At 45.1% G+C, this 277612-nt stretch overlaps 18 protein-coding genes and 1 long non-coding RNA gene across 46 annotated transcripts in view; 13 read left to right on the forward strand and 6 right to left on the reverse strand.

Annotated features, from left to right (window-relative positions):
• Window positions 1-3584: 3584 nt before the first annotated feature.
• On the forward strand, window positions 3585-23481 carry NADK (NAD kinase). 5 transcript variants are annotated; one of them, XM_085242511.1, is made up of 12 exons: window positions 3585-3783; window positions 8223-8436; window positions 11775-11858; window positions 14773-14902; window positions 15429-15537; window positions 15773-15858; window positions 16164-16266; window positions 17041-17192; window positions 17722-17821; window positions 18463-18620; window positions 19114-19196; window positions 19299-20069. In XM_085242511.1, the coding sequence occupies exons 2-12, from the start codon at window positions 8264-8266 to the stop codon at window positions 19396-19398; spliced, it is 1278 nt and encodes a 425-aa protein (XP_085098637.1). In that variant the 5' UTR covers window positions 3585-3783; window positions 8223-8263; the 3' UTR covers window positions 19399-20069. The 5 variants fall into 5 exon arrangements, with proteins under 5 accessions (XP_085098637.1, XP_085098636.1, XP_085098638.1 ...); XM_085242510.1 differs by lacking the exon at window positions 19299-20069 and adding an exon at window positions 20083-23481 and having other exon boundaries at window positions 3587-3783; XM_085242512.1 differs by lacking the exons at window positions 3585-3783; window positions 8223-8436; window positions 19299-20069 and adding exons at window positions 8516-9319; window positions 20083-23481.
• Window positions 23482-24784: 1303 nt separating this feature from the next.
• On the reverse strand, window positions 24785-32516 carry LOC100550667 (uncharacterized). 2 transcript variants are annotated; one of them, XM_085242519.1, is made up of 9 exons: window positions 32380-32516; window positions 32238-32301; window positions 31119-31272; window positions 29696-29841; window positions 28213-28389; window positions 27864-27977; window positions 27243-27329; window positions 26079-26226; window positions 24785-25662 (listed from the first exon to the last, which is right to left on the reverse strand). In XM_085242519.1, exons 1-9 carry the CDS (start codon window positions 32397-32399, stop codon window positions 25631-25633), a joined length of 942 nt encoding a protein of 313 aa, XP_085098645.1. In that variant the 5' UTR covers window positions 32400-32516; the 3' UTR covers window positions 24785-25630. The 2 variants fall into 2 exon arrangements, with proteins under 2 accessions (XP_085098645.1, XP_085098646.1); XM_085242520.1 differs by lacking the exon at window positions 28213-28389.
• On the forward strand, window positions 32486-40771 carry SLC35E2B (solute carrier family 35 member E2B). 2 transcript variants are annotated; one of them, XM_010722815.4, is made up of 11 exons: window positions 32486-32626; window positions 33122-33253; window positions 33639-33879; window positions 34747-35276; window positions 35910-36045; window positions 36207-36334; window positions 36616-36736; window positions 36953-37006; window positions 37381-37453; window positions 38061-38206; window positions 39026-40771. In XM_010722815.4, exons 4-11 carry the CDS (start codon window positions 34952-34954, stop codon window positions 39270-39272), a joined length of 1230 nt encoding a protein of 409 aa, XP_010721117.1. In that variant the 5' UTR covers window positions 32486-32626; window positions 33122-33253; window positions 33639-33879; window positions 34747-34951; the 3' UTR covers window positions 39273-40771. The 2 variants fall into 2 exon arrangements, with proteins under 2 accessions (XP_010721117.1, XP_085098641.1); XM_085242515.1 differs by lacking the exon at window positions 36953-37006.
• A 1336-nt stretch (window positions 40772-42107) lies between these two features.
• On the forward strand, window positions 42108-72459 carry CDK11B (cyclin dependent kinase 11B). Of its 12 annotated transcripts, XR_004161921.2 has the most exons (21): window positions 42354-42674; window positions 42767-42882; window positions 43539-43663; window positions 44274-44412; window positions 44541-44671; window positions 45738-45860; window positions 46883-46978; window positions 47080-47214; window positions 47966-48031; window positions 48582-48757; window positions 49043-49133; window positions 51112-51233; window positions 51440-51545; window positions 52146-52267; window positions 52708-52815; window positions 53227-53343; window positions 53629-53777; window positions 53950-54139; window positions 54629-54758; window positions 55064-55135; window positions 57270-57864. XR_004161921.2 is itself a non-coding variant. In XM_085242499.1 (20 exons), the coding sequence occupies exons 2-20, from the start codon at window positions 42546-42548 to the stop codon at window positions 54719-54721; spliced, it is 2334 nt and encodes a 777-aa protein (XP_085098625.1). In that variant the 5' UTR covers window positions 42108-42262; window positions 42516-42545; the 3' UTR covers window positions 54722-55060. The 12 variants fall into 12 exon arrangements, 11 of the variants coding, with proteins under 11 accessions (XP_085098625.1, XP_010721115.2, XP_085098631.1 ...); XM_085242499.1 differs by lacking the exons at window positions 55064-55135; window positions 57270-57864 and adding an exon at window positions 42108-42262 and having other exon boundaries at window positions 42516-42674; window positions 54629-55060; XM_085242500.1 differs by lacking the exons at window positions 55064-55135; window positions 57270-57864 and adding an exon at window positions 61046-72459.
• Window positions 54326-65213, reverse strand: MMP23B (matrix metallopeptidase 23B). 2 transcript variants are annotated; one of them, XR_014887910.1, is made up of 9 exons: window positions 65043-65213; window positions 62986-63131; window positions 62650-62789; window positions 61664-61831; window positions 60496-60660; window positions 60037-60147; window positions 59176-59302; window positions 57913-58477; window positions 54326-57142 (listed from the first exon to the last, which is right to left on the reverse strand). XR_014887910.1 is itself a non-coding variant. In XM_085242516.1 (8 exons), the coding sequence occupies exons 1-8, from the start codon at window positions 65211-65213 to the stop codon at window positions 58303-58305; spliced, it is 1203 nt and encodes a 400-aa protein (XP_085098642.1). In that variant the 3' UTR covers window positions 54326-58302. The 2 variants fall into 2 exon arrangements, 1 of the variants encoding a protein (XP_085098642.1); XM_085242516.1 differs by having other exon boundaries at window positions 54326-58477.
• On the reverse strand, window positions 71350-104452 carry MIB2 (MIB E3 ubiquitin protein ligase 2). Its single transcript, XM_085242497.1, has 20 exons — window positions 104301-104452; window positions 103826-103957; window positions 94929-95279; window positions 94508-94679; window positions 88656-88762; window positions 85895-86089; window positions 84990-85132; window positions 84434-84541; window positions 83274-83378; window positions 82455-82617; window positions 82207-82340; window positions 80123-80271; window positions 79476-79632; window positions 78667-78821; window positions 77284-77410; window positions 76761-76991; window positions 75656-75834; window positions 75078-75262; window positions 74300-74365; window positions 71350-73357 (listed from the first exon to the last, which is right to left on the reverse strand). Exons 3-20 carry the CDS (start codon window positions 95173-95175, stop codon window positions 73116-73118), a joined length of 2865 nt encoding a protein of 954 aa, XP_085098623.1. The 5' UTR covers window positions 95176-95279; window positions 103826-103957; window positions 104301-104452; the 3' UTR covers window positions 71350-73115.
• A 7307-nt stretch (window positions 104453-111759) lies between these two features.
• LOC100540302 (uncharacterized) lies at window positions 111760-134546 on the forward strand. Of its 2 annotated transcripts, none has more exons than XM_085242508.1 (14): window positions 111760-112417; window positions 117800-117874; window positions 118381-118430; window positions 119043-119096; window positions 122790-122940; window positions 125186-125268; window positions 127780-127947; window positions 128057-128335; window positions 128988-129145; window positions 130782-130984; window positions 131398-131462; window positions 132468-132632; window positions 133294-133378; window positions 134010-134546. In XM_085242508.1, the coding sequence occupies exons 1-13, from the start codon at window positions 112231-112233 to the stop codon at window positions 133369-133371; spliced, it is 1716 nt and encodes a 571-aa protein (XP_085098634.1). In that variant the 5' UTR covers window positions 111760-112230; the 3' UTR covers window positions 133372-133378; window positions 134010-134546. The 2 variants fall into 2 exon arrangements, with proteins under 2 accessions (XP_085098634.1, XP_085098633.1); XM_085242507.1 differs by having other exon boundaries at window positions 111761-112417; window positions 133294-133365.
• Window positions 134547-138767: 4221 nt separating this feature from the next.
• On the forward strand, window positions 138768-142033 carry FNDC10 (fibronectin type III domain containing 10). Its single transcript, XM_085242523.1, has one exon. It carries the CDS (start codon window positions 139443-139445, stop codon window positions 140082-140084), a length of 642 nt encoding a protein of 213 aa, XP_085098649.1. The 5' UTR covers window positions 138768-139442; the 3' UTR covers window positions 140085-142033.
• A 2927-nt stretch (window positions 142034-144960) lies between these two features.
• On the forward strand, window positions 144961-167434 carry SSU72 (SSU72 homolog, RNA polymerase II CTD phosphatase). The gene is made up of 5 exons (XM_003212229.3): window positions 144961-145167; window positions 151052-151195; window positions 164179-164318; window positions 165274-165392; window positions 166407-167434. The coding sequence occupies exons 1-5, from the start codon at window positions 145088-145090 to the stop codon at window positions 166506-166508; spliced, it is 585 nt and encodes a 194-aa protein (XP_003212277.2). The 5' UTR covers window positions 144961-145087; the 3' UTR covers window positions 166509-167434.
• A 2032-nt stretch (window positions 167435-169466) lies between these two features.
• On the forward strand, window positions 169467-181157 carry TMEM240 (transmembrane protein 240). 2 transcript variants are annotated; one of them, XM_085242491.1, is made up of 4 exons: window positions 169467-170711; window positions 170966-171072; window positions 175551-175759; window positions 176266-181157. In XM_085242491.1, the coding sequence occupies exons 1-4, from the start codon at window positions 170655-170657 to the stop codon at window positions 176412-176414; spliced, it is 522 nt and encodes a 173-aa protein (XP_085098617.1). In that variant the 5' UTR covers window positions 169467-170654; the 3' UTR covers window positions 176415-181157. The 2 variants fall into 2 exon arrangements, with proteins under 2 accessions (XP_085098617.1, XP_031412516.2); XM_031556656.2 differs by lacking the exon at window positions 169467-170711 and having other exon boundaries at window positions 170786-171072.
• A 2095-nt stretch (window positions 181158-183252) lies between these two features.
• Window positions 183253-200886, reverse strand: LOC100540614 (ATPase family AAA domain containing 3A). Its single transcript, XM_003212234.5, has 16 exons — window positions 200580-200886; window positions 200326-200402; window positions 199033-199134; window positions 197863-197922; window positions 197527-197596; window positions 196486-196651; window positions 195919-195988; window positions 193985-194140; window positions 193713-193769; window positions 193047-193172; window positions 190700-190824; window positions 189135-189186; window positions 188722-188792; window positions 187560-187727; window positions 187245-187353; window positions 183253-183669 (listed from the first exon to the last, which is right to left on the reverse strand). The coding sequence occupies exons 1-16, from the start codon at window positions 200803-200805 to the stop codon at window positions 183490-183492; spliced, it is 1815 nt and encodes a 604-aa protein (XP_003212282.3). The 5' UTR covers window positions 200806-200886; the 3' UTR covers window positions 183253-183489.
• Window positions 200887-200997: 111 nt separating this feature from the next.
• LOC146542881 (uncharacterized) lies at window positions 200998-234766 on the forward strand. Its single transcript, XR_014887934.1, has 4 exons — window positions 200998-201496; window positions 227859-227960; window positions 231672-231773; window positions 233751-234766. It is a non-coding gene; the product is annotated as an uncharacterized LOC146542881 (long non-coding RNA).
• VWA1 (von Willebrand factor A domain containing 1) lies at window positions 201790-214186 on the reverse strand. Of its 2 annotated transcripts, none has more exons than XM_010722806.4 (6): window positions 213548-214186; window positions 208673-209236; window positions 206155-206433; window positions 205371-205643; window positions 204626-204895; window positions 201790-204027 (listed from the first exon to the last, which is right to left on the reverse strand). In XM_010722806.4, exons 1-6 carry the CDS (start codon window positions 213618-213620, stop codon window positions 203993-203995), a joined length of 1494 nt encoding a protein of 497 aa, XP_010721108.2. In that variant the 5' UTR covers window positions 213621-214186; the 3' UTR covers window positions 201790-203992. The 2 variants fall into 2 exon arrangements, with proteins under 2 accessions (XP_010721108.2, XP_010721107.2); XM_010722805.4 differs by having other exon boundaries at window positions 201790-204033; window positions 213548-214180.
• On the reverse strand, window positions 229267-233474 carry TMEM278 (transmembrane protein 278). Its single transcript, XM_003212230.5, has 2 exons — window positions 232394-233474; window positions 229267-230611 (listed from the first exon to the last, which is right to left on the reverse strand). Exons 1-2 carry the CDS (start codon window positions 232661-232663, stop codon window positions 230342-230344), a joined length of 540 nt encoding a protein of 179 aa, XP_003212278.2. The 5' UTR covers window positions 232664-233474; the 3' UTR covers window positions 229267-230341.
• Window positions 234767-237874: 3108 nt separating the features above from the next.
• MRPL20 (mitochondrial ribosomal protein L20) lies at window positions 237875-240439 on the forward strand. The gene is made up of 4 exons (XM_010722807.4): window positions 237875-238032; window positions 238816-238926; window positions 239226-239303; window positions 239966-240439. The coding sequence occupies exons 1-4, from the start codon at window positions 237946-237948 to the stop codon at window positions 240137-240139; spliced, it is 450 nt and encodes a 149-aa protein (XP_010721109.1). The 5' UTR covers window positions 237875-237945; the 3' UTR covers window positions 240140-240439.
• Window positions 240440-240778: 339 nt separating this feature from the next.
• Window positions 240779-249378, forward strand: CCNL2 (cyclin L2). The gene is made up of 11 exons (XM_085242646.1): window positions 240779-241210; window positions 241847-241921; window positions 242194-242303; window positions 242577-242697; window positions 243351-243415; window positions 246281-246380; window positions 246465-246569; window positions 246772-246913; window positions 247551-247668; window positions 247749-247841; window positions 248012-249378. The coding sequence occupies exons 1-11, from the start codon at window positions 240890-240892 to the stop codon at window positions 248364-248366; spliced, it is 1605 nt and encodes a 534-aa protein (XP_085098772.1). The 5' UTR covers window positions 240779-240889; the 3' UTR covers window positions 248367-249378.
• A 4133-nt stretch (window positions 249379-253511) lies between these two features.
• On the forward strand, window positions 253512-261601 carry LOC104914146 (uncharacterized). Its single transcript, XM_010722798.4, has 6 exons — window positions 253512-253755; window positions 258960-259011; window positions 259314-259501; window positions 259897-260052; window positions 260605-260715; window positions 260918-261601. Exons 1-6 carry the CDS (start codon window positions 253615-253617, stop codon window positions 261029-261031), a joined length of 762 nt encoding a protein of 253 aa, XP_010721100.1. The 5' UTR covers window positions 253512-253614; the 3' UTR covers window positions 261032-261601.
• Window positions 261602-262244: 643 nt separating this feature from the next.
• AURKAIP1 (aurora kinase A interacting protein 1) lies at window positions 262245-264959 on the forward strand. Of its 4 annotated transcripts, none has more exons than XM_003212238.5 (4): window positions 262245-262450; window positions 262924-263016; window positions 263461-263909; window positions 264793-264959. In XM_003212238.5, exons 2-4 carry the CDS (start codon window positions 262965-262967, stop codon window positions 264898-264900), a joined length of 609 nt encoding a protein of 202 aa, XP_003212286.1. In that variant the 5' UTR covers window positions 262245-262450; window positions 262924-262964; the 3' UTR covers window positions 264901-264959. The 4 variants fall into 4 exon arrangements, with proteins under 4 accessions (XP_003212286.1, XP_003212287.1, XP_010721101.1 ...); XM_003212239.4 differs by having other exon boundaries at window positions 262406-262520; XM_010722799.2 differs by lacking the exon at window positions 262245-262450 and adding an exon at window positions 262457-262659.
• Window positions 264960-267153: 2194 nt separating this feature from the next.
• Window positions 267154-277612, forward strand: part of MXRA8 (matrix remodeling associated 8) — a 25450-nt gene continuing 14991 nt past the window's right edge. Inside the window, exons 1-2 of one of the 4 annotated variants that reach the window (XM_010722801.4) lie at window positions 267154-268523; window positions 268972-269095. In XM_010722801.4, the coding sequence (XP_010721103.2) occupies window positions 269035-269095 (61 nt within the window). In that variant the 5' untranslated portion in view covers window positions 267154-268523; window positions 268972-269034. Of the gene's footprint in view, window positions 268524-268971; window positions 269096-271584; window positions 271658-277230; window positions 277471-277545 lie in introns of those variants that run through there. The other 3 variants (XM_085242215.1, XM_010722803.4, XM_085242214.1) reach the window with 3 other exon arrangements.

Below are 277612 nucleotides of genomic sequence, written 5' to 3' on the forward strand. Positions count from 1 at the left end.
TCCCTATAGTTCCATTAGTCTTTCCACTTGGAGTTGCAGAATTAATTTTCTCAACAGTGAAAATCTAGTTCAGCAAAGGTTTAAGTGATGTTTGACTTGGGAAGGATCCTGTAGGACAGGTGAGTTGGCCTGGTCTGCCCATCTAACTAGTGACTGGGCCTGAAATTTGAAAACTAGCAGCTTTTTTGCCTTTCCCAGATCTGTGAATGGTAAAATGTGATGTAATAAATAGATCTGTTTTTTTTTTTTTATTTGATGTTTGTATTAGAGTAACAACACTTGGTAACATACCAGTAATACATGGACTGAGTGCTTCTCAGGCACATGCAGAGAGGCAGTTCCTGTATCAGTGAGATTACAGTCTTGAGGAGATTGAAAAATAAGGAAGTAGTTGTTTTTATTTTTACTCTGAAGGCGGAAAAACAGACTCTGAGTCACACAGGGACAGACAGAAGCACCTCCCAAAACCCCAGGTTGTAGTCCAAGCCTTTCTGCATAGTTCTTGTTCCTTTATATCCTGCTGTGAGATAGGAGGTAAGTCCTGGGTGTCTATTTTCATCTACAAGATTGAATTGCATAATTGTTTACATTGTTTTGTTTTCATATGGAGAACAATATGGAGGTGGAAGAGATCTTTTGCTTGGGGTAGTTCTTAATGGTGATGAAGACAAAATCAAGAACTTTGCATTAGCTAAAGTTTTCTCAGGACTGATGACTTCCAGCCCAGGTATAATTCAGATATAATTCAAGCCAAATCATTGCTCATTAAGATGGGACAGTTGTCTTCACTGATCAGACTTAGTAAAAAGCTTCCAGTTTTGGATGTTGCTTAACACTGTGCCAGCTCAGTGCTGGTAGGAAAGTTCAGGGGCAGTCCAAAGAGATCGGTTAAATCAACCCATTGTGAACATGTGTTTCCATAGAAGAGACTGCCTTTAGCTACAAACTCATCCCAGTCAGTTGTGTCACATGGTTAGCAGGCCATCCAAAGTGTCTTCACATCACTTTTGTTCTGCCATTGAATTTCTCCTTAAATTTCCTTAAGAACATTTTCTTTTGAATAATGCTTTAAAAAAAAAAAAAAAAAAGGCTAAAATGTTTTCAGAAGCTTTAAGAAATCAGTAATCTCTGTTAACTGGAGCCAGTGTACTTAGAACAAACATCTATGTCTTTTTGTTTTTCTAGTTAACTTTTGTATACAATAACAAGTGCTGAAATGTTGACCTTTCACACTCAGAGTTTGCAGGTTTCCCCTTTGCAATGCTCTTTACATGTCACATTTCTCCTACACCTCTCCACTCCCTTTTACCTAAGCTTTCTTTACTGGCTGCCAACAGCTCTCAGTTCTATCCTTGCGTTACCAAAGCAGTCTGTATTGTCAAGTGGATTGAGTGTGGGGCTACATGCCAGCATTCCTGATTGCTTATCTCAGCTATGGCACAGATTTGTCAGCCCTTGTGCAATTCAGTTAATCTAGTTCCCAGTCTTTAAAATGAGGATGAAGACATTTACGTAACTATTGGAGATAATTTGTAATCAGCCTGAATACTGAATGCCAAGCTGTGGCGTGCATTTCTCTATACTTATATCAATGGCTTTGTAATTTCACACCATTGATAACTGCTTATTTGTCACATTCATACACCACTGTTTTCATCAGAATTTAAATTTTAAATTTTTCATCAGAATTTCTGGTACATTTTTTATTTCTCCTGAGGTTTGAAAGGTAAGAACAACTTTGTCAGAACAAACTATGCTATTCTGATCACATTCTCAGGGAGAGCATGCTCAGAACTGACAGAAGACTTCTATTTCTCCTGACACTTCAGTCTGCATAGAAGGGAAGAGATGTTAGCAATCTCTCTGTTACGTCCATCCAGATCAGCAAGTAGAACTATCACAGTTGCTGGTGAACCTGAGCAGCTCGGAGCTGCTGTTGTAACTGCAGCTCTTTTATAAATAGGGTAGGCTCAGCTGATTAGGGCTCTTATCTGATCTTCACTGGTTAATGAGGATAAGTGTTCATCAGGTCTGGAGTTTGTGCCTCTTACAAAATATCGAGCACCTGCATGATGTTACTCTTCTTAGGGGAAAAAAAAACTGCCACTTTATCTGTTAAACATTTCAGGATGTATTTTTGTGGGAAACAGTTCTCATGGTGCTTTTCTTTTCATCTTTATTTGGACAAATTCACCCCCAAAGCCAATTCACTTGCTCTTCAGTTAGCTTTTGGAGTCAGTAATTGGGTATGAACAGACGTAGGTAACAAAGGCAGTGTCTGAGCATGGTTCCTCTGTGGTGGAACGTATTCTGCTGCTGCTTTTGAGATAAATGTCTTGACTCTATGGAACTTGGTGCTATATTCCTTCCTAGCACCGTGTTCAGTTGTTCCTTTGCAGTTTGAACATGTCTTTTAAGCACCTGAAGACTTTTGAGTCCCTGAGATACTGACTTCATAGAACTGTGTACTGTTTCATCAACTCCTTGCATAGTGGGCCCTTAACATGCTTCAGAAGGAGGAGTCAAGAGAAAATTTGACTCAAAATAGTGTACTTCCTAAGAAGTGCTGTAGGATTTCCCCTTATCTAGCAACTACTTCCTCTTTTTCAAGTTTGCTTCTTCCTTTATTGACTATCACTTCTGTAACTCCCTGCTTTCCTGGAAACATGCATTGTGCAAAAAAAGGAAGAGAGGAAAAATCCCAAATTACCTCATTCTCAAAGGGCATAATTCGTTCTTACTTTGTCTGTTTGCTACAATCTACGTTCCAGTGAGAGTCAGGTATCTGTGTGTGACTGTGAAGGATTGTTTCTATGTTGGCATGAAGTTTGTGACAAAGTTCTGATGACTTCAGGATCATCGGCTCGGGGCTGATGGAACTGGTCAGAACAAATACTGCAATCTTCACATGTTGATTTTTGTTTCATTTCTCTCTTGCTGAAAATCAGGTTCTGTATTAAGGACAATAGAAAATGGTTTCCTGCTTTTCTGGAGCTTCTGTCTCTTGTCGAGTGATTCCAGCATCAGAAGGGAACGTGCATTCTTAAGCAGGGATTTTGTCAGAAGGAATCTTTAACCACCAATGTAAGAAACAGAGCCCTAAGAGTGCGTGACAGCTGAGGTGTGCTGGATGGGTGTGGGTGATGTGTGAGCAGCAGAGGGCTGAGGTGGCAGTATCTGTGCCATTGGGGCCGAGCCCCACCTGAGGGGAGGCTGCTGGACAAGTCAGTGTCACTCTGATGTCCTTTTTTAGCAGCCTTCTAGTGAGGAATAACTCCAGTTCCACATAACTTCTAGACTTGAAAACTCTTAGTTCTCCCTGCCCCATCTGTGTGGGCTCTGTGCCATGTGAAAACACGGCTCGCATTAGAATCTCAGCTCGGTTGTAGAACTGCAACCATGGACGGCTGAGGCCGTCGAGCCTTGCTGAATGCCACAGAGTTAATTAAATTTAGTTAATTTAACTAAATGCGCGCTGGAAGCCCTCACCGCCCCATAGAGCGGCAACGCCGCCCGCCTAGCGCATGCGCAGCGCCACCCTCACTGCGCGCGGGCGCACGGACCGAGCCCAACCCGCGCGCCGCGCATGCGCGTCGCCCCGCCCCCGGGGCCGACTCTGCTGAGGAGGCGGGGAGAGGACGATGGAGGCGCGCAGGGTCCGCCGGCCCCGCTCAGTGTTCGGGGGCAGCCGTTGCCGCCGCCACCACCGCTACCACCCCCACCGTCGCGGTCGGCGCCTCGGCCTCTGAGGGAGTAGCGGGCGGGAAAGCAGCCGGGCGGGCGGTGAGTGTGCGGGGCGCTGAGGCGGGCGGGCGGCCGCGCTGAGGGGAGCCCCCGGGGACGGGCGGGCCGCGGCCTCCCGCGGGGTTGCGTGCCGGGGCCGGGCCGCTCGGGAACCGCGGTGCCCGCATCCCGCCCGCTTGTCGGCCCCGTTCTTCTGAGGGGAGGCTCTCGGAAAGCCGTCCGCGGGCGATGGGCGTTCGGATAACTCCCGAGAACCCGGCGTTGTGCGAGCGGGGCGAGGTGGGTGCGCCCAGCGATGAGCGCGAGCGGTGAGGAGGCGGGAGTTTCCCGAAGGTAACAGGTGAGAGAGCGCAGCCTGGAGCCTGAGGTGCGTGTGGGGCTGCGGGGTCCGAAAATGAAGAGTTAACAGACGAACTTGTTTGCCCCGGGTGCGAGACACGTGATAGTCATACTATCTCTTTTTTTTTTCTTTTTTTTTCTTTTTTTTTTTTTTTCCTTTTCTTTTTAGTAGTTTTACTGCTGTTTATTTTTTTCTGTCAGATGCTGAAAAAAGGGAAGTGCTGTCTGCTCCATGCAGTGCTGCCTGCTTTCACTGCCTGCGGGGGGGGGGGAGAGGGGGAGGGGATGTGCCTCGGAGATGAACTTGTATGCATATGAGCTCCATTGGAGGGCTTTCTGAAGTAAAACATCATCGTTATAAAGCCTTATCTACACGATTAGAGTATTAAGCAGAGAGGGGATGGGCAGCAAGTGTGGTGATGCCCCGTCTCTAGAGGTGTTCGAGGCCAGGTTGGATGGGGCCCTGGGCAGCCTGGGCTGCTATAAAATGTGGAGGTTGATGGCCCTGCATGTTGCAGGGGGTTGGAGATTCATGGTCGTTGAGGTCCCTTCCAACCCTGGCCATTCTGTGATTCTGTGGTGTTTGGATGCAGCGTTGTCCTTTCCTGCTATCACACAAATGTTGATAATTAGGAGTTTTCAACGGCTGATGCAACCCTAAGAAACTAGCAGAATTGCTGCAGCCTTGGAGCCCTATAAAAGCGTTGTTTGGTTGGGATGGACCCTGTGGTAACCCTCTGCTGTGATGGCTTAGGGCCATGCATTTGACAGAGGGAAACTTCCTCACAAAACAGTCACTGACCAGCAAAGCTCAACCAAAGGTTTAAAGTTCTCAGTGATTTGCAATATTATGTTCCTTATGTAGCTCTTCGGAAGGGCATGTTTGTGTGCTATTCCCTGTTATCTAACAGCAGAGAAGATCATGGTTTAAGATGTGTCCGCATAACTCTTGGCCAACAGGATGTGGATTACATCTGAGTGGAGGCTTAGTAAAATTGTTTCAGACTTGTTTTATAACCAGGATTCTTGCAGTAGACGTAGAGTGTGATTCCTTAATAATAGTCTAACAGCGCAGTAAAACATCTGGGATGTTCTGCTCTTCTTTCCTCCCATCTAAAGTTGGTTTGACAAAACCTCTCTGAAGCTGTGGTTTGTGACAGTGATCATTTGTGGGATATATGACATTAAAAAAGAAACAGCTGGATACTGAGAGAGAGGTGACTCAACTTGCTATTGCATGTCACAGTTTTAAGCATCGAAGTGCTAACTCGCAATTGTCTTTTATTCTGGAATGCTGAACTCCTAAATCTTTTCTGTTTTTCTTAATTTGGGGCATGACTTTGAGCAGAGCAGCCTCTTTGCTAGTTTGTTGACTTGTGCTTTGTGTTTTTGGATCCAGTCCTGGGAGTTGGTCAGTGATGGTTTTGTCCTTATGTCAGATCTGCTTATTTAATGAAGGTCTTATGAGGGGATGTTAATTAAACAGTACGTGGTGTAAGAGGCGGTTTAAAACATTCTGAATTAGAAAGTGTTACATGGGAGGAATATCAAGTTCTTAGGCTGCACGCAGTGGTAGATCTGTGCAACATCTTACTCCTAGCTTTATTTTCTTTACTGATGGCATCTGTCAGATGAAGATTTTTCAAACAAAGTCACGTGGAAACAGACTTTATTTATTGCTTTTGAAATACGTTGTTGTTCTCTGCATCTCTCAGTTAAGGATGATATCCTGAAACAGGCTGGGTGCACAGCAATTGCACAGTTACTGGAAAAAAAGTAACTTTGCGTGAGCTTCTTTCACAGGTTTTGCATTTCCATATACTTTGCTACAAGTATATGGAGCTATATGAGTATCCCTGAGGTAGATGAGGCTGTATGAGTAAATCTGAGAGGTGTGCTGTAGGGGATTGGCGAGAGATGATGAGAGGTTGCTCACTGCTGGTTTTCACTCAGCATTTCTGGAACAGCTGTGAAGCTGGCATTGAGAACTAACAAAAGTTGTAGTTAAACTTAGCTATTGCGTATCATCATCTAGGTTAATTCTGTGCAGAAAGGGTTTATTTTGGAAATACCTAGTTGCTGATTTTGGTAATAAATAGGTTGTTGGTATCATCTGTTTGTTTTCTCCCCCTCTACCAGTTCCAGTATTTATTTTTTTTCCTATCCAGATTATTCTTGAGGGGGAGATCTGTGCCATGGATGAGGAATTATCACTGGCATTTTCGTTGGTTATATCTAAGAAATTGAATGTATTTACTCCTAGAGATTAACTTTGACTCACTATAAACATACTAGTTATGGTTTATATTAGCTAAAAGCATGGTATGCAGGCAAAGACTTACTCAGATCTGTAATTCCTTTCCAGTCAGCAAGAAAGCAATGTCTGTGGAAGTCCGGGTATGTAAAGAGAAGCCTGTTTGGTCCCTGTGATATAGATGTACCAAACACAAGAGTAATCTCTGATTTCTGGCTATAAAGAATAGTCCTTAGAGTTAAAAGTACAAATTATGGTACTAGATTTTTTGTTAGGTGTGTTTGATTGATAGGCCTGAAATGGCAAGTGCATTACAAACATGAGCGCTACAAACAGATGGTAAATAAGTATCTAGTTCATTATTTGACTGGGAAAAGTATTCATTAGAATCCTGGTAGTCTGTGGGGAAAAAATATCAGAAAAGGCTCATTCATCTCTATCTTGAATCTCTGGAATTAAGTAATTAAAATAAAAACTGTGTTGAATGGGGAATTTCTCAAGTCGTGGTTACTGGTGATGCCAAGCAATGCATAACCAACAACCAAACACTGATATCTTTACAAGTGCAGGATCTTATCAGTTATTACTGGTTGAGTCTAACTGCACCTCTTGGTGACCACGTTGTCTCGGGGTAAACCTGATCTGCTGTGAGAGCAAAGCTGTGCTCTGCTGCCATTAGGTGATTATTCTGTCTAATCTAGTAAGGAGCCAGTATTCCTAACAAATTACTTTTTCTTTTCTTGATGCTTTTGTTGTTAGAAGTTGAGATATTGTGAAGCACAACGCTTGTTAAATTGTTGATGTTTCTCATTTTGTGTTAACCTTACAGACAAATATTCTGAGTGTTCTCCATTGCCAAAGTCTATTTTAACAGTTACAGTAACGTCCTGATCTGTTCTGTACATGATGCAGTGTGCTAAAAGCTGGTTGAAAAACATCTGCAAATGTCTAATGAGCCAATGTTTTTCCCTGGGTTGAATAATTTGAGGAACATACTGTTCCTTTAGGCTTCATCTGAGATAGGATTTGCTCACAGTTCGGTGTTTCTTTATACACTGGAAGTTGCTTTCTGTTTTTATTGTGAGACATTTTCTACTTAGTTAAATAAAGATGCAGACTTAAATAAGGGATTCCTATTGCTTTTGTGATTATTATAAAGTATTCATGTGTTGTGTTGCTTTTTACTCCTGCAGAATTGCAGTCTGCCAGCTGTTCATTATCCTGTCCTTGTGCTGACTATTGTGGAATGAAATATTTTGTGCTTATCACGTTTCATTTTCTTTGGTTTGGACCATCTCTCCATTTTGTCACAAATGGTTTGAGATCTTCAGTGTTGTGTTCTGGTTTGGTTTTATCTCTTCTCAGCTTGATATTGATCTCATTTCTCTGGAGGACTGAAGTTTATTAAAGTTACACTGTTCAATTATTTTTTCACTATGAGTTTTTTTTTTTCTTTTGTAGCTTGATCTAGGTTTTTTTGTTTGTTTGTTTGTTTGAGATATGTATGGATTAATAGGAGATTTTACAGACTTCTCTAATCTTGATTCCTAGCAAGTATTTAATGCTCTCCTTCCTCTTTAGTCTTTAACATATATATATTTTTCTGGATGTAGCTGGAATTGTGATGGTCTTGAACTCAACATAGTACTCAACAGTTTTATGTGGAGACTCTTGTAAATCTAGGAACACTGGAGTTTCAACTATGGTCTGTTTTTCCTTCCAGTGTCTTGTGATGACCTCAAGGAACTTCTCAACTGCCAGATCTTGTTGAGAAGTGCCTACCACAGAGCGTCAGTTCATGCCTAATAACTCTACTAACTCTGCTAATACTGGGATTTTTCTTCTCTCCCTTACCTGTCTTTTTTCCCCTGATGTTTTTCCACAGGACTTAAATTTTTCCCTCACTGAGGTTCTTTCACTTCCAGTATGGAGATGAATCGGGAGAAACTGTGCACCGGTAAGGCTGACGTGAGCTCAGATTCTGCATATCATTGCTCAGCGTGTCATGATGATGAGGAGTGGAGCAGTACGAGCCGGGGCCGAGCGAAGTCACGAAGCTTGTCTGCTTCACCAGCCCTAGGAAGCACCAAAGAATTCCGGTATGGCTTCTGTTTCTTCCCAATTTTAAGAAAAATGGAAGAAGTTTGGATATCCAGATCTTAGTTTTTGCTTCTGGTTTTATATACCCGTAGTCTTGCTTTTAAGGTAACCTTAAAATACATTTTAAAATGTTGTTAGTTCAAAAGAAGTCAGGAAGAGAAAGCTGGGGCTACACCAAGATCAGACCTGTAATCAAAATGGTACAGCTGTCAAAACTGATATCTGCAGAGCTTACAGTCTCAAAAAAATACCAGAGGCACACCTGCAATTTTTTATAAACGCTCTAACTGGAGCTGTAGTGCTGTGTATTTAAAGGCTGTGTGAGAATTAGGGTTATATTGTAACATGAGGCAGCACAAATAAGCAGGTGCTTGCAAATCTAATCACAACACTGAGAAACGCCCATTTTTTTCATTGAGCCAAATTCCTGGTGTATTCGCAATACTCTTCGTCATGTGGACAACTTGGATAGAACTTTTGATTTTGTGATCTTTGGACCTGCTGTAAATGCCAGGTGGTGTGCTGTGGTAACAGTGCGTCTTGATGGCAGCAGAACTTTACCTCACTTATACTGTGATCCCACAGAAGGTAGAAGCACGGACAGAATCACGAAGGAGTTGCTCAACAGATTAAATTCTCTTCCAGAGTTACTGCTTTGCTGGCAGGACTGCTGTTGCAAGGCAGAGCTTATGTGGGTGAGACCTGAAGATCCCAGGGGAAGCTTTATGGTGAAAGGAGATGTAATAAAAGCCTTTCACTCAAGAGATTAATACTTGGAAACACTTGCTTTGCATAAGTAGCTCAGCTGATACATTGTATTTGGGAAATATTCACAAAGGACTGTACTGTTGTAGCTGCTATGTTATGTATCACAGCCAATAGGTAAGTCTTTACAGTAAAAGCCTTCTGTGAAATGTCTTTTTCCTGCTCTGCTTAAATCTTCAGATGTGGATATTTGGTGCCTCTTTGTAGGAGGCACCTACAGGAGTTTTGCTAAACAGTGACATGAAATAAGTACCTCTGTGTAAAGAAGCCAAAAAAGGCTGCTAGTGGTAGAGGCTTGAGTGGAGCAAAATGTGGCAGTATTGTTTAACTGTCCTAATTTCACATGTAACTTTTCTTAAATAGAGCCTTGGATTTTCCCTTTGCATGTACTGCTACATGTGTTAATCTCTAATAATGTGCATATTTGCTCATATTTCTCTTTTAATATCAATAAGGTAAACTTTTAACATACTTAAATAATAGTTGTATGTGTCTGGAAAAAATGTTTGAACGCAAGTTAAACAAAACTTTAATGTATTTGTTATGGGAGATTAAATAATGTTAATTATCATAATTAAAATCTTACACAAACATGTTTTCTTAGACATGGAAAAAATATTATGACTTTCATCTGTCGTCTGTTTTTGATTTTCAGTAGAAATCTGATGTGTGGGATTTTATAGTGCTCCAAGTGAGTCATCAGGCCAGGCTGAGCTACTGCACAATATACACTATAATAGGCAGAGCAGCAATGATTTATTACAAGCAAGGAATAGGTTAATTACCAGTTCCTGTGTTAATTCAATTAAACACAGGAAAGGCATATTTCCCACTTGATTTTAATGGAATAATTCTAATAGCATTTACTTGTTTCAACATGACGCAATGGGTTTTACTCCCATGTACAGATTTGCTGCAGGAGGAGGGAGGTGGGTAAGGCAGAACAGCTCTGACTTGCTCCACATCATCTCATCCTAGAGCTAGCAGCAGTCCTGTGTTCTGGGTGGAATTTAAGACTGAGGATAAATGACCCTACAGATCTAATCACTTTAAAGATTAATACTGTATTAACTGTTATTAAATACATGAAAAAATACTGATTTTTCGCCATACTCAAAGATATTATTTGTTAAAGATCTGAGGCATTGGTTTCTAAGAAGGTTCAGTGTTATTTTATAGACTTATGTTGTAATTTATTTGATGAACTTTAAGTTCTGTCTTCTCTTTTTCTCTGGAATTTGAGATCTCTTGGAAATGAGATCCTGGATGTGTTGTGGTAGTTCTGCTTTGCTTCACCATTAGCACTAAGACTAATAGTAGTTTGTAGATAGTTCTTGAAAATTACTAGAAAACCAGACATTTTGTACCTTCCTGTTTGTTCCTTCTTTCCCCTGTTGCTGGAGCTTCTAATCCAGGTTCAACGCTTAAGGAAATTGTCTGTAAAATATTGTGACTACTGCAAAACATGCCCCTTGGCACTCATCAGTGAGTGATCAAGGTACACTTCCTTGTTAGCAAGTTGGGATTTCTGAGATACACTGGGAGAGGTAATGTTACTGTGCAATCCAAAAGTGGTATCATAAAAGCAAGGTGTGCTGAGTGCATTCTGTTACCAGCGTGCTGCTTCCATTGGCAGTGCAGGTTGTGTGCTCTGCCAGGTTGCTGTGTGGTCTGGTTTCTTTATGTGATGGAATTCATGCGTGCCACTGAATGATAGAAGGCAAAAATACTTGAGCAGTGCTTCATTGCATTGTTTTCTCCTGATTAAAAAAGCGTGTTGATCTCAGGTTGGGATGTCTTTGTACCTTTCAGGGGATTAAATTAACCTTGTAGGCACTCCTCTGCTTAAAAGGCTGAGCTTATTACCCTGGTCTTTCTTAATAGTTGACTTCAGTAAATTTGGTTAGCAATTGATTTCTTATTTGTAAATTTCTGTGCTACCTTAAGTGTATAGACAAAATATTTTTAGTTATTAAAAAAAACATTATTTCTGTGTTGTTTTTTTTTTCCTCTCACATAGCATTTTTCCTTTTTGCAGTAGTGAGACCTTGAAAATAGTTTGTTTTTATAATTTGAAATTTATCTACAGTTGGTTTTTTTGTGTGTGTCCATGAGAGGCCGACTGTTCTGGTCTGTAATGTCAAAGAGATTTGTGACTAAACAGAAACTTTGACATGTTTGACATGAGTTCACAGAACCACCTTGATCTGAGGCTGTGGTCTTACTTTGTGCACAGTGAAGTTTAAATGAATACAAAAAAAATATGTACTTGGTACTTGGATTTAGTGTGTGCTCGCCTCAGGAGGGCATGAACTGTGTGTGTGGCTTCGATTAGAAAATCTCTGTCAAGGAGGGAGGGACAGGAGTTAAAATTTAGCTTAGAAATGTGTGAGCTAATGTGTATAAAATTATATTGGCTAGTCACCCACAAATGGAAGTTGAAGCAATGGACTTTGTCCTTCATTGCTTACTGCGGCTCTTTCAAAGATGTTTGGTTTGGTTTTGGTGCTTGGGGAGCTAATTATACCTAGCTTCCATCACCTTTATTTATTTCTTAACTTCTGATGTTCAGGAGGACACGCTCCTTGCATGGACCATGCCCAGTGACCACGTTTGGACCAAAGGCCTGTATGCTGCAGAATCCCAAAACGATTATGTAAGTACTTGTCAAGTGACTGATATTATGCTTATTCCAGGTGAAAGAAGATACGCTTGCTTTCCTACTACTCGTCCCAACTCAGTGTTGTTGTGCTGGGATCTGTATTGCAAAAATTGACTTGCAGTTTAGATCACACATAGCCTTAATCTGCATGCTGAAAGGGCTGGTAGGATATAATCAGTATTTCTCAGTATGGTTTTATAGTAGTTTTGCCAGTTGGAATACTTCTCACAGGGCAACAGACATCAATCAGTAGAATGAATACCCTTTTAACGTTATTAATTCATGTGATGTTCTGATGACTCACTATCTAAACTAATGGAGTTTTTTCTCAGCACAACGGATCTATTTTAAGAAAAAACATGAACCATTTTGTATTTAAAATAAATTGAACAGAGCATGCAAATAGTTTTAAGTACTGGGGTTTTGTTTACATGCATTTTGCATAATCTGCAGTTCCTAAAATGTGGTCAACAATGGTAACAATAATAAAGCCTTTCCAACACAGCTGACAGTAAATTCCATGTATCAAACTCCCATATAGCACTCTAATTATGATGCTAAGAAGCTGCTGGTACTGTTTTCTTTATTTCATAAAGAAAATTGTTTCTCGGCTACAGAGGGACAGAAATTATTATGGAAAATGTGAAAAAAGGTAGAGGAATTGCTGTGTGCACCATGCAACCTCATCCAAGGAGAGCTTTCTGTTTGAATGAGTGGTTTGAATTTTAGTATTTTGTCTGTCGTGCTTTCAGTGTATGAATATGAAGGCAAGTTATTTTTAGTCTCTGCTGGTAAATTTATTGTGAAAATAAGGCTTTTTTTTCAGCAGATACGCAAACAGTTCTGTCCTTTTGTAAAGTTCTGTTTTATTGATTTGGCTTTCAGTTAAACTTAAGGTATTTGAATTAAGTATTTCTTTACCTAAATTGTAGTGATTTTCCTCAAAACACATCAGTGGTAACGTAATGTTTCCTACAGAGGTGTGGCAGAAATCTTGCAGTACCTGGGGAACTGAACTTCCTTCTTTCTGTCTCTTCTGAAGTTTGCGACTTTGTATACAGCAGTTCACCTGCAAACCCAGCCTGCTTTGCATGTTCACCCACCTGATTGTGCTGAACATGCTCCTCCCTGTGGGCTGAGCCATCTTTGCACCATATAATGGTAGTGTCAAGATCAGTTGAGCACAGAGGCTGTAGGCGATACTGAACACAGTGCTTGCCAGGGAGAAGACTGTGCAGTGTGCAGAATAGCTGTGGAGGTAGGGGCACCCTCAGGTCATCAAAGGAAAGGACTATTTGAAAACCGAGTTATAAATTACTGTTTTTACTACTTTAAAGGTTTTGTTTGTTTGTTTTATGGCTTCTAAAAAGAGCCATATCCTTTTTGGTTGTTTTTTTTCCTTTTCTACAGTCACTAGTGATATTAAACTCTTTTCACTGGAGGGAAATAGAAAATCTTTTTATGTATCGGCATCAGTTAATCAGGGTCTCTTTAAGTCACATGTTGAAAACACTGCTGTCTGAAGGCTGTGTTTTCTGAAGTGAATTTTCTAAATACGAAGCTTCAGTTTTTTATTGTGACTGTTGGAAAGATTTAGCTGGATGGGATTTTTTTTTTTTTTTTTGAGGTAGAAGTTTCTTAAGAATCGATAAAAACCTCAGCACAGCCTGTTTTTTTGGAGCTGTTGCATTTGCCTGACTTCTGGAAACGAACATGAAGGTCTTAAAGCATGTTATGAATAATTTTTCAATTAGAACTACATGGAATTGGTGAGTACAGCTGAAGTATGCAGATTGTCTTTTTGGTTTGAAGAAAATCTGTTAGTTCCGGGCTCATTAGGTGAAAAGCAATGCTGCAATCTTTAGTTCTCTGCCAGCTTTTACAAGGCAGCCTGATTGTGCTGAAATGTATTTTCGGGGTGGTTTCTATGCACGTGTTTTTTGCCTTTGAGCAGTATTTAGATTTGAGGAATTTGATCTTATAAAATAAATGTTTTTTGAACAAAATTATGCTAGTCTGTAGTTTCTCCTCTATGTAGAATGTGAACATTTTTCATAGAAGTAAAATGAGCAGGTTATTCCACCTGTGTTATCATCATCTGTTTTACATTAACTCTTGAAGCACTAAATCCAAATCTCTAAATTTGGCTGTTCAGCATGGATACTAATCTACTTTGCTTTACGGATTATATCTGCACCTTATGGAAAAGGATGAGATATTCATTGTATGCAAAATATAGCAGTAAAATTGTGTAGCTCAGCAGCGGATCCAAATGAAGAAGGAAAATACACCTGTGTGTTCCTAAATGAATGGTGTGTGTTACAGAGCAACATGAAGTTGAATGAGTTTTTATGGTAGGAAGTATCAGAGTTGCTACAGACTTCCTAGAGTAGAAGTTATGTACAGTTTGTTGTAGCTGTTGAGGCTTCCCTTGAGGATTTAATACAGATATGTGTCTTAATTATTGAAATATTTGCCCTTTTCTGGGGATACTGTAGTTCTGAATTAATTCTTATTTAAAAAAAATGCAATTTGTTCCTGCATCTACAGACTTCAGGCTGTACTGGGAAAACTGTGACTGTATACTGAAATCAGTGAAATCTTAGTGGAGGAAAGTATTTATTGGTTTCATGAGGGGAGAAGGCATCATTACAATTATATCCTTCTCTCTATTGTCTCAGCAGTGTGTGTGATAAGATGTATGTTCTTACCTGGCTAAAATGATGTCAAAGCAAAAGGTAATAACAAATGTTTGAAAATTTACAGGCACTGCAGTACATCTCTGCCCCTTTCAGTTACTCAGTGCTTTTGGTCCTCTGTTTTTCCTTTATAGTGACATTTTCTGATTTAAAAAGATGATAACCTAACAATCCTGAAGATTTGTGTTACACTGTGTTCTCTTCTCTAGGCACATTCAGGATCCAGCAAGCCAGCGGTTGACATGGAACAAACCTCCCAAGAGTGTCCTTGTTATTAAAAAAATACGTGATGCCAGTCTGCTGCAGCCTTTTAAAGAGCTCTGTGTGTATCTTACTGAGGTAACAGAATCTAAATTGAGGGGTTTTTTTAACCATGCTGAGAAATCTTATATCTAAGTTATTTTCAGTTATTGATTCTGTTAAACGTGAATTACATAGTGCAGACAAATCATTAGCACAAACTTCATTGCACTGGAAGTATTAAAACTTGTTTCAGAGGAACAGTACTTGGAGGGAAAATCAAAATTGTTTCCTTCATACTGTGTGCAGATCTGAATTGTGAGACATAGGACAGAAAATTTAATACTTAGAGCCTCGAGTAAACAGAAATGTTCACTGTATCATGTAATTCCTGTTCCAGAACTGATTTTTATTTATCAGATGGCCTGTGTGTGCTGCACATTTCTGGTTAGAATTAAACCACATGTTGTATGTTAAGAATAATAGTAAAAAAAGCCCTGCAACCCGAAGATGCAGATAAAAATGTGTGTTTTTATTTGTGTTTTTAACTGACTCAAATTATGGAGGGAATCAAATACTTCGATATTTAAGAGATCGTTAACAAGCTCATCTTACCTCCTTTTAGGAGAACAACATGATAGTGTATGTAGAAAAAAAAGTATTGGAAGACCCTGCTATTGCAAATGATGATAATTTTGGACCAGTGAAGAAGAAATTTTGTACCTTTCGAGAAGGTATGGTAACAAATTCTTGAAAATAAAGTTGAGGCATAGCCTTTATTTGTCTTAACATCTCCTTGGTATTGGATCAAGGTTGTGAAACCAATCTGTCTCTTGCAAACTGTTGTTACATCTTACTTGTAGGTTTTTTTACGTTTGTGAGTCAATGCTGGCATGGTGCACATATCTTACATCTGGAATTTGACCTTTGATAGAACGTAATTCAGAACTTGTATTTAAATTCTTCCAGATTATGATGATATCTCCAATCAAATAGACTTTATCATATGCCTGGGAGGAGATGGGACCTTGCTTTATGCTTCTTCGCTCTTCCAGGTTGGTCTTTTTTAGAAATAGGCTTAAAGGCCTCTTTTCTTTTTTAAAATGTTTGAAGATAATTTTTTCTGTTGTTATCGAGGACTGCATTTGTCCTTCATTGTTGATTCCTTTTTTTAGTCAAGCATGTTTTACCCTATACCTTCTGAAAATAGCATGTGTATGAGCTGCTTAATTTAATTATACCATTTGTTTTTATTATGAACAGTTGAAGTTACATTAATAGTCAAAGTATTTACAGGCAATTAGTTGAAGTATGAATTGCTTTTATTCAGTAGCTTTTAAATTCTTTTCTTTATTGATAGGGTAGTGTACCTCCAGTTATGGCTTTTCATCTGGGATCCCTTGGATTTCTTACTCCATTTAATTTTGAGAATTTTCAGTCCCAAGTCACTCAGGTTATAGAAGGTAAATTTAAGGAGACATGGTGTGGTCTTTCTTTTTGTTACATTTTCTGTAGCTTTTTCCAAGACTGGTTAATTTTCTTAACCAACTCATTTAGGTAGTCCCATAGTCACAATCAACTTACACTAAACTAACAAAAGCATTGTGTTGACCCATTCAATTTCTGCTCTCCATGCTATTTTGTAAAGCAAAATGGATAAGAAATAACTTTGTCCTATGTGGAGTAAGCAAATAACAGAAGACAGCTGTGAAGTGTTTGGTAGTTTGTTCCTCTAAGCAGTGCAGTGCTTGAAGAGTGAAAAGTCAGGCAACACTTGAAACAATTGAAGAAATATTTTGTTTCTTCGGTAGGAGATGGATTTAAATTCAAAGTAAATTTCTGAAAAAGATATATAAAATTCTCACACTGCTGGAATGTTTTCTTTTAATGTGTGTTTGTAATGCACTTATTTTCTCTAAGCTAAGCCTCTGTCTCAGTGAGGATCTTATGAGCCTAAGTGTTTTCTAATCTTGATGATATCCATGTGAAACTTAAATATTCTTTTAATATTGTAAGGAAAGAGAGGAAGATTCAGATTTGACTTGATTTTTGCTCATGAATACTGAAAATCTGTTTCGAGCTTTCCCTAGATATAGACAGTTCTCTTGTGAATGATACTGGGAACATTGCACAGGGGATAGGTGAATGGTATTTCATACAGATTGGTAGTCATTACCATTTTATTTACTATAGTAGCATATCATTCTTGTGTACTTTCTCCTGTATTTCAATTCTAGGCAATGCAGCTCTTGTTCTGCGAAGCAGGTTGAAAGTGAAAGTGGTAAAAGAGCACAGAGAGAAGCTGACGGTACAGAATGGCATAGAAGAAAATGGAGTAGTGCCTACAAATATAGAGAAAGAAGTGGGCAAGCAAATTATGCAATATCAGGTCAGTGTTCCAAAAAACTAAAACCCCAAAAACCCCCTAATATATGCTTTGTAATTTGCTGAATATGTGTTTTGTTATCACTTTACTATTTTCATTACATTAGCCCAGTAGTGTGGGAGAGATATACCATATTGATATAGTACACAATATCTGCACTAAGTAATGAGAAAATGATGCACCTCATTACTTTCTGCAGCCATAAATGCTAATATTGTCATTTCCTACATTGATATTTTACTTCTACTTTGTAAATAAATATGTAGCTCTGAAATGGAATGCCTTAAAGGTTTTAGAAGCAGAAAGGAAAACCCCACACATTGCTAGTAACTATTTGCTGCTAATACCTATTAATTCTTAACATCCCATAATTAGATAAATAAAAATCCTTCAACTGACAACAAAATTGTAAAGAGCCTAATTTGGCAGGTACTAAATCAGGATGAATTTTTCCAAGATCTGGAAAGCATGTTTCTGCTTATCATTTAATCCATTCCCAAGTCAACAGTGGTGATATTTGATGTTATGGCAGGTCCTAAATGAAGTTGTGGTGGATCGTGGTCCTTCTTCTTACCTTTCCAATGTAGATGTCTTTCTAGATGGACACCTGATAACAACAGTGCAAGGAGATGGTGAGTTTGCTTCTTGAGCTAAACTGCTTCTCACTTCATTTGTAGGCTGCTGTAATTATTACTGAATGCTGATTTTTTTTTTTTCACGTGGAAACTAAATCTCAAGCTTGAGTTCACTGGTGACAGAAAATAATGTTGCAAAGAATAAGTAAGGTCTTGCATTGTGGAATGCATAAGTTATCAAGGAAGAATTCAGTGTTGCAAGCTTTCTGTTAATGGACTCATGAAGGCAAGTGGCAGCTTCTTTGGGTATAATGTGTTAGATGAAGAATAAGAAATAACTCAGAAGATATCTGGAATTTGTTGAATGACTAAGATCTTCTAAGAGATACAATACAGAAGTTCATCTTAAAAGCTCTTGACCTGTAATTCTTACAGACAAATGAATGTTTCTGTTACAAAAAAGTGTAACCTGAGGTTTAGAAGTTTATGCAACTTATGTGAGCTTATAGGACAAATATACCAGGCCAGGATTAGAAGAGCTTCTGATTTGTGTGCTTCACAGAAGAGCTGTAGGTTAATACAAGCTGATGTAGTCTCTGCTTCATTTTTATTAGCAGTCGTGTTTCTTAGATTTTTTTTCCAAAATAACAGCACTGGTTCTAATGTTAAACTAAGTGAACTTTTTGCTTCTTTCGCAGGAGTCATTGTCTCCACACCGACTGGTAGCACTGCATACGCAGCTGCTGCAGGAGCTTCTATGATTCATCCAAATGTTCCTGCAATAATGATCACCCCGATCTGCCCTCATTCATTGTCTTTCAGACCTATTGTTGTTCCTGCTGGAGTGGAACTCAAGGTTAGCTTTTATTAGTTCTTTTCAAATTAAAAACTTCTGTAATAACCGTGCAAATCTGACCAAAACAGAAGAGTTTAGGAACTGCTGTGTATCTCCTGCATTCTTTCATTTGGACCAGATCAAGTCTGGGTGAAGAATAGGTCTTCGCTTAGAATAATATGCCTGGTAGTAGAAGACTTCACATTGCTTTCTGTTGTGTAAACTTCTGCAAATTTGAAGTATGTTTGTATTCTGACAAAGAAAATACTCCATCATTTTTGCTAAAGTGCATGTAAACTCAGTAGAATTTGAGTGAAATTACTTTCAACAACAAATATTCCAGATTTTGAGTAAATTATTAAAGATATCTAAGACTCACTGATTGTTTTTGTTAAGGCTGTCTTGTAGGAGGGGAAAAAAAAGCCTGTAAAACCTGAATATGGAATTGACTTAATGTAAACTCTGTATTCAGAAATATAGATTTAGAAGCTGAAGTTCAGTTTTTCTCTTTCAGATTATGCTCTCTCCGGATGCCAGGAATACAGCGTGGGTTTCATTTGATGGAAGGAAGAGACAGGAAATATGCCATGGAGACAGGTAAGATCTTTCTAGATTGTAGCATTTCTTTAGAAGTGCAAGAAGTACTGATTCATACACTTCTCTCAAAACTGTGCTGTTTAATTTCTTCTGTTTTTTTAGGTCTTTGAAAGCAAATGAATTAGTAAGACTAAAGCATGTAAACACTGAATACTTGGCAAGGAGGATGGACATCTTCAGAAATTTCTGTAAATTTGTCTAGCAGGTCTTAGCTTAAGATGTAAACTAGCAAGTGTTGTGTATAAGCAGTGGCTTTGAATGATGCCACATGGTTTAAGCCATGTTAACTTAGTGAATGGCGGTGGCCTCTTGCAGTTCTATTAATCTTGAGTGAGCAGAGTGCAATTTTTATGTGAAAAATATGGTGACTCATTGCACAGGGAGGTGGTTTAAGGCCTCTGTGACATGAGAGATAGACTTGCTGTTTGGGATATTTTTTTTCTTCCTGGTTGACACTCTGTCTTGAATTGATTGAAAGATCTGTAGAATAGATCAGGAGACTGATGGGGCTTCAGGCATCACATTTGGCATTTGGTCCTTTGTTAGAGGCAAGACTTCTTAGTCATGTTGCATATTGCTGAAACTTGAACTTTCAAGGCCAAGGTGGTGGCTTAAATGTTCCCTTGCCCCAGTGCTGAGTGTGTGAAGGCCATGCAGGATGTCACGGAGTGGGTTCTCACTGTATCAAAAACCTATTGTCCACACTGTTGTTTTATTGCTTGTTTACACTCAGTTTAGATGTGCATGTAAACTTGGTTTCTGATTTCACCCAGTTTGCTGAACGTAGCACTAGGTTGGCTAGTGAAGAAGAGAGAGAGAGAGAGAGAGAGATTACAATGCTGTTTGTTGCCATTGACTGACCTGAGCTATTCCTGTGTTGTTGCAGTATTAGCATCACTACCTCTTGCTATCCCCTTCCTTCGATCTGTTTCCGAGATCCTGTGAGCGACTGGTTTGAAAGCTTGGCTGAGTGTTTACACTGGAATGTTCGGAAGAAGCAAAATAACTTTGCTGTTGAAGAAGAAGAATTTTGAGTGTCTACATCTAATGACTCATGGGAATGGAAAGTGGCAGTATCCCTTCTATATGCTTGATTTGTTTTGTTTTATAAGTTTTTGCTAACAGGTGTGGTTGCCATCTCAGACACACATACAGTGATATACTTTATATCAGTCTGATCTGCTGATGGTTGGAAATTATTTTGCTACTTCCTATCCAGCAGGAATAGAATGGAATAAGTGAGGTTATGATTGTTGTAATCCAGTTTGAATTTTCTTTAAATGAGCAGTTGGAAAATGGGTTATTTCTGATTGGTATTGACTGCATCTGTAGATTTGATTGTAACATATAACTTACCACTAATGTGGTAGGCTGTATGTGGATATGTAATAGAAAAATGGCAGTAGGAAAGAGGCATTAAAATAGTCTGTTTACTTTGGTATGTATGTAATTCCATTTGTTAAGAATTCCATGCACGTGAAGGCTCTACAGAAATTGGCTTTAAAAAAGAAGTGCTTTACTTTTTTATCTGGCTTAAATACAACTTGCCCAGAACACCTCTCCATCAAAACAGTGCTTAACATACTTTCTTCTTACTTGCAAGTGTGACAAAAACTGTGAATAAGGAACACCTATCAGGAATGTTTTTATTAATAGATGAAACTAGAAAAAAAAGATTTATATAAGATAGATATCTATCTTGTGTCCAAGAAGAATGTTTTTTGAGTAGATGGAACTAGGGAAAATAACTCCAGACATTTATATATATATCAATAACACATGTGCAAACACATGCATACGCACAGTGCCCATTTGTCTGAACAGTGTTTGACCCTTTGCTGTCATCACTGTGTAAATGTGCACCAACGAACAGCATGGACAAGCATTTAGCTTGAGCTGAGTTGATTATTTCAGTCATCTTCACTTTTCTTGCTGAGCTTGTTTGTAGCTCTGCAGTTCCTGTTAGGGGGAAACATTAGCGTGCTTATTTTTGTTTGATGCTCTGGAACAAATGGTAACATTAGGGGCTGTATAATAATAGTGATAAAAAATAAAATAGTAGTGAAAAAAGCTCTAGATATTTGAGAGGAATCTGGAATACTGTATTGCCTAGTGCTGCTGTTGTCTTGAAGACAACAGTGTCCTGTACTAGGCCCTGAATGCCCTCAAATTCCACAGGTATTTTCTAGTTCTGGGTGCTGAGTAATACAGTAAGGGATACTGCATTGGTAGGCTGATAAATGGGAGGACACATTCCCAGCAGAGTAACAATGGTGCCTTCAGCACACTCAAGATATTCTAAGTCTCATATGTACTTTTTTAAGATGCTTTCAAATGTTTCTAACTTCTCTATGTACATATTTTATTGTATGTGCTTTTATGAAAAAGAACAACAACAACCTAGTTTGGGAAAAAAAAAAAAAAAGAAGGGTTTGTACTGTAATTTAACTGAAAAAATCAAACCCAAGTATAATGTTTACATTTATGTTCTCTGTGGTGCAGTCTCATGGTCACACTATCCAAACTTCAGCATTTTTGCGTTGTTGCTGCATTGGCCATTAAAGGAATGGACGTGATCAGTTGAATTTAAGCCTGTGTCATTGTACTGTGGAAGAGGTAATTTCTTACTGAACGAGGTGGGATTTCCTTGAAAGTGGAGCGAGAAGCAATGATAACTTTTCATGATTGTTTTACGTTGTACACGTGGTCCAAAGTGGTAGTGGGAAATGCATTAATTCCCAAACTCTGCCTAACGTGCTGTGCTCTGATGGTTCCAATAATGTCTCTTATGTTTTGGATGCTGCCCTTAGTCTGTCTAACTTTATTAACCGAGATGAGAGCACTTTTCCATAAAAGAGGAGCAAACTCTTAGTTAATGAGAAAAATCACAATGAAATGATGTTAATATAAATTCAGTTTGTAAATTTTGTAGAATAGAATATTGGTTTACTTTGGTCTAAACAGAAGAATTTTGTGATAACTTGGAGAATGTCAAGATTAGCTTCTGACATTTATCTTTCACTTGAATCTGCAGTAATTGTTTTATCACTGTTTTGATGCTGCTTACGGGTTTTCTAGGTGGGGTATTCAGTTATTAAAAAGCTGTTTACTTTTTGAGCTGTGGAATCATCAAATTTTTTGCTTTGAAACTATTATTTAATCATGCAATAACTGAGAGGAGGAACAGGGTATAGTGGCTATAAAAATCTATTGTTTAATGAAAATTGAGCAGAATACCAGGCACACGAGGAAGGTGGAAATCATTTGGTAAAGGTGAGGTAAAATTAACGAGCCTTATCTATCTTATTTTTTTGTAAAGATGAAACTATATTCAGCACTTTTCATTTATGCTTTTATAATAGTAAAGCTTTCATAGATTAAACTGCAGAACTTTAATTTGCAGAGTGCACGTTCATGAAATGTAAACAAAACTTAGCTAACTACTTTCTCTAAATTAGATCTGCTGGAGTTGTCCTTAAATTTATCACGTACTGCAATTGAATTGCTGGCTTTGAGGCTTCTGCAGTTTTGCTTATACAACTTTTCCTGCTTGGTAACAATGTTACTTGGATCACTGCTCAGCCTAGTAGAGCTACAGTCACTGACTACAGGAAAGTAAGTCATGAGATGGCCTCAGTCTTTTGCTTTTTCTTCAGGAAAACACCTTTGATTATAATTATGCTAGCTTCATATAAAAACACAGAAGAAATTGTGTTAATATATTACAACTTATCTAACTGTACAAAGTCCCTTTTCAAGGCCCTTAATCTGCGAACCAGCAATTTGCAAGCAGGCTAGTAAAGTTTGATCATCACTCAAGGATTTTGCATTATTTAACTGCTTCCAGTGTGGGTATTGTGTTCTAACTACATCTGAATGTGATAAAAGCTCTAATGCAGACTTGGTAATATTGGCAATAAGAGTAGCTTACTGAACTTGTTTAAACTGTGCTAGTAAAACAGAGTTTTGCTGATTATGAACGGTATTTCTAATATAAGGGTTGGAAATATCACTGTACCTATAAACCCTTTCCAGACTACAAAGGGCCAAAATAGAAGCTTGGAAATTGATGTGTTTAAAAAACAACAGCAACAAAAAAGTCACTCTCCATTAGACTTTAAGAAGCTATTAAAAACCAACGTAGTACGGTGTAAAGCAGAGTGTACTTAATTTTTAAGAGGAAAAATTCTGTTACATATTGTTAATGCTTTGAAACTTGTTTTAAATATTGCTGAAAACAAATATTTTTCAATCCTTTCAATAAAATCTTTTTTGTAAAGTTGAATTTGTTTAACAGCATTTTGACTTTTGAGGATAATAAGTTAGGTATACACAATTACTTCCTTGGTAGGCAAATATTCAGTGTGGGGATTTGATGCATTGTCTCATGGGACAGTAGCTTCTGTTTTCTAGAAATGTATGTAAGGCTGTTGTGATTGTGTATGTCTGATGCAAGTCTCTTCCCAAAAGTTTCAAAATAAAAGCTTCTGGATTTGCTGTGCAAGTTTAAAAAATAAATAAAATCTTCCCTACAGCTAATTGGGCTTCGTTAACTAGTTTTATGAAGGTCCAAAAGTAGAAAAGTGAGTGAGGAAATAAACATGGGCAATAATCTGAAGTAATCTCAGATATTTGGATAGATAATAAATTCAAGTGAAATTGTAGTTTAAATACCCATTCTATCCTCTCCTTTGCATGCTGTGACCAAGTTCCAGACACTTTTACCATAAAACTTATGGCTAACGATTATGATTAAATGTTCTTTCACGATGTCATAATGTAATCTGTAACCTATTCCAACAACTGATGCATGCCAAATGATTGAAAAATGATATCATATAGAGGTAAGTATAGCAGCTTTTAAATGGAATTTATTTGCTACTTGAGGTGCTTTAGCAAGAGTTTTCCATCTTATGCTTGGCTAGTTACAAGCTCTTCCAGTCCATAGCCAAAAAGATAACCCAGCATTTCTGCGACAGTGGCACTCTATTGTCTATGCAGGAGGCAGGGAAATAGTAGTGCCAGTATTTTGCTATGAGGACAAAAAAAAGCATGGTACAAGCCTTCTTTTTTTCAGGTAATTTTGGCCAAGAAAAGACCTTCTGCAAAAAATAAGTATTCCCTTATTGCTACTGCTCTGGGCAAGACCTGCTGCGTGCTGGCTTATTGTAGAAAAGTACTGAATATGCTTAATTGTTTTCCTCCATTTCAGCAACAATACATAGTCACATTTGGACTTGTGGAATGAAGTCACAGTCATCAGCTGGTGCTCTCGTGCTTTCTCTTGAAAGTGCCAGCTGTATGCAGCCTGACCATAGACGATTAACCTCTTCATGTCTCCGCTGTGCTGCCTATAAAATGTATTTTTGGTCAGTATTTTTCTCATCCTAGTCTCAATTCTTTATACAAGTCTTGAGATCCTCCCTACAAATTTCCCTACGAAGCTACAACAAACTATTTCAGCTACTTCATCCAGTGTGGTTCACAGCACTCAGGAGTCGCCGTTTCAAGTTCTTCCATCTTCAGTTTGTAAGGCAGCTTCCCATTGAGCTCATCTCATTAATTTAAGAAAAAATAACCCATGCCCAAACTGTGTTTAAACTTTATTAAAAAATACATAACCAGTAGCTAAAGGTTCCAATCAGTAAAATACCAAACTTTTTAAATTGCAAGAGTAGAGACTTATTTCAACAGTCACCTTTGTGTGTGAAATGGCACACTGGTTAGATACGCTGGAGGGCATGAAATGACCTTGTGTAGATTTCATGTGGAGCTGAGATTTAAAAAAACATTATGAAGTATTCTTAAGTCAGAGCAGGGACAAGAGCTCTAGCTATTATGTTGGGGATAAGCAATCACACAGACACAGTGGATATCAAAGAATACAGCTGTTGTCTAAACAGCTCACGGAAGTCATACATGAACTGCAGAACAGAAAGCATGTACTGTGGAGCTCTTAGCACCTCTGCTCAGTGACAGGTCTGAGTTGAGAAATGGAGGCAGGGCACTCCACTTCTAGCCTCAGTAAGTAAAGACTGGCGTGCAAATTATCTTATGTTGGAGCATCAACAAAATGAGCATTTATATTAATGATGTGCCCCACTCACATGTGTGTTGTGAACCTCCCACAGTTCAAAGCAACATCAGGAACGTGAGTGAAAGCTGCAATGTCCTGTCAGCAGAACCCACTGAGTGTGAGAGGATTACTCTTGTTTTCATGAGCATACTTTGCTTTATAAGCCGTTACCAGCTGCACTGCTGTAATCCCATAGCACAAAACAAGCTAAGAAATGTGAAGTCACTTTTCAAAGCAAATTCTTCTGTCTTTGTGAAACAGAGCCATTATCTAACATTCCAAATGCATGCACTTGATCAGAACTTCTCAGCTATGCTTTCACTCTGTAAGAGCTGCAGTTAGGATGCAAAGGGGATGCTCAGGATTCGATCCTTCCATAGGAAGAAAACACTGGGAAGAAAGGAAGAGGTAGATCAGTCAAAAACAATGCCTATCAACATTTATGTCCTTCTTTCATAAGATACAGGTAATCTCAGACTGGTGGCTAGCTAGGTCCCTTTATCCCTCTTATTTTAGACACTTACACAGCATGATAAAGAAGAATTGCATCTATTTTGTATAGAGGAGACTTTTTCCACACAGATCTGTTTTTCTGGATGGCAGCAGTTCTTGTATGGATTTAACAGATATCAATTTTCTTCAAGGAGATATCACACTTATTTGATCCAAGCTGCTGATGGCAATAAAGACCTGCCTTTTATCGTGACTATTCCTAACTGTTTTCCTGGCTTGGCAAGCTCTCTACTTCATTGTGAGTCCAACAGGCCACAGACTTCTTAGTTAAGTTAGCCTTTTTGAGTACTTACTTCTTTCTCTTAGTCCTTGCCCAAAGCCACGGTAGACGTGAATCAATGCCCAAAACAAAACAGATTTTATTGCAACAGAAATGCAAGAGCCAGTAATGAAAGCAGCCTCTAGAGTGTAAGAATTCCCTCTGCCCCACTCTTTTATCACCTGTAGGAAAATAAAGACACAACAATCAAAACCCTGGAACCCATAAAATACAATCAATCTCTAAGTTTCTGGAAGAAGTAATGTGATAAGTGACTGTATTATAGCTTTATCTGATAGAGAGGAGTTTTACTATGTATACCAGTGCCCTCAATTGCTAGGCAGTCTTAGATGTTGCTATTTTCAAATTGCTACGTTATTCTTATCTGTGTTTTCATTCCTAACTGCAATACAAATGTAACCACCAAAGTCAGTGTGTGGTCCTTTTGTGCTTTTCCAAATCAAAGAGGTCTGTAGATAATTGGAAGAACCTTTAATAAAACCACAAGGATTGCAGCCAATGGACTTTTGTCAGTGTCTGGAAGTGAAGTATGAGAAACAAAGTACTGGCTGCTAATAGCATTTGGGCCCTTCCCGTGATGATTAATCAGCTTTATCCTTTCTTCTTCCTTGCCTCTTTTCCCACATGCTATGGGAGTTGTTGGGCTGCTCCAGTGATAAGTGCTTTATCGTTATTATAGTGCCAAAAAATGCTCAAGACTGAGCTTTGATGGGCTTACAGTGTCTCCTGTTTTGCCTACATGAAGATCAGCATCTGGGATATTGTGTAAGATATTCTTTAAAATATGACTTCAGACCCTGCAGCTGGTCAAACAGTGGTACCACTTGAGACTTATTGTGAGGAAGAAGAAACATTTCAGAAGAACTATGTACCTTGTGTTGGAAGATTTTCTTTTCATCTTTCTCTAATCATTCCAGATACTCTGCCAGCTGCAGTGAGTTCCATAGCCTCTCCCTTTAACTAACTAGTTTAGGAGCAACTTGACATGATTCCTGTCTGGAAAGTACATTCCAAAGATGCTGGACATGGCTGCTGCTCTCATCGATTCTAAAATGAACTGCAATGAAGGTGTATGCTCAGGAAAGAGACACCATGTTTTGCACCCAAGGATCCAGTAACAAAGCAGAGGCTTCCAGCCTTGTTCCCCATTATCAAGCAAGTCAGTCTGGTGGATTACCGTGTAAAGCAGGTAGATGAGAAAAACGACTTCAGGTACGTTCTGACACAGAAAAATCCACACTAGAGGCTTCAATTCTTTTAAAATCTGTAAAATAAGACCAGATATGTACAAATCCTTACATTAAACTGAAAATTCTCATTCGTCTTTAAAGAAGTTGCTCCAATAAAGGACCACTCCTTTTTTTGGTGTGGTTCCCAAGGATCTGAGTTCTGTGCAGTCTGTGTCTGTATATCCATCTTCACAGTAATTTGGAGGACAGTTGACAGTTCCACTTAACCTTGTCATAGAGGTAGAAATATTGAAGATACTGTCCTCCTGTCTGTAGTTCCACAGATGTCAAGGACTGAAAATAAAACTATGTCCCTAAAAAAGGAGTAATGATAGCTTGAGGTGGTTCACCTTCACACTCAGGGGACAGACACAGATCTATACTAAACCTTGCTATTGCTGGTGTTCTCGTTTTCTATTGGGATCCATTCTAGATCCCTTCCACTTAGCAATATTATGCAGAAAGGGACAGTTGTGACTTCCTAGCTTGTGATTACTGCTCGAGGGCAGGAACTTCTAGATTCAGAAGGTAATTATCCTTGATAGCATAGCTGTTAGCTTCACACTTACCGCGATGATGCTAACGGTCACTTTCAGGCAAGCCCAGAGAATCCCTGTTGCTGAAATGATGTTATGTAGAAGAGTGATCTCGTGGAGGCTTATCAGCAGAATACACAAGCAGAGCTGAAAGAGAAGAGACAAAGATTTGCTAAAATTTTTAGCGTGAGACTGTATATCTCACCAAAATGCTTGACACCAAAAAACACCTGGAAAATTACCATTATCAGGCTAATCTTACCTAGCTGGTATGATACAGACAGAATTGCTTTAGGAAGTTCTCAGTTCAGTTCAGCTAGCTGTAATTCTAAGATATTCTCAACAGGATGAAAAAATGGAATCTGGAGGAAGAGTTCTATACCTGTGCCTGAAGATCAAAGGTCAGCATGGAAAAACAGAGATTCAGCATGAAGTATTGTGACTGTAGGCTTTCTAGAGCACCACCCACTCGAAAGGCCATCATGCTTTGACTCTGAATAAGGATGATGGCACAGATGACATCAAAGGAGCCAACCAAGAGGATGAGAATGAAGCGGGCCTGATGAGAAAGAGAAATAAGCATGTGACTGGTCATGCTGAAACAGTGATAGTTTCTATCTTTAAATCTTCTAACTGGAAATGAAGGAATAAAAGGGTAAGAAGAACTGAACTACCTATTAATAGCATTTAAAATAAGTAGCAGTTAAACATGACAGTTTGCACACTGTTAAGTGGCAAAAAGCATAGCTTGATTTGATGCAAGCGCTTGGTACTAAGTGTGAACTCACATTAGTTATTTTGGCCTACGTTACCCTCAACATTAAAGACAGCTGAAGTGGTAAAATGTCCTTCATAGTTATATTGATATGAAAATGTTTAAACTAATAAGCATTATTCTGGCTCAGGAAGCAGAAAAGTTACTGTTATAAGCAGAAGAGTAATCAGTTACTTTTACTAAAATCTCCTTAACAGTGCATCTTCTAGACTAGATTTTGCTGGTTTACTCGTTTATTCTTGTTTAATATATAAACTGAAAGCTAGGACACGTACCTCAAAGTAATTTGCATCTCTAATGCCTGTTCCTTATTGACTGTCAACTCTGTTTGCTGTAGATGTTTAACTAATTGTATAATTATACAATTATCAGCAGTTGAACAGGAAAATTCTGTGTTGCTGTAATCTTCCTATCTTGACTGTAATCCCTTCCACCAAAAAATATTTTTTAGATGACAGGGAAGAAGGAATCTCCTCACATTTGTGATAAGTATGCAAACACGAAGAGGAAGGACTTCTAGAGAAGCACGGCAGGGGAAAGTTTAATTACTAAAGTTAGTACACAGTACATTCCTTCTTTACATTTTGTTATGGAAGATAAACAAATAATCTGGATGGGCAGTACCTGCCTTAACACTGTCTTTTTGTTTCCTTGCATCAGGTTATCACTCTTAGAAACACAGTGTTGCATTTGTGGATGTTATGAGTTGCTAGTGGCTGCATCCTTGCATACAGACCTGACATTCCAGTTCCATTCAGTCGGATTTATGTGACTTTGGGCCAGTTATTTTATAGGTGAAAATCTGATGCAGGGTAAGTAAACTGATGGCAACACATTCTGCAGTAATTCTGTGTAAGTTATGTTATTTGATATTGATGTTACTTTCAGGTACTTGCATAAACAAACCCATAGAACTGCACAGAGGAACAGAACTGTCATTTTGGAGATGTATATTTTGTTATTCAGTGGTAGGAATAATTTGGCCTGATTTTCTCTTTTCAGTGCTCTTAGCACAGGTGCCTTGCCTTTCTAAGATTTTTACATCCAAGATTTAGAGTAAAGCAAAGTTCATTAAAACCAGGAGACTAACCAGGAGTTTTGGCTTTTGCTCAGCAGGAAGAACTGTGAAATTGATAATGGATCGAAACATCACTAGCAGGATGGAAAGAACAAAGACAATGAGCTCCTGGCGGTTCTCCTGCAGGATTCCTCTAGTGACATAGTACACACAGAATACTGGAAAGGAGAAGGAAAAGTCAGTTAGCAGGTGAGCACAGAGTGGTGCTATTTTTCAGTACACTTGATCCTGATGACAAAGTGGAATTATCAAGATTGTGCAACTTAGATTCCTTAATCAAAAGCATATCTTCATTCTCAAAAAGGAGCCTGCATCCGATCCTTCAGATGCTGTGAGTACTCTCTCCTGTGTGCAGCATACAAAGAATGAAATAATTCACTGGACTTTTAAATCACTTCTGAAATAATGGTTTAAAAACAGCAACTATCCAAACTAACCAGCAGCTGTGGTATCTTTTACTGGGTTAGAACTATACTGTTGAATAGTATATTCAAATGAAATTAAGTAACATTATTTTATTAAAGAACTGAAATTACATAATCCTTCAGTAATTCCAGTGACTAGTAAGGAAGGTACTGCTCACACACATACCTCCACAGAATTGTTTTCATGGCTCTGACCCACTGCACAGGGTTTAAAACAACTACCTATAGTCCAGAAAGGAACTGATTCAGGAAAGTTCTGAGGTGATGTATTTATGAAATACATCAAGCTACATACCTTAGTATTCTATTCTGCAACGACCACACACATAAGGAAGAGGCTTTCCTTGCACAAACACAGGCTGTTCCTATCTAGGTCACTCCTGCAAACATTAGCTCATTCTTACCATAGACAAAGTAACAGTTTTTTTCTGTTTTCCCAGAGTTGTACTTCCTGGACTCAGCACATCAGATAATGCAGCTTTGTTAGCCTGGGACGTGGGTCATAAAAGTTTTCAAAGTAACATAATAACTTCAGTTGCTGTAAACAAACTTTAAGTTAAGTTTACTTCCTTTTCTGCTATTATGAAAGTAACTGAGACGAAAATGGTCAGCAAATCAAAGAATGGATCATGTGATTTGGTTTTTTTTGTGTGCTTATGACCTCAGGAAGACCCGAAAGATGTCAGACAGTATTTCCTTGTTTTATAAGTTCAGCTGCTAAAACAGAAGTCTGTACAAATAATTTGGAAACAAACATTTTCCTGACTACTGTTTGCAGAGATGGCACAGGAACATTTCTGAGACAAATAAAGGACATCCCTTTGTTTTCAAGAAGTGAAGGTTTAACAAATTAAATCCAACCTCTTGGAAATAACTTTCTAGTGGACTGTTTGTGCTGACCTAAACCAGAGGTTTGTGGCAGGTGTGCAATTCTCCCTCTGTGCTCATTGCATTCCTTAGTTACTCTTTGGCACTGCTCTGTCTTAAAGCACAGTGGGTATGTTTCTTACCAACTCCAACTAACTGTATAAGGGAAATGGTGAAATCTTCCTCAGTCTGTCGTACGAGCGTCTCTATGGTCAGCCCTATAACACTGAGCAGAGACAGGATGGTCACGCAGAAGTAGATCTTCACAGGAAATGACAGCTCTGAACAAGGCTTGATCTGTAAAGGAAGAGAATGTTTAAACTTGTGATGCTGTTTGACCTGTTTGCTGTCCCTAAGAAATGCATTGAAGCAAATGAGCTGATGGACAACCAGGGCAGGGTTTCCCTGGAAAAGGGGAAGAGAAACATTTTACAATAGAAATGAAACTGCAAAAGTGCTGAGGGAGGGAGAACTCCAACTTCATCTGATAAGTGACCTCAGCCTCGATTTTTTTGGGTTCATCCCTACAAACTGTATTCTGCTTTTCTCACAGCACTCTAACTTCACCTCCTAGAATCAAGTCTGGCAATACCAGGATATAAACCTATCAAAGCAGTAATGTTCAGCAAGTAACCTCCTGGGGACCTGCAGTAAGATTGTTACTTTTAGAAGATCATAGAGAAACAGTCACACTTGAAAGCATACAAAAGATTTGAATGAGATGTTTTTTTCTGTGCAGCCTAAGTCCTGGAGAGAGATGAACTGGCGGTGAATGGCACCACGCTCAGAACGGCTTAGATTTCCCTTGGCAGCGGCACACGGCCCTGGAGAGTCACCTGGAGGCAGAGGTCAGCTACAGCACTGTTACTGCGCTACCATCTTAATTAGTCACGTTGCTGCTGTACAAAACATCCTTATACGCAAAGTCTTTCCACACGCTGCATTGAAAACACGGTTTAATTTAAGCAAAACCAAGTAACTGGAAGTAATTGAGAAAGCGCTGCTTGCTTTGGAGCGAGGCTGGCCTTCAGTCATTGGGGGCAGTGCTTGTTTAGCACCGGGCTTGCTCTGCAGCCATAAACACACGGCAGCAGGTATGAAAAGCAGCCGAGGAACGAGCTCCAGCGAAACCACACGCGGAGGAACCGCGGGTGCCCTTGGGCGCCTCGGTCCGACAGAACGACTGCAATTAACACCGCGACCGCAGGCCGAGCTTCTCCTGCGGGAAGGACCCGACCGCGAGGGACCGCCCGGCTACTCACGGGGCCGCAGGGCGTGGGGACGAGCTCCCGGTGCCGCGGGGTGAGGTTGGGCAGCGCGGGGCCGCTGTAGGGAGAGAGAAGCAAAGCGGCGTCACGGCGGGGCGCAACCGCAGCCGCGCCGCCCCCCGGGCCGCACCGCTACCTCTCCTCGGCGGGCTCCATGCCGGCCGCGCCGCCCTCCGCTAACGGCAGCTACATAGCTGCGGCGGCAGAGCCGCGCCGGGCAGCGCCCGCCCTTCCGGGGCGGCGGGACGTCACTTCCCGCACGGCGGGGGCGGCTGGGCACGGCTGGCCGGCGGGCTCTGCGCGGGGCCGCCCCTCGGCCCGCTCCCGCCCGCAGCTTTGGGCGGCGGCCGCCCGGGCTGTGCCGCACGCGGGAGGGCGGCTCGGTACGGCGGGCTGTCAGCGCAGCCTCCTTCGCTTTCATTTCCAGCCCTCCGAGATAAGGGCGGGCGGCAGGGAGAAGGGAGGCGGCTGCTACTGCTGCCTGCGAGGGGCGGCCGCGGGGGTCGCGAGGGGCGGGCGGAGTGCCGCCGGTGTGCGGGAAAACGTTAGGCTGGTTTTGAGCGTTTTTTTGTGCGAGAGACGTTAGTAGCACTGAGGGGGTGTTTGCGGTCTGTACGCATCTTTGCGCTTTGTTGTCGTTCAGTGAAAAAACGTTGGCTGCTCGCTCGGATGCTGAGCTGCCATGGGCACGTGGGCGTGTCTGCATCCCGGCCTCCCTTCGCTGCCCGACTAAGCTCGGTTTCACAAGTGACCGCTTCTAGCGTTCCTGCTCCTCGCGTTTTTTGTGCTTACCACCGAAAGAAGACATCCATCTTTATGCACAGACAAAGCCGCGGTTCTTCCCCCTCCTCCTTCCTAACGTTTTGTCTTTCTGCCAGATGCTGGTCATGCTGAAGCCCCAGGCTCTGCCCGTCCAACGAACGCTATCAGGAGCTGCTGGGTGACGTGTAACGGCTATGGGCAGAACGTGCTCCACTGCTGACAGCACAGCCAGAGCTTCTGACTAACAGGTACCTGCACTGAGGTCAGCTGCACCACCAAGGAGTTCTGTATCCAAACACGTGGCTGTGTGCCACACCAGCATCTGTGGTGCTGGAAATGTTATCTTTTATGTTTGCAATAAATTGTGTCCAAGCATAGTATGTGTAACTTTAAAAAAAGAAAAAGGTCGTATTTCCTCTCATTATGTTATATTTCCTTGCATTACTGCATTTTGCCTTGTCACTGTATGTGTTATCTTTAAATAATTTTAGTCTTTCAGTTCTAAGGGAAGATTTGGGCTGTATTAAACAATTAGCTGCTACTCATCAGTCAAAATTTGACTCTCAAAGCTTATGCTCCCAATTTTTTCACCTTTAGTACAACACTTTTTTTTTCTTCTCATTGGTAATGTAGTCTAAAATGGGAGAAGATAAAAGGAAGAGTTTAAAATGCACTGCATGCTGTTCATTCTTGTGAGCTGGAAGATTCCATGTTGTGTGTAATCCAACAGAAACAGTCTACCAGCTACTGCCACGTTTTCATCTGTTGGTAAACATCAGCTGCTGGTTGCTCTTATGGGAGGAGGATTGAATTACTTCCAGATGGAGAACTCTTTCAGCCAACTTAAAGCTTTCCAGCTGATGTAAGACAGCAGGTCAGTAATTCAGAGGTGTGGTTTTGTTCTTCTTATTGCTGTTCTGCTTCCTACCACTAGTGGAATTGGTGATGTTAAATATGATGATGTGATGCTGCGCAAGTGGGGGTTTTGTTGGGCTTAATTGTTTTGTTTTTAATTGAGCAATGTAAATAGAAGAAAAAAAATTAGCAAAGTTTTGGTAATTAACCAAAATAGTAACTTTTGTGTTGTTTGTTTCTCATAAAAGCTTGAAAGAGGAGAAATCAAAGATGAGGTTGTTGGAATGAAACCACTTAGAGCGTATTTTTTCACGTGGGCTGGTTTTGTTTTACGTGGGGTAAACGTGAATATATGGTTGAGAACAAGTGTGCAGAAGTGTTGGACCTCAATGTCATGTTGGCATGATTTCCTCCTAAAATGGAAAGGGACAAGGTGATGGGGTGGAAATGTTTCCTGTGTGGCTGTAGTAAGAGAAATAGCTTGCACTAGGAATGGAAAACTTCAGTGTAAAGCAGGATATGATGACTCATCATTTTATAATCATCTGATTAATTCTGATTGCTTTTGCAATAAACCACAAAAAACTCATAAAACAGTCTGCAAATTAGAAAGCACTTAATTCTGATCATATGTTTTAATAATGCAGTTAAGCTTCTCAGGTTCTCTTTCTTTCTTTGGGCATTGTTAGCATTATGATGCCAAAGGTTGTTTAACTTGAGAAAAGTAAAGGTCACTGTCATGTTAGCAGTACAAAATGCATTCTGAAAGAGAGGATAGTGAGGTCTTTTTTATCTTTCAGAATGAATGTGGTATTTTTGTAGTATTGAGATTGATGTGCACTGCTATCTTTTGTTTTCTTTCCTTTTTTTTTTTTTTCATTCCTAGGTAGGAAAAAAAAATGGAGTAGACCACATGAAGAAGCATCTAAAGTTGATTTTCATACAGGATGTTATTTGGAGGACCAAATACACTTTTGGAGACCACTGGAGATGAAAGATTAATCACATGATATTTTTCTTCCCTCCACGTACTGTTCCCTACGAAGTCAGTGTTGCTTTGTGTTAAGGACAGATAGTTTTGTTGTGCCAGTATGTCGACTGTGACAAGTGCTGAGACGCCGGAGGAACCTAATCCTCCTCTCCTTGAAGAAAAGCCAAAGGGAAAATCACTATTTAATTTGGGTTCGCTCTTTGCTAACAGGAGTGAAAAATTTGTAATTGCTAGGAGTGATAGTGTGCCAGAAGAGAATGTGCTGAAAATAACTATCACAGAGACCACGGTCATCGAGTCAGACTTGGGCATCTGGAACTCTCATGCTCTCATCTACCTCACTTTGTGGTTTTTCTTCAGCTTTTGCACTCTTTTTCTTAACAAATACATCCTTTCCTTATTGGAAGGAGAGCCCAGCATGCTAGGTAACCCTGCTTTTTTTTTTATGTTTCAATTCCAGTAAAATATTTGATTATATCAGATCCTTGCATGTAAAGTTCCCTTTAGCTGAACAATTTGCTCCCTCAGAAGGACCAAGTTAGGAGATGTGGGGGTGGATCTCGGGGCTGAGAACCTGCGTGTGTGATCACAGCCTGCCCTTCCCTCCTCTCGTCCATCCACATGGTGGAAGACAGGAGCTGTAAGAGTATTTTGAGAACAAAAAATGTAGTTAAACATTCACTTTTCTGTACCAGAGGGCAGTGTGGGCTCTTGAAAAAATATAATAAAATTGAGTCAGTTGTTGATAGTCTCTAGTGCTGATTAACTTGTTTGATTAACAATTTTTATGTAAAAATGCAGAAGCTGCCCTCTGTGACATCTGTTAGTCACTGGGCTTATTTTTCCTTGTTTTAATAAGAAAACAAAAAAGCATTTTATCTGTGGACTGAGTTATTTGATTTATTCTGCTGCCTTGCTGGTAAATGTAAAAGGAAAGAGCTGTTGTGAGAATTCATCAAGTCTAGTGTCACTACAGACCAGTTTGTTTACAAAATTCTCTCGTGCTGCTTAATATGTGGCGTTCCCATCATCGCTGATATTTTTTCCCATCTCTTTAGGTGCTGTTCAAATGCTTTCAACCACCTTTATTGGTTGTATAAAAATGTTTGTTCCATGCTGCTTGTACCAGCACAAAACGCGCATCTCTTACCCACCCAATTTCATCATGATAATGCTGTTTGTTGGACTGATGAGGTAAACCTTTAATTAGAGTTCTATCCTATTGGCTCATTGCATTTTTCTGGTCGGAAGCACTGTTCTTGTGCTCTCTTCCTTCTCTTTCTTGCTTTCATAGAGTGTAGCTGTTAAAGCCTTGTTTTATCTTCTGCTTAATTTCTTGTGTTTTTCAATTTCAGATTTGCAACAGTGGTCTTAGGGCTCGTCAGCTTGAAAAATGTGGCAGTTTCATTTGCAGAGACAGTTAAAAGCTCTGCACCTATTTTTACTGTTATCATGTCTCGGATGATACTGGGGGAATACACTGGTGAGTACTTCAGTATTTAAATTTCCTTTTAAAAATATTTGGTTTGTGTAAGACTGTCACTTGTTGGGCTGCGGGCAGGGAGATGTCACTGAAGTATGGCAGACAGTTTCAGGCAGCTGGAAGAATCATTCTGGTAGAACAGTAGATCTGATCAAATTATTTTTCCTTTGAAATAAAGAAGTTGTGGTGAAACTAAAACTTAAAGCTGTATTATCTCACATATGGCATTAGGAGTATAGTAATTGAACTCGGGTTAATTTGTTGTTTCTTTTCATTCACAGGATTGCTGGTTAATCTCTCTCTCATTCCAGTTATGGGTGGGCTAGCTTTGTGTACAGCTACTGAAATCAGCTTCAACATTCTAGGTTTCTCGGCAGCTTTATCTACTAATATAATGGACTGGTAAGTCATAGCAGCTGTTCTGTGTGCGGAATAAAGGAGTTATTTTTCTTATAGATTGAATGAAGTCATTGCTTGTAGTTATTTCTGTCTTTGGAACTAGGAAAATAAAAAGTTTTTTATTTTGCTATTTCCATACACAGTAAACTAAGTCAAGTGATCATGGATTCCTTTTTGCTGTGAGTTTGCTTAAACATTGTGTTTTTGTTTCTTTACCAGTTTGCAGAATGTCTTTTCCAAAAAATTACTCAGTGGAGATAAATACAGATTTTCGTAAGTATTTTAAACATTTCAGGTTGGATTATGGATTGACCTTAGGCTGCATAAGAAAACCATGAGTTTGTGATTATATTGGACTAAGCTGCTGTGAACTTCATCACCTCAGTAAATGAGAATTTTCCTGCAGGATTTTACAGCTGGTTTGGGTCTTGAAAACTTTGGCCTTTTATCTTCAGTTTGTCTTGGCCAACACAGAATGCAAGAGATTGCTGAGTTTGTTGTCTGCAAAGCTTGGTAGATGCCTTTTTGTTAGCACTTTCTTGATGTCTATTAATCCCATGATGAGGTTTTTATGTAAATCTGATGCAGCTTTCTTCAGCTCTGTGAAATAAGGAGCTCTTTAACCATTTTTGTTTGTCTTTTTGTAGGGCCCCAGAGCTTCAGTTCTATACAAGCGCTGCTGCAGTGGTTATGCTTATTCCAGCTTGGATATTTTTCATGGTAATTTGAATTTGCTAATGCAAATTTATGTTTTACTTGTGAGCTTTGCTTTTAATTTGCCCCATTTTACTTGAATCGCTTCATCACCAGAGCTTTGTCTTTTGTTTGCACGAGCTGGAGAAATGCTAAAAGCAATAGCTTAGCAGAGATGTGAGATGGCAGCTGACCCAGAAAGCCTGAGTTTATTTCAGAGTTTTAGAGAGAAATTATTTTGTCTGTTTACATAAATGCATTTAAAATTTTAGTTAAAGACTTGAACTACAAATCTTAAGAATTTGCTGACTTTTTGCCAATATTCATGTGGCATGCAGGAGTACAAACTCTCTGAAAGCAAAACTGTGCTGAAGTCTAATGTGCATTCTGACATTTCATTGCCATGCGTCAGTGTTTGAAAAGATGTCACTCAGTCTGAATGCAGTCAGATAAGAGAGTGTTTCTTCATCTTCTGGGGGGAAAATTTGGAGGACATGAATGTCCTTTATGTTTCAGATCTTGTTATGCTGATATTTAAATGTAAAACTACTATCTGGTTATAATAATAATGGCTAGGTTGGTTTTTAGACTTGGTTATAAGCTAAACTCTTAAGAGCCTCTATTTTGCATTTAGGATGTTCCAGTGATTGGGAAAAGTGGAAGGAGTTTTACCTACAACCAAGATGTAGTTGTACTTCTCTTAATAGACGGAGTCTTGTTCCACCTTCAAAGTGTTACAGCCTATGCCCTGATGGGAAAAATTTCTCCTGTGACTTTCAGGTAAAACTTTATTTCCGTGCCAGGAGTGCCTATGTTTTGTTTTTTTCTTACTCTGCTTAGAAACTAAGTAGTAAGAGTACTATGCAAAGAAATAAGTAAATGCACAGATGTATGAAATGTTAGAACAAATTTTTTCACATCCACATCATGGAAAGCTTTTGGAGTGCTTGCTCATAGTGTGAGAAGAGCAGCATTTGGCACGTGCTGTTGAAGCTGTGGAACAGGTGCTGACATTTGCTTTGGTGATAATAAGGCAATACCTAAATATAGCTAATTGCAGACAGAAAATGATCAATCAGCTCTGTACAACTGTTTCTGAAGCATGGTGCAAGCATGACAAGCTACACTTTCTGCAATTCTTGTGTCTTTTGAAGATGGCTCCTCCTTTGCTGTCAGTTATGGGCAGCTTGGTTAGGCTCCTGCACAATTCTGGTGCAGTGATGAATACTCTGTAACCTGAACAGTAACAGCACACTCAGAAATGGCAGTTACGTTGTGGTGTTCTGTTGATATTGTCTGAGTGTCTGTTTTAGATAAAAATGAATTGCTAATGCTGTTCTGCATGCTTAAAAAGAACAAAGAAACCAAACTCTGAGGTGACTTACGAAGTCTAAATTAAAATGTCTTTGAAGATATCAGTACAAGTAGACAAGCACTTGTGGCTACAGGATTAGCTGAACTAGGAAAAGTGGAATCTGATTGGTATTTAAAAAGCTAGCAAAAGAGAGATCCCCCTAAATGAAGGCATGATTGTGTGTTCCTAAACCTCCTTAAACGGGAGAGCTTTCTTTGGCCTTAACTTCTGAAATTCCTTTCCAGTGTTGCCAGTACTGTGAAGCACGCACTGTCAATCTGGCTAAGTATTATTGTGTTTGGTAACAAAATCACAAGCCTCTCAGCCATTGGGACTGTTCTAGTGACGGTGGGAGTTCTACTTTATAACAAGGCAAAGCAGCATCAGCAAGAAACTATACACAGCCTGGCAGCTGCAGCCCCACAGCCTGCACCAAGTACAGCTGAAGATACTGAGCCACTGATTGCCAAGGATTTGAAACCATATGATTGATACGGCCACTTATTCTTACAACATAGTGCAGCTCAAAGGGACTCTTCCCAGAAGTGATTGTTTCTGCAACTGTTGATGCTGATGTGGTTCCTTTGAGGTTCACAGCAAGTCAGGCCTGGGACTCGAAGCAGAGAGAGAATGATGACAAGAACCCAGGAAGCCTTGATTTTCTGAGAAACTGAAATAGCAGAGGGCCTGGTGTTATTTAATGTGGTGAATGTGGGCTTTTTGATCTCTTGACTGCAAAAAAACCACACAAGCCTATGTTAGAGAAAGAACTTTGGTGTCTTGTAGGAAAATTATTACTTCCTCCTTGCCCAGGAAAACAATGTGAAAACTTTGGCCCGTCACTGTATTTGGCTTTTTTGCAGTGGAATGAAATTTCAAAGTGTTAGTTACTGTATGCTGCATCCTCTAGTATCTGTTTGTGTTGCAGAGCTGGAAGAAGGAGCCCCTCCCTTCCCCCAGCTCATGTCTCAGCAAATGGCTTATTTTAGTAAAGCCCTCGTTGAAGTAAACTACAGACATGAGTCCATGTCTCAAAGCACAATGAGCCACTATTTCCAACTACAAAACAAGCAGTAGATAGTCTTTTTTTTTTTTTTTTTGCTGAAACTCAAAAGGGAAATATTTCATCCTGGTTATGTATTTACAGTATTGAAATGCAAGTGCATAGACAGTTGCACTGTGTAAACAGTGCTGAAGTACATATTTGCAGTTGCTTGCAGATTATCACCAAAATCTGTGATTTTGGTGTGATAAGTCAGGATATCTGTATTTCTATCAGAAACCATTTTAATACCTGAATTTCCTGCATTTTGTTATGTATTTTTTAATGAGGAAGTGAGCTTTTATTTTGTAGCATTGTTTGTAGGACTGCAACAAAAATACTGCCTTTCAGAAACTCAGGGTTATTACCCTATGTACAAAATATTTCTGACATTTCCAGTTATTTAAGGAATCTTGGGGGTATCTGACCAAGCTGGAAGGGGACCACGAGCTGAGGCTAATCTGAGAATTCTTCCTTTTTTGGAAAAGTTACATTTCATGGCTGACCAGAGGTTAAAAGCCAACTTCTTGCCTTCCCTTTAAGGAAACCTGAAATTTTATTCATTCGTTTTTGCAAATCGAGCACGTGGACCTACAGAACCCATCACGGGGGCTTTTTGATAACAAAATTAACAAAGTGAGCTGATTTTTAATAATTTCCTGTTTTGAAAGAGTGTAGTTTGGTGTTAAAAGCCTGGATTTAAGTGTTCTTTAGGGTAAAATACAATTTCTAATAGGAAGTTGCATGGGGAGTTCTTAGGACATTTCAGCTCCTGCTCACGCTTCCCATGTGAGGTATTCCAGAAGCTTGAGTTCCTGTGGAAGGCAAACGTGTCCCCAGGGCAGGCTGTGGGGGAGCCTGGCCCAGGTTCAGTTTGAGCAGCAGCTCAGGTTCATCCCTGGCTGTAGATGTTTGCTTTGAGCAGAAGGGAAATGTCCATTTTTCATCATTGTGTGATGTCTGTTCTGTTGTGTGTTTTTTTTGGTGCGTTGTCACTGCTCATATTGCTTGCAAAAAAAAAAAAAAAAAAGCTGTGGTCTGTGAAATGGAGATCTGTTTTTCAGGTTTTTCTTTATGCTTTTCAAGAATCTGTGTATTTGGCAGAAAACACTGTTTTGCAGCATGTTTTTACTCTTGTGGGAGGGCTGAGATGGAATGGCTTTCTGGTCGTCTGCCAGCCTTCGTGCAGTGCCCTCCACCACCACAGCTTTGTCTCTGGAAGCTGGCAAACTTTGCATTTCCTATTAATGGAGAACATCTGTGGAGCCACACAGCTGGGAAGGACTTTGGAACTGTAACTCCTGCCAGGTGCCCGTGGTTATTAGCAGCAGCTGGAGCCCCACCTGTTGTGGCAGTGTGACAGCTGGGGTTGTTTGCACTGTGCTTTCCTCATCTACTTTTCAGTGCAGACCCTTTGGTCTCTATTTTTACCAGACTGGGCAAACCTGGCTCTTCTTCCAGCCGTTCTTGTTAGCATTTCCTCCTATTGAACCACCAAGGACCACTCTGTTCCATGCTGAGCATTCCTTATGCCTGAGCTGTCTGCCCTTTAAATGCTTTTTGCATTGGAAGTCCTGGAAAATTTCTCACCAGAAGCACCTGTATGAGAGCCCATAACTCCCCACCCATCCTCCAAAAGGAGCAGACTGCTTTGCACAGCACTTTGGGGCTGCCTGGGTTAAGAAGCAGGCCCTGAGCATGTGAAACTTCAAAACCAGCTCTCTAACTCTCCTCCCTCGTTGGAAACAGTGCAAACTTCATCCTTTCAGGAACAAGGCACCATCCACGCAGTGGGAGGGCACCCACACTCCCAACCCAGTGGCATTGCTTTGTTGGATGGACGTGCAGCTCTGCCCTGGCACATCACACAGTGCCTGAATACCTCATTAACACGGCACTGCTAATAATTGGGATTCCTGCAGGTTTGACACACAGCCCTCCGAGGCTGGCGTTATTTCAGCACTGAGCAAACTTCACTTTGGGAAGCAGAGCACAACGTGGCAGAGCTTCGCTTCTTATGTCCAGCCGGCAGCACCGGCTGACAGAAGGAGGTTAACGCTGCTAAAACAACGCCTCTCCCGGCGAAAAGGACGGACGATGCGGTATCCCGACACAGCGCTCCTAACGCGTCTCGCGAGCTCCGGTCGCGGTTGAGTCCTGAACTCAGCGGGTCGGGCTCCAGCTGCCGGCACCGCGCCGTGACAGCCTTCAGCTCTGCACTCACGCATCGGAAACGAACAATAAAACGGCTCGCTGTGGTTGCCGCTCTTCCATACGCCGTTAAGGCCGCGCCGTACGGCTGCCGGCGACGGGGCGGGGATCCGCACGGCGACCGCCGGGAACGGCTCCGCTCCGCCGCGCCGTGCGCGTGACGTCATCAGCCGGCGGCGGAAGTGACGCTTCGTGCGACGCTGCCCGTCGGTGTCCGGTCGCGGCGGCGGTGAGCGGGCCGGCGGGGCGCGGGGCGGGGCGGGGGGAGGCCGGGGCCGGGCGGCGGTGCGGGGCCGCGGGCGTCGGGTTGAGGCGGGGCCGGACGGGGCGCTGCGGGGGGATCCGTGTGCGATCCGTGTGCGGGGGAGGGGTTGGTGCGGCGCGTTGATTAAAGCAGGAAGCGCCGCGTTTCCGTAACGTCTCGTTTTGTTTCTTTTTTTTTTTCCTTTCTTTTTTTTTCCTTTATTTATTTTTTTTTCCAGAGCTTTTTTTTTTTTTCTTTTTTTTTTTTAATGGTTTTTGGAACTCCAATGGGTGATGAAAAGGATTCTTGGAAAGTGAAAACCTTGGATGAAATCCTTCAGGAAAAGAAACGAAGGAAGGAGCAAGAGGAGAAAGCAGAGATAAAGCGCATGAAAAACGTGAGTGTCCGGCTGGGGCGGCGCTGCTCAGTGCTGCCGTGCCTGAATGAGCGTGGTTTGGTTTACCTGCCCTTTGTGTGTTCCTGTCCCAGTCGGATGATAGGGATTCAAAGCGGGATTCTCTTGAAGAGGGGGAGCTGAGAGATCACCGCATGGAGATCACGATCCGCAATTCGCCGTACCGCAGGGAGGACTCCATGGAGGACAGGTACTGCCCGCGGTGTGAAGCTCCCTGAGTGCACTTCGGGAGTTAAAAACCCTGAGCTGAGTGCTCTGAAGCACTACAGGGGAAAGCAGAACTTTCTGAGGTGTTTGATGTGCCCTCCTGGCTGTGTCAGGTGCCGGGCGGCTCTTGGTTCAGGCATAGCAGTGCATTCTGTGCCAGTTTTGGCCACTCCACAGTAACATAATATTTTGGTTAAGATACCACTAAAGCACGACTGGGTGATCTTTGTAGCATGATCTTAATGCTTTAGTTCAGGGGTATTGTGGAAAATAGGAGAATGAGTATTGTTTTTTTTCAAAAGGGATAAAAGAGAAAGTAGTGGTCAATCTGTTAAATCATAGAATCACAAGGTTGGAAACAACCTGTAAGATCATCTAGTCCAACCATCCTCCCATCACCACTGCTACCACAAACTAAACCAGATCTCGCAGCTCCTCATCCAGACGCCTCTTGAACACTGCCAGGGACGGCGACTCCACCACCTTCCTGTGCAGCCATTCCAGCACCTGACCACTCTCTGAGAGAAAAAGTTCTTCCTTATGTCTAACCTAAACCTCCTCTGGTCCTGTTTGTTGCCTGGGAGAAGAGGCCGGTGCTTTTAACCTCCCTGAGCTTATCAGTTTGTGTCTTTATTGTAGAGGAGAAGAAGATGATTCCTTGGCTATAAAACCACCACAGCAAATGTCACGGAAAGAAAAAACCCATCATAGAAAAGATGAGAAGAGGAAAGAGAAACGGAGACACCGCAGTCATTCAGCAGAAGGTGGTGTTACACCTTGTTCACACTCCTGGTAGCTTCCCAAGGTTGCACTGTATGGGCACCAGACAGAGAGGAAATAGAATTGCAGACCAGAGAAAACATATCAGATGGATATGATAAAATAAGTGAAATTTGCTTTCTTTTTTTTTTCTCTTTAATTGTGTCCAGTGCCCTTTTAAGAGTGATAGATGCATGTCTGTGCTTGAGAGGACAGCAGCCATTCTGGGACAGGGACACAGAGTTTGCTTTTACTCTTGCAACTCTGTGATGCTTCATTGCAGCCTCATAGTGTCAGGGAGACGAGCTGTGGTATTTGTAGCTGAATGGAAAAGAACAAATACCACTTCCATGTAACTAAGGGAGCACAAAGTCTAGAAACATCCACTTCGTCTTCCTGTTACTTGCAATCTTCTTTCTGATTTAATACAAGCGTTTGTGTGAGCTCTTACAATTACTTATTTAATGCCCTTTCAGATCAGGATGTTTCCATCAAGGAAAGAATGGAGAGCATAGGAATATGCTGTCATAGGTGTTGTCCTTGCTGCTTTTTTGAAAATAGGAGTGCAAAATATTTTGAATGGTAACTCTCCAAAATTCATTTTCGCCTGTTCAGGGAAACATGCCAGAGTGAAGGAGAAAGAACGGGAACACGAGCGTAGGAAGAGGCATAGAGAAGAGCAGGATAAGGCCCGACGTGAGTGGGAAAGGCAGAAACGGAGAGAAATGGCGAGGGAGCATTCCAGGAGGGAGAGGTACATCATTCTTGGCAATAAAATCGAATTGCCCTGTACTTGGCTACAGAAAAACAGTTCTCTTCTACTTTGTAAGTTAAGTTTGTACTGAACTGCAGCTTAACAAAAAATAACCAATTATTTTCTAGAGATCGTCTGGAGCAACTTGAGAGAGAACGAGAGAGAAAAATCAGAGAGCAGCAGAAAGAACAAAGGGAGCAAAAAGAGCGTGAGAGGAGAGCTGAAGAAAGGCGTAAGGAGCGGGAAGCCAGAAGAGAAGGTGATTATTGGTGTCTAAATGACGTTTGGATTTGCTGTCTGCCACGGTGGTGGAATGGGGGTAGAGAAAGTTTTTTCACTTAGGTCAATACCAGAACTTAATAAAAATAATAAAATAGGGTGGGATGTCTATCTGGGAAAGAAATCTTTGAAGTTCTACACAGGGAAATAAAACAACGTCAGATGTCAGGAGCGTGCTGGCTTTTGGGCTAGTCGGTAAGTCTTTGTTTGTTTGCCTGGCTTCCTTCAGAAACAGGATCTGTGTCATCGCTGTAGTCTTTGTGTGTGTATGTGTGTCATGATTGCAGTTGCACTCCTTGGCTGAGTCTAACCCAATCTGATGGTGACTGAAGTCAACATAAGTGTAGTAAAGTTCTGGGAAATAAGTGGCGTGGGGATGGGGATGGGGATGGATGGTGTAAGTACTCCAGCTGTGGATAAGGCTGATCGCTTGCCATCTGGGTTCAGATCATCGTTGTTTAAAGGATTTCTGTTTGTCCTGGCTGTCAGAGGTAAAAATCAGACCCAGCATCTGTGCTCAATTACAGAGATTGCTCAAGAGTAGCGGAAGTCATTGTACTTATTGCTGTTCTTTTTAGTTCTAGTTATGCTGAACAGCTCCTTTTTGTGCTGGATATATACACTGGTTATGGTCTCATTTAATTTAGCCTTCTGTTTTAGCTCTTTATTGCTCTGAATGTGCTGTCGGCTTCTTCTAACCCTTAGCTGTTTGTACTTCTCCCTGGTTTGTCCACTTCTCTCTTGCCTTAACACTGTAGGTTTGGGTTGTGTGCTGTGTGTAGCCCAGGGGGCATCTTGCATCTGCTTGCTAAGTATGGCAGCACCTTTCTCTGTTTGGTCCAAACCCACATAGCATTGCTATGAGGGAAATCACAGTCCTTTGCTCTCCTAGATGCAGTTAGGTTCTGCTTTCACCCCTCCCCGTTACCATTTGTTCTGTAAGGAAAAAGGAAAAAATATGCAGAGCAGGTGGTTGTGATAGACTGAAGTATTTTAATTAGGGCAGGGACATTTAACGATTTTTGTTTTGGTTTTGTTTTCACTAGTTTCTGCACACCATAGAACAGTGAGGGAAGAATATGGAGACAAAGTGAAAATGAGACCCTGGAGTCGCAGCCCATTACGACAGCAGAGAGACAAGCCTGAGCAAGCAGATAGCAGGAAACCAGGTAGCATTTGCCACCTCAGTGTCTTTGCCTGGGGGCTAGCAGCTGTTCTGGGGTAGAGTTTAATTTTTAGTATTAAACATTTACATCCCTGGAACCATATTGAAAGTATTGTCCGCTTCAGCTGTGGTGACACAATTCTGGAATTGTTGAGAAGGGTGGCACATGCACTGTTACTAAAGCAATGCTGGTCTTATTTCTTTGCAGATTGAAAAGGGATTGTTTGTACTAACTCCAGTTGGATTTGTTCTTAGGAAATAAGTTACTTTAAAAGGCCACCTTACAGGGAACTATCTAGTTTAAGTGTCACTAATTGTTGTATTGTAGAAGAAAAGCAGTGCTTAAGGCAGTGTTCCAATTAGATGGTGAGTTTTGTTTTCTAAGATAGAAAATGGTCCTTTCCATACAGAGAAGGTCCCAACTGTGGGTGGAGAGCCCGCACAATTGGCATGAAAATGTCCTTGGTAAAAGAAGAAAAGCTGTGTCTGCTTTGTTAATGTGTGTAGCTGTGAAAATTGTTGTATCCCCTTGAGGTAATGCACAGTGCAATCAGCTGAGGTTCCAGTCAGAGGCAGGCAGTGATCCTTCGACCTCACGGGTCTGATCAATCAACATTTATTTGCATATGCTGTTTCACAATGATGGACTGCAGTAGAAACACTGATTGCAAGCGCTGTGTGAGTGTACATTAGTGGGACTCTGTGTTGTGGTCATGTTTGTTATCATGTTACACTTGTCTTTTTTAATACATTTCTTGTAGAGAGGTGTGGGCACATGTCATGTTTTAAATTAAAAAGTCAACATTGCACATTTTTGGCTGTTGCTTTGGTACCATTGCAGTTCAGGGAAACTGTTTGGCTTTTGAGCAGACTGTGAAATGTTTTGGTTGCTCAGAGTATATATATGTATATGAACATTCAGCACCTATGTAATAGCTAGAGAATGTAGATATCTGGGCATTCAGGCTTAAAAATAGAAATGAAATTCAGTTGGCACCATGGTTTTGATTCTTATGGTCTCAACAGTGAAAGAAGAGAAACCAGAAGAAAGAGACCCTCTTTCAGACTTGCAAGACATCAGTGACAGTGAAAGAAAAACAAGCTCAGCTGAGTCTTCATCAGGTAATTAAATGCAGTGTAGCAGATACTCATTGTACAGATGTCTGTGGAGGAAACACTGCTGTTAGATAGCATATCTCATTCCATGTGTTACTGTTCCTCAGCAGAGTCTGGGTCAGGCTCAGAAGAAGAGGAAGAAGAGTCGAGCAGTGAAGGATCTGAGGAAGAGGGAGAAGAAGAGGAGGAGGAGGAGGAGGAGACAGGGAGCAATTCTGAGGAGGTGTCTGAGCAGTCAGCTGGTGAGTAACAGAACACAGGTCCCAGCGTGGGCCGGTGGGGTCTTCTGGCTTGCCTTTATTTCTCATTCTGTGTTGTTTTATTTGAATGTTTTCCTTTTCTCCTAGTCTAGGATAGGCTGAGACCTCACAGGTCAAGATAACTAAAAAGAAAAAAACAAGTACAAGTCATATTCTATCCTTTTATATAGAGGTAATACCAATTATTTTTCTAAGACGCCGGATTAGAAAACTGAAAGCCATGTTTGTCTCGTAAGTAGTGTAACACTAACAGTTTAAATATTTCTGTGTTGCACAGTAACAAGTACTCTGTAGAGAACACTCTGCGTGGGGGTGGTGAAATACAAATATCTCTGCTATTTTGAATAGTTTCAGTTGCAAATACCAGATTTTTTTTTATCACGCTTGTTACAAATATTTGAACAAATAATACTTTTAAAAAAGGGTTAGTTAAAAAATCTGAGAGCCATTCCTATAATTATTTAGTAAAGAAAAAGTCACAGCAGGCTGCTCTGGCCGGGTGTATTTCTTTGAAATGAAGCAGAATGACCAGGCACACGTTCAGTAGTCTCCCAACCAGTGCTGTTGAGTTTGAAGAAGCTTTTGTTTTCCAAATGAAACAGCAAATGTGATGTCACTAAACTAGACAGTGGTGCAAAAGGCATGATGAGTGAGGAAAGTGTTTGGACAGTGGCATTGCAAGGAACTACAGAAGGGTTGAGTTGATTCAGCTGAACTTGATTCTGTCTTGCAGAAGAGGTGAGCGAAGAAGAAATGAGTGAAGAGGAAGAACGAGAGAATGGAAACCACATCCCAGTTGGTACAATGCAATTACTGAATATGTCAATTGACTCTATTTTTGCAGTCAAATCTAGTTCTGAAAGTATTTTAAATCTGTTTAAAATCAATTTGTTGGTGCAGTTTTGCCAGCGTTCTAAGGCACTGTGCGTTTCACAGCTATTATGTCAGAATCAGAACTCTGTTCCAGGGTCTATATGTAGGGATGAGATCCCAGTCTAATGAGGAAATATTTCCTTCTTTCTTATTTTGGGCTTCTTGTCCCATCACCAAAAAAGCTTTACAATTAGAATGAGGCATACTAGGTCACTTTTTTTTTTTTCATTCTCTTAGTGTAAAGATTTATTTTTCTGACATGCTGTGTTCATCTGAAAATTATATATGTGCCTGACAGTAACCTGGGGTTATCATCTCCACAAAGAGGAGAAATTAGGCTTCTTTTCACTGGTCATCAAGTTGCATATCTTCTATCTCATAGCGATAAGTTTCTCACTTCCCTTATTTATCCAATGCTGAACTTAACTCTGTTCCAAAGGACTCCCTCTTTCCATGTCTGATTCTGACCTTTAAAGTTACAGAGTCGAGGTTTGATCGCGATTCAGCGGGCAGTGAGGTTGAGGAAGAGGAGGTGGGGGAGGGCAGCCCTCAGTCCAACGCCATGACGGAAGGAGACTATGTTCCTGACTCACCTGCTTCTTCCCCTATTGAACTGAAACAGGAGCTTCCTAAATATCTTCCTGCACTTCAGGTAGGGATCACTTAAAAGATGCTTGGAAGTGTTAGATGCAGATGGGTTTCATTAAAACGGGAAACGTGTTGGCAGTAGCATTTATGCATGAGTTGATGGGCTGAATGTGTCTTGTTGATTCATTATTGCTAAGTGCACACTTGGGTGTGAAATATGCACTTCTCTTGGTTAATTGTAACCGTTCCTGTGAAGTTGCTTTGGTTTTTTCTTATGTCTTGTTAAACAAATGATTGCAGTGCTCCTGCAGACATGTGAGGAGTGAATGTTCTCTCTCTGTTTTCTCAGGGGTGTCGTAGTGTGGAGGAGTTTCAGTGTTTGAACAGGATTGAAGAGGGAACATACGGTGTGGTGTACAGAGCAAAAGACAAAAAGACTGGTTCGTATTCTCTGCATGGTATTAACTGAGTATTATGTCATAAGTGTCATCCAGTGTGAGAAACGTTTCGCTCAGGATGTATGTTACTGTGACAGCTATTGTCACTCATGGGGATTGGTATGAATTTTGGAAGCTGTGATTTGGAAAACTTACCTTATGTGCATGTTCTGGAAACTGTGGAATCAGCCCTCTGCAGTACTGCCCAAATTATTTTGCTGTATTGAAGCAGTTATGTTCAGGTGGTATGCATGCATGTGGCATCTGGCGTGTTGTGCATTTCTGCAGTCTATTCTGTTGCTTTGTAAATTCCAACAAACTTCTTAGTAACTTTACAGGAAATGCAGAAGGTGGTCTGGGGTAGAGTGAGAAGTACAGCAGGGGTTTCTTGTCACACAGATTGCATTTTAAGCACAAAACTGATGTCCATTCTGTATCAGCCTTCTGCCTTAACAAAGGGGAAAACTGTAATAATTTTTCTTCTAGCCAGTTTCTGCTTCTGTCATGTGTATAGATTCAGATCTGCAGTTGTATGCAAACTGTGGTTCTGCATCTCACATTAATGAACAAAATCTCTAAAATGCTTTGTTCCTTTTCAGGAATAATGTATGCTTTTTAATAGGATATGGATTTTGACATAAGCGTTTTGCTTGCAGCTATTTGAGTTCAGAATTAATTTCTGTATTGGTCATGACACTGTAGAACTGCTTAACTTGATTTCAGTTGCTGGTCCATTAGGCAATTATTTCTGGTTTGTGATTTGCTGCAGCTAACGTGGATTGGTCGGTTGGTTTGAAGTGTGTGCCACTAGGTGCCCCTCTAAGCACAGCCACTGGTCAGAGAATTCATAAAAGCAGTGTTTGTGTGCCATGAGGGCACACAGCACTATGTTGCTGTGGAAGAAATTCCATATACAAGTGGATTTCTATTTTTAAAACTCAAAATTCTTCTTATCTGGTCTGTAATGATACGTGTCTTGTGGAAGTGACTGCATTTCCCAGGAAGAGTGCAGGAGCCAACACCAGGTCTCTCATGTGTCCGTGCTCAAGTGGAAGAAATACTTGGTTGGATGCTGTAGCAGGAATGGTGACATTAATGCAGTTTTCCTGTTCCTTGGAAAAAAATAATGTGAGATACAATCTGTTCTTTTGGCTGTGACCTCAGTTTCCCCCATCACTAGTGATATGTTACTGTCCAGCAAGCTGGTCGCTGTGACAGAGTGAGGAGGCACAGTAAATTAAATATCTGCAATTTTAAATAGAGGTGGCAGATGGTGAAGAAAGCTTGTGACAAGAACTGCGTTCCAGAGCAGACTTAGGCAGTAATAATGGTTATTCTCAGGTCCAGCTGACAAGCTGTGATGTTGGCAGTGGGGTTAAATTCTGGGTCTCTCTGTTTCTGTTTGTTTTAGAATTATGTGACTTTTTGATCTCCTCTGGGGTGGTTTTTCTGACATCACTCATTTACTGGATAACTGCCATCAGCTCCTTTTTCTCTTCTGCATCTTCCTTGAGGCCCGCCCTGAGGCTGACATGGCCATTACAGTAACATGCAGAAGCAGATGTATTGAAATAACTTGCTTGGGTAACGTTTTGAGTAGCACTTTGGTTTTCAGTTGGGTCTTTAAGGAAAGGTGAACTGTATGTGAGACATTTCCATCCCATTTCCCAGACTAAGGGGAGGAAATCAGTGTCGAATAAGCTTTATTTGTAGTGTCTTTCCACGTGAGTTATGTTAGGATACACTAAAACCCCTGATGCAGCTTTTGAATTGTTATTGTGGGTTTTCTTATCTCTCCTTAAACTTGGCAATATTTTTTTGGCTTGCCTTGATTTTCACTGTTAATGCAGACTGATTCTGCTGATGTCTCAAGTAATGATTTTCATTCAAATACATTAAAATAGTAAAAGTACACTCGGAGATCTCTTGGCATGTATTTTCTTAGCTGTGTGATGGGCTAAAAATTCTCTTTTCCTTGCAGATGAAATTGTGGCTCTGAAGCGACTGAAAATGGAGAAGGAAAAGGAAGGCTTCCCCATTACTTCTCTCAGAGAAATAAATACTATTCTGAAAGCACAACACCTAAATATCGTCACAGTCAGAGTAAGACCAACAACCTTCCATTTCCAAAGACTTTTGTTCTTGAAATGTTGCCTCTTGGCTTTTAAAATGCCTTGTAAAAACATTAGCATTCCTAGCAGAGCTTGTTAGTATACCACCCATAAAATAAATAGGCGGTGTTTGTCTCTACAAAATTGGATGTTTTGCAGAAATAAGCTGTGTTTTGATCCCTTGATTTTGTGTTTTAGGAAATCGTTGTAGGTAGTAATATGGATAAAATCTATATTGTTATGAACTACGTAGAACATGATCTCAAGAGTCTGATGGAAACAATGAAGCAACCATTTCTACCAGGTACTGTTTGCCACAGTTTCCTCTACTTCTCTAAAATGGAAAACTGACCTAGAAAGACCCCACTCCCTTTGGGCTGTACTGACATCAGCAGGCTAGCTTGTATGATGACATGCATTGCCTTGGAATGTCCTCAGAGTGTTCTTTGGAATAGAGACCAATGCTTTCTCACTGTCCAATTTGATTCTACTGATAGAGGTTAAGAGAGGAAGGTCAGCTGGCAGTGGTGGTACATACAGTGATGATAGGCTGATGAATCCAGCTGGCATGCTCAGGGTGAAACTGAGGTTCAGATGTGAAATGGAGAGGGGAGTTTTCCCTGTGAACACTGCGTTTTATTTTTGGCCAGTTCCTATGTTGAGAAGCATTAATTTCTGAGCGTTATTTGGGTGCATTCCAGCTATCCAGATTCATTTTACTATGCTGGCAGCTCTTTGGATCTGTTTTTGTTCTGTGACACATTTTTACGCCGTACTCTTTAGTGTGTTTTTAACTTGACATCTCATTCTTTCCCCCCCAGCCCCGTTCTCTAATTAGAAAAAACAACAGCTGAAAGCAGATTTCTGATTTTGAATGTATTTGGCTTTTTTTTAATCACTTCAGGTGAAGTGAAAACCTTGATGATCCAGTTACTACGAGGAGTCAAGCATCTTCATGACAACTGGATACTTCACCGGGACTTGAAAACTTCCAACCTGCTGCTCAGTCATTCAGGAATTTTAAAGGTAAGGACTATATGAAATACAGCACGCTTATGAGAAATTTAGTATTGCAGAGTTACACTGCATGACAGTGATGTTAAGAGCTGGGCAGAATGCTCTGCATTAATCTTTAAGTGTATGAAGTATACTTCTTAAAACATACAGTTGTAAAACAGTGAACTTTGTAATAGATACAGACTGCCTTGCCACAGCTCTTAAGATTTATACTAGAATGTGACTAATAAGCATGGTATGTGAGTGCTGAATTCCTTATGGCACAGCTGGAAGTCAGAACGGTGTTCTCTTCCTACTGATGCATGACAGTGCCATTAACCTTGTCTGTACCAACATCCGTGTGGCTGTTTTTTGAGGCCATGCAGGAGCCAGAATGGCCAGCATGTACCGGTGCTGTCCATTGGTATGGTCAATGCTGATAACATTACTGATAACTAATTTTCATCCAGGTTGGAGATTTTGGATTGGCCCGAGAATATGGATCTCCTCTGAAGCCTTACACACCAGTGGTGGTGACACTTTGGTACAGGGCTCCGGAGTTGTTGCTTGGAGCCAAGGTATGCCTCTCTTTATTCTTCTGGGAGCTAAAGGATTGACTTTTCAGACTAACCTCATCTTACAATTCACGAAGAGAGTATAAGTGTGCTTGATTCTTTATACTGATTTAGGAGTGGAAATTCTGAAACTTCAATTATATTTTTCCCAATAACAAAGCTAAAAAGGTTTCGTCTTCCTCAGAGGATGGATGGGTGGGTCTAAAATTTCTGACAAAAAGGGCAGAACAGAGGACTGTGAACATTCTGGCAGTGTTCCCTTTGGGTTACCTGTTCTGTTACTGAAATCACTGGGGCTCTGGAGTGCTCCATTGCCAAGAACCACACAAAAAAAACCCCAAAACATTGCACTATCACTAAAACACCTCATTAAATTATTTCACTGGTTTTATAAGGTATATTCTTTCTTTGCAGGAATATTCAACAGCGATAGACATGTGGTCAGTAGGGTGTATCTTTGGAGAACTCTTAACTCAGAAACCACTGTTTCCAGGGAAGTCGGAAATTGATCAGATTAACAAAGTTTTTAAGGTAACATTTATAAAACCTTTCCATTCTAACTGGCTGGTTTTAGAGGCAGTTAAATTAGAGCAGTAAGAAAATAGAAATGCTTGTTACTCTTTGATAGAGATTCAGCCTTACTAAAAGGCTCACTACTGTGATTTTCTGTTTTACAGTATCAGTGATAGGCTAAAATAATGTTCTGTATTTCATCTGTTTTCTCTGGATTTTTATCAATTCCTGTAGCTACATAACAAATAAGCAGAAGGGCTGCACTCAAAAATGAGTTTTTTAAGGAGACATTTTAATCTATAGGATCTAGGTACTCCAAGTGAAAAAATCTGGCCTGGTTACAATGAGCTGCCAGCAGTGAAGAAGATGACATTCACGGAATATCCCTACAATAATCTACGCAAGAGATTTGGAGCACTCCTCTCTGATCAGGGCTTTGATCTAATGAACAAGTAAGTGCCAGCTTCTGCACTCCTTGGGAAATTGTGTTGTCTGTTACACTTGTTGTAGAAAATGACTTATTTCTGAAGATATTATATCTTTTAGGCTAACGTTTTTCTTCTTTCTGCCCAGCCATCTCTCTTATCTTCCCTCTAATTCATTGTCTGCCTGAATTCTTTTCAGCTTTTTGACGTACTACCCAGCCAGAAGAATTACTGCTGAAGATGGTTTGAAGCACGAGTATTTCCGTGAGACTCCCCTTCCTATTGACCCCTCCATGTTTCCTACATGGCCAGCCAAAAGTGAACAACAAAGGGTGAAACGTGGCACCAGCCCCCGCCCACCCGAGGGAGGCCTTGGCTACAGTCAGTTGGTGAGCATCACTGACTTCCAGTGTCCTAAAACAAAACAAAACCTGCTCCTTTTCCAGCGTTTGGAAAAGAATCTGGCAAATACAAGGCTGGTGTTCTTTCAGTGTGTGGGAATTGGACTGCCAATTTTGAAGAAAAAGCTGGCCGAAAAACAGCTCCTTATAAGTAGGACATGGTACAATCTCAAGTGCCTTCATTATTATCAGCTCTTTATTCACAGTTCCATGTCTCAGCATAGGTGAAATGACACTGCACAGCTACTGTGCCTGCTGTGATACCAACAGAAAGAGCACGAGTAACAGACTGCACTGAACTTAGCTACAATGCCACTAAATCAAGTATTTACTTACCATCTCCTACAGCTCCTTCAGGTTTTGTTTTGTTCTTTGTTTCTGTTTTTTTTAAAATTAGTTTTAGGCATGATTTTTGTGTTGCAGAGGTGAATGTGTGTGCACAGGCACTGATAAATGAACTATGTGTGTTTTCCACAGGGCGATGATGATCTGAAAGACACCGGTTTTCATCTGACCACCACGAATCAAGGAGCATCTGCTGCTGGGCCTGGATTCAGCCTCAAGTTTTAAACTCAGTGAGAAGAGGGAAAAAAAGAGAACCGTTCACGTGAGTGGATTTCTGAGTGCCCCAGTTCTGTTCTTCACGTCAGGGAAACTAGATGGTTTTCACCGGGGTAAAGTCAAATGTCATCCCAGATTCAAAGACTTTTGCTGGGTGTGGAGTATAACTGCTGCATTCCATTAGAGGACTGGAATTAACAGGAAAAGCCAACGATCGTTATAAAATTTGACAAAGGAAAACTTGAAGTACAATCCTTGATCTCTTTTTTTCCTTTTTTTTTTTTTTTTTGTTCTTCTTGCTTTCTCCTTGTAAATTTGTAGAATTAAAATAAGTTTTTAATTGTTTAACAGCGTGAAGGATGTCATTTCCTCACATGCAGCAAACGTGGATGTTGGTGGCATTAAGTCTTCTAGAGTGGAAATGTGAGGATTTATTTTTTTTATTATTAATTTCTCTTTCCTAACCCAGTCTGTGCTGATATTGTTTTAGTTACTGTCAGTCCAGCAAAAGAACTTTTCTTTCTTTTTTTTTTTTTAAAGTAAGTTCTTTGTGTCTGAGTATAGTTGCTTGGTCAAGAAATCATAATGTCTAAGTTGCTTCTCTCCTGTTGTGTACCTTGGAGAGAGCTAAGCTGGGTTGGGCTCAATACTCACTGACATTTTTGAGTGCACTACTGGTTTGATGTGTTGTATAAATGTATTTACAATGGCACTGGAGCAAAAAGTGTACTATATTGTTTTATAATTCAAAAAAAAAAAAAGTAATATTGAAGCTTTATTTTCTAGAGAACCTTCTTTTAAAATTGTCCTTTTTCCACAAAAATAACAACATTTCATTTTACTGGTTGTATATTGCCATATTCCAGCCTTTCCTCATAAGTGTCTTCTGAGTCTCTAATTTATAATGCTATCATCATTTTCTGGGAGAGGAAGATTTGGAAAATACTGGGGTGTTCATGCAGTCAGAGCTGGGCACCAGTCCCATTAATAGGCATATGTGATGAGCATTCCAGGACATTGTAAGAGACTTGTTTTGGTGGTGCTGGTTTTGTTTTTACTGAGTGAAGGCCTTGGACCTGCTCTTTGGAACTACTAGAATTGTAAATTTTCAAAGCTGTTTTTTTTTTTTTCAAGTGTGTTGATGAAATACTGTTTTCTCATTAGGCCTGGTTGTGTTGTACTGATGGAGAAACAGTTTTTCTGCTAGTTTACTAACTGTAGTACGCGTGGTTTTAGCAAAGTTTGGGTAGGGATGAAGAGCAGAAGCTTATTTGTACTGAAGTATGTGAGAAGTGAAAGTGGACAAAAAAGCTGAAATTTTTAAATAAACTAATGATTGATATTTACTGGAACAGGTGCATCGTAGCCCATTGGAAAGCATTTGTTCCAATCTGGGCTAACAAATCTGGACTTCTGACTCTGATAGGAGTTATTTGCTTTTAATCAAACAATAAGTTATGCAAAGGCAAGTAAAGTGAAAACATTTCCAGGACTGTTTCACCAGGAACAGCGCTGTAGATTTCAATTCCTTTGAAATTGTGTCATCTTAAATAACTGATATCAACCAGGGAAAATCTGCAAAGATAAATCTTTTAAAAAAAACATGGATGTTCCAGCATAAGTGTGTGGTAATCACAGCCTTGTTGTAGGTTAGGTATTTATTTTGTTGTTGGCTTACTGCAACTTTTATACAATGAAAGTGTATTCCAAGAGAAATGAGTTTTGTTGCTTACCTTGAGGGTATCACCATATCTGTCAGGTGTTTTCCATACTAATTTTCAGCAAATGGAAGCTGTCATGCAGTGGTCCTGGGCAGGAGATGGAGAGAGCTTTTTTTTTTTTTTGGTTGGCTTCTTTACAGAAATTCCTCTCTTGTTTTTTTCCTGAGTTCCTTGAAGATGTTGTTGGGTTACCCTTGAAACTGCAGCTGGAACAGATGTGCACAGCAGAGTGCTGGGCCACGCCATCTGTGTCAGTGGAACACTGGGTGCATTGCAGAGCTGTCTCATGGCCTGGTGTCTTAAATTGTGACTTTTTTCCTTGGTTTCTTTTTCCTCTGGTCTCGAGGTCAGCTCGCTTTTGGAAGGTGACTTCTTGTAGGCCATTCACGTGGCAAAGCAGGTTCTTAGCTGTAACTCTAGCATGGACACTGCCTGCCAGAAGCACAGGGCAGGTGGAGGTAAACGGGATTTGGAGAAATTGTACAGAAGTCAGTAATCATAAATGATACATTTACAAAATTGTTATGTTGTGAAATGAAGAACTTTGGCTCTGTCCTAGGATTAAGCATCCTTGCAGTTGAAGAGTTGACATCCCCTTGTGATAGCTATTGAAGGCTGTGCTGATCAGCTCATTGCTCTTGTTTCGTTTCTCCAATCCAAAGGACAGAGCTGTTTTAAGATGCTTGGATCCATGTGGTGTTGCACTGCTCTGTTAAATGGAGATGTGCTGAGTTCATGCTAGATATCTGCCAGTAAAATTACTGTTATTGCAATTGTACCAAACTGTTCTTATAAGTTTCTTACTTTTCCCTTGTGCTTTTGCTGTCCTGGTACAGAGCTCCTCCTAGAATGCTGACCTATTCTGCAATACATGAGATGCTTAAGGTAGGAAGAAACGTGTTTGAAGAGATTAAGACAGCAACTAGAAATGGACGAACCAAAGCAGAGAATGATGTAGGCTGCCTTAATACTGGATAAGGATCTTTCAGGTACTCATTAAATACAATGACTGTCAGGGTTTATAACTGCACAAGTGAATTCCCAACTGATAGATGTTTGAGTGCCCTGGGCTTTGCCTAGAAAACAAATGCTGTTTCTCTTTTGGACGTGGTGCATCTACCTCACCTGTTAGTGACAGGGTGTGATGATGGAAATGATCTTACCTCTGTTGAAGGGGTCAAGAAGCTTATTGATCAGACACCAAAAGGATGAGTTATGAGGAGCTGCAGATGGAAGTAGATAGTATGCTGGGCTAAGATTACACAGATAATAAACACACACCACAGGAAAGTAGTTGGGGGTGGAAGGGAGATATTCTGTGCATAGCTGAACTGAGTATGTCCAAGTGTGAAATGGAGTAATTTGGGTTTGTTGTGACCCTATATCTTCCTTCTGCCCATTAAAAGAAAAAGTAGTTCTTTTTTTAACGTTCTTATAGACCTACATGTCGTCATATAAAAAAGATAAAAAACCACTTACAGCGCATTTACTGGTCATTCTCTTTCCACAATACCTCTGATTCCATTGCAACATAGCTGAGCCATCAGTCTGTTCATCCTTTTGTTTGCTGAAGGGTTATGTTCTCGTTTTTCAGCAGTCCACTGATCCAGGTTAACTGCAAAATCTTACACTTGATTTTTTTTTAATTTCTTTTTTAATTCTCTGTACAACACATGCTTGATGAATTCTTTAGCTTTAAAACTAATCTGGAAAAGTTATTTTATCCAGTAACAAAGTCCCAGAGTCTCTCTTGCTCGAGGTATTGAAGCAGCTGATTTAGAGTTCATTTGCACTACTGGAGTTTAAATACAAAATGCTTAAGACAGATTGTGAATTTGAAATAGAGAAGTTCTCATGCCAGAGCCCTTGTTAATGTCTCAGTCTGATCCTCCAGGAATAAGTGGTCAAGATTCTTTCTTTTTTCTTTACTATACAAGTGTAAGTTCCTTCATTAATTGCATTTGCAATGATGCTCATGTGATCCTCATTTAAGGATAAGTAACCTGGATATGAGTATTCCAGAAGCTCCTTATCTTTATACCAGCTGTCATAAGAAAAATAATAGAAATTAAACTATAAAATATTCAGTACATGCAGCATGCGTGTTGTCCTTCTCTTTGCTGTTAAGCTGTGCTTGAGGTAGGCACGCTGCAGCACGGATGGACTTGCACAGTAAAATTTAACCTCATTTTTGTTGATGTCACATAGATGGTGGCAGTTATAACGTGGTGTACTATCCTGAGTCTTACTGAAAACAAATAAGAATTTGGTTCCTGAGTCTAAACTAACCCCTGGACTTGGACATATTTCTCTTAAGCTTAGATACGTCTAGAAGTAACATGCTCATTATTAAGAATTAACTTTATCCATTCAATTCATAGTTAAGACAGTAGTTTTTTTGCAGAATACAGCCCAGGGACTTTGACACGGAGGTAAGAATTATCCTTATGCTATATATGTGTATTGGATTTTATCTTTTTTCTGCTGAGCTTACATCTGATAGATCTGCTTCCGAAATAAATGCTTCACAGTGTTATAAACAGTATTTGCACATTCCCTTCCCACAGTTAGTCTGCCACCCCTCCTTCCACTCAAGAGTGCTAAATCAAAAACAGCCACATGTTCCAGAAGCTGAACTGCACTCTTACGTACTTTGTTTTGCCATACTTCCTTATTCTTTCTCCTTTGGGGTATTTATGCTGCAGTGTTCTAAAAGACTGGAATAAATGACAGAGCACTTACTAAACTTTGCCTTTTTTATGGATGATCTTCTGTCCACAGCGGAAGGTGACATTCCTGCCTTCAGAAACAGTCTTGGTTTTTGTCCTTGGGGGTGGCAGAGTAGGAGGAACTGTTGGAAATGGGAATTCTATCCCCAGAAAAAGAAAGCGCAATAGTTAGCATATCTCATTATCAAGCTTGAGTCATCCCAAAACACTTTCACAGAATTATGTTATAATCTAAGTAATCTTAAGGTCATTTATTAAAAAACGACTCTAATTGAACGGTTCTGGGATGCACATTTAACATTGTTACATTTGCGTATGAACACACTTCATGTGCATGGAGGAATAGTTCAGTTTATGAGCAGTCTCCTGCAATACATGTATTTGTAGCTACTTGCCTGCATTTTTGTAAAAATACCTCTACTCTGGAAAGGGAAATATTAGTTATATGGTGCATCTTCAGGACAGCAGGCATTTATCTGAAGCTTAATTCCACAGCTGTAGTAATCTGAGGTGATAATGCATCAGTCCCTTACCTGAATTGATAAAACTGGGGGACTAGGTAAGGTGTTTAACATGCTTTGTCCCTCCTTTTCTGCGGAGCAGCTCAAGTCCAGCTGTGCCTGAGATTTCATTTGGCTAGTTCTTGTCCCATCACTGCATCAGGTACTGCACTGCCAGGCCTTTGATTTGGCTGAGATGTATAGGAGGATATCTGTGCTACACTTCTCCTTAGAACTGGGTGCAGCCAGTCACTTGCAGCCTCTGATCTCTAGTGTAGAGTTAAGATCCTGCCTATCCCTGCAGCAAAGGCTGCTTAGCTTTACTTCCTCCCTTCTGCAACACCCACCACCATCCCAGAAGAAAATTTGGGTACCGTAGCAGAAGTCACAGGTGAACGGACAGTGCTTTTTCATCAACTTCTTACGTTTCTCACAGAAGCCTTTTCGGGCCCACAGTGGGCACATAAACAATCTGTCCTTGCATCCTGAAACAGAAGGAGACAGTCCTCTGAGAAACAAACTGACATTTCACCCAGATCAGATTGTTCAATGTAAATGGTAGTGTGGAGACGAGAAGGAACCTAAGACTGGGAATATAATAGGATGCCATTAGTAGAAGAACAGGGAGCTAGATACTGTGCTACTTCCATGCAGGAGCACCTTTATATCCTGCATAAAAAGGAATAAGATTCCTCCTGAGTACGGCTCGCTGGCTTCAAGCTCTCATCTCAGCAAATGCTGAGTACCTAACAGAGCTCCATGGGATTTGACTGGCACTTCAGGCAAGCAATCCTTATCAAGAGGAGCCCAGAACACAGTCCTCATTTCCTTACCGTAAAGTCTGTGAATTCCCCAGACTTCATCTTGAGAGATGGTTTTTTTCCCAGTCAAAGTAGCATTGATGTGCATGAGAGCATTTGGGTTTTGGGAGTGCATGAGTCCTAAGGCATGTCCTATTTCGTGAGCTGCTACGTGTACCAGATCTGTAAGCCAGACACCTGGAAGAAAAATGGAAAAAAAGCTAACTGCAGTGAAGTACATTTGCTAATCCCAGTGTAAAGCCAGAAGAAGAATTTTAGCACTTGGAAGGTGTGGTCTTATCAAAGGTTGCCAGTTTTAACTTCCCTGTAGCTATTTGGGTGTAAACAGTCAAGAAGTTATTTATTCGTGCTTCTAATTCCAAACAACAGCTCTTGCCAGACTCAGAAGACTGCTCCAAAAGACCAGCGATTGAAATATGGAGCAAGTTCTCCCAGTCACTCTGGGCAGCTTTCTGCTGCTTTGTTCCCACAGCCCTGAGCTGTGACTGGAAATGACAGGCAGTGAGATTGCTAGCTAGAATGCTCCAGTCTGAAAAAGCCTCTGATTGACTTTTGCTTACAGGGTTGAACTGACGTTTCTCAGCAGTACCCTGAAGCCTGCTTCCAGCAGAGATGGATTTTAACTGGAGGATGACTCACAAGAGGAGCTGTTACTGACACATACCCTGATACCTTGCATAACTGTAGGCCATAGGAATAGTGCGCAATGCCTGTGTTAAATCCAGCTGCTTATGGGAAGAAAGCATCTGAAGGGGTGGCTTGCATACGTGCTTAATTTTTCAGTACATTAAATAGGAATCCTTGGTGGATTTTTTTTTGGCTCTTACAGACTCCTGCTGAACCTCACTGACGTGACTTGGAAGAACAGTACTTTCATTCTACTTTGTTTCCAAATTTCTTTAAGCCAATAGCTGAGCTAGTTCAGCTTTGGGAAGAGAAGCAGTCATTATGAACAAGCATTAATAGTCAGCCTCACACTCGCCTGCCTTTTGAAGGCAGAAGTGCTATTGCTGCCTTACAGAGGTGGCTGAACTGTATGCAAATCAACTGCATAACTGTCTCCATGTAAAAGAACGGAATTACGCTGCCACAAAAAAAGAATCAGTGGTAGAACTGGCACGTGGGACTAAGATACAAATCCTGCTGGCATTACTACTGTTCCCCCTGAGCCGTGTCTTACCTTTCTTCCAGCTGAACCGAGTATTTCCTAATATCCAGTACTCATGGTCATCAAAGTGGATTTCCCCATTGGGGGGGAAGAAGGCATGGGCAAGTTCCCCTGTTGTTCCATCAAAGCAGTGGTGAATGAGGGACTCCAGACAGTCTGTGTGATTGATAGAGTAGAAGCCTGCAAAAAGGGAAGCAGATTTAGTCGATCTAGCAGACAGACATCTGTAAATTTGTGGTTACTAACACATCTCTTGCTGTATCCCACATGTTTTCCAAGTTACACACACAACAGGAAAAATCAGTGCAAAGCAATTGTATGGAACAAGGGCTGTGATGCAAACTGGGGTCAACTCTGCAAAGACCTCAGATTTAGAGCTGTCTTCAATGCACACAACCTAATCTACTTTGCAGAAAGGAACACTGAGCACTTCTTGCAACATCACGAGGAAACTTTGGGGTGTTTTTTGAGTGAAGTTGGACCCTGAGATGATAACCTCAGAACGTAATCATCGCACGGTGAGATGGTAACCCCAGAATGCAGTCACTCAATTCCAAACACAAATAAACGGAGAGCCACAGGATTGCAGCTGCTTGCTGTCCTTCTGCTAGCATCACAACAGCTTCTCAGTGCACACTGCGGCCACTGGAATGGGGCCACCTGGAGCTCACAAGTGGCCGCAGGACAGGCCCCTGACGGCACATCATGTGCTTGAAAGTAGCAGACTGAAGAGCAAATTGCGAAACAATGGAAAATCTGCTCGTTATTTCAATATTGTGGCCATCTGCACAAGAAATAATTATTGCACACAGGCCATAAATCCCAGGAAGAATTTACATCTGGGTTTGAGACTGAGCAGATAAGACCTCAGCACTAACATATTTCTAGGCTTGAGAAAGTCAGGAGGTAACTACTGTATAGTGATGGGGGAGGGCAAAGGAAGAGAAGGAGAGAGCACACACAGCAGTCCTGCAGTGCAGCAGGCTGTGCAGCCTCACCTATTTTCAGATCACTGGGTGCGTGGCGTGGCACTTCTCTGAAGCTGAATGGTGAAACTTCACTCCACATTTGGAACGCAGCTGCTAGTCCCTTGCGTGTATCCCTGGCATTTATGAGGTTTCTTGGGAAGGACAGGATTCTGTAATAACACAGAATAACATCAGGGAAATGCTGTCCCTGCCCCAGACATCATTTGATGCTCTCTAGGCTTTATGAGATATCAACCACTGTAAAATGGCTTTAGGAGCTATCCAGTCACTGACAAAAGGATTGGCAATTTCATGATTGATATCCATGCCTGCAGCAAAACAAAAAAAGTCACTGCAAGTGCATACTTGTAGGTCAGGTTGAAGTGGTCCCATTTCAAGTGGCCTGGTGTGATCGTGTATCGCTTTCTCCGTGCTGGAGGCTGAGGTGGGAAGGCTGGGCTGTGCAAAGCAGAGGCACTCACTTCACGGAGACCAGGTGATGTGGTATCTTCCTTAAAAAAAAAAAAAAGAAAAGGTTGAAAAAGGTGGGGGAGACCACAGGACTGAAGAGTGTAGCGATCAAACCAACCAATATGGGGCATTTGGGGGCTGGGGAGCACAACCAGTACTCCCTCAGAGATGTCCAGGACAGAAGACTTTGCAAAGCATGCCTTGCTCCAAGCGTGCTGAACAAAATCAGGATGGAGCAAAAGAAGGGCAGTACGGTGAGGAGTTCCTGGGGCATTCCTGAGTGCTGGATCAGAGGTCAGCCTGTGGGTTCCCTGGAGCTGTTGCATAACTCCAGCATGGGGCACTGCTGCCACTCCTCTCCTCCTGGAGTGCAGCACAGGCAGAGCAGAAACGAGGCCTCAGCAGCTTCTGGCCAGTGAGAGCTGCAGCTCTTCCTGAAAAGCTCTCATTTCCTTTTCACTTTGCTATTGCTCTCCAGCTTAACCACAGAAGAAATGAAATACTGAATAAATGCGTCAAACAGGCAACTCTTTGTGCTGAGAGCACTTTATAGAGCTGGACTGTGAAACTGAAATGCCTTCAAAGTAAACTGGAGCTCTGGAAACCCTGGAGTGTGTTTAAAGCCATCACATTTGGTGACAAGCCCGACTCAAACTATACCAGTCTGTTAGTCCTGAGTAGCAGAGGTAAAAGAATGGGACCCAATAAGGATCTCTGGAAGTTTACCTATTCTGCTTCCCCCTTTCAGCAATAAAACACTGACCATCTCTGGCTCATCTTTGCTCCAGAGGCACCATGGCAGGCACGAAGCAGGATGTACAGTGGCAATGTTACAAAAGCAACACCAGTCTGAGTTAGCTCAGCCTCACAGCACATTCTACAGAAGGCAAGTTGTCTTCATTTCACACATGGAACAGCTGAAGCTTTGAGAGGCGAAATAGCATCCCTGGCCTATGGCAAACCGATGGCAAGGAGAAGAAGCAACAGCTGCCAGATGCTGCTCAAAGTGCTCCATGACTGCAGTCCTGACTGGTAGAGGGCTGAGGGACTGTATCCCAACAGGAGACTCCAACAGGAAACCAGTCTCCCCTGCTCACGTCTGAGCTGTACAATTGCAGCAGCACCAGCACACACAGGCAGATACAGTCAGCATTGTTCTCTGAATTATTCACCATGTGCAATCAGGCCTCCATTAATTTACTTCATTGACTTGTCATAAATGCAATTCTCTCTCTCTCTCTGATGCAGTTCCCCTCCAAAACTAAACAGAAATGTAACTTTGTGACTTAGAACCAACTTAATAGGAGCCCTGAATATGTGATACAAGCGAGGGATGCTACTTGCCAGGATCACCGTAAACACAAACAGCAGGAAGGGATGAAAGCATTTAAAAGAATATTTCTTCTTTTCATAAAATTGAAAGCTAAAATGAAGATAAAGTGAAAATTAAGATCAGCTTCTGAGCATCCCAGTTCCACCTGAATTCCAGTCTGTCCCAGTATATCTTAACAAATAGACCTCGAAGAACAGTTACAGTCATCTAGCAGTTTCTGTAAGTCCAGCATTAACTCCCAGTTTAGATCTTACACCACGAGCCCAGCATATGGACTTCCTAGGAATCTCAGCTGCCACAGAAAGCAGAATCTATGCACGCCACATCACAGCAAGCTGGGAAAGCAGAGGTACTCAGGATAGCTGTAGCTCTGATGGAGCATGGTTGTCTGCAAGCTGTGTGCACATCCAATTTTACTTAGATGAATCAGTACCCCTTAGGATCCCTTGCAAAAATGGACTCAGATATACATAAACATATCTGGTTGCCTTGACAGTTACTTACATATTGATTAGGTTGCTTCTTGAATTTACCACCCTTCTAAAAAGAACACATGCACACATATTTGATATCCCCACTCCCCTCCCAAGCTGTCCTGAGAATCAGATCCTTTCCCTACCTCACTTTCCTGAACTGCAGCTCCAGCTGGATCTCCTGCAATAGCCAGCAAAGCCACCACGGGGAATATGCATAGGAATCCCACAACGGTTCTATAGCCATTGCTCTTTTTATTGTCCTCTGAGAGAAAGCTCTTCTTTCTGTCAGCAGAAAGTTGTCCTATTTGATCCATGTTGTTCTTAAACACTTTTTAGAGGAGATGAGACAGATACTCAGACATTCCCTTCGCAGAATGCATTGGTAATCCTTTTGCTCAGAGATGCATCTGGAGCATTTCTGAGGAGTCCTGCAATCACTGCCAAAGCTGTGCAGAATCACTGGTTTCAAAAAGCTCTCTCTCTCTCTCTCTCAAAAAAAAAAAAAGGGGGGGGGGGGAGAAAAAAAAAGAAAGCAGACTTTACATTAAGCTGCTTTCCAATGTGCCAAAGATTCTCTCGGCCTCTGCCAAACCGTATCAGATTACTGCAGCTGAAAGTTGGGCTGGCAGAGGAAAAGCAGCAAAGTGAAACAAGCTGGGATGGCCATGAACTCTCCTCTTTAACTGACTGTATAATCAACAGAGGACAAATCTGCAGTTGTCAGCTTTATGTAATGAAAAAATTGGGGGAGGGGGACAGAGAAAGGAATCCAGAAGCCAGCATCACGCCCGTGGAATGCCTGATCAGGGATGCTTCATGGTAGAGGAGCTGTCATTTGTCAGAGGCTGTCCTCAGCAGCAGAATGAAAAATGAGATGCTGTGCAAGAGCAGGCATGCTTTCTGCAGTCAGGAAATTTGGTCAGGGAGTTTACAAACTCAGGTAAAGGCAACCATCAACTCCCTCATCCATGGAACTTGACTCCTGCAAATTCCTTATGTACCTGGGAGCTACCTAACCAAGGGTTATGATGCCGAGACAGACAAATGTTTCAGAATCACACTGATCTGGGGGACCCCAGCTACAGCACCCCACAGACCCTTGCAGAAGCACGCAGTGAGTCTCTGCCTTCCATAAAGTTAGCAGGAGTCAGTGCTCTTTGAAAAAGATCTCACCTTATGCTCTGTTACATATGCCCTCTCCTCTCACCTGAATGTCTGAGCATTTTGCTTCACATCTGCCTGAGAACTCACACAACCACGTACCCCGAGGGACCGAAGAATTTCCTTTGTCTCACTGTAAAGGAAGCAGAATTTTCTATAAGGTAGATGCCTCAGTTCGGATCTCCCCCAGAAGTTAGGAGCTAGAACTTTAATAGAAGTACATTCTTGAGAGTCCCGTTTCTGAAGCCTCTTTCAGATGCTTCCTAGGAGCCACTGCTGCTCCATGCAGCTTTACCTTTGGCTCTTCCAATAGCTGAAAATATTCTGTGATTATCAGCCTGACCCCTGAAATGACTGCTTTTATTCAAGAGCGGAAAAGCACTGTTGTGACTTCAGAGTTCTCCTGAATTTTGCTAGTCCCAGGTCCTCAAATGTGGATATTTGGTTTGGACTACAGGCAAGAACTGTCAGCCTGACTATATTTGGTCAGAAAAAACATTCCTGGCTTTATTTTCTGCACAGTGTCTAAATGCAGTGGAACACATTACAGTTTGAGGAAATCCATATGGTGTAATGGGGAACAAGAGAGGAAGGCAAGGGGCAGAACTGGCTTTGGTTTATCTTCATGCTGTCAGAAGCAGTGAGAAGGACCTAGATACCATTTTTAGAGAGCTGGGATTTTCTATGCAGTCAGGGATGACTTATCTTGAGATCTCTGCATGCAGTAAATGTCACACGAAAAAGTTATTTCTAAATGGCTGTCAGAAGGGAACAAATGTTGCACAAAACCCACAGCAATCAGCTAGAGACCCTGGGGAACATAAAGGAGCAGATAATTTGCACAACACACCACACTTACCTTGTTAAGGCACCGCAGTCTCAGTTTATTCGTCTCAATCTCAATTACCCGTGATAGTGCATATTATTCAGCATTGGAACAAACTGCTCCCAGCAGCTTCCCCCATCCTAAACAGAGAGCTCCTACACAGGGGTGGGGAAGACAGAAAGAAGGACCTTATCGTGTCTGGTGACTTGGACTGAGCTGCAGTGTTTCATCTCCAGGGCACGGGTCCAAACCCAGGCCACAGGCAGGGGAGGGGGGGAATGCACACAGCTGAATGTGATTTACCACATATTGGCTCCTTGGTGGCCCATGTGAAAAGAATTAGCAAATCCTCATATAGCTCTTATTTTAAAAAGAACTTAAATATTTATCCCTTCATCTCACAACTCGGAAAAAGAAATTCCTGCACGGTTCCTGTGGGAATGGCAGTTAGAAGCTGTACTTTTTCAGTAGGTCACACGCTAGAAAGGGCTGTGTCTGCTGTACCAGGAAGCAACACTCCCCAGGGAGGAGGAGAATGAGGATGCCCTTCTAATCCCCAGATATTCACCTTCTTTCTATCATGCAGCCCCTTGCAATCAGCTGATATTCCTAGAAAAATCCGTGGTCTGCTGAATAGCAAAAGAGCTCAAAACAAGGGCTTGCTCCAGCTGGCAAAGGAAATGGAACACTTTGCTCAAGTGTCAATCTGAAGCTGCAGCTCACAGAAGTGCCTCTGCTGGCCTGACCCCGTGTTACCAAAGAGATGTGGTCTTGACCTCAGTTAGGAGCTCAGCATCCCAGGCCTGGCCAGGTAGTGATTAGAACTTCAAGAAGGAAATGAAGGAGAATTTTTTCTTGATGTACAGATAATAGCATATGTCCATAAAGGAATAAGAATTACTTCCTTGGGTTGTGGGGTAGGCTATGTTCATCAGTTGTAATCCATTTGTGGATGAACCCATCTTCCTCAGAACATGGGAACAGAACAGACTAGTGGGAAGAAATTCAAAGGAGTGATGGATTATTTTCATGACTCTGCCTTTAGACAAGCTCTCTCCACTCCCACAGTCTCATGCTGTCTGTAAAATGTGGAGTTTTGGCCATGCTTCCAAAGGATGTGCTTTAGAAACTCTGCAAGAGATACTTCTGCCCTGCAATACAGAAGCAGTACAGGGAACGGAACAGAGGAAAAAGCTCTACGATACTATGAAAACCTGGACAGGGGGTGAAAATGACGCTCAAAGACTGAAAAGCATATTGGAAAAGTAAATTAAAAACAAACAGCCTTGAGAAAACCAATCAGCTACAAATCCACAGAACTGAGGTTGGCTTTGACATTAGTAGGAGGAAAAGAGCATCTGTACCAGAAAAAAAAAAAAAAACAACAACAAACAGCAATGTTATTTCATGGATAAAGGAAGACTTTGCAAAATGAGGGCTAACGAACACTGAAGACCAAAGAGATAACCTTGCTCTACTGCAAGGAATTTTCCTTATCTAGACAGGCCTGAGAATCCAGTCTTCCAGGCACAGATGCAGTGCTTCACACTCTGCTGCAGATATTAACGATGTTTCCAGAGAAGGAACCTTTTGACCATGCCGTGAGTTTTCCATTCTGTGAAGCTCCCTGGGAGGGGTGTGGAATTCCTTACTGAGTGCAGAGTACCTCCATGGCATTCTAATGCCCACCCCAGCTAGAGCAAGGAGCCTCTGAGGGATAACAGTGTGCTCTTTTCTGCAGCAATTGCAAATCTCATTGTTCTGCTTGACAGGATAACCCAAGGGCAGTTCATTTCAGGGATGGCAAGGATACATCTATCGTCCTTAACTGCAAGAATAAGGTGATATTAAAATACTTTATGAAATGGGAAGAGTCCCCTAGCACTGGCTGCACTAAGAGTTTGCTCCAGTTTTAGCCAAGTCACCCAGTTGCACTGAATAAATCTTTTGTCTGCTCAGATGGAAGCAATCCCCAGTGGCTGTTTGTATTAACTCAGAACACACTAAACCCATGCATAAGGAAATGCTGCAGATACAGTTCTACTTGGTTGTATCACGGCAGTGATGATAAATGTGGTAGAACCTCCAGATTATAGAAGGCCTAAGAATGGGTAGAGGGCTTCTGCTCCCTGCACGCTCGTGTCCTTACTTTGCCCAGAATAATGGCAGGTTTACAAAATCAATTTTCCATGAAAATCCAACTGCATGAAAAGCCTGCTCATGAGACCAGCTGCCAACTCAAATACCAGTCTCCCAGCTGGATTAGCACACTACCTGCCAGGAAAAAATTAAGTGGCAGCATGCATAAAAAACTAAGAAAGTAAAAGTGGTCAAATTTGTGATGAAGTGTTTCCTGAGGCTTTGCTAAAACGGAATAAACAGGGAGAGAAGCACATCAACTCCTTTGTATTCTAAAGGAAGCAAATAAATTCCTCAATAATAGGAGACTGACCAAGAAAGAGCATCTTCATTTAGAGGCTAACCAGAGCAAAGAAATAAACTGTGTCCATTTGGAAATTATGGCCAAGACTGCATAAGCAAGTAGACATTTTCTATAAAGGGTCCACACCAGGAGTCCGTGTCCAAGCAAAAAGATACTCTGACAGTCTGATGTAGCACTGCGATGGAAAACCTTGGGAATCAGTTCGTTATGCCTTGCTCTGAGACAGTCAAAAATACTGGATTATAGCATACAGTTTTTCCCTGCCCAAAGTGAGAGAACATTTTGTAAATTTGGGAAAGTAATTTTCACAGCCAGAGCTCTCAGAACTGGTCGGCAAATGCTGCAATGGATTCAGGTAATCCTAGGAATACTGTTACCAGTTTCAGTGTCATGAGAAGCATTCACATCAACCCTAAGCACTGCAGAAAAATTGCAACCAGAAGAGCCCATTTAATGGAAAGAAAAAACATCTCCTGCTTTTGTAGGTCAGTTGAGAAATGCGAGCTGACATTTCAGTTAGGAGGATTACATAAAGCCCATTAGTTTTAGCATAAACCTGTCTCAGCTGCTGCCCCGTGTTTAAAGTTTTATACCAGAAAGAAGCAAAATCTTTCCCTTTCAAAACCAGCACTGCTGCAAGGTACAGAGCTGCATTTAGGAGGTGGCACAAGACCCACGGAAAACATGGAGCTCCACCTCTAATTTCCCAAAGACCTTTCAGTCTTATTTGTGAGACCAATTAGTAAGAAACATCACACACAATTATTTGCCATCCATGCTGAATAGCCAACAGCTCTATTTGCCTTTTACTTTTTAAAGGAGCATTTACCTATTCCTGTGCCATCTCCACACCTCTTTCCAACCCACTGCTGTCCTGCAACCAGTAACAACACCAACTGGTAGCAAGAGGCTAAAAGGCAGCAATGCCTTCTCCCATCTTGCTCTTTTCCCTCTTCTGTCATAATCTCAGCCTAGGTTCTTGGCTCCTTTCTTGCCTCCTACACATCTCTTCTCGTGCCTCAGATTTAAGCCCGTACTGAAGCAGATCTATTCTGCAGACCAGGATTACAGGACAGATTACACAAATTAGCAATAAATCCAGTAACCATTTCCCCCATCTTAGCACTCAGCTGGCCACACATCACTTTGATCCTGGCCCTACACACAGCCAGGCTTACAAGGAAAGACAAAGCAGCAGAACCCTCTCCTCCCCTCCAGAACCTCAGCCTCCCACAGAGCTGAACCTGCCATGGGGCACAGCCTGCCAAAACACACAGCTGGCACATGCAGGCACCTGTTTGCCTTCTGCTTCTCTCTTGCTGTTGCAAATCCGCTGCCTATCTTGCTTCTCCTCTGTTGCAGCGCAGCAATTTCATCTTCCTAGTGAGAAGGAGGGAAGGGTCACAATGTTACTTAACAGCTCAACTTCTGCTCCTTGGGCACCAAAAGCAATCACAGCAAAAACAGGAAAGTGAAAGAATATAATCCTAACCTCAAAGTTATGTTTACACACAATTTCTGTGTTCTTTCGGCAGGCATAGTGTGCTTTGCAGAACTCCTATTTAGCAATACAGAGACTCAAAAAGCAACTCAATTTACTGCAACAGCTGTGCAACTCAGAAGTAGGAATCTGCAATCCTCCTACAGAGCTGTGCCAGAGGAGGCTCAGACTGCACATTAAGAAAAGCTTTGTTATCCTGAGGGTGGTCAAACAGGGGAACCATTCTAAGATACTTTTCTTTTAAGGGGAATAAACACTTCATCAGGTTTCCAAAGAAGTAACAAAAAAAACCCCAAGGAAGTGCTCCCTGCTGCTTTTTCCTGAATAAACGGATGTATTGAAGTAATACATGAGAATATTGAAGTAATAGTTGAGAATAACACAACAAACACAACAAACATTGAACAGTGTCCACCTCTGTGCCCTGCTCCTGAAGTGCCAGAACACACACATACATTTAACATACATGATAAAGCATCAGTTGGTTTCACCTTCATTAAATCACATTTGGACGTGGAGTAGAGGCTTATAAAAGAACTGTATTTCAGAAAATACTTGGCACAGGGTGTGCAATACACATTCTGGAAAATTATTCATCTGTAGCAAACAGTGGCAAAGCTCCTATGTTACAGTGATGGTTCAGTCTCATACTTGTAGCAAGCAGCCTTTGTACCCTCCTCTTTCCTTGATACCCCATCACAACACAGCAAAGACTTTGGGTTTTGTTTAATCTTGAGGAAGTTATTCAACACCAACTTCCAGGAGCAGCTGTAACTGATTTCTACCAAAACTTCACCAAAGCTGATTGTGAAATTCAGCTTCATCTTATTTGGGTGTTAAACAGAGCCCACCTTAGGGCTAAATCTGATCCATTTCTGTAGCTCCATGTCAGAAACACATGAATGACGACACCTTATAAATGAGTATTTGGAGAAAGAGCACGTATAAGAACCAGAGACAGTGACACAAAGCTTTCTCACAGCACCAAGAAATCATGACGAAGTAATAGACATATCTGTAGCTACCGTATATTGCACAAAGACTTCATTCATTCAAATATTTGCCATCTCTTTATGAGTGAAAAAAGATAGCAGAGGAACACAGTATTGGTGGTGGTTTGTTTTTTTTTCCTTAAATAGTGCTTGCAAGGTATAACAAACAGCATCACTTGTGTATAATTGTGTCATTAAGGATATACACCACACACGCAGACATATATGTATACACACACACACGCATGGCACGCTAGCCCTACAGAATGCCACTTCTGCCAAGTTACTTTACAGGACAGATTCACCAGATAATATTTCTTCTGTCAGACAGCTGGAAAACACAGTACAGCCAGATCCATATTTCAGCTACTGTTTGTACATTCATTTTAATGCTCAGGAAAATATAATTTTATTTTATTAAGTTCTGCTGCAAAACAAAGAACGAAAAATGAAATCCTTCTCATTTCTTAATTATTACTCTATTTTCTTTACACTTCGATTGGAGCATTTAACACCTGCCTTTGGCATTATGGTCAGAAAGCTCAGGAGTCTCTGAACACAGTTGTGCAAAAAATAAAATATGGAAGAGTGTCACTTAGAGAAGTTTTTGTTGTAACATGTTTTCTCCAATCAGTGTTCACTACTTGATCTCTAAGGCACACACACACACTGCCTCTAGGATCTCATCACATCCAGATTTGTCTGTCAGTCCAAATCTCGTTGAGCCTTTAAGTACTAGTTCAGAGAGCATGCTGTCTTAGGACATTACCTCCCTACCACTGACAGGCATCAAGGACTGATGGCCATGACTGATCTCCTCTGGTATCTCCTTGCACAAAGTGCAAGCATATGCTTTGCCTGCTGAGGTACAACATAAATCCTTCTACAGCATCGCCTTCAAAGCAACGCAAGGCTGCAAATCTGACACTGCAGGGCAGTAGACACAATGCAGTCACTGGAGCAGGATGCCTCTGCAAACATCTGCACGTGGAAGTCTCTGGTCTGAAAGTCTCTTCTGCCTTCAGCAGACTGTTCAGCATTCTTTACTTTGTGTCTTTCCAATGGACAGGCAGCACGAGGTGAGGTGGCTGCCTGCCCTCCAGCACCGCTCCTCACCCTTATGAGGCTGCAAGTGGAGGACACTCCCTCCCCTCCACCTTCACCCCAGTCACACGTTTCCCCCCTCTTTCACAGTGGCTTTGCAGGAAGCCAGACTGAGCAGCGCTTTTCATCTAAAATGCAAACAAAAAGGATGTAAAGGAGGTGGGAACAGGAAGGGAAGCAAGTGTATCCTTAGACAAAGATCTGAATCCTCTCCCGGATAGCCTGCCGGCAGATGGGGCACACAGTAAGAGCTGTGCTGCAGTCTGGGCAAGAGCCATGTCCACACTGGAAGACCAGTTTGATTTGGTCATCGATGCAAATAGGGCAGGTGATGCGCTCCTCCATCTGCCGGTAGCGGTTCTGCAGCTCCTCCATCAGCTTCCTCTGATCTGTGGATTCAGAGCTTGGGCTGCACTCCACCTCGGTGCTGTCTGCAGGGGTGGGAGAGCAGGAAGAGAGTTAGTTGCTACTGTGCTCTGTCTCATGCAGTGTCTCCTTAACCAGACTGTCACTCAAAGAGCAGAAATTTGTTCAGATTAAAGTCACTTCAGTGAGCCTTATCCAGAGATTCTGCAAACATCAAGCCCGAGATGATGCTTTTTATGAACTGGCCAGTGGTGCTTTCCTCTGTTCTGTTGCTCAACTGGTTTTTTGTTGGTTTTTTTTTTTTTTTTTTCCTCTTTCTGTCTGCATGTTTCTTTTTTAGAAAAGAAACCATGCTGTCTGATACTTCCTGCCTTGCTGCTTTGCAATATGCTACTTTTAAGTAGAAGCTTTCAAAGCTGGGTGTGATGTTCTGCCACACAGTCTGGGAATCCTCACTGTGCTATCAGTACTATGTTCTTTCAACCTCCTTGATTACGCTTTGGATTTAATTTCTTAAGTCTTTCAGGACACACGGGGTATAAAACAAGAAACCATTTGACATCACTCACATCAACATGCATACAAGCAGCTACACAAAGCAGAGTCCTAGAGTCAACACTGTTTACACAATTGGGTGAACCTTACAGAGATCCTTGGCTCTAAACCAGATGAAATGAAAAAACCCCAGAAAGTTAACAACTGCCAGCTTTGGAAAGCACACTCCTTCCAGTTTCAGCTTAACATAGCTGCTGTTGGATCTGCTCCTTACTCTTTGATTAGGTAGCTTAACATTTCAATTTAGTCATCCCTTTCCTCAACATTCTGGGATGATGCTATGGGTACCATATCCCCTTTTCTCTCCCACTCTTCCTGCAAAAAAAAATTATCCTTATTTCTTATGTTTTGGGTTCCCCCCCCCCCCGAAAACCACTGATTGCTGCTGGAACAAATGCTGTGAAGCACCTTTCCCAATTCATTGCACTGAACAGTAGGTACAACAAACATACCTTGCTTGAGTTTTTTGGTTATTGTCACTTGACATTTGATGCACTTCTTCATTCTTCTGGAGCATTCTACCAAAATGATAGAAGGAGTGGTTACAATTAAGCCCAGTAGTGCAAGAACAATGGGAAGAAAATAAATTCGAGAATGTCAGCTTTTAAATGGCCTGAGAACTCCCTGGATGGTTAAGAAATGGAAATGAGGACACTGCCTTCTTTTTTTGAGCTACATCCTCATCACTTGCTTCAGTCTTTCCTATGCAGTAGCAAGCACAACACAACTACCCAATGCTCTGTGTTGCCAGAACTGCTGTGCTATGGGTGCAATGCAGCTCTCCATTCTTTGGAAGAAGGATGCAGTCCTTATACAGTTCTTATCAAACTCCTTGTGGTCAGATTGAAGGCACCTTAACGAGATAATAAGCTTGCTGAACAAGCTGCCATTAAAACATCCAAAACATAAATTGGTCACAACAGCCAGAGAAGGGGAAATCTTTCTCAGGAGGTTTTGATGGAGAAAGCACCACCAGTTACCACTGAAACATCCAACCTGCATTCCAAATTACAGCATCTGTAAGCTCGTGCCTAGGCTGCCTATCAGCAGCTGCTCAGATCACTCTGAGCCTACCAGAAATAGCTTTGGACACTCCATCTACAATGACAGTGCTGAAATCATGGGACTGTTCAGGTCACATACAGCTCTGCATCCTGACAGACCTTGATTTACGAGTCCAGACAGGGAGGCTGTGTGGCAGAACAGGAAAGGAAAGCAGAACAGACTTACCCTCACACACAATACTGTGCTGGCATGGGAAGAAATGGATGAGCAAGGCCAGCTCTGAGCAGACCAGGCACTCTGTGGGGACTGCCACACTTGAGACACTAAGATTGGTCATCGTATTGGGAGTGGTATGCACGCGGCGAAGGCTGCAGGTGATGGCTGAGCAGTCTGAAGTAACCTGCTGTTCCCTGCAACCAAGAACACGTAATCAAGTTTGAGCCACATACTCCAGGTCCCTCTTCAGTGATCTGATCCTTGGCAAACATTCCATGTGAAGACAAAGATGCAGATGCTCAGGTAGCACAAACTTGTCAATCTTCACTGCACTAGTGAGACCAATTCAGCCTCCTGTTGGGATTATCACTGATCTTTCTAAAAAGAAATGGAGAAAGCAGGCATGACTAACATTTACAGTGCCAGCAATTAACTCCAGATGAAACAAGAAGTGCTCAGATTGACATCTAACGCTAATGTTTTAGAGATGCTTCATCCTTCCTGGAATGGCAGCTTCATGCAGTGATACCACAGTAATGTATTTTGCAAAGACAGACACCGTAGCTGTTCCAGAGGACATGGTTTACCTGAATTTCTGTGAGAAGTCTTTGATGATTTGGACAATCCTTCCGTCTGTAATAAGGTCTAAAGGAGACTTTCCCCGATGGTTTGCATAATTAATATCTGCTCCCTCCTGTGCTAAGTAACATGCAATTGCAGTTCCAACATTCAGCTCTATGTTTCCAAGAAAGCCAGAAGCCTGCAGCTAAAATGCATTGAGAAACACTCTGTTAATAGGAGTCTGTTATGAAGCTGTATCAAATTTAAAATTGTAATCATCACACTGACAATTTGAGAGCACAGTTTTGCATTCACAAAATGCAAGATGATCCTTCAGTGTATAAACAGCAGATTCAAACCTTGTGTTCCAGGAACAAGGGCATAAAACTGGTCCTAACTGGCACTAATCATTACTGACCATAGTAAGGGGTATTCACTTCTTCAGTCAGTGGACAAGAATTACAAAGTGTATACTGAAAGCACAGTATGTATCAGCTGATGGGCAGCTGGCTTATGGAACCTGAAATGGTAGTTATTTAAACACACCTTGTGTGCACACAATCCAAACTCATCTGAAGTCAAAAACTATTTTCTGCTGATGTGAAAGACATGGCCTAGTATTCCTCATATATCCATGAATATGGTGCAACACAGTTAAATCCAGTTCAGGCTTTACAACAACACAGCTTTCATCATATATGGTATGTCTCATCTTTTGCATATCTGCAGATGAAGAGCAGCAACTGGGGTGCTTGTGGTTAGCTAGCCTCTTATTTTCCATGCCATCAGATAGAAATGAATTTCTGTGGTTCTGGGATATAAATTAAACCCAAAGACTCTTGGCTCTGTGAGCAGTTTCATGACCTTTCCCATGTCAAAGAAAGAAGCACGCAATGCTAACAAAAACATGGAATGTTACAGGAAAAATTGGTGCATGATTATGGGAAGCTGCATATTTCAAATCTGAGCATACTCTCAACAGATTTATTCTCCTATAAGCAAGACTGTTTGCTTCCATGCTCCTTAACAGAACAGACTTGGCACTATTTCACTGCCTTCCTCCACCCATTTAGTGTCCAATCAAGCATTCTCCTGCCCTTGGTGCTGGAATTTCTCCTATTCCCAGCTCACCTTGGAAAAGAGGGATGACCCCATCTCCCCTTCACGCTTCTCCATCAGGACTGACATTAGCTGCTGCCGTTCCAAGGCAATGTGCATGGCTGTGTCCCCATCCTCATCTTCAGCATTTACATCACTACCTTCACTGACCAGCAGTTGCACCAGCCCTACATGTCCCTGGATGATAGCGAGGTGCAGAGGTGTTTGGTTCCGGCTGTTCTTCACATTGACATCACAGCGACCCTTGAAGAGAAGAATTGCATCAAACAAGGAGTTGCTGCTGCTGCTGAGTTTGACTGAAGAAGAGTGCTGCAGTTGGGCCTGCTGACGCCCCAACTCTCAACTCCATCTTCAGGACAGAAATGTAAGTATCTCCAAGAGAATGCTGTATGAATCAGCCCTCTGCACATTGGCTGAATGACCAACACACCTCTACACCACACACAGCATTAACTCAGCACTGCTTAGGAGAAAGTATGGGATTTTGGGGGTGAAAAGCTAGAAAATTTGTTGGCAGTTTTGTTTCGCTTCTTACCTCTTTGATGAGAATTTCTGCCACTTCTTTGTGATTATTGAGAGCAGCAAGGTGCAGGGCAGTGAAGCCATCTTCTTTTTTGGAGTCAACCAGCTGTCGAGCTCTTGCTAGAATCTTCTTTATGGCTCTACAGTGTTGGAGGTAAACCAGAGATGGAAAGTACTTTATCAAGAAGGAAAACAATGCAGAAGAAACAGGCCTGCCTCTTCTGATCAGCAGTTATGAATGTTCTTTAAATTTAAAGAAGCAGCACTGTGCTTGTTAAAACTGAGCTGGCAGATGCGATGCAGAATGCTCCTGCTATGTTGCAGATGCAGTTACAAAAATAAAACAATACATATGTATATTGATAATTTTTGTCAGCACATCACCACAGAGAACCACACTCCTTTCCAGTGCTGCTATACCTGCACATATTTTCAGGGCAAATTCTGCCTTTGTCTTTCTTAGGTATTGGATGATAACAGATCTTTGCTAGCAGCTTTAATGAGGCAGAGTATTACATTTCTCAGCTGCCTTCAAATATTGCACGCACTGTCAGGAAGCTTGCTGCAGTGAAGTGCACTGCCTGTCTGTACTGTTTGCCAGAAAACCAAGCTGCAGATACGTGTACAAATCTTCTGGTTCTTCTGAGGTCTGCCAAAAACTGTGTATTTACATGGGTTGCTTTTCATTGTTTAGAGATACAGCTTACTCATTACACAGAGGGCAGAGAACAAAATGCCTTGCTGTTATTTATCTTCTTTCTATGCTGATAATTGTGAAGAATGCTCATTTCTTGTCTAATTCTTTTGAAACATTAAGTCTGTTTCTGGTTTCATGTGCCTTTAATATCTGTAAGGCTCTATGCAGAGTTAACTTCAAGAAACACAGAGGAGTACAGGAAGCTGGAATTTAATGGACACAATACTGCACTTGTGTCAATTAAAATATCTCAGGTTGGGTGCAGCAAGTTAGATGATCTCAGCCTTTCCCTTCTTTGCCAAGTAACCATTCCAAGTAACCATTCCCGCAGAGAATTAACATATTACCAGAACAACTACGAACTAGAGAAGGAAGGAAAAGAAGAAAGTCTCAGATTCTTGGGTGATCGTTTTTTTTTTTTTTTTCCTTTGCAAAAGCAGGCAGAGTACACAAAAATTGGCACCTGTCCCCTACCACAGGCACCACACACACATACCCTCTCCTACATCCATCAAAGAATTCACTGCATTAATTCCCTGATAGGCAGTCAATTCCTCTACCTCAGTTAGGTGCTGCCCAGCTAGGGTTCACAACTGTCTCAATAAGCATTTGGCAAGATTTTATCACCATCTAGTCTCAGAGTACCTAACCAATCTGTCTATTCTTCCCAGGAATGCATACCATTGTTCATTCACTTACAGCTTGTTGCCTTTTAGAGCAGAATAGTGGAGCAGATTGAAGCCTTGACAGTTCTGGACAGTGAAATCAATGTTGGGTACCTCAGTGAGAATCTCAATGATGACTTTGTAATCTGCAGTGATAGCATAATGCAGGGGGGTGTCTCCATGAGAATCCTATAAAAGAATACCAAAACAGAATATAGGTTACCTAGAAGTGTCCAATTAAGCACACTGTGCAAGACAGGAACATATATAGTCTTACAGGTCACATCAACTCCAGACCAAACAGCACTGTCATGATGAGCAGTTCTTGTGAAATTAGTTTCTCAGAGCTTGATATCAGCAGCTCAGCAGATAAATGCTCATATTGCTAGCTTTGAGGGTCTGATCCAGCACCGTCCAGTTCTATAAGCATAGAAACAAGCCCTAAAAAACAGGCTGGATCCCACTCACCACCACCGTCCTTGAACCGTTCCTCAACGTTAGTTCTAACAACCTCATCAGTCCTGGGAACAGGACAGTCACAACATCACACTTGAGGAGCAGATTAGCTCTCACTGGAAGGCACAGAAGAGAATACTACTGGTCTGAGCTAAGCAGATTTAAAAGGACAAAGGTGTAGACTCAAAACTGAAATTTCTGAGTAGTGAATTTAGAAGCATACTTCCCCAGTGCAGCACACAGTAGTATATTACAAGAGAACCGTCTTCAAATTCTAAGCAACAAGTGATGGAAGAGAAAAGCAGCAATTTCTCCCCCCAACCCACTCCAAAAACAAAAGAAAAAACATCACCACACAAGGAACACCAGAAGGAACCCAAAACTTACTGGGAGGTTGACATCACAGTTGAGTTCACAGAGGGCCTGCACCACTTCTGTGAATCCTTGACTGACAGCAACATACAAAGCTGTGCACTTTGCATTGTTTAACAGGTCTGCATCAGCTCCTTTAGCAATAAGCACACGGGCAACATCAGCTTGGTTTCTGATTTAAAGGCAAGGAGTAAGATAGAGTCAATGCTGTGCAAACATACACTCTTCCTTCTTGCAAGCCAAACCTTCTTGGCATTTGCATCTTCTTAATCCCACTCCATCTCCTCTTTAATCAGTCTGATTTAAATCATCTGGTATCTCCCACTCTCAGTAATGAATTCCTGGCTTACAACAGGCAACAAACCAAACTAATCCCAACCAACTTATCCTCACATCCCAGAAAACATCACTGAAAGCACCTTATCACTTGTTTTGATTCTTCACAAGTTTTATAGCACAGAAACTGACTTCGCTGTAGATTGAATTAGTGTATCTGTGGTCCTGAAGCTCATGTGCCAATTTCTAATCAAGTAAAGAAGTCTCCCTCTTTACCTTCTCTCACACACTGCACACAGATGGTTCATGTGTATCTGAGTTTCCTTTTTTTTAGCCTTTTCAGTCTTTCAGTTTTGTATCAAAGAGTGCAAGAAAAGATCTCCTACCCAAAAGCTGCATAGTGCAGCGCTGTATCCCCTTCTTCATCCCTCAGATTGACAGCGGCATGTGCCTGCAGCAAAATCTTCACAACATCCAGATGCCCCTGATAGGAGGCGATCTGTAGTGCAGTTCTGCCCTGATTCTTGTTGTCGACCTGCAGGAAAGACAGAGACATAGCAAACGGCAAGGAAAGACCTTGCCTTGAGTTCAGTCACTGTCTGCAGAACAGTGGTGTGCTCAGAAATACTAAGCAGAATCTGTGCCCTGGTGGCTCTGCTTTACATAATAACTACAAGGCTGACTTTCTCCCTAAATATTCCTAAAGGGGAAAAGGATAGCACATTTAGTCAAGAAGGGAGAAATAAGCAAACAGAGCTGGAAGCCAGGGTTCTGATTGCAGCACCAATGCCAAATCCCCCTATGCCTGCAAGCAGAATACTTCTTGACATTGCAGCCAACTATTCCTTTTCTAATTGGAAAATGCACGAGAAGATGAAATTAGCTTTGAAAATGCCAAGTCCCCATTGCTTAATGTTACTCCAGGTACTTTACTGGGCATTTGCTGGAGGGTAAATCAGTGTTGAGGTGCTGCAAGGAGATTTTTCAAAAATTGAAGGGACTGAAGAACAAAAAGAGGCTGTATGAAAGGCAAGACAAAAAAGGAAAGGGAGCTACTGAGATCAGCAGGAGACTAAAGAGAAGAAATGAAGTAGTTGGCAAGCTGACTGGCAAGCAGAACAGCTTTCTTTTTCCTTGCACCTGGTTCTACGCAGCAGTCAGGAGAGCAGGACAGGCTAGGCTTCCCTTGATTTACTCATAACTATTAATTATGGGTGAGTTGCTCCAGCAAGGAGGCTTTAGAGACCACTGCGTTATTCTTACATTTACACGAGAAAGACAATGCTGATAAGCTGGAAAGCCCTAGGCAAGCAATTCTAACTTGCACTATGAAGCGAGCCTTTCCTTGGTGCATGTCTGTACAATCAATGAATATGCAGATGGTATAGTATATCCAGGACCTTGGCTGATGTAATTATTATATTGGAGTAGGAAAAGAAGGACACTCACCCTACCCTGGGCTCGCGAAATAGACTCCAGAGGAGCAGATCTCCAGAAGAGATCCTTCCCCACCAGCAGTCAGCTCTTAAATGGCTCTAGGAGAGGTGCAGCCAGGCTCCACCCCTTCCTGCAGCACAGGTGAATTGCCTTCACCTGTGCTCCCGTGGCTGACTCACTGCTCACCTCAGGTGATCAATCAGAGGTTCAGGCCATGATTCAGCAGCCCCATACAATGTCTCTTACAGAAATAACAATACATTAATAGAAGTATCAGAATAGAAATAGAACATAAAATAGAAAACTAACAAATTAATAGTAACAAAATATTCCTATCTGAAAACAATCACAGGTGTTCAGCTACTCCTATCTCCAGAACTCCCATTAACTTCATAAATAAGGATGGAGATGGAATGTTCCAATAGACAGCTTGAAAAACCAGCTGTACGAGTAGATGGGATCCTAACAGTTTGGCACACTGCAAGCATATGAATTGTTCCAGCAAGTCAAGTCCAGTTCCCTTCTCCAGTCAGACACCAGATAAGGACACTGCACAGACACGCACAGCATCAGAATCCAGGCAGCTTTTCTTTCCTGTTTCCAACAGTTCTATTTAGAAAGGTCATGTAAGGACAGATGCATTCAGTCACACACAACCTGCTGCTTTCTTCTCAAACAGGGGTCAGATTCCTGGACATCTTGCTATTGTCTCCATATATATACATATACATATACATATACATACACACACACATATATGAAGCACTAATTCTACAGCTGCAGTGTCCATACAGGACACCTAAGAATATGTTATAAGGACGTAGCTCCAGTTCTGCTTTAATGTCACACTCTGACATCGTACAACAGGCACATTTTTAATCCTAAATTGCAGCACTGCATTGAATAATTTAATACAAGGTCTGAAAAATCTATCACTTTTCTCCTGCTCCTCCCCTCACTCAAATACAAAATTTTATGATCTCATTTTAAAGCACATCAAAAAGTAAACATTCAGGATGTCTTCAAAACTTGCCTTGTCTGGATACTTCTGAAGGAGCTCCCGAACTTTGGCTGCATTGTTGAGCGCTGCCCAAATAACCAAACACCCTGCATGGTCTGATTCTGTCTTCTGAGACAACAATTTCTCCAATACAGTAATCAAAGTGCCTGGGTAGGAATAAGAAACAGCACAGGTTAACAGCACCAAAAAGTATGTGTGGATATTCATATTGCATTTCTCAACCCCTGACAATCTAGACATCTCCATTCTCACTATCTCACTTTTTGATTCCTTTGCATTCTCTGTTGTCATGAGATTTGCTTCCTCATCTCTCTGGTAGGCTGTCAGGCAAGCTGGATTAAATGTCCAGGACTGGTCTCCAACTGACACTCGCAGGTCTCCATCCCCATACACTTTGATCACTTTGCCAATGTGCCCTAGAGTCTGCAATTGAAAGAGAGTAATGATTTTTAAAAGGAAAGATGCAGCATGCTTTTTATCTCAGAACCAACGCAATGCTTTTAAGAGAGGTTTTGCAGGCAGCACCCCTGCAGTGTGAAAAAAAACACTAAACAAACGCTCACAGACAGCTCCCACTTCGAGGATACCACAAGGTTCTCAGCAGTTTCTCTGTTACTGAAAAGGGTTTTCCAGGCACATTACAAATGCCTGGGAAAAGCTGATGAAACAATAAACCAAGAACTGATAAAATTGGGATTAGAAAAAGGTTTCCTCTGTGCCTTTAACTACTCCTGGAGGACATCCATGTTCTTTAGCCATACTGGTCTGCTCTGACCATTTTTTCCATCTCAAGCACTCTTTCCTGCTTCATTCCCAAGAATCAGGAAGGGCTCAGGAGGACTTTGGTTGAAGAAACTTCTTATTTGACTTATTGATAGCCAAACCATTTGTCAGATTCCCCATCTACCCACTCTGCTTTGGGCTTTGTGATAGGATTATATTGCCAACAGCTAATAGCAATATTTCTGTCCCAGAAAGGTCAGGAATACTGCAGGGCAGCGTGAGCCCAATCACCATTACTAACTGCTGAGAAAAACTGAGGGAGTTGCTGGACTGTCCTGGAAGTGATGCGTACTCACAGGTGCCATTTCATCTGTCCACTCCCCATGACCAGGTTGGAATCGCTTCACTGTTTCCATATCATCAATCACTCGGACAACATCACCAACCCAAAAGGTGTTGAGCTACAAGAAAAAAGTCAAGCTTAAGGGAGATTAAACAAACAAACAAGAAAATATGTATATTATATATATATCAGCCCTCACTCCCAGAAATCCCTACTGAACAATAAGTCCATCCACTCCAAAATAAGGCATTGCAAAACCTCAGTACAGCTACCAAGAAATCTGTAATCAGTGCAAAATAAACACAGTCCAAAAGCTTGAGCATTTCTGTTTTAAGCCAAGTACACATTTAAGTAGGGAAATATTTTGGGACAGAACAATTTTCTTCTTTTCTTCAAAGCATTTATAAATAACACTAGAATGAAGTACTTGGAACTTTCCTTGGTCTGTTCCTCACCATTCCTGAGGCAACAAGAGACTTTAATACGGAAGTTCAACCTGTTATTTAAAACAGAAAATCTCTGGTTTCTCTCTTCTGTAGTGATCCTTTACCAGACACTGCCTCTGCTCACTAAGAAGGGAGTACTGTCAAAACTCAGACTAATTCTGCAGAAACTGTCCAACATGGGATGTTCTATCGGTATAGTTTTTGCTTGATGTCTGGTTTTTTTTTTATTTATTTATTTATTTTTTTTTTGGTACTGTGACCTCATTCTGGACTTTCACAATTTTGCATTCTTCCAGAAGCTCCCTTCATTCCTTATTAGCCCTGCTTCTAACAATCCATATTGCAAACTCTCACTCCCCTAGGGGAAGGCCAGGGCTATCAGCTTTAGAAATGCAGATACAAAATTAGAAGAGAGAGATTAAAAGACTCAGGTCATCCAGAACAATTAGAGAGAGGCAAGAGAAAAAAGATGGAAAAAATAGAACAACATGAAGGGAAAAAAATCAAATAGAAATGAAGTGGACAAAGGCTCATCTCAGATGAAAAAGGTAGCTACAGAAAGCTGAATTACCATAAATCAATTGTTACCACTCTTACCAAAGGAAATTATAGCAGTATATTTCTTTGACACTTGTTTGAGATGCACTGTGTCCTAACACAGCAGGCTGAGCTGACAGCTATTCCCTGCAGTATTTTATTCTGGCCAAGCTCACCTATCAGTACATACCTTAGTCAGAGCTCCAGGATGGAAAGTCCAGCGGGTTTCACTGTTGAATTGGACCCTCACATCTCCTCTGTCTGTGATTCTGTGCACAGTCCCTGTCTGGCCAATGAACTTTGGAGGGGAAAAAAAAACAGAGGGAAATCCCTACATAAATTGCACTGCTTAATAGTGAGGAAAGCAGGCAGGAGGACAGTAAGAATGCAAAAGGTAAAAACGCTTCAGAATACAGCACGAACTGTCCTCATCTCTGCAAATGATAAAGGTGGGCAAAGATTGCTATGATGCATTATGACACTAGCAAGACATACTCCATTAATGTAACTGACAAATTTATTCATTAAGCTGTTATCATTTTATTTGAATGTAAGCTCACATCTAATGTTCACTGACTGCAGTGTCCTATCACTACAGAATTCTTATTTGTGATCCACTCAACACATTATGTTTGTGAACCACGGGACTTTCTATATCCTGGTTGCTTCCTAGCAAGCAGTTACTTCTGCAGTAAGAGACAGTGACTGATAATGTGCTGAGAACATAAAAGCAAGCTGTAGCATACCTCAGCCATTTTAGGATTCCAGCCCCCATGGCCCTCCTGCATCTCCCGCAAGATGTCGATGTCCAGCAGGCATTTCACTTTGTCCCCGTGCTGGAATGGATGCCTGTCTGTGCTTTCCTTCCTCTGCAGTTCAGCTGGTTTTCCTAAAGAGAATGACACCACCCACATACGTGTAGGATGCAGTTATAAACTTTATGTCTTGCATGCCTTTGTAACATGGTTTGCACATTAACATAAGGTTTAATGGGTGTAAGATAATGTAAAACCCTTTCTCTACTTGTGGAGCATGCTGTACACACTCTATGGGGCAGCATGATGTAGACAGATCAAAAAGACTTGGTTCTTACTTGATAACGGTATGAATTAAACATGAGGTAGTTCTAAGAAGACAATTTAGTCCCTTCCCAGAAGAGAACGTGTTTGAATGATGCCTGTCCTGTTGTGTCAAACATCACTGGCTGTCCTCAGCAATGCATTCACCCAAACTGTTGTTCAGTGGGCACTTACACAGTGCTCAAAATGAGTTCTCTTCTCTTTGAATTAACAAAGCTGACATCTGAATCAAATTCTTTGCTCTCAGATGCAGACATCCCCATAGGAATTTCATGAATCTTCACTATCATGACTTTGCCTTGACAGAAGACCCTTGGGGCCCTCCTGTGGGATACAGCTCTGGGCATCTGATGGTCTTATGTGACCTTACCATTGAAAGGACAAACAACTTAGCTAACCACCCTGAAATAAAACATTACGTTCACGAATACGTATTTTTTAAAGCACACACTCTGCAGAAGTTTCCTAAAAACCACATGCTCATGTCCTGTTTCCCAAGCTAAAAGGGCTTCAGTGTCAGGAAATGGCAGCGCAAGTAACAATTTCTCAACAGAAGACTTGTACCCACACACCTAGTTTTGGGAGATGCTCTTTGTAGTAAAAGCCACCGGATGCCTCCACAGTACATTTCAGGTCCACTTTTCCCTTGTGTCCGACTCGGTAGACATTTGTGGTACCATCAGACCATGTGACACTGGCCACACTACGTCCAGTCTCCACATCCCAGCCACGAATATCAACCACACGTCCAGTTTTACCTTCACCACCTGATGGGAAGAAGAGAAAAAAAATATTATGTCCAGCTTGAATTTTCCCAGAGACCAGACACCTGACTCTGAGATGCTTACTGAGATAAAATTTAATTACATTTTTCCTTAGTTAAGAGAACAGCAAGGTGAAAACCTGTCCATTCTCTAACTTCTCACCATGGAGCAATAACCCAAAGCTGAAAGTCAGTAGCTGGGGAGGATGAAATTCTGACAGATGTTGCTGCCAGGAAGGATTTCTGTAGGGCACTGCCACAGGCCTGTTCTACACAATGAACTGAAGCACACAGATCTGCATCATCATCAGCATCCTGCAGCCTGAAGCACCACCCTCCAGCCAAGCATTCTCCACAAGACAACCAACCAACAAGAACTCATTCAGCAGCTCACACACCTTCCTCATATCTGGTGTGTCCCACCTTGATCTGCAGAAGGCACACCTTCTTAATTAAGGAAATCAAACTACAGGACAACTCAATTTGACCAACTCTGAGAGAATCTCCACGTGAAGCTCACTGAAAGCCAGCCATTTGCTTTTGAATACAAATATGGAAAAGCTGAATCCTGTAGAAATGTAACAGACATTCTCTTGGCCTACAGAAACACTGCCTAGCTAGGGAGCACAGTATCATGGCACCACACTGTGGCAGAACAACAACACTATGTTGTAAGATCTGCCCAAAGACTTTAATCCTTCCAAAGCACTTGTGAGGTGGAGGAAGTTTGCTCTGGTGCTTCTCTTCGCCTGCACAGCAGAGAACACCAGTGAAACAGTTCAGAACATGAAGATAAGTAAGTGAGATAATAAATCTGTCCAGGCACGTGGCCATTCCCTCAACCAGAAGGGACAACTTGTTATCAACACCAAATCTAGTGACAGGCAGATTCACATCCTCATTCTGCTGCCAAGGCACTGCATGAACTTGGGCAAGTCCCAGCACTTGTCCAGTGCTGTCCCTCAGATGGGGGTCAGCAACATCTGTATGTCTCACTGGGTTGACAGTGAGGTTCTAATTGCCTCTAATTGTCTGCAAAGTCAACTCAAAGGAGCTACCTTCCCCATCTAACTGCACATTGATCTAAAGAGGGTAATACAGACAAACTAGTGGGCTTTACTGTGACCTCTCCTTCCCTGTACAGCTGTTTCTTAAGAGCACTAGTGCCCACTTCCATGATGCTAGGATTCAGAGATGGCAGCAAGAAAAAGGTTGAAATGTCTGAAGAGGTGCAAATGTCCACTTAGAGAAGAGCTGAGCAAAAATTCTCATCATTTGGCAAGTTTTGCAGCCAACACTAATTTCTGCAATCAGCTTCAGGCAACAGAATTATTTAAAAGCCACATGTAAATAAAACATCACTCAATCAGAGTCCTCAACTAGATGCTATTGTCGTTAGCACAGACACACAAGACCATGTAATTAATACATATGCTTATCAGGACCCTGTGTTAGAGTTTACAAGGCCATGTATTTCACTGTTTATATGTTCCTTCCTTAAATGGAAACAGAGCTGCTGTGCTAGTGCATCAGGAAGCTAAGTTCTGAAGAGCAAACAGCATGTGGATGGGGACAGATGAAAGAAGAGGCAGTGGAGAACAGCTGAGCACCAGGCCTTCTATTTCCTCTCACTTGTTTTGCACACAGCACTGCTTTCAGGTCATGACCATCGCAACCAACACAAGTCTCAGACATGTAAATGTTGATCTGATCTCAAAATGATGGATAAGCTGGACTGAGCATAAGCCTCTTTTGCTCTCAGACTCCACAAGTAATCACGTCCTGCACTGAACCACAGAGCTGCAATAAATGGTGGAACCTTTGGACTTACAACTTAATTATCAAGAGAAAAAAGAAACTGTAAATAGGACAGTATGTTCAAAACTCAGAGCAGAAACACACAGTAAAACTGTCATAACCTTCAAGCACTGCACAGGAATTGCTATCAGTGAGTTACAGTCATTATACCCCAAGAACAGGTCTAGTAAAGGCACTTTTGCCTCTGCATTTTCAGCCCAAAGTTACAATTCACACAGAAAAAAAGAACCATTCTCCAGCAACAAAAGCAGATAATTCTTCATTAATGCTCCACGTCAAACTTAAGAACATTGTCAACGAATAGCGTGTAGTGTCCAAATAAAAATATTCCAAAGCCTTCCAAGGGAAAAAGGAATACTATACACAAAGTCAGACAAACCTAATTTCCACCGAGTGGAAGCTTTTTCAGGAGAGGATAGGTCTTTATTTCCTTGCAAGATGGTGTACATTTATAGTTCTATATAAGATCTTCCAGGATGGCTCCCATCAGTATTCAATCTATGAAATGGGAACAGCAAAACTTCCCTCCCACACCCTGAGTGAATGCACAGAGTCTATTTCACAGATGCATTTCTAAACAAATACAATAAATAATATTTAATTCACTACAGAACAGAGGCCTGCATCATCTGAACAGTTCCCTTAAGAGCTACTGCTCAGCACATGCATTTTCAATTAGTAATATGGAAAAACAAGAAGAAGGGGAAAAAAGTCTAACAGTCTTTTTACAGGACATCTCAAAAGCAGCTTACCATCCTGGTTACCCCATTCCCAGTCTGGGCCACGGACTACTTTAGCCCCCTGGAAAGTCCCTTTTAACGTGATGCGAGTCAGATTCTGTCGAGGACTCACTAGGACTCTGAAAAACAAAATAAGAGAAAGCAAATTTATTATTACTACTTAGACTTCATAAAGCACTGTTCCATACCTACAACAAAGCATGGCTTGAGTTCTGAAAAACATATAAAGCATGAAAGAAAGCAATTAAAAAAATAACAGAGACTTTGATGCTACAAACTGGTCTCACCAGGAAGGTCAGAACTCGTAGGTACTGTTGCAATGATAGCAGAAAGACAACTAGTGAGTAATATACTGGCTTTCAGCAGCCTGAAAATCCCACTGTGACTTTAAGGCAATGTCTACGGGTGTTACTAGAGTGTACACTGCATGAAAGCATTAATGGCTCAAGCAGTCTCTTAGCTCAGTCGTGAGGAGTTCAGCACATTTCATAACTTAAGCTGCAGACTGCACAGCCTAATTCACTTTCTGAAAAGCAGAGCAGATTAAAGTAGCGTTATGGCTAGACTGTTTTGTTTCCAGGATAACAGACCTTTATCTACCCAGCAGTCTGCATCTCAAGCATCTACACTGATCTTAAGGAAAAACACAAAATTACCTACGTGATAGTAAACAGGGGGTCTGACGTCCTGTTAAAGCAGCTTCCAATTCCCATAGTGTAACAGCAGCTTCTCTGCTGGTCTTTCTGCGTGCTGTTCCTAGTTTCTGTTCCTTAGCAGAAAGCTTTTTGTAAGATATCAAGTCACTAAAGCTCTCACAGACCTGCTTGGTTCAGTCTCCTAGGGTACAATCTGCTTTTCTAGGTGACTGCAGAGGTGCTGCAATCCATAGCCTTAACTCTCCATCTCGTCCTGACAGGCTCCCAGCCACAGCAGCTGCTCTGCAGGGCAAGGGGGGGAGCCTACTGGGAATAGGGCTGGCCTCAGAATACTGTGTTCATTTCCCATCTAATGCCTCCAGAGAGAAGGTGGAGACTCAGAAGGATAAAAAGCTTATGCTTGAACTCGTTGTTTACTTATCCATCAAAAGCCTTTTACCTTTCTTAACTTGCTAACATATCTCCTACCTGTGCTTTACATCCCTTTGCATCCTAGCGTATTTAAAAAGAGGGAGATTATATCCACATGTTCTTCCAATAATTTATTTTACATTATCCAGATCGTAGCTCCACACGGGGAAGATAAAGACCATTTTTTTGAATGCTTGTGTCATGCCTGCGCCTTAAAAAGGGATAATTGCTACAGACTGGTTTCAAAACCAGCATGGATTTGTGTATGACATCTGAAACAGCTGAGCTACAAGATGCTATTCTCACTGTGTTCACTGCCTTGAAATCATCGCAGTAGGAAGCAAAAGAGAAAATACCACTGCACAAGGGCTAAATGCAGTTCCTGTTCTGCCATCAGCTTTGACCAAATCATGCCATCACCTCTACATCCCTTTCCTGAAACAGGGATAAGAACTCTTCCATTTTCTCTGCTTCTACTCAGCTTGCCTGAGCAGGGCCTATTTTTGTGCTATACCTAGCTAAGACATCCCCAGTTTTAACCCAGGTACCCTGAAGCTCTCTAAAACAAACGACAGCAGAAAACACCATCTTGATGCAAGAAGCTCCATTCCCAATTCTACCTAAATGTTGGAGGCAACTCACCATAACTGCTGCCTCCCCTGGTCCCACTACAACGCTGACCGTGTCTTGAACCACATTGCTGACCAGCAGCTCAGAGGAACGATACAAGATCCAGATGCCCTGAGCCAACACATCTTAAGTTTTAATTAAATTCAGCATGTTTTCCTCCAAATGCTAGACAAGAGCCAAAGTTATTAGCGTGTTGCAGAAATACCCAAGGGATAAATTTAATGACTGCAATATTGCCGTTAATAACAATTTTAATTATTACAGCCATTCAAAGTCTGCAGTCATTTCTGTCCTACAAATTCCAATGATATTAAATTACTGTGGAGTCCAGAAGACACTTGGGAACATGTTCTGTACAGAATGAAGCTATTCATCTCTTCAGCTCGCTGGGAACCACCCCCTGCTGATACTCTGCCTGTGCTCAATTTTCACTGAGGTGTTTACACAGCCTCCCACACCACTGAGAGCTATGCTAGGAAAATGGCATCATCCAGGCTTTACAGATAGAAGTTTAAGACCTAAACAACTCACTTGGAGAATTTAAACAAGCTGCTTTCAATCTGCAGTAGCAATTTAAGACCCTGCAGAAGTTGTAGTTCCTTCCTACCAGGCTCAGCTTATACACCGTGCAGAGATGGTTACTTTGAGAAGCAGCAGGCCATTAGTATGTGTTAATTGGACCATCCCATATCTTTAGAGAAACAATGGGTACTCACCCACACTTCCTCTAGGATGTATAAAATAAAGCAGAAAAATCCTGCAGAACCTACCGGTAAAACTGACACCAACATAAGAAATTGTAGATTCTCTAATCCTCCCTAACAAAGCTTTCCTGAAGCACTTCCAGCAAAGGATAAAGGATGCTCTGACAGATGGCGAACGGATGCTGACTGCTCCTGTATGAATCAGGCTAAGACAAGGATGCTGTCTGAGGGATCAGGATCACACAAACCTATTTCAAGAACTGTCTTCACCAAAAATTTCCATTGTCAATCCTATTGCCACATCAAGGCACAGTCTGCACAAAGCCAGCTGCAAGTCTGAGGCCTCCGTTTACCTGCTAAATCATGTTCTTTTTAAAGCTGAAATTCTACTCATTCATTAATAGAATAATAAATAAATTCATATAAATAAAATCATACTTAAACATTAAAAAACAGATTAGGAAACAAACAGATCAAACAGTAGTCAGATTCAACTCAACGTTACACACCAAAGTTTCTTGTCCTCTGTGACACTGCATAAATAACACACCTAGAAGAGGCTGCTACAGTAAACAAACATGCATCCCCTTGACTGTCTAGTAATGAAATATCCAACAGCTGTCACTCAGCTCCAGTATTAGCTCAGGCTTTCATTATAAGTGAACACAGAAGGAATGAAGGCTGGGCTGCTGAAGCTGCCTTCAGTGCACACACTTGCTCTTTTAATGGATCTCAGTCAGCAGTCCAAGTGGTGAACTAGATAGGACAAAACGTGGTGAGTTTTGCTTTGCTGTCTTGCTTACAGAGGCTGCCTTATCTTCTAATTACTAAGCACATAAAATTCAGCAAGTGGATAAAAGAACATTAAAAAAAAGGCAGTGAAATTGAGTCATCCAGCCATTTAAATTAAGAAAGAGCCACTCTCAGAATTAACAGTCATAAACTGCAAATCAAATAAGATCAATAAAGAATGCCAGCAATTGGCAGACGTCAGGAAAAGAAATTCAAATGGCAAAATCTACAAAATCAATTCCTGCCACAAGCAGTTCAAAGTAGGTCATTTAAGACCCAAAATAGCTTTCAGGTAAAAGTGTCTTCAAAACCTCTTTAGAAAACCTTTTGGCAATGCTCCGCAGTGTCTGTCTGGATTTAAGGTCCTCTTAACATCCAAGGATTAGTGAGCTGCTACAAACAGGTACTTGTTGGTCATGCCTATGTTTAGCTGCACAGGTGTCATGTGGTAGGGATGGCAATGACAGTGCAGGTGGCAGCAGCTCAGTGCACAAGGCCATCACATTGTCATCTCTGCAGCTGTTCTGCCAGAGTTCTTGCCTTCCTATCTCAACAGATGAGCAATAGGAGCTGTTACAACACTGAATCCACAGTGGTAGTCCATCCCTTCACAAAAGGATGAGACCAGGGAGAACCTGCTCTTGATCTTTGGTTAAAAGGACAGTGGATGTGAAAGCTCTGGAACACAGCTGCACTCCCCAAGGCTTAGTAGGATAGTCAACTGGGGATAGAATCATTAAGTACAGGGAGACATCTGTAAGCAGACCCATCATATGGGATTCTGTCAGATCTGCTGGGATGTCCCACCCCATTCACATCAGCCTTCTTACTAAGTAATGCTCTCATGGTCTCTGCACAGCACTTTGTCCAACTCTTGAAAGCACAAAACACTGTGCTTGAGGCCGTTCATGTCCTCAATTCAGTAACCATAAGATTGCCATTCTCTGCTGGAGAATCTAAGAGATCTCAGTGCTGTATTTCAGAGTCATTCAGACAACTGCAGGTAACAAGAACACCACAAGAAAAGCCAAATCCATACAGCAGTTACCTTGCTTTTAAATATGCAGCTTTTTTTCTTAGCCCTTGGGGAGCTGCCAAAGGTTCTCACTTCTACTTTATTGAGAAAAAAAAAAAGAATGGAGATGAATGATCTAAGCAATAGTCTCTTCACAACACTAAGGCCTCAGTGATTCATAAGCAAGCAATTTTTGTTCTTCGAAAAGGATGCTGCATTGCCTAGGGCAACGTGTCTTTGCAGCTCAGATCTCATAGCAGTGCTCGAGTGTTATCTTCCCTACTGGCACTGCCATTTGTTTCATGTACATACATATTTTTAAAATCAGAATATTCAATTCCTAATGCAATCTATGAACACCAGACCAACAAATCACAGAATTATATTTGCATTAAAACAAAGGTGTTCCTCATTCCTGCTTCCACACAGAGTAATTTCTGAGTAAAACTGGTTTAGGAGGAGCTCCCTGTATAAAAGCTCCTGCATAAAGCCCACACGCATTGCAGTCATAGCGCAGTGTTCCACCATCCAGCTCAGTCAAATATGTGTAACAAAGAGCACTTCTGCCCAAATAGCTTCTCCAAAAGCTTAGTGACTGCCAAGAACAACAACCTGCACCTTTCATTCATCTTTGAAATTGCAGTTTTCCATAAACGGAAGCTTCCTCATTATGGATTTCTCATTTCTCTGTCCCCCAGCACAGCTACACTCAACACCTGCCACTTAGAACAGCAGGAAAGATGTCACATAACACAGTTTCACCCACCTCTGCTTTTTACTCTCCCCTTTAACCAAGTCTCCCAGAACCCATTCTGGCATGTAACAGGCTCACACTGCGCCCCCCATGTGTTTTGTAGCTTTGGGGATTATTTTCTTAATTATTTTTATTAGCTGCCTGATAGTTCCTGCTAACATATAGTAACGTTTTAGTGAAAAACTACCTCCAGGGAGCCCAGCAGTGCTTAGTTGTTTCGCAGGCAATATTCCAGAGTGGTGCTGCAGTGTGTTGGCAAAGTCAGACAAGTCACACAGGACAATACTAGGTCTGGCAAGTTTACTGGCAGCCTTCCACACTCTCTTCTCACATTCACAGCAAGCAGTGTGCTACCTAATTTAAACAGCATCCTGGATAAGGTCAGATACAAAGCAAATTTTCTTTTCAAGGCTTATTTACATCTTTTGCCATCCAAGTTCCTCAGAAAAATGAGATAATTTCAGCAAAGGATATGAGTTCTGAGAAAAAAATCACCTAGCAATCTTGCCCAGCAATTTCCCTCTCTAAAAAAAATAAATTAAAAAAAAAAAATAGTATTCTGAGGTGTTCATTCCTAAGCACTCTTCAGCCCAAAGTTGCAGCACCTCACAGATTTTCTTGAATCGAACTCAAACAGCAGAAGCAAACAGATACCCCCGTGCAACTACCTGGAGTTAACTATAATACTGAAAGTAAAAAATATATTTATATTTCCACTGAACACACACAGTGGAAATCATGACGCTCATTTCACAATAGGATCTGTCTGGATTGTGATATTAACACAAGCTCAGGAAACGTCCTAATCTGGTGGATAAACACAAGCCTTAAAGCTCAGAGACTATCTCCTGAGACAGCAGCATCACCCAGTTAGTGGGCCTTCCCCTACAGGCATCACTTACGGCTGTGAATGCGCCGTCTCATAGCGCTCAAAGGCATGCGACAGATCGTGCTTGTTGTTCATGTAACACTGTGTGCACAGGTCATAGTCAAAGCACATCTTGCACTTCCAGCGCATCCCTCGTATGCCGTGCTTCTTGCAGCAGTCACAGATGATGTTGGGATGACGGACGCCTAGCAGAACGAAAATAAAGGAATATAACTCAACACCAACTTCAGAGAAACCAGGCTGACAAGGCTGTTAGAACCATAGGAGCATATTTTAAGGGGAAAAAAACCTCTGTATTGCACTGCTGCTTAACATCAGTCCACAAGCAGTGGCGAAAAGCTCACATGCCAGCTAGCACATGAGGTAAGCGTCACACCTGCTACAGATGGCTTTCCAGCACTAGAGTTTGTGCTCCATTTCTGTGCCACACTTACCTATTTGTGCGTTATCATACAGAAGAAGGTCGTAAGCTCCTTGAAATCCAGTCCGATAGTTGGTTCTGTTGCCTTGATCCCACTGCACGACCACAGTCTTATCCGGGGTGGTTGGGCTGCCTGTCCGACCGATCTCAACCACAGTCCCAACGTTCCCTTCACCGCTGTCCTGGTTGCCCCACTTCCAGTCCACTCCACGAACTACCCGCATCCCAACCTGCATGCTGGCATAGGGGTCCAAGTCCATTGCTCTGTACAACAACCCTCAGAACTCCTTCATGGAAGGGGCTTTGGAGATGGACAGCATCAACAGCAACGCACCCAGCATCATCTGCTGCATTTTTAGCACACCTACAAAGACAACATAAAATTAAGTGACGTCATCCAATGCATCACAGCAACAACTTTTGTAGCAAGGCAAGCAGATGCTATTCCAGGTCTTAACCTCGGTACACAAACTCATGTTCAATTAGCAGAGCCAGGAGGTTTTCTACATTCCACTTCCTAAATGCAAAGAACTCAAATCCCACCTTGAACTATTCACCCCGCTCTGCTGTAATCGCCATCAAAAGAAACGCAGAGTAAAGAAGTGACATTACTGAGATACATCTGACTACCTTTCATTTACATTAACTGTAGCTCAGCTGGTGATTTTAAAATGACAGCTGCATTTGGTGAGCAGATCGGAAGTCATGCTTCTTCATAGTATTAGGGTAAATTTAACACCAACCCCACAAAAATAATTCAATAAATAAACGCAAGATTTTTTTTTTTCTCCCCAGAATGACCAGGCTCCAGAACAGGTCTGACCTGCTGAATAGAAAAACCTGTATTTTATTTGAACAAGCACCCTCGCAGCTTTAACACACGTGGGAAGGATGTGCAAACTAGCCAGACCACTCCACTTTTGGAGACATCTGCATAAAAAACCCAAAGATTCATTGCAGAGCACTGGGTGTGAGGGGTACGAGCACCTCTGCTGCCATTTATCAGTGCCAGCGATAGCAGGAACAACAGGGGGTGGGCAGCAGATGTGCAATCAGCACTGCAGACTGGGATCAGCAGCAGCTCAGGATAGCCTTTCCTACTGTTGCCATGACAATCAGTAAATGAGGCGAACAGCACACGGATGCAGCACATCCACAACACTGAATTCAATCAAATCGATTGTCAAAGCCCAGCTCATAGGTACACAGATCTCTTTACTGGAACAGAACAGAAGAAAAGAGCTTTCAATATTGAGGGCCAGAGCTGCTGCTCAGACTTCTGGAACAATCTGCTCTAGCAACCTTTTAGCTCGAGAGGGAGACCCAAGGATGCCTCAAGACATCTGTAGCATCCTCAATCTCCTGAAATATGAAGAAAAAAAGCAAACGACAAAACCAAAACTCGCAAGCAACAGAACCACAGAGTGCCAGGAGCCAAACTTTGCCACTTCCAAACGTGCAGCCAATCTCAGCAAGTGCCACAGCACAGAGACAGCTCAGCCCATGCTGACAGAGCAGCTGATGAGCTGGTAGGACATGTACTCAGACACAGCTGCAGCTCTGTGCCATGTGACATGCAGTTAACACTACCGCCTACCAATAAAGCAAGCGAAACCACTGAGGCCTAAAAATAAACTCTTCCTCCAGCCAAACATCCCCTTTTAAATGTATGGAGGAGTAATTTGATGCAAAATCGAGTTTCTAACATGCAGAGAGCCTGATTTCTGTTCAGCCATAGCATCTCTCTAGCTTCAGGCTTTTTCTGCTGCACATCGCTGTGACATCCCAACACCTCTCACGCAAGCAGCACCAAAAGCAGATGTCCTTGTGAACTTCATGGCATCTTCAGTTCTAATCATTACAAACAGACGCCTCGGGCAGCACTTTCATCTCCAATCCCTTTGTGGAGGTGGATGCAATATTGCTGAGTTTGAAGCGCACCAGCATTCATCGCTTTTATGGAGCTAAAGCCTCATGAGATTTGTACCATCTCTTCTTCCTTCAGATCTGAGATAAACAAAAAAGGTAAAAAAAAAAAAAGGAAACATTTCCTATTTCATCCAGACGAGTCTCCAATGGTACATGGGAACAGCAGGCACAGAGCTCAGCAGTTGAGGGTGAAATCCTCCCCTTGGTAAACCCCAGGGGCCTGGGCAGCTGCTGCACGAGCCAAGCTTTCCTCCACAAATTCCCAGTCAGGGACATCAAATACCATAAAATAAAATAACAACCAGGAGAAAACACTCTGTCCTCTGCCTGTCAAAAGCAGGCACATCAGCACCGCCCAAAGCTCACTATCTGTTTGCTCAGTACCTCGTGTGTTTGCACTGCGCCACTGTGCCACGTAGCCACAGACCCACTCTTCCCCATAACCTTTTACCATGCAACGTGTAAGAAAACTTAAGCTTTTGCATCCACAGCACAACAAAGAGATGAGTAAAGAAGCTTATTTTAATTAGAAGCGGATCCAAGGAGTTTTACATCCTGCTTTGAGGCCCACAACCCAGCCCTGAGTTCAGTTCTCTTAGAAGAGTGAAACAGCAGCAACAAAAACCACCAACCATTGGCTTGAGTTTATCAAATTGGCTTGCAGCAACTGGAAGTGAACTTGTCTCAGCTGTCTCCATGGTCTTTCACTTTCAGTGAAACAGAGCAGGTAAAAGGAGCCTCAGCAGCACAGTGAGTTAATGCTGATGAGCTGCTCCACTGAAAAGCATCAGAAAGCATTGAAATGATTACAGGTGTAACAGAGCCGTAACAATCAATAGCTGCAAGTGGCAGCAATCAGACAAAAGAAATGCAAACATTTACAGAGCACTGAAAGGACAGTGACCCTTTCGGGTCCGTGCTGATAAGGTCTTAACGGGCAGAACTGAAGTATCTCAGGAAGATTCCAGCTGGGAGTTTTATTAGCAAATGCTTGGTTTGTGTTTTGCTTTTTGGTCCTCAACTCATCTCTCTCAGGAAAACGATGCTATTCACATGACAGGCCTCAGTGGCTTGCAGTTATTTTTGTGACGTCAACACAAAAGTCACTTGCTTTATCCTTCATCATCTCAGTGCAGACTGGGCAAACCTCATCAAATGTTTACAGACACGTAATACAGACAGCCTGGAACAGAGCACATCACCAACACTGCCTGCATCAGCAGCAATCCCAGGTAACTGTACTGCAGCACAAGCAAGTAATCAAAATGGTGCCGACCATTCTTCAGGAGACAACAACAGGGCTCCAGGAGATACACACTTAACTTCAGTCATTTCAGTGGGATTCTATGAAAGAACAGCAGCATGCAGGCCAGGCCCAGAAGGATCTATTCCCAACACAGTGGGAATGACCCCTTACGACTAGGGCACACAAAGCACCTCACAGCTTTCATCCCCTCCCAGCTCCCAGGTGAGGCCAGGAGCCATCAGCCCCATTGCTGCAGCAGTGGCAGTGCCCCAGGTGTGCTGTGCTGTGCAAGGACTGCCCTGGCCCCCAGCTCCTCACCTCCCTGCTCTCCAGTTCCCATCCCTGGCCAGACACTTTTGATTCTTCCAGCGTATTTCATCTGACACAACATCTATTCACACCAGTTCAATACCCAGCTCTACCACTTGCAAATCACTCTATCTTCTCTGACGTTCTGCACTTAAGCAGTCTGTTCATACTGAGCCCCATATGGAAATATATGTTCTAATTCTCTCCCATTTCTTCAGAACCACATTTACCATCTCAGCTCAGTCTGTTGTTTCCAACCAGCTTCCATACTACTACTGACAGGGTCACATAAAACCCTAATAACCCACAAATGTACCTCTGGTATAAGGGCTAATACTAAATTCTAACACATTAGAAAGATGTTTTGCTTTCAGAATAGCTGTTACAATGCCTTATTAATTTACAAACACTGCCTTATAACACAGCACCAGTCCCACTTCTTGATGTGGAAAAGCACACAGCCACTCATTTCATTGTTTATTGTTTTCCAGATCTCATTCCACAGCTCATGCTCACACAAAGAGCAGCACTGTCAGATCAGGTCTTGTTTATCCACTGAGACTGAAGGATGGGGTGGAGCTGCAAAGTTAGGCAAGCAGGACTTGAAATGCCCTGTTTGCAGGAAGCACATTTTGCAGATCAGAGAAAAGGTTCAGTAGATCAAAGCCAACCACTTCCAAGTCATGAAAAAAATGTCAGTGATACCAGACCAAAGAAAAACAGGGATGGGTTCAATCCTGATAGCAATGCTTCTCTTTAAAACAGCCACCTGATGGGGCTTAATTTTGCTAGAGGCTGATCTTGGAACAACCACACTCTAGCATAAATTGGTACCTAAGTAGAATTTCAGTGTAACAGGCTGAAACCACACTCATCTCACCAGGAACCAAGGCAAGCACCAGGCATATTATTCCCTGCACTGTAACAGAGTGGTTCTTTTACTTTTCAAGCCCTACTGGTAAGGGCAGTGAACAGATGGCCAAGACAGTGAGCACACTCCAATTGAAATACAGTTTGCAAAGGATTTGGCTTTGTTTATATCCTGGGAGATGAAAGAAAGCTTAAGGCAACAGGGGCAATGCTGGAGGTGAAGGCAGTGAACGCTGCATCTCTCTCACCCAACACTGCTCTGTATCTGTTACTGAAGTGTAATGCAGCCCCACTTAGAGAAGGCAGTTTCCAAGTCCTGATCTTCAGTGGCTCAGACAAAGAGGGCAGAGAGAGCCAAGAAATATCACAGTGCCTGACCACAGCCCAGGAAAGACAAGCTAAGAGCTGTCCCAGCACTACCAGATCTTTTGGATTAGAACCGTGGCACCATCTCAGCTGCTACAGAGCAAATTTAACCAGCAGGAATTAGACTAAATTCATGAAATTCCTCCTTAGCCCACCAAAAGTGGTTGCAGAACTGGCTAAAGCACACAGTTTAATAATGCACTGCTAAGCCACGAGGCCTCAACAACATTTCACAGCTCACCACAGATAGGGATATTCTTCCTTGTGCTGACAGGACTGCTGTTTAATCTAAGTTTTGCAAAATGGCATTGCTGGCACAGAGCAGAAGAGAAGAGCAGATGATGCTTCCGTGGGTAAAGTATCACTATCAGCTAAATGAAGCCATCCTTACTGAAAGACTATTCTCAGCAGAAAGAAAAAATTAAAAATAGGGTAGCTGCTTTTTAAAACCTATCAACCATGAAAAAGCCTGAGTGAGGTTAAACCATTTCCATACCCCATGCCTCACCTGTTCTCAAAGTATATTTAACTGTATTACATAAACAGAACAAAGCAGGTCATTAATTTGCCTTTGCTCAGGGATTAACATCTTGTCATTTCAACTTCACTGTAATTGTTTTGTGGAAGAGCAAGCATGCATCCTGAAATACTGGGACACGGGGTGAGGAAACACTAAAAATAACTTGCTAGGCACTGTGCTTAAGGACAGTCCCACTGACTGCATTTCACCCCTGCAATCCATACTTGTCCTTTACAGACACCAGCCTGGTGATCCCTTCTATTTAAGCTGAACTTTGCATTCAGTTCATACTGACTGTATTCTAGCTGTTATGAGAAGAGAATGTTGCCTTTCCTTTCACTGCTGTAAGAGCAATGCTCTCTGTGGTCATCACGCCAATTTATTATTTATTCTTCCAGCCTGATAAAGGATACTGGCTTAAAAGCAGCAGCAGCTTTGTTAATGTTTTGTTCAGTAACAGTAGTTTTGTGCAAATCCTTTTAAGAAGCTTGACTCCTTGCTTTGACAACTCATCTCATAACCTCAATCCAAGAGGACCCAATTTCCTTAGTGTGAAATAATGAGTGAAAAACAAAGTGACAGCGTGAGCCACACTACCTATCACCAGCAGCAGAAATACAACAGTATTTTTAATGAATCAGCTCAATGTTGACTAACATACTACACTGATGGAATACAGAGTTGCAAGTAGGTCAGTATTTACTTTAGCCCCTACAAATGAGAAAAGAATCTCCAGGAGACACCACAGGTCAACCAAAAATCAACAGCTGTCTCTAGCTTCCCAGAGTAGATGCTGCAGTGTACCACAGAGAGGTGGAAGACCTTCCGTCAAGTCAGGCGTGCCTGACATTGAGCTATGTGTCACCATCAGCCAAATGCTACAAAACAATTTCCCTCCGCTGAGCACAAAAACTTCAGGCTTCAAATTGGTAGGATCAGTGCTCATCTGCTCACTGGAGAATTAAGAGTGATTATAAGTGAAAGTTCACACTGGGCATCTAGTGCATCTCTTATTACATCCCATAAGATAATTGCTCATGAGCCTGATGAAATTTCCTTCTGGCTTTTGATGAACTGTGCTCTCTCCAGGAGGGAGAAAAACATATCAGCTCCAGCCACTTGCTTTAATTGGACCTGACAGCTTGCAGATTGCTGCCTAAAGCCTTGAAAAGCTCAGTAGCTGAGCAAAATCCACTTTTTCCTCAATAGCATATTTCATAAAACCAAATACAACTCATCCAGGGAAACTGAAAAATCTCTGCTACTTAAAGAACAAGCTCAACTCGTCTACTAGGAATGGCTCAGATGTAGCTAACCGTGCCTTGGAGCAAAGCATGGGCTCAGTCATCTCGTGAAACTCCCTCCCAGCCCTATTTTCAATCACCTCAAAATGCAGAACCACACGGAAACATATCTCCCAAAGTCCAGAAATCTCTCCTTTCTTCCGATCTTGTTTGTGCTCTTACTTAGTCATTGGTCTAATATATTTCTCAGAGGCAAGAATATCTGGCCCAGAGCTGGTGGTGCTGAGCAGTTAGGTTTGTATGTCCTTCACACCAGCTGTCAAATCCTATTTTACCATGAAAACAAGGATTCAATAACATAAAAATTCACGGTCCTCTCATCTTCTTACACAACTGCCTTGTTCGTCCAGAATGGCAGTTATTTTCCCTAAAAAGTCATTAACAACCAGAACACTACCATTACTGCATGAGTAAGAATCAAGAGGAGGAGGAAGCACTGAGATCAAGTTGATGGAGCTGAATAGTGGGCTGAGCAGTGACTTGGAGAAAACACATTGTTATGATTCTGTGATATAATTATTTGTAGATTTTTTAGATTCAGGTGCCCTCAGTGGTGATTCAACAGGATCACAAACCACTAAAACAAAACTTCGTCCAACGTTTTAAAATGAAAGGAACCTTCCTGCATAGAGCAAGCTGCAGCATAAAACCATCTGAACCTCTGCTGAGCCTTGATATCTCATCCTACCAACCTCCAGATTCCCCTTCAGGCTTTTAGAACAGTCAACATTGCACTCCTGCCATTTTCCAGCCTAGAACTCGCCCTTTCTGTGCACTGGAAGCAGATCAAAAGGTTTAAGTCTAATCTATCCTGACATGCCTTTGGCTAGAGAGACATCAGCTGCGTAGGAGCAGAACGAATTGACTAGTAAGCTGTTTCTTTCCTTCCTGGTACTCAATAAAGGTTTGCGGGTCAGTACATACACCAATTCTCTTACAATTCTGCACATTTTAGGAGCACAGATGTTATCTTTCAGCTCTGGATAGCTTTACAGATGGAAATTGGAGCCACGCTTATGGATGGAATTGGTGACAGAGCCAAGAGAACATATATCCTCATTCTGTTCTCCAGAATCTGGCCCATATTAGTTACACAAGCAAAAAAAAATAAAAAAAAAAAAAAAAAGAAAGAAAGAAAACAAGAAAGAATGTGGATCAAGGTCCAAGATCAAGCTATTTACTGTCCTAATAGCACAGATACAACTCCACTGCTGCTTCTTCCCATGTACAGCTGGTCTAAATGCTAGGAGACTCACTCCCTATTCTGGGAAATTTCAAACAAAACTACAGCTCTCATTACAGAGGAAACAGAAACATTTAAATTCTGTACGTTTCCCAAGGAACAAAATCTGTCCACTTTTGAACAGATACATGCCTATCCCTCCCCATTCCAGCTTTGGTTATTTACCTGTCTGAAGTACAAACACACACCCAGCCCCTTCTGCAGCAGAAGAGCTCTCCAGTGCTAATGGAGCAGTAATTTTGATAAGAATCAAAACAATAAAATAGGCAGAGCAGTTCCTTTACAATCCCAAATACCAATCACAACAACAGGAGCTATGGGACTACAATGCGAGTCACCTGATACAACATCTACTGCCATATTAACTGGCCATCTTCAGGAAGAACTTCATAAAGGGAAACATCGTTGCCCAGTAGGAGTTAGCTGCATTAGACACAAAAGCAAACAGCTATAACTCAGAGCACAAAGCAAATCCCATAAAAGTATGCAGCTCGCTAGCTCTGCCAAGACTATTGAAGCCTTCTTTTTTAGATTTCTGCAATCAATATGACACAGATGTGCATTATTTACAGTAAACGAGGCCCTCATTTAATTCTTACTCAAGAAAGCAAGTTCTAGAGTTGAATGTCAGCAAGAAAATCAGACCAAATGCACACACTGCTTACAATACAGCTGAAGCACCCCCTTAAGTTTGTCCTCTGCTGTCACTGCTCTTTGTCAGTTCAGAAAAGATGGCAAATATAGAAACATGCAAGGGGTAAAAAAAAAAAAAAGGAAAAAAGCCACATGTGCTTCAGTTCTGAGTTATATTCATAACACAGCATATGCCCAAGCAATAGAAAATGCCCAGCAGGAATCATTTGCAATGTTTCAGTCAGTTTTCTCTGTAGCAAGCGAGGACACAACTGCAGAACCTGCTTCAGAGCAGGGAACAGCCACGTTCACAGCCTGTGGGGCAGCAAGCACTGGTCACCCAGAGGAAAAGCATCAGAAAATCAGCAGGAGCAGGCAGAGACATCCCACGACAGGCTCAGCCGTAGCTGAACGCAGCAGAAAGAAAACCAGCCACTGACCTACCCCCAGCCCAGTGCAAGAAAAAGGAAAAAAATAAATGGGCACAGACCCGGCAGAGAGGAGAGAAAGCAAAATCCGGAGAGCCCTTCAGACAGCTGCTGTCCTTAATCGACGGCCGCGTTCGTGCCCTTCCCGCATTCATTCTCGGTGCAGGAGCTGGACGCCGACCCGCTCCGCCGGCCTGGGGAGAGAAGAAAACGGGAGCTCAGGCGGCAGCAGCGCAGGCAGAGGGCAGCCCGGAACGGGCACCGAGCCCGGCCCCGCAACCGCGGCACCCGAGGCCGGCTCCCATAGGGCCGCAAGCCTCCCCGGCAGCAGCCCCGCGGCGCTCCGTGCCCGCTCCCCGAGCCAGGCGCCCGCAGCCCCGGACCCGGCACAGCCCCTCCGCCGCTCCTCAGGGCCGCGGCGCCGCCCAGGCCGCGAGGTGGCCGCACACCTCGCTGAGGTAACCCGAAGCCCGGAGGCGGAGCGGCTGAGGAAACTCCCCCACGAGCCTGGCAGCTCCCTCCCGGTGCCCCTCTTACCGGGCCGAAGAGCCGGGCCGGCCCCGCGGGTGCTGCAGCGGCGGCTCCCTTCGACCCCGCTCCCCCGGGGCCGCCAGCGCGCCCCGCCCAGGCCTCTCCCGCCGCGCTGACAGCCGCAGGGCACGCTGGGATATGTAGTTCTCCGAGAGCGCTGCTCCGCGACAGGGAGGCGCCGCTGACTACAAATCCCGTCCGGCACAGCGCGCTGAGCCCCGCGGCATGGGCCGGGCCCGCCAAGCCTCGGGGTGCGCGCCAGCGCCTCGTCTGAGGTGAACTGCGCGGGGCGGGAACGTGCTTTGCCCTGTGGTGGATGTCAGCGTTTGCTCCAAGCTGCGTTTTTCTAAACGATTGAGTGTTAGATTTTAAGGTGAGTTAGCTCGCTTTAAGGGTGATGCGGGGACTCGGTGCCACCACTGGTGTGCCATTGGCTCTGCAGGTGCTCAGGAGCTGCAAGAATGGCTTTTCCTGCAAGATCACTGCACGGTCTCCTGATCAGAGAGAGCAGAACGCTCTCTCACACTGACACTCATCAGTTGGTTGATAACGATGTGCACTCATGAATATGGCAGCATGACCATAAAGCACCATTCCTTTTCCTGCTCACCTGTAAGGAATGCTACCCAGAGCCCTGCAGCTCCAAAGGGCTCTGCACAACAGGCATTGCTTAGAGCTTATAAAGACCAAAAAGATCAAAAATCTGAGGTAAAATCCACAGCATCCCAGCGGCCCAGATCTGCCCAAAGCCAAATTTCTCATTAACATTTGGTAAAAAACAAAGAGAACTGCCCCTTTTGTCCTCTGTGCTGTGTAAAAGCAGTGTTGGCTGGACCATTAAAACGTCTACATTGGGATGGCCGTGACAGTGCAAAGGTGAAAAACAGTGGATAAAAGCTGACAGACTTTAATTGGACTTCTTGTCAAATAGCACCTTCCCGTCCCAGAAGGCTTTGCACTGTGGTTTTGTTTTGTTATTTTCTATTTTCCCGCAGAAAACTGTAGTATTCTGTAGTCCCAAATACTGTGAGCTACCGATCCCCTGCAGCACGGTCTGTGAGCAGTTCTGCCCTCTGGAAGTCTCATCCCGGTCAGAGAAGGAGTAGTAGTTCTGAATGCTGGAGAGAAACCCCTCCTCCTGCAAGGTCCCGGCCGCTTTTTTCCAATCGTGTTGCAGGGAATCTCTTTTTGCCCACTGGATGCCGCTGTTACACAGAAAGAGTCGCAGGCTGCAGGCTTCTGCCCCAGGCACCCCACCTAACAGGCATGCAGGACCAGCCAAGCTGCATGCATTCAGCCCTGTTAGCGAGCCTTTATTAGGAAAGTACTTCTCTTAACGTTTTACAGCTCGCTGACGTGCATGTGAGCTTGTGATGTGAGTCTTGGGCCATGCCTTGCCCGCATGATGGCAATTCCAGCAGCAGAAATCCAGAGATGTTTACTGAAGATAATTGAACAGGATTTTGGAACAAAATATATGCTGTTGGGGGGAAAACAGGTTGTGCAAGACGTGTCTTCAGGTGGTATATAGGACACTTTCCCCAGCAGCCATATTCTGCCTATTTTGCATGCTTAATATCTGAATTTGCATGCAGAAAGACTGGCTCAGAGAATTATCTCTTTAAAAGCAAAGCCTGGAAATGGCACCTTTCCCTGATTCACGTATTACAAATCTGTGCTGAGGTTATGATTACGCCCTGTGGTAATGCCTTCAGAGGCAATGACCTGGATAGAACAAAAAGGATATGTGATGCTTCCACTCTTTAGTGAGAACTGCAGTATTTCAAACTCAGCTGAGTCTCAGAACAAGCCAGAAAGTGACCTACATCCAACACTCAGCTTTGGGAATTAACTCTGAGGAAGTCCAATTCCACATCTAGGTCTCTCCTCTGAAGCAAATGGAAGCACAGCCTAATAGAATCCACACCCAAGGGGAATCCCTCTTTGCTTCTTGCCAACAACTTTTAGCACTGATTTTTTTAAACCACATTTCTTACTGGAGAAAGAATGACTTCAGGTCAATACAGATTTCAGGGTTTGAATCTTTGAGATTCTAAGAACTGAATGATTTCCTTTAATCCTGAGCCTTGGCCTTTTGGGAACTAGTCTAAACAACAGGAGATTTAAAATAAACCAAGAGTCTTTTCAAAGCTAATAGATGTATATGTTAAAAGGCCTGTGTCTATCCTGGGATGCCATCTGTATCCAATAAACCTAAAGGCAAATAAGGCAACTGATAAATAATAGGCAAAGCACGAGTCCAGCTTTGTGTGACATACAGGGGTGTAAATCTGATAACTCTTGAATTTGGTGGAGATTTTCCAGCTTTAAAATAGTGTAATTAACAGTAATGTAATGTAATTGGCCTGTGACCATTAAATAAATTATTCAGGCAAGTAAGACCAAGGCAGTGATATTGTTTTTAACATTTTGCAGTGAGTATTTGAAAAACTGATTGGAAGGGTTCCCAGCACACTCTGGAACTTGTCTGCATTCGTTTGTTTAAAAAGAATGTCTAGGAAAGGTGAAAGCTGCCTCTTTGGTTCAGAAGAGGACATGCTTGCTTAGATTCATACATTAAATACTAGTGCTGTGTGTGTTGGACCATTCTACCCATAAATAAGGAGCAATACCATCAAAAATTGGGAACAGCACTGCTAGTTTCTGTTGACAACATGAAGACTCATCTGTGCCAGATTCTCTGTTGCTATTACACGGTCATTTTCACAAATACAAATGAAGTGCAAAATACCAAGGAGCACGTAGCATTCTAATCCCATATAGGCTGAAAGACAATGGAAGAAATGTATCTTCATTCTTTTGCTATGAACTGATGGACATGATAGGGTCCTTAAGAAAGTTAGCCCTTTCCCTGACTTCCACCCCACCCACTTCAGCAGATGCACACCTAGAAGCAAGAGGGAAAGCTGCGTGATGAAAACAGGCAAAAGGTCATTCAGTTACTTAATCTAGCCTTAAAGTTAGAGGATTCCAAAATCAGAAATGTCTTTTCTTTTTAACATTTATTTGTCACACTGGATGAATGTGGCATATGGAATTCTGCAATGGAAGTCTGTCCGTGCTGCTATAATTAGCTAGCAATGGTGACAGCAGGCAGCTTTGCCTCCTTATTATCTTAAGACTCTCAGTGCTGTATTACGGCATGAATTTCTACCACATCAGAATGCTAATGCATGAGAAAGCTTGTGAGTGCAGCATCCTGCAGCATCAACATAGCCTTCAATATCCCAAAGTGATCCCAAGTGTGACTGCAGTGAAGTCAGTGGGATTACATCAGCGATGAATCAAGATTTTGCCTTCTTTTCCCAGCCACAGAGTAGAGAAGGAAGCTAATCTTCCATTTTTCCTGCTTCTGCAATTACTTGAGCAACTTATTCGTGTACCTGTGATCAAGTTCTGTGTGGCTGTAGATGAATATTTGGCATTGAATCTCCCTGCAAGGGGAACAAGGTTTTTATGCTTCTCTGGCTGTACTTAGTATGCTGTATACACAATCTCTGTATGTAATAGCCAGATTTGCAGCAGGAGAATTAAACCCTTTTGTAAAATTCTGTCACTTTTTAAAAGTAAACACGTGAAAAGCAAGCACGCCCTTTCAATCCTTAACAAAAGCAGGCAGCCCATTGCAGGTCCAGGTTTAGAGATCACTGCAGACATTAGCTTTGCTCATCTGCAAACCAAGGCATGAAATCCTATTACTGGTGCAGACACTGGGGAACTTGTCAGAAGGGACACTACATCTTTGCTACAGGACCATCTGAGCAGGCAGATGAGCAAGGAGTAAGGAAAGATGGGAGCAAACTGGAAGGTTTCAGAGGTAAAAAGCTTGAGTATCATCCTAACTGTCCAATGTTGTGTTCCTTGGGGCACTCAGCAGTGCTCTTCTGAACCCACCATTAACAGTCCTTCATCATCTCGAGAAGAGGGCCTTGAATTTGTATGCACCAAAGGGGCTTTTCCCTTTTCTAAATCATACAAACAGAGCTTGGAGAGCTGCTTTCCACGAGGTTTGTTACTTGGTGTTATGTAAGAATGAGAGCCTATGTGATTATAATTGCTTCTTGAGGTTGGGCTTGCAGGCAGTGCTGGCTAGAACATGCATTTTCGTGCAAGAGCCGAGTGCCTGCATGCCAAATGGGCTGTTTGTGTGTACAGCCACAGGATCTATGAGACTAACAGGCACTTGTGCAGATTTTATCTCCAAATATGGCCTCTGTTATTAGTGCAGGGAGGAAACAGGCAATAGTACTTTGATTCCTTTATGCTGCTCAGACAAGTAGAGCTGGAAATGCAGGTAGGTAACAAGCTCTGATATTTAGAGGTCTTTCTGTAACTGGTTTAATATCAGCTTGATAGTCGTGGAACTCTTCCATACACTAAACCAGAGTTGAGGTGTGATTGGCCATGGTCTCAAGGAGCTTATCTCCAAACAGGCTCGGTGGAGATAACCAAGATAGCTGGGCCAGCATGCCATACTGAGGCAAAAAATGTGAAAAATACATTATAAGAAATGGCCCCATTGGCTCCCTATGGAACCTTCTAATGGATCCTTTAGAAGCTGTCACTTCTTGTTACGGGAAGGAAGGAATGGTTCAGCTTTCCCACCCCTGACTGTTAGAGAGGCTGAGATGAAGGCTGCTCCTGAGAACTGTTTAATTTAAGGCCCTCATTTGCTAAATGTTTGTACCCCTCATTTCTTATACTGGACGCCTGTTCATCCTGTGCCCTCCAATATTTGGGCACTGATACTTTCAGTGTGTCTACCTGGATGTCAGTTGCAAGTCCCATAAAGGATTTAGGGTTATACTGTACTGCTTAGTTGCATAAAAAGGGTTGTGGATGTTGCCAGTTTGACAGGTAGGTTTATAAGTACAGCTGTGAAACTGCTGTCCCTAAACAATAAAGCCTCCCCTCTGTATCCTCCTAGCACAAAGGTACGTTTCTTACAGGCATTTTTTTTTTTCAGACAATAGGCTTCTTGGCAGCATTTACATAACCTGGTTGAAAACATTCCTGCAGCCAATTAGATGCCTGCTCTGAAATCCAAAGCTCTGATTAAAGTGATGGACCTTTCCAGGACTGTAATATCTGTACAGATGGTTAATATGCATGGCTTGCTCTCCAGGGGGAAAAAGTGGCTTTTTTTTTTTTACAAGTACCTACAGTCTGAGCTTTCCAACGGGAAGTGCTGTTTCATTCAGATTATTATTTGAAAGCCATCATCAGATTAGAGGAGGCAAAAGGAGATGATCAGATAATCCCTGAGGCACAAAAGGTTTTGATACGGATTTCAAGAGCGCTGTCACCTGTGGTCAGTTTTCACAGCTCAGGGTGCTTCACTTTCATGAGAACACTCAGGCTCAGTAGCTGTGCACAGAAACGTGGGGTGTTGTAGCAGTTTGTGAAAGAAAGGAGCTTCTGAGCTGGCTTCTCAAATGATGGGTGATCTCCTGGTAAGTCCTGATCTCACTGGGGTCCTGCAGTTGTTTAGCTTTCCTTGAAAATTAGAAAACATCCTAGAGGAACAGAGAACAGATACTGCTGCTGTGGGCCCTGAGATCTCTCCATACATAACGTGGAAGAACAGGACCAAAAGGGAGGATTTCAGCCCTGGCTGCTGGGGATATGGGTTCTGCTGGAACTCCAGTAGCAGGCTGCACAGCTCAAACAGCACAAACACTGACAGAGCACGAGTGAGAAGCAAAACCCTTTTGCTCTCTGCTGGGCTGCAGTTTCCCTGGCTCTGTATCTGGTGCAAAAATACAGAACTAAAACTGTAACTGAGTTTCTTACAATGGTAGAATAGTTAAAAGTGATAGATTGGAGTGACTTTATCAGTGGAAGTTCTCAGATTGGCATTCCCTAATTCAGGATTTTAACCTTTTCCAGAGTCCTCTCTGTCAAACCTCAGGAATCCCCAGCATTTCTCAGGCAGGAACCAGCACATGAGGAAGTAATTAATGAGAGCAGGGAAGGAAAAGAAAAAAAAAAAGAATGTGCTGAATAGATGCAAAGCTGAGACTCAAATCCCTCTTTCCCCAGGCTGCCTTCTCAATCCTCAAGATGCAGACAAAAGACATTCCAGCTCCTGACAAACAGCCTGGGGAGATGCTGAAGCATCCATCAGCCCCACGGGACATTCCTGACTTCTGCAGAGGAGCATTTGGACTGAAGGCTGGCTGATGCACAGGGGCTGTGCAGTGTGGGTGGAGTTCTGAACCGAGGATACCTGAATCAGCAGCAAGATTATCCCTGGTCCCATGTCAAATGATCTGGCAGGCATAGGTTGAGTGAGCATCATGTTAGAGGGATTCTGCTTTTCAGAAAGGCCTGAGCACTAAACTTCAGATATTTTGTGTTTGAGTGTTTCAATACAGAATACTCAGTTAATTCCTTTTGTAAAAAGTGCATTTAATTCTGGAAGCTGTGCACAAGTGAGGACGGTTATCCAAATCACCCACTTTCCTGTAGGCTGTTTCTCCCTCGTGCTGGCATTCGCCTCAAAAGATATATCAACTCCATTGAAAGTGCTTGAAAAGAATAACTTAAAAACGTAGTAGTTTTGGATAAATCATAACCTTACAGGATGCTGTACCTCTGTATCCCCATCTGCAGATGATGGAGACATTCTGCTATTTCCCAGCAGTACCACAAAGCTCCTTTGATTAACATTTGTAAAACTGTTCCTGACTCTTAGATGGGAATTACTGCTGAAGCATTAATTGTTGTGATTTTTGCTTATTCTCCAGATGCCTGAAACATGGAACTTGGCAGAACTCCAGAGGAAGCGTCCTTCTGAGCTCAGATAAGGGACGAGCCAACCTGGCAGCTGGGCTGCTGGTGCAGGCAAGATTCATTACAAACCTGGGGGCTTCAGCTGAGCTCAGCACACAGCCGTGCTGTGCAGGAGGGCTGTTCTCTCCTGCCCCTGTCCAGCTGAGCATCATCACCTGCCTGGGTAAAACAGGTCGGAATCTGCCAGAAGGAAGCAGCCCATGTAGAATCCCAGAACCAGTTGAGTTGGAAGGGACATTTAAAGGTCATCTAGTCCAACTTCCCCGCAATGAACAGGGACACGTAGTGCTAGATCAGGGTGCTCAGAGCCCCGGCCAGCCTACCCTTAAAAACCTTAAGGTTTGAGGCTGTTTCCCTTGTTAACTAATGCCGGTGTCCCTCCTGATAGCAACAAGTGCCCACCACGTAGGCTTTGGGCTCGTCGGCTCGTTTATAAAGGGGAGGGGAAAGCAAACACGTGGGAGAAGTTGGTGGTTCGAATTATTCCCGGGTGGGAGCAGGGATGTCTGCTTTACTGCTCGCAGTGGGCTCGGCAGGCGGCCAGGAGAGGTCGGAGGGGCCGAGGACTCCGTGCCGGCTTTGGGGGCACACTCCCAGCCCCAGGACGCTCTCTCAGCTCCGGGACCTCCGCTTCCTCCCGGCAGCCGCAGGCGGGGAGGGAAGCAGAGGGGAGGGAGCAGCAGCGCTCCTCATCCCACGGCTTATTTTTTCCGGTCGGTGCTGGAGAGGGGGAGGTGGGACAGCCCTCCCCTCCTCCTTCTGCAGTACATGGGAAGCAAAAGTTTCTCTGCTACTCCTCCTCCTCCTGGTCCCCCTCCGTCGGGTCCCCCCGGTCCGGACCCCGCCGCGGTTCGCAGCTGAAGGATGCGGCGCGGCTCGAACGGCGTTGGGCTGCGCTGCGCTCCGCCGGGCGATGAGGAGTAAACCGCTTTTGGAGCATCTTCCGCTTCTCCGGGGGCTGGGGAGGAGTGAAGGCGAGACTTGGATCGAATCTTGCAGAGAGTAACCTGAGGGATCTGTGGATTTCTGGAGCGAAGGAGCTGTTTGGGGGAGAAAAAAGAATCAGATGCTTTAGCAGCGCCAGGGAGGCAGCGCTGCATCGCTTTGCTTCAGCCCCACCATGGGTACGGGCATGTGTTCGAGGAGGCAGAAGGGGCTCCTGCAGACCGGGTTTTGCCTGCTGGCAGTGGCGTGCCTGGGCTCGGGAGCTTTCCTGTACCACCACTTGCAGCAGAAGGTGAGGAGTGCCGAAGCCCTTGCCCAGAAATACAAACAGCAGCAGGAAGCACTGTCTGCCCAGCTCCAAGGTGAGTGAGCGGCTGCGTGCGCCTGCTGAGCTTCCTTTGCTCCAGCACAGCCCAGAGATGAGTGGGGGGCCTTCGTGGAGTGAGATTCGTCTTTTGGCTTTGAAGAGCTCTAAGATGATGCTGTCCCCTGTTTCTTCCCCCCCAGCTTTACATCCTGGAGTTAAACGGCCTCGAGGCTGAATTGCTGCACGCAGCAGCGAAGGGAACAGCATTTTACTGGAGTGGGGAGTGCAGCATCACACCCGTTCTGCTTCTCTCTGTAGTTCTCTTTGACCATAAAGGATAACCCTGCATCATTCTAAATGTAGAGCAGGAAAAATGCAAATAGGACCTATGTAGGCAGGCTGTGAGACCTGACTGCTCTCTGGATCCAGAAAGTGAATGAAGAGGCAAAAGGGGTCCATCAGTAGAGTTTGTCATCATATAGTTTCATCTGTTTCCTTTGCAAGGAAACAAACCCGTTGTCATCCTCTCTAGAGATTGGTTTGTGGCTCTTGCCAGTCTATTTGGGGGCTGATTGGGTGCTTGAAAAAAGAAAAAAATGATCCACAGAAAACAGTGAAGGTGGTGAATGGGCTTTTCCAAGCTCCCTTACCAGGTACAAGCTGGTGAGCAGTGAGGGCAGGAAAACCCAATCCTCTGATGGTAGCTGCTGGTAAGCAAGCATGGTGTATATATTCCCACCGGTCTGCCTTGCTTACAGTGCTGTCTGCCTGTGGGAGAATGATGCTGTAGCCTGTGGAGATGTTCCAGTAGCGAAGGCTGAGAACAGGTTATGCTGTTCCACTGCTGAACTCTCTTCTTCTGCAGATCTGCATGCTTGATTTTTCCTGCCCGTGCCAGAGCCACACTGCCAGAACCTCTTGCTGGGCTTGGGCTCTGGAGAGGGTTTTGCTGAACTCACTGCAGAGGGGCTGGGTAGAAATCCACTCTTTAGTAGCCAGTGGTTGCGTGTAGTGCAGGAGGATGGTTGTTGTGGAGTGTCTACAGCACAGCTCTTATGTGGATGCGATGCTGCTGGCATGCAGTGCCTGTGCCCTGAGGTCAGGGACTCATTTAGGGCTTTTTTCTCAGAATGAGTAGGATTAGATTGTGGCATTTAAATCCAGAGCTCTTCCTGGGACTAAAACCAAATGCAGAGTATCTGTTATGGCCTCTGTTCACACACAAAGTGACATTGTTTCTATCAGCTGCATGGCTGGAAATACCCTGGATTTGGCTCAAGATACGTGGGCTCTGGGTTAAGCCTCTTCAGGTGGTTTTGTGCGCAGCGTCATGATGCAAACTGAGCACTGGATATAAGCTTCCTGTGCTCAGGGCTGTGCATTCCTACCTGTAAATTCAGGAAGGAAGGTTTGATGTATGTGCTGGTGTGGTTTTGGATTTGTTGAGTTTTTTTGAAAGTATGTTTCCTTGGGAGACAATGTTGTGAATCAATCTAGCAAGTGTATGGGCTTACTGCAGTTATCTTACAGTTTGCTTCCATTTCTTCTTACTCTGCCATGAAGCATTCAGACACCTGCAGCTCCTGATGTGCTGCACAGCACCTGCAATCTCCTCCTGCATCCTGTGTTTGAGATGCAGACACCAGCAGGGCAGGAGCTGGCCCACATTCTTTCTGGTACGTCAGCATCTTTTGCTTGCCCTGGAGAGGGGCTGGCTCCTTCAGGAGCAAGCTGACAGCAGCAGCCTCAGGGAACCCCGCTTCTGTTGGCTGCAGCCAACTGCTGAGACAGGCTCATAGTATTTTTCCTCTCCAAATATGTTTGAATAGCAGTGCTGTCGCCTGTTGCTGGGGTTTCTAACCCTCTGCAAGTCCTCCGATTCCTAAATACAGTTGTTGCCATGGATACGCTTTGTATTTTCAGAAGCCACTTGTCCAACAGTTTTAAGAGTCAAAGATTCTTCTTTTTTTTTTTTTTTTTTTTTTTTTATGATGTGGGAGAAGTGTTTGGCAGGTAGGAGCACACTGCATGCCTGGCTGTGGCTGACTGCCTGTGCCCTAGGGGCTCTTGTGCCCCACGCTGCCTTGGTGCACGGCTTCAACTGTTTCTGCATCTGATTCATCTTTCCAGCTCTGCTAAAGGAAGATGTGTTGTTATGAGGTGGATTTTGGTGCTTTGGATTTTACTATTCTTCATACATCTGAGTGCAATTAATGCTTCTGTCTCTGTAAATAAAGCTGGAAAGGGCATGGGTTGGGCTGATGGTGGCTGAAAGAGAAAAGAAAAGTGAGTGGAGGAGGGAGCAGAGCTGAATGTCTGGAGCTGTCTTGAACCAGCCATGTCTGTCCCACGTACAGCCTGGGGAATGGGCCTTATCTTCTCTTGCTCAGAATAAGAGCAAAGCTACTGATCTTGCTGTAGTGTAAAATACAGCATGCAAAAAGAAACCTGCTCCCTTCTCAGTGTGGTCCAGATGGCAACAAGGAGTGATCTACTGGGCTCTTCTCTCCCTGTATCACTGGTGTCCCTGCTGGGTGAGGGTGGGGGTGTGTCTGAGACCACGTGGAGGCTCCTTACCAGGTCCTGGGCACTGCTGGAAGTACTGGGACATGGAGAACTCTGTGCTCTGGATGATTCTGGAGTATGGCTAATGCTCTGTGAGTGGTGCTGTGGGTTGTCAGCTGTGATGCGATGGGATGGAGGCCGGCAGGAGTATTCAGTGCCTACAGCAAGGAGGGTAACTGAGAAGAGAGCTTTTTCTAGGTGATTAGCTGGAACTGCCTGTGAAGCTGGAATCACTCTCCTCCTGGATCTCCTAAATGCTCCCTGGCAGATGTTTATCTCAGCACAGCTGAGATAACAACCCCTTTGCAGAGTCACCCAGCACTCTGAGATCTCGTAAAATGAGAACATGTCTGTGGAAGGCCTGGCCTGTCCTCCTTTCCCAAAGGCAGGACGCTGCGTGGGATTTCATTGTTTCAGCAGTTCAAGTTCTGCATTTTTAGCTCATTTGTCAGCAGGTGACAGTGTTTTAGTGCTGAGTTCTGGCTGGATTCCAGCCTAGTTTTAGGCACCAATCACCCTCTGTTCCCTCTTATGATTGCAAATTGTTAAAGACTTCCTGGCTTCCTGTCTGCTGAAGCTATAAGTGCCATTTTGGCGTGCTGAGCTGTTGCTGGGTCCCACTACAGAGGTGAGCAGGAAGACAGCTTTATGCAGCAGCTGCTGAGCTCTGCAAAGCTCAGTCCAACTTCTCTGGTTTGTGCAGACCTGGCGATATAGTGGGAGAGATGACAGCTCCTTGTCTGCTCATTGCAGATTACCTCAGGGGCAACTGCTTAGGTGTGATTGTCTGTCTGGGGGATGGCTCCTCGCTCTGAGGTTGAACTGAGCTTGTCTCACCATGAGCCCAAGCTGGCAAGCCTGAAAAACAGTCCTCGTCCCTGCAGTATCTAAAAGAAGTGTACTCCAGGAAGAGCCAGCTGGTCTGCCTTGTACTGCTGATGCTTGATTTCAGTCCAGGAAAAGTCACCATCTGGAAGTACTGAGGTTGCTCCATGGGGGACAATAGGATGCTGAGGTATTTGGATTCAGCTTGTGCTTTGAAACTGGGCCCTCAGTGTGTCAGCTGCTGCTCTACCTGGCTGAGTTTTGCCTCCAGGTGGCTTGGGAAAGAACTGAACTACTGAATTACCATCACCAACATCATTAGGTCTCAACTCCTTATTATTCCTGGTTTGAATTATCCCTCTTCTCTTTCCCTAATTTGCTCAGGCTCTCAATTGTTGCTGGAGATGACTGTAAATAGCAACGGATCTGTTGCTGGTAAACCAGAGTATTGCAGAGATCCCAACCTTGGACCCAGCCAGTGTCATGATTTAGCTTAAAAGTCATTGAGTTAAACCAGCTGGGGTTTCTCTTTCTGGGCACAAGAGGCACTTCCAGCTGGGAAGGAAAACATCATTCATTGTGAGTCTCCTTAGTAAGGTAGTAGACTTGGATCTTTTGTGATCCAACGGAACACTCAGAACAGCAGCTCCCCAAAGTTCTTGAAGGAAGTGGTGTGGGAGCACAGGCTGTGAGAGAGGCAAGTCTGTGTGCAAGATATTGGAGAGTATTTCTTTCCACTTCATTCAATGCCGTGTTGGATTTGTGCACCCGGCGCTCCTGTCGCTGTGCTGTGATCAGTCTCTGCTCTCTGCTTGCTCTGCCTGCAGGTTTGCTGAAGGCTTGGCAGTTATTTAAAGTGAGAAACAGCCAACTCACTCTGACATCTGGGTTTTGCTTCGCTTGCAGGGAGTCTGAAGGCTAAAACCCACACATGGTTATGAGATGTGACTGGTGCTGGGCTGCCATTTATCAGTGAATAGCTGTGAACTTCATAGTTGCTTGTTTGCAGAAGTGGAAGCTGAGGAGACGGGTGGCTAGAATTCCTTTCCTAGAGAGAAAAGAGTGAGGTGGCAACAAGATGCTTTTCTTTGGGTGGTTTTTGTTTTCCTTCAGGGTCTGCAGAGGCATGATACCTGTAGGTGATAAGGTAGGGAGGACTATTCTGATCTAAATTTGATCCTCAGACTTGCAATTCCTGGCTGATCTGCAGTATTATTTATGACAGTGTCCTGGCCTGACTTCTAGGATGTGTGATGATATCAATCCCCTTGGTTCATTTTCCTGGACACTGTGCAGCACCCATGGTGTGATTTGTCCCAGTGTCCTTGGCTTTGGAGGTGAGGTTTTACTGCCCCGGTGTCTGAACTGCTTGGAGCCCCAAGCTGTTATGTGGCAGTCTCTGCACAGAGGGGATGGAGCAGCTTCTGGTTGCAGCTGAGTGCTGTGGCTCAGGAGTTGCTCTTTGTTAGCATTCAGACATCAGAGTGCATTAAAATCGTCATCCATCAGGAGGTTTCTCTGGCACTTCCATTTGTCATGTGGCCAATGCACAAAGCAGTCTCGTCCTTCTATCTTCTTGCTCCTCTGTGCAGAGCACAGATGCTCTTTTGTATCTAATGGGAGAGAGAGCTGCTGGCACACTCTTCCTTGATGTCCTTGAGGGCCAGTTAATGGTTGGGATGGAGAAGGAGAGAAAACATCTCTCTTGCATGCTGCTGGTGTGGAGCAGAAATCTTGGCAGTCTCTGGTTATCTTAGTCCTAGAATTGGACTTGGCCCATAAACACGTAGTTTAGCCACTGGCCGCTATATCCAGCTCACAGCTTGGGTTGCTAAGTGAAATCTGAGTGCAGAGACAGGAAGAGCTGTGAAGCCCATTGGAAACAAAAGAGGCTCGTTTCTCATGTCTAATTGCTTGGGCACTTGCTGGCCTGATCTGTGGCAGGACTCGAGGTCCAGGTGTGTCCCTGTGCACATGACCTGCAGAATAATGTCTGGGAAGAAATGTCAGGGTTTATCTCATGCTCTGCCTCCTTCTGCTTCCCCAGTTGTGTATGAGCACAGATCCCGACTGGAGCGATCCTTGCAGAAGGAGCGAGGGGAGCACAAAAAGACAAAAGAAGGTAAGTTGGCACGAGTGGTGCAGCAGCTGTGGGCAGATGCACGTGTGGCATCCAGAGGCACTTCTTGCCTTCAGCACAGTGTGTGTATGTCACTTAACACTCACCAGGAGAGGCTCATCCCTGGAATGTGAATAGGAAATAGCAAGCTGGTTTGTCTGTTGTCTGTGAGCTGGGGGCTGGGGTTCTGTTCTCTCATATCCCTGCCTATATTCTCAGTCTAATCTGTGAGCGATGGCACCCACGATGTGGTGTCTGAGCACTCTAGAAGAGATAGCTATGGCTGGTATTAGACTGCTTTTTTTCTTGGAAATAGTAAACTTCTTAAAAGTGATCTGAAGAAGCTGAGCTCTACAAGGGCTTGTTAACAATGCTGGCATCCCTGCACTTGGTGGTACGTGGACACCACAGACTGATGCATCTTCTAAAGCTGATGTACAAGATTAAATGTTCACAGGCAAGTCCTTGTAAATCCCTGCTCATTTAATTGTCTTCTCTTCCATTTCTAGATTTTTTAGTGTACAAATTAGAAGCTCAGGAAGCTCTCAACAAGGAGAAGGTAGGTACAGTTTATTCCTCAAGGTGTGCATGTGTATTTGCATGGACATGTGTAAGAATGTTTTTTAGTACTACCGTGTTTATAAGGCTGGGGCTGCTGTCTTGAAGATGACAAGTGCAAGAAAAACTTGGGCTGATTTTATTTTGCAAGGCTGTTGGTGCTGGAAGATCTCTTTCACCTTAGGGAGATACTGTGTTGTGCCAGAGCTATTGTGCTTATTCTCTCGTGTGATAGCACAGTGGAAGGCTTGATTGTCAGCTGTCGGTGTGGCAGGGAGTCCTGTGCTGCAGGCAACAAGAGTTCTTCTGAGAAGAGAATACAGAAGAGGTACAGAAGAGTCTTGGGGGAGCTGAATTCAATATATACTGCAGGGAGCATGGATGACAAAGGCCATGAGCAAAGCCTATCCATTTTCTTTCCCAGGGCTAGGCAAATGATTTCTACTGGCCTGTGAGTGGCAAAGTTGACAGGAAGATGTTGAAATGGAGATTGTTCAGGATGTGCACTGTACTCAGTACTGTTCTAGGACTAAGTGACGTGTTCATACTCGGCTGAGCTTTTGGCTTTTCTGAGACCTAATGGCACTATTGACTCTTATTTATTTTTCCCTAGCAAGACTCTATGAACAGATATGGGGCCCTCAGTTCCCAGCACAAGATCCTGAAGGTAAGATTCTGGTCTGGTTCCAGCGCTCACTGTGTGCTGCAAGTTAGAAAGTGCCCTGGAAGGCAGGTCTGGGCTGTTCCTTACCACAGATGCCTGGGACAGACCATGGGCTTCCTGCAGCTAGTACCAGCCCAGAGGGAGGAGGCCACGCTGTGGTGTTGATTCACGTTCCTTCCTGCCTGTTCAGGTTGATGGGAGTTTTCTTATTTGTTCTGTTGGACTTTGCATCAGATTACAGCCTTGGTGTATACCTCATTTCAATGGCAGTCTTTGTGCAGCTTATCACGCAGGAGTTTTGTTCAGCATGTTCTTTCTGTGTTCCTTACCATGAAAATGGGCCTCTTTGCTGCAGCTTGCCTCACTAAGATAGGAAAATGTTTGAGGCAACATAAGCAGCTCAGGTAGGAGTGGCTCATAGTGGTTTTTATCTTATCATGTGCCCTACCTGAACTGTATCATAAGATTAAAGTTGGGTTTTGTTAGCACACTGCAACTGTGGTCTCTTGTTGCTGGTGACTTTCTTAATGTCTAAAGTTGGAGTGTTCCCAGCCCAACACTGACTTTGTGCTGGGGCTCAGAGAGCAGGCTGACTTCCAGCAGCATTGTGCACCACTGAACAGAGCTGGACGCCCAGCTGCCTGCCTTTGGATCCCAGCCCTGGGAGGAGGGAAATACAGCTCTCCTGGGCATTACCCAGCTCTGCAGGCTCTGGGAACACTTCAGTCATTTTTGTCCTCATAGCAACTACAACATGAGCAGCGTGGTCCAGCTTGCTTCTCTCACGGGGACAGTGAGAGCACTTCATCCTGGCTCCCCTTCTCTTGCTTCCTTTTATTGGAATAAATTTTTCATCTATTTTGTAACTGCATTTACAGCTGCTGAAAGAAAGATGGACCCTCGGGACTGAGGTCTGGTGGATTGCAGCTTCTCCCCTGGAAATGTTGCATTCAGCTCAGCTTGTAGCTAGCTATGGAGCTGTGAATAATATTTGTTTTTGGAGCACAGGTGAAAAATGCTTCCCACATGGATTATCCTCTTCACAAGGAATACTGCTGCCAACTCGATCATTATTGAGGAGGCAAAAATGGGTGACTGAGGACATTTAGCAATGAATAGGAGCAACTAGCCCTGTTAAGCTGAACGTCCCAGATGAAAGTCTTTGATCATATGAAGCCACATCGGTATATTTGGCTTTTGTGTGTGTGGCCACTGTGCTGTATGTGGAGGTTTGGCTCCACAGATAGCTCTGTAGCCTCCAGTTGCCTTTTGCTGCTTAGAGAAAAAGGATCACGTTTACTTGACTCTTGAGCTGTCATTCTGATCTGTAGTGAAGTTACCTACGTCTGATTAATGTCTGCAACAGGCAGACTGATCTCAGGGGCTTGGCTCTGTCCAAAAATAGCAGCTGGAGCAGTTGCCTGCTGGGGCCAGATTTCATCTCCTTATAACTTCTTTCACCCTCTTGAGTGGAGATGGAATTTTTTCTTTTAACATCTTTCTGCAGAATGCCTCCTAGCACTCCTGGAATATGCAGGCAAGGAGGTGGTGGCTTTAAACAAAGAATTGTTCACATGAGCTTCCTGAATCTGCAGGAACCTGGAAACTTGCAGTGAGGTGTGCCTTTCCTTTGCTTGTGGGTAAAGGCATTCAACCACTGATCCTATTTTTGTATGATGCAGCCCACAAAGCTGCCTTCTAAACTGGAAGCAGGAATGTGTGGTTTTCAGGGATTTCTATTTCATTCTCTCTCTCTCCTCCCATCCCTGCTCGTTTCCCCAGCACAGTGGTGAGATGCTGTGCCTGAATTGCAGCAGAAGTACAGCAGCTGTATCTTCTCAAATTCCAGTGGGAATGTGGGATGCAAAATCTCACTGGCACAAGTCCCTCCAGTTGAGATGTGGGGTTCCCTGTTTCACACAGATGAGCTGATTTCTCGCAGTGATGTGCAGGGTCATAGTGAAAGGTGATGGTGGCGTGGGCTCTGTGTTTGCACAACATGCGTGTAGCATGTTCCAGACCTCCTGCAGCTACCAACTAGCTTAGCATCTTTAGGTCCCTCCTGAAATTTGCATACATGAGTATCATACGTGGGAATGAAGATGCTCTGGGTGCTTAACAAGCTGGACCACGATCAGGTGCTCTGGGTGACCTTGGCCAAGGCAATTCTCTCTCCTCAGTCTCCTGCTGCTAACAGAGGATGAGTATTCCCTCTTCTTCCTGGCAGTGAGCAGTCTGGGAACAGACATGATGCATATCAGACACAATATGGGCCAGAAATTAATTGACCTGAGCTGATGAGGCTTAAGATTCCTTGAATTGCTTAAGATTTTGTGTTAAAACCAATTCTCACGTGCTAGTGCTGGTGGCTTCTCTGAGATGGTTAGCATCCAAATGATTTTAGGAGTCTGATTCCCCTTTGCTGCTCTTTGCCCACAGCTCTGATGGAGCTGTAAGTACCCACAATCTCTGAAAGCAAGAGCAGGAATCTTTTTTCTTTTTTTTTTTCTTTTCTTTTTTTTTCTTTTTTTTTTTAATTCTCTATTTTTCTTCCTGATCCTGTGATCTGATGAACCCAACACCCTCTTTGTTCTCTCTCTGGAACCCTTCCTTACTGAAGGCTTTTTCTTCTGCGTTGCATTTATTTTTGGAGCATAGTTATTTCTTTTCTTTTAGCTGAGGATAATTGCTCCAGGGGAGAATGCCCAGGACACAGACACTTTGTTTTACTGGGGATAAATGCCAGCATCGATAGCATCTAAATTAAAAAAAAAAAAAAAAAAAAGGGGGGGGAAAGAAAGGAAGAAAGGCATTTGTTTCATGGAAAGGCCAATTGAAATTGCTGCCTGAGTTCTGAGGAGCTGCTGTGTGGAGAGGCCAGGGTTCACCTGTGAGCCAATCCATCTGCATATGTAATTGGTGTTGACAAACTGCATGTGGAAGTGTCTCTGGGTTACCATGGGAACCTGAAAGGAGGTGAATTCTGGTTCAGTGGGTCTCAGCAAAAGGATGTCTCAGTGTGTTGTGTTACTGGGCTCTGCAGAGGTGAGAGGAGGAGACAGAAGTGCATTGGAAAGCTGTTATCAGATGAGTTCTGGCCTGCTTCAAATATGGTCTGTGGTCTTGTGAGGGTCCTGTTATCCTGCTATCTGATCCCCACATTAACATGAAGAGTGTGGGCCCATCTCTGGCTGCACTGAGATGTGGCTCTGCTCCTGTAACAGTATAGCTGGTACTACCTGCACCACAGAAACATTCATCCTTGCAGGTAATGCTGTCCTGGAAAAGACCTGGGACTTATACAGCATTTCAGAGACATTTGGTGTGATATCAGCAGAGCTGAGTGCTGAGGAGGAGTAGGAGTGTTCTTGGCTGTGTCCCAGAGTCCTCATCTCTCTTCCATGAAGCAGTGGACGTGCTCACACGCTTCTCTTCCATTTTAGTGGCTTCTGAGGAGACCTTCTTTCAATTTATTTGGCATTTTACATCCCTCCTACACTACAACAAGAACACTTTTTTTTTTTTTTTTTTTTTCTTTTTTCTGGCATGTTTAGTTACCTTATTGGAGGAACCAGAGGCTCTTCTGCCTCTTCTCCCCAAGCAACTCATTAAACAGGCACTCAAGTAACACTTGACAACAGTTAGATTACTTTTCTTCTCCTTTGTTGTACTGACTTTGATGCTTTTTGTATTCAGAACCAGCACGAAGATGTCAAGAAGCAGCTGATTGACCTACAGCTGCAGCACAATAGCTTGAAACTCGAACATCGTAAGACACTGGAGACCCATAGCCAGAAGTATGCCCAACTCCAGCAGGAGAAGGATAGTGAAGTCACAAATTTGCAAGGTGAGTATGATGGAGAGCCAAGAAAACACTAGGCAGGGAAAAGACTAAAGATCTGAGCTAGGGAGAGGGCAATGATTGTTCTTCAGAGCTCCCAAAAGATCTTCAGACACTGTAGGAGAACCTATGTGAGACGGTGAGCATGCAGTGCCAGCCCTGAGCACAGGCAAGACCTGTATATGTGATTCAATCTCTCTTCTTGAAATATGCAGCTACCAATGGAGTAAGAAAATGAATTCTGCCACAGGAAAGAATAACACTCAGAAAAGCAATGTGAAGACAGAAGCTAGTCAGGAAGGTCAGCTTAAGGCTGAGATATATTAATATTCTCTGCCTGCCTTAATAGGCAGCTGTTTATTTCATCCTATTTCTTTTCTGCGCTTCAAGCTCAAAAGCTACTAACTTTTCCCTTAAAAGAAAGTACTGATGACTGTGGCATACAAAAGAGCAAGGAAGTCTCTTGAGAGGTGGCAGACACACAACTAGCAGCGTTGCTAATACCTCGTTTTCTTTCCTTACGTTCCATAAATGCTTTCTATTTATAATATGTCCCAAGGAGAGGTGATGGAAGACGTGCTTCTGTTGGCAGGTAGAATAAAGAACGAGAAAGATCTGAGTAGAGGACATTGCTCCAAGTTGTTAGAGTGGAACTGAGGGATCTGTGCTAGGTTCAGTTATGAAAAGGAAACCTTTGCCCTAGGTGTGCAGGAAGAAGGCAGAAGCCCTCAGGGAAGCACGAGGAGCTGTTTTCAGCAGTGGAACTAGGTTTAGTAGCTCCTCATGGTCACCCAGCTTGCTTCAGAGCTTTGGGTAGCTTTCATGTTGCTGACAAAGCAATCTATGCACATGTGATGCAGGCTGTGGGGATGATGCTGTTCTGACATGCAGCCCAATGGTTGTGATGCTGTTGGGGTATTCGTGCCCCATTCTTCTGAATCTCTCCTTCTGGAAGTGGTTTTTGATTGCTAATTAACAAGATATTAACATATGCTCTTGCCGAGCCTGCTGAAGCTTCCTGATGTTGCTAACAGGAGTCTTTTTAATCCTGTTTGCATCTCCCCCTTCCTACTGCATTATGATCTATTTTCTCCTCAACTTTGTAAAAATTGCCATCTATTTATGCCATTTCACACCCCAGCACAGCCTGTCCTCTGCTGCTCCCCCACTCTCATTTTGCACTTTCCATTTTTCCCTGCACAACCTGTTCTGAAGGCAGAGGGTTGGGTTTGATCACTGCTGAGCTTGTGCTAGGGATAAATGGACCCCACTGTTACAATTGAACCTTTTGTCTTACTGATGCCACTGATTAAAAACCCGTGGAGATGTCATTCAGAGCAAGACTTCACATTTTTGCCTCTTATCTTGGCATGAAGGCTTTGATTTCCAGGTTTTGAACATGCTTTGAAGACCCAGATGTGACTGAGACATCGGCTCAGTGAAACGGCTTCATCTCTTCTACACCAGAGAGACCTCTGGTTCTCTTGGAGGCTGAGGGAAGTCTACACCATGGCCAGAGATCTTAGCAGTAGCAGTCCTGGAGCCCTCTTTGTTCCTGTTGTTATTAACAGTCTTCACCACAAGGGAAGGACACAGCACACAACCTCAGTGGCACTGTCCTGTCCCAGGGATGGATGTTTAAGAAAGATATACCACTGTAATAACAGCTCAGCCACTGTTGAGCTGCAGTCAAGCACGTGATTTGGCCTACAGCTCTGTCCTGTAATGGGGAAAACTTCCCTTCTTGTCGGGCAGATGCAGCAATGCCTTTTTGCAGAGCAATCACTGTGTGCGTGGTTATGGTGATATTTTGAGAGAGCTTCGGGCTCCAAAATAAGGCTGACATTTTTTTTTGATGCTGTCTTTCTATTTATTGGAGGGTACATAATTATCTGCAAGGCACTGAAACAGAAGTTTATTGTGTCTTGTCACAGAAGCACTAAGCATGCAAAGAGCTTGAAAGGACCCCGGTTTGGGAGCTGCAAGGCACAATCTTGCTACTTAACAACATGGAATGAGCATCCCTGGGGACTAAGTTGTCCTGTTTGCTTTCTGTGTGTTGCCTGCGTGGTTTTATTTTGCTTGCACTATCCTTTCGAGGCTCAGCTTCTCTGTGCAGCTGGAGAGAAGCTCTGTGTTGGATCTGCAGGGTGGATTCAGGAGCTCTGAGGTTTCAGTGGAATTTATGGTGAGGAAGAGACTCTGTGATTGCAGAAACAGCTCCTCAGAGAAATTTGTTCTTCTCTTGCAGATACAGTCTTTAAACTCAGAGAAGAGAGCAAACTTCTTCGCAAGGCCCACCAAGAAGTTCACTCTCAGCTACTTAATGCCCAGGTAATGGACAGAGGGGCATCTAGGGCCACATGGGACAGCTGTACACTGGGGCCTTTGTGCACCATCAAACACTCTCTAAATAATAAACCTACTTAGCAGCTTTATTCCTACATGGAAGCTGCCTATGACAGTGCTAGAGGAGCATGTAGAGGCTTTCTGGACAAGTAAAATTCTCCAACCTGGAATCTGTCCCAGTAGCTGAAAATAAAGATATGCAAATGAGCATGAGCCATCTTATTCCCAACCTTGGGATGCTTCCTGTCACTTATTTGCATCTCAAATTCTTCCACCATAAATGATGACAAATTGCTTCTGCTTATAAAATTAACTGCAGAGTGATACACCAATGCAGAAATGCCTTGACTAAACTGGGAGTACAAACAGGAAGAGTCTCCTTCCATGTCTGCTTTTGAAGCATTAGTAGAGCATCAGACCTTGAAAAGTATCAGAAAGAGCTTTGTAAATAAGATGTCACAGCTCCATAATAGAAGAGCTGGAGTGAGGCTTTGTATCTGGAGGCCGGGGGCACAGGTGGAAGCAGTGTTAGAAGAAGAGCATGGAGTTCACTTGGTATGGTGTTGTGCTCATGCTCTGGAGGTTGTGTCAGCCTTTCCAGCATGCTGCAGAAGTTCTGCCCCCACCCAGTGCTGCTTACTCCTGCTGAGTACTGCACTGGGCACAGCTGGGAGGAACCAATCCAAATTACCATGCTGCATTAGAGAAGGCAATCAGCACATCAAGTGTGCAAACTTGCACATACTCTGAGTAGTATTTAAGAAAACTTGGCTGGAGATAGTTAAGGCTGCCAAGCTGAATACTTGCAGACTGAAGAACACGATAGCAGCTTCTGTGCTGCCAGCCTTAATGCACAGCCCCTTCTGCACTGTGACCAATGGGAACAGCAATTTGCAAGAAACAGCTTACTGTCACTTCTTGCCAAAAGTGGAAGTGAGCAAAGAGTAAAAGGATTTGCCCAGGGAGTGGGAGACAGAGCTCAGCTCCTTACTCTGAAGGTACCAGACGGTTGTGTTACAAAGCCATGCTTCAGCCATCTGTCTGCTCTGCTATTTCTGCTTCCTTGGGAAGCAGTAGGGCTTGATCCAATGAGTTCAAGGAGCCTACTGTTAAATCCTACAGTTTTCTGTTCCGTTTTCTGATTGTTTCTTTCTGGCATCTCATCAGTGTTTCATAACACCAAGGTGAAAGGATCACATCCCCTTTAGTGGGGCTGGGTGCCACATGCAGGATTAGGGACCCCACGGGCGTGCATCCTCTCCCAGCACAGCCATGCCTCCTTGTGGTGCCTTTGTGCTGGGTCCTCTTGTTGCTCTGGCCCTCTTCAGACAGGGGATGGCTTACAGAGGAGCAGTTTGCACTCTAGATGCCACGTACATTCATCAGAGATGCAAATGTGTTCCACAAGCCCTACCCAGAGGACTGAGCCTCCAATAGCTGTCACATCAGTTGTTGTGCAAAGGCAAAATGTGGCACAGGATAATGGAGCACAGTGCATGCAGCTTGCTGGGATGGGATACCAGCAGCCCTCTATGACACCAGTTTGCTCCCATTTGGTTGTTCTGACTGGAAGCAGTCCCTTACCAGGGCTACATCCCCTGAACAGCTTTTTGTCTTTTCCTCACTCTCTTTATTCCAGCTTTGGTGGATCTTTTTATTGGCTTTTTATTTTGTTTCAGTGTTTGCCTTAAGGCCAAATTTCAGGGGGAAGAACTGAAATCAACAAAGCCTGCTCAGGAATTAATTTCCTGCTAAACTTCCCTTGCTGCTTTTTCCTGCTCTGCCCAGTCCCCACTCTGGTCCACTCCCAGGTACCTTGGCAAGCACATAAAAACCTCTCTCCCCTCGCTTCCCTATAAATAATGGGGGTAGGAGCGGGGAGCTTTTCCTGAATAGCTTTTCCAAGTTCTACTTTTCAAGGTTGGAGCTGGAGGAAATATGCTGCAGTAGAGAGAAAAGCGTTGTGTTTGTTGAACAGTCCAAGAGAATTGATTTTTCTTTTGTCTCACAAAGTGAATTGAATTGTCAAGTGGAATTATGCCAATTGTGTTCGTCTTGGAGGGGCTGACAATATCTACAGAGAAATGCCTCCACAGAAGGAAAAAAAGCTGATGTGAATATATATGAGAAGAACAGGAGGAGAGGGAGCCTACAAGAGCCATGGCGAGATTTTTTTTGTGCAAAAGCAGGAATTACATTAATGGCTTGTGCAGTAAATAGCATTGCTGTTGTGTGTCACTGTTTCTAAGGTAAAAATCTGCAATAAAATAAGATGCAAGACTGGCAAAGGGGGATGCAGAATATCTGTGAGATCTGGAAGGAAAGCTGAAGACTAACTTGAGTTCTCCATTAATGATTGTGGATTATCTCCAGTCACATGGCTGTCATTTTTTTGCAGTGTGTCTGAGCTGCACAACAGGCCATGAGAACTCGGCAAGGAATTGTTCAGCCCTGTTATCATCATGTAAGGTTTCTCTTTGTTTTTTGTCCCCTCAGACCCAGATGGAAGAGTTCAGACAGCTCAAGGAAGCTCTGCAGAAGATGCCAAGCTTCAAAGGAGGAGGAGGAGGAGGAGGAGGAGGGAAGGGGCAGCAGCAGCTCCAGGTGCTGAAGGAGCAGCCTCTGGATCCAGGCAACAGCCAACTGCAGCTCACGAGGCAGAAGGTGTGATGGTCCTGGGGAACTGGGAGCTTCTCCAGATGATCTAGGGCTTTTGAACTGGGGGGAACAGTCCTTTCTTCTGGAGCTCACTCTCGTCCTTCCTTCTTTGCAGGCTTTCCCAGTCAATCCGGAGCATCGCCCTGCAGGGAGCTCGCTGGCATCACAGCTCTCTGGGGTTCGGAAGCAGGCAGATGGTCTTGTGCTGCAGGGCCGGAGCTCCAACAGCAACGATGGCCTCAGGTCCCAGGTGAACGTGCCCCTCACCCACCCGGCCCCACTGCAAGATGCCAATTCACCACCAGAGGCTCCGCCGGCCTGGCCAGCAGGACATGGGGATGGTCACATCATCCGATTCACCCGAACTGTGAACAGCCTGCCAAATGGAAACCCAGTATGTTCTGCAGACCCGGGGTTTGTTTTTTCCCTGAGAGCAGGCTCTGTGGTCTGGGCGCTGGGCAGGCCTGCTGAGTTTGTCTCACTTCACAAGCCTGTATAAAAAAAGAACAGCATTCATTTCTCTTGAAAAAGGAAACCGGTTCACTGGGGAACCTTGCTTGCTTCCTGTGGTCTGCACTGAAGTAAGAAGATTCACATCTGAATTCAGGGCTGTGAACAGCCATGGGAATGCTTGGGAGTTGCTGTAAATTTTGTGGGTCTCTGCTAGGGAGCACAGAAAGGGACAGTAATTGACAACATGACAATTAACATATAGTTAAATTACAATTACAGTAGCTATTATAATTGCAACTTTTTTCTTTGTAAGAGGTGGTTTTGCTGTTCCTTTTGTCTTGGCTACTCAAGATGAAGGAATTCCAGATCTCGCAGGATTCAAATCACTTCCTTTTGGCTGTGTGGAAGGACAATGACCTCTCATAGCAGGGGGTGGCTGGACAGGGCTGTCAATTTGTTCTGGGCCACTTCTGAGTCTGTTGTTCTCTAGAAAAAGATCTGCTGGCCCAAATGCAAGGGGGGAGGTCTACAAGAACACAGTAAAATTAAGAGCTTGTGTACATCCTGACAGCATTTGTGTGCCCTCTCTGCAGGACGTGAACATGGTGATGCGCATTCAGGTGAGCAGCCATGAGGAAAGCCAAGCTCCTGGATTGTTACTGTCTGATCTGAAACAACCTTCTGCTGCTGAGAAAACCCAGATGCCAGACAACCACCACTCAACAGGGAGCAAACCAGTGCAAATGCAAAGGTTAGTGATGCAAAGCCCCCTTCTGCTCTCCAAGACCTGTGATCCTAAGACTTCTGTATTTGGAATGGGATAAAACAGCAAAAGCTTATGCCAGAAATGAGGACACAGACAGAATCCCCCCAGAAAATGCAGGCTTTTGTCCCATGTTCCTGCATAGTTGCTCTTGAGATGATGTAGTTTATATCAACTTCAGCTTCATCTGGAGAAGGCAAACTACTTTAACCATGTCTGGGGACCAGAGCTGGCTTACAATTAAAACAAAACAAAACAAAACTTGGAATGGTTAGAATTTTCTGAGCTTAGCTAAAGCCCTGAGTATTAAAGTTCCCTGTACCCTGAGGCTGTTTCTCCTTCTAATCACAGAGCATAAGGTGTTCTCCAGACCTGCTCCTGGGTTCCCTTGAGGGAAGCTGTGGGGAGGGCAGCTGCCTGGAAGGGGCTTTCAGAGGAGGTTGTGATGTGGCCCTGGCAGTATTGAGATGGGCAACTCCCACAGTGCAGTTCTTGTGTTACTGCAGGTTCTGGGAGTCCCGGCAGGTTCCAGGATCCTGTCGTGCTGTTTGCTGAACAGGCACAGGAGGAACTACTTTCTGTCTCAGCAGTACTTACAGAAGACCAGGCTGCTTTGCAAAAGGAAGAAAATGTCTTTCTGAGTTTGTAATTCATTGAATTCTGGCCAAAATCCAAAAACTAACTCTGAAAATAGTGCTTCCTTATGTAATTTATTTGTCCTCTGTGTGTGTTCAGGTAATAGCTGCTCAGTTTACTTGAGAGGAAAAAAAAAATAATAATTCCTGTTTTATGTGTAGGAGAAACTTCTGGTTTTCGTTCCAAACTATCAGCCAGATTTCACTTGTGTCTTTTCTGCCCTGTATCTCTGTTTGTTCACTTAACCTGCAAACTTCTCAGGTCAGAGATTGTTCTCTGAAGACGTCTGAAGATATTTCCTCAGAGTAATGTCACGCTGCTTTAGTAGGCAGCATCTGCACAAGCACACAGTGACAGCACAGATGTTGTGCTGCCTTCAGCTGAGGGCAAATGCTGAAGCTGGGGCAGCAGAGTGGCCTGTCTTTGGCTGCTCCAAATCTTGAAAGGATGTTGTCACTGTTCTGTGAAGCACAAAATGCAAACATTGGCCTTGTTTTGATAAATGACGTCTCAAAGGCAAAGAATATGGTATGCTTTTCCTTTCCTGGATCTATCATCAAGGAATTATTGAGCAGCTGGAGGCTGTTGTTTACACTGAGTGTTATTTGTGGTATGAGTGCATAAGCCAGCTTTCTCAGAAGGTACCAATGCCAAGAGTAACACTGAATCACAGAAGAGGCCATGTGGCTGATGCCAAGAACCCTTGCACGGGGTGGTTGAGACCAGCAGATTCCAGACAGACTCTTGATGGCCAGTTTGCGTGTTGACGGCTTTGGAACAGGGAAACCTGACCTGAAGGCTGGGCTTCTTACTGCAAGTTTGTGTGGTGGTAATATGCTGGGTTCAAAAAGCTGCTAAAGCTGAGGCATTACATTAGGACAGACTTCTGCGTGCATTACATGTTGTTTGCTGTCTTGAAATGGCATTTTGAAATTATCTCCTGCATATGCTGAGGTGGGGTCTGTTTTGTTTTGTGCCTTTGCTGCAGCTGGAAGGACATAGTCAGCAAAGTGAATGCCCAGATGGATGATGTGCACAGTTATCCCAAGAGCCTTCACCTCAACTCCAGACCCGGGCAAGAGACTCAGAAGGGCAGCTCACAGCCATCCAGTCAGAAGAGAGGGGCAGAGAATCAAATGCGTGATCAGGAAGGGGAGAAGGAAAGGATGGATAACGAAGAGCTTGAAATGGGTACGGTTTCCCTAATCCTCTACTGTACAGCACTAATATATTGCCAGCCAGGGCTGGAAGCTAGAAAAGCTTTCTGCATGTGTTTAAAGGAAGACTTGTATCTTCCACAGAGATCTTGATGTTGTCTGGGTAAAGCAATTAAATATTACAGCTACCCAGCCAGTGGGTTGCCAAATGGGCTTTGGGGTATAGAAGTCCAGTCTGAGAACATTGCTGAGGTGTTCTGCTGCACTCAAAGGGCTTGAATGCAGAAGGGAAGGAAGCTGAGAACTGAGGCTCCTGTGAGAATCCTACTGTAAATGATGACTTGCATCCTGTAAGCATTATAAGGATTACCAGATCAGTCTGTATCACTGCTCTCTTTTTGTCTTTAATCCAGAGACTGTGCTGATATCTATCTCTCTTCCTTGTAGATGCAGGAATGATTGAGAGGGAGAACTTGCATTCTCAGAAAGAGACTGTTGTTCAGGAGCCCATGGTAAGAAATACTGCTGTGCTGTTATCAGGATTCCTTCTTCTGAATAAAAATCCACTTTCATAGGTGCTTTCCCAGAAGTCTTTAAGACATGCAACTCCAAACTTCTGTCTGCTTCCGGAGGGTTTTGGGGTTAAAACCATTAATTTGCTTGCTTAAAAGTATGACTGGTGAAGTGCTGAGCCAACACTGGCTCTGTCTTCTTAGATTTCAATGTGCTTCTTCATCTCAGTTCCCCCACTTCAAAAAAAAGGAGGCAAACACAAACCTTTTAGCAGCAGGAATAATATGGCTGGCTGAGTATTTTCTCTGTAAAACTGAAGGTAATTTGCTGATGGCTGACATGGGCACAGTGAACTGACAGTGCCAGGTTCTCTTTAGAGGGCTGATACTTCTTTCATATGGTGTGGTGGGAGGATAACTGTCTTGGATCCGAACTGAATGGGCAGAAAGGTACTGGAGGAGGTTGAAGCTCAAGAGAAGTGTGAAAAGGGAACCACTGAATTTGTAGACAACAGCTGCTTGATGTTTGTAAAGCTGGTCAAATACAGAAGAGAGAACCTACTGATAATATTTCTGGGAAAGCAGTCAGCTGCAAAACAGCCCTGCAACTATTTTGCTTTCTGTGCTGACAGTGAATTGATCTCCCAAGGAGAAACCAGCTCTAGAGAGAGAAACGAAGCCTGCAGCAAGATCCTTCTGTGCCTCCTATATAGCTTCATTACCACTCAAATGAGAAGAGCCTGAGCTGCAAAGAGCAGATGAAAGATTGAGATAGGACTAGAGAATGGGGAAAAGGCAGGGGAATACTGCTAAGAGTAACCAGTGGTCTCTTCTGGGTGAATGATATTCCTGTACTCTTAATCACATAGTGATGGACCTTTCTCCTGAAATCTGTGTTGGCTCTGGGCAACAGCTTTTCCCAGATGGTGAGGGTGGGCTCATCTTGGCCTCTGCATCCCATGTAGATATCTTGTCTGGTACTCACAAGAGGCTTTTCTTGTCCAGATGCCAGATGATGCTGCAGATCCTGCCCAGGATCCCAATAACCAAGGCGAGGATGAGTTTGAGGAAGCTGAGCTGGAAAGGCCTGACTTTGAAGAGAAGGTGGGAGGTTTGGAGAAGTTTAAGGAACCCAGCGTGAAAGAAGAGTCTAAGGAGAAGCCACTGAAGGTGACTGACATGAGGGCAGCCAGCAGGGGCTAGGGACAGACTCTGAGCTGTGAAGGGGGGGAGGCAGAGAGTTTAAGGGCTCAAAGGGAAACTTAATAATCCCATTGTAGGGATGGGGCAAGCAGGAGAAACCTTTTCCCAAGGATCAATGGGTCATACCAGAATTTGTTCTGGCCCTGTTGTTTCTGATTGTTGAAGCCCTGTTCCCAGGCATGCAGCAAACTTGACAGCCGTGACAAGGTGCAGGAGTCCTGACTTCTTGTTTGCCTGCTTGCAGGTGTAAGCTATTTATCTTGTAAAGTGCTTCTTGCCATCTGAAGCCAGACTCTGCATCAGGGAAATGTTAGCTAGTTTTGACATGCAGCTGAGCATTGCTTGTTTTAAAAAGGAGTGTTTTATCTGTCAGGCTCTAAAATCACGATCAATAGTGAAGTTAAAAAAAATAAATCCAAGCCAATGTAATCAAGAAGGAGAACAAAGACCTCTTCTACAGTGGGAAGGAAAGCACAAGTAGATATGGGGTTGTTTCACTGCCTGATCTCTGAGCTGTAGTCTGGTGTCTTCCACACCTGAAGCATCAGTGCCAGAGAGCTGTCTCCCTGCAGGGAATGGAAGTGGATTGGAGCTGAGCTAACAGTGTCTGACCTTCTATTTTTCCCAGGATGCTGGCAGACCTGTCAAGCCCAAGGAGGACCCAATGGATGACTATCAAGAAGATCAGGAACAAGAAATTGTATGACACCAAGGTTTCCGTTCTTTCCCTCTATGGTGAAATTGTTACCTGAGTATGCTGGTAGCCAGGAGTTGACCACAACTCAGCTTTTAGGGAAGCAGACGTGAGCACTGCTTTCAGTTTTGTCTCTGCTCAATGGGATGAGTCTCCAGAACAAACCTGGAGCCCACCCACATACCTATGGCCTCCAACAGCTCCATGTCTTCCTTGTATTTGGGACCCCAGAGAAGGGGAGCTCTCCTTGTCCTTTATAAGAACCTGGCTTGTGCACTGACTGTCTGGACATAAAGGTGCCAAGAGATGCTGTGCTGCCTGCTGCACATCATGGGTGGAATTTGTTACACTAGTTTTAGATGTGATGGAGGTAGGATAACTTCTCATGCAACAGGCTGAGATGTTAAAATTGCACTGCAATGCTAGTCTATTCAGCGTTCATTAAATGAACATGGCTTCTTAACTCTACTTTTTGGTGCATTGCCAGCATTACCTAAAGGTCCCCAGCAGAACTGAATTCTTCCCTGTTTTCCTGAGTTTCCCAAGCTGGGCTGGTATGGCAGAACAGCTCTATTCAGAAGCAGCATTAGGGTCTCTTTTCCAGCTGGACCTTGCTGATTTTCCTTCCTGGCTGTTCTCTTTGCACCCAGGAGGACCATGGTGGTGAGGTAGATGACAATGATGACCTTGAACTTGTCCAAGAGCAGAAGAACCATGCAGGCATCCAGGGAGCTGATGGCAAGAAGGATGACTACTACTGAGAGATGCTGAAGATGGATGCAGTAGGAATGAGAGGACAGGAACTCCTCCCAGGAACTGGATGCTGTACTGTGCACAGCCCAGAACAAAGGCAGGAGGAGATAGCTGCCTTGGCAGGCACTGAGCATGGTGTTTGCAGGTATGCATCATATCTACGTGCGTGGGGCCACTGCTGCCTCTCTGGTCAATAGCATGGAAGTGCCCTCAGACTGTCTGAATGACTTTATATTGCTGCTTCTAAAAGAAGCACTTGTTGATTGATCAAGTTCTTGACCCTCTTGTTTTCCCCACCTATTCCCTACATTGAGAGTTCGGTTTTTTTGCTGGCCGGGCAGGGGAGGGGTGCAGGGCTACAAAAGGAGGGTGTCTGAGCTGATCCCTGGAGTTAATCAACTGATGGCTAATACAAAGGAATCTATCTTATAAAATATTTTTCTCAGTAGTGTTTCTTTAAAACGTCCTTTGCTCCCATCGGGGCAGGGTGGAGAGGAATTGTCTGGAGCAGTGTCAAGGTGATGGCTGGCCATGAGCACCAGAAGAAAGCACCACATGCCAGCTAACATACGTGTGTATGTGCATACAAATGAGGAGATCCTCCTCCCAGTGCAGGGATCCTTCCCTGTGACCCGTTCTGCAGTTTTCTTTTCCATGGCTGCCCTGCTGGGGTGAATGAAGCACTTTGTGGCACAGTCCCTGTTTGCCTGAACAGTCCTTCCACTTCTTACAGCATTTTGATGGTGTGGATACCCCTGAGTGGGACACCCAGCCAACAGCTTGTGGGTGAGCATCGTGATAAAGCTCACAGGAGAGATCTTTGTTCCCTGTTTGCATTAGAATTTAAAGCCTTGTTTTTGGGAGCATTTTGTGGCACTTGCAGACAGTTGGGAAAACGACATTTATGTCCCACTAAGTCTGGTCTTTTTCACTCAGACAATGTTGATTTTTTTTTTTTTTTTTTTTCTCCTTTCAGTGCTTCTAATGGAGCTTGAAATTAACATGTCAGGGTTTTCTGGTTGTTCTGTTTTTATTTTACTTGTTTTTTTACCAGTGCAATGAAAGCAAATCAAACTCTGGAGTAGTCTGGAGTAGTTTGGAGTAGTTCATGTGCTTGGGCTCTGCTTGTATTACATGGAAGCAACAAGAACTCTGCTTTTCCAGCTGCTGCCCTTTCCCCGGAGCTGCAGTGTCAGGGCAGCTGGGGATGCTGCTGGCTGTTATGGAACTTTGGGGAAACACCTTGTTGGGACCTCACGGACCTGATTGCTGCTTTCTGAAATTGGGAGGATGTAGCCGTGCACTGACACTAGGAGAACCTCACTGCAGCAGTTTGCATCTCTGTTCCAAAAGCACATGAGAAAACAGACCTCCTCATGGGAAGACATGAGGCTTTTGGTAGGATGTGAGCTGAGAGCTCCTGGCTGCAAAGCTTTTTCTGCACCCACACCTCAGCTAAAAAGCTCACACATCATTGGAGAAGACAAATGCTGCTTTAGGGGCTTTATGCTCATTGTACAGGTTGGTATCTCAGCTGGAGGCTGTTCAGGAGGTCCAGGAGAAGGTCTGTTAGCCCAGTGCCAGAGTGCTCATGTAACTGAGTTCACTGCACAGCTGAAATGAGGTGTGAGATATCCAGAGTGACTTGAAATGATTAACACCGTGTCAGTGCTGTATGCTATCAACCTTGCAACGTGACGCAATGCTGCTCAGCCTCCACCATCTGCTATAAATAGCACCTTCAGGATGCATTAGCTGGAACTGCTGCTATGTGTGCAGATGCATCCACATCAGAAATGCTCCCAGTTCTCAGCTGGGCAGGCAGAGTCTCATTGTTTCACAATGGATCAATGACCAACACAATCTGTGGTAAGAATTTGAAGTCTGAGTGCCCAGGCTGCCCCAGTGAGAGCCGTAGTGCAGCTGTCTGCTGAGCTACATTCACCCCTGCTCCATGCTTCTCCCAACCCGTGGCTGTCAGTGCAGAGGTTCAGACCTCACTGCAAGTGAATCAAGTGCTGGAAATAGAACCCTGATGGAAGGGAGACCACGTGCTGAGTCAGAGGCTGCAGGAGATAGCAACATTAGGAGGCAAAATCTCTGCTTATGCGTGTCTGGGATGAGTAATCCTTGAAGCTGACTCCGAGGGAACTATGGTAACTCATCCTAAATGTAAAGCTCCCTGCTAGGAGAATGCTTTAGTAACCATATGTTGCTCGCTGCCCTGAGCCGAGAGCAAAGCAGCTCTGCTCTAGGGACTGCCTGCCACAGCTGTGTGCAAGACTGAAATTGGTGCAGTGCTGCATGAGTTGTTAGCTGGGGGTGGTGAGTGCTTCCTTGCCTGGCCTCTAGCAAGTTGCCACCATTTCAGTACAAGTTCAGGGCTTCCTGTAACAGGAGACAATGAACGTGGTGGGGGAGAACGAGAAAAGCAGCAAACCTGCAGGTCTGTCTGAAAGTGAGTAAAGCACCACGGGCTGTTATTGATTTTGATATGCTGCCTGGGGCTTCACTGCTTAAAGCAAATGACAGTGTTTGCCCAAGTGGTGAACTGTTGAGGCAGTGTCTGAGAAGTCCTGGCTGACTTCTATTGCAGACTGAGGCATGGAGGAAGGTCTGAGGAACAGCTGAGAAAGCAAACAACCAGACGAAGGATTCACATGAGGTCAGTGCTGGCAGACTGACCAAGCCAAAGCAACTGGTTTTTGTTTGTCTTACATTAAAAAAAAAAAGATCTTTTGCCTGGAGACACGGTGCAAGGCCAAAGGATGCAGTGCAGGATAAGGGCTAGTTCACCTGGCACGCTTGCTGATTTTTTTGATGCTCTGCTCTCTACTTGCCTTTGGATTCCAGCGACGTGATATAGAAATCTCATTTATAAAGAAATGCATTTCCAGGGTTCACATGATGACAAAGTGATTTGGCCACATCCTTAGTCAGATGATGAGAATTAATTGTGCATTCTGTGCCTTTACAAATAAAGGCACAGATTAGGAAAACATATGCCTATCAATTAGTTAAATTGTTAGGCTCATTATTCATTTACATGGCATTTTTAGGGCTTAAAATGTGACTAATGCTTTAATGAAGAGTTTTCTTGAAGGCATCCAATGTAGTTGGAGGAGAAAATGCCCTAAAGGCCTGCATAATGTAGGAGTGAGCTGTCTGCACCTCCCCAAACCAAGAGCATCTTCCCATTTATATTTATACGTACGTGTGTGTGACTTGTTTAAGAGAATAACGCTTGTTTCTAACACGGGCTGGTTAGAAACCAAATCCCAGCCCCATCTGTTGGCTCTCTCAACAGAAGAACTCAATGTGTTTCAAATCATGAGCAAGCACCATCACAGCCTGGTGCCGGATCTAATTGATCACTGGAACAACGCTAGCTCTGGAGTGCCATCTGCTATTAACAGGGCTCAGGGAGGCAAAGCTGGCGTGGTTTGGCTCCGTGCGTCTCCTGAACGCCCGCACGCTTCTCAGGCAGAGCTGCCAGGTCTTCATCTGTGCATCCCAGCCAGAGCTTCCAGGTGAGTTGGCCTCAGCCACTGAGAAGTGCCTTCAGCAGCACAGCACCTCCTCGCCTTCGCTGAGGGAGCTGCCAGGACTGCATCACTGTCCTCTTCTGTGCTGCTCCTAATTTTAACAAGAGATTCCCAACGGCTTTTGGCAGGGTAGCAGGAAACAAAAGTTGAATTTGGCTTTAAAAAAAAGATGTGGAAATTGCTTGTGAAGTAATATTTGGTATTGTAAAGTTGTTTAAAGGGATAGATATCTATTAAGAAACCACATTGCCAAGTCTTTCAGCCAGGAAGAGGTGTCTCACTATGAGACCTTTTGGGCATGTTGATGTTCAGTGCACCTAAAGCAAAACGATTCTAACGAGTTCTGCATTGCTGCAAATTACGCTGAATGAGCTCTGAACAGCTTCTCCAAGTCCGAGGTGTGTGGGTTCATTGCTTGTTGGGACATGGCTGTGAAATAAAAATAGCCTTCAGAATCTGGCTTATTGCAAACTTGTAAGATGAGCACATTTAGTGAAAACTTGCATAGCAATCTATGGACTTCACATCCCCAAGCAGGTAACAGAGAACTGTACCAGTGTAGGAGTAAGGCAGGGGTGCTGGACATCTGTGCTCAACTTACGCTGTTTGTCTCCTCCATTGAAAGCCAAAGGATGCTTTCTGGCACAACCCAGCCACATTCCCATTCTGCAGGCTTCTGCCAGAAGATTTAAAGGTGCAGAGTGAGCTATTCCAAAAAGCTGGAATTTGTAAGGAAGGAAGGGGGGCTGAGTGAGCTGCCAGCTGTTTACTTGTTCATTAAAGAATGCTTCCCATGCTGTTGATCAGTCAGTTTTTAGATAGTTTAGGTTGGTCATTGGGTGAGGACTGAAGTCAAGTTGTAAACACCATTCTGTACTTACAGCACAGAAGCATGCTGTCCTCCAGCAGGATTTATGGCCTTCCACGGGCTTTTTCAGTGGGTGAAAAGTAATTCCTGGCTTCTGAGCTGTTTGAGAGTTTTCAGGACACCATAAAAAACCTGTGCAAAGCACAAAGAAAATCTCCCCCCAGTTCTTGGTGTGGAATGAAAGCTGCAAAGTGGGAAAGTGAGGCCTTAAGGCAGCTTTTATCATGTTTAAAGACTGCATAAAAATTGCTTGGGTTAAAAATGTATTTATTCCTTTATTACTTAAAGACAATTCTACATTGTTCTACATTTAGATGAGGTTATGGTTCCAATATGAATGTTTTGGGGTTGCCCAGTGAGCGTTTTGGTGTCGATGTGATGGCTGAGCTGGGGCTGTTGTGCTGCCATTGGGAAACGGCTTGTACAGGGTGAGCCAAAGAACCCCTTTCCTTTTGCCTCAGCCTGCCGTGCGCCCATTCCCGCTATTTACCCCTGCTAGCAGTTGTGCCGTGCTGGAGGGGAAAGCTATCATTTCCTCGTGTTACATCCTTGCTGAGCATCTCCGAGTTGGAACACAAAACCAATTAAAAAAATAAACTTGAGGAAAAAAAAAATAAAAAAACAAACACACCAAAACCTACCACAATCCTCTTTCCTCCAAGCCGGGGCAGCCTCCCGGCCCAGCTCCGAGCCCTGCCGCCCCCCGGGGCACGGCGGCTGGAAATGCCCGCGCTCCCCCCGGCCCCGCCGCTGCCCGGCGGCGAGCGCTCCGCAGCCCAGCGAGAGTTAACGCCGGAGCCGCCTCTCCATTGGCGGCCGGCGCAGCGGCTGCGGAGCCCGCGCTTATAACGGGCGCGCGGGGCGGCCGCAGCCCCTCCGCCGGCACCGCGGCTCGGCTCCATGCCGCGGCGGCCGGCATGCCCCGCCTGCTGCCGGCCCTGCTCGCCCTGCTCTGCTTCGGGCCGCCGCCGCCCGCCCCGAGGGCTCCGCTCGCAGAGGCCGCGGCGCAGCCGGAGCCGGATGAGCCGTGGTGCCCCTACAAGGTGCGGCCCGAGGGCTCGGCGAGCGGGCGGCTGTGCTTCCGCAGACCGGCCCTCGGCTTCCAGTGCGCGGCGCGCTCCTGCCGCGCCCACCGCTCCCCGGGCGGCGCGCTGGTGGCCAACGTGCTGCGCAACGGCAGCGTGCTGCTGCAGTGGGCGCCGCCGCGTCCCGGCAACGGCCTGCGCGGCTTCGCGCTCAACTGCTCCTGGGACGGCACCTACACGCGCTTCCCCTGCGACGGCGTGGAGCTGGGCGCCGCCTGCCGCGACTACCTGCTGCCCGAGGCGCACGGCGGCGTGCGGTACCGCCTCTGCCTGCAGCCCCGCTACGCGCCGCCGCGGCCCGCGCCGCCCGCCCACTGCGTGGAGTTCCGCGTGGAGCCGGCCGCCATGCGGGACATCGTCGTAGCCATGACGGCCGTGGGGGGCTCCATCTGCGTCATGCTCGTCTTCATCTGCCTGCTGGTGGCCTACATCACCGAGAACCTGATGAGCCCCGCCGCGCCGCGCCGCGCCTAGCGCTGCTCTGCTCCGCCCGGCGCCGCTCTGCCCCGCCGTGCGGCCGCCGCTTCGGGGCCGGGGAGCCGCGCGGGGTCGGGGCGGGTTTGCTCAGGGCGTCGTCGGGAGCTTCGGTTGCGTTGGGTTCGTCTTTTCCAGACTTCCAGGAGTTGGGTTGTGTGGGGTTTTTGTGTGTGTGTGTGCGTGTATTTGGAGGTCTTTTCACATAGGGCGGCTTTTCAGCTTGAGCCATACTGATTTCTGAACTCGTAGGATCTCAGTGGATTAAAAATGAATCGTGGCAAAAATCCACAAGTGCCAGGAAATTTTCCATTTTAGAAGCAAGCGACAGATCCCGCCGAGGGGCTGTTCTGGAAGGTACTTAAGAACGTGCTTACTTAAAGCTTGTGCTTAAGTCTCATTGCTCCGGATGAGTTGGACTCGATCCTCGTGGATCCCATCCAGCTCGGGATGTTCGATGGCTCTGTGCTTCTAGATGCGTGCATGGTTTTGTTGTTTATTTTTTCCCTGAGGGGGGAATGCCATTGAAACCTGCGAGGACAAACGCAGAGCAGCCGCCAGCCACACAGCTGTGTGACCCAAAGGCACTGAGATCTTCCACGGGTGCTGCCTTGTGCTCCCCGACCAGCAGGGTTGTGGCACAGGGTGCCCCAGCGGCATCGTCCCCCTGCGAGCTGCCCTAGAAACAAATAAAACACACAATTTAGAGGAAAATTCCACCTCTTTGCAAAGTATGAACTGCACTGCTCTCTGAAATCCCCCCCCACCTCTGTTTGTTTTAGGAACGCTGTGTGGAGCTGCACTAAGGGACACAAAACTCACTGATGTCGTAGCGGAGTGTTTTGAGCGTAGGAACACTCCTTGTGAACTGCTCACTCAATGCTGTAGTAAATAAGGTTTTAGCCATACTCAAGTATGAATTCTCTTGTGCCTTAGTGTTGAGATCCTGTCCCGTTTCTATCGGTGTATCTGTTCTGTAGTCCTCACACAGCTCTCTGCTGCTGGTCTCGTCTCAAACTGCTGTGTTGTTTTGTTTCTGAAAACAAACTTTGCTGGTCATTACTTGAACTTCGATATATACCTGAAGTAGTTCTGTTACCAGCTGTTGTGTTTAGTTTTTATTTAGTTTATATGTGGTAGAAGATGACTTTATAGCACTTAAACATACCGAAAGCAAAAGTAGAAAAACTCTTCTGTGATGGGGTATTGCAATCCAAATCCTTTGGTTCCGTACGTGCTCTGTTTGTGTCGATGTGTATCACTGGTGAATAACCCACGAGCTTTTCTTTTGTGGAATAGTTTGCAAAGTATAAACTTGCTGTTAGAGAGTAAATATAGAAAGTATATGCAATCCCTGATAAAATGCAGTATTGGTACTAATCATAATCCCCTCGATAACTTGAGAGCGGTCAGGAAGCTGAAGGTCTGTGTTTCACCAGGCAGAAATACGTGTTTGTCATTCCTGCTTTGTTTGCTTTCTGACACGCAGCTGAGATTTCACACTGCTCTCTATTTATTTGTGTACTTGACAGAAGCAGCCTGATCCAGAACGGCAGCAATGGAAGGACAGTATCTTTCATTGTCACTGAAGGACAGTGTCATTAATTTTTATTTTTTTTTTGTCCCTAAGGAAATTGACTGCTCAAAGACAAGGCAATCACATTTTAAGAGCACTAAGACTGATTGTGTCTAGTGGTTTAGCTCAGTGAATTTAAACACAGAGTGAATTTGGCTCCAAGGTCTCAGGTCAGTCTTTTCTGTAGCCAGTTCTGCACAGGGCTGCCAGAGTGGTACTGATTTTGTACATCACTGTCAGCCAGCCTGACTGTTCTGGTCTTCATTTGTTGTGAACTGCCAGATGTGAAAATTAACTGTATAACTAATGGGCTTTGTACCACGTTGGCATTGACCTTAATAAATTAAGAGAATAATGAAATGAAAAAATTGCATTTAACGGTTCAAGAATTGTTTTACTCGCAAAGTGAACAAACCTGGTTGTAACGGTACTGCACTGCCTACTGGAAAATGATAACATCATTGGGGAACTGAAAATAGTTATTCTCATAATACTTGATTTCTGTTCATTAGAGATTTAGACTGGAGGATCATGGGATAATTCAGGCTAGAAGGGGATCCCTGGAGGCCATCTAATTCAACCTCCTCTTCAAAGTCATGCATGGAAACTCACCGAGCAAAAACTGCTTTCATCGTGGCAGCCTCGTGTCTTTGTTTTTTATGAGTGATCTCTATTCGACCTCTGAATGAGCTGCCCTTGTCTCCCAAATCCCTCTCGGTTTGCCAATTCAAGCTACTTGATTTTTTGTGCAGCCAGCACTGTTCATTGCGGTAATGCTGATGTAAGGAAACTGAGGACCAAATTTAATTTATGGATTTGTGTGTGTCTGTTTTCCCTAAGACATCTCCCACTTACTGATGGGCTGCAGTTACCTGCTAAAACAGCACCTTTTGCATCTCCTACGGAGAAGTTATTTGTAGTCATCTCACATCTTGATGCATCTGCCTCTGTGGATTGCATTGCAGCAGCATGCTGGGCAGAGGGTAGACAAGCAAGTGCAAAAGATGTAGAACAAGAACGCAAATCCTGCTGGAGGAAATTCTGTGATTCTCTGAAGGATTATTTTTATCAGCGTTTTTCTCCCCATGCATTACAGATGAGTTATGGGAAACAATATCTCCTAGCTTCTCTTTCATTTTCAGTGGATTAAGGTTTAATTGGACACGTCTCGGTGTCTGGAACAGATAATCAGAGTATTCCCTATTTCATTTTATGTGGCATTAAGTAAAATGTCTGCCAACTCATTAATAACTAGTAGGCTTGTTTGTTGTTGTTGTTTGTTTGTTTTACTCTCTGATGAGTGTAGAAATTTCTTGTTGGCAATAATGGCAAAGATTACATGTATATAGACTTGAAATTAATTTGCCTTCTTCGATTGCACAGCTAAAGAAAGCTTTATCCAGTACTTGGAGCAATTCCCAAAGCATGCAGAGCATCACATGGAGCTGTAATCAATCCTGGGCTGTCCAGGCAGCAGTAAAGAAGTGGCAGCACGCTGATGTATAGGTGCCATGGCTCTTATGTCCCAATGCTCCAGGAAGAAGTGGGGATAACTTCTAAGGCAAACACAGTCTCCCTGTTGTTACTGTAACAGGACTTGGGTATTAAAAATACATATGGTACTTTCCTAGGTGGCATATTACTGTGTTTATCTGGTAATTTCCAGTACAGCTATCAGGCATCTCCATTTGAGCATGATTTAAAATGGAAGGTTAATATGCTTGTTAACAGGCTTTTTCTTTTTTTTCTTTTTTCTTTTTTTTTTTCCCTTCTTGTCCTCTGCTAAATGTGAGGAAAACAGCTGCTTAAATTTAAGCTGCTCAAGCTCAGCCTGACCCCAGCTTTGAATCTTCTGGAGGAAGCAGTCTGAGCCTCGGGCAGAGAATCTCTGTTTAATTCCATTAGGGTGCTTTTTGTGATACATAAAAGGGAAGGGCTGCTTGGTTTTGTTTGGAGGTGCAAGTGAAAGCTGGTGTTTTGCTTCCATGGAGACTCGGAGTCGAAGACTTACCAGACTACAGATTGCTGCTCTGTTTCGCTGGTAGGAAGGCTACAACCAGGGAGCTGGAAAAACCACAGGTAACTGTGTCACGTTCCTGTTGAAGGCTCAGGACTGTAGCAATAGCGTTTGGGTTTTCTTGGAGTCAGCCTGAGTGAACAGAGCCTGGCTGGCATTGCTTTCAGCAGTACCCGTTTGAGGGCCGTCCAGCGCTCTGAGCATAGAAGGGAAGGTGTAAAAAACCACAGGTTTAGCTTCCTTCAACGAAAGATTTTTTTTTTTTTTTTTTTTTTCCTGGAGAAGCTGCGAGGAGAGAGAGAGGAAAAAGGTTTTGGCGGGAAGCGGCGCGTGGAGAAGGGTGGGAAGGGAAAAGGGCGGGAAAGAGCTGAGGGGGGACAGAGGAGGCGATTCAGTCGGAAAATGCTGGGGGAGGAGCGGAAACTGCGAGGAGGAGGAAGGTTTCAGCTGAGTGCTGAGGGGGCACCGGCCCGCAGTGCGCGGATCTGCGTCCCACGGCCCAGCTCCTCACATCCACCGCAACATCGGGCTGCCACCTAGCGCTGGGAAAGAAACGAGCCCGAAGCCTCTGCTTTTCAGGAAAAAAAAAAAAAAAAAAAGTAATCGCTTGGATCACTTGAATCACCCTCTGAATAACAGATTATACAATGCAGAACCAGCATAGGAGCAGCTTTGTTTATTTTTCTTAAAAACAAAAACCGAGAGATTTGAAATTAATTACAAATAAGGCCTGTTGACGTTATGAAACCTCAACATCCTACACGCATTTCTCCATCCCAGCTGGAAAATCTCTCATGAGCCTGTTTTCAAGGCCGCAAAGGCTCATGCTTAGAAACAGTGGAAATCGAGGTGCCACAGCTGCTACTCACGAGCCATGCTTCTGCGAAGCTGGAATCAGACAGAAAGAAAACACACGTTACACAGAGGAACTCTATGCTGAGAATTACGTTGCTGACTCACGCGCAGTCTTTCCTAATTCCTGGTTTGCCAGCTCTGTACGCAGCCGGATCCCAGCTCAGTGCCTGGCGGCGCTCTGGCACCACACCCCCCAGCCCCTCTATGGTATTGGCGGCGCTCTGGTACCACACCCCAGCCCCTCTATGGTATTGGCGGCACTCTGGCACCGCACCCCAGCCCCTCTATGGTATTAACGACGCTCTGGCGTCTCATCCCCCCCCCCAGCTCCTCTCTGTGGTATTGGTGGCGCTCTGGTACAGCACTCCGCCCCTCTCTATGGTACGGGCGGTGCCGCCTGCTGCGCGGTTGGCCGCGGCGGGGCGGCGCTGCCCTGCTGACACGTCCCGGCCCCGCCCGCCGCCGCGCCGCGGCCGCCATTTTGTACGAGCCGCCGGCGGGGCAGCGCAGGCTTGGGAGCCGCGGGGAACGAGCTGGGCTCTTCCCTGCGCCGCCATGCCTTCTTCGCCGCTCCGTGTGGCCGTGGTGTGCTCGAGCAACCAGAACCGCAGCATGGAGGCACACAATATCCTCAGGTAACAGGCCCTGCACGAACGCCTCCTTCAGGCCGGGGGCGGCGAGGCCTGGCCCGTCGCTGGGCCCCGCCGTCAGCCTCCCGGGCCTTGTCGGCCGCCTTCAGTCGCGAGTTATCCCTCGGCACCGCATCAGGGCCTCCGATCGGGGCTTCGGGGCCTTCCTCAGGCTCTGGGGGCAGCGAGGAGCCGGCTGCGGCTTAAGGCCGTGCTCGGGGCCTGCGCCAGACCCCTCTGGCCCACAGTCTGGGGACTCCGTTCTTGTTTGTTTCCTCTTTTCTCCGGCCCCTCCTCCAGGTGGGTTCGCTGGAGCAGCCCCAGCGATGGGGCCCGCACCTGCCAGCGGATCGTCGGACCCAGAGCTGCCAAACTTGAGCTGGTGCAATGGACGGGCACGGAACAGCTTCTGTATCTCGGCATCGTGAAGTTTAATTGCGTTCCCCCTCCCCCCATATGTATGAAGTCTGGAGCTACAGTAGATACTGAAAGGGAGTGTTTGCCCTTTGCAGGAAAACTGCATGAAGTATTTGATTCAGGACGTTGGTCGTCTGAGATAGTGAGAGTTTGTTTATTTAGCACGAAGACGACTTTTAGGTTGGCTGAGTTCAAAAGGGGGAGATGGGAGGCAAGTGATGATGGGTGGGTGGACCAACAAGAGAGACCTGATCTGCCAGAAACTGTTTCTGAACCTTTCCTGTTCAGCAACACAGGGACACGATAAAGGCCTTTTCTTTTCTTTATTAAAGATATGCCAAGTTAGCATTCACATAAGGTGCCTATTACTAGCGCAGTCACTCAAGCAATGAAGTGTAAATTATGTGGTACGTTTATAACTATGGAAGGAATAAATAATGGAAATACCTGGTCTGACAGCCATTTTACTGTGAGCATATGATGCTGTGAGTGCATATGCTTGTATCAGATGTTACTTGAAGCAGTTCAGTGAAAACACAACGTGACCAAAATGTGTTTTGATGAGTAATGGGGAAGGGGTGGTGGTTTTTCTGTTGATTATCTTCTAACTGTATTGTCTGAACTGAATATTAACCAAAAACTGGGTCCTCAAGGTGCAGGAGAGTTAATTTTTAATATCGAGCCTTTTTATTCCTCTGTTTTTACAGAAGAAATAAGTCCCTTCCATTGTGACTGATAATCTTCTGGCAAATACTGCAGGGAAATGCTTTTTGGAAGCATCTTCTCCTTTAAGATTGTAATTAGGAAAAATAAAATGTCATTTTGTAGAGGCTCATGAGCAGTAACATATCACATAATTAGGATTAGCAAGAAAAGCATAAAGGGCAAAACAGCTGAACTGCTGATCCTGTTCTGAAGAAACAATTAGTCTTGCTTTGAGAACAGTCATTTGCCTTTAAACCTCAGAAAAAAAGTTTGCATTGTCTCCAAGTCAGTCTCTTGTATGTAAGGCAGTCTCTCAATGTTGCTGTGTGTTGCACTGCACTTCTGAGAAAGCACGTGATTAAAAGAGGAAGAACAGTTGGAAGAGTATTTAAAACAAAGGAGGTTTGTTATTGTAACTTCAAGGTAATTTGTGGGGGAATTAGGAAACTTTAAAGAACACAAATACAGAAGAACCACAGGTGACTAAAAACGAAGTTTGGAGTCCAGCCTTCAGTGTTGGCCTGTGGTCTTACAGAACTATTCTACATGTTCTTTTTTTTTTTTTTTTAATATTTATGCTAGGTAATGTACCACAAAGAATATTTTTTGAGGTGTTCATCATGGTCGGTAAGTCTGACCTACATTGTTGCAAACATCTAGAAGGATTCAGAACTAACTTCTCTAGTCCGTTCAGTGTATTCATGAATTACATGTCTTCTTTCAGTCACATTTTTGGGGTAAAAGTTATTGTCCTTATTCCAATATTCAATTTGTAGAGAAAAAACATCTGTATCAATCTGTAAGGTGAGCTGTAAGGCCTGCCTAATGCTTACTAAAACTTGAGCCTACCAGTTTGGCACTTCCTCTTACAGCAGAAAAAATCTCTCAGAAATGTGTGCGCATCCTGCTGTTCTCTCATTGGGCTCAACAGAACCCATATGATTAGGTTACATACTTTGTACACTTCAGCAGTTTAACTTTGTTCTTTTTTTAGCAACCTACCATATAATAAGATTTATTTTTTTTTTTAATATAAACTTAGTGTCCTCCTAAGCTGCAGTGATTCATCCCAGAGGGTTTGCCATATCCTTGGCTTCTCAAATTGAATTTTGTGTTCATCCTTACTGTACTAAATATCTCTGTGCTATAGCTTGTGCCTTTGGAAGACAAATGTCTTTATGTACCTTTGTCACACTGAATAATCCACCAATTTCACGGGTAATCTTGGTTCAGCCCAAGTTCCCATTTGCTTGGTAGTATTCCCTTTTTTTTTTTATTTAATGCAGACCAGCTTTTAAACATTTTATTGTTCTAATCTTTCAACAGACGTCTTTAAAGTCAATGCAGTTACCATCAGCACTGGTTAACATTGAGACATTAAAACAGAGCTGAGAGGCAAAACAGTAAGGGCTATGCAGGGAGATGGAATCCTTCCTTAAAAGCTGTCAAACTGGATTTCAGTGTATAACCAATCCATAGTTCGGATCTACTCATCCTGTGTGTTTTGCTTTTACAGATAGGACTTGTGCTTGACTCTTTTGCCCTGCAAAATACACAGGCTTAGACCGTGATTCTCCTAACACTGAAGAGGAGGGTAGAAGGGTTACACTTAGCTGCAGGCCTTGTTACACAACTTGTGCATTTCTGTTTGTGTATATTAGGTTGCACAGAGTTGGCCTTGAAAAGGAAATCATCGTTTCAGGCTCCTCAGCATATAGTAGGTGCTCTGGTAGCTTTGTAGTTGCAGGGTTTTATGGCATAGATATCCTGTCTCTGTCTCCAAGCTTCAGTTTCTCTGTTATTCTGGTAGTGGAAGCTGGTAGGATATTTGTATGCATTAAGTTACAAATATGCTCCTCTTATTTTTGGGGAACTAAGTGCCTTAAGAACTTAAGGGTATGAGTGTGAAATATCTCAGTTTCAGCCCCAGTAGCCCGAACTTAAATTTCATGTTAGTGATATGATTTATGGTTCAGCATTTTCCAAGGAAAAGAGCGTGAGTTACACCCTTGCAGTGTAGTTAGGGAGGTCAGTCATAGCTCCTTTACTGAAACCTGTCAGCAGCTAAGTGCTGCCAAATGGGTTTTGGAACTTGCGTCATTTAATTCAAGGAGTCTTGAATTGCCTCGTTAAATCCTTCAGAGGGAGGAAGTGCTTTAACACAGCGCTTTAATTTGACAGCTTATCACTGATCAGTAAAGTACATGTTACAGTACAGCAAGTTGTTGATGTTTTCAAGATTTTTGTAATCAAAATCAGTTAACAGTGCTTCCATTCCTGCTGTGTAATAGTGTGGTTTTTATTTCTTTTAATTGCTTGAATGGCACAAAGTATTTTTGAAGTGATTTAGGAGGAGGACCCTTGCTAATTATTCTCCTTCTGGTAAAACTGAATAAAGTCATTATTTTTTGTTTTTTTCCTTGGTAGTTTTGCTAGCCCAAAACCAAATGCTAGATATATGTTGTATTCTAGAAGGTAATCATTGTTAAAAGACTGAGCAACAGAAGAATAAATACTTGATGATTCACTAAACTAGATCTGTCCAGCTGCTCAACAAAAGCAGACTGTTGAGTAATGTGTCAGCGCAGGCAGTGTCATCCTGTCCCCCTCCCCCTGTGTTGCAAGAAGTATGTTGAAACATGCTCCAAATATTTCATAATAGTCCACTTAATGCATAACTAATGTAAAAGCTGTATGCTGGCAAATGCCAGTGACATAGCATGAAGTTATTCCAGGTGAGGTGTGCATTCCACCTCTCAGTGTTGAGCTGCATGCGTTAGATGCTTGAAACTGCAGTGAAGATTTGCTTTGATTGATAAGAGATGATGTGAACTTCAGGAGCACTTCTGGCAATTGGAGATGAGCTTCTTAATGTGTGTGACCAAAGTAGACCTATTTCAGAGCTTAATATTAAAGGAAAAATTAGTAGGAAAGAAGACTGCAGATTTCCTAATCTCTTTTTACACTTCATTCTCTGTGTTTGGTGTCTGTTACTTCACTGAAATTGGAGGTGTGATCCTTGAAATGCCAGAGGTTAAGCCATGGTCTTGACCTGTTTTAGAAGTCTAAAGCCAAATGTTTCAGCCTTCTGGCCAGTAGTGACAATGTTCTGCCATGTAATTTTCTCCATGGGACCGTATAGAACAACCTCATCTGGATTATCCAAGAAAATAGTAGTTCTGCTTAATATGAATGTGGTTTGTTTAGGTGTATTTAGGTTAACTGGCAGAAAAACAAAACACAACATTATGGCATTATCTCCAAGACGGGCAGATTCCTGGTTCTTTTTGTTAAATTTTAGATATTAAACATGTAGGTCTTCATAAGAATGGAATGAAGCTTTTCCTGGCTTAGCCAAGAGTTCTAGGTGCAAGCTAGCAGAATATCTGTTCCACTTTTGTAAGGTAATTACACAGTGTGTTTCTTGGTCAACTTTAGAGAGGCACCAGATACTGAAATGTTTGTAGGAAGCCAATTAAGTTATAGTAGAGGTTTGGCAAAAGAGAGAAATACAATGGCTAACTCAGCAACTTTAGCAGAGTAGGTAAATATTTACCATTTCCTAATGTTTATTTCTTATTGCCCAAAATTGAGTAGAGTTCATGTGTTGCCAATCTAAAATATCTGAAAGCACACACAAAAATTAAAAGGTGAGACAGTGTATACATTAATTCTGAGAAAAAATACTGCAAAATGAAGTCACTGTTTTAGAAATGGTGTGCAAGTCTTGAATGTACCTGCAAGGAAATGCATGTCTTGGGTCTCTGCCCCCAAGATTTCCCAGTAACTAAAAAGAACTTTCTTAAGCAAGACTTGTGTATTGAATCTCATGATGCAGATAACATCTTCTAGTGAAGTAGAACAATACTGTGTCTGGAAAAACAAACTTGCATATAGAATTGGAGTAAGTAAATAACCAAAAAGTTATCTTAGAAACCCTGACTCCCTCTTTTTTTTCTTTAATTGGTTATTGACTTGTTTTTCCTTTCAAGAACCGATGAATTTTTGCACTGATTCTGTGCTACAGTAGTGGAATGTGCTTGGATCCCTTTTCTCAGCTATAAAACCAATCAGCAGGTTAGAGGGAAAACCTCCATGAGTTGGGAGTTTATTTCCTGTACACTAAAGCAGTACACCTCAATCCCATGCAGATGATCTTCCTCCATGTTTAGATGATGAAGTTCAGAAAGAGAATAAAAGAGATGTTTGTTGGGGTGGGTATGTCTGGAGATAACTGACTTCTCTATCAGCTGAATCACAAGTCTTTCAAAGAATGGTTGGTAACCTCTCGGAGCTGAGTGCTAGCTGCTTTGCTAAAAATCTTCAAATGTATGAAGGCTTTGTTTCTTCTGGCTATAATCCTTCAGGAATGTTTGGTTTGTTTTTTTTTGTTTGTTTTTTTTTTGGTCACTGTTCATGGCCCTGTATCTCTGTTTTAATGTGTGTTTTTTAAGGGGAGAAAAAGACACAAAAAACTTAGAAATCATTGAGTTGTTCCTATTAGCATTTTTTATTTTGGACAAAGATGGGTTTCAGGTAACATTTGTAAGTTACCTTAAATTCTGTACAAAGTGAAACTGAGATGGGGTTTTTGTGTGCACTGCTTCTCTTCAGACTTCTGCCACTATTCTGAATCCAAGAACGTTGTAAACATAGTTGTAAATGTTGAAATATATTTGGACTATTGATTGTACTTTGATTGTACCTTAGTGTTTAAAATCCATCCAGTCTAATTAATGCTTCCCTCCCCTCCCTCACTGTCTTTCAGCAAACGAGGATTCAGCGTCCGATCCTTTGGAACAGGAACTCACGTGAAACTGCCAGGACCAGCACCAGACAAACCAAATGTTTATGATTTCAAAACAACATATGATCAGATGTACAATGATCTGCTTAGGAAAGACAAAGAACTGTATCCCTATGGCATGGCCTTAAAAAAAAAAAAAAAAAAAAAAAAAAAATCCAATATGGTTCTCCTCAAAAGGTGTAATTCATTATTTGGCATTATGCATTAGGAATATATAGTTACTTAACTGACAAGCTTAAAATGTTTTAAGTTCATAGGAGGTTTTTTACAAAGGGCCTCTAATGCTCCCTTCTAAATTGAGTTACAATGTACTGATTCAGAACTCTTTTGTAGCATGTTAACATGTTTACCTCTTGGAGGAAAGCACACTGATCCTGTCACAGGTTGTCCATTACCTCCACAGCACTGTGGATCATACTTCCCCAGTGCAGAGACTGTTCCTGATAACGGTCATGCCAAGAGCTGCTGCCTCAAGATTAAAATAGTATTTAGTTCAAACTGACAGGTAAGGTTTACAATATACTTTCTGTGGGAGAGAAGATACTTTTCATTAAAGAACTCACTGTTCTCAACAAGAGCTACTTGATATGATCTATGCACCAAAAAATTCCTACAGTATATTTTAAAGAATGGACATAGGAAAGCACAGTAACATACTCAGTCCTGGGGAGCAGAGGGGGTCAGGGTTATGCACACTACTTAGCTTGATTTTAAAAATTCTGTTTTATTTTATTTTATTTTTAATGAAGAAAGCCCATGTGATTATTTTGCACAATCAGGACACTTGTTCTAGGTACTCTTCTTTTTTTTCCTCTCTCAACAAGGGAGCTGTTTGGGTTTTTTTTAAATTACTTTTTAAATATGAAAGAGAGAACTTGCCTAAGAAAGACTATCCATACACTGAATTTCTGCTGGAAAAATAGAACCTTCAGAAATCCCTGTTTAAAAAAGGCTGGGCTGTTTGGTAAAGCTGTACAGCACTGTGAGTACTGTTTATACATTGGAATATCTTTCTCCATAGAGTTCTACACAAATTGTGTCCATTGCAGGGGATATTGGTTCTGTAATACTTACTTAATGGCTCTTTTTTCAAGAAATACTTTCTTAAATGCCTTTTTTTTTTTTTTTTTCCCCAAATAACAGGAATAATAATCATTTTTAAATGCAGGGCATAGTCTTAATGCATCACGTGTATAATATGCATTTTTTGTATCCCTCTGCTGATACAAGGAAAATCTTACAAACACATCTTACTGAGGTATGCCATATCTTGATTAAAAATTAATTGTTTCAAAAGAAAATTACCTGAATTGAGCCATAATTTTTATCAGCACCTCATTGCATTCTTTGCTGCTGCTGCACTGAATGTCTGAATATGGCATTGCTTTAAGAAAACCAGTCTTGTCTCCTCCATTCAGCACATTTTGGAGTTGCCATGTTTGTTCTGCTCCATGCTGGAGATGATGACTGTGTTCCCCAGCATTACAACTAAAACTTTTCTGAAGAGAAAAGGAAGCAAGTTTAAATAACAACCATTGAAAGAGGGCATAAACAATTCCCTCTGTATCTTTGCATATTTATCAGATGCTAAAATATGAAGCTTTCAGAGTGAAGGCAGTCAGTGCAGGAAGCAAATGCACTTCCAAATGTGGATTTTGAGGGGGTAAAGACATCCATAATAACCCAGACGAGGCACATTCTTGTCGTAGAGCTGTGGAGTAGTTTTTTTGTGAAAGTATCATGTGGGTTCTCAGTTAAGGTAGATTTTTGTTAGCACTGGATCATAGGGATGAGAGGTTTGCACACATAGGCTATGGTAGGTGGGGAGGGCCTGCTCTTCTGAAGGGCTTGGAATGATATGGGAAAAGTAATGTGTTGTTCCTAGGGTTTAGTTCACCCTGTTCCCCAACCTGCCATGTCTTTTGAAATGGTATGTCTGTGTCAGCTTGTTCCCATATTCCAGTGATGGGGCACAAATTTGAGTGTTGCCTCATCTGGGATTGATTTCCTTCCTCCAGTTCTGTAGGCCAACAGGGATCCAAAGCATTAAGGACACCAGGAGCTCAGTGAAATTGTGGCTGCAAGGGACTTGGCACATTCCCTGTTGACCAGCCAAGGAAATGGCCCCTTGTTTCAGAATGCTCTAGTCTCAACCAGGAATGAGCTTTGCAGTGCTGGACATCAATCAGAGGGAAGTTTTTTGAAAAAAAAAAAGTGTAAGAGTGAATAAAGATCACTGGAACTCTTATTAGTCACTTGAGGAAAGGAGGGAGAGCAGAACTCTCAAAAACACACTGTAGAGAGTAAAAGTACCTTCACTTTTGTTAATGAGTCAGACCTGGAGCACAAGCTTGCATACCTAGAAGGCAAGGCACGTGCTGAATTTCAGGAGTGTGGGATAAGGGATTAATGGAGCCAGGCATATGTGTTCAGTTGAGTAGGTGGTTGATTTATATATAGATAGAACGGAAGCAGTCCAGAATATTTTAAGATGTGGCAGTTGAACCTTACAGTTAAAGTAAGTGTTCAGTTCTACCATTGCATCTTAAGAACATTAGATTTAAAATTCCTGTGCCCCAGGAAGGGGGGCTGCAGCAGACCTGTGTAAAGCTGTTCTGAGTGTAGTTTTTGAGTGCTTAATACTCTCATTTTTGGGAAAAGAGTGAAGGGTGCTGCTACTAATCTGTAGGAAGTACCAGTGTCTGGGGTACACGTGTAGGTTTATGCATGGGTAGTGTTGTGCTGCCTTGTATTTGCTTGTGTAACTGGACATCTCAAAGATAGGCCAGTGTGATTACTTGCCATTACAGCTCTGGGAAGGGATTTTAGAACTTATGTGATGGTGACTAGAAAGGCAAAAGAAAAATGGAGAGAAATTGGTGAGCCTTACCATCAAGGGAAAGTAGGAGGATGAAACTTTCCAAAAGCCAGAATAAACATGCAACAACAATTACTTTTATGCCCAGGAGTAGGAACCATTCAAATGAGAACTTGATCAAAATTTGGCAGCAGCAGCTCCTGGGGCCTTTATTAGTATTGACTAACTCCATGATTGACTGTTTTTTTGTTTTTTTTTCTTTTTCATAGTACTAAGAAGAAATGCAATTATTTTCAAGTATATATATATATTAATATTGTCAGGATTTCTAGGCAGCTTGCCTGATGTGACCTGTTCCTCTTTCCCATTTTTTTCTAATGTCCTCTTTTAATTTAACCAACTCCCTGACTGTAGATAGAATTCCACTTCTGTCTCCATTGTTATGCAATACCAAATCAGGAGGGGATTTAAAAAAAGAAAAAGAACAACGACAACAAAAAAGTGAGCAAACCAAACACATACTTGGAAAAATGTTGGGAATTAAGGACAAAAGCTGGTTTGGTGCTTCTCAGTCAAAGACATGATTCTTTTCTGACCCCAAAATTCAGAACCGTTAGTATTACAGGTGAATGGAATGTAGATTTTTCTCTTTGAACTCTATATTTTACCAGGATGGCCATACAGTATTTCTTGTGCTATTGCTGATGCTGAGTTTTCTTTGATTTATAGTAGCCTTCCCATTCATAACATGTGGAAACATTTTCTGTTGTCATATGCAAACTGCTTTACCAGCAAATATTTGTAACATTGTAGACTCCACTTAGCTGACCCTTAACCCTGGTTTATTCTGCAGTCTTCTGCCTGCTTTGCCCTTTGCTGTCTCAACTGTTAAGGTGCATTGTAGTAGAACATCAGTGGAAGAAAATGTGGGGGCTCTGAAGCAAGCACAGGCAATTCCAGAACTGGGGAAAAATCAGAAAAAAATCTGAAGCGGGTTCAAGTATGCATGAGATTTTCACAGGGAGCAACTGAAGAAAACTGGAATCTCTATTTCCTGCTGGACTATGATGAATACCAGTGGAATTGTGTTACTGAACTAATTGGTGCTGCTGTAGAACTGTACAGGTGTAGGATTCCGTGCCTTTCCCAAAACGTTCAGTTCTCCAGTGCCTGTGAAGAGAAATAAGCACAGTGGAAGAGGACTGTGTCTAGCTGAGAAGAGAGCATCCAAGAGTGGTGAGGATATAGCAAGGAATAATTTTTCTCTCTGCAGAGTGGTAATGAAGGGCAGTGCTTTAAAACTACAGTCGTAGTCAGACGTTGCTGCATTAGGCTTTTCTGGCAAAAATATAATCTGCATTCCTCTCTTGGAGTCGAGTGTAATGCTGTCTGAGTACTGGAAGCCAGATTTTTGGGAAGGTTTTCTCTGTACTCCCCTCATATCAGTACTGGAAGGAGGGAGTTAGTTTCTCATGCAGATTATTACAGTTCTATTGAAAGTTATTTGGCATCAGTCACAGAATTGCTGAGCTAACTGTTGTAGTCCTGCGTGCGCAGTGTGGGTGTGTTGCTGGGGTCTGTTCAGAGAAATAAATTGCTGAGTGGACCAAGGTCATAGCACCTTACAGATAAATGGGCTGTCTTTCTCTGTTCAGTCTACTTAAATTGAGAAGTAAAATTGAAAGGATAGTGTCTTACTTAAGACACCTGATGAACAAAAGATCTGTAAGTATGTACTAGTCCCGGATTACTCTGCCACCTTTTCTGAGTCAGTTGTAGCATGTTGTGCTCAGGAGAATGGTAGCCTGTTTGTTACAGCCTTAGTCTTAGTCCTTTAGAATTACTCAATTCATGTAGCCAGGTTTTAGAGAATTCTTGCTCTTGAAATGATCAGTTTGCTCCAACACATCTTAATGCTGGAGTAAGCTGAGATGGAGAAGCTAGTTAGTAAGGAGTAGCTTTATTCTACTTTCTTAGCCTAGTAAGTAAGAGAACAGCTGTAAGACTTCTGATAAAGTTTATTGAAAACATAAAGCAGATTTTTTTTTTTCTGCACTGCAAATCTGGACTTTTATTTTCTGGGGCTTTAGTATCAGAGAATATCTTGAGTCTCACTGCTTGGCTGTGTTTTCCCAATTGATACTTTTCTGCCCTTTTCAGTATACATCTGTGACTTTGACTAATTCAGACTCACGTAGTTTAAACCCACTCTTCCTGGAGTAACTTGTCCTGTCTCATCTTCAGGCACTTTTTTACCATTGGTCCAGACAGATGATCTTAGTGATTTTTCCAAGCTTTATGATTCCGTGACCTTTTTCTGGCATTAGATAACCATTTTCCTCTTTTATTCAACTCCTTCTCTGAAGAGACTGACAATTACATTATGGTTAATTTGTTGTTTTTCTGCAGTTACTTTGTATTTTTTTTTCCTGCTCCGTTCCTCTCTGAACTACTCAAGAGCTCCTTTGGAAGTCTGGGAAACCTCTATGTTTTTATTCATTTTGGCTGATGGCTGTCTATTCGATTATTTGATAAAGAAGTAATTGAATTAGTCAATTACTGTTTGATTTGATTTGTTTTCCTCTTTCAGTTTGTTAAACATCATACAGCCCAACCTTGCTCTCTGAGTCAGGAGACTCACACAGTCTTGTCTGCAGGACAGCCTCTACTGGAAGAAATTGAAGGCGAACTCCTGGCTATTAGGCAGTGCTGAGTAGCCAATGCACTTGAAGTTGATGCTCTTTTGTACCCACAGTGGTTTCATATCCCTCTTGCACCCTGAAAACCAAGCATAGTCTTGGTTTTTAACCCTGTAAATAATATTGCAATTTACATGATACATGGTTATAAAACAGAGGATGTCCCAGGAAGTTCTGAATTTATTCGCATTGTAATAGAGCTCAAATTAATGTCTGCTTTTTCCAGAATTAGAAATAGATGATATAGGAAATAGATGATTATAGTGTAGCAGTACCAGGAATAAGATCTTTTTCTTTGAAATGAAAAAGACCATACCACTTTGCTTCTTACTTTTCTTATTAACAGAGCAAGTAGAACCAGATTATAGCAGCCATAGGAAGTTTTTGATGAAAACAAAAGGTGCGGCACAGAGTGGTGAAGGCAGCAGTGATTTTGTTCTTGTACAGTATTTCATCAGAACCAGTTTCAGTTCTTACTACTTGAGTTATCACTTGCTGAAAGATCTGGGGCTTCTACTCTGTAAATTTTAGTTCTCTTAACTTTTTATTTTTATTTTTAGTGTGTTTGTAGCTAAATTGTTTTTGCCAGCCACACTGTTTATGCTTCGTTATCTTGTAGTGAAGAGACATGATACTGGTATCCGAATATTCATGGACTAAGATGATGGCTGTACTGGTATTGATGGGGGAGAGCTGCTGGAAGAGAAGTTACGAATATTTTCCTCTAAAACACTTGCCAGTTTTATTTTGAATACCATTTATTCATTGCAGAAAGTTTTACCACTTGAAACTCTAGAATGCATAATAATTGAGCAATAATTGATGATATTTCTGGATCAATGAACCTACCTAATATATGGAGAATTTATATTGGACCACTTTCCTGGAGGCTGTGCAAAGCAACCGTGAGTTGCTTAGTGGGGAAAGAAACCACTGCATGGACACACAGGAGGACTAGTGAGCTCTGCAGAGCATCTGCGTCGTGCTTGTTGAGGCCATGTAGCTCACTCTTGAGGATTCCTTTTTTTGAGAGTAACTTACTCGAATTCCACTCCAGGTAAGCTCTTCATGCATGTATTTCTCTTTTGTTTTCATTTGTTTTTCTTTCTGAATTTGGATCTGATGAACAGTTGTCAGCTGCTGTTCTGAACTGACATTCCAGTGGTCAGTGGAGCAGCTGCTGGATCTCTGTATGACTGAAGCCACTGCAGACTTCTCTGGATGCAGTGCAGTGTAAGGCTCATTTTCTTTCTTACACATCTTTCAGAGTACTTTAATACTCTTAGTGAACTGGAGAGTAAGGTTGAGGTTGGAGTGTTTAAACTGGATTTGAACAATCTGCTGAGAGGTGTGTTTTTGCAAATCTATACACTTCTGACCATCTGCTGAGTTCCAATCCTTTTTTCTTCACAGAGGATCTTAAGATGAAAACAACTTTCCATAAAATCTCAGGCATTTCAAAGGAAGCCATTTTTGGCATTTCCTAGCTTAGCTTCTGAAGAGACTGCTGTTAATTTTGGTTTCATCCACATTAAAAAAGGAAATATATGAAATAATGTAAACAACAAATTATTTCCTCTACCTTTAAAGTTCCAGGACATGATAGAAACTACGGACACCTTTGTAACTAAAGGTACAGACTACTTTGAGCATTTTGCTTTGCAGAGTTCTCTGCTAAAATTAGTGTGTGGAGTTAAGAAGCACATCCTTCTGTACTTCAGAATCCTGCTTGTAGTAGTGTGCTCAGGAATGCTTGCTGCAGAACTCATCCTGCATATCTTGCTCAGCATAGTGTTCTTAAAAGTAGTCCTGCTGTCTTTATCAGTTGTGTCTTGGCTTTCCTGAATACGTGAAATATATGAAATAGCTTAATTTACGTAAATTTGGTAATGCTTTTGTTTCACCTGGTATGAATTCCAGCTCTTCGTTCTACTTAGCTAAAAATAAACTTTGAATTGTACTGTACAAAGCAGTACAGTGATGTAAATCAATTTGAGAAAAGTTGTTGCAGACCCTGTTTCTCTCAGGTATTCACCAGAATGACTCATTTCTCTCACAAACCTTGTCTGTGCAGGTATTTCCAAGTGTTTTCCCCCTGCATCCACCTGCTCCTCTCGTGACACTTGCTGCTCATCTTTTGGAGCTTGGCATTAGTTTCTAAACCTGAGGAGCATCCAAAAGCAATGTGTGTTACTTAAGCACCCTCTTCTGTTTCCCCCTGCTTGCCTCCTGGTCCTGATTTTGACTTCTTTATCCCTTTGTTACACATCCACGTCACCTTGTGGCTCTATTAGTAGTTGAAGGTACCTTGCTGAGATGGCAAACCATTTTTTAGGTTCTAGCAATTGAAATCAAACTCCACTTGGAATGCTGGTTGGATGCTGTGCGTAATCAGGTGTTTGACTGTGCCATCAAACATACCACATCTTTGAAGTCAGGTCTGCCTTTGATATTCTTGTTCTGATAGTCCCTTCAGTATGTCCGTCATACCTCTCCTTCACACTTTGGATTTTATCCTTGCTTCCTTTCTTTTTCCCCTTTGAAAGCTTATTTCTGCCCAGTTTCAACCTCAGATACAGTTTCATCTGTTCAGAGCTGGCAAGTCACTGTCTGGTACTCTAGGCTAAACTAAGGTCTTAGTTCTCCCAGAGATGTGTGGGCACATAGCCCTCAGCTTCAGGGCTCAGCCAGACTTGAGGAAATCAGCACAGCCAGCATGTTATTACTGGACTAGGTTCTGGTGGTTATGGACCAGCTGCTGTGAGCTTGCTCAGCAGGATTTTATCTGTGCAACTTAGAAACGTTGACCTTTGAAATGTCACTTGCTTTTCATTGCTTACTCATTTCTCTGCAAGTTGTTAATGTGGGCACAAACATTATCAGAAATATTTAACCCAAATTAGAATTTTTTTTTTTATATTTTGGGATGTCATTTTCAGTTTTTGGACTGTGCGTTGCGCAGTACCACAAAAGGCTTATGAGCAAACTCTCATTTGTACTAAAAATGCTGTTTCCTTGCCAAATGAAAGGCAGTTCATGTTCCAGATACAGAATGTAGACAGTTCTTGCAGCAATAATCACAGCTGCCTGGAAAGCAGAAATGGTAGTGCAGGTGCCCTTTTATTCCCTGTAAAAGAAAGTGATTCTGCAGGTGGAAGAAGGTTGGGTAGTCGTTCTCTCTGTAAGCATTTTGCCAAGCAGGGTGAACGGTAACTCTCCTTCTTAACACAGATTTTAATAAATAAATTAAGTTGATATGGGAAAGACCTGCAACTGCCATTCATGCTAGTGTGTTTGAGACTTCTGCTCTCCTGCTATTCTTCAGAAAGAAGAATTGCAGTTTTTGAGGATGATGACAGCTGCACGAAAGTGAATAATCGACATGTCAGATTTGTTGGAAGATGTAGAAGCTTTGGCTGTCAGCCATTACTTCAGAGATAGTTTTTCCTGAGAAGTGTATATGCATTTTATCAAATGGAATTTACCTAGTTATGTTTAATAGATTGATCTCTATTTTAGTTGACTAATTACACACTCCAAAGTTTTCAGGTTACGCTACTGATGGGCTTCTTTATCAGCTTTTTCTAGAAGTTAACAATGAAACTTATTGATACTTTAGTCATCAATGGGTTGTTTTTTTTTGTTTGTTTGTTTGTTTTTTAATCCAAAGATACTTAACTTAAGGCACTGTATTGGTTTTCTCTTCTAAGGTTAGTCATCTGCAGGCTAGGTGTCTTGATATGACCTTGTTGGCTGCCCTCATACCAAGGGGAAGAAAGGGATGTTTTGGATCATGTTTTTGTTTTTTTTTTATTATGGAGGGTGGGAGAATTTAAACAAGGTAGCTAGGCAGCAGATAAACTGGATTTTTTTTCACTGACTGTCAAGGAAGACTTTCCTCAGTGAACTGGGATGTAGACATCCACTTGGAACCTTCGAAACCTGCATGGTTGGATTCCTCTGAACTTCCTCTTAAGGTATGGAAAATACTTCTGAAAATACATTGTTCACATGCAATGAATGCCACGATAAAATTCAGCCCTATTCAGCAACAGTGAGAAACCTAAGTCTTAAAACTCAGCATCATATCTTGAAACATTTTAGTGTAAAGATCAGCATCATATCTTGAAACATCTTAGTGTAAAGAAGTGGGCATTAAATTTTGTTTTGTTGTTTGCATTTCTTACGTGGTGCTGCTTGGTATGCAGGTGATATTTTAGAGTTCAGAGATAGACATTGCTTATAAACATGCGACTTAGGTGGTCTGAGATGGTGATCATTCCTGTCTGTCCTTCTCTGAATGTCAGGCTATGAGGCTGAACTATTGAAATTTCCCTGCTGAGTTAATAGAGCATTCTTATTCCAGCTGGATGCTGAGCTCCACAGAGCAACAGCTTAATGGCTGCATCCATCTTTGATTTAGTCCTTCCTATTTTTCTGAATTTCTCAGTTGGAATATTGGGGTTTTGTTTTACCTCAAAACTGAGTTGTTAAGTTGGAGGCTTCATCATCATAGATGCTGGGGGAAAAAAAAATCCAGTAATAATTAGACTCATTAAAGTTGATAGCTACTCTTAATTCTTATCACTCTGAGAAAAGCAGCAGCAGTCTTGCACTCTGGCAGACACTGAACATGTCTTCTGCTGCGTAGTATAGCTCTTTCAGCCTTTGTCTGATCTTGGGATTTATCTAAGCCTCCTGTTCTTTTCTTCGCTAATCTGTTGCTTTTTTTTTTTTGTCAATCTCAAGTAGGAACTATCTAAACGTAACCCATAATAATTTCTGTGCAGTCTAGTTGCTTTCTGTACCCTGTATTTTGCGATGTTTTGTGCTCTAACAAAAGTATTTGTTTTTATTTAATGCAAATAAAACTCATTTTTTGCATAACATTCTATAAGCTTGTTTGGTGGTTTAAAAAAAGCTCAATTTACAGGCAGTACTTCCTTGTAATCTTGTCTTATTTCTCAGGTTTGTTTCCTCTTAGTGTCCTCTTGTGGTTTTATTTGGGAAGTGTATTTGACATAAAACATTGATGGCTGGAAGTGATGGGAGGTCCGACACGGGGTTAGGTGTGGCATGTAGATGGCTCTTCATATTTGAGAAGGGAAGGGAGTTCTTGGTTATGAAAAGTCAGATCTGATGCATTAGGTTATTTTAGCGCAGGTGATGTACTGCTCTTTCAGATGCTGACAGTCCACTTTAATGTATCAGGGAGATTAATCTCAGTATGTAGATCTTAAGGGAATATACCATCTTTTATTCAGGATCAACTCTCTTTCAAGTACTGTCTACCCTTCAGAAAAAGTTTGTGTCACCTTCCTACTTAGTTCTGCTGTTCGGTGCGAAGAAGAGAATGCCTTGACTCCCTTTGATTCTTCGTGGATAGACAAAAACTTCTAAAAACAATTTTATTTTCCCAAAAAATAGTTAGCTTCCCAAATGGAGCTTGGAATAACTTGCTACCAAAGATGGCTGCGCAGAGGAATGAGTATGTTGTTCACATGCAGAGATGGGGAGATAACACTGATGTTTGAATCACCGTGAACGAGACATAATGTGCTGACGTTTACCTGAGCTCATGACAAGAATGAAGCTGAGTTACGATTATGCATTGAAAACAGTCAGATCAGGTCCCCCTGCCTGCTGAAATGATGCTGTGCTGTTAGTTTTCTTTTTTTTTTTTTTTTTTCCCGGTGAAAACAGACTTCAGATCACCAAAAATGAAAGTGTCATGAATCTTAACTGCTTATTTCAATCTCCTTATATAGGCAGATGGGCCCTTTTGGGAGGAGAAGTAGCTGTAAGTTGGCAGTGGAAAAGTCGACTGTGTGAAGCAGAAAGCTTGGCTGTGTGGGTTTTCTGGATATGCGTAATTCTGTCTCCATGCTCAGGAAAGCTAGGGAACAGATGCCAACAAAATCTTATCCTAGAAATGGAAAAAAAAAAAGAACTGAGATAAGTGTGTAGGATATTGTGGGTTTTTTTCCCCCTCTGACGGCATGATGTAGAAATTGGGATTAGAGAAACCCAGAAAGGGCTCACGGCCAAACTCTGGTCAGAGCAATGGAGTCAGATGTTGACAAGTATTCTGAAAATGACTGTTCATTTTCATGCTTTGTACATAACCAGACATCTCTAGTAGTTGCACTGATGTGTTTTTTTTTCCAAGGAGACTTACAGAGGTGCTGTGAGGAAGCTGTGGGTGCTGGTGTACAAGAGCTGTTTGATTTAGCTTGAGGCTATAGAGCACAATTCCTTAGTTATACAGGATGAAGTCTTTTGGGAAACAAGAAGGGTAGAAGGCTTGGGAGTGACCCGAAGAAAGGAAATGCAGCAGAAGTTGATTCCCTGATAGAGATTTGACGATACATACTTGTGAGAAAGCATCACTGAATTTGTAATTCAAAGCAGATTTTTTTCTTTAGTCAAGTAGTTAGTGGGATGCTGTAGATACATAAGAGAGCTGAACATTTTTTCCATATAAAGTAGTCGCTTACTGGGTATGAGGATGACTTTAATTTTTAATATTGTTCAAAAACTTGAGAGGATTTAGTGCTTTTGGAGGCTGTTTGTTTGCAAGCTGTTGAAGAACGTCCTGAAGTATGTAACTTAGCAGGTATGGATCTGGCTGCCTTGGGCACTAGGACTTGGAGGGCAGCTGCAGGAAGGTGAACAGTATGTAGTCTTTTGCTACAAAAGATCAGGAGTGATCTCTGAGGGAGGGGTGAGAGGGTAGGGGGAAGATGCCTATTAAGTATGCAACCTTTTAAAAGGAAAATAAACCAAGATAATTTCTTGCATACATATCACTAATGATGGATATATTATATATATATTTCTGCAGAATCCTTCTGTTATCTCAAGAAATCATAAACTGTTATCCTTAATGCTATTTTAATTTAGAAATGTGTGCTTGAATGGCTGAAAATATCTGGTACTTCAGAGCAAGGAAGAGATGCATCAGTTTCCAGATTTCTTTAGTTCAGACCTTCCTTGGTATTTATAATCAACCCATAACATTTTGTCTTTGGAGAGTTTTAGTGAACTGAGCAGATGTATGTGACAGTCAGCTCTGGTGTGCCCCAAATGAAACTGCATATCCCAGAAAGCTAAGAAGGTGGGGATTATGTGTATGGGGATTAGTGAATGCTGTCTGAAAGAGGAGTATGGAGCGTCATCTTCAGCCTCAAGGCTGTGGTGGTGGGCCATGACTCAAGCTATTGCAGGGCATTCCATTAACAAATGAGTAAGTCTGTGCTCTAAGCATTATGGATATAAGAACAGTTGCCCAAGGAAAGGAGTCCTGAAGAACAGAGATCTAATGAGGGCCTCTTAAAGCTGCCTCTACCATTGCACGAAGGACAAGACCGACAGTGTCTAAAACCCAGTGGTTGTATGAATTATCTGTGTTGGGGTCGTGCTTCCACTTTTAGGAATCTGTTTAATGGTCATTAATTAAGGGGGAAAAAAAGAAGCATTTTAAGGATACCGTGATTTTTAACTTGTATTCGTTATTTGCTCAAAAACGTGACTTTTCTTAAAGTAAAGGTACTTAACTCAAGCAACTTCAGATACACACAGAATGGGATTTTACATATGTTGGACAGAAATAAGAGAATCAAGCCACGACCGGAGAGATTCCAGAACTGCAAAGACGTTTTTGATTTGATCCTAACGTGTGAAGAAAGAGTCTATGATCAAGTAGTAGAAGGTAAGGACCCTGAGCTGATAAACTGAGTTAACTTTGAGTGCTTGTCTCCCTTGAACCCCTGCCAGCATCCTTCACAAGTCTGGGAACATCTGCTCTGGTGGCTTTGCTGGAGCACCAACGTGGAGAAGTGCTCACAAACCATTGGACATGGATGGCATGTGCCAGGGAAGCAGCAACTGGAAATGCTGGATGCAGTCTGGAGTTTGGGATGCTCTTTACATTCAAAGGCCACCCAGCTACATCAGTATTGTACACGCAGTGGCTGTTGCCTGTCTTTTCAGTCCTTGTTGACCATATTGCGATGAGTGTAGAGCACGAAACATTTGTGCTTCTTTAAGCTGAGCAATTAAGTGTTCTGAGTGCTTCAATGTAGTATTTGAGATGTATTGGTAAGTTGTATGGGGGAAAGTGCCCTGGGATTGTATGGGTGGATCTCCAGTTAAGATCAGCGTCTCAAATGGAAAGCAGCTGTTCTATGGGAGTGTTCTGAGTTAGCATAGGAGGTGAAGAGCAGCCACTTGCCAACCTCCCATGTTATGATAATGCTCTTTGTAACTGACCAGTGGAAGGAAGAAATCTAAAGAGCCAGTTGGAAGCGCCTGATATGCAAGGCGGCGCCTCAAAATGGCGGCGCTTCAAAATGGCAGCATCTCAAAAATGGTGGCTCTTCAAAATGGCGGCACCTCAAAATGGCAGCCTCAGCAAGCACTGCTATGCTGCACAGGGTTAGCAGAGAAACTGGGAACTTGAACTGTCAGGATCCTTCCACAATCTAAATTCTTTGATTTCCCAAATCTACCTCTTTTGAAATAAGACTGTGTTGTTGTTTGTTTTTGTTTTTTCTTATATATAAATATAAAAAAAAGCTAAATAAACCATTTTCTTATGAATACTGTGTAAAGCTCGATTTCATTCCACCCAACATTTTGCTGATGTGTGTTTTGTTTTCAATTAGACTTAAATTCCAGAGAGCAAGAGACATGTCAGCCAGTGCATGTGATCAATGTGGACATTCAGGATAACCATGAGGAGGCAACGCTGGGTGCCTTCCTTATCTGTGAGCTCTGCCAGTGTGTAAGTAGAGAGGGCTCATTGCCTTGGGTTCGTGTGACCCCACTGACTGCACAGGGGTTGGGGTTTGTTCAGTATTCCTTAAAAGTGCTGCACATTGCAGAAATGAAGTGAAATTCGTGTCAAGAGACCTAACTTACCAAATCATTGCAGTTATTTTTGGAGCTGTTGGGCAAGCAGATGAATTGCAATGGAGCTGATGATTTCTGAAGTGAACAGTGTGTGTGTTCAAGCCACAAAAAGCAGCATCTCAGAGCACTGTACTTGTTGGGCCCATGTTCACAACATTTGTTTATGGCTAAAATGTCTGTTTCTGAGACAGTTGTAACATGTGGGATTTAAACATCAGAGCTGCATTCTGAATCACTGTATGCTTGAAAAGCATCCTGTGTAGGTGTGTTTCATAGTACCACCCTGTTGTGTGTATGATGTGGAAAACCTGGTGCCTCCTGTCTTCCACCTTCGATGTTCTTGGCCCTGCCTCTTGGAATAAGGCTGGAAACAGTTGATGCAACTAACAAGAGAACAAAGGCTGTGTTTCACAACATGCAAGCCCACTTACCTATTCCAGTGTGGCAACACACTTTTTTTTTTTTTACTCCTGCCTCTGTGATCTATTCTGGCCTCAAATGCTTGCATCCTTTCCAGATCCAAAAATCCTAAGAGAATCCAAGGGACTTGAAATTTTAGCCATCTGTTCAGTGTGCTTGTAGCTGTTGTGAACCTTCCATTTGTTACCTAGTGAGGATGGATGTTGCCTACTCAACAAAGGGCTCATTCAGTGCCAGCTCAGTGGGTTGGAGAAGGAAGGTTGTGCAGATGAACACGATGCAGAGTACATGTGGGTTTGGGAATGTTGGGAATCTCATTAAAGCACCCAGTGCTGCACAGTTGGGTACTGCATGCTGATTTAGGTTTCACAGTAAGCCAAAAACGTTGAGTCGTTACCGTTCTCTTAACTGCAGTGTATCCTTGGAGCCTGGTTAATTAGTGTTGTTTTTTTTTTTTCTCGTTTAGATACAGCACACAGAAGACATGGAAAATGAAATAGATGAGCTGTTACAGGAATTTGAAGAGAAAAGTGGAAGGACTTTTCTTCATACTGTCTGCTTTTATTAAAGCACATCTGTCTCCAAGGCCTTAATACAGATGAGAGAAGCATGTGTTTAAAGTTCTGATTATACTGTATTTTCCTGGAAAATGAATATTGATTTTTTTGTTTTGTTTTGTTCAAGGCTCCTCTTCAGTGGTTGTTTTTGTTTCAGGTATTCTGTCACAGGCAGGCAGAGATACCATTTGAATTGTACATATGCAAAGTATGCACAAAGGCCACCTATTTAAAAATGAAAATCAAGATTTCCTTTAAATCCTACTTCAATTGTTACGAGTAGGCTTTTAATTATAAAGAGAGTATTTCTTGAATATAAGTTTATAATGTATTTTTCCAGCTTACAAATTTATTTTATTTCAGTTGTGCTTTCTTTTTTTTTATTATTTTAATATGACAGAATGGCTGAACTATGTGAAGATATGAATGGAACGATGACAAATGAGTTATCTGTATATTATTAGATATAAGATTGGAAGCATCCAATAAAAATGAAAAACCTGCCAGTTTGTCTGTTTCTGAAATAGAAGCCAAGCAAGTTGTGACTGCTCTGTAAGGTCCTGATGGGAGCTGGAAGAGCTGCTCTGCCCCTGGTTTGGAGGTGCTGGGTGTTTGGGCACATTCCTTTGGTAGTTGATCCTGTGTTGAACCCAACTGAACTGCTTTCTCCACGTGAATTAGGGCACCTCCACTAAATCTTTTTCGGGTCTTAATTGCTTTTGAATGACTGTATGTGAGACTGAAATATAAGGGTGGAACTGTAACTGTAGCTGTCAGGGCCCAATTGTATATATGTCTTCTATAAGGAAGAAGGGGAGAAACTGCAACCTCCACTGTTAATAGAAATGGTTTGAAGCTTTGTTAACTGAAATGTCTTTTGAATGGAAATATTCTCTGCACATACAGCAATAATAAACGTGTTTGTCACAGCCTGCAATCCAGATGCTGAGTATGTACGTACGAGCAGAGCGAAAGCTCTTTGTGCAAACTGGTAGGAATTAAAAGCACCAACTTAAAAGTGAAAAGAGACCGAATTATAGGCATCCCCAACGTGAATGGTTAATCACTGTTGCTTAAAGGCAAGAGGAGATCTTAAAAGCTGTTTTGTTAAAGGAAGCCGTGAAGGATTTGGAGCAAGTGAAGCCTCTGTGCTCTTTAGTGCTTTGAGAAGTGGAGACAACTTAAATGTGCCAGAAGTGAAGTGGCACGAAATGGAGCTTGGGTTCCTGGCTTCACGCCTGCCTTCTCTCTGCCCTCTGACAGCTCAAGGGAATGGCTTAGTGCTTTGTAAAGATGCTGATTTCCCTGAGCCTGAAGCCAGTCTGGGGCCTGGCTCTGATTTTTAGGGTGATGTTACTCTTTGAAGTTGCTCGTCTCAATGTCTGTTGATCCCAAAGGGATCCTGGGCATCCTTGCCCATCCCTTTCAGCCACCCTATGCAAAAGCCACAACCTGCTGGCTCGCTCAGCGTGCTGGCCAGTGCCCAAATGGGTCAGAGCATCGTGCACAGGGTGCAGGAATGTTTTGTATCCCTCAAACACTCACACTGCTTTTCTTAGCTGTGAAAAAAAAAAAAAAAAAAAAGGAAAAATCCTGCAGAGAATGAAGAGGTCAGAATGCTTTGGGATGGGGAGTTCGAGCAGCAGCTCCCATACGGTGTGCAGGGTGGGTTTGTATGGGTTTGTCCTGTCCTGGTTTGTTTCAGGAGGCTCTCTGAAGGATTTCGTTCAGCCTCCTCTGCTTTTCTGCTCTGTTGTCTGATGCCACAGCTTGTTGCCATGGGGATCCATACAGCCCGGGGAGGAGAAGGGTTCTGTAGGGACTGAACTGCTTCAGTTGATCCCTTTAAAGATGTATTTCAAGCAAGCATGGTGCTGAGTGTCTGGAGCAGAGTTCGCTGTGCAGCATCAGGACTAAAGCCTTTGCTCTTTATTTCTGTGTCTGGAAATGTTTTCTATTTTCAGCTGAACTCATTCAATACAGAGCTCTTTGGGTCGTGCCTGCTGGGCACAATGCACTTCTTTGGTTTGGTTGATAGGAGATTTCTACTATGAAAGAGAGCTTTCAGCTCTGCTCTGCTTTCCCATTGGGTCAGAACTGGATGATCTTTAAGGTCCCATCCAACCCAAGCCATTTTTATGAGTCGATTCTGCTTTTCTTTCACACAGGTGATGTTGCTGGGCTCTGTGTGGTGCAGGACAGCCCTTCCTCAGCCCTCAGTGCTGCTGGATGCACCAAGCTGAGGATCAGTGATTTACAGCCCAGTCAACGTGTTGCTAGGAAGACTATCCAGCTCCAACTTTTATTTCTATTGCACGTGGGAACTTAGGTGAAAATGCTGGGAAAACAAGTGCTGGGACCAGCATGGGAGCACTGAAAGGAGTGGGAATGCCTGGAGTCTCATCTCCCACTGCTGGATGCTGAGCCTTGGGAAACTGTACCACAGGTGGGAGCAAAGCTGGGTGTAATGGGATCCGTGCATGGAGAGCCTGGCTTAGCAAATGCTTCACATGTGTGGTTTCATTAAAAAAAAAAATATAATAATAAATCATCTGCAATGCAATCTGTGCTCTAATTTGAGGGCACCGTTTAGTGATTTTAATTGTGTGACAGTATTTTGGTATTTCCAATACCCAGTAGTAGGTTAATGACTGTTCCTTGAAGAATGGAGTTTATATAACACAAGTCATTACATAAGGAGGCTGATCGTGGCCTGAGGAGCTGAAGGAAAACAAAAGATGCAAGAATGCAAACCCTCAAAGCAGCAAACGGTGTCGGTGGCCCCGAGTGCCAACAAGGTGATGATAACCTTGAGTGATGCGCTGTGACTGCTGCCGGGCTGTGTGACCTGCCCATCCCTATCGCATGGTTTAATGGCACGACAGACCAACCCAAACAAAAGTTGTTACCTGTTCACCGAGCTATTTTTTTGCAGGATGAACCCAAACGTGGCCCACAACTCGACGATGCAAAAACCATGAGAGAATCCAGAGCACGATCGGATCGTGGGCTCGAGAGATGCCAGGACGTGCGACTTCGTGGCATTTCTGCTCTCCCGCATCGTCGCGGGGTGGGAATGCGGAGATGCGGGGCCGGGCCGGGACCCCCGCGGCTGCGGGGCGGCAGGGAGAGCATCGGGACCGCGTTCGGGCCGGGATCGGAGCGAGGAAGACCCGGGAGGGAGGAAGGGCGGGGTGGGGATGGTGCGGGACTGGAAATGCGGCCAAGCGCCGCTGCCGGGGCTCCGCTCGGGAAAACCGTGCGGCTGCCAGGTGGGGGGAAGCCCGGCAAGGGCAGGTCCGCAGCGCTGCCGCTCGAGATGAGCCGCTCCCGGAGCAGCGCGTCCCCGCCTTAGGTAAAGGGCCGCGGATGGGAGGGAGGGAAGGAGGGGAGGGAGCAGGGGAGGGGGCGGCCGGCCCGGCGGGGAGCAGCCCCCCACAGCCCGCCCCGCCGGAGCCGGAGCCCGAGGGGCTGCGGGCATTGCCCCGGGGCGGGAGGGGGGTGGGGGGGGAACAGCGGAGGGGGAGGACGGGGGGGAGGCGTGTTGTTTTTTGGGTGGATTTTTTTTTTTTTTTTTTTTTTTTTTTTTTTTTTTTTGCGCCGATCGGGAGAGGTTGATTTTGGGGAGGGTCGAGAGAGAGGATGCAATGAGGCTCCCCCGGACTGGGTGATTTTTGCGGCTTGCCTCCTCCTCCCCCAGCCTCCCCCCGGCCTCGGCTGGCTCTCTCTCCAGTTGCTGCATGCGGGGCTGTGCCGTGTGCCCGCTCCCGGAGCCGCCGTGGCGCACCTCCATCGGCCGACAGCCTTGAGGGGAACGCATTTTTTAGAGTATTCATCCCATTTTTAATATATATATATATATATATATATATATATATATATAATTTTTATCCTTACCTGTCACCTTCGTCTTAGGAAAAAGAAAAAAATAATATCTATCTATAAAATAACAACATAACCCTCCCCCAGCGGGCAGCCCGAGGCGCCCGGCACGGGGCAGTGCGGGTGTGAGCGCGGGGGGCGCCCCGCCGCCCCACCGCCCCCCGCCGCAGCGCAGCGCGATGCGCTCCGGGCTCCGCGCTGCGCAATAGCGCGGCCGCCGCTCGCAGATCGCGGGCTGGGGGCGGCCGGAGCCGATCGCTACCGATTCCCCGTTGATGTCCATGAATGCAAACACCATGATTTTCATGATCCTGGGCGCCTCTATCGTTATGGTAAGAGATTTTGCTTATTTCCCTCCCCTCCATTCCACCTCCCCCCCCTCCCCCCTCAACCCCCCCCTTTTCCCTTCCCCGGCCCCGCGCGTCCCTGTGTGCTCGGTGTGTGTGTGTGCACGGTGTGCGTGCCCCGGGGAACACCAGCGATTATTTTCTATATGACCGCTTCAGTCTTTGGCAATCAAACTGGAGTCAATGTTTTATTCCATCATCCAGAGTTGACCAGATGCCTTGGTTATGGGCTCTTACAGGCAATAGCTTGCTTGATGGACATGAATGCGTTGCTGGACAGATTTCACAATTACATCCTACCACATCTGAGAGGGGAAGACCGAGTTTGTCACTGCAACTGTGGCAGGTGAGTTAACCTGCGACGCCGGGCTCACCTGACCCAGCCCCTTCCACCCCACCTGGCTGGAGGAGGCCCTGTCTGCATTCTGGCCATGTCTGAGCATCAACATGGGGGGGGAAGGGGGGGGGAGGGTCGGTTTGTTTTTCTGCAAGAAGAGTTTGCCGTGGGCCTGGAAGTCCATTTTCCTTTGTGTGCATGCGTGTGTGCAGGCATCCGGCAGCCCTGGGGAGGAGAGGAACTTGGATTGAATTCCAACACTCCGTGTTTTGCCTTCGCAGTCACTGGGCTGTGTGCTTTCCCTGGGGGGTGGGGGGGTTTGTAGGCTGGATGCTGGTGAGGATGGAAGGAGTTGGGGTCCGGGCAGCTCTGCACCCAGGATGGAGTGCTGCTGCTGCTGAGGACGGTGTCACTTTGAGGCTCTGTGATTGTCAGTCAGCTTCCAATTCTCAGTGGCTTTTCTCCTGAGCCATCATGGTGCTGCACAGAGCGCAGGCCTGGCGCTGGGGGACGTTGGGTGATGTCTTTGCTGTTTGCAAGTTTAGGGCTGCACAGTTTCCTGCCACGGCTGTTGGGCAGCGCTCAGTTCCCACAGATGCAGCTCCTTGTTCCATGGGTGATGCTGAGGAACTGAGCTTTGGCTGTGGAGGTGAATTTTGGTTTTCTCCATGATCCCTGTCCTGCAGCCCTGGTCACTGCCACCCCCGGCCACTTCCTCCATCCTCCCAGCCACTGCTTTCCTCTGGTGGCCCCGGATGGGAGCTGAGCAAACCTTCACATTTTGGGGTGTGCAAACCTTAACCAAAGCCACTGCTCATCCCATCCACCCTACTTCGACTTATGGTTCCTGTAGCAAAAGAGCAAGGAGGTACCTCCAGGGCCGAGCAGAGCCAGGCCAGAGCAATCTGAGAGCAGACCACACACCCTGGCTCCTTGGACACCTCTACACTACTGCCAGTTGGGAAGCAACGTCTACAGCGCCTTTGGTTCTATTTGTCAGGGATTGTCTTTCTCTTGGGTAATTTTTTGGAGACTTCTTGATGTTTTTTGCTTGTTTAAGAATTGTCCTCTGCCTCTTCAACCCGTTTTTCTTTTTTTCTTGCCGTGCTTGTGTTCAGTGGTGGTGAAAATCAGCTGTTGGTAATGTACTTTAACACTGCCAGGTCCTGCTGGTGTCAGTGGCCTCGTTCCTTCTGCCCAAGCCTAAGGAGGGGGCAGGGCTGCAGATGAATGGGCCATGGCTCTGTCCTCAGATGGAGTCAGGTCATTTCTTAGAAAGTGTACAACACAGCTTCCAAACTGTCAAGATGACAGGAAGCGAAAGGTGGAAGTTCACTGGTTGCCTTAGGTACGTGCAAGAAATGGATCTTGCCAACAAAACACAAAGCTGCCTTCACTCCTGAGTGAGGGATTTTGTGCACTGTGCTCCCTCTGGTTCAAGGGCTGGATGATGAAACGTGCCTCATCCTCTTTGCAGCTGCTTTCTGGGCTCAGCCCCGTGCACACAGCCGGGTCCCAGGCGGGGCATATCCTGGAGCTATGAAACATGGCACCGGGTCCTGGCAAAGGGCTCTGACTGTGCTGGTAACAAAAGGGAGCCCTTGGAGAGAGGAACTGTCTGCAGTTCAGCGTGCAGGACCTGAGGGAAGAGCCCAGGCTTCAGCTCCTGGCTGCCCTGTCCTGGGGTGCCTCGCTGGGGTCTCATGGCTGCATGGCTGGTGGGGAAGGGATGTGCCATCCCCTGGGCCTCTCTGTGATGGCCCATGCCTTGCACGGAGGTCCCGGGCAAGTGAAAGGGGCTGCTATCTGCTAAAACACCTTCTGCTAATGCTTGCCCCATGGATGCTCTGGTTTCCATGCACCTGAGCACTGGCTGTGAGTAAGGAGAGTTGTTAGGGTTGAGAATTCTGGGGAAACAAAGCAGCCCATTGCTAGGCGCTGCTGAACCCTGACTATGCAGGCCTGTTTCAGACCAAAGCTCTTGGCACTTGATGGCAGAGGCAAGGTAGCAATGCACTGGCACAAGAGTGATGTGGCCATGCTGGGTGCTTTTTAGGTTTGTTATGTCAGAGGGGAGCTGCGGCCACAGGAGGTCAGAGAGAGGCTGCGTGGTGCCAAGCATTCAGCGACTGCCATGGCTGCTTCATGGCCTTTCTCTTCTGGGACAGGTGGTCATATCTGAATTGCACTGATGGCTGTTTGGTGGGGGAGCAGATGGCAGAGTCCTGCCAGCTGGCTGGGAAGGAAGCTGATGTGATGATGGTGGATGGAGGGACAGCATCAGTACAGCAGCTGGGCTGGCCCTGGCACCTGGAGATAGGGGCTGCTCCTCTCTCAGTATCTGCCTTCTTGCTGGAGGTAGAAGGGCTGAGAACTACATCTGAGAGCTCCTGCTGATGGCAGTGCAGGAATGTTGCTGCTGGATTGGATCCCTGGCACCCTCTGGCTCCAATGTGGGAAGTTATCCAGGCTGTCCACAGCCTCTCTGGTCCCCCTCCTTGGGCTGTCCCTGCTGCAGGAGCCACAGGGCTGTGCAGGGCTGCAGAAACAAAGCACTGCCCCACTCCGGGTGCCTCTGTCCCTGCCAGGAAAGGGTCCTCTCTGGAAGCAGCAGGCTGGCAGCAGATCAGGAGCTGGGTGATGTCATGCAAAGGAAAATCACCAAAGGGCGTCCGTGGCGGCTGGGTGAGCTGGGGAGAGCAGATGACACCTGCATGGAGCACAGACCCATCAAAACAGCCAGGGGGCTCGGGAGTTCCCTGCCTGGGACAGGGTGAGGAGCTCAGAAGCTCTGTTTGTGGTCTTCTCCTTGGCATCGACCTTCTGGGTGACCTTGGGTGAGTTTGTCCCTCCCAAGCAAAGATGCTGTGGCAAAAGCCAAGCACCAAAACCCATCATTTTTGCTCTGTTTCTTCCTTTTTTTAACACTCTGAACAAATCCTTAATCCTCCGTGTCTCCGTACCCTCTGTGAACACACTGGGAGGCCGAGGATGCTCACTGTTTGTGCTGGAGACCACCAGGCCTTCCCTGGGCTCCCAGCAGCTGCTATAGCATAGAAGATCCCAGGAAGACATTTTCACCATTGCAATGGAGCCATCCCTGTTGCTGCAGCCCAGCTTTGCTGGCCATGGCTTTGCCAGGAGCTGAGCTGCTTGGCACATTTGGGGAGAGGCTGCAAGGTCAGGCAGAGATGCAGAACAGAGACTCTCTGCCTCCTGCAGCCCCTATGACTGGTGCACCTCAGTGCCCATCCCGGGACTGTCCAGCAGCACAGGATAAGCTTTGTTCTCCCAAATCCTAAACAGCAGTGCTTTTTGAAGGGCTCCAGTGCTGTGCCTGGGCTGCAGCAGCCAGCAGGCTCACAAGGTCACTGGAAGGGACATTAGCGCTTTGGGCAGCTCCATAGGGAGCATCCCAGGCGTGCCGGCCACGGCTCTGCTCCGCCACGGCTGCACTCAGGGCTTCATGCACTGCTTGCTAAGGGGTGGAGGAGATCTATCCCCATCACAAGGGCTGGGAAGGGGCAGGAGTGCTTGAGCTCGTGTCCCACTGTCTCACCTGAGCTGGTGCTGCCTTGCTGGGGACAAAGCAGTGAATGCAATCCCTGCTTTGCTTCAGGGGTGCAGGTGTTGGTGCTCACCAACGGGACCTCACAAGTCCTTTGCTGCTTGGTACCACCAGTGGCTGCATGTGGCTGTGTTTCTGGGCACTAGGCTTGGCCCCTGAATGGAGGCTCAGAGGTGATGCCTTCCCTCCCTGGATCTGGCTCCCAGAGCCATCCAGGCCACGTTCCAGTTTCCAGCTCCCTAGGGCTGAGGTGGGGACCCAGGACCTATGCACTCAATTAATACCTCTCCATACTGATGTGCAGATGCCTCCAAATTTCTCCTGCCACGTCTCCAAGGGCTTGAGCTGCCACCAGAAGGCTTTTGGGGGGCTGCCCCTCTTCCCTACTGCATTCCAGAGGTGCCACTCTGTCCTGCTAAATCAAACCAAAGCAGAAAAATGCCTACGGCTCTCCCAAGATTTGCCCTTTTTGGGACTCACTGAGCCCACGTGGATCTCTGTTTGGCCCTCGTGAAGACAAGGGCTGTTTTCACTAGGATCCTGCGAGCAGAACTTCACTTGTGACATTATTTGGACGTTTCTCAGGCGTGATTCTCCATCAACCTGCATATGCAACCCAAATATGCAACTGGTGCATCCTCAGAGGCATGGCTGACCTCTGAACTCAGGGAGCGACCGCTGCAGCCCCGAATGTTGTTTATTGCATTACAGATGATGAGTTCAAGCACGGGCAGCCTGTGTCAGCAATGCGACATGAGCTCTGGGCTGCAGGGTGCTGTGCTTTGCTCTTTGTCTTTCTGTTTTTGAGCCCAACGGTGTCGATAGGGCTTCAGAGCCTCTGGCCGTGGAAGGAGATGCTGGTGGAAAACACGCCCTGCTTTTCTCCACTGATGCTTCTCCCCATTTCTGTTCCCCACAGGCACCACGTCCATTACGTCATTCCGTATGACGGGGATCAGTCTGTGGTGGATTCCTCAGAGAACTACTTTGTGACTGACAATGTAACCAAGCAAGAGATCGATCTGATGCTGGGACTGTTGCTGGGTTTTTGTATCAGCTGGTTTCTGGTGTGGATGGATGGGGTTCTCCACTACGCTGTGCGAGCCTGGAGAACCAGCCGGCGGTACGGTAAGTGCGGCCCTCAGCACATCCTTGGGCCAGATGGTGGGCTCCGGTGGCTCCATGTTGGCCATGGCCACGTCTGTGTGTGGAGCTGAGGGCTCTGCTCCGGGTGCTGGCTGTGTGTCTGCACATGTGAGCAGAGCACTGATGAAAGTTGGCCTGAAATCTGGGTTTCTCTGCACCCTCGGTTTGCAGCCGGGAGCCTCGCGTTGGTTGTAGGCTCAGGTACAGATTGCTTGGCCTTGGCACGCTGGCTTTCTGTGCTGCACTCCAGGAATGGAGCTGCTTCTTTAGGTGAGGGTGTTGTAGTACTGGCTGCCCAGGGAGGCTGTGCAGCCTCCATCCTTGGGGACGTCCAGGAGCCACCTGGCTGAGCTCCCAGTGCCCTTCTGGAGCAGGGTCCTTCCAAGTGAAGCAGAAGGCCCTGCCTGCTGGGATGCAGCGCAGGTGAGGCAGGAGAGCGCAGGTCACGGCATCTCTGTAATATCTCTCTTCTCCTTTCTGCCTTCCAGACAATTCCTGGTCTTGGATTCCAAAGTTTTGTAACTTAAAGGAGTTCAGAAAACGTCACCACAGGCAGTACGAGGAGGCGACTGGGAACATGGTGCACATCAAACAGAAGCTGTACCATAACGGGCATCCCAGCCCACGGCACCTCTGAGGAACGCCTTCCCCTCCAGAGACTGCAGTGAGGTTTTAAAGAGGACTTTGCTCTTCTTCCAGGGGAACAGCTCCTACTTTTACACCTCTCTGGAAGCCAGCGAGGACATCATTTTACTTCTCCATCCTGTGTGTCCCCCGTGGCACACCACGATGCACAACTAAGCCAGTCCTGGATGCTACGCAGCCAAGACATTGCACTGTGTTCCACGTTTTATTGTCAGACTTGTGTACATATGTAAAAAAAAAAAACAAAAAACAACCAAAAACAGACAAAAACAACAAGAAAAAAAAAAAAAACAAAACGAGAAAAGAGATTTGCATTATACTTTCAACCCCCCCTTTTCCTGGCATTCACAGCTGTCCTGCACATCCAGCTGCCCTGCAGGGAATGTTGGCTGAGGGTATGGAGGTGGGAGCACATGAAGAAGATGCAGTTTCTCATCCGAGTGCTAGAAGTCCCCCATTTCTTTGGTCATTTGGTTTGGTTTTGCTCTTCTCTGTTACTTCTGTTGCTAGAATGGTAGCAGGTTTGGACAGGGGATGCTGCCAGACAGATGGGAGGGCAGCGTCCCTTTGCTTCGGTTTGTGTTTTTGGGCATTGCTGTGGGGGAAGGAACACGTGATGGATTTGTTCTTCGTGTTGCTGCACACTGAAACCTGCCTTAAGCAAGCTGAGAAATCTTCCTAGCAGGGCAGCAGCTCTGTGAGGGATCAGCCCATGCGATGGGGCCGGTGCTGTTACTCCTTGCTGCTGTTAGAGAGGGTGGAGAAGTGGATGGGGCTGAGAGGCCTTACACCTGGCTTGTACCCTGATCCTTGTGCCATGTGGAGCACTGCAGCGAGCTGGGCTTGGCCTGAAGCCAAACTCACCTCCCAAAGCAGATGCGGCAGGAAGGGCTGAAGTCAAAGCCATGGATGCTCCTGTGGGGTTTTTTGGTTTTGCTTCCGTTGGGCACAGCTTAGGCGTGGGTTTCAGTGTTGTTGTGATGCATCTGAATCCTCACTCCATGCCCAGAGACCTTCTGCTCCCACAGAGCAGCTGGGAGCAGTGCTCGTGGGCAGGGATGTGCTGGGCTGGGAGCTGTGTTGTGAGCCAGGGAGGAGCTGAGAACCAAAGGTGGTGGCCCTGCAGCTGCCGTTGCTCCTTTGTTCCTTCTTTCATGGTGAGCAGGCTTGTGTTTATATGGAAAATGTCCAGAACTAAAGGATGCTGAGCGGTAGCAGGACTGTTGTTTCTTTTCTGTAGGTTCCTTGATTCTGTCAATGGCCTCCTATTGCTTGGTTGCAATGTCAGAGAAGGGAAAAGGGCACCATGACCCCTAGCTTTTCTCCTCCCAACCCTGGCTTCTCCACCTCGCCTTTTGGTTGCTTCCTATGCCCAGGACCAGTTCTGTTATTTATGAGCCCCAAAACCGGCCAAGGGCCAACCACAGCTGCTCTTCCCAGTTCCTACCTTTGCTGTCCCATACTGCCTCTTGTCTTGGAGTCCCAGTTTCTGTCAGGTCCTCAATAGTTGCCCAGTCTGTACTTGTGTCTGTCTGCTTGACTGTCTGTCATTAGGACTTCTGCGATGCCCACAGCCTCCTGTTAGCATCTGGGTAGCGACGTTTCCTTTCCAAGACACGAGGTTTTGCAGCCTCCTTTTTGTGCTTGCCCACAGGGGCACAGCCTCCAGGGACAGAAGATGCCCACCTCCACGGGCTCAGAGCCAGGGGGCAGCTGGCCAAGCTCTGCTTGGCCTTGTGCGATTTCTGGCACATATTGAGCTGTAGCATAGAACAGGTGGGGACCATTCAGCTCTGAGTTGAAGATGGGGTGACGTTCTGCAGGGGAGAAAGTTCCACTGGGATGAGGACAAATGTTGAGCCTTTGGAACAAGTTAAGGGGGAAAATAAACAAATAAAGAAACAGACCGTTTTTCAATAAACATTCTGCTTGGTGCCTCTCACAAAAGGGATTTCAAGCAGCGATCTCAACTCAGAATTGAACATACTGGCTTTGCCCTTCTCTGAAATTCGGCTGTGGTTGAAATATTAATTGTGAACCTTGCAACTGGAGAGGGTGAGGTGGCAGCTGATCGTCTGATCCACACCCGGATTTCAGGAGTCTGTTAGGCTCTGGAAGACAAAAAACCAATCCTGCATGGTGCACATCCCCATGGTTTAAGAACAGAAGGTTTTCTAATCTGCTGTGGCTGCAGCAATCACCACGTGAGCTTCACTTTTGTTTACACTCAGTCAAAACATAAAACAAAAAAGAAAATACTCTCAGAGCAATTAAATTCACTAGGAACAATTCTCTGCTCTTGAAGCCATGGGAAGCAGCCCCTCTCTTGCAGAGCAGGACACACAGAGCCAGCAGAGTTCTTATCCTTATTGGTTCTTATCCTTAATAAACAAGAGGGAAAACTCTTTTCCACGCAGCAAGGCCACTATCCAAGAGACACGGTCTGTGCAAGGGCAGTGCCAGGCAAGCTCAACAGTTGGATTGGGTGATCTTAGGGGTTCTTTTCCAACCTCAATGTGAGAGACACGAAGCTCCGTATTACTGGGCTCAGCTGGCTCCTTTGAACCCAGGGAGCTCCTGTAGATGTGACCCTGTGGGACGTGCCCATTGCTGCGTGCTTGGCGTGAGCATTCCCAGCACTGCAGTTGCTCGTTGCTCTGTCCCTACGAGGCTGCTGCTGTTTGGCTGTGTGAAGTCTGCTGTTGCTCTGTCTTCTTTCCCCGTGCATGTGTTCGTTTTGCTTCTGTCTGGGTGTGGGGGTGTTTTCTCCTCGTTCATTGTCTCAGATGTACTACTGTTGACTTGTTTGTTGTTCTCTGATCCAGTCTTCCCCCACCCTCCCTCCAAAAAAAAAATATCCCCAAAACAACCAACAAAACCAAACCAGTCCGCAACAACAACAACAGCCCAAAACCCAGCGACAGCCCCACGTGCAAAAGGTCTGGGTGGGGAGAAAAGCAGTGGTGGCATGGGAGAGCAATCACTACAGGGTCAGGGCACTGCAGAATAGATGCTGTGGGGTGCAGAGCTGGACAAGGAGTGGGAGTGTGCTCCGTGTCCCAGCGCTCGGCCACCAGATGCTCTGAGGGAGGTTCCTGCAGCATTTGGTGGTGGAGGAACGTTGTGCTGCCTCAGGAGGGGTTATTTTTAGAGCGGAGACAGCTCTGCAAACTGTGCGTGTTGATCCTCCAGAGCTGGGATTGGTGCTGGAAACGTCCTCCCTGAGAGCAGCACATCAAACCCAGCCTGTGCCAGCCCTCCTCTGTTCCCACCGCGTCCCTTCTTTGTAGGAGAGCCATGTGCTAAGGAAGGCCATCTTGTCCAGTTGCTTCCTATCTGGAATCACTGTGGCCATGTGCTGTAGAAGGGAGCCCAGACCCACATCCCAAGCTTCACACCATGGCAGGGTGGTCTTGGTGGCTCTCACTGCTGTTCTCTACCTCATTTTCCAGTTGCACGCAGCTGGGAGAAGAGAATACCCAGTCCCAAAGGATTCTAAAGAGCCACTGAGATGGTGAAGGGAGCAGAGCATCGCCCAGGAGAAGAGAAGGCTCTTAGGGAGATTTCACCCATCTGTATGAGTATCTGAAGGGAGGGAGCAAAGGGGACAGAGCCAGGCTCTTCCCAGAGGTGTCAGGGATGGGACACAGGCAATGGAGCATCAGGAAGCTCTTTGTGCATGGTGTGGGTGCTGGAGTGCTGGCACAGGTTGCCCAGAGGTTGTGGAGTCTTCTCTTTGGAGAGAGAAGGATGAGGTCATCCTGCTCCAGGCAGCACTGCTTGAGCAGGGGCTGGGTCCAGAGGTCCCCCTTAGCCTCAACCATGTAGAGATTCTGCAAAACACAAAGCTGTGCAGAGGGTGATGGGGGAGCTGAAGCTTCCCTTCAGCCCACGAGCCAGTATTTTAGTTTGCAGGAGGCACGAGCAAACAGCAGGAGCCCTCACTTACATTGGGTACCATCTTGGAGGGCACAGGCAGGAGAGCCCTTGGGCAGTCCCACTCCAATGCCACCCCCCTCCCACCCCCACTTCTATGTTGGGAGAGCTTCAAAGGTAGAAACAGCCAACAGAAGCTCCTGGAGCATCTCTAGAGGTGAAAACCAGAAGAGCTTCCATCACTCATGCATTCAGCAGAAGTAGAAAGACCTTTGGACCAGAATGCATTCACCCCGAGTACGTTGGTGGAGCAGATGTGTCTTCCAATGATAGGGCAGTGCACAGGGGAGCAGGGCGGTGCAGCACAGGAGGAACCTCCCAGGATTGCCCTGCAGTGAGAACACAAGGGCAGACCCCAAGGTGCTGCTTTCCCTGATTGTTAATCCTTCCTTTCTTTTTTTTTTTTTTCTTTCTGCATTTAAACCCGTTCTGCATGCATCAGACAGGAGAGGTACAACTTGAGTTGATAACAATGGAGGGAGAGATTACCCTCTGCTCCCAGTCCAAGCCCAGAGCAGTCCCTACTGTGGTTGAAAAGCAATAATGGCCAATTTTCTATTAAACACACCTGCCTGTGCAGATGGCATTAGGGCTGCTGTGCCCGAGCTGAGGGACATCCTGGAGCACGTGGTGGGGGAGGCAGCAGGAAAAGCACACTGTGATTTTATTTGGGTCAACGAGCGAGCCTAATTCAGCCATTCCTTCCCTTCCAGCGATATGTTTGTACAGTAGGTAACCAGTTCTGCTCCTGAAACTAAGCCCACCCTTTGCTGTTTGTCAGTAAAATATTCTTTTTGCATGTTTTGCATCTGAGTGGTTTTTCTCACCCCCCCCCTCCCCCCTCCATACTCTTTGCACTGAGTGATGCTGCTGGGATCAAAGTGGGGCTGGATTGGGGTGGGGGGAGGCAGCTGTGCTCAGCCCAGAGCTGAGAATGAGAGAAAGAGGGCCACGCCATTCCCAGCCTCTGCATCAGGGCTGGGTGGGGAGATGCTGAGCACAGCAGTTCGGTGACAAAGTAAATGCTGGGCGGGATGGCACTGAGGACAGATAGATGACCAGGCTGTAAATCTGCCTCCCAGCTGAAACATAGAGCGCAGGGGAGGCGGTTCAGCTGGCGGCGGTGCGATGGGGAGTGATGGATCACTTGCTCATCCATCTGCTCTTGGATTTGCTCTCCAATACAAAACACTGTTTTAATAAAGTGCTATTAGCTCATAATTCACTCTATGCCAGGGATGAGAGATAACCTCAGCCTGGGGTTGCCATTCCATCTCCATCCCCTCATGGGTGCCACTTCCATGGGGACAATGCTCATCCCGTGAGCCAGTGGCAAAACCCAACCCTGTTGGGAGAGATGGGATGGAGAAGTTCATGGTCAACCCCGAGGAAAGCAGTATATCCAATCCTACAGCTACAGCTGTGCCAAGCTGGCCAAGGCTGTGTGCAAAGTGTGCCCAAGTTCCCTGCAGCCATGCCACTGAGCATAGCTTGAGGGGACTGGGTCCAAACAATGGGATTTCCATTTGGATTGGCTGGAACTGACCTCACTAGCTCCCAAAACACTGCCTGGGAAAAATGAAAGCCCTCAGGCTGGAGGAATGGAGAGCCATGGCACTGCTCCAGTGCAGTGAGAAGAGAGAAAAACAGCAGGTTAGGAAGACTGAACCCAAGGAAAACAAGTTGGCCGCTCCTCACCTTACACCGTGCAACATCCCGCCCCCTCAGTGCTCCCAAAGCATGGGATGCTCTTCTGCTCCACTCATCCAAGAGAAGCCTCGGGGCAACCCACGCCTGCACAGCACAGAGTGTGCATCAGCAGCAGCACGAGCACCGGTGCCTGTGCATCCCTGTAAGAACCTGGTGTAATCTGAAGGAGGAATTGCATAAAAGAGCTGAGACAGCAACTGCGCTGCCTGGCTTTAGGGCAGGGCTCTCCTCCTGGCTGTTTGTAGCAGCAGAAGTGCAATCAGCATAAGGACAAGACACGGTACCTGGGCACGCAGTGGTGCTGCAGGACACCCAGCCCTACAAAGCAGCAGCTCCTCAAATCTTCCCATTCTTTCTCTCTCTTGGCACCCAGAGGAAAGCAGAAGAGAACCACGCAGAGAGAAGCCAGCAGCCAGAGGCAATGCTCATCCCTGCTGTCCCACCATGCTGCCAGCTGCAGCCCCCAGCAGCCCCCACTGCTCTCTGTGCTCCCAGGCTCGAGTCAGGGTGCATCTCTCAGCACTCAGCAGCAGCCACCAGCGAATTGGGCACAGCTGAGGCTGCTGTCAGTTCCTGTCGGAGGAGAGAAGCTCAGCAAGGTACTCAAGGGCACAGATTTGGGTCAGACAAATGTGCTGGCGCTGTGTAGTTACAGGAGGGGACTCAGAGCAAAGCATGGAGTTCAAATCCAGTTCAAACTCAGGGCAAAAAAACCATAAAATTCCGACCTGCACACAGACAGACCAAATGTTGTCTGATCAAGACAGGCTTCTCTCCACGATTTGATGACAGAACATCTCTCTGCTGTTGCAGAAACGAAGTGAAAGACATGCAGAGTGAGAGCAGCACCATGGCAGCAGCCAGGAGCTAAAGAGTCCCATCGCTGCCACCTGTTTGCCAGAGCCTCCATGCGTGACAACAGGAGAGCAGTGATGCTGTGCAGAGATGCAAGCAGGGAGGAGGCACACCGTGGGCAGGACGTGGGGAAAAAGGTCAGAAATACCTCTGCAGGAATGTAAACCTGATGAATTTATATACATGGGAGGAGAAGGTTTGGACAGCCCCAGGGGTCTTGCAGAGCTGGGTCACCAGGACATCCCAGAACAGCATCAAATGGCCAAAAAGGATTTGGAGTTGGCTCTCTCTAACAGGACAGGTTACACAGACTAACACAGCCACCAATGTTTGAGCAAGGGGGTCCTTTAATACCGTTATTTCTGCCTTATTTCAACCATTTTTCCTATTTCCATCGCATCCTTAAAACACGAAATGAAAGGCAGACTGAGGCAGCACTCCCTCCCCCTTCCCTTGCACCAAGGGGCACATTTCTCACATGATTCCACCGAAAATCCGCCCAAAAAGACACTCCCCACTCTTCTCCTCTGCCCAAATCCCCACCCACACTGGTCTGCAGGTGCTTCTCACACCGGTGTTCCTTTGGGGAAAGGCAACAGTGGGGTTCTGATGCCTTCTTTGCTCGCTTCTGTGCCCTCTGCTTTCAGCCACTCCATCTTCTGCCTGTGCTGCTGCACAGCATCAGCGACCCGAGCATCGATCATGGCCTCGGTCAGAACGCCGTCCTCTGACGCATAAGCAGCAGCCTGGGGAGGCAAAGGCAGAGGAAAGGCACACGTGAAGCCAATAAGGTAGAGAGGAAAAGATGCATACACTGATGGAGCATCTCCGTCCAAGGCAATGGAAATGGTTTTAAATGGTTACAAGGGAGGACGAAGAGCTGTCAGGGTGAACACGGGCAACGCAGCATCTCTAAAATGATGTGTGATGTGTGACCCTCTGGTTTTCCACCTGGAATCATCACATATTGCTGCTGTGTTGCATCAACTCCCATCCCATCCTCACGTCCTGCATGGGAATTGTTGAGTCACAACCTGAACAACTGATTGAGCACCTGGGGAAAGGACCGGTCAGCCCTGGGAGCACAGGTGAAGGCAATTCAGCTGTGTGATCAGAAGGGGTGGAGCCTGGCTGCACCTCTCTCAGACCTCATTTAAAGGCTGACTTCCGGGGGGGGAAGGATCTCTGGTCGGAGATCCCTCCTTGGTGGAGCCTTCCCCTGCAAACCTGGAATCTTCTGATACAGGTAAGCAATTTTCTACCTTTCCTTTATAGCACCTTTCTATCATGTTGATCCTTCTGTTATTACACCTCTGGTAAAACACCTTTTTCCATCACGCTGCTCTGTCCAACTGCTATGTATTCCATGAGGCTTTCCCTTACCTAATCCTCTAGTGGCTGTGAGGGTAAAAGCCATCTGTGCCACTCTCCTGCAACTGTACCAATGGGTTTTATCCTGCTGGTCTGCACACAAGGAATGTGGGAGCCCAGCAATGCAATGCAGCACACAGCTGCAGCCCAGAAGGAAGGGGAGGCTGCTGGCACTGTGAGCTGAGCATCTTATCTCCAAGGTAACAACGCAACCCCAAGCTGCAGACTTCTATATCTGGTGAGTCCCTGTGCCAGTGCTCCCATAACACATTCCTGGTACAGCAATGCCACTAAGGCAGCCTGACACAACCAGCTCCTTACCCCAAACCTCTGCCCACATCTCCCTCCTCTTTCCCTGCCTCTGCACAGCCCCTAAATCTGACAGTGGAAACTCCTGCAAAGCTGTGCAGTTCATGCTCTGTTGATTTTCTCAATGACTTTCTATTTATAGAAAGCCTCAGGCCCTCGTTGTCAAGAAAGCAAATGGGGGAAGCAGCTGTCCCTTCTAGGAGGAGTTGCATACACTGAGATGGTGCTGTGCTCATTTGTATTCATACCTCTGACTCCTGCCTGGGCAGATTTTAACCCATTTTAACCCAACTATTTGTGTTTTGTAACTCTAACTCAAAACAATGTGTGTTGGTGCAAGGATAAAGATGGAGCACAGATGACAAACGCAGCCTGAATGACCCAGTGCTTCATTTCAGCCCAGATCCAAGTCTGTTTCCAATTGGCCTTGGTGCCTTTGAATCACAGTTCTAATGAAAGCAGCCTGCTGAAAAATAAAATGGGAAAGATACCTCCATTCTTATAGTTAAGGCTTGGAAAAGTGGAGGGCTTCTGTGCTGATGCTTTATCTAAAGCTTATCAGCAGGTTTAAGGTCAGGATGCAAAACTAGGAAGCCTGCACATTACTGTAACAGATTCAAAGGGAACTCTGTAGTGTGTAAATGCATCTAATCCATGCTACATTCATCAAGGATTAGGTACAGGGAGTGGAAAAGAGCAAGGACAAAAGGGAAGGCCAAGTCTGCGGCAGAAGAGATTAAAATGGATTTCCAGCATGCAGGTCATCAGCTGTGCCACAAACAACAGTATTCTCAGTGCCAGCACTCACTCTCTGCTTTGCTGCACCTTGTTTTGCCTGTTTGGAACATTCAGGGCAAAGTGAGAGAGCAGTGAACCATAACTCCATTCAGATGGCACACTCATCTTCCAAAGGAACTCCAATCTATGGAAGCTGCAGCTGCTGCTCAGGCTTTCTTGCTTAACTAAGATGTTTACCTTCATGGCAATAATTGGCAAAAGCACCTTCATGGGAAATGGCTGCAAGGCCACGGGGCTGCAGAGCAGCCTTCTGCTGTCATTCTGGGCTGCTCTTTGGGAAGAGCTGACTGACCAAATGCTTCCCACCACCAAACCACCTCAGGGTTTGGTTCTGTCCATGAGCCCAGGCAGGATGAATAGAGCTGAGATAAGAGTCTATGAGGTAAGTCCCAGCATTTCAAAATTCTATTGCACCTTTCCTACAACTACCTGCTGCTTTCTGGCCTTCATTGCACAGAAGTTCAGGCTCAAGGACTGCAGGCAGCATGCCCCAGGCAGCTGGAGGTGATAGCAGGACAGCCCCTGTGGAACTGAACAGCACTTCAATGCAGATGAAGGCTGACACAGTGTCTCTCAGCTCTGCTGCCCAGACACGGGTTAAGGCTCTGCTCTGAGACACCTGTAGAGACAGAACGCTTCCAGACAGCAACACTGCAAATGACTGTTGGAGGAAAAAACTAATTAAGGAAAACATACACAGAAATGCGAGGTGAATTAAGCGACAGGCATATTGCAATTAAGCCTACACTTGGAGGATTAGCTCCAAGTCGCATCAGGTCACCATAGGAAATAGCTGAAAACAAAAGGCAAACAAAATGCTCCCACCTAGCTCTGTGCTCCAGCACCAGCAAAGCAGTTTTCACCAGGGATTTGTGCTGTAATCCTCCCAGAATGGGTTAATTGGATCTATTTATTAGGCAGAGACCTGAGGCACACTGCATCTCAGCAGCTGTCCTGATGAGCCCATCTGAAAGAGCACTGGAAGCTGAAATGTCTCGAGACGTAACTGTTTCAAGGCAGCTTTGAGGACTTCTGAAGAGCAGCAGGCTCACAACATCTGCTGTTTATCAGCTTTGTAAGGTGTCCCCAAGATGAAAAACAACTGTGAGAGATGCCTCGCTTTCCCTTTTTCTTGGCTCTTCTTGCCCTTTTTCTATTTCTCCTGCCAGACAGCCCCTACACACCCTGACCTCAGATGTGCCAAGACAACAGTGTGGCTGCACTCAGCTCGCCTTGCCAAGCTATTTTTAATCTTGTTCAGCTCCCTGACCCAGTTCACAGCACAGCCACACAAAGAGGTGTAGCAGCACAATGGAAAGGATAGCAGAAAAGCAGGGATAAGAGGTAGGACTAACATTACCAGAAATGCTGTATAGGCATGGTGCCTATATAGAAATAAGAAGTAGACAGAATTTCCAGCTCTGTTTTCCAGTTAGCATCCAAGTTATACTAAAAATACATTCAGACTGATAGCAGGGTGGAAGGATGCTTCAGTGTCCTGATGCTGATATACCTACAGGCAGCATCAGGCATCTCTCCTGCTAAACCTCTTGAGCTGGAACACGAGCAACAGCCAGCATGGTTTGGCCACACTTGTTCCTAAGGAACTGGCTTTGCTTTAATTCAATAGGGGTTTTCCCCACTGGTGATTCCAAGAGCTCCTCCTATTTAATGAGACAAGGAGTTATGCAGACACTGACACCCACTCTAGAGCTAGTAGTGTTCTGGAATTACTACAAGGACATAATGACATTTTCCAAGATCTGAGACTCCGTCCAAAAAAATCAACAAGCTTTATAGAAAGGGAAAAAGAAGCAGGAAGCCCAGTGAAAGTCCCACCTACCTGCCATGCCACAGCAAGCTGGGAGATCTCTCGGCCAGACATGCCCTCTGTCAGCCTGGCAATCTCTGAGCACTTTTTGCCATAGTCAAACTGGGCCAGCTTCAAACGTCTAAAAGCAGAAGCACAAGGATTGCTTTATATGTATCCATGTGACAAGAGGGGGCAAGGCAGAGGGAGGTTTGTATGGAGCAACTCGCTCTTGACAATTGTGCTTCTGAAGGGGAGCGTCAGATTTTTCTTCACTTTGGAGAAGGGAGGCAGTTCCATTACTGCTGAGGACAACAGCAACAAGGAGAATCCTGCAGGGATACTCACTGTTTACCCTCTGTGGCTGGCTTGAGGACATGCCTGTCAAAATACATCCTCACGAGCCGCTCTCGCTCTTCTAGCTGGGGCAGATCAAAGTTCACCATTTCATCTATTCGGTCATTGATAGCCCAGTCAAACTGCTCGGGCTGGTTGCTTGCTAAAACAAGCATAAACCTGGAAGTGTGAAACAAGAGAAGACTGAAAAGAGCCATAGAAAACTACATAAAAACCAATTTGAACCTAAGGAACTGCTTTGGTTAAAGGCCCTTCATCAGCTGACATGCCTTACAAACAGCTTTGTAACTGCATCTCAAGTGACATCCTACAGAACATAGCCTGCAATATCAGCACTTCTCAGGCTGTCTTTGCCATATAAGCCTAACTTATTGTTTTACCCACAATCACCCTCGAGTTGTGGATATCAGACATTTACCAAGAGTACCACCTCCCACAGACCTTCATGTCTGAGCTCTGAATGGACTCATCCCAGCATGAGAGTAAGGAGAGCATGCTCCTGTTGGGTTTGTGTATGGCAAGGTCATTCTCCTGCAGCAGCTGGCAGGAGTTGATTTGTTTTCTTCAATCAAGACTGAGATTCCTGTTATCAGGCCTAATGTGCTCAAACAGAGGCACTCACAATGGGTAATGCAATGTAAAAGCAGTGCATTAAACCAACTTCTGCTCCATGGTACAGCTGTGCCAGCTTCCAGGTCACATTGTTTTGGAGACAGAAGTCCTTTCTTTTACTCTGTAATGTTGTGTCTTCCCAATGCCAACTGCACTTTAATGCCTTAATTGATGTTACCAGCTTAGCAGTGCGTTGTAATTTGAAATGGGCTTTTAACCACAGCTATTGAAACAGTGATGTTCTTGTGGTCTATTTAAATCCAAGCCTACAGGGGGTTGTGTTCTTTGCTGTCATTTGTGCAGATAACTTAGATGGCCTGAGAGCCACACTGGCACGAAATTGTTCCTCTCTATTGACAGGAACTCTCCTTAAGTCCCTGCAGAAAAACGTTACAGATAAAGAATTGACACAACCTGATATTCAGACCTTCCCTTTGACGTGTGGGTGAAAAGGATATAAGTGAGCTCCCATTTATAGCTGTGGGATGCTTTATTGCCCAAATCAGCAATAAGTCAGGTTAGAAACCAACCACATACGTACTTGTTGCTGTGCTGCCCTGTTCTGTGCAGGAATGCATTCAACGTTGCTCTGAGATCTTCACTGATTTTCTCCTGCAAAAATAAAACCCAAAGGAAGATCAGCTGCTTGGGACTTTAGACAGGTCGCAGTTTGAGCAGCATTATTGACAACGTAAGCTTTGTTTTTGTCAAGGATTCTCCCAGCCACCTGCAAAGGCTTTTTGCAGGAAAGAATTCTCAGGTCAGCTTTGAGATGCTCACATCGTTCAGCTGCAAAAGGCTCATTTCTCATCTCTGCATCGCTTAATTGAGCAGCACAGCACCTTCCAGTTTTAATCTTTTGCCTGTTTAAGCTGGCTAATCACGTTAAACAAGTAGGCTGCAGGCTGGCTAACTGCAGCACGCACAGATAATGACCAGAGAGAAAGCACTTACCGTGGCTCTCTTCCTCAGAAATGCATCTGCTTCATCCACAAATAGCAAGAGGCTGCAAAAAGAAAGCACTACACAGTAATAGGGACAGGTAAGCGAGGCTCACAAAGCTCCAAGATTCCCCTTTCTCGCTTCCAGACACCCACAGCAGTGACCAGCTGTATATCTAGCAGTGCTGCTGCATTCCTGTCAATTCTGAGCAGATATGTGAAATCTAGACCTGCTCCCCAGGTATTGGAGAGTGCTTATTTTAGCATTCACTCCTATCTAGAGAAACGTGTGAGGCTGCAAGGCTGAAACACAAGCATTCAAGGAGCTGAGCTGATGGTGGCTCCTTCCTTCTCCCATTCAAAACCTGAAGCCAGAGCCCTCCCCTGCACACTGCTTTGCTGTTTGGTTGGTTTCCCTTTCCTAACCACACTGGCAATAATGGAATGGTTTTACTACCTGTGGAGAAGTGAATTAATAAAGTCAATGAATAATTCAGGAAAATAAATTCACTTATAACCCAAGGGCAGTGCTCTTCCCAAGGGACCGAGTGTATAAAGATGTTTATCAATAACAGAACCAGGCTGCTCATAAAGCTGCCACAGCTTCTATTACTTCCTTGTCCAGCTTCAAGTACATCTCTCTTTCATAGTATTTGTCCAAGAGGTTTTAGGACCTCTTAACATCTCATTCTCACATTCAACACCAGTTTTTCTGAAAACACTCTCAACTACAACCTCTGCAGAGAAGCATTTCCTGTTTTTGGCCAATAAAGGCAACACAGAACTTGCAAGCAGTTAAGACTTGGATATCCAGAATAAAGTCTGCTTAGATGTTTGCATGTTCCTCAAGCTTAGAACACTTGTGTATGGACACAGCTAACCTTTGCCCATCACTTTTCTAAGACACTGATCTGAAGCGTATGAAGTTCTTATTAGACAGAAGTTTTTAACCAGGACAGAATAAATTCAGAGGCAGCCAGAGCTCTGAAAGAGAACTCTATGGTGGAAGCATCCAGCAGGTTGAGAGGAATGTAAAGAGTTTAGATCCTCAGGTCATTACTCTGCAGGTTTGCTTTATGAAGGGGAAATAGAAACATTTAGATGACAAATGCAGCAAGGATTGAAACAGACACTGCAAGATAGTGTCCATCTAAAGCAATCAGGATACACATAAATCATCAATTTGTTGTGTTTATCTACAGAAAACCTGCAATCAAAACATAATACAAAAATCAGCAGGCACTCCCTGCAAGTTCTCCATTGGGCTTTAATATCCTGGCTGGACAAGGATGCTCCTCAGCTGCATTTGGATTGCAGAAATCTATTTTCACCAGTACAAATTGACTACACACTCTTAAGAAATCAAAGAGTGGAGCTTTTTTAAATAGTATAAAGCAGGAAAAATGCAGAAAATGCAAAATGCACTCATTCTAGGCAAGCTTTAGAGGATGCTGTTCTTGCTCAGCGCTGCTTCATCTATGCAAGAGCATCACTCACACAGTAGTCTCAACTACATCACTGCAGTGAGTTTCTTTGAGCAAGAAACCACACTCAGGAGTCAGTGGAAGCTCTACTTACCCTCTCCTACTGGTGTTTGCCCAATCAAAGAGCTTATGTATGGCAGTCACTCCTTCCCGCCCCATAGGGGCAACATCACCACCCGTCATGATGGCGTAATCCATGCCTGAGTGCACAGCTAATTTCTGGAAGGGAACAAAAACAGAGTTAAGAAATCTCTTTCACTGCAAGGCCATCCCTGCCACAGCTCGTGGCCACTGAGCAAAGGGCTTTGACGGAGCTCCTGGGATGTGCTGGAAATGCCTCCCTTAAGTTGCAGGTAAAATATAAATACACCAATTCTCTGTGCTTTTTTTGTTAGCTCACAAACTGTGAGCCTGTCCATCAAGCAAAGCTGAGCAGATATAACTGAAGTTCACCCAGAATTTTGTAGGAGTCTCTGGCTCACACTGACCCAACTCTGGTTAGGCTGCCACATCGTCACAGCCTCGAGAAATCCCCCCTCTGCTTCAGCCCCAACTATTAACATGGCTAATAAGTTCCTAGCCTCACATTCCATTCCATCTCACTATAATATCTCAGTGGTGAATAAAGCCACAGCCATCTGTGTCTGAAATAACAGACTGGGCTGGGATATGAAGCCAAGGGATGGAAAGATCTCTACCCTCCATTTCAGAAAGCAGTTCACGTAGCAGCCACCAACTGAGCCACGAGGACAGGCAGCAGCCTGAGCTAACACTCCATTAGCTGACCCAGAGCTGGCTATTTGCTTCTGCTGAGTAAAGGAAAGACATCTGAAGGTTAAAATGAACAAGTCAAGCCACGTAGATAAGCATCAGCTCCAGCAAAACACGCTCAGCTGAACCCAACCAATTATGTGCTGCTCAGCAGGAGGCAGGAAAAAAGAGCTACACTCTGCCCATTAAAACCACCCGGTTCCTGCTGCTAATGTTCAGTGTTCTGCATCAGTCCAACGAAGCTGGGAGCCTTGACAGCTATTACATCCAAGCGTGTTTACATCTGCCTCAAGAACCCTGTCATGGAGCATAAATACTTTTAACACCACAGATCCACATGGCTTTGTTTTGCAGTAGTCAGAAAGCCACCATGCTATGATATGTTGCCTTTCTGGAAAGCAGGGACAGCAAAGTGCACAGTTGCTGCCATTAACATAAGCACAAAAGTCACAGCTCAGAAAGCAATCTGCTTTTCAATGCAGCATTTTGTCCTCTCCAGAGCATACGTACAGGTACTCAGTCCTTTCCTCACTTTTACATCACCTTCCTTCTTATCCATCCCAATTCTTTATAGCTACCACCACCCCCTTGGAGCCATCATATTGGAGAAGTGTTAAATGCTTCTTCCTCTTTCTCCACTGCCCAACACTCAGCTCTTTTCTCCCTTCTCCTTACACTGCTGTTGCCACTTCCAAGTCCTGCCCTTCCCTATGGGGTTCAGAAATCCAAACTAGCTGGCATACAATCAGAACTGGCAGCAAACACAACTGGACTACATGTTTACAGTATTAGCAGAGGCACAAAATTCATCTTGCATCAGAATGTCAAATCTGCTGCTGCTGAACAACCATAGGGAACCTCACATCTACTGGACAAGCAGAGAAGAACAAGTCAAAAAACTGAAGTCCCAATTCAAGCTGTATGGGAACTGTTAAGTCAGGGCATGAACCACTGATTGAGCACTTGGGGAAAGGACCCTGTCAGCCCGGGGAGCACAGGTGAAAGCAATTCAGCTGTGTGATCAGGAGTGGAGCCTGGCTGCACCTCTCTGAGACCTCATATAAGAGCTGACTGCCACTAGGGAAGGATTTCTTTCTGGAGACCTCTTCAGGTGAAGTTTTCCTCTATGAACCTGGAATTTCTGATACAGGTGAGCAATCTTTTCCCCTTCCTTTATAGCATCTTTCTATTGTCCTGGCCCTTCCATCATCACACCTTTGCTGTAACATCCTTCCCACTGTACTGATTTGTCCAATTGCTACAGAAGCTTGCTTGCAAACCACTCCTGTAGAGCATGTGGAAAATAAAGCCATACTTATCTTTCTCTTTCAGTTGGGGATTAGTAAGTGACAGCAAGAAAGACCCTATTTGGACAAGTGCATGTAATGAGGAGAGGTGGAAGTGAGAAAGAAGGCTGGCGTTGCAATTTCCCAAGTCACAGTGGCTGACTGCCTTTTCCAGGTGGAAGTTCTTCTGCCTAAGCTTAGCTTAGAACCCAAGTGACTGTGTTAATTCAGGTGCAGGTGGATGCTCTCTCCTCCCTTACCAATAGAGATGCAAAAACCCCAAAGTTTAAACAATGGGTTTCAGACTAGAGAGGACACTTAAGGCCTGCAGTTTCTGGAGCACTTTGCAACACACAGGCAGTCAGAATGCTGGCAGGGCTTTACCTTGGCAAAAAGTGTCTTTCCAGTGCCAGGAGGGCCATACATCAGAATATTCCGGTATAGGCTTTTGTTCTTTTTTGTATTTCTTGTTGCTATGGCAATATCTCTCACACGTGCTTCTAACTGGGGCTGTAAGAAAAGAGTTAAGTTTAAGGATTAGAAAGAACCAAGAGACCAGCATTGATCAGCTTCAGGGATCTGTACCAGTAAGAAGTCAGCAGCATTGTTACAGACTCAAGCTTGTAAGCCTTCACTTCGGCTATTTATTGCTTTGGAGCAGAGCTGTTTCCTCTGTATTCAGGATTTACTCAATTTCTAATTCTGTCCACTTGACTGTGGGTCTCTTCCTTAAGCCAGGAAGCAGTGCAGCAACCATAAGTTCAGTAGTATTTCACAGATAAGTGGAACTCTGAGTATTAGCATGTTGACTGCAGAAAAAAACTGCAGCCAAGCAAGCATTGAACTATGCTCTGTTCAGAGGAAAAAGAAGGTTAACAGAAATGTTAACATGTGCCAGTGAGCACTGGAGCTTATATGTGGTCTCAGTGCACTGCAGGTGCTAGAATTACTAGAATTACGTCATTTGAAGTGCATGTAAGGAAACAGCTTTCCCTATTTAGATTCAGAAGTCATCGCTCAACAAATAAGACAGCAGAACGCAGTACTCACACTGAGAACAACTCCTTCAAGGGCATCCTGAGCCTTACTGGTGAGACGCTTACCAACCTGGAGAGGAAAAATTCAATCACTGACATGTAGAAATCGACCACAGCTTCCAAAGCTCAGAAACCACAAATTTAATATATTAAGACAATGAGATCAGCTCACCCACACAGCCTCTATTAGTACATTTATTCTCAGGCACATCCTTGCTTGACACAGAGCTGGAAAAGGAGTTCTGTGTCCTCATGGAGCAAGACAAAGACAGAGCCACACTCTACCTTGATAGGGTGCTTCAGTGCCTCCAGCACGGTAATGCGTGAGGTTTCTCTCACCAGAGAAGGTTTACCCAAACGTGCTTCTATGTATCGTCCTGCTACTGCAGTGGCATTCTTGGCAGAGTAAACTCCCACGGCCAGCAAGGTTAGGCCTGCCACCTGGAAAGAAAAGGGGATGAGGATTAGAAAAAGCATTTGGAATTTTAAGAGATACACTTCCAGTTTATTTACTCACCTTCCATAACGAGGGCATGGGGTCAATGTAAATCACCAAATGAGTCAAGGCATGCCACTGGAAAAGTGGCATAGTACACCACAGATAACCATCAGAAGTGTATAGCCTTTCAAGAAAGCACTGCAACAGGAGCACGAGCAAGTGAAGGTAGAGATGGCCTTAGGAAACATGTCACAGAAATGCTTCCTAGAGCTCTTTTTGAACAGGAGACAAAGCAAATAAGTGTTCCAGGGACAGTAGAGGCCAAAATCTCCCACTGCAGAGCAGGGAGCAAGAAAGGAATGGGCAAGGGTGCACCTGGTGTAAGAGGACAGTAGTGTCAGACACAATACAAAAGAATGGGTACTCAAAGCATTTCAACATCAAAACTACTGTGGGAATTGACACCACTGCACTACAGTGAGAGAAGAGGTTGTTTACAAACCCCAGAACATGAGACGTTGCCATTAATTTGTCAGCAAAGCAGAAAGCCTCTGGATTGCTCTCTGTGCTTTGTGGTTGCTGCTCAGCACTCAGTTGGCTCACATTAAACCAAGCAGCCCTGCAGGCAGCTTTTCCCACCCTAGCTAGTTATCAGAAAAGACAAGGAGCTGCACTGACAATGCTAAGGACGCTCCTATCAGAGCAAGCCCAGGTGGACAAAAGAGCAAGCTGCAATTGTTTTAAAAGTGAATGGACTTCTGCAACAAGTACAAATCAATGTCAAGGACAACAAGGAGAGAATCATTCAATAAACCACAAGATACCACTTGTTCAGTTCTACTCTGCTTAAGTGTGTGACATCACCTTTGCTTTGGATGGAAGAGTTCAGAACAGTAGATTCAAGGGGCAAAGAGTAAGATCTCTGTATCTGGTTACTCCCAGTTTGCAGGGATTTAGAATACAAGAAGCTCCACCTTTTTAGCAGCCTAAAATAAGGTATCCTGGCAGGGTTAATTTAGAGGAACTCTAAAATAGGTACTTACATCTTGCCTCGTAGTCAGCATTACAGCATTTTTCAAAGCAACCAAAAATGTAAGAGTTCTGGCTGTGTTACCTCCTTTCCAAAAATATATGTACTCTTAGCTTTATTTATATATTAAAAAAAAGAAGTCCCAATTTCCCAAGACAAGAACTGATCAGAAGCAAAAATGACCACAATGCAGGAAACTGGGTCAAGAGAACATACAGCTAAAAGCTGTCATCTTCAAAGGGCTCCAGATACTGCAAGCACTCCAGGTACAGCCTGCAGATGACAAAAGGATGCACTGAAAGCATCCACTCCCCAGCACACTTGGACAAAGCACCTTTTGTGCCAGCCTCTGTGTATAGAACTGCCTGGTGGAGCAGATGGTTGCCACTGATTTAAAGCAAATTGTCCATTTTAACGAGCCATGCTACTAAAAATACCTCAGTGCTGCACAGTTTTGCAGTGAGAAATGATGTTATATCAAACGGGAAGTAACTGCCATGGTCTTCTGTCCTGCAAGAAGATGCTGGGACATCTTTAATCAACTTATTTAGCACATCTAATGGGTCTATAAGTACTCTGCAGGTTTCCAGCCTGTCCATCCTGAATAGGCACCTTTGATAATGAAAGCATGCGTACAGATCCAAAATGCATTTCAACTGAGCTGCTCTGGTGCCATTTTAAGAACCTTGGCAGCCCAACATAAAACAAGAGCTTTGCCAGGCTTTTTGTCTATATGTGTCACAATCTTACCGTGGCTGTGACCTTATCCCAGTCTGTCACAAAGGCACGGAATCCTTCCCCAAAGAGCATCCCTGCTGTCCTATGGTGAAGAAACATCAAGATAAGCAGCAGAATTCTGAAGGCTGGACTGAAACAATTTACAACACAGCTTCACATTCTATAACTATTTCCTTCAGAACCAGTCAAAATTAATTTTTAAATGCCCTCCCGCTCGGAAATGCACTGGTTTATATTTTTATGGCATATATCCAGAAATGGAAAGAGCTGTGTTTTCAGAGTAACCGAGCCTCAGTTTTAATAAATATGGCTTGAAATCATCTGTTAGGAAAACTGTGTGAGACTCACAGCTCTATAAATACTCTTTTTGGTTCACACTCAGACTCCAAAGCGCAAAGACAAACAGCTGAAAAAGTTTCTCCTCCATATAATCCCTATTATTCAATGTACAAAAGCGTCCAAAGCAACTCATCATATTCCTCAGAGCTCAGAGGGATCAACAGCAAAGGCTTCCTATAAGACAAAGGAAGTGTGCACAAGAAGCAAGGCAGCCCAGGTCCTTCTCTTGGCTTCACATACTTGAGGGACTCCAGCACTGTCTGGCGATGCTCTGCAGCTTTTAAGCGGATCTGCTCCCGGATGATGTCTGCATTCTCCCTCTCAGCCTTGGCACGAGCTCTTGCCTCTGCTTCAACACGCAGCATTTCGTTCTTATGCCGCAGCTCCATCTCGCGCTCTACTGTGGCTGTAAATAAAAGAGAGGTCGATCTTTTAGGCTGGCTCAAGATGTTGTCCCAGAGAAGGTAATCTGGGATGCAGAACTGCTACAGAAGCATTAACGTGGCTGGGGGATGAATGAGAAACCTAAGAACAACCCATGAGATGAGCACAGCCACCAGCCTCAATCTTCTGTGTCACTGCATGAAATCGTGGCTGGATCATCCAGATCTTTGCTAGCAGCCTGGACACCTGGATGCTGGACAGACTGACTGCCCTGACAGCCACATCTCCCACAAGGCTCAGAATTGAGCTATGCTGAATTGCTGCCACAATACTACAGCAGATGGCAGCAAGGAGCAGACAGACTGGCAGTCCAGGTATGTGCAGCAAGCAAAACAACACTCCGATCCTATCTGGTTACCTACAAGCTGCCTCATAGTCCGGCTAGACCTCTACCAACCCAGTGATTCTGGTAACTCCACAGCAAGGAAAAGAAACAAAGCCAGTGTCACACTAAAAGGTCATGATTCAGCTTGTATTTTCTACAGCAACAAATAAATAGAGGTTAGGTGATGTTGTTTCAACCATTCCTTACGTTTGCTATTTTGTTTCTCTTCCCTCCTCAAAATTGGAGAATCAGTGTAGAATCAGGCTTTCACTGCAACATCAGGAGATGCTGGTAGTTTATTGAGAAATCCAAGTCCCACAGAGCAGTTAGTTAGTAGTTCAACCACTTCTGAAACTGATCTTGCAAGCAATTGGTAGTTCCAATGCTACTGGGCTTACGTTGTTTGCCAATATGTCCCTAAAGGAGCATCAACCAACCTGAAGGAGTCAAAGATGAGTACAGAGACTGATCTGCCTGCACGCCTCAAGAGCTAAGGAAGAATTCTAACTTACCACGCCTCATGGCTTCCTGCTTCTGTACAGATTCTTCCTGCTTCCTCAGATTCTCTTCATTAGCAAGTTGCTGGAGGCAGAGATGACAGCAGAAGATGCATTCAAGTTGAAGAACTCAGTCAAGTAGGTATTTGTGTAAACTTAAGTTTATAAATTGTTATCAAGAAGCTGGTGCACTAGGTTGAAGTGCATTCTTCCTCTCTCCATTTGTCAGATTCATACTGATAATCCCACACACTTAGCCACCCAGTCCTAATTCCTGACCTTCCATTTGATGTCTGGCCAGAACCTAAGAGAAACTACTACAGTTCCCAGCTGTTAGAGAAACAACCACACCTGCTGTCTCATCTGTTCGTCGTAGCGCTGCCGTGCCAATTTGTCCTGGTATTGGGCTCTCTGCATGAGACAAAACAGGATGACAAAAGAAAGGAGTATTCAGAATATAAAGATTAAGCACTTAAGAGAAAAAAGTACCAACAGCAACAAGATTGGGAACATGCAGGGGGAAAAAAAACAACAACAAAGCACAAACAACACAAACCAATCAATCAATCCAGGATTTGAAAAGTGAATAGAGGAAAAAATATCCTCAGATATTTCCAAAAACTCATCTATGCTGAGAAGTCTACCATGTCCAACTTCATTTTAAGGTATCACAGACACCAAAATGAAGACCAAGTGTACTCTGGCTCAGAAAGAGACTTACTTTACTGGGATAAACATGCTTTCATGTTCTAAAACAAAGTACCTGGACCAGCAATTGCAGGCAACAGAAATGGCAAGATACACTGACTGCCAGATGAGTGGTGTTTCCAATTCATTTTCTTGTTCCTCACTAATCTGTCAATTCTCCAATGCAACTGACAAATAAACCCACACCAGCTGAACTCATCAGAAAGTGGTCTGGGGGTCCCAATCCACCAATAAGGACTCTGCACAACAGCTGATACTATTTGCCATTCCAGATACAGAGACACCAGAACAGTTATCTCAACAACTGCTCTTCAAAGCATGGCACATCAGAAGCAAATCACGAAGTTAGCTTTGACTCCAGTGATGCCCTGAGAGCTGCAGGAGTTTAGAAGCTGACTGAGGCACAGAAGTGGAGCCTGCTTCCTGAGCCAGCCCTGTTCAAAGTCCACACTTTAGAGGGACAAGAAACACGTGCTAATCCAGTGGTTTTAGCCACTTTCTCAAAGTATGTAAGTGATTAGAATTCATCAGCCCTTTCCTTCCCTGTTCTCCACCATGTGAGCTGTTAGAATAAAAGCCAGCTCGCACGTCCCTGATTTTTCACTATTATTGCCAATGCATTGACTCTTGCTAAAGTGTTATCAGTAAATACAACTACAAATTAAGCTTAATATCACACAGACAGGGTAGAAGACAGGCTTAGCATGCACAGCTGCCCACCCCACCACCAAAACAATCAATGCATTGTTTCCTTCCCCATGCAGGAGGACAGAGATAAGGGCTTCATTAGTGGGCTTCCCTTCATTCCCTTACTGCTTGATGCTGTTTTGTTTCCTCACTGAGTGTTTTTCGTCTCTCTTCTGCTTGTACCCGTATCTGCTCATTCTTCAGTTGTTCTATGGCAGCTTCATACTCCTATAGTGAGATAATGATATAATAATCACAAATGAGCTCAATGCACAACCCTACAGAGAAAAGACTGCGGCAGTTATGTTCCAAACGATGCATTTGTAATCACTTCACGCTTCCCTGCATACAACCCTTGTAACTCCCTAAAAATGGTGGCAATAGTGAGGGGTTACAAAGCCACTTATGGCAGAGACATTATCTGCACCTCACCTTCCAGAATCACAGGGGTTGCCCTGAAAGTAACGCCTTCTGTTTAATGATGTTGGTCATATTGCAGCAGGGGCTGAACCTTCTCACCATCACTCTGTTAGATTTTGTTGCCGTCTGACAGATGGCAGCAGAGAGGCAGCCTGACATGGAAGTGTGTATGAAGCAACAATGTGACACTGAATTCCTCCACTAGGAACAAATGACATTCACTGACACTTGGTGACCAACCAGTGGATGTGAGCACAATGAGGTGGTTTGTTTCAGCAGCGATGACAGCGGGTCACCACCAGTGGTGCAGATTTTGATGAGCACGGCATGCAAGCTCTGGTGAAAACACAGTGCTAATGGGGGTTGTATGGGAAGTGTTGAGTCAGGGCATGAACCACTTGATTGAGCACCTGGGGAAAGGACCCTGTCAGCCCTGGTAGCACAGGTGAAGGCAATTCAGCTGTGTGATCAGAAGGGGTAGAGCCTGGCTGCACCGCTCTCAGACCTCATTTAAGGGCTGACTGCGATGGGGAAAGGATCTCTGGTTGGAGAACCCTCTCTTGTGGAATTTTCTTGCAAGCCTAGGTCTTCAGAGATGGGTGAGTACTTTCCGTTTGTAGCACCATCCCATTTGTGTTAGTCCTTTTTGCTATTTCTCTCCTGCATTGCCTTTCCACCGTGTTAATCTTTCTGGTTGTGACAGTAATGGCTATGATAAAAACTAGTGCTTTGTAACTAAGAATCTGCTCTATCAAATGGTGTTATCATGATCTTTGTATCTCTTGTAGTCTCCACAGAAATAAACAGGAGGCATTACCTTCACAGCAACCTATGTACTTCTTTTTCAAAGGCAACTATTGACCTCTTGCTAAAGTTAAATGACAGCTGACAGAACACGGCACCTAGGGCAAGCTGCTAGGAAATGTGGCTACAGTTCACAGCCCTGGGAGCTGCTGGCACTGGGCTGCCCACTCAGCGGTACCACACGCCCTCGTGTACCTTCAGCTTGGCTTGTTGCTCCAGCTGCAGGGTCTGCTCTTGCATCTGGGCCAGGCTGAGTGCATCCTTTGCATGGCCTGCGACGGACAGAGGGAAGGGGCTGTTAACATCACGGAGCGATTCCTTCTGGCACGAACCCACCCGCTGGAGCTGAGCCCTCCGGCCCACCCTTCCGCTCGCCCCACGCCCTGAAGGCTGCAGCCTCGGCACATCGAGCCCCGTCCGACGCTCCCCAGCCCCCATCCCTCACGCACGGGACGCGTCCAGCTCCCTCGCCGCCTTGGCCGCCCGCTCCAGGCCCGTGGGGTCGAAGTTGCTCCATTTGTCCTTGGGCGTGCTGCGATCCCCCGCCCCTCCGCCGCCCGCCGGCCCGCCGCCACCACCCGGGCCCGGCGGCAGGGTCAACCCGGTCCCGCCCTGCCCCGCGTCGCCGCCGCCCGCCGGGGTCGAGCCGCGGTTGATGCCGAAGAGCCAGGACATGGCGCCGCCCCGCCGCCGGCTGCACCGCGGGACCCACGCCGCGCTCAGCCACGCGCGCCGCCTCCGATTGGGCCGGGCGCAGGCGCCAGGGTGACGTCACGCGCCGAACACCAGTCAGCATTAAGCCGGAAGGGCGAGAGGAGGGGAGGCCGAGACGGGCAGCGGGGAGGAACAAACTTTATTGAGATGCGTTCTGCCATAGCAACGGAAGTGTTGTTGCGTCGCTAAGGGAGCGGGCCCAAAATGGCGGCCGGGAGCGCAGCGGCGTGTAAACAGCACTGTGAAAGTTTCTGGAAAAAGATTAGACTCGATAAGGAAAATAGATCTAAAACCAGCCTCGAGATAATCGCAGAATCGTTAAGATTGGAAAAGATCACGTAGATCCACAGGTCCAACCCACAACACTGTGCCCACTGCCCGCACCCCTCAGTGCCCACCTCCACACTGTGCTCATCCAGGGATGGGGAGCCTCCCCACCCCCCGGGCAGCTGTGCCAATGCATCGCTGCTCTATCTGAGAAGATACGTTTCCTAATATCCAACTGACCCTCTGCTGGGGCAACCAAAGGCCGTTACCTAGAGTCTGCTTGGTACAGCCTTCTGGGTTTGCTGCTGGAGGCAGCCCTGCTTCCTCCAAGCACTGCTGCTGAGGAGCAGGAGGAGGAACTCGTGTGTTCGTGGCTGGTACAGAGGTATGCTTCACTTTGCAAAAGCTGTCCCTAATCTCACTGTAGTGTGGAAGAACTTGGAGTTAAAGGGGGGAAGAGGAAAAAGTGAGGCAATGAGCTTTGTTGAGGCTGATGTCTTTTTGGCTATATATTTGATTTTGGCAAGGTTGGGAGTATAAACCAGACTGTGAAGTCATGGGAAGAATGCTTATTTTTAACCACTTAAAATCAAGATGAATTTCAGCTTCTCAACCTGTGCTTCTCATTCCACTGAACCAATTCGTCCTTACTGCCCCCAAGAACAAAGGAGTCATTCAGCAGCTCTTGTATTTTTAATTGACTGTCTTAAAAAGGGTGCATTACATCTGGGGGGGAGATCTTAATGCAGTAGTAAGCTATGCAGGGAGTTGTACTCAACAGTTTCTGTCCTACAGCAAGAATGAACAAGATACTTTATTGCGTGAGAGATTCCAGAGGCTTTATCTTCCCCTCAGCACAGAGTCTCCATTAAGATTAATCAGTCACACATACACATTCCATAGGAGAACACAAATCATACGAAATCCTCTTACTGAGTTAATGAATGACTCACCTCCCTCCCATCCCATCCTCCTGTGTGAGGAGCCCAAGGCAAATGTCCCACAAACCCGTGCGTGTTGCGTTCCATGCTCAGCACTCCAGGTCAGAGACAAAGTTCCTTTCAGCTCCAGAAGGAATTATTTGAAGGAGTCCATAAGCAGAGCTATGGAGGGTTTGTGGGATGGACTATCAGTGCATGGAGGCTCTCCAAGCATAGCTTTAAGAAAATGAATTTTTCATATGTAGAGCAAACAAGCAACATTTAAAATAGAGCAAGCATTAGTGAGACGAGGTGTTCCCACTGATGCTGGTTTCAGTTACCAGAGATGTAGTTGTGTTTCTTTATAGCCATAAGACCCAAATTTTGGAACTGGGCTTTTCGTGTGGTTTTGTCACTAGCTGCTAGAATTGTCTTATTTATTTTTCAGCTCCCCTTTCTGAAGACTAGCATAGTGACAGCCAATTCAAGCGTGGGGCCAGAGGGAAAGAACCAGATTTACTCATCTCCTGGAAAAAATAATGGTTCTTAAAATGAGCTAAAGCTTAGCACTGGGTAGGAGCCCCGGACAAGAAATCTTAAAATATTTTAAGCGTGCAAAGGATAGAGCCAGGAATGATAGTGCTAAAGTCTGATGTCTCCTAATTAGCCGTAGAACATGCTAATTAATCTCAATATATCTGCTGTAGGACGCATATCTGACTTGCTGCAACTGATTGCAGGTATGCCGCACTCATTTGGTGGTCACAATCCAGGCAGCACTGTGCTGTTGTGTTGTTTGAAGGTATGCATTTGAATGAGAGACCAAAATAACAGCTTTGTATGGCCATGCAGTCTGGCCTTTCTTGACTTGCTGCTGCTCCTTGGGCTCAGCTGAGGGCTGAGAATAGTGTAACCTGCTGGGGAAGCAAAGTTCCAAGTTTTCTGAGTTTTCTGCTCTCTCAGACTGCTATTAAATCCCAAAGCAAATGACTTGGGGGAGCTGAATCCTTCAGAGTCCATCTGGGATCTCTGTGTCACTGCAGCAGATGAATTTAACACCATTACCAGTGTTGATAAAACTCAGGAATTCAGCAGGCAGACATGAACAAACTTCTCATAGTGCACCCAGCGCCCTGGGCTGGCACTGCTTTCTTGTTCCATTCCTCAGAGTTCACCAACCAAGTTTGCCATAAATCACCCTTCCCCCCCAGGAAAACTAGATTATTCATTTACTGCATAGAAAGCAAAATGTCTTTTACAACGTGGCTCCATGTCCTGGCCGAAGATCAAATGGGTATAACCTCTTTTCTTCTTTTCAGAAGTCCTAGAGCCTTTGACCAGGTTTCCTCTGCATACTGTATGTTCTCTGTACTTGTTATTCTTTCTCTTACTGCTTTCACCTTCCATCCCTGAGATGGTATACTTTGGGGATGCCTACTTTGAAACGTGTATTAAATACACTGGATGAGTTGAAGGTAAGCTATTTGTCAGTGTCAGTGGCTGTTGACAGCTTGCAATTTTTCTCTGAGTGCAGTGCCCAGAACAAAAGGCTAGTGCAGTAAACAGCTGCATCCTGAACATGCTCACAGGCTGCAAAAATACAACTGTATCAACATTTAATAAATAGAGTATGGGGAAATAAGCAAGCAATAGTGAGGATTCATCAGGTTGCCTTTTGTTTGTTGTTTGTCAGGCATGTTTATACAAGAGAGGGTACAGATTTGGCATCTAGCAGTGGGATTGTCAGCTCCGTCCAGCTGAACCCCATCTTCAAGCTTTGCGAGGACTTGACCGAGGATGGCCCTCAGGCTTTGCAACCAGGACAGCTCAACAGACAGTGCAGGCTGGGAGATGGTCTGTGAGCTTTCTGATTTCCTCTGTAAGTCCCTCCATTTCATCCAAACCTTTGTTCCAAGCAAGATCTCCTGCTCTGTGGGGGGATCAGTTCACGCTCACGTCTGTCATGCCCTCTGTCTGTGCTTGTACCCCGGGGCTTCTGTAGCTGGGAAGAACACAAAAAGCATGATGTCAGCTTTGTTTACCCGTTCTCCAAATCAGACTGAGTCATAGATCTGCTGACTCTGTGGTCATCATCGCCATCACTTTGGCCTCTTGGCGGGAAGAAGGCTGATCTGCTCTGTCACACAGCTGCTTCTTATCTCTTATGTCAGCCTACTGAGAATCCCTTTGTGTTTTATTATAGTAAGTGGCTTCTGGGTAGTGCAAGGAGGAAAGCAGATGACATTGCCTTCGTAGCTGTGTTCAGTAGTTAGCTTGTCTCTCTCTCGTTGAAAGCCAACTTTCATGAGCCTCCTCCCCTCCTTTGTCATCCCAAATCACCACCAAAACCCCTGCATGCTTTTCCTCCTGCCTGTAACCATAATGCCACTAGGAGGAGTATTGCTCTTAAAAAAGAGAAGAAGAAAAAAAGGAGAAGAGCCAAGCTTAGGGCAATATCCTTGGAGTGGTGGTAGCTGTGATGAAGCTCTATTGACAAGCTGGCTGATGAGCACAGTATTTCAGCACAGCTCTGCTGGATCTCCAGCACCCATCTCCCCTTCAGGCCCAGGGACCTCCCTTGTGCCCCGACTCACCTGGCTGCATGTGCACCATGCGGCACAGCCCCTTGCCTGGCTGATCCTTGTACATGGACTTGACACACACTTTGTTTGTGGTGCCTGGGGCCATGTCTGTGAGGAGCACGCTGTGGATGTGTGGTGACACACTGATGAGTGATGAAGGGCCGGTTTGCCGTCGGCACCTGACTCGGTAACCAAGGACCTTCCCATCTGCAGCATCCCATGAAGCCTTCAGGGTGTTGGAGCCCAAGTCTTCAAAGCGAAGATGCCTCACTTTGGAGCCCTCTAAAGAAAGGAGAAGATCCTTGTAACTGTGGGCCTTTGTATGAAGCAGTTGTTGTGGCTTCAGTAGCAGCTCAGCCATATACAGCCCATAAGAGTGGTCATACAGTGTGCAGCCGATTTGCTTTCAGTCATAGAATTACAGAACCATTAAGGCTGGAAAAGACCTCTAAGATCTCCAAGCCCAACCCACCACTGACCATGTGTCTCAGTGTCTATGGTTCTTGAGTACCCCTGAGGACGGTGACTCCCCACCATTTCCTAACATCCAATCTGCCCCTCCCGTGGTGCAACTTGAGGCCATTACCTTGAGCCCTAGGCTCTATGCATCTGCAACACCTAATAGCATATCACATGCTGCTCACCAGAAGCTGCAGTTCTCTTCCTCTCATCCAACCCTAGGAACCAGACTGAGTTATCAGGCCTTACCCAAAGGCAGATCTGTGCCCACATTGTTCCCTATCAGCTCAGTGCTCACCTTCCTGAGTGCATGCTTTGGCTGACAACGATTTCTCCTTTCCTGAACTGTAGATCGCAGTCACTGTCACCAGATAGGTGGTGTTGGGTGCCAGGTTCTCCACAACAGTGCTGTTGTGGGTGCCATCCACCTCCAGCAGCTGTGCTGAGTCCCCACGAAGTGGCCCATACAGGACCTGGTAGCTAGTCACACTGTCTGGTGTAGGAGCCCAGCTGACTTGGAAGCTGTGTGGCCTGGAGTCCGAGATGAGAATCTGAGCTGGACTGATTTCCTCTGAAAGAAGCATGAAAAGATGAAACTGAGCATGCAATTCATGGCATCAGGATGGTCTCAGAGGAGCACAATGGACCTGGCTTCCGGGAGGTGGAAGGTTTAGAAAGGCTGGCTGTGCTCAAGTGCTGCCTCAATCCCTCCCCTCACGAAGGGATGCCCCAGTGGTGTGTACCCCTGCCTGGAGGAGCATGTGATCTTCTCTAGCTGCACCTACAGCTCCTGCCTTCTCCCAGGGCTCTGCTTTCTGCCATATCCAATGATTTTAATGTTGGAAGGGCATCTTATGGCCCTGTACTAGGCAGTGCAGAACTTGTTTCTAGGAGATCTGCCTGCGGAGTGACAGCAAAAAGATGCCTTCTCCTTGCTCTGTTCTGGCTTGACTGCAACCGTCTGCCTCCCCCCCTCAGACCAGGCAGCATGCAGATCACAGACTGTCCTGTCTTCCTCTCTATCTGGGAGGCTCAGCAGAACTGGCAGAACTCTCCTTGCATCAGGGTTGTGCACACTTTACCTGCCAGGGTGGTAACCCTTATTGTCTGGGGAGGGAAGTAGTGGACGTTGGATTCAGGAACAAGTGCCACCTCATATGTAGTTTCTGGAGCAAGATTGCTCAGTGTGAGGCTGGTGTGAGCCCCAGACACCTGCGTTGTCCTCTTGGCTGCCAGGTCATCTGTTGGGGCATACTGGAGGGTGTAGTAACCGGTTTCTTGGGAGAGGAGTTGGGGCCACGTCAGATGGAAGCTGCTTGATGTGATATCCACCACACGGAGCCGATTTGCTTGGATAACATCTGAGAGAGAGGCAGGAGCAATAAATCAGTGATGGCAGTTGTACACAGGACATGGAACGGCAGAAATGCAGGCCCTCTGGATGGGAGATGTGACCTCTGGGGACACTGGATGACAGCTGAAGTCACCAAGTCATTGAGCTGCTCAATAACAATTCAGTGAGCCAAAAGTTCAGGAGCACAAACCCAAATTCTCAAAGCCATGCACAAAATGAAAGGCACCTGGAAACTTTGCTTCTAATTAGTGGCATTTAGAAACAGAAAGAAGCTCTGCTATGCCTGCACCAAGCAAGGCAGTCTCATTTTTTTTTCTCTGAGCTGTTGCTTGGCTGTGGGGTGGGCAGGAGCACTGCTCCCTCCCAGCACCGTGGACATGGGACTCTGCAGCCTCCTGTGAGCCCCATGGCTGGAGCACAGAGGAGCCAGGAACAGAGGAAAGGTCCTGGTGCCAAAAACTCTGCCAAAAGCTCAGGAAACAGAAATGAATGAGCTTGGCTGCAGGGCATGGGGATGCTCCAAATAAATTGGGAAGATTGAAGTGATGGGATGCAGCACCCGAGAGATGAGCTACGGCACGCCCAAGCAGTTCTGCTGCCATATGACAACTGCCCTGACCATTGAAGGAGATAAATCCCAGAAAGTAGATGCTCATTGATTTCCTTCTCAGTCCCTTCATGCTGGCAGGGGAATCAATGTGTAAGCTCTGGCGCTGGACCAGGCAGTGCCCTCCTGGGAGCACTTGGACACAGCTCAGACACACTTGCCTCCTGCCTGCGGGTGACTCACACAGGATGAGGGTGGACACAGAAGCACCATTTCACAGCAGTGAGCTTGTTGGCATCCCGTGAATGCTGGCGAGGTCAAGATTAGATTTGCAGGAGTACTGCTGCTTTTATGATGTGCACAAGAAATGCAGTCAGGCAGCAGATGAACCCCTTCTGCCCTGCATCCATAATCCATTCTGCAGGAGATGCAGTGGGGTCTTGGGAAAAAGCACCTCTGCTTCATGGCTTTATTTCCCTGCTTTGACATGGATGGGGCAATATTTCCAATTCTGGGAAGGGAAACATGCTTCTCCATCACCAGAATGGACATTCAAGGTTTGGGATCATTTTCCTGGTCATTTGCTCATGAAGAGTGCTAAGTGAGGGTGTCGGAGGAAAGGGAATCAAGGCAGTTCATTGCTTTGCAGCACTGTAAATTTTCCTTTCATTATGCTATTTTATACCATGTGGATTCAGGATGCACTAGAAGCTGAAACAGACACTTGAAAGGAAACATTTGGGGTCTGCATGGCACCTGTAAGAGCAGAAAGTCCCATACTCAGATAGGACAGAGAAGAGAACGTGGCCCCTGGGTGTGATTTGCTAAATGGCAGTGGCTGAAAATAGGAAGAAACTGCTACACAGAGAGGATTCTGCACTAAGGGGTTACTTGGCCACACCATAGCCAGCTCTGTCTGACTCACACAGCAGAAACCAAGTGGGGAATAAAAACAGGACTTCCAGCGGGGACAAAGCTTCCAGAAAATGTAAGGAAAGTCTGCAAAGTCCCAGTTGCTTGCTCAGCTTTCCAAACAGATCCAAAGGCTGAGGCAGAACCCCTGCTTTGTGATCACAGATGCTTACACTGCAGTGGCACAGAGGACATGCACTGTGAAGCTCAGCACGCAGCGTTCCTGGTGCTGGTTTCCCAGCACTCATCCCTTGTCCCACATTCTGGTTTTGGCTCTCCCTAGACTCTTTCCTAGGTGCTTTAAAACACTGGGCTGTTAGAAATCAGCTCTCTGCCTGTTCTTGCTGTCTGTGCAGTCACAGACGTGCCAGCAGCTGCCTTGCTGAGCCCAACAAACTGGGCTGGGAATTTCTTCCAAGGGCTGCACTGGCCAAGCTGCTCTGTAGATCTGGCAGATGCAGAACACGTTACAACAGGGGATTTATGGAACAAAAACATTCCTGTGCTGCAGTCTTAATTCTGAGAGCAACAACCATCATCGCTAATTGCTCGTGGTAAGAGAGCACTGACTGCCAGCTACTTGTAGGCAGGGGATGGGTGCCAGTACCCTGCCTGAGCCATAAAAGTGTGCAGGCAGAGCTTAGGGGCCAAAGCCTACTCAGGCACACAGCTTTCATATGTGCAGTGTTAACACGCTCCTGTGAATCAGGAGATCTGTTAGTTTTAGGGGATTTTCAAGCTTGTCCTGCTGCAAGCTCCCAGAGACCGCAGCCCAGCCCCAGCATACCTAGCATAGCATCTCGCAGCTCCTTGGTGATGATGGGGAGGTCATCCACGTCCACAAAGTGCAGGTGCTTCTCCGGAGGCTGGCTGGCAGCAGCAGACAGCTCCAGGTAATTCCCCCGCCCGGTGCTGACAATGAAGACTGTCACTCCCATGTCCTTCAGGAGCTGCATGGGCTCAGAGATGTCATCACTGGAAAACCCATCCGTTACCCAAACCAGAACCTTGGGCACATCTGGCCGGGCACCGGCGTCATTGCTGAAGAGCTTCTCCTTGGCAAAGGAGAGCGCTTTGCCTGTGTTGGTGTCACCCATGAGCTGTCGGGTGTTCCGGATGGCTTGCTGCACCGTCCCACGGGACAGGTACCGGTCAAAGGGGAACTCCATGGTGGGGGTCGTGCTGATGTGGATGATGCTGGTCTGGACATCGTTGGGGCCAAAGGTGAAAGGCTGCATGAGGTCCCACATGAATTCCTTGACCTTGGAGAATTCATAGTAGGAGACGCTGCCAGAGCTGTCCAGTAAGAGGAGGATGTCTCCCTCTGAATTGGAAATGGAGGGCTGAGGACCTAACAGGGGAAGAGAGAAGGATGGTTAGAGAAATGGTGTAGAAATTGGGAAGACTTGGTTATCTTGGGCCAGATCTCAGAATGCGGTGAGAAGTTTGCTGGGGAGAGACTTCAGGAGGCACCCTTCTTATTGCTGTTACTTACAGAGATAGGGCTCCTGGGCTTTGTACTCAGCCCTGCTAGCTGCTTCCTGGGAGCTTCTCATGCCATCACCCTCTGTTCGATGGCTTTGTTTGGACCTGTCTGATCACAGCTGAGCTTTGCTGAATCCTCTGAGATGCACAGAAGTTAGGGTATGCCCGAGGCTGTTCACTACCAACATACACAACAACAACAAAAAAACTACTGGGAACAAAAACTGGATCCTAAACCCTCTGAGATCCAAAAACCTGCATTGGGTTGGACTCTCCAGGAGCAGGGAATGGCATTCCCCCTGCCAACAAATGAAATTGTTTTACAGTCCTATTTCAAGTTCAGGATCAGGACTCAGAGTAGCTCCAAAAGCAAACCCACGTGCCCTGGGTCCATCTCTTGTTGCTGCTGAGGAAATGCCTTGGAGCTGTCTCAGTTTGCACTCACACCTCTTGTTAGTCAGCACCAGGCTGCTCCTGGGCACTTTCTTCTCTCAGATGAAGGAGGACATGTTCCTGGTGCTGGGAACATGGATTTGGAATCTTTTTAGCCACGATTCTGCTTTCTGGCAGCTTTTGAGATGTAAAAAGGAAGAAAAAACCACAGAGCTGCGGTTGGTGCCAGCCTGCTTGGGCTGCTTCATCAGGGAAGGAATGGGGAACGCAGGGTTGCCAAGCGATGCAGGACCTGGGGCACTGATGGGCTCAGTGCAGCACACAATGGCTGAGTGCTTGAGCCGCGTGTGGGAGACAAAACCACAAGGCAGCAGACAGCTGAATGGAAAGGCCCTGCAAAATTAATGGCTTGGAGGAGATGGCTCCTGCAAAGAGCTCTGCGCCTGCAGAAGGCACGCCAAGGCAGGCCCTGAGGCAAATGGGAGGAGCAGGGTCACAGAGCCCCTCCTGGGGACTGCTCCCAGATGAAGACACAAATGGCAAACTCAGGGCAGGAGATGAGTCAGGGGGTGCAAGGCAAGGTGTGTGTGTCCTGAGTGGCACTTGGCATGGATCAGATGTGCAATGGTAACTTGAATGCTGGCTCTGTCCCATGGTAGGAACATCGGTGTCCACGTGTGAAAAACACACTGCAGTGAGCTTCTGTGCTGCTACAGAGAGCGGAGCCACCCAGGGCCAGGCCCTTCACCTCCCTGCTGCATTACGTGCTGGCTAAGAGCATACAGCCATACCAAACCCATGACAAAACAACTAGAGAAATGGAGAACGATGTTGCTCAGAGATGACTAAGCCAGAGATGCCAGAAGGAGGCAGGAGCAGCTCACGTCCAGCTCTGCGTGACCCAGCACGACTCAACCCTGTGCAGAAACACACACCCAGCAGCCTGGCACTCAGAGCTGAGCAGAAAACACAAGCACAGCCTGGCCAGCTTTCTGCTTGCCCACGGCGACGTGCAGCTCCATCAGCACATCACACAGCACAGCCAAACCCATCACCTCCAGGTCCCTCGAGCTGCTGCTTCACCAAGGCATGCAACACCGGTTCTGCTGTGAGCTCCTGGCTGCGTGGAGCTGCAGCTTCTTGCTCTCCCCTCCACTGGAAGGGCAGAAAGCCACTGACTTGGCTGCCAAGCTGTAGTGAGGATTCTTGGCAACACAGTGACCTCTTCCCAGCAAAAAATCATCTATTTTTAATTTCTCCCCTCTGTTCCCCATTATTTTGAGTGGCGGTGTTTGTTTCCTGAGTGTTGCAACAAGCAGCTGTGAAAGCTTCTGGTGCTGGCAAAGGACATTGCTCCCCCGTGGCAAACGAGGTCATGCATGGAGGATCTTGGAGGTGCATCCCTGGGGAGCAGACAGCAAACTCCTGTCCTGCCAAAATGAGTTCCCCAGGGAAACAGGGTGGCAAGCCGCATGGACACCTGCTAAGGGAGAAGGATGCTGATGGAGAACCAAGAGCCAAACCCTTGTAATGGTGCTGGAGTGTGCCCTGCAGCTGTGGGCACAGCGAGGCGGGCGGAACGTCAGCATCCTGCGGACATGGGTTTCACCCATCACTGCTGGGAATAGCTGCGTGGGTTAGGAAGCACTGCAGGAAGGGCTGCAGTTTGACACCACCACGTCCTGCCTGGGGGGCAGAACGAACAGCCCAGCAGCCAATGGTCACCAACAGCAAGTTGTGCTGGTGGGCAGTTTGGTATTTCAGAGCTATCTGAAGGGGTTGTGATCCGTCATAATTCAGTTCCACCACTCAGCCCTGTGTGAGATGGAAATAAAGTCCTCTCTGTGAGACTTTTCTGCTAGAGAGGATTCACAGAAACATCCTCACTGCAGTGATGCTGATAGTCGCTGGGCACACCACCATCCTTCCCTTCAGGTTTTCTGTTTCTTCATCTTTCTTGCTGTTCTTTGTCCTCCATCCAACACAAACATCTCCCCCGTGTCAGAGGTGGGGCTTTGGGGATTTGTTACCAGCAAATCCCTGCCTTACGCAAGCAGCTGCTGTTTTCGAATTGTTTTCTCTCTTTACAGCAAGAAAGGATCGGCTGCTTGGCCAGATGCCAAGCAGAGATTTCTCACTTTTGTGGTGTTCTTGGAGAAGGGACGTCCCCAAAATCTCCTGCGCCATCAGCCCTGAGCACAGCCGGAGCCCAGGGAACAAGTGTTGGCAGCATCCTGTTGTCACCCTCGGGCTGGTACTTGTCGATAGGCATGGATCAGTCGTGCAAAGAAGGGTTTAGAAGGGATCAGTTGAAAGCAAAATGTCACTATGGAGTCCCAGCACTGCTTATTTACACACTTCGCTTTTCCAAGAGGAAAACAGCCAGGCGTGTGCGTCCTGCTCTGAGATGCTGACAGGAGACATCCGCTCCAAGAGCTCCCCTCAGCTGGGACCTGAACACGTGCCATGTGCCTCATTTACGTGGGACTCAGTGCTCCTAGAGCAAAAAGGGTTCCACAGCCAGAAAAGATTGTGTCCTGTCTCAGTTAACTATGCCTTAAATTCTGCATTTGTCTTCTCTTGTGCTGTTTGGCCACGCAAGGAAAATTTTTCTGCTGGAAGTGGAGCTGAGTGTGGAGGGTGAGCAGCATTGTCTGCACCTTTCCTGGGGCTCTCCATTCAGCCCCGCTGGCTGCCCAGCAGCTCCCCATCTTTGTCCCCTGAAGTCAATGAAGCTGCCTCCACTCACATCCAGGCAAGACCCCAAGAAGCAGAGTTATGACCATCCATCCTCATGGCTCAATCACTTCCCTTTATTGCATGGTGATGGCACACCACAATGGCTCCAGACAGGAGCCCTGCCAGGCTGGCTGTTTGCTCAAGGTTGCTTTTGGGAGTGGCCGGAGGTGCCCACATAAAAGCTGCCGGGAAGCAGGCATGCTGCCCACCAGCAGGTTCTCTTCTAGTTTGCAGTTTGCAAGTCTAAAGTAAGCTGTCAGCAGTGCAACAGCATAACTGCCTCTGGGGCATGGCATGGGCAGGGACAGCCGCGCAATTCCTGAGCCAGCCTGCATCTCCAGACCCTGCTCCACAGCTTGGGTCACTGGTGGGCAAAATCCATTCCCTGTAATGGGATCTGAGCAGCAATCACTGTCTGCTCTGCCTGCTAGGAGCAGAATTATCCTGTCCAGGCACAACAGAACTTCATGTCCTCTTTCACACTTCTCAGGTTCAAACTCCAGGGAAAACCAGCTGCAGCTAGCAGCAGTCCCAGAGTTGTTCCTTCTTCTATTGAGCACCAGGATCCCCCCAGTAACCATACCAGCAGTCCCTGCCCAGCTAACCAGAGACTCATCCCCTCCGTGTCCCCCTTCCCGCTGTCGGCTCCGTGACACCACACTGCAGGCATTCTCCCTGAGCAGCAGCCAAGAGAAAGCATTGTAAGGAGAAAATGTCAGGACTGAATTACAGAGGTTAGGCAGAGGACAACAGGACAGGTACAGTATCAATCACTGCTTTCACTTCTCTTAACCAGGGTGCCCAGTACACGGGGAGCAGTGAGTAGTCAGGACTCTCCCTCTTACTGCACTAAACTCTGCCAGCTTCTTTTCCAAGGGAGATAAGTTTTCTTTCTAATATAGCAATTTTAGAAACGTTTTCCTTCATTTTGCCCTTATGCCAGCAGAGTAACACCCCAGGGGAACGGCAGAGCTATGGCAGCAGTGTGACTTCAGCTCAGCTCCTGTCCCAGCACGGTGGGGACCCCGCAGCACTCACGACTCACCTTGGCCAGGTGCCTCCTGCCCCGCAGCGAGCTGCAGCCACACACCGAGCACAAGAGCTGCCTCGGCCAGCATAGCAAAGTCCAGTCCTGGGCAAACTACCTTAAATCCAAAAGCTCGGCTCTGTGAAGGCAGACGAAAGGCTCAGCATCAGTCATATTATGTGCAGGGATCCAGCAGAGCCCAGGGCAGCTTGTGTGCTGCTCATGCCTTGAGATCCGACAGTTCTTTCTTTCGCTGCGCAGTGGTATACAATCTCTGAGTGCTGGAGGCAATTTTCCTTCCTCTCCACGTCCTCCTTGGCTGGGGATGGGGTGCTCTGCCCTCCCGAGCTCTGCTTGCTGCTGGGGTTTGCTCGCAGGCAGCGGGCGTGCAGCTGGGCTGGGGTGAAAAATCTGTCCCGATAGATGAAATGCCGGCCCTGCGAGACACTGGCAGCAGTCCAGCTGTGAGGGAAAAAAAAAGAGAGAGAGAGAAGCTCAGTGAAATCCAAAGCTCTCTCTGCTCTGGAATGAACTAGAAGAAGGGAAAACACGTATAGAGAGGAAAGAAAAAGTAGATGGGCCGGGGAGCGCGCCCTGCTCTGGGAATATTAGCTAATCCTTTGGGAGGAGGCTGTGGAGCACTCCTAAGGTCCTAGCGCTGCCTGCACAGCCCCAGCCCTGCCCCACGCGGGGCTGCCCCTGCACAGCCCCCTGCCCGCCTCCCTCTGGCCTCAGCTTCAGGCTGCGAGTCAAAGGGGGCTAAAGATAAGCCCATGACAAACGTCTTGCTGGATGCAGGGGCTGAAGAGCTTGGCTGAGGGCATGTGCCAAACAAAACTCCACCAGGTTTTCTCCTCATGGTACACGGCCTCTCTATATTCCCCCTAGTTGGAGGAGTTTCTTGCCAATCAACAAAATCCCTGAGCAAACCCCACTTCCCTCCTCACTTCTGCCATGCCACCCATGTCTCCGCCTTTGGCTTCTGCTCAGCAGGTGGAGGTGACAATATTCCCCTTCTCTTTTGTCCCCACTTTCTGTTCATCTTGGTTATGTAGATCTGTTTGGGAGCAGGGAGTCTGTGGTTTAACACGAGATCCTCATCTCAGCTGTAGCCCTCGGGGGTTACTGCTGCATGGAGCCCTGAGCTGCTCCTCTCAAATTATTACCACCCTACATGGGATAGCAGTTTTCAAGGAAATAAAGCAAAATACAACGTTCAGCTAAGCCATACAGCCATCAGTGGAAAAAACATATTGCATATGCTGCTTCTGGACAGATCCAAGACATTACAAGCAGAGAAAAGCTGGAAAATTACACTCAATTATGAAGAGACTCATCATTGTCATCTCCTCTGATGGGGGGAGCGATCAACCAGATAGGATGAAGAGTAGCAGAGGAGGAAAGTTTAGAAGCCGGCGGGATTTCTGAAACCGGTGAGCCATATTTCCCCCAATTTGATTTTGTCTCTCCTGGGAACTATAAAGAAACGAACAGGAATTATGAGCCAAGGAGCTTGCAGGCTGGAAAAAATCATATCCAAACTCATCAAGCAAATGGAAAGTCAGGACAGGCCCAAGAAATCAGATCCAACTGGGAAGCCCCGGAGCCAGCCAGCTAGTTAAACGTCATGGGCACTTGTTTGTGCTTCTCCTCCCAGCCCCACCTCAATCAGACGGGCTGGGTTTGGTACCCAGCTGCACCACGAAGGAACGTTGTAGTATCAGGTTGTATGATACCCCATACCCGTGTGTCGTGAACTTAGGGGAATGACTCAGCCTCACCCACTGATTCATGCGGGCTAGAAAAAGCTTCATCCCAGGGACACAGAAAAATTTGATACCCCTACTCTCATCCTCCACCATGTGACCTGTGAGTTGGAAGGGACTTTAAAACCCATTCCTTTCCCCCTGCTGTGGGCAGGGTTGCCACCCCTTGGAATAGGCAGCACAGGGCCCATCCAGCATGGCCTCAGGCACCTCCGTGGATGGGGCACACACACTGCTCTGGGCATCCATCTGGGGTGCAGTGTTCTAGCTGGGGCTTCACAAGGGCATGTAAGTGCACTTGTCATGGTTGTCCAAGCCATTTTGGAGGGCATAACTTCCTTCATTAAAAATAAATATCAGCCCAGCAGCTTCTCTGCTAGAGCACCTATAACTCCTTGTGGTTAGCAGGGACAGGTGCTGCAGAGGTGCAGGTGCTCCAGCACAAGAGCTGCCTGGTTGTGGCCTCTATTGAGGATGAGCCTTTCAGGGAAGATTGCACAAAGCAAGTCATACCAAGAGCAGTGCTCCCAAAATGCCTCAGCTTCTTCAGCTGTCTGCTCTGGATCCTACCATCACCAAGGCTCACGGAACCTCTGGGCACCTTGTGCTATCAGCTGTCTCTCTAATTCTCAAATCCACATAGATCCATTATGCTGATCCACATTCAGCTTGATTGCTGATGCTCATGGGTGAACACTCAGAACCCCTCGACTGGAGTTGGTGGGAATGTGGAGATGATTTCCTTGCATTACTCACTTCCCAAGAACACTTCCCATAGAAGAGTTGCTCATAATTTCCTTTTTTGTTTGTCATTTTTTCAATGTCAATGCCATTCAGTCTCACACCCTGCAGCCTGGAGAGATTTCAACCTTTATTTCCTTAGAAGTCCTGCTAGGGTAGGAGGAAGCAGGAAAAAGCAGCCTGGAAAATCATTAGATCTCACACAATTTAACTTTATTTTTAAACTTTACTGTAAAGGACAGGTCTTGTTTCCAGTAAGACTGGTGCTTGCGCATGCTGATGCACGCTGTGTTCTGGAGCCAGCAGCATCACCCTACTTTGATCCCACACAACTGTGGCCAGAATGGGGCTGCAGGGCTCAGCTTATGGTCTCCATCTGTCATAACTCAATCAAAACTTACCGAGGGCAATTGTGATCACCTTCCTACCATGCCCAAGTGATAATCCAGCTCAGGAGCAGTTAAAACTTGTAAAAAAAAAAAAAAAGAAGGAGAAAAGTACCACCAACAACCAATCCCTACATTTTGATTGTCCACTCTTCCTTGTTTCACGGGTTGATCCCAAATCACAGGGTCTGATTTGCACACACAGTGTATGGCAGAGCTCTGCCCGTGGGGAGTTTGGTGGTGGCTGCAGCTGCTGGGATAGATGCAATATCCTCTGAGGCAAATCACAGCTGGAACAAACAGGCGGTTTGGAACACAGCCTTTCTTCAGCTCTACATAAAAGCTTTTGTTTGGAGGGAGCTATCTATATATGGGAATTTGGAAATTCCCCATTTGGAAAGGAAGTGAAGCAGCCCTGTAAGCAATGGGAGAAGGATGGGCAGGAGCTTCCCTGGAGCTGCAGGTGAGCAGCAGCCAGGCTGGGCAGTGGGGGCTCAGGCTGTGTCACAGTGGAGGTCTCAGCAGCTCCAGGCTGTGTTTGTGCAGGGCATGAATTGGGAACTCTGCCGACCCCAGCAGTGCCACTGCAGCAGGATTGGTCCCTGTGCTGGCAGGTCTCAGTTAACACTGTGTCGTGCCATCTGCAGGTTCAAGTCAGCTCTTATTTCTGTTATGACTTTGGAGACAAACTACAAAAATAGTTCACTCCTGGCACTCCCCAGCTGTATTTATCCTCAGAAGTTACCCAATGACTCCAACAACTGTACAGCAAGACAAGATCTGGCTGATGCTTCATCCCAAAGCATCCTGAAGCACAGAACTGCAGTCGCTTCTAGGATGAAGCATGGCACATTTTCAACCACATGCAGCAACGTTACACCAAAACTTTGGAGATGGGAGAAAGTCACAGAAGGGTTTTATGCTAAGAGAACGCAGCTGCTCACATTGGAGCCATTGGAAAAGCCTCCTCCCATCACAAGCACTGCAGAAGTGGCTGTGGACCCTCTTCAGAGACAGGCAGCACCCAGAAGGAAGGAAACACTGTGTGGGCCCTGCTGCTATTTCCCTCCAGCACCATGTCACACCAGGACACAGTGTCCTAGTTTTCTGTTTCAGCTGCTTATGTGGAATGAAGGAATTTGTGGAACGAGCACACAGGTAGACACAGGCACGTCACATGGCTAATGCAGAGAGGGACAATGTTCTCTGAGCAATTTTCTGTTCATGCCAGGGATCTGAGCCCCTCTGGCCCCTGCATGCCACGCGGTGCACTCCTCGGGCTGTTTGAGGCCCAGACAAGGCATGCTTGGATGGTTTGGAAGGAGTCAGCTTGTCACAAAGTGCCAGCCCTCAGCTGGATCCCAGACACCAAAGTGACTGCATGGAACCTGTGGGTCATCACAGTGAACTAAAAACCAGAACAAAAGGAGGCACTAATTGATGCCATCATTCATTTACCCTGAGAAGTAGAAGTTAGGCCAAATGGAGAAGGGAGGGAGTGCTGTGCTGAGCAGTGACCAAAGTCATGGCCAAGCTCAGGGTGCGTCTGCTGGGATAGATCTCAATGCACTCCATCCCTTCTCACTTTCCTAAGGGCGTTTCCACCTGGAATTTTTTTCTGCAGTACTCCAGGCAGACATAGCATGCTGCTAGCTTCTTGCAGTGCCTCTTAGGAAGCATGTCACCCAGTGACTGAGGAGGGATGTGTTGGTTTGAGTCATACACAGCATTTCAGAAGCAGAGACAGCAATTCTGGGCCTTTTCACTTGTAAAGGGCAACTTTTATCACTTTCCAATGAGATGAGAGTGGCTGACAATACTGGAACATGTGAATAACCCACTGAATGACATCTTGCTGAGGAGGACAGCTTGGCTCCATGGTAGGTGGGGGAGCCGATCCCAGTCAGTAACTGAGCACCCACCAGCAGCAAGGAACCCACAGGTCAGAGCACAGATGCTTTGGGAGTGAAGGAAAGCCACGTGCACAAGCAAAGCACAACAAGGAGTTCATTCACTGCTTCCATCAGAAGGCAGATGTTCGGCTACTTCTTGGAAACTGGGGCCTCATGCAAGACATGCAGAGGTTACTTGGGAAGAGAAATGTCACAGACAAGAGTCCCCTCTTCCCTGTCCTTTCCCTGAGGGCAGCACAGTGAGGGGACCCTGATGCCAGCATGCAGCTGCCTTACCAGTGCTGTTTTAGTCACAAATCACAGCACCAGCTCCAGCCAACTGGGGCACAGCACAGGATCTCCAAGTCTACAAGGAGCCCATGTAGGGCACAGAAGTGATGGGAGATGGCTCCTCTGCACCCTTCTCCTTGCAGCTGCGCTTTGGGACCTGACCAAGTGTAGCAGCCTGGCTCTCAGAGCTGCAGCTGGGCCAGCTTTGTTTATGAGCTCACAAAACGACGAGTTCAACCAGCTCCTTACTTTTGCCTCGCCTCTGCGATTTGCAGTGCTTTATATGCGTAGGAACAAGTGAGCTCATTTGCAGAGTTCCAGGAGCGGGTCAAAGAGCAACCTGATACAGAGGTGGAAAATAAGCAGGAGGGCTGGCTGCCAGCAGTGGAGAGCAGAGCTGAAGCTCTTGGGCCTGACCTGAGTGTGCCAGCCCGCTCACCATCTGAATTTAGGGCACCTCTGACCCAGCCGTTTCACCTTTTCCTTTTTAGGAGAAGTTTTACACATCATCTGTCCGACAGCTCACAGCTGGGAGCAGCTGCCTCACAGATCCATGGTAGTGAACGGGTAAAATAAGAAAAACAGCAAAAAAAAAAAAAAAACACCCCACAGAAAACAGGAACAGAAGTGGCTCATTCCTCATTAAGAGGCTTCTGGATTTCTCTTGTAATGTAGGTCATGAATAGGCAGCACCTCTGGCACTGTCTCTCCCAGTTACAGAAGAGGGCCCACTGCTGCATGCAGCAGGCTGAGCAAATGGCTGCTGGGTTATTGCAGCAATTCTTCATCCTTCACATAGTGTATCCTCATCTTCTCCCCATGCCAGAGGTGCCAGGGCTGTCCACACATGTCAGCTTCCCTGCCAAGGAGGAGCTGGCAGCAGAGAGCTCACTACTTCACTGCTCCAGTCCTGTGCTCTACAGCCACAACACCAAAATAAGGAGAGGAAGATGCTGATGTGCAACAACTGACTTCTGGAGTCTGAGACTGTACAAGAGCTACGTTCTGCATCCCTGGCTTGCAACCACAAGGTTGAATGAGAGCACGGCAAGGTCAATGGAACAGCACACAGCACTCGTGCCTGGTTGCACAGACTCCACATGCAAAGTGGAGTCATCAGGGGGTCCCCAGCAGAGATCCTCCAACACTTCAGATTCCTGCCTCATTTCCTCATACATTTTTCATTGCAGTTTCCCCAGCTGGACCCAGACTGGGGTCTCATTTTGCATTCCTGGAGCCAGAGAAGCTCTGAAACTTGGAGCCACCTTTAAGCAGTACAGATGAGGTATGGATGCAGCTGTCTGTTTTTAATCCAAAGACTATTCTAAGGAGTGGATCTCTTTCCTTATTGCTCGATTCTTATCTCCTGACTCTATCCTGTTAGGAAAGCCCAGACAATTTGGAAAAAGCCAACTTTGAGAGAACCTCCTTAGAACTCTGTTTCCTAAGGAATTCCCAGCTACACAATAAGCTATGACATATAGAGCAGCCAGGTCTTGGCCTCTCTCAACAATTGTAACCTCTTGACCTGTCAGCCCAGGGGAGAGGAGATGATGTGGGGCAATCTGCACACACGTACAAGAGCGATATGCAGCCTGGAGAGCAGCCTGCACACCGTGAGACGCACGCTTGGCCATCATCCTGGGCCTGGGCTCCCGGTTTGACAGATGGGGGAAGCTGTCCAAGACATTGATGAACGGGCCTCCAAGCACCCATCAAGCTGCATCCAGTCACAACAGGAAGGGGAAGCGGCTCGTGGTTGTGAGTTCCTACCAGAAGGGACAGCCTGGCCCCCGCCTCACGCACAGCTGCAGGAGCGCCAGCCAAGCTGCACTCCCTGCTCCCAGCCTGGAATTCGGAGGATATCAAGGCCAATTTCCCATCAGACCCCATGCCAGGTGGCAGTCAGACCCTCTCTAGCCCAAGCTCTGCCAGCAGTCTTCTGGTGGGGGCAGAATATAAAAGGTACTGTTCAGATTATGCCAGTAGCCTTTGAGACACAAGAAGTTTGGTTTAAATGTAGGCGTTACCCAAAAACTGGTGTGCTGTGATTCAATGGGCTTGGGACATATGTGGCTACAGCAGAAAAGCACAACCAGACCCATCTAGCACAGGAACTTGTAGAGTCCCACTGTGGAGGGCATTTCTCCACTTCAGCTGTACTTCGGCTCCAGCGCTTGGAACAAGGCTGCCTCTACAAGAAGTGTTGCAGAGGGCTCATTACTGCTCATCTGCATCTTTTCAGCCCTTCTCAGTAGGGGGACAAAGCCATCTGAGCAGGAGCAAGGCTCCAAGGACAAAACAATCATCCTTTTTGTTGTAAGCCTAGCAAAGCAGCTGGGGAGAGAGTGGGAGGAAAGGGAACAACTCCTACCCAGTCTGCAAGGCTCCTCCAGCAACACTGGGAGCTCCTTCACCCAGCACATGGCTGGATCTGATGCCATGCAGCAACAACATGTGAGCGGCCTATAGAAGTCGTGTTATTCAGCCTGAACTTGTCAATGGCAAAAGCCAGAGCGAGACTGAAAGGGGAGAATGAGTTTGGAGTGATGAGAAGGGAAGGGGAAAAAGGAGTTCCATCCATCAGCAGGTTGCTGTTTACAATGGAAAGAAGAGGTAGGGCATGGGGGCTAGGTTGGAAATCCTGTTTCATAAACAAGACCATCCAGGATAAAGCCTGTCCAGGAAACATGCCTGAGGGACACAGGGGGCTCAGCTGGATTCTCTACTGCTTACAGCCATCCTCCCATCATGAGCCCTGCCAGCCTTGTACTCCTCCCACGTCAGGCCGGGGAAATAGTTGCAATTCCAGCAACCCATAAAGAAAGAGGTGACTTGATGCATGCAAAGCAAGCAGAACAATTCCCATTTATTTTGGGGATAAGAGGCTGTTGTTCTACAGCTGGGTGCTGTAATGTCTGACCCATGGATGAAAGAGCAAATGCTTTCCTTGGAGACCACTGCTGCTATCGAGCTGGGATGTCCTGTCTGCTCTCCACTCCTCCTTGGAGGCTCCCAGCAGCAGCCCCTCTGTGTACAAAGCCATGCAGGATGCCTCCCTGCAGCTGTTCTGAGAAGGCTGGTCCCAAGCTGGAACTCAGAGGAGCATCTTTTCTACAGGAAGGCACATGGCTCACATTGGTATGAGCGTGAGATTGTGCAAGGGAGAGTATAGCCACTGGCATCCCAGCCCTGCTGCTGCACATGGGCAGCTGCATAGCCCTGGGTCAGCATTCCTGGTAAGACAGGGCAGGGACAGAAGGGATGGCATGCAGTTCCCTACAAGAGTTACAAAAACAAGCCTTCTTCAGCAATTATTCACTCCAGACCAACTTCATCCACATCCATCCAAGCTGACTGCCAAATTTCCTGGAGCTGACATTATGCACCCCCAGCAGAGATGGGACTGGGGCCAGGACCCCGGCAGATGAAGGTACAGTTTGAGCTTTCCTAGCGAGCTGTCCGTGCAGCTCACTGCATAACCCCTCCAAACATCTGGCACATAGGCATGGGCAGCTCCCCACTGCTGAACGGGATATTTTGGGATCTAGGTCAGGGGAATTATTTCCAGCACTTGCAGCTGGAAACGGACCCAGAAAATGTGAAAACAAACTTGGTTGGAGGCAATTTGGTAGCCATCTGCAATGCTCTGTCACTGTCTACTGCACAATGGGAAGAGAAATGAATTGTTTTCAGACCTGTTGATTGCATGGGTTTGCCTGCACTAATTAATTACGCTTGTAGGTATGGGTGGCATTAAGAAGCTATATTCCATCAACCTTGATGTCACAGCATTAGTCATGGCAGTTGGCAGTTCTACCTCCCTTCCGCCCCATACTATTTCCAATGCCTAATAGAAACTCTCCTTAACCCCTGAATAACTGCTGGGAAATGCTCTGCAAACCCCCCACATCCCACAGTGCAGCACAAGCAAGGGAGCAGCACCCAGAGCTACATGCAAGTCTGGCTGCCCTTCCTGGCCATGCAACCCTCTGCAAGCTCAGCTTAGCTCTGCCAGTAATGTATTTACACTGCTGGCACTTTTTAGTTTAGATTTTTCACCTTTGTGGCATTACCCAGGTCTGGGCACACCCTTTAGGTCTACAGTTAGATCTTGCATGCCATACATTTTAACAGCAAGTGACCCAAAGCTCTGCCCCCACGTGCACTAGATGTCTCCCACAGTGTGTGACTGGGCATGGAACGCGGGACATGGGGAACTTGCAAAGTGCTGCAGCTATTTTGCACCAAGTTGCCTTGAAATAAGCATGCTTGGCCATCTCCCTGACTCACTCTTTCAGCCTTTTCAAACAAACACACCTCCTCTTCTACCCCACTACCTGTCCAAGGGCCAGCCTTCCTCACAGGGTGTCTCACTCCCATCTGTTTCAGCAGGTGCATGAGACAGCACCAAATAGCTCCAAGTAATGCATTTATGCAGAGCTCTGGATGTGCGACTGCTCATCTTTCTTCCCATCAGAGGGGAAGGGGGAATCAAAGAGGCATTGCTCAGGCTGGGGAGGAGCTGAAGCCCACTGCAAGGTTTTCAAACAGGTTATCCTTGTGGAAATTTGCCACTCTGTAAGCACTCGTAACTCAAATCCTGGTTGCTACCGACAACACAAAACTTTGCCATTCCAGCTGTTGCTCTCCTTCCCAGCTGCAGCACTGAGCTGAAAAAGCAGTGAGGCAATACTCACCATCTCCACAGCCATTTTCCAGCCTTAGTGCTTGAAAAATGAGGACAGCCAAAGCTGCCTATTGAAAAATGGGATTAGGGCCGAATGAAGGGCAGGAGCCATCACCCCAGGCAGAGCCAGCTGTGGCCTCAGGTGCTGTTGCTGTGCTGCTGCAGGCATGTGGTTGCCCCAGTTGCACACCCTGTTGTGTGCCCGCTGTGCAGACCCTGCCCCACGTGTTCATGCTGTCTCCAGGCACATGCCAGGGGTATTGCTGCTCTGCTGCTTTCCCTCTGGAAGGCACTCAGAGCATCCCTGCAGGGCAGCTGTCTCCTCTCTCCTCCTTGTGTGGGCTTCTCAGAGATGGAGATGATGCACGGAACGTGAAGAGCAATGCTATAGGTGATAATGCATGTTGGATAACTCAGCAAAACTGTTATCTTTTCCCCATCATGTTACAGCTCTGCTCCTAACTGGAATCAAGCCTTTTCCGGGATTTTAGATCGTAAAGAACTTGGCTTTGATAGGAAGCAAAGCAGCAGGCTGAATGGACTGCTTCCCTGTAAACCTGAACTGAAAATCTCTGTGGGCTGTGACCAACAGGTCTCTTCTCCATGCTCCTATGAATTTCCAGACCTCTAAGCATCTGTAGCACAGCTGAGACCAGAAAGCAAATGCAGAAATGCAAGGAGATAAGGACGCTCACACAGGAGATAAGGTGCTGCGAGTGGAAGGATTGTTTACTTCTCAGTGACAGCAGACAGAGCTTTGGGGGTGAGCCAGGAAGGAGATGGAAAGGGATCCAGGCTGAAAAGAGGTTTCTGCACGGAAGGGCTGGAAGCCAGCATGGAGCCAAGGTAACCACAGCGAAAATAGAAACCAAAAGGCCATTAAAGCTGAACAAAGTAAAAGATGCAAGGTAGCAGAAAGTCAGAGCAGCAAAGGAGGCAGGTGGATCAGCCATCAGAGGAGGCTCTTCAGCTGTCCCCATAAGGCAGGCAGACCCCAGCCCTACTCCCAGCTGGTGCCAAAGCAGCCTGGGTGCGTGAGCAGCCAGAACGCAGCACAGATTTGTGGCCTTCAGCAGCAAGAGGTTTGTGTCTGGGAGGAAGTCTGCTCCCCTGACTGCTATTTTTACCCCTGCTCATCTGGTTAAGGGTCAGGGCTTGGTTTCCTCAGCTCTCAACTGCGTGCTTAGGATACAATGAGCACAGGCATGATCGAAAGGAGGCTGCTGAAAGCACAGTGATGAACCAGAGAGTGCTACTTCTTCCTGCTTCCCAGCCTGCCTCTTTATGTGTTGTTTTTTTTTCTTTGCTTCTTATCTCTCCTTGTGTTTTGTGCAAGCCATTGAAAAGCAAGTCCAGCCCTGCACATCCTGTCTGCTCCATCCAAGGGGGCAAAGCACATCGGGCTCACTGTGTGACCCAGTGGTGCTCCCAGTGCTTTGCTGAGCATCCCTCTGCAAGCACAGGGACACACACTGCAGCCAATTGTGTTCCCATGCTTCATTCTGCAATCACAGGTCTCCCTTCCCACTCGCTCCTTCAGCCCTCAGCTTTGTCAGCCCCATCTCCTTGCGGTTTTCACTGTGTATTATCTACTAGCATCCTCCCAGGGCAAGTTCTCACACCTTTACAGCCACTGGAGACAGACACGGGGGGGTGTGGGGGGAGCTCTTATCTGGGTATCTATTGGCACCGACAATCCCTGCAGCTGCCAGCCCGTGCGGATGGGCAGAGCAGTCACTAACATGTTGGTGGGATTGCAACACTCCCCAGAGGCTCTAACATACGTAGCCGCCTGCTTGGTGCCACACAGATAAAAATGTGATGACAAAAGGGTAATTTTAGCGCATTGTTGAAATATTAACCCTACTGATGAGGATGAGCTGGAGCAGATCTGTGCTTCCAGGTGAGCAGGAGGAACAACCTGTGCTCAGCACCACGTCTGCTGTTATGAGGTCGCAGAGGCAGCATCTGTGCATGGCTTGCTGTGTGGCTGGGCACCTCCTGCAGCTCCTGAAGGCTGGAGAATGCAGGGAATGAGCTCAGCAAGCACTTTTAGGGTCAGAACCCAAGTGACATGCTGAGCCCAGGCTTAGACTGAGGCCATGTGAGAACTTTGCGGGCTCACAGTCAGGATGTAAAGCACCACAGAGTCCATCCACTACCTTCCATGTGCTTTGTGTGCAGCAAACCCAAAAACACATCCCCGGGAGGCTCCAGTTTTCCTGCTTTCCTGCAGAATCCCTTACAAAGCTCCCCCTGGCACTGCCAGGGGAGCTGCAGAACAAGTCTGCGTTGTTCCTGGGTGCCTGAGCTGGGGGGAGAACAAGGGAAGGGGGGAGAAGAAAACACAAATGCTGACCTTCTCCAGCCGTGCTGAATGCTCTGGGCTTGTCATGGTCTGTACATAATCCCTTGTCTCCATGCATAGGGTTAGGATTTAGGGAGCTAGGCTTTTATTCCTCAAGCAGAAAAACAGCAACACTGAGTTACATGGGGCAATATTTGCTGGCGTCTGTTCCCCAAAGCAAAGCTTTGCTTCTCAGAAACTCTTGTGTTGGTGATGCCCAGGTACCCCTCTTTGTCAGGACTGCCAGCTGTAGAGTGAAATCTTGCTTCCCGGCCTTGAAACAATGCTGCTCTCCACTTCTCTTTCAGTTGGTGCTTTTTCCCCTGCAGACCTCTGAGTGATTGAGAGGTTTTTCTGGACAGCAGTCTCTAGCTCTGAAAGAGGACTGTGAAGTAGTTAGCAGCATATCTGCCACGCTCACCCTTCCAGCCATTCTGTGCTACTATTGATTCTGAGGGCTACGTAATTTATTTATTTTCATATTCTTCTGCAGCTCTTCCACAAAGAGCCCTTCAGCAACGCGTGCCTGACAGATGGCCTCAGAGCTCTGCTGTGTTTAAGCAGCTCTGCGTGCCCAGAGGCGCATTTAAACACACACAGCTTCCCAACTGCCTCCCACTGCTCACTGCCACATAAGGGACTGGTTTGCAGGGCACACTGGTGCTGGGACAGCTGGGTTACATCACTTCTTGCTTCCTTACCTGCACAGCAGCTTCCATCAGAGCCCAGGGACCTTCCTCAGGATAAGGGTGCAGCATGACCTGTGCTGCAGGATCAGCTTGCTGGGTGCAAACCCTTGGCAGGCACCTACTGCTTAGTTGCTCCTTAATTGTTTCCATTCATTCAGAGTTTTCCCAAGCTGGAAATCATCACTGGTGACCAGTTAGCTCCAAGACAGAGGAGGGTGTTTCAGGAGGACAATGGACATTTCCCTGAAGACGCTCAAGTTACCGTTAAGCAGTCAGAAATACAAATAAAGAGAGCAAAAGAAGCTGTCCAGCATATATATGTCAGTGGAATTGTATTACCACGCAGATCCCTGCCAAGTTAGCCTACAGAGTTACTCAGGAGATCAGGAGAATGAGGCACATGGAGTCCATCTGGCAGAGATGACACTGAGAGTGATGCCCTGAGCTCTTGGCAATGCACTGCAGCTCTGCCAGGAGCAGCTGAGCCCTGCTGGGTACCAGTGCCAGCGATTCCCATTGGATCTGGTTCTCAGTGACCAGAGCCATGCCTGTGTGATTGGGATTTGTTCTTTATTTTATATCTTTGAGCTTATTCATCCCTGACCCTTACACTCTGAATAAATCAGAGAATGGGAATTAAGGAACTGCATGACAGAAGCAGCTCTTCCTCCTGCCACTTGTGGAAGCTGTTAGCATTCACTTCTGTCATATTAAATCCACATGTAATTTGTACATGAAGCTTCTATAAGCGCTCACACACAGCAGGATGGTTTAGGATGCAGAACAGAGACGATCTGCCCAGCACTGTGGGGCTGTACGGACTGGAGCAGCACTTCCTCACAAGGGGAAACTTCCACAGAAAAAGAGCTTCCTTCATCTCTCCCTGGTTCATCCATCTGTCAGTATGGATCCCACCAGTAATTTGGTACAGAACATTGTCGGCAGCCTGCAAGCACCCTTGGTGTGTTGTTACATTTGTGAAGAATGAGCCTACTTGCTGTGATGGCTCCATTCCTTTGGAATTTATTTTTCTGTCCCTTCTGTTAGCAATCAAATCGTGGTTTTGCTGTTTTCCTGCTTTCCACGTTGCACTCCACAAACACCCCCCAAAGCACCCATTGCAGCAGCAGCAGGACTACATTCTCACTTCCAAACAAACTTGGGAGTGGGGAACCCAAGCCAAAGATGCCCAAATTCCCCCTAGACAGAGCATTCCAGAAACCTCAGCATTGCTGAGCCACAATCCTCACACCATCCTCATCCTCACCCCAAAACCCTACGGGTACAAAGCAGCACAGCCAGACTCCCAGACCCCAGGTGCTGCTGCCCATCCCCTGGCTTTCTCTGCTGCTTTTCTCCCATAACCAGCTGCAAACACGAATGCAGGGAAAGGTAAAAGCTCTCCCATGAAGGCATCATGGAGCAGAGCTGGACCAGGTGATGCACAGCAGCATTTCTGAAATATTAGCCCCATTTCAGCACAAGTTGGGTTATTAATGTTTTCTCTCTTTCTCTTCACCTTCACAGGATGAGAACTCAGAGTTATACTGTGCTCATAGCTACCTGCCATAAATCTGGCACAAAGCAGCTGTCGCCTGTGATTCATGCTGGGGATATATCCAGCTCAAGGTAAGCTGCCTGCTTGGCACTCACTGTCGGTACCTTCAGCTCTTTCTGGGTAATTTTTTTTTTTTTATCTTGGAAATTCACACTGCGAAAATGAATACTCCTGGCTCAAAACCCTTGTAGCCTCTTATCAGACCAGAGGCTTGATTAAAAAAAAAAAAAGAAAAAAAGAAAAAAAGAAAATTGCCTTCCTCTTCAGAAGGATGCCAGGCTCAGCTGTGCTGAACTCTGTAACAAAGCCCATGTGAGGGTTTGAGGAGCACACACACAGCACACACAGTAGCCTCCTGCAGCATCTGCAGGCGCAGTCCCCAGCTGGCACAGCTGCCCCAAGGCAGAGAACATCAAGGGTGCCTCTGTTCTAAAGACAGAGATCTCAGGGCTGCAGCCTCACTGCTGTACTGTAGTCATGTTTTGCTGCACCAGGGCATCCCTGAGGTAGAGTTTACCCCGAGATCTGCTGGGATGCAGAGAAGTGACTCCAGCTCCAGCTGACAGCAGAACACAGGTGTTTCTTCCTTTATAGTCCAGGGAGTTCTCTGATGCAGATACACCGTATGATATTCTGCAGGATGCCCTACAAACCATATGGAGCTGGGTAAGGGGACTTCCAGCAAAGTTATTGGTCAGATTCTGCACCTTGGGAAGTGATTTCAGGTCGCAAGTCAGACCAGGAAAAGAGCAAGACAGGTTAGTCTGTGCTCCCACCCTGCAAAGTCCTGTAACAATGGAAAAAGCCTTAAAATGCAAAAATCCCTGCTCCTCCAACCATTCAGGCTATGGGCTGGAACAGTCTTGTTCACTCAGTACACAGAAGCATTCAGCAGTAATTTGAACTGTAAATGAGACATATCAGACCAGTTTCACCTGCAGCACTGTGAAAGTGATTTAGCTGAGACTGGTTTGCTTCAGCTGCCAGAATGGGCTAAATGGTGACAAGGGCTGGCAGAACACTCAGTTGTACATTTGGAGGGAGCCAGCAAAGCTGATATATTACACTGCTGGAGCTCTGCTGGAGTCCAGAGTTCAGCCTCTTACCATCACAAAACAACACAATGGCCAAAGTCCCAACCAATGGCTCTAACTGCTCAAAGCTCCAGCTTTGATTCACATCCAGCTTTCCCTGTCCCCATCTGTTTGGTGGCTGGGCTGAGTACCAGCCCATGCTACAATCCAATCCATTTTCATCTGTAGCCATCACTGATTATTTGAGGATAGAACAAGAGTTTGCAATGGGCTGCAGCCAGCTGGTTCTGGTGCAGCCTGTACTATGAGACAGAACAGAAACTCCTCCAATGGAGATTCGGCATGATCTTTATTCACACATAGCACTTGCAGTGGCAATAGTTGGCAGATAGGAAGAGCAGCAGGGGGAGCACGGAGCTTGCAGCAGTCAGCAGCACACAGCCCCACTGATGTCGTGCCTGAACCCATCGAGGCTTAAAGGAAAGCATCACAACACAGCTGGGGATGACCTCTGGAGATCATCTGGTCCAAACCTACTCCAGCAGGACCACCTGGAGCATCACACACTTACACCCAGCTGCCATACCTTCTCACATCCACTCCGCATTGTGCAGCACTTATGCTACATCCAGGTGTCTCAGAACAAGGCACTGTCTCTGAAATCTCTCACCCAGCCCTGGAAGAGCCTGCAGTGACCCTGAGGCCACTGGGGATCTCCAGCTCGTCCTGCGAGGAGCCTTAAAACGGAGCTGAACAAAACCACAGCAAAGGACAAAGAGTGATTTGCAGGTTAATACCCACCAGCTATCACCAGACAAGCACACTTCAGATCAGCAGCTGGAGGAGGACAGACCCAAAGAACAGTGCGTATATCTGCAGCCAGCCCAACAACCTGGCTCGGGGACAGGAAAACAAGCATAGCACTGCTATAGGCTATGGGAAAGAGGGCTTGTTAACTGGGGAAGGACATCTGGTGCGTAGGGACTCTGCAGATCTCCAGCACTGCAGAAGCAGTGACCTACAGAGGTTGGGGCTGCCCAGCACCGAGGGAAACTCCAGCTGCTTCCTTATGGCTGGATGCTTCCCCAGCAGCAGCCAAACCCAAGGAGACCTCTGTGACCATGCTGTCAAGACTGGAAATAGAGCTGCCATGAGCACAGCAGGTCCTGGAGGAGTTCCCATTTCTGCTGCACGTTGTCTTTAACACCAAGGAGCTGCACTGACAATCTCTCCCTGGTGGTGGGCAGCAATCTACTATGTTATAGACAAAGCTATAGGAGGCTATAGGAGGTGGCTCATGAACACTCCTCTTGCTCACAGCGAGCACTGCTCCGCAGAGGTCTCAGGGTGATGCTGGGAGGCAGCGGGGAGGGTCAGGATAGGGAGAAGGGCACGCTGGGTGGGATGGGGCCTCTGTCTCAGACCCAGGCCTTGACACGGGGGCTGCAGCCCCTGGCACAGCCGCACAGACCGCCCTCCTCATACCAGCGCCACTTCACGCCCTTGTACAGGGCCCGGCTGCACGGCTGGAAGCACATGAGGAGGCGAAGGCGCCTGGCCAGGCTGCAGTAGGTGGCCATGGCCACCACGATGAGGGGCGACATGATGACGAAGCCCAGGATGATGAGGGCCGAGGAGCTGTTGTCATCCAGGATGGTTCTGCAGTAGCGGGCAGTGGAGTGCAGCACCTGTGGGAACACGGAGTTTTGTCACAGAGCAGCTGGTGGATAGGGGCAGGGACCAAAGCAGCCCTGAGTTTCAGTGCCTTCCCACTGAGGCACGGCTGCTCTTCCCTCTGCAGTCCTCAAGCGACATGATATGACTGACAACACTTTAATCAGGCTTTCAATTACTCAGGCATCGCCGTGAGACAAGAGTGCCACACTGCTCCTGAAGCAGGAAACCATCTTTATTAAGTTATCCATAATAGCACGCCTTAGCATTTGATATCTGGGCACCAAATAAAAAGGCCTCCTGCTGCTGCACCGACGTGGGTGGCACAACATGCTGGCAATTACAGCTAAGTAAATAAAATGCAGCAGAAATGTTGGGTCCTGCAGACAGATTGGTGGGCTGCAGATTCCCACGCCTACTTTGTGCTCCATCTTCTACACACCACATATTGTACATATTTGGATCTCTCAGCACTTCAATACCTGCTGAGAGGTCCTGCTCACATCGTGCTGCTGTAGGGCACTCAGCACAGCGCTGGTTCTGGGGCTTACAGCCCTGCTTTCCTGCTGGCAGCAGCAGCATGAGGCCAAGGCACTCACTGGGTCTGTGCTAACAAATGACATGGGCAGCCCTCATCCCCCCTCCCAGCCTCCTGTCTTTTCTCTATATGCTTTCTGCAGTAGAAGCAGCACAATCACATTCAAAAAAATAAATAAATCCATCTAATGGCCCTGCAGTGCAGAAATCAGCCGCTGGCTATGAGGAAGGCAGAGAACAGCAATAGCCTGAGGACAAAGGGCTGCACTCGTCAAGCTATCCTGCAGCATTCCCCATCTACCTCTATTAAAAGATGAGTCTGAGTTAAAAGATTCCTTGCAGCTAACAGCAGTTGCTTTCAGGACTGATGTACTCTGCTTTACTCAAAAACCTTTTGCTGCTCCTCAGAGCCCAAAGCCATCAAGCAGAGCCCTGCATGTACAAGGGGTAGTTTAGGATCTTCCAAGGCCAATGATCCCAATTGTCTCTTTGCAAAGACCAAGGGTCTGTGTGCTGACACATTACCTCTCACTCCAGGATCTGCTCACTCAGAGTCCCAAGGACTTGGCTGACTAGATGGGATGCACAGACTTCATTAAGAAGGAAGCAAAAAAAAACTTCTCCTTTTATGTTTCTCAGGTAAATATATCATTTTGAGAAGATTCAAAGTCTTCCCTTTGTTCCAATTTTGTGGAATGGGGTGGCCAATAGCATATATTTTTGGAGCCTGTTCTCTCTCCTGGGAGGAAATATTGCAGGGTTTGTTTTTTCCCTCCCCAAAGCAGGAAGAGAGCCCTCCTAACTCTGGGTAACCTGCAGGAGAAACCAGATTGAGCTGCTCTAAGAGCTACTGCTGGTGAGGAAAACAGGGAAATTGTTTCTTGCCATACACTTAATCAACAGATTCCAAACATATTTATGGAAACATAAGAGGAAATTCATAGGTATTCTTGGAATAATGAAATTCAGAGGATAGCAAAGGCATGGAGCAGGCACAGCCAGAGCCCTTCCTGATCAAGCAAACACATTGGTTACCAGTGAGAAACTGTACAGAAACATCTGAATATGTAGACAGGCATAAGAGGGATTACAGATTCTGCTAGGCTTTATTAATGCTGAATTATTTTTTAGGAAGATCAAATATGTCAATCACTGTGGAAAGGTTACTTAAATGGAAAGCAGCAAACACCACCAGAGCTCTTTTGCCCTTTAGTTTTCCCTATTCAAACTTCCATTCCAAATGGAGCAAACTTACTTACCCGAGAGTGGCACTGGAAGCCAAAGTAAACGACCACAATGGTGGGAAGCAACATGATGGTGAAGATAACAAGCATCAGGAGCAAGTTGATGAAAAAGACTAAGAGGTTCATGGTGGCTATCAGCAGAGCCCATGCCCAGCAGCCGCAGGTGCTCCGTGGCTCCCTGGGAAGGAGCTGGTCATCCATGTCATACGGTGGGAGGCTGGGATGCATCTTAGACTTGGCCAAGAGGCTTTCTGCTGCTAAGTCCTCTGTCTCCTGGTCAGCCATGTTGCAAGAATGCTGCTGATCAAACCCAAACCTTTTTCAAAGTGGTTTCTTTTATTTTGGCCTCAGATCTGCCTAGGCTTTTCCTAGCTCTTGCACATATGGACAAGAACACAGCCAGAGAGCGTAATGGAGCAAGGAAGGAATGGCCTTTTGGCCACCTGCTTTCCCAGGACAAATTGTTCCTTCTTAGGTTGTTTTCCAGTAGTGTCCTGATCTCAGTTTTAAGGCAGCTTGGCAACAGCTATAGTTCTGCTTTCGAATCCATGGCACCCCTGAATTCCTGTTGTTCTTTCCAAGAGCACGACTCCAAGAGGTCCCCAGCAATTGCTCTCAGCTTTGATAGGTAGCTCGGTTCAGGAGGGCACCTGGCTTCATCCTCCTCCTCCAACTCTGAGCACCGCTGTTTGCCAGCAACACCAGCACCTCCAGACAGGTCGTCGACTTTAAATCACCTTTCCGTGCTTCTCATCCCGTACCCATGGAAATATTCCTTCTCAACTCTCATCCAAACGAAGTGCCCAGGGATGATAATGAAGCAGAGCTGCCCTCCCCTCTGCCTTGATGGAGTCCTTGCCCACAGCAGGCAGAGATGGAAGCAGAGATGGGAGCAGTGTGTGGTCTCAGTGCTCTCTGCTCCCCGCTGTCACAGTGCTCCAATGCACGCAGTGCCTTCCTCAGAGCCTCGCAGCACTGCTCTGTTTACAGTGTGGCTTCTGAAGCTGCTTTCTGTGCCAGCCAATCACTTACATCTGCCTCACAAGTGATTTAGCACACAGCACCCAGGAGCCACGCTCAAACCATACATTCCCAGGGCAAGATAGTCTCTTTCAAACTGAAATTATTATTCTGCCCGTGATGCATTTTCTACGTTTTCTCTCTAGATTAAAATGCCTTAGAGTAATTGATAATAATCACTATATAGCTTAGAAGCCTTCTGTTCTCTACACTCACCACTGTTATTTTCTGCAGAGCACACTGATGTACTCTTGTGCTGAAGGCAGAGTAATGATCACTTATTCTACCTACCTAATTTGATGAACGTTATTTAAGAAATCATTGCTATCTCTGCATTTATATCACCTTTCAGATGAATTAACTTGTGCAGGAGGAAGAAAACTTTCTTCCAGGAGGTGCACAGGTCTTACCAGAAGGCAGAGCTCAGCACAGCAGGGAAGGAATCCAGGAGTCCTATCTTCCATTTGGTGCTACTTCCTAGAGAAATTCTGCACTAAGAAAGGGCTGAGAGACTGCTCAAGCTGTGCTTGTGATGTTTGAACTGAGGAAAGGCACATTCAGGAAGCCTCACAGTTCTCCCAGTACCTTCCTCCTTGGGTTCAGAACTGTCAAATACTGTTTGTACAAAGTGAGACATCCTGAGACCATTTGCAGTCTGCCACAGGTAATCAGCGTTGAAGTGTAGGCTTGAAGACTCAAGTGGATTGAAGAGCAGTGTGAGAAAATTGGTATTGATTTCAAATACCAGCAAGAATGAAGCCTTATGAAACAAGTAAGGAGGTTTTAAAAACAGCTCGGCACCATCCACATTTGTTATGAAGTTCTCCTAGCTATTACAATTACTAGTTGATTCACTTACCACTTCATTATTTTTCTACGGCTCTTCTTGTTAAACCTATCCAGCATTCAGAAGTCTCGTGAGCTTCACCTCATGAACATCTAGCAATAAAAATTCCCCTAACCAGTCTGCACTTGAGTGCAGCTCACAAGTAACGTGCAGCATCCATACTAAGAGCACAAACCCTCACAGCCAAAGAACACCTTGTTCTGTCCTTACCATTGACACACCCTGAAGAACAGCAAGGCAAGGTGAAATTGAGGAATCAGTCTGAGGGTCACAGTCTGTGGCTCACTTCCATGAGCACAGACTTGGTTCCTCAAGTCCTGGATGGATCTTCAGCTGCATATCTCTCACTGTCCTGCTTTGAGATACAAAGGGTCTTTTTAGGCCCAATTGTGGCAAAGATGCTGAAAGGTTTATTAATTATGCAAAGTCCTAGCTTCCTTTTGATGTTTTGGAAAGGAGGAAATGAAAAAGGGAGCCACTATCTCCAGTATAATCTTGTTTATTTATGAAGTGGCACAAGAGTCATTTATTCCTGAAATACAGCAGGGAACAAACAACAGCAGGCACATTTCTGCACGCAAGCTAGTCCCATCTGTTCCTGAAGGGACACACTCTGCTTCCTGGGCATTCTCCAGCCATGTGCTTCTTCTCATTCCTTCCACGAAGTGTGTTTTCTCTGGACTGCCTTCCAGATCTCCCACGGACACAGTGGCCAGACATAGCAAGCGAACTCACTTTGCTTCTTGTGCTCTGTACCATGCCTGTTTCACCCAAAGGGTTGAATGATGGCCATTCCCCTGCTATGCTCCAACTGGATACATTCCATGACTGGTGTTTCCTAGCAGGGAAAAACCCCTCACCTGTAGGCAGCAACAGGGGAGGACTTAGCATCATTTGGGAAACCCACTCTCCACACAAAGCACTGGGCAGCTGTGCTGTTCCTTACCAGGAATGACTTCAACTAGATTCTTCTTGAGTCATTTTATTTGCTTTAGCCCTAGTGCTGAAGGTGACATCTGTTTTGTTTGTTGTTATTTATTCCGTCTGTTGAGCTCTCACAGCGAAGAAAAAATTAAAGCTGATGTGCCAGGTGAGGAGGGGAACGTTAAAAATAGGCTCTGCCATCAGCCTGCAGCCTGATTTGTTCCTTATCTAAGCTGATTATAAACTAACTTACCCAGGCTTTGAATTGTAAGTTAAAAAAAAAAGAAAGAAAACTGTCTGTCAAACCTGAAAACGGTCCTTTTCATTTTTGAATGTCAGGCACTGAAATATTTTTGAAAACTGTGCGATGTAATAAAAAAAATTAAATCGATTTCAAAAGCACTTTGGCTGACAGATCGATTTCTATTTTAACAGAACTGCAAACCCCAGGAGCACCTCTGTTTGGACAGTCACTTTCCTGGGAGAAAGAGAACAAACTGTGAAAACCTTCTAAGTGACTGCTAGTGAAACTTCTCATCGAGCACATCCTGGAATGATTTCCCAGCTGTGCCACGAAAGGATTTCTAAATCAGATTGGAAAAACACAAGGGATGCAAATCTGCTTAGCATGTACGGTGTAGGGCACAGCGAAGACATTTCATAAACAGAGAATTCATGTTCACATTCTTCAAAAGGCTCACGGTAGCAATGAATAATTTAAGATTGGGAGAGACAAAAGATCTGGAGCAAGGGTGCTACCAGGCTTGGAATAATACAAGCGTTTAGGTTTTGCCCAGTGCAATTTCAGGCGTGATATTCAAAGAGCAGTATGACTACCCTTCCTTTCACACATGTGGAAACTGAGGCATGGAGAAGGGAAGTTGTTTGCTCTATCAGCTAGCAGGCCAGTGGCAAGGCTCAGAACAGAGCCTGCATGTGTTCTGTGTTTTTTCAGACCCATGAGTCAGTATCAATCGTCAACATTTTTCAACGACCACAAATAAGCCTATCTCCTTTCTACTAATGAATTAATGTATGAGAGAAAGAAAGAGATGAAAAAATATAGGGAGGAATGACCTTTAAAACAAGCACATTGTATGAAAAGCCCATTTTCATCTTGTTCTACCCATTTCCTCACCACTCTCTCAGGCTGAATGGCTCCTAGGGGAGAACGGAAGCCAATAGCTTTCCCTCAAGCTGCAAAACGTGAAATGTCTGCACAGACCTACCCAGACGTCCACAGGGAAATAACTATGGCATACATCCTGCATTCAGTTATTGCAGAGGCCAGCCATGGTGGTAATAAAGCCCTGAATCTGTGCAGGAAAACAGATGGCATCGGATGTAATAAATATGACAAATGGCATGGAGGCTCCTGAAGAGTCACAGCACAGTGAATGGCTGCCAGCAGCTCCTGGTTCAAATATCTAATATTTTTCAAGTCTGAGTTAAGCCCTCTAACTGGAGAAAGGATAAGACACGCACAGAGGGTAAAAAGCAAAAAAAACAAACCGCCACCAACAAGCCCTATAGGAAATACAATTAAATTAAGACTTAAGCCACAGAAAGACAGCAAACACTGTGTCAGGCAACTCAAATCCTAACCCAAATCACTTCTGCTGTCTTGTGTTTGAGTTCCACAGGGCGGGACAGATGTCTTGGTGTAACTTAGGGAGCAGTTACTAACAGGAGCTTTGAGGTGCTCAGAGTTGTGTGTTATAGACAGTAGTTGTCTTCTCTAAGGGCAGACCCTCACTGCTAAGTAACTTTCCCCCTGTCTATCACAACAGCCCCATCTTGTGGCTTGTCAGTTTGCAATTTTTTACTTTTCACCATCTCTCGTGCATGAAACACAGCAAGATGTACCACCAGCACTGAGTTCTACATTTCTTGCCCTCCCTATGGTAACTCACCATGGCTGGGCAGTGATTGGAATCCAGCATGCAGGAAGCCTCACTCCAGCTGGACTGAATGGCTGACTCCAGTGCTAAGGATGAGTTAAAAGAACTTTTAAAATGGAAACACAAAATTAAACATAGACAGTAAAAGTTTTGGGGTTTGATCATTTAATTAATATTTATTAAACTCACTTCAGCACAAACTTAATCACTCTTTTTAACACCCATGCAACAGACACACCCAGCGAAATCCCGATCTTTAAGAGAAGAGCAGGTCAAGATGAAGCCAGCTGGGGCTGAAACCCTAAAATCCATCATTAAATGTGCATGGTGACATAGCAGCAGTGAAGAGGAACCGCCACGCAGCTCCACGTCCTCATTATCCAGAGGGGCAGCAGGGACTGGGGGACACAGTGCGGCTGGGCCTGCTGCGGCCTAGTTTGGTCTAATGCCACCTAGCTCGGCCTAGCCTGGTCTAGCTTGCGGCCTAGTTTGGTCTGGCACAGCCTAGCCCGGTTCGGCGAGGCCTACTTTGGTCTGGCGCGGCCTAGTTTGGTCTGGTGCGGCCTAGCTCGATTTGGCGCGGCCTAGTTTGGTGTGGTGCGGCCTACTTTGGTCCGGTGCAGCCTAGCCCGGTCCGGCGAGGCCTACTTTGGTCCGGTGCGGCCTAGCCCGGTTCGGCAAGGCCTACTTTGGTCCGGCGAGGCCTACTTTGGTCCGGTACCGCCTGGCCCGGTTCGGCGCGGTCCGACCCGACCCGGCCCGGCCAAAAGCGGCCCAGAGGAGTCTACAGCAGGCGGAAGGACCAGGGCCGTCCCCCCTTAGTGCCCGCCCCGGAAGCCGGGGCGGTGCGGCGTTGCCGTGCCCTCGGCAGGGAGATGGTGCTGCTGAGCGTACCGCTGTGGCTGCGCAGCCGCCTGACCGATCGCTTCTGGAGGGTGCAGGAGGTGCTCAAGTATGCCCGGGTGAGTGCGGCCCGGCCCGGGTGCTCTTCTCCGTGGATCCATGGAGGTGGCTGAAAAAAAAGAATCGGCGTTTTGCGTGGCTCTGGTGTATGAATAGCGCTGGAGGCCTGGGGCTGCTTCAGCACGCGTGAGGAGCAGGGCGTTCTGTGCCGGAGGGGTGAGCAGCACGGGAGAAGCAGCCTGCAAGGGCTGATCTGGGGGTTTGAACTGAAGTTCTGACTGCTGTGCTTCGGCTGGGGAAGAGCCTTTTCCAATGGCAGGCTGGCATCTTGGCGAGAGGTACAGCTTGCTGCAGAACTGAGCTGGGAAATTTTCAATTAAGTGATGGCAGCAGCAGCGCGAGTTATTTCGGATGACAGTTATTCCACTGACCATACAGCAATGACCTGTCATGATGCAGGGGTGACAGTGCTAGCAGAGGGTCTTGTCCTATTCCTGTGGACAAAACTGAGAGGGCAGCTCAGGAATGGGGATAAACGATAAAGATTTAGAGGTTGTTCAAAAGCACCAGTTGCCCTCCACCTGGAACCACAGCCTAAAGTGATGTCGGCTTTTCTCTCCCTCCTGCTGGACAGAAAGGTTTCATCCTGAACCAAATTTTCAGTTTTCAGTTGTAAAATGATGAAAGAATATTTTCAGTATATGCCAGCTCCAGGCTTAGCTGATGGTTGTGTCTTGTAAAGCTTGTTATGAAGGGGTATGAAGTGCAGACAAGCATATATTAGCATTACAGAAGGATTTAATAGCTTTAAAGTTAACAAGAATATCTTGTTTTTATTTCAGCATTTTCGTGGAAGGAAGAACCGCTGCTATAAGTTGGCTGTACGAAATGTTAGGAGAGCTTTTGTGAAGTCAACACAGGCCAGAAAACAGAAGAAAAGGTTCCTAAGAGCGGTAAATAGCAAACTGTTATCTGTAAACATTGTAACAGGAAAAGCACAGAACTGATAGAGCCACTTTTCTCTGGGGGGAATTGTCTCTCAGAATGTGTTACCAACATGAAAAATGCTGTGAATTTAAGGTAATAGCCCCTCTGGGATCTGAAAAAGCTCACATTCATGGAGATGTATGTTGCACTGAGAAAAATGAAGGTCTGAATATGTTAAATTTACTAGATCTGAGCAGATCAACATCACAAAATGTTTACTTGTATAATATTTTATCACCCAATATGTTAATTTTCATACTTTCAGCTCTGGATCACTAGGATCGAAGCAGCTTCTCTTGAACATGGTTTGAAATACTCAGCTTTCATAAGCAATCTGTTTAAGGTAAGGATGGTGCTTGAGTAATGTAGATGTAGTTTGACAAAACAAATCAAAAGGTTGCTGGCTGCAACAGCAAGAAACTCAGTGTGCAGCTGCCACTTGCCAGTTGTTGAAGAGAAAGGCTGGGGATGTCCAAATGGGAACCTGAGCAGGCAACACCAGCTTAGAGCATGAGTGGAAAAGCTCCCTCTGTCAGACTGAACTTCTTCCAGCACTGTTCTCCTTCCTAGCAATGAAACGAGCCGTGCTTATGAAAGTTGTACTCACTTGAGGCACTAAATTCTGCCCTAATCCTGTTTCTCTCAGTCTCCTTTTAGTCTGGTAGACATCGTTGCTTCTCAGTGAAGGATATTTTTCTAAGGTTCTCTGTGAAAAGATTCAGAAGAAGCAAACATACAGTTCTTCAGTTTAGAACGTGAGATTTGTTCTTTGTTTCTTAGTTTGTATTGGAAAGACTTTTGAGAAAGTCAGTACAGAAATTAATGGCTTAAGGAGACACCCATGACTGAGTAATCATGTCTGACAGTTCTCTAGTTGTGCCAAAATTGTAGTGTAGGAAAAAAATGGTAATTTGCCTTAAAACCTCAGATAATTACTAGGCATTGCAGTGTTGTTGCTATTCCTAAAAATTACAGTACTTGACCAACAATTCGTCTTATACTTAGACCCAGGTGGAGCTGAATAGGAAAATGATTGCTGATTTGGCCATTTATGAGCCAAAGACATTCAAGTCCCTCGCTGCCTTAGCCCAGAGAAGGAGACAAGAAGGTATCCTCGCCGCCCTGGGAGACGGGAAGGAGCCAGAGGGGATATTTTCACGTATCGTGCACCACTATTAACATCCAGCACCTGCAGATGGGTGTCGTGAGCAGGAACTCGTAATGCAGGGCAGACCTGCTCACAGGCTGAGCTCAGAGCTATGGAACAACTCCATGATGATTCTGGCAGGGTGGAAGGGCAGGGCGTGATGTTTGCGTGGGTGAGTTGTATTTTCCCTTCTGTTACACGTGAGATGTGTTAAGAACAGGAGCTTGGTGCCAGTGGTGACACCTGTAGGAATTCTGATGTTAAAATGTCTGTGGTGTGCATATGCCTGCTGTTAAAAGACTTAATAAAGATTCTTTTTTATTAAGAAATAATTTCCGATATTAAATCATTTCCAATTATTAAATTGGAAAAAGAATCTGAGTGACTACTAGCATTGTAATAGGGGGAGGAAATAATTAATAGCTAAAAAAAACCAACACCGTACAACCCTGCCCCAACAGAACCGGCTGACCCGGCACCGGGACGCGCACAACTCGACCTCCTGCTGCTTCTGGGCCCCTGCTAACGGCGGAAGCCCCGTAGCCGGAAGTCACATAGGCGGAAGTCCCGCCCACTCCGCTCTTCAAATTCCCAAGAGCTGCGTCACGCTGCCCGAAAGAGCGTCAGACGTCGCGGCGGCTCAGCCAATCGCTGCTCACCGCTCCGTCCGTTCCGCCAATAGGAAGTGGCCGGAAGTAGAAAGGGGCGGGGGAAGCGTTGAGGGCGAGGCGCCGCCCGGCGGAGAAGGAGAGCGCAGGCAGGCGAGGCGGCGGCACCACAAAATGGCGGCGGGGTCAGGCAGCGCGGCGGCCGTGGTGGCGGTAACGGGCGGCGGCCCCGCGGGGCCTCACGCTGCTGGCGTTACGGCGGGCGGCGCTGCAGTGGGGAGCGGCGCGCCTGTTCCAGGCCCTGGGGCTGTGCTGATCGGGGACCGGCTGTACTCGGGTGTGCTGATCACGCTGGAGAACTGCCTGCTGCCCGAGCACACGCTGCGCTTCACCCCGTCCATGAGCAGCGGCCTCGACCCCGACACGGAGACCGAGCTACGCGTCACCGGCTGCGAGCTCATCCAGGCGGCCGGCATCCTGCTCCGTCTCCCGCAGGTAGGCCGCGGTCCGGGCTTGGGCGGGGCGCGCGGGCCTCGCGGCGGCCCGGCCGGGTTGGGGGCTTGGAACGGGGCACCGTGAGGCCTCGAACGGCTCCGGGCCGCGCCGCGGGGCTCGCGGAAGGGATTGGGGGCGGCGGCAGGAAGCGCTGATGTAAGCGGGGGCGGGGACCCCGTTGGGCTTTGTTAAGGCCGGGCTCGGGGCTGGGGGTGCGCGGCCCTGGTGGGATCCGCCCGTAGTGAGTTTCGTTGTGGGTTCAGAGCGAAGCTTCCCTGACTGCGGAGTCCCAGGTACTCGAGTTGTAAGAGGAAAGCCGTGTTGGAGTCACGTTTCTTCCCCGCCCCTAGGAAAATACGTTGTGACGTTTTCTTTTGGTTTTGTTTGTTGTTTTTCTGGCAATGTTCGGCTTTCCTGAATGTGGGAGGTTTGGGGGCTTCAGATTGGTAACATTTGAGGTGATTTGATTTGCCACTGCAACAGCAGTACTACTTTTCTTCTTTTCTTTAGATGTTGCTTAACTAGCTTGTTTATAAGCTTTATTTTGGTCTTAAACCTGTTGCCATCACCCAAAGTGGTGTTTTTTTGACCTGGGAATGGTTTTCTTACAACCTGTTATGGTTGTTTCCTTTTTAGGTTGCTATGGCTACAGGACAGGTGCTATTTCAGCGTTTCTTCTATACCAAGTCTTTTGTGAAGCATTCCATGGAGGTAAGAAACAAACATGATGTGCATGGCTAGAAAAGTGACTTAATTTTTGCTCTTTTTCACCTGGTTGCCCAGCTGGATGTGATCAGAGCACTGGTAACTAACCTGCAGGCTTATGGACTGATGTAACTTTGCAAAGCTGCACAGTGTTTAGTGATTTTTGTGGAGTGTTTTCTTGTTTTTACCACTCTTCTTTTCTTTCTCCTTAAGCTATTGGAGGAGATGAGCTTCAAATTTGAGCAAAACATCAGTCTCTTGCAATGCTTCTATTTCAGCACGTGTCAATGGCCTGCGTTCATCTGGCATCCAAAATCGAGGAGGCACCGAGACGCATCAGGGATGTAATTAATGTGTTCCATCGTCTTCGACATCTGCGAGAGAAAAAGTAAGCTCAGATTTGGAAATTATCTGAAATGTTTGCTTTATATTTCATTTATTTGACTTCGCTGGCTGATACTGGTATCATTTTGTGTCTAATAAATTGGAGACCGTGTTGAAAAGATCTCATTAAGGAGAAAAGTGAATTGATCAAGTTAAAGTAAAGGTTTTTGGTGCTGGAAGTAGTGGTGTATCTTAGCTTTACACAAATACAACTTAACATGCACGTGAGTACTCCTTGGGTTTAAGTTTGCCATTGAAATTTGACGTTGTCTCGCAGAAAGCCTGTACCTCTAATACTGGATCAAGAATACGTGAACTTGAAGAACCAAATTATTAAGGCAGAAAGAAGAGTTCTAAAGGAGTTGGGATTTTGCGTTCATGTAAAGCATCCTCATAAGGTTTGTATTGTATACATAAACTTTGTACTCAGTTTTTCATGTGATATAAATGCTATGAGTTGGGTACTTAATTCCATGGGAGCTGTGTGGTTTGTTCCTGAGAACAGTAGGTAATTCAATGAAGCTAGCTACTCGTGACATCGTAATCATTCACTGTGCATTTGCACTCATTTGTTGATTAGTATAAACTTTTCCAATTAGAGTAGTCTACATTCTCTTGCTTTCCTTTCAAACCTAGGAAAAACCTGCTGAATGCACCAGTGACACAAAACGTGTCGGGCTGTTCTTTGCAAATGTTGTTCTACTTCCATTGTTACTTATTGCAGCTAGCCATATTTTCTCCCAAGTTACAGCTAAAAAGGAATCGTGAGTTGTATAGGAGAACATACCTAGCTTGAAGACGAGCCTTCTAGATGAATAGCATGATGACTGAGCTCAGAAGACGGAGAGCTAGGAAGGTCAGATCTGGTTGTGTGTCGACTCATGCCAACTTCTGCACTGGAAAGCAGAGGTTGTGTGGGTTGATGTTGCAAACACCCATGTGGAGTGTTTTAGAACTTGAAAGGAAACTGGATGCCTCATGGATGTCCCTCTGAAATATATAGGTGGCTCTCAAGATTCTTGTTAATAACGCAATAACCCGTATCTTCCAGATAATCGTTATGTACCTTCAGGTATTAGAATGTGAACGTAACCAACACCTGGTCCAGACCTCATGGTAAGTTGATTTTCTTTGTTATAAGAGACCAGCAGGGGCAGTAGCAGAAATATGTCACTTGATGTATTCTGGGCAGCAATGCTCAGAAGTGATTATGGGCCACAGCAGACAGCTCCAGTGTTTCTTGGAGTGCCCAAACTACTACCCAAATGTTGATCGGCCTCTTAAGTTTGAGGCTCTGTTTTAATGGTAAGGTAGCTTTCCACCCTGACTTCTCACTACCCTCCTCTCTGCTTTCACCTTTCAGCTGAAGGGAAAACATTGAGTGGTTAATGGTTCTCTTGGGATTTTGTTTGTTTCTCATTCTTTGTAGAAAATTGTGTAGTCAGTGTGCTACCAGGCTGGGAAATGGCCTTTCCCACTGCCTGAGTTTGATTACAGGTGCGTCAAAAACATCTCAGCACAGATAAATTTCTCTTATCCCTATGGATAATGCAAGGTATCAGCTTCTAAGACTGGATAAGCACGTTGTATTCGTGGTTACTGAGACACGTCCTCTGCCTTGTTGCTTTCATTACTGCAAAGATTTGCTCGGATATGGGAAGCTTATGAGAAATTCCAGGTCTTAAACATAAACAAACAACGCTTTTAAGCAGTGATGCTTTTTAACCATGCCGTGATTTAAAAATAGTGTGAATCCAAAGATCATATTTCTGCTGACTGAACTGTCTGGTACTGTGGCCTGTGTACAGAGAACCAGTTTTGACTTTTCTTTTCTGTACTCTTTTAATCAAAGGGTAGCCTCTGAGGGTAAGTGACTAAGACTTCTCCTCTGCTGCCCAAGCGCTATGGTGCAGGGATAGCTGCCGTCTTCAGTCAAACCAAAGCAGGCTCTACAAAGAGAAGGCTGACTCTAGACAGGTGGTATGCACATGATAGTATAGTAACTGGCCAACTGCTTCTTGTGCTTAAAGTTTAACTTATTTTTATCGTGTTTTTTTTTTTTTTGACTGTTGTATGTTTTATAACTTGGTTGTTGGTATTTCGAATGGTTTTTAATATTAAATTTTTACAACTGTTTAAAAAAAATGTATTTTTAGATGATAAGAGCAAACAAACGTAGGATTTAATACATCTCTATATGGTTTAACAGAATAAAAAGCTGAAATTTAGTTTCGATTTGTAAATGAGAGAAATCATGTGATACTGATTTAGGACTTGAAAATCAATACTCCATATTATTTCCAGTACTGTTGCATGTGGGTCCCTTCAACTTGTCGTAATCTATGAAGCATTCAGATGTCAATTACATACTACTCATTACCAGTTTTCTACTCTTTATCAAAGGAAGGAGGGGTAAGTGAGGGGGAGGGAGGAAATTACCCCATTTGAGAAATGTTTCTGATGCTGCAATGACACATCTGTGTACTGATGCTTGTAGGTTCCAGTACTTGAAAACAGGTGGATATCCAGTACAGTTGTTGCCTTTATTTTTGCAGTGTGCATTTTACAACATTACCTTTTAAGACATTGTGACAAGGATTCATTTCCTCACACACCTGATTCTGAGCCCACACAGAAAGTTTACAGTGACCAAGGTGGAAGCAGTCAAGTTTTTCAACTTGGCAAGTTGAAAAGTGTAAAGTTCTAATGTTTGGAGTACCACTATTCTACTCTTACTTGCTAAGAGGTTTGTTTCCTCATTTTATTTTTATGGTATAATATGAGGGAATTTTGAAGTTCTTTTCTTCTAAAAAGATGAGTTGATGGTTATGACTGCTTGTCTGGGGCAGCAGTTGCTCTTGTCTAAAACAAGACAACCAGAGCAGGTGGGAGTTTGACATCTAAAAGCTTGAGGTTCCTTTCAACTCTCCTATGTAAAATGGATGCAAGTGTCTAGACTGTGGTCTCTGGTTTGGATGTCTTGGAGGCTAGTGAATCCTTGTATAATGGTACCCACATAATTAATAACAACTACTTTCAAAAAGTTTACTACATTGAGGATTTTGTTTTCTGTTGTTTCCCCATCTGATACTTTGCTTGACATATGTGCTCAAAAATCTAGATCTTTTTAAGGGCTTCAACTGACAGATTCAGAGGAAGTTACTTTGTATTTAAGACTTTAGAAGAATAATTTTCAAGTGTACTGACTGGAATATTATATGCAATATTTTACAGTTTTCTCATTCTGTGAATATTCATTTTAAGCAACATTGTTGAAATTGGACAATTTGGAAATCGTGTTTCATGTGCCAAGGAGGAGATCTGCCTGAGTACTGAGTATTCTCCTGAACTGATGTTCCCAGAGACCTTTCATCCATGGCTGCTTTTTGCATCGAGAAGAATTCTGTTCAGGATGGAAAACACTGCTTCCAAAGGAGAATGGATCCCTTAAATCTACAGTGGAGGCTGGCATGTGCTGAAGTGAACTTCATTTTCATGGGATAACTGCCACAGGAGCTGCTGCTTTTCAAACCATCTGGGCTCAGCCCTATTGCAGAGAAACATGTGAACCTAAAAGTCTGTAACTGAGTACTTCAGATTATATTGTATGTTGTCTTCATGCAAATCCTCTCTATTGCATGAGAGCAGGCCAGTAGAGATCCAGAAGGAAAAGTGAAGTTAAAAATGGTTCTCATCTCACAGCTGATTTTTCAGCAGCCAGTCAGTCAAGCTTAATTTCTATCACACATCCCTCCCCTTGAGGGATTTTCTCTTTTTTTAGTAAAATCATTCAATTTTTTCTTTTTTTTTCCTTTTGTGTTTTTTTTTTTTGGATCTATAGGAATGTAATATTGAAGTCTAGTTGAATGCAGAAAGAAGCAGTACTTGTAGAAGTGTGGGGAGGTGGGAGGGGGGGAAGATGCAGAGGGGCATCAGGAGGGAAGATCATCTGCTTTGCAACTCTGTTATCCTGTCTTTCAGGAATTACATGAATGATAGCCTGAGAACAGATGTCTTTGTAAGATTTCAGCCTGAAAGCATTGCCTGTGCATGTATATACCTCGCAGCTAGAACGTTGGAGGTGAGCCTATGGTTCCATTAACTTCAAGTTTGCTAGGTCTTTTAGTAGAAGCAAAACCTGAGTATCTCTTCCCCTCCCTTTCAGATTCCGCTTCCTAATCGTCCGCACTGGTTTTTACTCTTTGGGACAACAGAAGAGGAGATACAAGAAATCTGCTTAAAAATTTTGCAGCTCTATACTAGGAAAAAGGTTTGTTTCTTTCATATCGTGAGTCCCCTAAAGATTGCAAGTTGGAACACGAGTTGGGAAACCTTACCCTGTTTGATACCAGCTGCAAGCTTGGTGTTATTGGAACAGAATACTAGTCACAGGGTCTGGGTCCTTGTCCTAGGAGTAAGTGGAAAGTCTAGTGTACAAAGTTGTGTTATAAGCAAGGCTCTTGACCTTACAGGTTGATTTGTCTGATCTGGAAAGTAAAATAGAAAAGAAGAAATTAGCAATTGAAGAGGCAAAAGCACAAGCTAAAGGTCTGCTACCTGAAGGAGCCCCAGTACTGGATAACACATCAGGATTTTCCCCTCTACCTAAAAATGGTAAGCATTAAGCAAAGTTGAGTTGTTTGGAATATGTTCTCATCTGCTCTCGTGTTAGAGTTTAAATAATATTGCAACTCTGAAATTCTTGAAACAGATGAAGACTGAATTCAAGTTAGTCTAAAGCTAACTTAACTGTATGCTGTGGAGAGATTTGCTTGTATGTGGTTTTGGCAGTAAACTTAATACTCAATTTTGGCATGTTAGACTAAAGAAATATAGCACAGATGTGAGTGGGGGCTTTGGTAAGTAATATTTCTGGGTGAGAGGTCTGAGACTTGTGGTCTGCTGCATTTCGGATGATCATGTCCTCAGTTTCTCTTCTCTTGCTCGTTATTCCCTCTCTCTGTGAAGTGGCTTTGGAGGCAATGTGCTGCTATTGCTGTTAACTCCCTTGTGTGACAGTAATAATAGTATTTGGGTGGAAATGTTTCAGGTTAAATCCTGATTTGGGGTTCTTCAGATCCATTTCTGGGCAGTTGTGTGCTCTGCATGGACGGATGTACCTAAACAAGATGGGTGCAGCAGGGATTGTTAGAAGCAAAATGAAAGCAGTGTGGGGAGAGGCTTCAATCCTTATCTCTTCCAGTTAGTACTCACATTTTCAAAACAAGGTAACAAAGGCTTCTTTTTCTAGAGTCTCCAAAAGAGGCTAAAGGAAATAAACCTTCACCTCTCCCTGTTCAAGCAATGAAGAATGCTAAGAGGAAAGCAGAAGGAGCAAAAAGAACGGGTTCGAATAGCCCAGTAAATGGGTAAGGTTTGCATAACAAAAACTTACATTTACCTCGTTGTTACTTTAAACAAAACTTACTGTGTTTGTTGTCCCTTGCAGGGTTCAGAAAAGCAGGGAAAGCAGAAGTCGAAGTGGGAGTAGAGATCAAAGTTATTCAAGATCACCTTCCAGATCTGCATCCCCGAAGCACAGGTATGTGGTGCTGTGAAAGGAGTGCTGCTGCACCGAGGTGCTTAAAAGGTAACTTCAGGGAGTCCTGATGAATACGGTCAGTGTGTTTCTTGTGATGACCTTTAGGAGCTGTTAATCTAGCAGTGTAGAGTCGTTCTACTTAAAAAGTCACGTCCTTACTCTTCCTGTAGGAAAAGTGAAAGTTACTCCACATCCAGTGGATCCAAGTCCCACAGCCGCTCCCGGAGCCGCAGCGACTCTCCTCCCAGGCAATTCAACCACAGCTCGACTTACAAAACTTCCAAGATGAGAAGTTACAAGAAATCAAAAGACTATAAATACTCAGCACACAAAGCACGGAAATCACGCAGCAGGAGTTCGTCCCGATCCAGGAGCCGATCCCGGGAGCGTTCCGACCACTCGGGGAAGTACAAGAAGAAGAGTCACTACTACAGGAATCACAGGCACGAGCGTTCTCGTTCCTACGAGCGAGCAGGTCACCGTTACGACAGAGACCATCCTGGCCACAGCAGGCACAGGAGATGAGCAGTGTGAGAAGTTCTTTCCTTTGGAATTTGAGCAGTGGAGCTCTTCCCCATTTGGCCTTTGCAGCATAGGGGTAACCTGGCTTGTAAACCACTTGGTCTCAGTAAAGGTCTGTGTTACTGGTAGTTCTGTGCTTGCTGTCATGTATCCAAAGGAAAGATACTAACAAGATACAATTACACAAAGGACTCTATCTGGTATTTGTCTCCAAGGCTGTTACGCTGGAGGTCAACTGCTAACACTGCAGAGCTTGTCTGGATGCTCCTATGCCTGCTCTTTAGTAATCTGCATACAGTAGCACGTAGAGTGTTGCTTGGGTCTTCCAGTTCTGCAGCAGGATCTGCATTCCTCAGTTGGAATGCTGTGTTGGACAGTCCTTCCTGTGGAATTAGAAGGCCCAAGGAGGTTCACAAAAACCATTGGAGTGGCTTGGTGCTAACAAAGCTGTCTTTTCATACTGACTCAATTATGTTGAACAAATGTAAAGTGACTTTTCTAGAACTGATGCCTATATTAGGTTATATCTGTGTGTATATATATTTTGCAGTGTTACAGTACAGTATGGGAATAAGGCCTTACTAGCCTTTACACTTTATCCACAATGTAAATAAGCATTTGTTTAATACAGGTGAAAGATATATACAGAAAATTCAAAACTTGAACTCTATAAAAAAAAAAACAACTTGTGTAGAAAGTTCTGATAAATGTGAAAGTATTTAGCTCTGTGTATTGAGAGTAGTATATTTTTTATCTGTGCAATGCTGTGTGCAGGCCACCAGCTCATAAGACATTTCCTATATATACACACTTTAAGTGGTTTGAACTTCTTTACTCAGGATCTTTGATGCTCTGAAGAATTAGTAGTTTGTCAATCTGCATGCTTGTTGAAGAAAAGCCTTTTTAAAACAGCCAAAACCCCACAGCCCAGTAGTATCAGTTTTAGTGGTATATCTGAGCTGTTACACTCGTGCTCCCTTATTTCATTAAAATATTTGATTTTATATTAATTAAACTTCATAGTAATTTCTTAAGAGCTGTACCACTCGGCCTACTCATAAGGAAAGAAGAAATTTGGTGTTGAATTGAAGGGGTGTAACAAATTGTAGTAGACTAATGGCTAACCTGAGCTGCTGTACTCTGAGTATAGATGCAACAGATGCTGTGCTGGGGCCATCCTGGAGGGGTAGACTGGTGTGTGGGCTGAAATCAGGTGCTCTTGTTTACCCCTTACAAGCTATGTCAGTAGCTCTTCCTAGGAGCCTTGCCTGCTATTTTCATCATTTTTCTGGAGGAACATGAGATTCATGAGAGGTTTCAGTGCTCCTAATAGGAGTTACTACTTTTACAGTACAGTTACCTGTCCTAAATGTATCATCACTTGCTTCAGTAGGTGACTCTGTTTCTTATTCTGGGGAAAGATTAATTATTCTCTGGACACCTTGCAGTGGTAACTGTCATTCTGTGAGTCTTCACCTTGTTTCTGATTACATGTCAGCTGGGAAAAGACAACTGAGTGAGACAGGGAGCTGATTCAGGGGAAGCTCTGGAGTTCCAACAGAAAGCTGCTGTGGAATGTAATTAGGAAGTCAGAGTAGAAGAAGGATATGAGTGTGAAGCTGTGCTGGCTGGTTCTAGCTAGAGTCACTCCTTGTTTAATCTGTTCCTGCATCAGCAAACTGGATGCTTTATCTTGACCTTTGCACACAGATGGAAACTAATGTTTTCATACCTGGCTTGCCAAGTAATTCATTGAGTAGAAGTCCAAGTATTAAAGTAGTTAAGACTTAATGCAATACAAAAAATGACTTAGATCTATCCTAAATGTTTTTAATAGAAACAAACAGAAGTGTTTTTAATCCTTACTACATGATTATAACTTGGAGGAAGTGTTTCTCTGCTCAATTACTTCCTTCTGCTCTGGATGCTTCCCAAAACACCACTTGGTCTGCTTCCTGAGGTAGGCAGCAGAGAGGACAAGCAGGTTCACAGCTGCAGCTTCTTCCAGAAGGACTCTTGGAGGAATTACCTGAGCTGAGTGTCACGTCTGCTAGCTATCAGTGTGGCTGCCATCCAGCACAGCCAAGGATAAAGGTAAGATCTGAGCACTGTGTGTCACTTTGCATAAAAATCAGCAGTTGTGCCTTAGGAGCTGTGCTTGTGTGCAGTACTAAATAAATAGTGTCCCTTAAAATCTGGAGAGGGAAAAAAAAAAAATAAGGGAGAAAGTGTGTGTATATTTGTCCACTAAAGTGGTTTGGTTCCAAAACAAAAGGGATTATTTCACAGCATTAAAGGACATCCTGTTCTAGGAGAGAACAACCTGTCTTCACCAGCAGAAAGCCTGAAACAGATAGCTACACAGAATGTCTTGGCAGGGAGGTAGGATTGTGAGAAGATGCTCAGAGTAGCTAGAGGAAGTGTAAAACAGAGCTGTTGAAATACGAGGGCTGAGTCATAGGAGTAGGTGCATCTCCCTGAGTGTGAGGTGTGCCTGTTGTCACCACCTGGTAATGTGGCTGAGCCATAAGGACAAGTAATACTGCTTTACTTTGCTCCAAGACCACAGTGAAAGACTTCACCACGTGTATTTAATAGCTCCAGGGAAGCTTACATGCAAATAGTTCTACTGCCTTTACTGTACTGAGGGCTTAGAACTGATGTATCTGCCACAATTCCTGGATAGCAATGCCAGGTGTTAATAACCTGTTTAAAACTTGATTCCAGAGCTGGGATTTGAGTTCTCTGCAGTGGTCTCAGCTTGACAAGTGTTTTAATTAAATCCAGGTTTCTTAAGTTAGCAATCTTAGGTTAGGCCCCTGCAGTTGATACCAAATATACCAAATACCAAAATAACCGATGCTAATCTACAGAAAGCTGTGGATCAGAACTTGGGTGTCCCCATGACTTAACATGCAGCTGACACAGCTGAATTTCATCAACAGTCCTCTGCTCCTCTTCCTTGTACACTGATGAGTAAACTGTCTGGGTAACGAGCATAGCTGGTCCCTAGGAGATTACAGAGCTGTGATTCATGAGGATCTGCTTGCCACTACATTAGGAAGACTTGTTACAAAAACATATCTCGGGAAAGTGAGAAAACGAGGGAGAGGTTCCACTTCTGCTGGAAACTTCCCCCTTGACCACCCAGCTCCCTGCGTGGGCCTCTGGAGCGTGGCCAGATGTGCTGCAGTCAGTGGGCAGCTTCAGATCTTCCATTGGCTTTGGAAGATGATGGCAGTGGTTTGTGGTGGGATGGCTGTTCTTTGCGTTCAGCTTTCTAGAAGCTGTTCAAAGTGAACTCTGCTGACCCAAAGGCAGCGGATAAGAGATTAAAAGTCATTTAGATAGAGGGAGTGGTTGTTTTAAACGGTTTTCTTTTTTCCTTGTTTGTCTACAGATCTACAGATTATCGCTCCAATAATGATTTATAGTTCTGCAAACACTGCAGTTATCCTGATAATCAGCTGGAAAAAGTGCCAGAAACCTGCAAAAATGCACCCTGCACAGTGACCAACAGAATGAATGGAGTTGACTCAAATGTAGAAACTGCAAGTAGCAATTACTTAAGAGTGTTGCTTCACCACAAGAAAAAAAAAAAAGAAGTTCTCCCCATTGTACTGTGATGCAACTGTTCCTTGAATTGCCAGGCAACCCTTGTTTTTATTGTCCTCAAATGCGGGTGAGAAATTGCTAAGCAAAGCAAATCTGCATTTGGTGTATGCATCTCAGGTTGAGCTAAGTGGCATAACAAAATTGTACCCCATTAGACTGTGGGTGACAGTGCTGAAATCTTCCAGAGCTTCCAAATCCGATTCCTCCCGAAGGAACCAGCTGTTAGCAAGCAGAGCTTGGTCAAAAGCCTTGGCAAAGAGCTGCAACGACCCCCATTGACTTCAGTGAGGCCTGCCCCTTTCTGATGTCTAAATACAAATGAGTGAGAAACTACGTGGAACCCATGGCTGTAGCCCTTTTGGTGTGAGTCAGCTGCCAGTGCAGCATGTGGCTGTTGTCCTCTGATCTGTGGCTCAGTGACCTTAAGCTGTGTCCTTTCCCCTCTGCCCCCTGGCAGTGAGTGCAGTGCAGCCCGTTCTGCTTGCTGCTTTTGTTGGGCATTCTCAGACTTATCAGGAAAAAGAGCAATTTATGATGGATGTTGCCCTGGCGGTTTGTTTGTCAAGTGCTGTGTGTGTTTATGGTGCCATAAAAAGACACAGCGACGATTAAACACAACCTACTTTGTATTTAAAACTTTTCCAGTGGACAAACTGCGTGTCTGCTAAACCTTGGCCTCTGTTTCCTTAATGTTCAGGAGCTGCCATGATGCAGACTGGGGCCGTGCTGGCTCTAAGGAGTGTGTACATCAGGTGTGAGTATCAGCCATGGCTTTCTGCAGTGAGATTACAAGATACGTGCAAGGGATTTCTTATCACTCAAGCCTTTAGACACAAAAGGTGGTGATTGAGATGCAAAAGGTGGCGATTGCATGCAAAGCTTCTTGCTCAGGGCTTTTATCTTTGTGTAGAAGGCCATGACTGATATGTGAGTATCATGCCCTCTTCTTGAGCTGTTCTACGTCTCTTGCAACAACAGCATCTTTTTCTCGTTCGAGGAAATGGGGCTGACTCATGGATCTTTTGCGTTCTTGCAAGGAAGCTGAACTGCTTACCAAATCTTTGTTAGTGAGTTTTCCAAGTATAAAGGGAGACAATGTTCCTGGCACGTATCAAAATGAACTTAATGATTTTAAAGCATGATTTAAAAAGCCTTTTGATGGAGGAATTAGAGCAGCGTAGTACTAAGAGATGTAACTGAAAGCCTTTGTATCCAGCTGGGGTACAGGTGGATAAACGTGTGCAGGGAGTGCATTGCCTGAGCACTGAGGGTTATAGCACAGGAGGATGTAGAGCTTTCCAATAATGCAGAATCAATGATCAGGTCGCGTCGGTGCGGGCTGTAAAGGCACCCCTGGCAGCAAGCTGGAGGTTGAGCCGGTTAGAAGTGCTTCTGCTCTTCCCTTCCCTCTGTGCTGGGGCAGAGATTTCACCATTGTCCATCCTCGTGCAGCAGATGGGCAAATCTCCGTCCCGGGGCGGGGAGCGAAGGGGATCCCGGTGCCGCCGGGCGGGGCGGAGGAGGAGGGGGAGGAGGGGGGGGGGGCGGATCCGGGGCTCGGTGCCGGCTGTGCGCGGTGCAGGTTTAAGAACCGCGTGGGGCTGCGGTGGGAACAGAGCGAGCCGAGCCGAGCAGCATGGCCCAGCCGCGCTGCCGCTCCGTGCTCATCACCGGCTGCAGCCGCGGCATCGGGCTGGGGTTGGTGAAGGGGCTCGCTGCCTCCGATCCCTCCCCGGAGGTCGTCTTCGCTACGTGCCGCTATCCCGATAAGGCGCAGGTAAGCGGGCCGGGTTGAGACCTGGGAGGGGGGAACCCGGCAGCGCTCGGGGCGGGGAGGGATGCGGGATGGAGCCGGGGCTGCTGGGGCTCCGAGAACGGAGGGACGATGGGTTGCTGCCGGCTGGGTGTCCGCTCCTGGCAAGGAAGAAGGTGGCGGAGCGGCTCGTCGAGCGCAGCTGGAGATGGGTGCTGCCCCAGGAGCCTTCCCGTGTACATCCCTTACGGCTCCGCTGTGCCTTCTGCGCTGTGCGTCCGTTCTGTCTTTCCCCGTCTTTCCCCGTTCCCTGCTGGACTTGCAACAAGTCCAAAACCAACTTAAATACTGTCCTTAGGCAGGGATCGGTGCCTTCTGCCCGTTGCTGCTGTGTGTCACTGGGGAATTCGTTTACCTGCCTTTCCCTCCACAATGTAGCAGCGGCGTATTTGCACCCGTTCTCCCCTTCTCTGTCCCCAGGCTGTTTTATGTGACCGCCAGACAACAACCTGTGGGGACAAGCTGATAGCAGGTTATCAGCCTGCTCAACCCCGTGCTGCTCCAGCCCGATCTTGGCAATCTGCGGTGAGCAGAACGCTGCCAGGGCAGCTCTGCACGCAAAGCATCATCCTCTGCTTTTCCCAGAAAAGATCCGGTGCTGCAGAGCTGGGAGAATCTGAGCTCTCAGCTCTGTGTCAGGACTCTGCCATCCCGTAATCAGTGCCACAAGCGCTGCTTCTTACCCTCACGCTGGGTCAGGGCTGCCCAGGGAGAAGGGATTCCCCTGGCAAGCAGAGCGAAGGAGATCTCGCATGGCTGCTGCTTTGCTGCGAGTTTAATTCCTGACAGTGCAAGCTATGATCCCACTGCTCTGCTATCAGACAACACAGAGCAACTTTTACTGCTTTGCTACACAAAAGCTGGGGCAGGGGCTCCTGTTGTTCCAGGATAGCACAGGGCAGGAGTGGCTGCAGCCTGGCTGCTCAGCTCTGCAGCAGCACTGTGCTGCTCTAGAGGTGCTTAGGAAAGTGAAGGAAGTCATCTTCCTTCTGTTCCTCAGTGCCAGAGCAGGCAGTGCTACGCACACACTGAGGGTATGTTTCTGAATGGAACTGCTGTGATGCTGTGTGGGTGCAGGTAACCTTCGTGCTGCGGGAGCTCCCAACCTGTACTTGTGGTCATGCTGTTTGCTGTGACCTCCTTCAGGTCCCAGATGGATTTCCTACAGGTAATTGCACACTTAAAGGTTCACACTGCAGGGACCTTCAGTGATTGGAGCTTTCTTGTGCAGGTGCTTGCTCTGAAGCTGCTTTTGCTGAGAGCTTCACCTACTGGCCCTCATGTCCAGCAGTGGTTTCCCATTGTGATGGTCTTGAATCAGTCGTATGAAAAAACGTGGTTCCATCAGCAGGAAGAGCTTCCTAGGAAGCATTATGCAGATCTCTAGCAAAAAGCCTGGTAGACAAAGGACAGAACAGCCTTCCCATAGCGTGGTGCATGGAAAAGGCTGGGCAACTGCTTGCTTGCAGCAGGAGAAACCTGGAAAGTTTCTGGCAGCTGTGCCTGCTGGAGGCAGGAAGCTGGAGCAGGGCTGCATTCCTGTAACCCTGAGCTGGGATCCAGCAGGCCACACGGGTGCATCCTTAATTTGGGTTGGTTTGTTTTGGTTTTTGGGTTTTCTTGGAGCAGGAGTTGTCCTTGGGGGCTCAGGGTGGGTTTTTGTTCTTTGTCAGGACCTCTAAGCCATGTGCTGTGCTTTGGCAGCACATCAGTGGAGAGCTGTGCAGCCGGCTGAAAGCATATTTCTAACAGATGGGTTTGGAAACTCCACAAGGAAGGGAAATCTTTACTGAAGGTATTGTAGTCTCCCTATTGCTATCTGTCTCATCTGCAATGCTAATGCTGGCACAAAGCCTCTGACCGCTGCTGGGGCAAGCAGTGATGTGTCTGAGCCATACAGTGGGTACAGCTGCCCCGCTCTGAGCTTGCAGCCAGCTGGGTAACGTTGCTTGAGTGGTTATGCTTAAAAAGATTGGTAGTTTTTATCCTTTTTCTCCCAGACAAGGCTTTTGCCTTTACTCTGCTGCCAGATCTTGAAATCCAGCGATGGAAAAAGCAGAAATGAAAAACAGCCTTTTAAAAATAATTGGCCAGATCTTAGAAGAAAAGTGATTAAACGTGCTTAATTACTGGCCAATCCAGCACTCAAGGACGATACCCAGCAGCACATCCCCACTAGGGGAGTGAGCCGGAGGAGCTCTGAGCAGAGCGTGTGCTGTTCACAGCTGCGTGCCAAGAGCATCCTCTAGGCAGCACCCTAGGGACCCGACTTTGGATGAGGTGCTGGACAGGAGCCCGTCTGCTTGCTGCAGGGAGCAGCATCTCCTGTAGCCTGCTAACCCCTGGATAAGGCTGAACAGCTGCAAGCTTTTGCATGCGAGGCTGCTGGCAGCTGTAATAACTCCAGCTCTTGTGCTGCATACCTCCTAGGTGGCCTCCGCAGAACATTTGCCTAACAAATGGGCTAAGATCACAAGATAACAAGCAGCAGGCCTGCAGGCACATGGAGATAACCGCTGCTCCTCCCTGAAAAGTCCCGTGCTGGGCTCCTCCAGCCCAGCTTTGCTTCTGATCTGCCCTTCCTTGAACTGCTCTGGCACTGAGAGCGGAGGCAGCTACAAATCTCTTCCAAAATAACCCTCGTGTCCCGTCTTTGCACTCCAGATGGACAAAACCAGCTGAGCAATCTCTGGAGCAGTCCTCCAGCAACAAATCTGCTATATCAGGAAGAGGGTGTTCTCAAAATCTTTCTAATTTTGGCTTACGGCAGCGGTTTGTACTTCCTACTGTGGATGTGGGGCAGTTGGCAGCAGCTTGGTGTGAATTCTTCCATAATCTGACAGCAAGTTGGCTGAGTGCTGTGATACTGGACAGCCCATCTCAGGGATACGTGGGCAAATCTGGAGTGCTTTGGTTTTGTCTGGAGTGCCAGCAGTGTCAGTGGGAAGGGGCACTGAGTCCCCTTTGCCTGACACAATTGAGGCTGCTCAGTTGCTTCCAATTGGTCCAGCACAGCCAGGCTCCTTCCAAGACTTGTAACCAGAGTGAATAATGCTTTCATAAAGAAGGCAAAGTAAATCCTGCTAAATGACAAAAGCAACATAACACCCTGATTGGAGCCTAACAATCCGTGCACTGATGGATCTGTATCTGGAGTCTCAGCGCCAGAGGATCCTGTTTAAATTGGAGCAGGCTGACTCTTTGTTAATCGTAATTAAAATCAGCAAGCAGGAAACAACAGATGTTAATCACAGTGTTAAGTTTTTTTTCTTGGAATCGCTGAGAGCTGATTCTCATGGGTAGCTGTTCGGGTACCAAACACTGCTAGAGCTGCTACACTAAACATGTGGGGCTGGTGTTGACTGCTTTGCTTGTTTCCTTCGTTAGCTTGTTTGTTTTAAATCAGCTTTTGCAGCACCATAACTAAATATAAGTGGCTTCATCTGTTGGGGCTGCCATGGACTTGTCCTGGCCCTCCTCTCTAGGCACAGAAGGGAGGAGAATGTGTTTTCCTGTGCTTTTTGGGTTTCCCAGCTAGGTTTTCCACTCCTGTTCTCATTGAGTGCAGCAAAGCTCTGTACTTCTTGCAGCCCAAAACTGTCCAAGCTAGAATTACGCCCAGAAGCTTCTTTTGTGAACCTTAAGCCACTCGAGTGGGAGTCATTATTAAACACAGTAATTAACTAAATGGAAAAACTATTGAATTTTAACTCTGGTTTACATGCAGCAATTGCAGTGTTTATGCTCCAGGGAAGGAGAAATGCCACAGCCTTTGGAGTTCTGAATTGAAGATATTGCTGGCTCACTTTGGGACCCTCTCACTGGTTCTCACTGCACAGAACATCTCTGGTCTTTTAGCAAAGGAGGTTTATCTGCTGCCTCACAGTTGTAGTTTGTTTCGGTCTGACAGGGAGGCAATCTGTCCATAAATAAATGAAAACATCGTGGAAGCCAGAGCGCTTCTGGAGCTGATCATAATTGGTGCTGTCAAACTGAAGTACAGCAGACAGTCCAAAGCCACATAATTATTGCAGACCTTGACATGGCAGAACTATTCCTGTCCAGGGAAAGGAATGTCTGCTGGTTTTGTGCTTCTGGCTTCTTCCCCTTCCAAGCCCCACAGCAGCTGTAGATTGGCTGCAGTGGGAGAGCAAGTTTACTAAACAAACCTGGAGAGAATCTTGCAGAACATCAACTGAGATTAAAAAATGCGATGTGTTATAACCTGATGAGAGGACTTGGAGTCCCCAACCATCTCCAAGTGGCAGAGGAATACTCTTTCAAAAGCAGCCCTCCCCACCCCTGCTCCAGACGGGCTCATGAAGAGGTGGATTTGCTTGAGCTGGGATGTTTGCCTGTGGCTGCTCAGCCCCTAAGCGTGGCTGGGAGCCTGCACTCCATCCATTGACATTTGTCCCCGCTTTCTGCGTGGCACAGAAACCCAAGTGCTGCAAAATCCAGTGTGCACACACCTCATCCAGGAGCAATACCACCACGGCACTTATTTCCTACAAGAACACTTCTTATTCCTCTCTTACTTTACTACTGAGCATTAGGAGGCAGATGGCTGGATTATAAACATATCGCAGAGAGAACACAGTTCTCCTGGACAGTTGTTGTGTACATAACCAATTTCTCATGTGCTCTCCTTTCAGTTGCAAGATCTGAAGCTAACAAAAGTATTTGGAAACAGGATTCCAATGGGAAAACTGTTAGGATGCTTTTTCTGCAACCAGTAGTGCCAAATGGGTTTTCTTAGAGTTTCTGCTGCTCTGACCTGATGTCTGGTACCAGCTAAACATTAGGAGAAGTGCTTAACTTCCAGTGAGGAATTAGCAGCTTGGCATGCAGCTTGAGCACAGTGGAACCATCACCCAGAGCCACCTGATCAAAGACCTTTGGTTAGACTGTAAATGCACCCTCTGTATTAATATGCTGAGAATTTACTGTGCTGGTTTCTTGGCTAAGCAGGTGAAGAGTCCAGTTTCTTGGAGCAGTCAGTCTTGCTCTCAAGGAAGTTGCTGGATGGAAAGCAAAGCAGTGCCACTGCTCTCAGTCCAGTTACAAAAGTAAACATCAATTCTGGAGGTGCAGGTCTCAAACTGCTTCATGTAACAGCCATGGTCACACATACAAAGAAGATAATATAAATCATTTCTTCTTTCTAGGAGCTCCAGCAGCTTAGCAAGGAATACAGCAATATCAAGCTCCTCCAGCTGGGTGAGTAAAGGGCTTAAATAGGAGCATGTTCAGCCAAGTCAGGTGAGTGCATCTGAAGTCTCCTGCATGGTCAGTAGCTGTGCACGATCTCCAGCAGCTGGAAAGATCCCTAGCTTCATCTTGAGATAACAACAGAGAATATAATCTGTGTAAATCTTCTGTGTATGGACTCCATCCTTGTTTGCTGCCTAACTGTCCCCATTCACAGTCATGTTTTAACTTTGGTTTAGCACGTGCTGTATAGCGACTGCATTTGAACCACGTTGCTGCTCACGGTGGCTGTTCTTGGCTCCTCTGTGTAGATGTGGTCTGTGAAAACAGCATCAAGAAAGTGGTCAAGGAAGTGGAAGAAATTGTGGGAGACAAAGGTCTGAACTGCCTCATTAACAACGCTGGCATCAATGTGCTTGCCTCCTTGGAAGATGTCACAGCAGAGACGATGCTCACCATCTACGAAACCAACACAGTTGCCCAGCTGATGGTCACTAAGGTAAGAACTGGGAGAAGCATGCTTAATTGATGGCATTGCAGAGGCCCTGCCACTTGTGAGCTGGACACGTAACCCAAGTGTTTATCACCTTGGAACTGCGCCCCTAGGAGAGCAGCAATGGTTTTCCAACCAGTATCTTTCTCTTTATTTAAAACCAGTTGATACGAGGTCACTTCAGTGGACAGCTTGGGCTGGGAGGTGAGCAGACTGCTGCTTACATTTGGATATTATGGAAAGGTTTCCTATGGTCAGCTTGTCTTGATAGCCATCGCCATTCAGTGCCGATGGAATAGAGTTGTACTGCAATTTTTCACAGAGCAGAATTCGAGATTACATCATGCCTTAAATGGACCAAGAGCGAGGTGACCAAATTAAAACCAACTTTGTTTTTACAGGCTTTTCTACCCCTTCTGAGGAAGGCAGCTCAGCTGAGCACAGGAATGGGCTGCCATAGAGCTGCTATTATTAATATGTCCTCTCTTGCTGCCTCCATGCAACTCGTCCAGGCGAATGAGATGTTCCTCAAGGTCTACCCCTACAGGATAGCAAAGGTTTGGATGATTCCTGGGCTGTGCTCATTGGGTGAGAACAGGTCTGTGAGTTAAAGGCCACTCTGAGCTTAAGATGATCGCAGCATTAGTTTGGTCACATCCAGAGACTGAGTTTGAATGAATTGTCAGGATTAGACATGCAGTTTCTTCTACGCCACCTACTCATAAGCTGTTAACATGCTTGTTTTCCCTGATCAGAAGTAAAAAACCTGAATGTTTGTGTTGTGATTATTGCAGAAAACCAGAGTCCTTATGTCAAGATTATTTTTCACGAGTCCTTAGGAGTTTTAAACGTTATTTATGTTCCTTCGTAACTTAGTTTCATCTTTGGGCAATAAGTTTATGAGGTGGAGCTTTCACAGTGCTTCCCTTAGAGATATTTCTGCGAGTGAAGGACCCACAGAGCCTGGATAAGTTACCATCACGCAGTTATTGCTACTTGATTTGTCAGCAAGCATCTTGGAGGGGAGATGCCAGTTAGCTTGGCTTAAGGTCTTGCTGAAAGGTGGTTGTAAAAAGCAGCGTACTAATAGATGGTTTCCCCTCTTCTAGACTGCACTGAACATGATCACCAGATGTCTCGCTGCGGACTTGAAATCAGATGGAATTCTCTGCATTTCTCTGCATCCAGGCTGGGTTCAGACAGACATGGGCGGAAACATGGTTAGTGACATCTCTACATAAATAGGAAAGCATAACTCCCTTGTTCCCACTCTTGACCCTGCTGTAAATACATTTCCATGCACTGCATAGGCACACTATGCAACATGAAAAAGATCCCATTTGATCCTATTAACTCCTTACATGCAGTTGATTGTATTCTCAGTTATGCTTAGTAATAACTCAACCTCAATTTGCTCTCCAGGCTCCACTGCAGGTGCAAGAGGCCATCCCTGGTATTCTCTCTGTTCTGGATCGTCTTGGTGAAAAAGAAAACGGTTCCTTCCTGGACTGGCAAGGGGAAACTCTACCATGGTAGATGTGCATAGTATAGTACAGAAACAGCATGTTGGTCACTACTCAACTCGCATCAACTACTGTCTCCGTCTTCAGGGTTTTCTTAGATTCTCATAGAAATAGCCAGTCTGATATCCACCCCCTCTCCAGGTATATTCAGAAAGGTTTACTCTTCCTTGATATCACTACTGTTCTGCTCTAACACTTCCTGACAATACTACTGTGCTCTTAGTGATGGGTCTCTCCCAGAACCAGCTAACATTGATTAAAAACTACAGGTTATATCTGCGGCTGGTTTCATTTTGCTTCTACAACCAAATCAGCAGCCTGCCCTCAGACCTGCTCTGACAGCACGGGCTCTTAGAGCCTGGTATGGTGGGTGTGCTGGAGACACGTCTTGGGAAGAGGTCCTCCAGTTTCCTCCAGACCTCACTAACTTTGTGGATTTGGTACTTCTGAGTGTCCTCAGGCTCACAGCACCGGGCGCTTGCTTTTGTTCCCAGTGGGTGATTAGCATCCTGATCTTGGGGTAGGAATGTGGTTTTGTACATAGATTTCTGAAGCGTCTTCAATAAAGTCTCGTTTAAACAAACTGTTCTGTGTAATGAGCTACTTCAGTTCGTTTCTCTGCGTCTAGGCCTCTGTTTTGTGACCACAGAGCCGTGTGTTCAGGCAGAAAGTCTAACCTGAAGGAGATGGCAATGGTTGAACGTGTGGGGAGCGCACCTGAAGCTGAGGTTGTTCTGGTTTGAAATACCTAAAGCAGCTGGTGAAAAGATCTCGGTGTTCTGGCTGAGGGAAGGATAAAAAGCAAGGCGTTCTTTGAAGTGCTGGGTTGGCCTCGGCGCGGCTCCCCGTGCCAGCTGATGAGACCTTTCATGCTGTGCCAAGACGGCGGTTCTCGTACCCAGAAAGACAAAAGGTGAAGCAGGAGAAGCAGGCGTGGCTGTTCCTGGACAGCAGCCACCCGCAGATGCATCTCAGGGTGCAAAGGGAGGGGTGCCCGGCAGCCTTTCCTTGCTGCTGCAGTGACCGGGACGTGTTTCCCTGTCGCAGCTGTGTGAGCACGCCGTGTCTGACCTCTGGTTTGGGAGGTGCTGCCGTGCCCGGGCAGCTGAGCAAAGGGCTGCGTTTCCCTTCCCTGCTGGCTCTCTCCCTATGAGTGCACAAACAGCTCATTGACACAGGCTGCTGCTGTGGATCCGAGGAGGAATCTGGGCGCGAGCAGTGGAGAAAGAGAGGCTGAAGGAAGAATGGGGTCTGCGTGCAGCAGCCTTTGTTGAGAGGCATTACAAATGCTTTTTACGGGCGCTTTGCTGCACAGCTCCCACTGCCGCCATTTCCCTGGGGCGCGCTCCGCACCACGGTTGTTCCGGAGGGCGCCGGTAGGGGGCACTGTGCTGGCGGGCACCGGAAGTTGGGGCGGAAGCGGGCGGCGATGGTGAGTGATGGCGGCCCGCCGGCCTGAGGAGAAGGCTTAGGGCTGGCGCTCGGGCCCCGCTTCGGGTGTGGTGAGAACTGCGCCTCGGGAGCGGCCGGTCTCGCTGTTTGGGGTTGCAGAGAGGCTGTGGTCTCGGTACCGGCCTCTTGTGAGATCGAGCAGCGGTGCGGTTCCTCACAGTAGCGTTCCTCATTCCACTTTTTGCTGTGGTAATAATGCTGTAGTGGTGAGCTGGGCGGGAACGTGCGAGTGGGGCTTGGGTTGGAGGTGCCTACTTTTGAAATCTGAAATAATAAAAGCTGTATTCGTTATCTCTGAAACTCAGCTGCCTCAGTGTTTGTGGGCCTATCACGTCCAGCAGAGTGGAATTGGTAAAACGAGAATGCTTGGAGGGTTGGGGTTACGTTTCAAAGTGCTTTTTCAAGTAGGAATAACACGTTTGCCTCACTGCATAAATGTTTTTACTTTAACAGTCAATACTGGGTCTGGTAGACTGAATGAAGTGGGGAAAAAAATGTTACTATCGCAGCTGACTTCCCGGCTGCTGAAGGCTTCACGAGTTGCAGGTGAGTGGGTTTCTGTTTGTCTTTTGGGATAATTGGGCTCCCAGGAATATCTTCTCCAGCCAGCAGTGTGGGTGGGGGGGCTGTTGGTTGTGCTATGTGAGTATCTGTGGCTGTGCTGTCAGACCACGGAGCTGCAGGCTGTTACACTTCAGAGGTGGTTTCTTAGCGGCAGAGAAGAGTTCACAGCTATTCCGGATTAGTTGTACAACTCACACAGTGAAATGCCATCTAGTGTAATTTTAGCAGATGGAATTGTTGTAAAATGGTTGGGGTCAAATTAAACAATAAACCCTTCTTTGCTTTTATGATGGGAATTTGTTTGTATGCGGTTTCCTTTGTTGTTATGACTGAGTTTTTGTAGTGCTGCTTGAGCTGCGCAGAGCTGTTGTGAAGATATTTGTAGGGAAATTCTGTCTCCTAAGTGCAATTCTTTTCTTCTCAAAGGGCACTTTCTGCCGAGGTCGGTGTCTTCCTTTCTTTGCTGTCATTCTACATCTGTGAACTATTGCACGCAGCCACCTAATAAGAATGGAGCCCAGCATCAGCGGTGGCACGTGCTGGAGCCTGAACTGGAAGAGATGTTGGTCCCCAGAAAGCTTTCCATCAGCCCCTTAGAAAGCTGGCTGACAGTCACATACTCCCTTCCTAAAGCAGAGGTCAGTAGTGCTCAGGAAGAAGTGGGCTCTGGGCCTCTCCAGAGATATGACTGTCCTCCATCTGATGAAGGAGCTGATGTGGAAGAAGGGGAAGGAACACCAACCAACACGCTGCAGTGTAAGAACGTGTTGAAGATCCGCAGACGGAAAATGAATCGACACAAATATAAAAAGCTGCTAAAGAGAAGGAAGTTTGTGAGAAGGAGGATAAAGGAAGGGCGCAAGAAGAAACGGCAGGTAAGCTCAGCTTAAAGGGAACATCTTGGTGTAGGTGCCCACCCTTCTCGAACTGCCCTTTGTTCAGGTGTTGGATTTTAGGTGGCCTTAACGTAGGGAAAAATGGCAGCAGCTCGGAGAAATTCAGTCCAAGCCAATTCAGGATTTACTGGCCCAGTAGTGTTGGCTGATTTGTGTTTTACCTGTACATCCTCAGAAACTAATATTTCTGTGCTTGTAACCAGGTGTGTGTGATAGTTACCAGGTGTGAGTAACTCATAAAGATGTGTGACTAGTGGGGAAGAACTTGTGTTTGTGTGGAAGATTAATTCACATGCCTATGTTACATCAGGAAGATCAGTTTAATCTTAATTTTCTACCCGTCTTGCTCATATCCTCACATGCTTTTACAGAGCTGCTGTGGGAAGAGACCATCCTATTGACTTTATTATTGCTTTTATTTAGAACCCTTTTCTTCCTTTAATAGAAAGGACGCATGAAGATGTTGGCCTTCAGTCAAGTTGTGGATATTCTCATTCAGTGCTGCCTTTTGGCAGTCTGCTATGATATAGTTCAGATAATTCTTGGTTAATTTCCACCTTGCATAGATGCCTCTTTAAATGGGATTAACTGTTCTTCAGTTTCTGCACACTTGTGGGAAGCTCTGTGATGAGAAATTCTCTTACAGTTTCACTTCCTATCTCTCAGTTTTGCTATCACAGCATTTTTAAGACAATTTTATCAGAACCCTTGTGTGTTTTAAATGCCTTTCTTATGGCTCACTGTATTTTGATACTTGGTTTTGCATGTTGTGTGTAGATCCTCTTGGGACACTTGGGCAGTGTCTGAATACTTGAGTGTTTTTTCTGAGGTGTTGCCGTTCTCTCTTTTTCCTCTGTTTTAGGTAAAATTTGAGAAAGATTTGGAGCGCATCTGGAAAAGAGCTGGTTTGAAAAATCCTCCTGCAGGATGGCAAACACCCAAGATATTTCTGAAAAGTTCCAAGCAGTAGAAATACTTGTAATGAGTTTTCACATGTAATTGTAATTAAAAGAAATATTTAAGTATGCAGATTTCTCTTAACCTTTTTTTTTTTTGAGTGTGATAAGATTTGGAAGTCACTTTCAGTCTCGATGAGCTCTGGTGGAGTGGACTGGCTTCTGAGAAAGGGGAAAGTGAGCTCTCATGGGCTCTTGATCCTGTAGTGTACAGAAAAGCTAACCTGAAAATGTGTTTGCTTTTACTGACTGGCTGCAGGAAGCTTGACTAAATTGAAACAGAAGAAAAAATGTTGTGTGGAACTCACTGCTACAAGGTTCAGTCTAATTTCAGTGCTGGAAGGACAGGTGACTCCAGGCATCGTGTAGGAAGCCTTTCTGAGGCTTCCTGCTGTTGTCGGTAGATGGCAGTCAATTCAAAGCTTCTGAAACGTGGCAGTGAATGCAGAAATTGGCAGCTGGCTGGATCTGCATGTAGGTATTGTAAGGAAAGGGGGGCACTTGTGTCACACATGGTTAAAAATTGATTATTCTTGGTGGAGAACTACCGACTTGCTGAGAACTATATTGGAGTCCTGTGGAAACAGGTGGCAAGCACATTGAATAGATTCAAGCCATATGTTAACGGTAGGCAGTTTTTATCAGTTAACTAAAAAAGCATTTCTTCTTTGTGCTTTCAATATGCTGCAGATGCTTTTTATCGAGACCAGTAGGACTGGGTGAGCACAGCTGGAGTAAGATGGCCTTTCTCCTTCACTGCTTCTTATTTATTTTAATACTGGGATAGTAATTAGAAAAGAGAATTGCTGAAATAGTAATAATTGCAAGTTAACTTTTGTGCTATGACAGTGATTATATTAGGGGACTTCTGTGATAAATTGCAAGTCTCCACTAAGTAAAGTAGCTTATTAAATGCTGTGCTGTCTGAGTAGTCATCGCGTCCTCCAAATGACAGTCTGTGAAATGCAGTCACTACTTCTACATCTATTAGACATAATTAAGCAACCAGGTGTTGATGGAACTACTGTGTGATTTACAAAATTGTCTGACTTCTACCTGTGGAAGTTACTACCAGTATTAATCATACAAATGCATTCCTTTTTGCTGTAGTGTATCAAAGCACATCTTAGGATTTGTGCTTTCTTTATGTGGCAGGTGCTGCAAAGACCCCATCTTCATGGCATGAATCAGGTAACAAGCACCAGAATTATATCCAGTTGCTTCAACTCTTGACTACAGGATGCAATTTTCAGCTCACTTCAGATGGAGGGAAGCTGTATCATTTTTCTGTAGGGGGAGCACTAGAGCTTACTGTCCTACTCACAGAGTTTTGTTGTGAGTTGTTCTGCCCCAAAATTTGTGTGTGCCAGTGTTACCAAATGTCTGCATACATGTATGTGTGGCTGCAGTAGAAGAAAGGCTGAAACAGGAAAGGTTTGTCTTTAAGGCTCCTCCATCTCCTTGTTATTCTGCTGCTCTGAGAGGAAGTGTTGAAACTAAGCAGATGATTGCTTGGGGAATTCCTGCTCTGTGTTGCAGAGATTGGAGATATCCAGTGGAGATGGGGATTTCATATTTGAGACTGCATGACAGCTCTTTGGCTGGAAAGATCCTTCAAAATTGATATATGAAACCAATTATGCTCACACCCCCTAAATCTTGGATTGTGTAGACTTGAGTACAGACAGCAAACTCAGCTAGCAGAGGAGAAAACCCAGTTTGGTAGTTCTGTCACAGCAATCTGTTTGTGCTGACATGAGTTGGCTCTAAAACAACTGATTTCAGAAGGCCTGAAAGTTCTGAAACTGGTTTCTCCAAACCAAAGCATCACACTGAAAATGGAAGCAGTGATGTTCTCCCTTTTGGAAAGGTCAGGACCTAGTAACATGATGATTGCAGCCTTCCAATGAATGTGTGACAGAAATACCATCTCCTTGTAGTACAAGAAAATAATGATTGCTGGCAAACTTGAGATTTTAGTCGTCTCCATGACCTCAGTAGTGATGTTTCTCACTAGGGTAGGAATTAGATGCATTTTAAGGCGAAAAAAGTGCATTGCTCAGTTGTATCTGTATGAATTCCTGAAGTTCTTTAGTTGTTTCTGGGCGTAGAAGGATTTTTGAATATGCCATGACTCTGGGAAGCTCAGGTTCTTTTTGTATCTGTATTGCAGGCGTTGTTTTTCTTTCTTCCATTTGTAGTCTCAGGAGTGGCCTATGAGCAGGAGGAGCTGCTAGCCCAATGTTTCTGGGTATGTGGCGTACAAAACACCTTTCAGAGAGTGATTGGGCTTCGCTCCTGCTGTTACCTAACCGACTGAGATTGCTTGGTAATTCCTGAGCAGAAACAAGGAACCTTTACTCTGGTGAGCTAAAGCATTAAAGGAGCACTGTTAGAACGTTACCCAGCGTAAATTGGTGTATGTATTTTGGCCTCTTTAACTGACCCTGTTCTTTTCAAAGTACAAAGCCAGCTCTGCTTTGGTGGATGTGAACCCCAGTCCCTGTCTTCCAAAGGTAATATACTACCCTTGTCTACAGTAGCTCAGAATTTGGCTGAAGTGATCTTACTGATCTTGCAGACAGCACCTGTGGATAACTGAAATCACATCTTTACATCATTCATGCTGTTCTGCTGCTGGCATTTCTGTTCAGACTGTGAAAACATCCTGATTTGGGTTTGCTGGGGCTGAGTCTGGTCAGTTACTCTCCAAAAATAACAGCACTCTTTGCTTTACCTGGAGCCTTTCACTTTGCAGAGCTCAAATGGTTCTGAAGAGTAGGTTTTGCTGTCTCTGCTGTTGTAGGAAAAAAAGAACTCAGTAACTGTAGCTCTTACAGACATCTGAGCTGGTTTTAAGCAGTGTGCTGGCTTAACTGTGGAGGCATCTATTCTTGCTTGCCTTTCCCTGTAAGACAGGGGAACAGAACTGAAACAAGGAGTTCTGTGAGTCATAGAACTTAAGAACATCTGATACTGCACTTCTTTCAATTCCCTGAAATGTCTGAGTTCTGTAGTCATGATCACTCCATGGTCACCAATGCATAGAGTCACAGAATCATTAAGGTTGGAAAAGAACTCTAATATAATGAAGTCCAAATGTAAATCCATCCCCACCAAGGCCCTCAGTGCCAAAGCTGCCCTTTCTTGAACCCCTCCAGGGTCTGGGACTCCACCACTTCCCTGGACATCTTCATTGTGATGTGTTTGTAAATCCCACAAAACTGGTAAGAACTATAAAACTATAAGACTTCTTCACTGCTCTCAAATATAGCCAGAACAGGGGGGTACAAAGTAACAGGAAGAAGGTTGAATGGACAGTTGGGATCGTGTGTCTATATGTGCCTCGTTTTCTTAAGAAATGTGGTTAAAATCTTGTTTACAGTAAAAGCATAGTATTAAATATTGGTCAAAAATAATTGATTGTTGTTTTTACACTTGTCCAATACGCAGGACTTGGTGCAGGGCAGGGAGGAGCTGTGCTGAAGGAGTTTCATTGCCTTTGGTGTGTTTAGGTCTGGAGAAGACTGGATGCTTTGGGAGCCTCTTAGCAGCTGCCAGCACTGTGCCACAGCTGCTGCAGAGTGATTGGTTCAGACAAGGATGTTGGGTCCCACATAAGGAGTTGGCATATCAGGTAAAAAGAAAAACTGATAGCTTGGAAATTGTCAGGTTTATTTTAAAAGAACGGACGATTCACAGCAGGAAATGGTCAAATATGAAGATAAGCAGTTATAGAGGAACGTGCCAAAATAAAAGGTAGTAAAAGTGGCTAGAACAGTTAAAGTCAGCAGTGTAACTATGTGTAAATGGCACTGTGTTACTCACCAGCACTTTCCCCTGGGTGCTTTTGAGTCAGAGCTGTTTCCTCTTGTGACCAAACGGTCTGCTGCTCTCAGCTCTGAGGCAGCTGGCTACTCTTCTTGGAACAGCCTGCTGGAGGCTGCCCAGCAGCAGAATCACCAAGCATGGCCTGAAGTCAAAATCTATGATTGGTCACCTGGACCTGGTAGGCCTTGGCTTGGCTTCCCTCACCATTCTCATTGTTTCAGTTACTGTACTATCTTTTCTGTTGTTTTTCTTAGGTCTGAATGAGCATCCTCCAGAGAAGTGTCATGCTTAATTTTACTGGCTTGTGATGTGGAAGAATGATGTGTATTAACAGCATCCTGCCATCTGTAAGAAAATGTGCTGTAGGCCCGTCAGAAGGTAGGGCAGAGAGAAATGTGTCCTACTTCTGATAACATCACATGTTCCTTGGGGAAAGGAAGAGTACTGTTGCCCTCGGGAAGGCAGGAAAGCCTTTCTCTCACAAGTACTTTATGCAAAAACCTGGGACTGTGAAAAGGAAGCAAGCAGAAAAGCCCCAAATCATTATTTCTGCCTTGAGTGCAGTACTATCTCCATGATTTCTGAATACAAAGTGAGGCTGGGGAGTAGAAAGGAGAGCAAATAAAAATGTGTTTCTAGTTTTCAGAGTAGGGACAGCTGCTTCTGGAGTAAAGTTTTAAGTAACTGGAACACCTATTTCTACCTTGTGCTTATTTTGGAGGGGAACTCTGAAATGGGTGATGTAGTACAGAACTCAGGTGTCTGGATAGAAGCAGCAATGCTGGTTCAGTCAGGTAGGTTTGTATGCAGGAACATTCTCAGGACAGCTAGTTTCTAAAGCAGCACCCTGTTTTCTTTAGTTCAAGTTCTGGGCACTTGGATTGATCTAGAATAAATGCACAGTTTGCATAGACTACCCTTACAAGTTGGCCAAGCTCCATGTTTGTGCATCTAAATTTGGCAGCAGGATTATATTGTATTACACAAAGGAACCTCCTTTCAGTATTTTTATTTCAAGTGAAATGGCCTGCAAACCTGAGGTAGATAACACAGCTCTCTGGGAAGCAACCTTTGAGCACCCTTTTCAGAGTCAACCTCTTCATTTTTCCACTCTTTCCCAGTCATTTCTGATCTCAAAATAAGATGCTGTGCCTGGAATTGCACTGCTTAATTATTTTAGGCGGGTGCAACAGATGGGCTGCAATTAGTGTGGGGACTGGAGTTCTCCTTTCAAAGCTCCTAGTGCCAGAAGGTTGTTCCCATGTAGAGAGGGACTGAGAAATGTGGTTGAGGCACAATGCTGGTGGTCAGAAAGGGGACACAAAGTGACATAAATAGCTGAATGTGCCTGTTTCCCTGAATATTTTGAGAACTGCTTGGTTCTTCAGAGAAATATGTGCTGTGTGCTTGTGGCTTAAGCTTTTCTCATGTTAGAGGAACCTGACCTACTGTTGCCTGTGGAGGAGATTGCTGGAGAGCTGCTCTGGAAAAGGTTCTCTGTTCAGTCATCTCCTGTGGCACTGAGTCAGCACTGCGTGTGAGTGATTGCTTTTAATTTGTTCTTGGTAGGTTCCTTGTCAGAGCCTCCTGAGCAGGAGGATGAGCAGTGATATGGGATTTCAGGATGTGTCCCATGGACCAGTTATTTCTCCCATCTCTCCCTCAGCTCCTCCTTCCTTTTGTGTAGGCTTAACGACTTCCCTGTGAAGTGCCTTGAGATCTGAAATGAAGAATTGGGCAAAGTGAAGGCCTTTTTACATGGAAGTGCTACTGAATTGAAAAATGAGACCCAAGGTCTGCCTGTCTGGTGCCTCTTTTTTCCGAAATATGGAAAATTCTGGAGCTTTGTCTATAGGGATGAGTAACAGCTTGATGGAATGCTGCTTATCTCAGCTGCTGCCTTCTCTCACTTTTCTGAAGACAAACACACTGGCTAAATAAATGTTCAAAGAGGTGATGAGATCCCTCTGTTATTTCCTCCTGATTCTCAATGCTGTTTGCCATCTGCCAAATTGGACCAATTCTAAGTGTCTGTCCCCTAGAGGGGGCTTAGTGGTTTCAGGGTAGGTTTGAAAAAGTGAAGACTCTACAGAACCACAGCTCCCATGGGACTGAGTCAGTCCCATGTCATAGGTTGGATGCCCTTCTGTCTCAGGCACTTGACATCAAGAAGTTAATTTTGGGGGTGGTGATTTTTCTGCATAGATCTAAAAGGTTTAGGGGCATGGAGATGCAAGTGATAGCACCTTAGGGGCTCTAACCCCCCCCGATTCCCAGCAGCACACAGTTGCTGGCTGCTGCTGTGAACCTTAGGGGAAGACGAACAGATGCATATACATGCACAGAGCCAGCTCTTGAAGTTATGATTGATGGTAACTCCAATTTAGATTTGCATGTTTTTCCATCCCCTCAGGAACTTCATGGTTCATGTGATTTTGAGCTAATATCAATGTGTTGAAGGCACTACTGGCTCTCCATAGGCTGAGAGATAGTTAGGTACTCTGTGTCTTCAAAAAAAGAAAACGACAAACCAATAACAACAACAATTTATTTTCCCTGCTGTGATGTGAAAAGAGGCAGCAGGAAGTAATGAGTGTGGTTCTCCTTGGGGAATCAGAGTGCTGCAAAAATCTGAGTGGTAAGAGGGATGCCACGGGCCATTTTGAAGTTAAAAATTACAGTCCTACCCAAATGCATTCTGTCTCAGAGCTCTTTGTATCACTGAAGCTTTCCAGAGCAGAAAGACAGGAAAGATTTTGTCCAACTCTGCCCTTCAGTCTGCATCCTCATCAGTCTTCTGTGCAGTGAGCCCTCGCATAGTGCCAGAGTTTTCTAGGCTCTCCGTGAGGACAGAGGCAGCACAGTCTACAGACTGAGGTATAATGCAGCTGGTCTGGGCTGTATTCCTAATTCTGCCACTGATCTGCTGTGCAAGCTTGGGTGAGTCATTTCCTTTTGTGTTGTGCGTCTCGCTGCTGCTCCTGTCTGTTTAGACTGCAAACTTTTCCTATGAGGAGCTGCCTGTGCTGTGTACCCAGCCTGCCCTGTCAGCAAATGAGCACAAGTGTGGGGCCACCATCAGAAAGACCCTTGCAAACATAGAATGAGAGGCTGCTCTGTTTCTATTCTTATTTCCCTGCTTGTTTGTTTGTTTGTTTTCTGATTGAGGCTAGTGCTCAAGTGCTCCCTCAATCAGGTACCTCAGACAAAGCCTTGGCCTGCTGTGATTGAGGGGGATGCACTCAAGTATCTTGAACGAAAGAAAAGAAGAAAAACAACGAAACAATTCAGTGAAAACATTTATTAATCTATGGGGATTTAATTAAGATTTAGCCTAACTGCATCTGATTCAGGTGCTTGTTTGGAAGATTGTGAAACTTGACACTGATTCAAAAGCACTGTCAAAAGGATTTGTTGTTTACAGGCTTTTGACAGTGATTTTCACAGGCTGTGAATGGCATGAAATACTATATCTGTTGGCAAATCTGTTCAGCACCAAAAAAACCATCTGGTGAAGCAGAGCTGTGTGAGATGAACAGGAAAGAAAAGGTGAAGGCAGGGAGACTCTGCCTACATTCTTTTCTTTTAATGGAAGTGATAAATTAATGTCACTATTACCTAAAGCTTACTAGCAGTAGGATTCATGATCTGATAGGTCTTGAAGTGTCTGTGCAACTGGGGGTTTGATGAGAGAGTCTCTGAGTGGATGTAAACAGAGCTCCATGGTAGTTCATACAAGCTTGCAGATTTGGACCTGCTGGCTATCTACCTCTGATGGCTTTTGGGGCACAGAAATCCATTTGTCTTTTTTTCCCTGCACCAAACTCAGCCTTTTGAATTTCATCTTATGGAAGAATCGCCAAAGCACATTTTTATCTTGGAAAAATAATCTTCAGTTTTCAGTCTGGAAAGAAAGAAAAAAAAAAAAAAAAATCCCTTGGTTTCCTGGGCAATTTCTCTGTTTTTGTAACTGGTTCATATTAATGGTTTTGAGATGAATCCCAGGAATCTGCAGCTGACAGCTTTCCAACAAAAAGGAGAGTTTAAATACAGTGGCATCCAAAGATGCAGGACAACAGGAGTCTCTGAGCTGCAGAGATAGCAAAGGGTGCACACTGAGCTCTCAGCCTCTTACCTGGGCACTCACACTTAGAGCAGCTTAGGAGCACACGCAGGCATAGGCACACATTTCTGTTTGCTTGGATGCTGGAGTTTAACTCTTCCTTAGTGCATATCAAGGTCTTTGCTTGGCGAAGAGCAAAGCTCAGTGCATTAAGCAGAAGATCAAAATCCTCTTAAGATTCCATCTGCCTAAATACCTTACATACCTGGAAAGTCTCTATTATTGCTGCATCGCATCGGTGAGTTTGGCACGTAGGGAGATGGAGCTTTTCAGTTGGAGAGCTGAGACAGGCAGAAGCTGAGGAATTGCCTGCAAATGACAGGGTAACACATACTGCTCCTGGGCAGCCCTCTCATTTTGCTTCAGAAATGCTTGCACAGAGCACTGCAGAGGCTACAACATGATGGATTCCATCTTTCTCTTTGCTGGAAATCGGTTGTTTGAGGGATACTACACAAGTGAAGCTGTTGACTGTTACAAAACTGCTTTGTATGTTCTTAGGAGGGTGGCAGAGATCTGCCTTTCTTGCACTGTGCATTTGCCTCAGCTGTTGGTTTGGTGGTGGATAACACAGGCTGGGGATAAAGTGGTCTCCAGTGAAAAAAAACAAAGCAGAAAAACATCTGGCCAAACTCTCAACTTGTCATCCTGAACACGGTCTTAGGAGAATGCAAATCAGGGGTACAAGCATTTACAGCTAGGGAACAGAGAATAAACATTGTATTGCTGGGTGTGTAAGAGAGATGCTGCTTGTTACATTGCTGGGATAATGACAGGCTTCACTTGACAGCCCTGTCATTGTGGTTGGCTCTCAGTTTTGTCCTTTTAGTTCACAGCTCTTGCTGCAAGTTGGATTATTTCAGCCTTGTTTATGGGATTCATTGCAGCTGAAAGATTTAGTTTAATAAGAAAAGCTTTGCAACCAAATGAAGTCTCCTGGGAAGTGCACACCCTCTGGTAATTCATGTGGCTCTGTGTTATGTTGCTCTTTTCCATTGGCAGGCAGCTCTGAAGATTTCTCTGCCCCAAAACTGGAACCCCCAACTGCAGTATCCCTGCCTCTCCCTCTTTTGCTGCTTCCATGCAGAATCTCTGTGCTTTTGGTTTGGCAGGATCCATGCTGGTTTTGCCCCGTACCTGTCAGCACTCTTTTCCCAAGCTGTAGCTTTCCCTGCTACTTTTCCTTTAAAAAAAATTATCCTTGTTTTTACTTTTGGGAAGAGCTGTTCCCTTTTCCTTTGATTGTAGCGTGGTACAATAGGTTTCACATTTAGAGTAGATGTAGGGAAGTTGCTGGTAATACAAACATGGAGCATTGGTAGATCATGAGTGTAAGTCCTTGTGCTGTAATTTGTGCCTTTGTGTCAACAGAACGTTAATCCTGGCATTCCTTTTCAGTGCATTACGTGTACTTACAGCTGTGAAAGTAGGGTGGAAGTGACTGCTTTTCCTCCTGCTTTCCAAGTTTAATGGTTCTCAAAATGACAAGAAAGGATGAAGTGCACCTTTTTGCATCAGACCTGATATTTGCTCAGCTTTCTGGACTGGTGCTCAGGCCAGATGTATTGGGAGGTCTTTCAGTGCAGCCTGCAGGCACGGAAAACAAAAATGTTCAAACGGAAGGGATCAGGAACAGCAAAGTGCCTGGCAGATGTGGCTTGCTCATTACTGCTTCCCACAAGCCAATTAATCTGCCTTTGGGCAGGGCTTTTTTCCACCTGAGTCACCAGCATTTCTAGGTGAAATAGGGATGACTGGAACAGAAGAGCCTTTCTCCCTGCTAGCCTGACCTGCAGTGAGCATGGCAGGTGCAGAGCTCCCAGAAGCAAAACCTCTTTTATACCTTCCCCACACATGGATGAGCTGCTTGCTTTGGACAGGCTTTGTGGTGGGGCAGATGGCAGGCTGTGCTGCAGCGGGCAGTGAAGGGATGCTTCTTGTTTTGAGAATCAATACCCAAAATACCACTGCCTGACCAGAGTCCCTTAGCCTGACTTGCATGGAGAATCACATTAAATGCTCAGCACTCGATGAGGCAGTGTTGGTGCAGCTGCACGCTGGGGATCTCTTTGGTGCAGCAGGGCTCTAGGAACACAGGGCAGACTGGAGACTGCACAGAATGAGCGAGAAAAGGGCAGGAATCTGTGTCCCCTTACTCCCCTCCTGAACCCCAGGGAAGCTGTTCCTCCTTTCTTCCACTGGGCTGTTTTCTTCGGGAGGCTGCAGTGGGTTTGGCCTGAACTTGGCTTCCTTCAGCCAGGAAATAGCCAATTCGTGAGAGCAGCAACCACAGAGTTCTGCATCCATCCCAGCAGGCGGGCAAGAAGAGCCAGTAACCTCTGCAGTGCCAAGGGTGGGGGGCAGAGAGATAGGAAAGCACCCTGAGATTGCAGTGCTGAGAGGGATGGATGGAAGGACAGGGTGCTGTGCTTGCAACCTGCACAATGGGAGCAGCTTCTTGTCTTCCTGCCAAACATTTCCCAGGCTCTGCTGTGATGGTGCAGCTGTCGGATCTGAGCCTCAACCCTACTGCCTGCCTGACAGGCTACAGGAAGGCTGCTGCTGCCCCCAAGCTGCTCTCAGCTTCTGTTGGTCAGTAAGGTGTTTGCTGTGATGCCTGACAATTGGCAGTAAGTTTTAACTTCGGGGATGTGCAGAAGACTGCTGCATGCAAGTGCTTATGGAATTGTCATGCAAATATCTGAGGCTTGCAAAGAGTAAGCCTGTGTGTTTGGGTTGCAGTTGGGCTGGATGTGTGAGCATCCAGGCTTTTGACACAGCTCATCTGGGGAGCGTGGGAACTTGCACTGTGAGTGACTATTTGTGTCTAATTACCCACAACTCCCCGTTGAATAGAAATATATAAGAGTTGAAGTTTGCAGTGAAATTTTATGAGGTTCTTACCTGAAGATGATTTTAGAATGTTTCTCTGGAAAGAAATCAATTGTAATTTGGGTCTGTTTTAGACAGTATGAAGGCGTGCTGGGGTTAATGCAAGCTTTGTTCATGGTCAAATTATTTAATAATAATAATAATAATAATAATAGTTCCAGTTTCTTGGAATGCCTTGGAAGCATCTGGTTCCATTTGCTGCTGGAGAGGACACTACACTGGGTGAAGTTCTGGTCTGTTTTAATCTGGCTGCTCCCAGTTGTTGCAGAGCATTCAGATGTTTGTTTAGATTTTGGTTGGAAGGATAATGCCCTCCTCTTTCCCCAAGCACAGCCCTCTCTGGGATAGGGTAAATAGATGGAACAGACCAATGTCAGCATGGAGAAATGCAAGTGGGGCAATTAAGTTTTTTTCCATGAGTGCCATGGGAAGATTTAGGTTTTATTTTTAAGCTCTCACATGAGAATCCCACGTATATTTAGCTCTGTTCTACAGATGGAATTGTAACATCACTCATCAATGTCCCTTTCCCCCAAATTTTCCACTTGATGACCAATTTGATTGTATAGTTAAATCTGCTAAACGCTGCTAATCACAAACAACAGCAATCTTACGTCATAATAAGAGCAGAGAAGTCTGCTGTGTTTTGACATCTATTAGCAGCACCTGCACTGTCTCCTGAATGTCTAGGCATGTAATTTTCCTGCAAGTCTTGCATGAAAAAAACTCTTTCAGGTTCATTTGATCACCTGCATGGGTTAGGCTGTTGGGATTGCTCAGGGGCAGATGGAGATGGAACCATGTGCTTGATGTAAAGCAATGCCTGAGCCTTTCAGAGCCATGGTGCCTCACAGAGCTGGATGGTGAATAATCCAACTCAGTGTATTTTACCAACTACAGCAAAGTAAACTGCATTCTCAGTGATGGAATTGTTCACCCAAGTTGTCTGTGTTCTGCTCTAACAGGAAATCCTGTGATCTGGGGCTTTGCTTGGGTTCTAGGCTTCTCTGCCTGCTCTGCCCTAAGCTCCCACATATCCAGTCTTTTGCCATTATTACCCTCTTGCTGGGATAGTTGCTGTTAAGTCCTTGCTTACAAATCACAGGGCAGGGTAAACGTTGTTTTCTAGGTTGTCTCCTGAGACTTGAACTTAAAGTAAAACCATATGAAGAGACAAAGATAAAAAAAAAACCACTGAAGGCAACAGAATAAATTGTCCCGAGCAGACAGCTGGACGAGTGTCAAACAAAGGAAGGAACAGCTGGATCAAGTAAAGCACAAGGAAAATTAGTTTCATCCTCTGGGGAAAAGGAGAAAGATTTGTTTCTAGAGCCCAGATCTGTGTGGGACCAACCATAGCCGATAAAAGTTTTACATCAAAGTCAGACAGGTCCCAGAGGGAGGGGAAGGAGAGGAGAGTGGGTGTTTGTAGTAACTGTGCAGGGAGAGTTACGGAGAGGAAGGAGGTGGAGTGTGAGCGTGGGGGAGAGCAGTGGGGAGGTGGGGAGTTAGGACTTGTAGGTGGAGTAACTGCAGAATATGAGCTGCTGTCCACAGCTTTCTGGATGTAAATTGATGAGGTCATAGTGTTTTCCAGTTAGCAAAAAAAAAAAAAAAAGAAAAAAGTTTTTTTTTTAAAGTCTTCAACTTGTTTTTCAAGAGAGACGGAAACACGGAGAAGCTGAAGGAATGGAGCAACTAGCAAAACTCCTTCTGTGGCAGCTTTTGCTTCAGCAAAGTAAGCTCCTAGCTGGTCGGTGTGATGTTACTTGTTTCTGTTTGAGCTGCAGAGGATGGGGCTGGAGATGAGAGAGATTTTGAACTGTTATCTTTGTTAGATTTTGCCGAGGTTCCTTGTTTAGCTGGGTTTGGGTCTGCGA

The sequence above is a fragment of the Meleagris gallopavo genome, chromosome 23 (assembly GCF_905368555.1).
Source record: "Meleagris gallopavo chromosome 23, MGAL_WU_HG_1.1, whole genome shotgun sequence".
Lineage (NCBI taxonomy): Eukaryota > Metazoa > Chordata > Aves > Galliformes > Phasianidae > Meleagris > Meleagris gallopavo.

Coding starts and splice junctions, on each gene's coding strand:
- NADK (XM_085242510.1), top strand. CDS start 8,264: ATGGAGATGAATCGGGAGAAACTGTGCACCGGTAAGGCTGACGTGAGC. Junction 8,437..11,774: donor GGAAGCACCAAAGAATTCCG/GTATGGCTTCTG, acceptor TCTGATGTTCAG/GAGGACACGCTCCTTGCATG. Junction 15,538..15,772: donor ATTTTGTACCTTTCGAGAAG/GTATGGTAACAA, acceptor AAATTCTTCCAG/ATTATGATGATATCTCCAAT.
- LOC100550667 (XM_085242519.1), bottom strand. CDS start 32,399: ATGGAGCCCGCCGAGGAGAG. Junction 29,842..31,118: donor TATACAGTTAGTTGGAGTTG/GTAAGAAACATA, acceptor TCTCCTTTCCAG/TATTCTGTGTGTACTATGTC. Junction 27,330..27,863: donor TGACCGTTAGCATCATCGCG/GTAAGTGTGAAG, acceptor CTTATTTTACAG/ATTTTAAAAGAATTGAAGCC.
- SLC35E2B (XM_010722815.4), top strand. CDS start 34,952: ATGTCGACTGTGACAAGTGCTGAGACGCCGGAGGAACCTAATCCTCCT. Junction 35,277..35,909: donor AGGAGAGCCCAGCATGCTAG/GTAACCCTGCTT, acceptor CCATCTCTTTAG/GTGCTGTTCAAATGCTTTCA. Junction 36,046..36,206: donor CTGTTTGTTGGACTGATGAG/GTAAACCTTTAA, acceptor TTTCAATTTCAG/ATTTGCAACAGTGGTCTTAG.
- CDK11B (XM_085242499.1), top strand. CDS start 42,546: ATGGTTTTTGGAACTCCAATGGGTGATGAAAAGGATTCTTGGAAAGTG. Junction 42,675..42,766: donor AGATAAAGCGCATGAAAAAC/GTGAGTGTCCGG, acceptor TTCCTGTCCCAG/TCGGATGATAGGGATTCAAA. Junction 53,344..53,628: donor AGATTAACAAAGTTTTTAAG/GTAACATTTATA, acceptor TTTAATCTATAG/GATCTAGGTACTCCAAGTGA.
- MMP23B (XM_085242516.1), bottom strand. CDS start 65,213: ATGGATCAAATAGGACAACTTTCTGCTGACAGAAAGAAGAGCTTTCTC. Junction 63,132..65,042: donor CTGCAGTTCAGGAAAGTGAG/GTAGGGAAAGGA, acceptor TTTTTTTTTAAG/GAAGATACCACATCACCTGG. Junction 60,661..61,663: donor TCGGTTCAGCTGGAAGAAAG/GTAAGACACGGC, acceptor TTTTTCTTCCAG/GTGTCTGGCTTACAGATCTG.
- MIB2 (XM_085242497.1), bottom strand. CDS start 95,175: ATGGACTTGGACCCCTATGCCAGCATGCAGGTTGGGATGCGGGTAGTT. Junction 94,680..94,928: donor GTATGATAACGCACAAATAG/GTAAGTGTGGCA, acceptor TCGTTCTGCTAG/GCGTCCGTCATCCCAACATC. Junction 76,992..77,283: donor CAGAAATTCTCATCAAAGAG/GTAAGAAGCGAA, acceptor CTTCTCTTCAAG/GGTCGCTGTGATGTCAATGT.
- LOC100540302 (XM_085242507.1), top strand. CDS start 112,231: ATGGGTACGGGCATGTGTTCGAGGAGGCAGAAGGGGCTCCTGCAGACC. Junction 112,418..117,799: donor ACTGTCTGCCCAGCTCCAAG/GTGAGTGAGCGG, acceptor CTGCTTCCCCAG/TTGTGTATGAGCACAGATCC. Junction 132,633..133,293: donor CTAAGGAGAAGCCACTGAAG/GTGACTGACATG, acceptor TATTTTTCCCAG/GATGCTGGCAGACCTGTCAA.
- FNDC10 (XM_085242523.1), top strand. CDS start 139,443: ATGCCCCGCCTGCTGCCGGCCCTGCTCGCCCTGCTCTGCTTCGGGCCG.
- SSU72 (XM_003212229.3), top strand. CDS start 145,088: ATGCCTTCTTCGCCGCTCCGTGTGGCCGTGGTGTGCTCGAGCAACCAG. Junction 151,196..164,178: donor CTTAGGAAAGACAAAGAACT/GTATCCCTATGG, acceptor AAGCAACTTCAG/ATACACACAGAATGGGATTT. Junction 165,393..166,406: donor TCTGTGAGCTCTGCCAGTGT/GTAAGTAGAGAG, acceptor TTTCTCGTTTAG/ATACAGCACACAGAAGACAT.
- TMEM240 (XM_031556656.2), top strand. CDS start 170,873: ATGACCGCTTCAGTCTTTGGCAATCAAACTGGAGTCAATGTTTTATTC. Junction 171,073..175,550: donor TGTCACTGCAACTGTGGCAG/GTGAGTTAACCT, acceptor TGTTCCCCACAG/GCACCACGTCCATTACGTCA. Junction 175,760..176,265: donor GAGAACCAGCCGGCGGTACG/GTAAGTGCGGCC, acceptor TCTGCCTTCCAG/ACAATTCCTGGTCTTGGATT.
- LOC100540614 (XM_003212234.5), bottom strand. CDS start 200,805: ATGTCCTGGCTCTTCGGCATCAACCGCGGCTCGACCCCGGCGGGCGGC. Junction 200,403..200,579: donor GAGGGAGCTGGACGCGTCCC/GTGCGTGAGGGA, acceptor TGTCCGTCGCAG/GCCATGCAAAGGATGCACTC. Junction 199,135..200,325: donor AGCAACAAGCCAAGCTGAAG/GTACACGAGGGC, acceptor ATCTCACTATAG/GAGTATGAAGCTGCCATAGA.
- VWA1 (XM_010722805.4), bottom strand. CDS start 213,620: ATGCTGGCCGAGGCAGCTCTTGTGCTCGGTGTGTGGCTGCAGCTCGCT. Junction 204,896..205,370: donor CAAAGCATGCACTCAGGAAG/GTGAGCACTGAG, acceptor TCCTTTCTTTAG/AGGGCTCCAAAGTGAGGCAT. Junction 204,034..204,625: donor CATGGTGCACATGCAGCCAG/GTGAGTCGGGGC, acceptor TGTTCTTCCCAG/CTACAGAAGCCCCGGGGTAC.
- TMEM278 (XM_003212230.5), bottom strand. CDS start 232,663: ATGGCTGACCAGGAGACAGAGGACTTAGCAGCAGAAAGCCTCTTGGCC. Junction 230,612..232,393: donor GCTTCCAGTGCCACTCTCGG/GTAAGTAAGTTT, acceptor GTGTTCCCACAG/GTGCTGCACTCCACTGCCCG.
- MRPL20 (XM_010722807.4), top strand. CDS start 237,946: ATGGTGCTGCTGAGCGTACCGCTGTGGCTGCGCAGCCGCCTGACCGAT. Junction 238,033..238,815: donor AGGTGCTCAAGTATGCCCGG/GTGAGTGCGGCC, acceptor TTTTTATTTCAG/CATTTTCGTGGAAGGAAGAA. Junction 238,927..239,225: donor AGAAAAGGTTCCTAAGAGCG/GTAAATAGCAAA, acceptor TCATACTTTCAG/CTCTGGATCACTAGGATCGA.
- CCNL2 (XM_085242646.1), top strand. CDS start 240,890: ATGGCGGCGGGGTCAGGCAGCGCGGCGGCCGTGGTGGCGGTAACGGGC. Junction 247,669..247,748: donor TCGAATAGCCCAGTAAATGG/GTAAGGTTTGCA, acceptor TGTCCCTTGCAG/GGTTCAGAAAAGCAGGGAAA. Junction 247,842..248,011: donor TCTGCATCCCCGAAGCACAG/GTATGTGGTGCT, acceptor CTCTTCCTGTAG/GAAAAGTGAAAGTTACTCCA.
- LOC104914146 (XM_010722798.4), top strand. CDS start 253,615: ATGGCCCAGCCGCGCTGCCGCTCCGTGCTCATCACCGGCTGCAGCCGC. Junction 260,053..260,604: donor ACCCCTACAGGATAGCAAAG/GTTTGGATGATT, acceptor CCCCTCTTCTAG/ACTGCACTGAACATGATCAC. Junction 260,716..260,917: donor CAGACATGGGCGGAAACATG/GTTAGTGACATC, acceptor TTTGCTCTCCAG/GCTCCACTGCAGGTGCAAGA.
- AURKAIP1 (XM_003212238.5), top strand. CDS start 262,965: ATGTTACTATCGCAGCTGACTTCCCGGCTGCTGAAGGCTTCACGAGTT. Junction 263,017..263,460: donor GAAGGCTTCACGAGTTGCAG/GTGAGTGGGTTT, acceptor TTCTTCTCAAAG/GGCACTTTCTGCCGAGGTCG. Junction 263,910..264,792: donor GGCGCAAGAAGAAACGGCAG/GTAAGCTCAGCT, acceptor CCTCTGTTTTAG/GTAAAATTTGAGAAAGATTT.